The sequence below is a fragment of the Oncorhynchus kisutch genome, linkage group LG2, assembly GCF_002021735.2.
Source record: "Oncorhynchus kisutch isolate 150728-3 linkage group LG2, Okis_V2, whole genome shotgun sequence".
In the NCBI taxonomy this organism is placed as follows: Eukaryota; Metazoa; Chordata; class Actinopteri; order Salmoniformes; family Salmonidae; genus Oncorhynchus; species Oncorhynchus kisutch.
Window position 1 is genome coordinate 35733709 of NC_034175.2, and position 253708 is coordinate 35987416.

Genomic DNA, 253708 nt, shown 5'->3' on the forward strand with positions numbered 1-253708 from the left:
ACCTCCACCCTACCTGACACCCTAGACCCACTCCAATTTGCTTACCGCCCAAATAGGTCCACAGACGATGCAATCTCAACCACACTGCACACTGCCCTAACCCATCTGGACAAGAGGAATACCTATGTGAGAATGCTGTTCATCGACTACAGCTCGGCATTCAACACCATAGTACCCTCCAAGCTCGTCGTCAAGCTCGAGACCCTGGGTCTCGACCCCGCCCTGTGCAACTGGGTACTGGACTTCCTGACGGGCTGCCCCCAGGTGTTAAGGGTAGGCAACAACATCTCCACCCCGCTGATCCTCAACACTGGGGCCCCACAAGGGTGCGTTCTGAGCCCTCTCCTGTACTCCCTGTTCACCCACGACTGCGTGGCCACGCACGCCTCCAACTCAATCATCAAGTTTGCGGACGACACAACAGTGGTAGGCTTGATTACCAACAACGACGAGACGGACCAAAGGGAGGAGGTGAGGGCCCTCTGAGTGTGGTGTCAGGAAAATAACCTCACACTCAACGTCAACAAAACTAAGGAAATGATTGTGGACTTCAGGAAACAGCAGAGGGAACACCCCCCTATCCACATCGATGGAACAGTAGTGGAGAGGGTAGTAAGTTTTAAGTTCCTCGGCATACACATCACAGACAAACTGAATTGGTCCACTCACACAGACAGCATCGTGAAGAAGGCGCAGCAGCGCCTCTTCAACCTCAGGAGGCTGAAGAAATTTGGCTTGTCACCAAAAGCACTCACAAACTTCTACAGATGCACAATCGAGAGCATCCTGGCGGACTGTATCACCGCCTGGTACGGCAACTGCTCCGCCCACAACCGTAAGGCTCTCCAGAGGGTAGTGAGGTCTGCACAACGCATCACCGGGGGCAAACTACCTGCCCTCCAGGACACCTACACCACCCGATGTTACAGGAAGGCCATAAAGATCATCAAGGACAACAACCACCCGAGCCACTGCCTGTTCACCCCGCTATCATCCAGAAGGCGAGGTCAGTACAGGTGCGTCAAAGCTGGGACCGAGAGACTGAAAAACAGCTTCTATCTCAAGGCCATCAGACTGTTAAACAGCCACCACTAACATTGAGTGGCTGCTGCCAACACATTGACTTAACTCCAGCCACTTTAATAATGGGAATTGATGGGAAATTATGTCAAATATATCACTAGCCACTTTAAACAATGCTACCTAATATAATGTTTACATACCCTACATTATTCATCTCATATGTATACGTATATACTGTACTCTATATCGTCTACTGCATCCTTATGTAATACATGTATCACTAGCCACTTTAACTATGCCACTTTGTTTACATACTCATCTCATATGTATATACTGTACTCGATACCATCTACTGTATCTTGCCTATGCTGCTCTGTACCATCACTCATTCATATATCTTTATGTACATATTCTTTATCCCCTTACACTGTGTATAAGACAGTAGTTTTGGAATTGTTAGTTAGATTAGTTGTTGGTTATTACTGCATTGTCGGAACTAGAAGCACAAGCATTTCGCTACACTCGCAAACCTGTTAAGCCTACCCCCTACTTTTTCGAACATTCTGTTAAAAATCGTGCAACATTTCAGTGTCCTGCTACTCATGCCAGGAATATAGTATATGCATATGATTAGTATGTGTGGATAGAAAACACTCTCACGTTTCTAAAACTGGTTAAATCACCGCTGTGACTATAACAGAGCGTGTGTTTCATCGAAAAGCGCAAGAAAAACTGATCACTGAAAACTGGAAAAAATATCCATGCGCCACTTGCATGTATTGTTTAAGGGACACCAAATTAAATGGGGCCGATATTGCAAGTCCTACAGCTTCCACACGATGTCTCCAGTCTTGTCAATTGCCTCGCAGTTGTTTCTTGGTCAAACGAAGAAGAGAGACCACTTTCCATCCAGTCTCCGACAGGAAGTTTTGGAAGAGATTTCGGAACATGCTTTGAAGACGTGGAGCTATTGAATACACATCGCCCTGTGATCAATTTGATAGATTATTAACGTTTACTAATACCTAAAGTTGGATTACAAAAGTATTTCGAAGTGTTTTGTGAAACTTTTTTCATTTTAAAAAATGCCATAGGGTTTTGAAACTGTGTTTTTTTCTGAATCACACAGTTTCCATAGATGGATATTTTGGGTATATATGGACCGATTTAATCGAGAAAAAAAAACAATAGTGATGTTTATGGGACATATAGGAGTGCCAACAAAGAAGCTCGTCAAAGGTAATGAAAGTTTTATATTTTATTTCTGCTATTTGTGTAGTGCCGGCTACGCTAATTATTTTGTTAACGTCGCATTCAGGTATTTCGGGGGTGTTGCATGCTATCAGATAATAGCTTCTCATGCTTTCGCCGAAAAGCATTTTAATAATCTGACTTGTTGGCTAGATTCACAACGAGTGTATGTAGCTTTAATTCAGTACCCTGCATGTGTGTTTTAATGAACGTTTGAGTTTTAACGAGTGCTATTAGCATTTGGCGTAGCGCATTTGCATTTGCTGATGGCTAGATGAGACGATTGCGTCTCGGGTGGGCTTAAGAGGTTTAACACCTGCTAACCATGTCTATGTGACAAATACAATTTTATTTTATTTTATTTGTTGACTTCTGTAACCGTAAAATCCTTGGTTTCATGCATGTTAACATCAGAAGCCTCTTCCCTAAGTTTGTTTTACTCAATGCTTTCGCAGACTCCGCCAACCCTGATGTCCTTGCCGTGTCCTGGCTTAGGAAGGGCACCAAAAATGTTGAGATTTCCATCCCCAACTACAACATTTTCCATCAAGATTGGCACTTCTAAGGGGGAGGAGTTGCAATCTACTGGATAGCCTGCAAAGTTCTGTCATACGTTCCAGGTCTATGCCCAAACAGTTAAAGCTTCTAATTTAAAAAATGTATTTAAAAAGTGTATCTCTCCAGAAATAAGTCTCTCACTGTTGCTGCCTGTTATAGAGCCCCCTCAGCTCCCAGCTGTGCCCTGGACACCATTTATGAAGTGATTGCCCCCCATCTATCTTCAGGGTTCGTTCTGTTAGGTGACCTAAACTGGGATATGCTTAACACCTCGGCCGTCCTACAATCTAAGCTAGATGCCCTCAATCTCACAAAAATCATTAAGGAACCCACCAGGTACAACCCTAAATCCGTAAACATGGGCACCCTCACAGATATTTTCCTGACCAACTTGCCCTCCAAATACACCTCTGCTGTTTTCAACCAGGATCTCAGAGTTCACTGCCTCATTGCCTGCATCCGCTATGGGTCTGCGGTCAAAAGACCACCCCTAAAACACTTCAGCGAGCAGGCCTTTCTAATCGACCTGGCCCGGGTATCCTAGAAGGATATTGACCTCATCCCGTCAGTAGAGGACGCCTGGTTATTCTTTAAAGTAATTTTCCTCATCATCTTAAATAAGCATTCCCCTTTCAAAAAATGTAGAACTAAGAACAGATATAGCCCTTGGTTCACTCCAGACCTGACTGCCCTTTACCAGCACAAAAACGTCCTGTGGCGGACTGCAGTAGTATCGAATAGTCCCCGCGATTTGCAACTTTTCAGGGAAGACAGGAACCAATACACACAGTCAGTCAGGAAAGCGAAGGCTAGCTTTTTCAAACAGAAATTTTGTAGCTCTAACTCCCAAAAGTTTTGGGACACTGTAAAGTCCATGGAGAACAAGAGCACCTCCTCCCAGCTGCCCACTGCACTGGGGCTAGGAAACATTGTCACCACCGATAAATCCACGATAATCGAACATTTCAATAAGCATTTCTCTACGGCTGACCATGCTTTCCTACTGGCTACCCCAACCCTGGCCAACAGCCCCCCCCCCCCCCCCGCAGCTACTTGCCTGAGCCTCCCCAGCTTCTCCTTCACCCATTTATTTTTTATTTATTTTTATTTGACCTTTATTTAACCAGGTAGGCAAGTTGAGAACAAGTTCTCATTTACAATTGCGACCTGGCCAAGATAAAGCAAAGCAGTTCGACAGATAAAACGACACAGAGTTACACATGGAGTAAAAACAAACATACAGTCAATAATGCAGTATAAACAAGTCTATATACAATGTGAGCAAATGAGGTGAGAAGGGAGGTAAAGGCAAAAAAGGCCATGATGACCCATAACCAGATAGCAGATGTTCTGAAAGAGCTGGAAAACCTGGACCCGTACAAATCAGCTGGGCTAGACAATCTGGACCTTCTCTTTCTAAAATGATCTGCCACTGTTGTTGCAACCCCTATTACCAATCTGTTCAACCTCTTTCGTTTCAACCGAGATCCCTAAAGATTGGAAAGCTGTCTTCAAAGGGGGTGACACTCTAGACCCAAACTGTTATCGACCTATATCCATCCTGCCCTGCCTCTCTAAAGTCTTCGAAAGCCAAGTGAATAAACAGATCACTGACAATTTCGAATCCCACATAACCTTCTCCGCCATGGAATCTGGTTTCCGAGATAGTCACGGGTGTACCTCAGCCATGCTCAAGGTCCTAAACGAAATCATTACCGCCATCGCTAAAAGACAGTACTGTGCAGCCATCTTCATCGACCTGGCCAAGGCTTTCGACTCTGTCAATCACCACATTCTTATCTGCAGACTCAATAGCCTTGGTTTCGCAATTGACTGCCTCGCCTGGTTCACCAACTAATCTTCAGATAGAGTTCAGTGTGTCATATTGGAGGGTCTGTTGTCCGGACCTCTGGCAGTCTCCATGAGGGTACCACAGGGTTCAATTCTCGGGCCAACTCTTTTCACTGTATATATCAACGATGTCTCTCTTGCTGCGGGTGATTCCTTGATGCACCTCTACGCAGACGACACCATTCTGTATACATCTGTCCCTTCTTTGAATACTGTGTTAACAAACCTCCAATCGAGCGTCAATGCCATACAACACTCCTTCGGTGGCCTCCAACTGCTCTGAAATGCTAGTAAAACTAAATGCATGCTTTCAACCGATCGCTACCTGCACCTGCTCGACTAGCATCACTACTCTGAACGGTTCTGACTTAGAATATGTGGACAACTACAAATACCTAGATGTCTGGCTAGAATATAAACTCTCCTTCCAGACTCATATTAAGCATCTCCAATCCAAAATTAAATCTAGAATCGGCTCCCTATTTTGCAACAAAGACTCCTTAACTCACGCTGCCAAATATACCCTCGTAAAACTGACTTTCCTACCGATCCTCGACTTCGGTGATGTCATTTACAAAATAGCCTCCAACACTCTACTCAGCAAACTGGATGCTGTCTATCACATTGCCATCCATTTTGTCACCAAAGCCCCGTACACCACCCACCACTGATACCTGTATGCTCTCATCGGCTGGCCCTCGCTACATATTTGTCGCCAGACCTACTGGCTCCAGGTCATCAATAAGTCTTTGGTAGGTAGAGCCCTGCCTTATCTCAGCTCACTGGTCACCATAACAACACCCCCCCCCCCGTTGCATGCGCTCCAGCAGGTATATGTCTCTGGTCATCCCCAAAGCCAGCACCTAATTTGGCCACCTTTCCTTACAGTTCTCTGCTGCCAATGACTGGAATGAATTGCAAAAATCACTGGAGTTGGAGACATATGTCCCTCACTAACTTTAAACATAAGCTATCTGACCAGCTTACCGATCGCTGCAGCTATACACAGCCCATCTGTAAATGGCCCATCCAACTTCCTACCTCAATCCCCATATTGTTATTATTTACTTTTTTTGCACACCAGTATTTCTACTTGCACATCATCATTTGCACATCTATCACTCCAGTGTTCATTTGCTAAATTGTAATTACTTCGCTACTATGGCCTATTTATTGCCTTACCTCCTTACGCCCTTTGCACACACTATATATAGATTTTTCTATTGTGTTATTGACTGTAATTTTGTTTATCCCACGTGTAACTCGGTGTTGTTGTTTTTCGTCGCACTGCTTTGCTTGATCTTGGCCAGGTCGTAGTTGTAAATGAGAACTTGTTCACAACTGGCCTACCTGGTTAATTATTAAAGAAAGGTGAAATAAAAAAACTTTAAAAAAATTGTATTATAAAGCTATAGGAGATGAGAAAATCAATGGGGAAATTAAGTTTATCTATGATTCATATGAAATATCATAATCATGTCCATGTTACTCATTGCTCCAGTGTCTCATACCCCTCTCTGTTGTCAGCAATATTGCCCCAAAAAATTGCCAATGTGTCATGGCCTTCAGCCATCGGAGGCAGAGGCTAGAGGTCATCAGCAATGTCGATTTCAGGCTCAATATCTGATCCTCCATCTGACTCCAGCTCTTCAAAATTCTGCAATATCTGCAATGCTGTTAGTGTGTCCATTTGTTTTGTTCAGCTTGCCATTTTTAACTACACATTGTACTCAGTGTCAGATTTGACTTTCACCGAGGGGAGATTTTATTCCATTTCAAGCCATTCATATTAAAATAAGACTGCCCACAAATAAATTATAAATGTTTGTTTAGGATATGTTTTGTGTTTAGTTTCTAAAATGATAACAACATAACAGTGTAATACATTTGATACATATTATTTGTAGATTTGATTGGTAATAGACGTCAAATTACTTGTAGTAAAGGTAAGCAACAAGGTTTGATAAATGTTTTTAATAAATAGTGCATAAACAATTGTAAAGGTTGTATTGCATAAAGAAAAGGAAATGTTCATTTACATTGACATTTCAGTCATTTAGCAGACACTCTTATGTCCAAAATTAAAACGAGCGATTTACAGCAGTGAGTGCATACATTTGAATACTTTTTTCGTACTGGTCCCCTGTGGGGATCGAACCCACAACTCTGGCCATGCTCTTCCAACTGAATTACACAGAATTATACTGAGGTAAACGGGACTATTCATGCAATATATCTATGAAAAGTTGTAAAAACATACACTACCGGTCAAAAGTTTTAGAGAACCTACTCATTCAATGGTTTTTCTTTATTTTTGCTGTTTTCTACATTGTATTATAATAGTGAAGACATCAAAACTATGAAATAACACAGGGACTCATGTAGTAAAATATATTTTATATTTGAGGTTCTTCAAATAGCCACCCTTTGCCTTGATGACAGCTTTGCACACTCTTGGCATTCTCTAAACCAGCTTCATGAGGTAGTCACCTGCAATGCATTTCAATTAACGGGTGTGCCTCCTTAAAATTTTATTGGTTGAATTTATTTTTCTTCTTAATGCATTTGAGCCAATCAGTTGTGTTGTGACAAGGTAGGGGAGGTATACAGAAGAGAGCCATTTTTGGTAAAATACCAAGTCCATATTATGGCAAGAACAGCTCAAATAAGCAAACAGAAACGACAGTCCATCATTACTTACAGACAGGAAGGTCAGTCAATCCAGAACTTTGAAAGTGTCTTCAAGTGCAGTCGCAAAAAAACATCAAGCGCTATGATGAAACTGGCTCTCATGAGGACCGCCACACCGTATACCATATTTGTATATGTTTTATTATACTTTTATTGTGTACTAGATCATATGGGTTTAAAAGTGTTTTGTTTCTCAGATATAAATGAACAATTCCAGTTGAATGCCAAAGGTTATAGTAGCTTTTTTGGGGGGGAAACACTACTACATGAATAAAATATTACCCTCTTGCTAGATGGATCACTAAAACCATAGCGAAACAGTGCAAAACAGCTGTCAGCTCAACTGGTTTCAAATCCACCCCATTGGGTTTATTGATGTTGTGGTCTACTTTGTTTCAAATCCAGTAGAGTGTATTTTCAAGTGGTGGAGGCAGCATCATGTTATGAGTATGCTTGTCACCAGCAGGAACGGTGGAGTTTGTCAGGATCAAAATGTATATCGCTGCCACAATATGAGATATGATGTAAGCACACTCAGGCGAAGTCAATGCACAGTAGTCATGTATACTAAATGAGAGGAAGATATCCAGGATAGCAAAATAAATAATTACCCGGATGTAGACAAAATCCCAGATCAAATTAATAAGCGTCTCGGGGGGGTAAACATCTGTAAGAAACTATCTTGTGTTTTTACCCATGCAAGGTTGCTCCTCTTACAATACACAGCTAATTACTTGCTCACGGCACATTTCATGCAGAGGCAAACATCAGACAGTTAATTATGTGAAAATATATAAATAAAGATCAAACAAAGTGCTGCAGCCTGATTGTCACACTGGCATCCTAAAGGGTGGCAAACATGATTTTGAGTGATGCTGTACTACTGTGTGCTGCTGTGCTTTGAATAGGGCTCTGCTGGTTGGTGGAGGTAGGATAATACATGCAACTTGTTTTACCTCCTAAACTGAGCCCAAGGACATTACATTTCCCCCCTGCTGTGACAGCTTGGTTATTTTCCAAATTAAATAGTTTTGATTGAATTCAACAAGAAAGTTAACCAAAAAAGGTAGGCAAAGTGATTCTCTAAAAATAAATTATTTCTAGTGTAATCATGTATGTCATAAGGCTTTTTAGGCTAGGTAATAACATTGAGAATAATTGTAGTCCTATCTGTTTGTTCAGTTTTTTAAAATTTGTACTCATTTGAATTTGGAGCCCTCATCACAATGGAGTTTAGTTTTCCGGCTGCAGTTTGGCTTGTACGATTGATATCAAATTCCCACTATTTTATGTAGGCTGCTGTATTTATTTACAGATTTCCCATCTTTACAATTTAGTCAAGAAAGTATTCATACCCCTTGACTTATTCCAAATTTTGATGTGTTACAGCCTGAATTCAAAATGGAATAAATTTGTTTTAAAAAATCTCACCCATCTATACACTATAGTCCATAATGACAAAGTGAAAACATGTTTTTAGAAATTTTAGCAAATGTATTGAAATACATACATATTTACACTCCTGAGTCAATACTTTGTAGAAGTGTAGAAGCGTCTTTGGCAGTGATCACAGCTTTGAGTCTTTCAGGGTAAGTCTCCAAGAGCTTTCCACAACTGGATTGTGCTACTTTTGCCCCATTATTAATTTTCAAATTCTTCAATCTCTTTCAAATTTGTGGTGGAAAGCAGACGTATACAGGTTTTCCTCTAGGATTTTGCCTGTGCTTATCTCCATTCCATGTATTTTTTATCCTAAAAACCTCCCCAGTCCTTAACGATTACAAGCATACCCGTAACATGATGCAGCCACCACTATCCGTGACTATGAGTAAGGTGTTGTATTGGATTTGCCCAAAAACATTACACATTTTATTCAGGAAAAAAGTGTATTGCTTTGCCACATTTTTGGCAGTATTAGTTTAGTGCCTTCTTGCTAACAGGATGCATGTTTTGGAGTATTTGTATTATGTACTGGCTTCCTTCTTTTCACTCTCTCAATTAGGTTAGAAATGTGGGGTAACTACAATGTTGTTGATCCATCCAAGTTTTTTTCTATCACAGCCATTAAACTCTGTAAATGTTTTAAAGTCACCATTGGCCTCATGGTGAAATCACTGAGTGGTTTCTTTTCTTTCTGGCAACTGAGTTAGGAAGGATGCCTATATCTTTGTAGCGACTTACACCATCAAATGTGTAATTAATGCTAAAAGGGATATTAAATGTATTTTTTATTTTTACCCATTTACCAATAAGTGCCAATCTTTGTGAGACATTGGAGAACCTCCCTTATCTGTGTTTGAAATGCACTGCTTGACTAGGGGACCTTTTTTTACTCCTGAACTTATTTAGCTTTGCCACAACAAAGGGTTTGAATACTTATCAAAAAAGGTCCGATTCAAATATATATATATTTTGCAGCAATACTTTAGCAAGAATAATATGTATTGCCACTAGTAGCAAACAGTTTGCCAGATATTTTTTTCTGCTAAACAATACTCTCAAGATTATATTTGAATATTTTGCAATAGCATTTATGGTAAACAGCTTCTGGTAAACACATGAGTTACAAGACCAATAACCATTGACGACCAGTGAGAAGAAGTTGTCCAGTGACTGTCTAACTTATTAATTAAACTTCCTAATAAACTTTGAAATTGTGTTAGCTTATTGATGCCTGATTAGCAATGTCATGTTTTATGGAATAGAGTGAATCACATTTTGTTTATTATATCAGTTTAATATGTCAGCACTGCTGACTGGCTAGCTGGCTAATGCTTAGCAAGCTGGCTAACGTTAGCTATCACATTTTGCACAATTTAGTCGGTTAGGACATATACTTTGTGCATGACACAAGTCATTTTTCCCAAAAAAATTTACAGACAATTGTTGGATTTATTTCACTTACAATTCACTGTATAACAATTCCAGTGGGTCAGAAGTTTACATACACTAATTTGACTGTGCCTTTAAACAGCTTGGAAAATTCCAGAAAATGATGTCATGGCTTTAGAAGCTTCTGATAGACTAATTGACGTCAATTGGAGGTGTACCTGTATATGTATTTCAAGGTCTACCTTCAGACTCAGTGCCTCTTTGCTTTTACATCATGGGAAAATCAAAAGAAATCAGCCAAGAACTCATAAAAAAAGTTGTAGAGCTCCATAAGTCTGGTTCATCCTAGGGAGCATTTCCCAAATGCCTGAAGGTACCACATTCATCTGGACAAACAATAGTACGCAAGTATAAACACCTTTTTGAGACAAATTTTGTACATATTGCTGCTGCTACCTTCTCTTATGACTGAAAAGAGCTTCTGGGCATCAGAACCACCACTACACTCTGTATTATTGGCCAATGTGCAATCATTAGAAAACAAACTGTACAATCTATGATTAAGACTATCCTACCATTGGGATATTAAAAACTGTAATATCTTATGTTTCCCCGTGTCACTCGGGCGGCGCTCGGCGTCGCCGGTCTACTAGCCGCTACCGATCTCTTTTTCTGGTTGTTTTGTCTGTGTTCCTTTTCACACCTGGTTTTCAATTGCTTTGATTTCTGTGGGTATATAGGGCACCTGTTACCTGCCGTAATTCGTGCAGGATTAGCCTTGTGTGTATTGCGCTCAATTGTATTTGATGTTTGTTGTTTTTTCGCTATTACGCACGTGTATGTAAAGTGTCGGAACTGTGTTTGTTCCCCCGTGCGTTTGCACGAGTTTCTGAGTATTCGAGAGCGTAGTTTTGGGATTTTTGTCTGTGCCGTTTCATATTGGTGGACTATATTATTAAACACGCTTCTCAGACATCCCTGCTCTCCTGCGCCTGACTCCTACACCTCTCACCCCGGGGCATAGCTTAACGACGACACAGATCATATAGACCTGTCTGGCTTCTACGTGTTTCGTCAGGACAGAGCAGCAATGTCTGGTAAGACGAGGAGTGGGGGTGTGTGTCTATTTGTCAATAACTGCTGGTGCTGGATGTCCAATATTAAAAAAGTTTAGAGGAATTGCTCACCTGAGGTAGAATAGCTCATGAAAAGATGTAGACCACACTTTCTACATCTATATTATTCGTAGCTGTCTATTTACCACCACAATGATGCTGGCACTAAGACCATACTTAACGAGCTGTACAAGGCCACAATTAAATGTTCATCCAGAAGCGGTGCTCCTAGTGGCTGGGGACTTTAACGCAGGCAAACTTAAATCCGTTTTACCTAATTTCTACCAGCATGTCACATTTGCAAACAGAGGGAAAAAATCTAGAGACCACCTTTACTCCACACACGGAGACTCTCTCCCTCCATTCGGCAAATCTGACAATAATTCTATCCTCCTGATTCCTGCTTACAAGAAAAAACTAAAGCAGGATGTACCAGTGACTCGCTCAATACGGAAGTGGTCAGATGATGTGGATGCTACGCTACAGGACTGCTGGCACAGACTGGAATACTGCCCGGGTTTCATCCAATGGCATTGAGGAGTATACAATAACCAGTCACTGGCTTCATCAACAACGTCATCCCCACAGTGACCGTAAGTACATTTCCCAACCAGAAGCAATGGATTACAGGGAACATCCGCACCAAGCTATAGGCTAGAGTTGCCGCATTCAAGGAGTGGGACAATAATCCGGACGCAATGCCCTCAGACGAACCATCAAATGGGCAAAGCGTCAATACAGGATGAAGATTCAATCCAACTTACTTGTCGGATGTGGGAGGGCTTGAAAAATATTACAGACTACAAAGGGAAATGAAACCGCGAGCTGCCCAGTGCCGCGAGCCTACCAGACAAGCTAAATACCTTTTTTGCTCGCTTTGAAGCAAGCAACACTGAAGAATGCATGAGAGCACCAACTGTTCCGGACGACTTTGTGACCACGCTCTCCGTAGCTAATGTGAGCAAGATCTTTAAACAGGTCAATATTCACAAAGCCGAGGGGCAAGACGGATTACCAGGACGTGTTCTCAAAGCATGTGCGGACCAACTGGCAAGGGTCTAAACTGACATTTTCAACCTCTCCCTGCCGAGTCTGTAATACCTACATGTTTCAAACAGACCACCATAGTCCCTGTGCCCAAGAAAGCGAAGCTATCCTGCCTAATTGATTACTTCACCGTAGCACCCACGTCAGTAGCCATGAAGTGCTTTGAAAGGCTGGTCATGGCTCACATTAACACCATCATGCCAGAGTGATTGGGCACCCAGTCGTGCGTGAACAGGGAGTACAGGAGGGGCCTAAGCAAGCACCCCTGAGAGGCACCAGTGTTGAGGATCAACGTTGCAGATACAGTGCCTTGCGAAGTATTCGGCCCCCTTGAACTTTGCGACCTTTAGCCACATTTCAGGCTTCAAACATAAAGATATAAAACTGTATTTTTTTGTGAAGAATCAACAACAAGTGGGACACAATCATGAAGTGGAACGATATTTATTGGATATTTCAAACTTTTTTAACAAATCAAAAACTGAAAAATTGGGCATGCAAAATTATTCTGCCCCTTTACTTTCAGTGCAGCAAACTCTCTCCAGAAGTTCAGTGAGGATCTCTGAATGATCCAATGTTGACCTAAATGACTAATGATGATAAATACAATCCACCTGTGTGTAATCAAGTCTCCGTATAAATGCACCTGCACTGTGATAGTCTCAGAGGTCCGTTAAAAGCGCAGAGAGCATCATGAAGAACAAGGAACACACCAGGCAGGTCCGAGATACTCTTCTGAAGAAGTTTAAAGCCGGATTTGGATACAAAAAGATTTCCCAAGCTTTAAACATCCCAAGGAGCACTGTGCAAGCGATAATATTGAAATGGAAGGAGTATCAGACCACTGCAAATCTACCAAGACCTGGCCGTCCCTCTAAACTTTCAGCTCATACAAGGAGAAGACTGATCAGAGATGCAGCCAAGAGGCCCATGATCACTCTGGATGAACTGCAGAGATCTACAGCTGAGGTGGGAGACTCTGTCCATAGGACAACAATCAGTCGTATATTGCACAAATCTGGCCTTTATGGAAGAGTGGCAAGAAGAATGCCATTTCTTAAAGATATCCATAAAAAGTGTTGTTTAGAGTTTGTCACAAGCCACCTGGGAGACACACCAAACATGTGGAAGAAGGTGCTCTGGTCAGATGAAACCAAAATTGAACTTTTTGGCAACAATGCAAAACATTATGTTTGGCATAAAAGCAACACAGCTCATCACCCTGAACCTACCATCCCCACTGTCAAACATGGTGGTGGCAGCATCATGCTTTGGGCCTGCTTTTCTTCAGCAGGGACAGGGAAGATGGTTAAAATTGATGGGAAGATGGATGGAGCCAAATACAGGACCATTCTGGAAGAAACCCTGATGGAGTCTGCAAAAGACCTGAGACTGGGACGGAGATTTGTCTTCCAACAAGACAATGATCCAAAACATAAAGCAAATTCTACAATGGAATGGTTCAAAAATAAACATATCCAGGTGTTAGAATGGCCACGTCAAAGTCCAGACCTGAATCCAATCGAGAATCTGTGGAAAGAACTGAAAACTGCTGTTCACAAATGCTCTCCATCCAACCTCACTGAGCTCGAGCTGTTTTGCAAGGAAAAATGAGAAAGAATGTCAGTCTCTCGATGTGCAAAACTGATAGAGACATACCCCAAGCGACTTACAGCTGTAATCGCAGCAAAAGTTGGCGCTACAAAGTATTAACTTAAGGGGGCTGAATAATTTTGCACGCCCAATTGTTCCGTTTTTGATTTGTTAAAAAAGTTTGAAATATCCAATAAATGTCGATCCACTTCATAATTGTGTCCCACTTGTTGTTGATTCTTCACAAAAAAATACAGTTTTATATCTTTATGTTTGAAGCCTGAAATGTGGCAAAAGGTCGCAAAGTTCAAGGCATCTTTCCCCCTACCTGAGAGGTATAACGGCTGCGTGGTCCCGTGGTGTTTATAGTTGCGTACTATTGTTTGTACAAATGAACGTGGCACCTTCATGACTTGTGTCATGCACAAAGTATATGTCCTTAACCGACTTGCCAAAACTATAGTTTGTTAACAAGAAATTTGTGGAGTGGTTGAAAATGAGTTTTAATGACTCCAACCTAAATGTATGTAAACTTCCAACTTCAAATGTAAATGTTTTATTGCCACTTTAGACATTCTAAGGTCAACATCCTCATAGTGTTCAATTTCTCTCATGTAAATGTTGTAGCCACAAAAAAAGATTAAAGCTGCAATATGTAACTGTCCAAATTCACATAACAATTTGAGATAAAGATCTGTCTTTCCTATTGAAAGCAATTGTAAGAAGCGGTAGATCTTTTCTATGTGCACTATTTCTATTCTTCCTGTTCTTAAGTTTCTTTAACTTTTGGGTTTGTGCACCAGCTTCAAACAACTGAAAATACTTTTGGTTATTGAAACTATATTTCATAATGGTTTAGATGGTACAGCGGTGTACAAAACCAAAAGTACACCAGCGGATTAGATGGTTCACAACTGTTTAGATGGTTCAATTCTTACCCTACAAGGTCCGGAGCCTACAGGTTTTCTGTTGACCTGATCATTAATTGCATACACCTGGTGAAACAAAAGCAGTGGAACTGGCTTTGAGGTCCAGAGTTGAGGTTGAGGGCTACAATGCTTGTTTTGTCACATAAACGGAAATTAGGCAAACTATTCGAATCTTAGCAACCAGGAAATGGCAGAGCGATTTCTGCATATTACACCTTTAAAGCGGCAATCATCTGTAGAAGCAATAACAATGCGTACTCCCCAAACCCACATCAATGGGTACATATCATTCATTTATAAGTCCAAACTGTCACGACTTCCGCCAAAGTCGGTCCCGCTCCTTGTTCGGCGGGCGACGTCACCGGTCTTCTAGCCATCGCCGATCAACTTTTCGTTTTGTCTTTGTTTTCTACACACCTGGTTTCAATTCCCCAATTACATTTTCATTATTTAACCCTCTGTTTCCCACATGTTCGTGTGCGTGTTTATTGATTGTTTATGACGGTACTTGTCGGCTGGTTGTGTTTGCCGGGTTATGTATGTACTCCCGTTATTTTCGAGTGACCGGTATTTCTCTGCACTTGAGTATTGTCTGTATACTGGTGCTGTCGTGGAATTAATTACCTTGTACACATCTCTGCTCTCCTGCGCCTGATTCACTGCACCAGTTACCCACCGCCTGACAGAAACATTTCTGTAGCAACTGCTGATTGTGCCTTTAAATAAAAATGTATTTGATATATATTCAGTCTTTTCTTCATTAGCATGCTGATGATTTCAAATTGTATTGTATTTATTTTTCTGTTAAGACATTGAATACACGTTGTTTAGTACATTTAGTATGTTTAAATGAGTTTTTGCTGAAAAATATGAGTTTGTCGCTAAGCAGCAGCAAATTGGCCAAAGATTTGCCACAACTGTCTGCCAGAAGCCTGTTTATTCGGTAAGGGGAATTAAAATGCCATGCTATGCAGCTCTGTCTGTGACCTCTTGACCTTTATGCAAATCACAGAAGACCAACAGCGGAAAGGAAGTGGAGTCCCACATTGGCAACAAAATGTTTATCTCCCCAAGGTGGCAAAATGCAGGATTAGATTTAACATAACTACCATTTATAAAACTTGGGGCATGCTTTGTCTATCATCACATGACTGGCAAGGTCTCATTGCTGGAAGTCCTCAGTATATAATGTGTGAGAATATTCCTCTTGTATGTTTTCTCTGTCCTGGTTTCCTGAAAATCCCCATGGGTTACTATCAACATTGACAACCCATTGTGTACTTCTGAGAAAAGAGTGTACAGAAAAGTGACTAAAACTAGTACAGCATTGTGCCGACCCAAATTCTCTCTCAATCTTTTTTGATACATTCTTTCATGAGTACAGCTCAGAATGAGATCAGACATTTTTTATTTTACACTATGAGGGTGGTGTAAAAAGACAAACATTCGAGCTCCCACATTACAGTTCAGGCTGGAACAATACTGTGAAAATCATTTGGGTGTGATATGAAAGCATAAATTTGTGTCTTGTAATGTCTTCTTTAATTTATGATAGTCAAGGGATACATCTCATGATCGAGCACAAACCAAAAGTCAATCCACTGAACAAATGCATTGATTTTCAAATAATGTCTGTCAATACAGTTTGACAAATGTCTGAAGCTGGTCTCTGGCAGCACAATGTACCTCTCTCTATCTCTCTGCTCTGCTTTCATCACCATCATTGACCCGCCGGGCTAATGTATTCACCTAGTGTTACTTCACACGACAGCCATCCGTTCGTCCACTTGTCCAATATCAAGGCAGAGAAAAATAGGAGCCCAATCGATTGGTGTTAATTATGCGGATGTAATGTGGGATGGCACACGCCTGTTTCTACTTAAGAGGATTCGATAAAGGTCAGGCAATTATAGTTTTCCTTTTTTTCTCGGGGGTGGGGGATTCGATAATGGCTCTCCAGAGATTGTCGCCTCCTCCACAACACCAGACTAGCATTCTAAAAGCCAAAATTATGGATCCTCGTTTCTTTGCAGACTCCCAAGTTTATTTCTTAACAAGGTTTCTGAGGTCAGTGGTCAGCTGGTTTGAAGAGTATTATACGTCATTATAGGAAGAGAAAGATTCGTCATCATGAAGATTAGAAGATTACTCTCTGTGTCTCAGGACACAGAGATTAGAGCCATTTTACATTGTCTCTACAATTACAAGAGTTATGGCAAAAATACACATATCCACATACAGAATGGTCTCTTCCAGTCAGATGCTCCTACCAATGATTTATATTGTATACCAGATTACTATTAGGGGCTGCTGTGTTGGAGCCCCCACATCTCCGTCTTGGCACACCTACAACGCTGTAAATCATGTTTTTGAAGCTATAGAAATGCATTTCTTAATGGCACATTAATTATATTACAGACACCTTAATGCGTACTTTTAAGTGATATGTGAGCTAAAATGTTCTTCCAAATATATTAAAATATTTTCCTTAAAGTATTTAGTCTTTAGATGACTAATGTTACTGTCCCCAGTACAACAAAAAATACCAAAATAATTGTCATTTTGTCTTTGAAACACTTTATTAAAATAATGTACAATTCCATTCATTCCTATGGAAGACTTCTCAATGGACAATACGTAGCATCGGGAATCCAGGGTTAATTTACATCATTGGCTCCTACAGTAAAAATCTTAAAGGTCCAGTATGTAGTTTTGTGAGAGACCTTACCTAATTCACATAGAAATGTGAGTTATAGATCTGTCATTCTCATAAAACGGAGATCTGTTTTTTTTTACACACTTTACATGATAATAGTTTTTTTGTAAATTTGGATTGTACAATGAGACACCCCTCAAATTCAAATCTGGACCTCAATGCACATTACACAGCTTGTGTTAATGCTTCCCATCTAATCCGTTATGTTATGTGCAACTGTACAAATGAGCTACCAGCTACCACTTAAAAGTATAATTGGCTCAACGTTTTACCCTAAGAACAAGGTGTTTTTGTTTAAAAGATGTAATTTGTCATTGATAATAATTACATATTGCTTTCAACCTTGAAATCAGGTAGAACAGAAAAACAGCAGTACTCCAGAGCTCGTACAGTAATATTTTAATACCCCTTCTTGTTTAAATCACATAAACATTGTAGAATTTTTGAACCACACTTTATCGCTTGCTTCATATATGGAACTCTTAAATTATTAAGAAGGGTTCTTTAATCAGAACCCAAAGGGTTCTTCTTCACGGGAACCAAATGTAGAACCCTAAGTGTTCTTCTTCACTTAACCAAAATTGGTTCCATATAGAACCCTGTATGGTGCCATTTATGAATTATGGCTACTACTAATAAAGTCATATTTCTAGCTACGAATATAATATAATCACAAATTAAATAATGAACAAAAGAATACCAGAATAGGTTTGAGATGTTATTGTTGTTACAGTCACACTCAAATACAAACAGATCAGGTAATGCACAATCAGAAAAAAAGGATTCCAGAAGGATCCAGCCAAAGAACCTGTTTGGAACCCTTTTTTCTCCCGAGAGTGTAGTTTGAAATAATGCACTGGTGGCCACAAAGGCATCTCTTTGCCTGGAAAGTTACTGAGAAGAAGAAAAAAGGAGAAAACATGAGTTAGTCATTAGAAATAAACCAAAATGAAGACAAAATAATATGCAAACATATAATTATTATGATGTAGAAGAACAACGTACATACATTTGTTTTCATCAGCAGGAGCTGAAAGAGATCCTCTGCTTCTGATATTTGGGTTATTGCCAGAAAAACATAACCCTTTTGGAATCCTTTTTTCTAAGAGTGTATCTGTCAAGGGATAGGGTTCTTCTACCAAGAACTGGTTTAACTTTTTATGGCTGCAGGGGCAGTATTGAGTAGCTTGGATGAAAGTTGCCCATATCAAATGGCCTGCTCCTCAGTCATATTTGCATATTATTAGTAGTATTGGATAGAACACACTGACGTTTCTAAAACTGTTTGAATGATGTCTGTGAGTGTAACAGAACTCATATTGGCAGGCAAAATCCTGAGTCCCCAATGAAATCCCTTTGAGATATGAATGATGTTGCACTGCCTAGGGGTTCCACTAGATGTCAACCATCAATAGAAATGATAATGAGGCTTCTATGTTTTTCGAACAAAACAAACATTTATTGTGGACCTGGGATTCCTGGAGTGCTTTCTGATAGTAGATCATCAAAGGTAAGGGAATATTTATCATGTAATTTCTTGTTTATGTTGACGCTATCTTTGCGGCTGTGGTGTTTTTACTTTTGAGCGCCGTCTCAGATTATTGCATGCGTTTCTTTTTCCGTAAAGTAAAAAAAAAAATCTGACACAGCTGTTGCATTAAGGAGAGGTATATCTATAATTCCCTGTGTATAACTTGTATTATCATCTACATTTATGATGAGTATTTCTGTTGACTGATATTTTTGGAACTAGTGAATCTAACGCGCCAATGTAAACTCAGATTTCTTGATATAAATATGAACTTTATCAAACAAAACATGCATGTATTGTGTAACATGAAGTCCTACGAGTGTCATCTGATGAAGATAATTCAAGGTTAGTGATTCATTTTCTGTATTTCTGTTTTTTGTGAATGCTATATTTTGCTGGAAATTAGCTGTGCTTATTGTGGTTTGGTGGAGACCTAACAATCGTTTGTAGTGCTTTCGCTGAAAAGCCTATTTGAAATCGGACACTTTGGTGGGATTAACAACGAGAATAGCTTTAAAATTATATAAAACACATGTATGTTTTGGAATTGTATTTATGAGATTTCTGTGGTTTGAATTTGGCGCCCTCTATGTTCACCGGTAGTTGTCATATCAATCCCGGTATTGGGATTGCAGCCATAACAGGTTTTTAACCTACCTAGAACCTGTTTCATCCTAATAAGCATTGTTTTGGAAGAAAGGGTTATTTGATGATTATTTGGAAAGGTGTCTTTTATAGAGGTAACGAGTTCAAACAGGTGCAGTTAATACAGGTAATGAGTGGAGGAAAGGAGGGCTTCTTAAAGAAAAACTAACAGGTCTGTGAGAGCCGGACTTCTTACTGGTTGGTAGGTGATCAAATACTTATGTCATGCAATAAAATGCAAATTAATTACTTAAAAATCATACAATGTGATTTTCTGGATTTTGTTTTATATTCTCTCACAGTTGTACATATGAGTGTACATACGATAAAAATTAGACCTCTACATGCTTTGTAAGTTGGAAAACCTGCAAAATTGGCAGTGTATCAACTACTTGTTCTCCCCACTGTACCTTCAAATTCAGTGCCTCTTTGCTTGACATCATGGGAAAATCAAAAGAAATCAGCGAAGACCTCAGACTTCCACAAGTCTGGTTCATCTTTGGGAGCAATTTCCAAATTCCTGAAGAAACCAACTTCATCTGTACAAACAATAGTATGCAAGTATAAACACCATGGGACCCCGCTGCCGCCATACCGCTAAAGAAGGAGACGCATTCTGTCTCCTAGAGATGAACGTACTTTGGTGCGAAAATAGCAAATCAATACCAGAACAACAGCAAAGGACCTTGTGAAGATGCTGGAGGAAACAGGTACAAAAGTATCTATATCCACAGTATAACGAGTCCTATATCTTCATAATCTGGAAGGCCGCTGAGCAAGGAAGAAGCCACTAATCCAAAACCACCATAAAAAAGCCAGACTACGGTTTGCAAATGCACATGGGGACAAAAGATCGTACAGTTTTGGAGAAATGTCCTCTGGTCTGTTTGGCCATAATGAACATTATGTTTGGAGGAAAAAGGGGGAAGCTTGCAAGCCGAAGAACACCAGGAGGGACTGGTGCACTTCACAAAATAGATAGGATTATGAGGTAGGAAAATTATGTGGATATATTGAAGCAACATCTTAAAACATCAGTCAGGAAGTTAAAGCTTGGTTGCAAATGGGTCTTCCAAATGGACAATGACCCAAAGCATACTTCCAAAGTTGTGGCAAAATGTCTTAAGGGCAACAAAGTCAAGGTATTGGAGTGGCCATCAGAAAGCCCTTACCTCAATCCTATAGAACATTTGTGGTCAGAACTGAAAAAGCGTGTGCGAGCAAGGAGGCCTTCAAACCTGACTCAGTTACACCAGCTCTGTCAGGAGCAACTTATTGTGGGAAGCTTGTGGAAGGCTACCCTAAACATTTGACCCAAGTTAAACAATTGAAAGGCAATGCTACCAAATACTAATTGAGTGTACGTAAACTTCTGACCCACTGTGAATGTGATGAAAGAAATAAAAATGAAATAAATCATTCTCTCTACTTTTATTCTGACATTTCACATTCTTAAAATAAAGTGGTGATCCTAAAACAGGCAATTTTAACTAGGATTAAATGTCAGGAATTGTGAAAAACGGAGTTTAAATGTATTTATGCTAAGGTGTATTTAAACTTCCGACTTCCACTGTACTAAATTAATTCTTATACCGGTGGGTTTATTGGTGTTAAAATACACTAGTTATGCTATTTTGGACTACTAGGCTGCAGCATGTAGTTGTTAAATTTATACTTTTTAATAATGACAACAACAAGTTTGATGTCGGACGATAATATAATGTTCATGATCTCACTGCGACAACTTTCGATAGACGTGGTACACACCAGCCTTTAGTCTTGAAGTCTTTAGTTGTTAAGTACATGTGAATCCTTAAACCTCTTAGGGCTAGGGGGCAGTGTTCGGAAGTTCAGATAAATTACGTGCCCAAAGTAAACTGCCTGTTACTCAGGCCCAGAAACTAGGATACGTATATACGGGTATCATTGGATAGATTATACTCTGAAGTGTCTAGAACTGTTAAAATAATGTCTATGAGTATAACACAACTGATATGGCAGGCGAAAACCCGAGGAGAAGCTATCCGGAAATATATATATATTTTTGAGATCACAGTCTATTCAAATGATTGTCTATGGGAAATTCAAAGGAATTCCTCCCAGATTGCATTTCCTATTCTTTCCACTAGATGCCAACAGTCTTTAGAAAGGGTTTCAGGCTTGTTTTTTGAAAAATAACTTAGTAGTTGTAGTTTTTCAAGGTGGCTCTCATTTGGATTGTAGTTTTGGCGCACGTGGATGAGGGCTCACACTTCATTATTTATCTCCGGTATTGCACATACTACATTCCGTCTTAAATTGTATCATTTATTTACATATTAGGGAACCTGAGGATTGATTAGAAACATTGTTTGACTTGTTTGGACAAAGTTTACCTGTAACTTTTGGGATCGCTTCGTCTGCATTTTGAAAGAGTGGAACGTGTGGATTACTGAATCAAACGCTCCAAGTAAACAATCTTTTTGGGATATAAAGAAGGACTTTATCGAACAAAACAACCAATTATTGTGTGGCTGGGACGATTGGGATTGCAAACATAGGAAGATCTTCAAAGGTAAGTGATTTATTTTATCACTATTTCTGATTTTTGTGAAGCCTCTGCTGGTTTGGAAAATGTTTTTATTGCTAGTGTATGCGGGTCTTTGTCCTCAGATAATCACATGGTATGCTTTCACCGTAAAGCCTTTTTGAAATCTGAAAAAGCAGTTGGATTAACAAGAAGTTAAGCTTTTAAACGAAGTAAGACACTTGTATTTTCATGAATGTTTAATATTACGATTTTGTCATTTGAATTTGGCGCACTCCAGCTTGACCAGATGTTGTCGATTTTGATCCCGATAACGGGATCCGTGCGCTTAAAGAGATGCGTGGGACTAAGGCTTAAGTGAGTGTGAACGATGATGAATGGGTTTAGACAAAGGAGAGCTCTCCAGTAGGTGTACCAAGATATTGAAGAGCCATTTTCTCAAAAGTGAAAATTACTTGCCCATTGTTCCTCAAATGTAGTGTATAATATACAATTTTCTAGCTCTGATTCTATACTTTTATCCATTGTTAAAAACACAGTGTCAAATGTTGCTATATAAGACCAAATCGAGCCGATAGGTCAATTTTGTATCTTTGTTTCAGGAGTCAGCAGACACCAACAATTCAGCCTAACTGAAGTTTTCCCATTAAAATGAAGTGTACTCATTCATTTAAGTATCTTATTGTGAAGGTACACCTATGTCACCTGATTGTCCGACCCTGCTAAAATCCCCACACCACCTAGGTGAAGCACATTAGAGTCAGTTCTACAACAACGCTGGACAATAATGGGGCTCTTGATCCGGATGTTGATGTACACAGAGGGTAGGCACCCAGCAGCACTGTCTTGACTGTAAAGAGAGATTCTCAGTTCTCTGGGCTAAACTAAAAACAGCAAAATGGTAATGTATGGACCGGATCAATGACAGATGTAATGTCAATTCAACAGCCTACCTATGTGTTTCATGTGCCTTACAGGCCTGAGGAGTATCGGGCTGTGTGATGGAGACCAATGACAGAGGCTGACCAAGCAGCAATATTATAATATTGAAAAAAAGTGAAGATTTAGATTTTTTTTTTTTCATCACAGAATGCTTCCAAGTTTTTTCTGTTTATCAGTCAATGCCTGTTCTGATAATTGTTACATAAGCAACTACAATTACAAGATGAGCTTCATTCTATAGCTAGAGGACTCCTGATATCTCCAGTAGTAAACTTATAATTTTCTTGCCTTTATCTGCTATGGTATAGTAGTTTTTTTCCTAGCTAGGGCCAGCTAAGTGCTGCCTGTCTTCCCAGTGGCCTACTTGGTATGTGAACTGCTGACTGCTCATAAATTGTTAATAGTTGTTAACACATCAACCAGGATCAAGGGGCAGGGCAATTTTTGATTTGTGTTGATAATCAGTGGCTCTATTCGAGGGAGAGCGGATTCACCTCTTCTTACTTACTTACTGACTTTATTGTCCCCATGGGGAGATTTTGTTGCAGTGTCATGTACAAATTTAAAGTGGCGTTTAAATACAAAACAAAATTGACCATACAACTTTCATAACAGTTACGCACCAATAAAAATAATAATAGTAAGAAATAAGACATTAAATACAAAAGAAGAAAAGACTAGCCTGCTGGCCTTACGGAGTCAATGGGAACATTCACCCAAGCTATTTAGGAGGGATATCACACCTGGCACAAATTATTGTCTCGTTCTGTTTTTCCTGCTGAGGGGTGCCCTCTACCTGCGCCTAGAGGGGAGTAATTCAAAGTACAGGGGGTGACTTGGGTCTAAAATGATTTTGTGAGCCTAACGGGGGCCCTGACCTTAAAGATCTCATCCAGGCCTGTCTGTTTGACTCCATTACCTTGCTTGCTGTGGTAATAATCCTTCTCAGGATGTTTCTCTGGCTGACAGTGGCATTGCCAAACCAACAAACAATACAAAAAGTTAAAATACTCTCAATAAAGGATTTGTAAAACAGAGTGAGTATAGTACAGTCTATATTAAAAGAACCCAACTTGTTTAGACAGAACAGTCTCTGTTGGCTCTTTTTGTAGATCAGGTCTGTACATTTACTCCACTGAAGCTTATTGTCCAAAAGGACACCCAGATATTTATATTCCTATACAATTTCTATATTCTGACCTCTGATAGATGTTGCAGAGGTAGGTGTTGTACGCTTCCTGAAGTCTATGCACATCTCTTTGGTCTTGTTGGTATTGAGGACCAAGTGTGATTCCTCACACCACTCCACAAGTCATCTAGGACCGGGCCATGATGTTCTTCATCATCATGCAACAGACTTAACGAGGTGTCTGTCAGTATGGGAACTAGTACAACTATTAGTGTACAAGATGTACAGAAGTGGGGACAAAACACATCCCTGAGGAGAGCCTGTGTTGGTATTGCGTATATCCGGCACATGGGGACCTATTTTGACTCGCTGTGAGTGTTGGCTCAGGAAGACAACAGCCACAAAACCTGCCGCCCATCTAAGGAGAAGTCCCGAATGAGTCTCTGTGCCAGAATGTAAGGCTGGATTGTGTTGAAGGCAGAAGAAAAGTCAACAAACAGAACCCTGACATGGGATTTGGCACCCTCTATATGTCTATAGACCATGTTAAGGAGGGTAAGAATGGCATCATCAACTCCTCTGCTAGGCTGATAGGCAAACTGAAATGGGTCGAGAAGCTTCTGGGTGACGCTGAGAATATGACTTTTCACAAGTTTCTCAAGGCATTTCATTACTTAGGATGTCAAGGTGACAGGGCGGTAGTCATTCAGCACAGTGTGATTAGATGCTTTAGGAATTGGTATAATTATTACGTTTTTCCACAGTACTAGCACGTGTTGCTGGTAGAGTGAGGATTGGAAAATCTCTGTAAAAACACCAGCTAATTGTTCAGCACAGTGCTCTAACACATGTCCACGTATTTTGTCTGGGCCTGGGCTTTTGTATGTGTTACATCCCCTGAACAACTTTAGAACATCAGACTGTTGAACAACAACTCTCTGAAACATTTGTAATGATGCTTCCATTTGTTTTACCTCCGACAGGAAGATGTCTGATTCAAATCTTGAGAAGAAAACATTCAGTTCATTAGCCATGTTCTGGCCCTCATATCCACCAAGGTCAGCACTGGTTTTCCCCCTGCCTATATGGGGGGCACTAGCCATGGATTTAATCCCTTGCCAGGCCACCCTTGCGTTTCCTGAGGCGAGGGTCCACTCCACCCTTTGCTTGTATGCCTCCTTGTCCACCAGTATCTGTCTTTTGATCTGACGATGTACATCTCTTAAAGCCTTTCTATCACCCCAGCATAAACTGCCTTCTTCCTATCAAGTAGTGATTTTAGATGTTTTGATACCCAAGGCTTGTTGTTAGGGAAGAGTTTACAGGTCTGAGTAGGCACAACTGACTCAACACAGAAGTTTACATAGTCTGAAATAACATCTGTGAGTTCATCCAGATCAGAGCTGCTGTACTCAAATGCCTTCCACATTGTACAGTCAAAAGAAAACTGGAGACAAGTGATACTGTTGTCATTCCAGATCTGGACAGTTTTAACTGTGGGTTTCTCCCTCTCCAGGAGCCGACAGTAGGTTGGCCTGAGGTAGACCACATTGTGGTCTGATGTCCCCAGGGGAGGTCTGGTGGTGGCAGAGAACGCCTTTGGTATTGTCCCATAGCACAAGTCAAGAGTCCTATTTTTCCTAGTGTGACATTTCACATACTGATGGTATGTGTGCAAGACTTTGTGCAAGGTACAGTTGTTAAAATCCCCTAAAATAAATTTGGGTGCGTCGGGGGAGATGGATTCCAGCTTCTGTGACAGATTATAAATAATCTCTGATGCCTTTGTTATATTAGCTTTAGGTTGAATGTACACAACGGTAACAAACAATTGGGGGAACTCAGACAGTAAGGTCGCAGTGACACAGAAAGCAGTTCAATGTCGGGGGTACAGAGTCTCTCTCTTACCAGGATCGATTTACACCACTGGTCCCTGACAAGCAGGCAGACGCCCCCGCCGTGATGTTTCCCTGTGACTGTCAGATCACGGTCCGCTCTGACCAGAGTGAAGCCGTCCGGGACTCTGTCATCCAGCCAAGTCTCAGTAAATGCCAGCAAACAGGCCTCCCGATATTCGTGTTGGAAGCGCAAATACGCTAACAACTCATCCGCTTTCCCCTCATCAGTCTTTGTCTGATTCCCCCGCTTTTTCCACGTTTGCATTTGGGCTTGTAATCCACTCGCAGACAATCGGGTATTAGATGGGGCATTGGGATATCCATCGTGTTCGTATTTGAGTTGCTTTGTAGTAAGAACTCTCTGCTGTATTGGATTCCGCTGCCAGCAGCATTTTCATAATTCCGTCCGTTCGTAGCGGGTATGTACACGATCAACAAGATCAGTCCAACACCCCACCACTGTGAATCCACGGTTGGCAGATTGTTTGTAAACTAAGTGTACAAATTAAAAACATAAAATAACGCCACACCAAATGTCACACACACTGCAGATCGCAACAGAGCCGTGCCCCTCTGCCCCTATGACACCATAGGCAATCAACAATTAGTGTTCGTTTTTCAGTCTCCCCTGGTTTTTCAGCCTCAGCTGTAAGCGGCTGTAGTACTCAGTGGCGGTTTTGTTGCAGAAACAAAGACGGTTCTGTCTAGTTGATCTGCAGTTGTTTGAGGATGGAAAGAGAGGTAGGCTCCACACCACTCTCTCGCTTGAGTATCTTACCTAGCTATTTACAGATTCTCGTTTTTGCTCTTTTATAGCTTTGTCAACTATGTGTGTGTTTTCTATACATGTTCAGACCTCTCCCTGTAGGCTTTACAAACGCTCACCACTCCTTGGCTGCAACCCTTCTAATGTATCCTCTGCACACAAACCATGTGGAATTCCAGGTCTCTGGCAGCGTTTGAAATTGCCACAGTTCATCTCAGCCCATGCTGCCCTTCAGTTCCTTGACTTTTTGGCCCTGATGGAGACATGGATCACCCCAGAGAACATGCTACTCCAGCTGCTCTTTCTTTATCTAACTATGTTTTCTCTCATAGTCTGAGAGCATCTGGTCATTGTGGTGGTGGCACAGGTGCACTCATTTCTCCTAAGTGGAGATTTTATCTTTTCTCCCTCTCACCTGTCCATATCCTCATTTGAATTCCATGCTGTCACTGTCACTTATCCACACAAGTGTAACATGAATGTAATCTATCGCCCACCAGGTGCCCTTGGAGAGTTCCTCAATGATAACCTAATTTTCTGACGATGGCTCACCGCTCTTTGTACTCGGTGTCTTCCACCTCCCGACGTCTGCCTTCGAATCATTTCTTTCCAACTCTCTCTTCCCCTCTTTGCCTCTTCTGACATCACCCTTTCACAACCCCCCTCCCCCAAACTCACAGGGCAGGCAATATGCTTGACCTTATCTTTACTAGTGACTGCTTGCCTACCAATCTCACTGCAACCCGCTCTCTGATCACTACTTTGCTTCCATTTTTGTCTCCCTTTCCTCCAACCCTAACCACTCAGCCTCTACCCAGATGGCCATGCACCATCACAATCTTTCCTTCTCTCTCCCACTACTCTCTCTGCTTCTATCCTGTCATCTCTCCCTTCTGCTAAATCCTCCTGTCTCCTAATACTGCCTCTTCAACATGACTCTCGCCCAGCACTGTCCCCTTTCCTCCCGGCCGGGTCGGCCCTCCCCTCCTGCTCCATGAATGAGTGACTCATTGCGAGCCTACAGAACAGAGCTGCAGGCAGCTGAGCTAAAATGTAGGAAAACTAAACTTGCAAAGGACAAATCATCCTTTCTCTCCCTCCTCTCTATCTTCTCTTCCTCTGTATCCACTGCTAAAGCCACTTTCTACCACTCTAACCTACATAAGAGATGCATGTGGCAGCTCCCTTATGATTGATGAGGATTTCAATAGGGCAAATGGACTGTCCCTTACTAGATGTCCACGGGTTCTATTAAAATAGGCCAACGGCATCAGGTCGCACCGCAAGGCCTGGACTTCCAGGACACCAGATGGCGAATGACTGTATATGGCAAATGGACATTTCATAACCAAATGAACATGGTCGTTCCTCGTAAATGGAATAGACTTCAAAGACGAAACTCAGTGAACACAGGGGTGGCCAAATGTACTTTCAGCCCAAAAACAAAATGGTGTCGAGAGCCACAATGCTCTTTGAGTTAATGCAAATTTTGTGGGAATCAAGGTCAAAAACTGTAATAAAGTGCTAATTTGACTGCTTCATGTCAACGGAAATAAACCTACGGTGTAAGGAAAAATAGAACCAGCCATTTATCTATCGTAGTTTATGAGAAATTGTACAACGTCCATTTCATGATGCTAAAACAATTATTTTTTGTGTGATTTTCTGTAGTCTCTCTCTCACACACACACACACACACACACACACACACACACACAGCCAATATAGAGTGTCACAGTGTGGGGCTTAGACACACAGCGTTCAAACCATCAAAGAACCGTCAGACCAAGAGCTCTGAAACGTTATAAACTTTTTCTAGAGCTTCGTAGCGTAGTGCACGGTCAGTTATGTGGCTCTAGAAGCTTCTCAGGCCGAGAACCTGCCTCGTACATTTGCAATATCTTCAATTCGTTTTTACCATCACAAAAATGACAACATTTGGAAAAGTCCCCGAATCATAAGACTAGGTGCATTGAAACAGCCTCGGCCCATAGAGATGGACCCTACAAGTTTCTGTCCGATAGCTCTTTCAGGGTCCCCGTAGCAACGCCCCCCCCAAACCACAGAAATCTCATAATTACAATTCCTAAAACATACATGTGTCTTATATCATTTTAAAGCTATTCTCATTATTAATCCCACCAAAGTGTCTGATTTCAAATAGGCTTTTCAGCGATTATGTTAGGTCTCCACTAAACCACAATAAGCACAGCCATTTTCCAGCAAAATATAGCATTCACAAAATCCAGAAATAAAGATAAAATTAATCACTAACCTTGAATTATCTTCATCAGATGACACTCATAGGACTTCATGTTACACACTACATGCAGTTTTTGTTTGATTAAGTTCAAATTTATATAAAAAAATCTGAGTTTACATTGGCGCGTTAGATTCACTACTTCCAAAAACATCAAGTGATTTTGCATAGCCACATCGTTTCAACAGAAATACTCATCATAAATGTAGATGATAATACAAGTTATACACATGGAATTATAGATATGCCTCTCCTTAATGCAACCGCATTTACGGAAAAAGCAACCCATGCAATAATCTGAGATGGCGCTCAGAACAGTAGCCAAATTAGCCTCCATGTTGGAGTCAACAGAAACCAGAAAATACATGATAAATGTTTCCTTACCTTTGATGAACTTCATCAGAATGCAGTCCTAGAAGTCCCAGGTCCGCAATAAATGCTTGATTTGTTCGAAAATGTCCATTATTTATGTCCAATTAGCTACTTTGGTTAGCGCGTTTGGTTTACTATTCCAAAGTCACAAAGCACGCGCTATAACGTGATGAAATGTCCAAAAGTTCAGTAACAGTCAGTAGAAACATGTCAAACGATGTACTGAATCGATCTTTAGAATGTTGTTTACATATATCTTGAGTAACGTTCCAACCGGAGAATTAGAATTACTTCAGATGAGCATTGGAACGCAAGTCCTTCCCCTGTGAATGTGCCTGGTGAAAGCAAGGTCCACTCATTTCCTGTGTCAATCGACCCCCCTTCACATTAGTCATCAAACATAGTTCTATTGACTGCTGACATCTAGTGGAAGGCGTAGGAAGTGAAAACTCATCCATATCTCGCTGTAATTTCAATGAGACCTTAGTTGAAAATCTGCCACCTCCAGAAAAATAAAACAGGAAGTGGAATTTCTCAGGTTTTTGCCTGCTATATGAGTTCTGTTATACTCACAGACATAATTCAAACAGTTTTAGAAACGTCAGAGTGTTTTCTATCCAATACTAATAATAACATGCAAATATTAGCTACTATGACTGAGGAGCAGGCCGTCTGATATGGGCACCTTTCATCCAAGCTACTCAATACTGCCCCTGCAGCCATAAAAAGTTAAGGTCACGTCCTTGGCTTCGAATGACCTATCGAGCATAAACTCGGGATTCAGAGTCGCCTCAACTAGGCCTACAGATAATGTGGGAACTGGACACGCAACTAGAAAGTAACTAGGTGTTTAATTTTTGAAAAAGGCGCTGTGAATTTTGGGCAGGCTCTGAAATGTGTGATAGTTGGCTTCTAAACGAGTTGGACAAAGTGGGTTTGGTGTAATTAAAATATCTTATTGACTGATGGATGGCTGACTTGATGGCTGACTTTTGTCCACTTCCAATAAGTTTCAACAGTGATAAATCAACAGAAAATGGACATGCTGAAATCAACACTGAAAGTGTTAGCAAATGGCATCACCGTAGTCTCTAGGCCGTGCCGAGGTCAACGAATTCTGACCTAAATTTGAGGTGCTCTTGGGTGACAGCGGCAGAACCGTTGAGGCTAGAAGCACAATTCAACCACAGGACAGTGTCCAATACACATAATACATTGCCAGTTTTAGCATTTTATACTGCAGTTGGACAGTGTCCATTGCCAATATTTTGCTATTGGAAGTCCAATACACATATGCTATATGGTCAGTGTGAACATTCTGCAAATTGACAGTGTCCATTGCCAATGTAAATCCATAAGGACGTCCAATTACGAAATGCACATGCTCAATCAACACCAACGAGAAATTCTGACTTCCTATGAACAACATGACAAAAAGACCTAGGTTGATTCAGGGCATAACATAGTGATATATATATATATAATTTGGTCAGTTTATAGGCCATCTCGACATTATATATGCCATTTGCACATGGTTCACTGACTTTTGAGTTCGGAAGCCGACCTCTATGATCATATATGGCGAATGGACATAACATCCTGATTTAGTTCTTTCAATACTTATATATGCCATTTGGACATGGTTCTGTGACTTTTGGGTTCAGAACCCAACTTCCTCTGAGCATATATGGCAAACGGACAAAACATGAGCCTTATGACAAACTCACATTAAATAAGACAAATCTATGTCCATATGGTTCCTACATATGTATAATTGACCCAAAAAATGCACAAAATCACATATTATTATGTGTATTGAGACCTGACTTTCAGGCTATTTCACATATGAAATCCTACGGTGGAGCGGACCTTTTGGATTTTTGGATTATAACACTCGGCATTTGACATGTTCCACTTGCAATATGTTTTTGACGAACTGCCGCCCAATTGAGTGGTATTTGCGAATGTGTATATGGTTGGCCCAATGTCAATAAGATGCCATTCATTTTTGTCAATTTCATGGGGGTCTTCCCTTACCCTTACCCTGCAGATGACTTTGTCATACACTTTGAAGAAAAGGTTGACATTCACTCAGAACTTGACCTCTCCCCTCTCTCTCCAGATGACATCCTGCGACTAGTGAGGTCTGGCCACCCAACAACACTTCCCTCACCATCTCTGGAGACCTTCTCCCATTCCTCACTTCCCTTAAAATGTTATCCCTGACCACTGGCTGCATCCCCTCTGCCTTTGAAAATGTCCCAAATTGCTCCCCTCCTCAAAAAACCAACACTCAACTCATCTGACGTCAAAAACGATAGACTTGTACCCCTTTATTTTCTTTCCAAAACACATGAGCAAGTTGTCGCTGATCAAATTTCTTGTTATCTCTCTCAGAACGATCTTCTTGACCCTGACCCATCAGGCTTCAGGACGGATCACTCAATCGACACTGGTGTTCTCTGTGTCATGGAGGCTCTCCGCATTGCCAAAGCTGACTCACTCTTCTCTTCGGCTCTGCACACTCTTGAATTTCATCCTACCTGGCAGACCGCTCCTACCAAGTGACATGGAGAGGATCTGTGTCTGCACCACGTACTCTCACTACTGGTGTCAACCAGGGCTCGTTTCTAGGCCCTCCCCTCTTCTCTCTATACACAAAGTCACTCTGCTCTGTCATATCCTCGCATGGCCTCTCCTATCATTGCTATGCGGAGGACACACAAGTACTTTTCTCCTTCCACCTCCACCCAGGTGGCAACACACATCTCTGCGTGCCTGGCAGATATCTCAACTTGGATGTCGGCCCACCACCTCAAGCTCAACCTTGACAAGATGGAATTGCTCTTCCTCCCCGGAAAGGAAAAGCGAGATACATAGTCAGTTGTACAACTGAACCCATTCAACTAAAATGTGTATCCCGCATTTAACCCACCCCTCTGAATCAGAGAGGTGCGGGAGGCTGCCTTAATTGACATCCACATCATCGCCGCCCTGGGAACAGTGGGTTAGCTGCCTTGCTCAGGGGCAGAACGACATATTTTTACCTTGTCAGCTCGGGGATTAGATCCAGAAACCTTTTGTTTACTGGTCCAATGCTCCTACCTGCCAGGCCTGCCCCCTCAAATAACTCTCTATCATGTTGACAACAGGTGTTGCCCTCCTAGAGTGCAAAGAACCTTGGTGTGACCCAGGACAACGCCCTGTCGTTCTCTGCAAACATCAAAGCAGTGACACGCTCCTCCAGGTGCATGCCCTATAACAGTGTTTCCATAACTTTTTATAGTCTCGTACCCCTTCAAACATTCATCCTCCAGCTTTGTACCCCCTCTAGCACCAGGGTCAGCGCACTTTAAAATGTTGTTTTTGGCCATCATTGTAAGCCTGCCACACACTATACAATACATTTATTAAACATAAGAATGAGTGAGGTTTTGTCACAACCCGGCTCGTGGGAATTGACAAAGAGCTCTTATAGGACCAGGGCACAAATAGTAATATAATAATAATCAATTTTGATGATTTAACCATTTTATTTGTTAATTGAAAATTGAGAATAACTCACCACAGGTTACTGAGAAGGGGGTGCTTGAAAGGATGCACATAACTCTGCAATGTTGGGTTGTATTGGAGAGTCTCAGTCTTAAATGATTTTCCACACACAGTCTGTGTCTGTATTTAGTTTTCATGCTAGTGTCGGCTGAGAATCCACTCTCACATAGGTACGTGGTTGTAAAGGGCATCAGTGTCTTAACCGTGATTTGCCAAGGCAGGATACTCTGAGCACAGCCCAATCCAGAAAACTGGCAGTGGATTCTGATTAAATTACACTTTCACAAAACCGCTTGTTGCAATTTCAATGAGGCTCAGTGGACTGGAGGCAGGGCATGAAATTGATAACAAATCGAGTTGTTTGTGCCATCCGTTTCAGGAAATGACCTGTATAATTGCGCCCCCATCTCACTCAGGTGCTTCGCTATATCACATTTGACATTGTCTGTAAACTTGAGTTCATTTGTACAAAAAAAGTCTTACAATGATGGAAAGACCTGTGTGTTGTCCTTGTTAATGCAGACAGAGAAGCGCTGTAACTTCTTAATCATAGTTAAAATTTTGTCCAGCACATTGAAAGTTCCTGCAGTCCCTGTAATCCTAGATTCAGATTATTCAGGTGAGAGAAAACATAGGCCAGTCGTGTGAGAAACTCATCATCATGCAAGCGGTCAAATAAGTGAAAATGATTGTTGGTAAAGAAAACTTTAAGCTCGTCACTCAATAAAAAAGAAATGTGTCAATACTTTGCCCCTTGATAACCAGCACAATTCTGTATGTTGTAAAAGCGTTACATGGTCGCTGCCCATATCATTGGATAGTGCAGAAAAACATGACAGTTCAGGGTCCTTTGCTTTAAAAAGTTAACCATTTTCACTGTAGTGTCCAAAACCTCAGGCATTCCCTTGGCAGCAAGAGCCTCTCTGTGGATGCTGTAGTGTACCCAAGTGGCGTCAGGAGCAACTGCCTTCAAGCGCGTTACCACTCCACTATGTCTCCATGTCATGGCTTTTGCGCCATTAGTACACATACCAACATGAGCAGCAATTACGTTTGGCTACAAATGGACAGTTAGGGGAATTCCCGTGAGAGAATAACGGTTAATGTGATTGGATGTTAACCACTTGACTAGGCTACCTGTATTTGACATTGAGTTTTTATTTCGCTGAACACGAGAAGGTATTATTTTATTTTTGAAAGTGAAACGAGGCTACTCAGGTGAGAAAAAAAATCTCACCCAAATGTATAGCCCCGTTATATTATTTTAAATGTGAATCACATTTTTATTTGGCTTAACCCCAACGGCATTGCGTGGGAATACCTGCTCTACATTATCCGTAGAGTACGATGATGTCACACAGGAAGTGGCGCAGGCCCTAATCCAGGAGCTTGTCCTCTTCCGTCTGGACTACTTGCAACTTGTTGTTGTCTGGGCTCCCAGCTTGTGCCATCAAACTCCAGCAACTTATCCAGAATGCTGTAGCCCGCCTGGTCTTCAATCTTCCCAAGTTCTCTCATGTCACCCTGCTCCTCCTCACACTCCGCTTCCTGTCGAAGCTTGCATTAACTACAAGGTCATGGTGCTTACCTATGGAACAGCAAGAGGATCTGCTGCTCAAACTCTACACCCCAACCCGAGCATTCCAATATGCCAGGGGAGGGCAGCTCCAGCTCAACCCAGTCCAAGCTCTTCTCTGTCCTGGCACCCCAATGGTGGGACGAGCTTCCCCCTAAAGCTAGGACAGCAGAGTCCCTGTCCATCTACAGAAAACATCTGTAACTTCAAACAGTATCTTAAATAATCCACCTCATCACCTCGACCCCTGAGGTAAGATGTACTTTCTGTGCCTGTGATATGTGATTGTCCCACCTGGTTATATTAAGATGAATGCACTAACTGTAAGTCGCTTGGATAAGAGTGTCTGCTAAATGACTAAAATGTAAATTGGAAAAAAATAGCAGAAATGGAATGGAAAATTAATGATTACAACGTACTGAAAGCCCACACTTTCATTATAGTCTACTCCAGCACTCAAGTCCTATCACACATTGACTACTGAGGGTTCCCAATGTTACAATATGTTTAGGCCACATTGACATTTCAATTGTTATGAGGGTCTTCATGAGCACCACTGAAATTAGAACCATGTCTGTGCGCTAACAAACCACCACTTCCTCCTCCCTTGGCTATAACCTACATTACAGTATCAACATTCTGTTACAGGAACACTGGTGTATTTGTTAGAATACAAGCTAACTAGTAATTTTGCACTCCATACACATCATCAATATAATATCTGGATGAAGTTTGATAATACGAAGTAAATAATAAAGGAACATATTATATGATATGTACATACATACACATTGTCAGATGTTTATTGATAGGTTATGCATTTGGTGTAAAGTTTGATTTATGGTTTGACCATGTGACAGCCTTATTCTAACCGCCTCATCAAAACAATCTGTTAGAAGATGGCTATTGTATTAATAGCTAGCTATATACAATTATTGGTCCACGTTCTAGCTAGTGCCATTACTGATACAGGCAATAATTGCTTTCCTTTGATCATTACAAAACGCTTCAACTCCCCAGCGAATTTAGCAAATTATTCAGTATCAATTAGCCTTTATCTCATATAATGATTCTCATGATATTGATCAAATGAAGCCTGATCTGTTCTAGGATAACTTCAATACGCTAACATTGTAAAGTAAAAGTTACCTAACTATGGTTTAGCTAGTAGATCATGTTAGATTATTAGCTACTAGTTAGCTGAATACTATGTGAGGAGTATGCAGAAAATGTTTTGTTTAGCTTGCTATCTAGCTCTGTATAATACAGTGCATTCGGAAAGTATTCAAACCCCTTGACTTTTTCCACATTTTGTTACATTACAGCCTTATTCAAACATTTATTAAATCGTTTTTTCCCCTCATCAATCTACACCCAATACCCCATAACGGGCAAAAACAGTTTTTTAGAAAAATGTACAAACGTCAAGAGTGGCTACTTTGAAGAATCTCAAATATAAAATATATGTTTTGTTTGTTTAACGCTGTTTTTGGTTACTAAATGATTCCATGTGTTATTTCATAGTTTTGATGTCTTCACTATTTTACCATGTAGAAAATAGTAAAAATAAACTAAAACCCTGGAACTAAATTAAAACCCTGGTACTGTATAAACTGAATATACCAAACATTATGAAAATCTTCATAATATTGATATGCACCCCCTGCCCCCACCATTTTGCCTTCAGAACAGCCTTAATTTGTTGAGGAATGGACTACAAGGTGTCAAGCATTCTACAGAGATGCTGGACCATGTTGACTCCAATGCTTCCCATAGTTGAGTCAATTTGGCCGGATGTCCTTTGGGTGGTGGGTCATTCTTGGTACACACGGGTAACTGTTGAGTGTGAAAATCCCATTAGCATTGCAGTTCTTGACACACACTGTGCGCCTTGCATCTACTACCACATCCCATTCAAAGGCACTTAATTATTTTGTCTTGTCCATTCAATCTCTGATGGCACACACACACAATCCATGTCTGAATTGTCGCAAAGCTTAAAAATCCTTCTTTAACTTGTCACCTCCACTTAATTTTAACTGATTGCAGTGTCATCAATAAGGGATCTTAGCTTTCACCTGGAATCACCTGGTCAGTCTATGTCATGGAAAGAGCAGGTGTTTTTAATGTTTTCTACACTTAGTGTAATGGTGTATGGACAGTATATGACTAGAAAAGGTGTGTATAGTAGTAGTTATATAGGATGAGCCATGACTAGAATACACTATATACGTAGAAAGTTGCTAAAACAGTATGTAAACATTATTAAGTGACAAGTGTTCAAAGAGTCAATGTGCATAGGGCAAAGCAGTCTCTATAGATTTTTCACACTTTGGTGATGCTAATTATATCTTCTTTAGTTCAAATGTGAATACAAATCTATATAAATCGTAGTTTTCAAATGACTGAACCTTTAATAAATCTAGTGGTAATGCGTAGCACAGCTGTATAAGAGAATAAATGGTTATTTGAGATATAGAAGAATGTATTTGTGTGTTGGGAACAGTGTCATGGAATGGGCGTACTGCAGTTCAAACAAGAACAAAGTGAACACCCCGCCACAGTTTTGGTGAACAGCTGAGGGATGGGGCTGGAGAAATATAACACCTCTCAAATGTATAGACAGAGATATGGATGCAAGGACTAGCTATCAATGATATCAAAACAATCATTTTTAACCATGTTTTGAGGCTATACAAACATATATTTTTGGTTCTGAAGGGGTTACCATTTATTATAGTTCATATGTGGCTATGACAACTCTAATAATGCATTATAACAGCATCACAACATAACACATCGTCATGAAATTGACTTTATCCTGCCACGTTATAATTCCAGTCCTTGGTATGGTGTCCATATTAGTACACCGTGGAGATAATATAGAGCTCGACATAAATTACTGGACCATTAGGAACCAAACTGAAAGTCTTTGATGTTAACTGTGTGAACCCATGGGTGCATTCCAAATGACAAAGTATTCCCTATGTAGTACATTACTCTTGACCTGGTCAAAAGTAGTGTACTACAGTTGAAGTCAGAAGTTTACATACACTTAGGTTTGGAGTCATTAAAAAATTAAAACGTATTTCAACCACTCCACAAATGGCTTGTTAACAAACTATTGTTTTGGCAAGTCGGTTAGGACATCTACTTTGTGCATGACACAAGTAATTTTTTCAACAATCGTTTACAGACAGATTATTTCACTTATAATTCCCTATATCACAATTCTAGTGGGTCAGAGGTTTACATACACTAAGTTGACTGTACCTTTAAACAGCTTGGAAAATTCCAGAAAATTATGTCATGGCTTTAGAAGCTTCTGAAAGGCTAATTGACATCATTTGAGTCAATTGGAGGTGTACTTGTGCATGTATTTTAAGGTCTACCTTCAAACTCAGTGCCTCTTTGCTGGATATCATGGGAAAATCAAAAGAAATCAGCCAAGACCTCAGAAAACATTCTGGTTCATCCCTGGGAGCAATTTACAAACGCCTGAAGGTACCACGTTCAAGATGCTTGAGGAAACGGTACAAAAGTATCTATATCCACAGTAAAATGAGACCTATATCGACATAACCTCAAAGGCCGCTCAGCAAGAAAGAAGCCACTGCTCCAAAATCGCCATAAAAAAAGCCAGACTATGGTTTGCAACTAGATTCAGATGTGGGCTGATTTTGTTGGATGATTTTGTTGGAGCAAATGGTTTGTACAATTCAATTTGACCATAACTAAGCCAAAATAGAGATTGTATTTGAAAACAACAATCATTTCATACCTTGATTACATTGAGACACAATGACATACTAAACTCAGCAAAAAGGAAACATCCCGTTTTCAGGACCCTGTCCTTCAAAGACAATTTGTAATTTTGAGGTCTTCACTATTATTCTACAATGTAGAAAATAGTAAAAATAAAGAAAAACCCTTGAATGAGTTGGTGTCCAAACTTTTTGACTGCTACTGTATATGTAAACTCAGCAAAAAAAGAAATGTCCCTTTTTCAGGACCCTGTCTTTCAAAGATAATTCGTAAAAATCCAAATATCTCCACAAATCGCAAATGAAATGAAATAAATATATTGGCTCACAAGCTTAGCCTTTTGTTAACAACACTGTCATCTCAGATTTTCTAAAAATGCTTTTCAACCATAGCTACACAAGCATTTGTGTAAGAGTATTGATAACTAGCATAGCATTAAGCCTAGCATTCAGCAGGCAACATTTTCACAAAAACAAGAAAAGCATTCAAATAAAATCATTTACCTTTGAAGAACTTCGGATGTTTTCAATGAGGAGACTCTCAGTTAGATAGCAAATGTTCAGTTTTTCCAAAAATATTATTTGTGTAGGAGAAATCGCTCCGTTTTGTTCATCACGTTTGGCTAAGAAAAAAACCCGTATCCGGGAGCGTAATTATAGCCTCAAGCTCATTACCATAACGCAACGTTAACTATTCATGAAAATCGCAAGAGAAATGAAATAAATAAAGACTGAATCTGCAATAGATAAGCAGCTTGGTTTGAAGAAATAAACTGTGGGAACAATTATTAGGAAATGGAAGACATACAAGACCACTGATAATCTCCCTCGATCTGGTGCTCCACACAAGATCTCACCCCGTGGGGTCAAAATGATCACAAGAACGATGAGCAAAAATCCCAGAACCACACTGGGGGACCTGGTGAATGACCTGCAGAGAGCTGGGACCAAAGTAACAAAGCCTACCATCAGTAACACACTACGCCGCCATGGACTCAAATCCTGCAGTTCCAGACGTGTCCCCCTGTTTAAGCCAGTACATGTCCAGGCCAGTCTGAAGTTTGCTAGAGAGCATTTGGATGATCCAGAAGAAGATTGGGAGAATGTCATATGGTCAGATGAAACCAAAATATAACTTTCTGGTAAAAACTCAACTTGGTGTGTTTGGAGGACAAAGAATGCTGAGTTGCATCCAAAGAACACCATACCTACTGTGAAGCATGGGGGTGGAAACATCATGCTTTGAGGCTGTTTTTCTGCAAAGGGACCAGGACGACTGATCCGTGTAAAGGAAAGAATGAATGGGGCCATGTATCGTGAGATTTTGAGTGAAAACCTGCCTTCCATCAGCAAAGGCATTGAAGATGAAACGTGGCTGGGTCTTTCAGCATGACAATGATCCCAAACACACGCCCGGGCAACGAAGGAGTGGCTTCGTAAGAAGCCTTTCAAGGTTCTGGAGTGGCCTAGCCAGTCTCCAGATCTCAACCCCATAGAAAATCTTTGGAGGGAGTTGAAAGCCCATGTTGCCCAGCAACAGCCCCAAAACATCTAGAGGAGATCTGCATGGAGGAATGGGTCAAAATACCAGCAACAGTGTGTGAAAACCTTGTGAAGACTTACAGAAAACGTTTGACCTCTGTATTGAGATAAACTTTTGTTATTGACCAAATACTTATTTTCCACCATAATTTGCAAATAAATTCATGAAAAATCCTACAATCTGATTTTCTGGATTTTCTTTTCTCATTTTGTCTGTCATAGTTGAAGTGTACCTATGATTAAAATTACAGGCCTCTCTCATATTTTTAAGTGGGATAACTTGCACAATTGGTGGCTGACTAAATACTTGTTTGCCCCACTGTATATGGAAGAGAAATGTCAGAGCAGCATTGACCAAGATACAGTATATACATATGAGATGAGTAATGCAAGATATTTTACATTATTCAAGTGATTAGTGTTCCATTTATTAAAGTAGCAGCCTCTATGTGCTATTGATTGCTATTTAACAGTCTGATGGCCTTGAGATTAAAAAACAGCTTCTGTCTCTCGGTCCCAGCTTTGATGCCTCTGTTCTGACATTGCCTTCTGGGGGATAGCGGGGTGAACAGGCAGTGGCTTGGGTGGTTGTTGTCTTTGATGATCTTTTTGGCCTTCATGTTACATCAGGTGATATATGTTTTCTGGAGGGCAGGTAGTTTGCCCCTGGTAATGCGTTGGGCAGACCGCACCACCTTCTGGAGAGCTCTGCCGTTCCAGGCGGTGCAGTTGCCGTACCAAACGGTGATACAGCCCGACAGGATGCTCTCAATTGTGCATCTGTAAAAGTTCAAGGGTTTTAGGTGCCAAGCCACATTTCTTCAGGCTCCTGAGGTTGAAGAGGCACTGTTGCGTCTTTTCCACCACCTATGTGGTCCTGTCGACGTAGATAGGGGGGTGCTCCCTCTGCTGTTTCCTGAAGTCCATGATCATCTCCTTTTTTTGTTGACATTGAGTGAGAGGTTCGTGATGCTCTGGATTGACGTGTACGGCAGCGTATTCCAGTTCCCGCCACTATCCAGTAATTTCACACAGCCATTGAAGAGGAGTGGGACAACATTCCACAGGCAACAATCAACAGCCTGATCAACTCTATGTGAAGGAGATGTGTCGCACTGCATGAGGTAAATGGTGGTCACACTAGATAGTGACTGATTTTCTGATCCACGGCCCAACTTTTTTTTAAGGTATCTGTGACCAACATATGCATATCTGTATTTCCATACATGTGAAATCCATAGATTAGGGCCTAATGCATTTATTTCAATTGACTAAATTCCTTATTTGAACTGCAACTCAGTCAAATCTTTGAAATTGTTGCATGTTGCGATTACATTTTTTGTTGGATTTGCAAACAGTCAACTGTTGCAAACAGTCAACTTTCATCAGTACACTTGAAACAACCTAAGTAAGATGTTTGTAAATGTTGATCAAATAAGCCCCATGTTTCAAAATAGCAATTCACTTTTATCTTGACCAAATTCAACACTCTCATTGTTCCCATACAACAAATCCTTACTTGGTACACCTAACGCTTATTTTCGCACTGACAGATGCACATGGAGGACTAGTGGGGAATGCTTGCAAAGCATTTGAAGTGCAGCACACTAATATTACCAATACCAACAGAAGTAAGGGCTGTGAATATGCTTTGTGGACCACAGGGACAGTAGCTGTTGCAACTGTAGCAGCTCTTGGGTATCTCTTAGCTCTTGAGTAGTTCTTGGTAGTAAACAAGCAAATGCTTTGGGAATAGAATTGCAAAATTCCGGTAACTTGGCCAAAGTGCTTAGATTTCTCTGTAATCCCAGTTGGAGGAATCCCAGCTTCCTCCTTTCAGATTTCAGGAAATTCCAATCGAGATTTCTGAAATAAATGGGAATTTTGGGAAATAAATTTGCAACCCTGTTGGGAAAAGAACCAGACGGTCGAAAGGTTAATATCAGTGATAAATACAATTGATTAATACAAACTTAATCTAGAACCTGGTTGACAGCTTGGTTTGTTGGTAAGTATTATGGAAAATGTGTATGGCAAGGAAATTCTCCACACTTCATTCTGCTGCATGTGCAGCAAGACATTCATGGACGTAGTGGATGTTTTATCATGTTGCTTATCTTCAGACGTCAACATACTACCAACACAGCTCGGATAAGCCTTTTTCTCACCATTCCAGGTGGTGTATGTCACGTCCTGACCTTAGTTCCTTTTTTATGTCTCTATTTAAGTTTGGTCAGGGTGTGAGTTGGGGTGGGCATTCTATGTTTTGGTTCTGTGTGTGTAGTTATATGTGTTTGGCCTGGTATGGTTCCCAATCAGAGGCAGCTGTCAATCGTTGCCTCTGATTGAGAACCATACTTAGGTAGCCTGTTCCCACCTGGTGTTTGTGGGAAGTTGTTTTCTGTTTTTGTGTCTGCACCAGACAGAACTGTTTCGGTTTCGTTCATTCTCTTTGTTATTTTGTTTTGTGTTCAGTTTAAATAAAAATTACATGAACACTTACCACGCTGCGCTTTGGTCCAAACCTTTTTCATACGACGACCGTTAGTGTCGTGGAACTACTGTACGTGTACACCCACGCAGAAACTCACAAACACCTCCCGATACATTAAAGACTAACATAAACCGTAGATTTAGCCACGGGACGATTTTTGGCAGATCGGATGATAATTATAATTATTGTACACTGTAAATTATCCATAAAAATGCCAAAAAGAGATTGTATTTGGAAACAACAGTTGTTTCATACCTTCTTTACATTGAGACAAGATCACATATGTTTCTCTTTATTTGTGGGAATACTTGGGAACAGATTTCATAAAATATACACTACTGTTCAAAAGTTTGACGTCACTTAGAAATGTCCTTGTTTTCCATGAAAACATACATGAAATGAGTTGCAAAATGAATAGGACATATAGTCAAGACGTTGACAAGGTTATAAATAATAATTGTGTCCTTCAAACTTTGCTTTCGTCAAAAGAATCTTCCATTTGCAGCAATTACAACCTTGCAGACCTTTAGCATTCTAGTTGTCAATTTGTTGAGATAATCTGAAGAGATTTCACCCCATGCTTCCTGAAGCACATCCCACAAGCTGGATTGGCTTGATGGGCACTTCTTAAATAACCATACGGTCAAGCTGCTCCCGCAACAGCTCAATAGGGTTGAGATCCGGTGACTGTGCTGGCCACTCCATTATAGACAGAATACCAGCTGCCTGCTTCTTCACTAAATAGTTATTGCATAGTTTGGAGCTGAGCTTTGCGTCATTGTCCTGTTGTGGGAGGAAATTGGCTCCAATTAAGGGCCGTCCACAGGGTTTGGCATGTCATTGCAAAAGAGAGTGATAGCCTTCCTTCTTCAAGATCCCTTTTACCCTACACAAATCTCCCACTTTACCACCACAAAAGCACCCCCAGACCATCACATTGCCTCCACCATGCTTGACAGATGGCGTTAAGCACTCATCCAGCATCTTTTCATATTTCTGCGTCTCATGAATGTTCTTTTTGTGATCTGAACACACTTTTTTCCAATCTTCCTCTGTCCAGTGTCTGTGTTCTTTTGACCATCTTTTATTTTTATTGGCCAGTCTGAGATAAGGCTTTTTCTTTGCAACGCTGCCTAGAAGATAAACATCCCGGAATCGCCTCTTCACCTTTGACATTGAGACTGGTGTTTTACGGGTACTATTTAATGAAGCTGCCAGTTGAGGACATGTGAGGCGTCTGTTTCTAGACACTCTAATGTACTTATCCTCTTGCTCAGTTGAGCACCGGGGCCTCCCACTCCTCTTTTTATTCTGTTCAGAGCCAGTTTGCTCTGTTCTGTGAAGAGAGTAGTACACAGCGTTGTATGAGATCTTCAGTTTCTTGCCAATTTCTCGCAAGGAATGGCCTTCATTTCTCAGATCAAAAATAGACTGACGAGTTTCAGAAGAAAGTTTTGTTTCTGGACATTTTGAGCCTGTAATCGAACCCACAAATGCTGATGCTCCAGATACTCAATGAGTCTAAAGAAGGCCAATTGAATTGCTTCTTTAACAGGACAACAGTTTTCATCTGTGCTAACATAATTGCAAAAGGGTTTTCTAATGATCAATTAGCTTTTTAAAATGATAAACCTGGATTAGCTAACACAACGTGCCATTGGAACACAGGAGTGATGGTTGATGATAATGGGCCTCTGAATGCCTATGTATATATTCCATAAAAAATCTACCTTTGCCAGCTACAATAGTCATTTACAGCATTAACAATGTCTCCACTGTATTTCTGATCAAATTGATGTTATTTTAATGGACAAAAAATGTGCTTTTCTTTCAAAAACAAGGACATTTCCTAGTGACCCCAAACTTTTTAACAGTAGTGTATATAGATTTTCTTCTGAATGAATGGTGATTCTAACTTTTTTTTTTACCCAAAAAATGAAATATGACAATTTCTTTACTTTGGGGGGCCAAATAAAAATCGCTGTGGCCAACCCCTGGCCTATCACTTAATGAAACTCCACGCTAACACATAGACAAACACACGCTAACACACACACAAACACATCGCTATGAGGGCAAACCTTCCTTTCCCTTCTCTCTCTCCGGCTTACCAACATCTCCGGCTCAGTCGAGGTTCATACTCCCGTGGTGTAAACGCTGCCGGAACCCAATTATGCCTCACCAGCAAATGATCCGCCATTAGCAGGGTACCAGTGTGCATCAGTGGGGGGTTGGCCCTTTAGTTCAGCTCCCAGCCTGAGTTTCCTGACTCACAGAAACACTGATTAGCATAGCTGCTTATGTGCACTAATGCACCGCGCCTCCAATTGTCCTGAGCTGCACCTTTGTACCCCGACGTGCTTTGTCTTTAAGAGGTAAAATAACGGTTATGGTCCCCAAGCCGCACTCCACCACTCTCTCAATCATTAGTCACAAACTTCAATTAGGACCATTACGGGGCACAATGGCTTGAAAGTGTAAGTGTCTTTCGTTGCTGTGTATGCAAGCATTTATCTCCACATGTCAGAATATAAATATTGATAGGCCTACAGTCAGTGACGAAAGGCATTGTGATGACCAGAGTAGTTAGCTACTTCTGGAAATGTCTCTTATGTTCAGTGTAGCATATATACAGTGCAGCATTTAGTCATGTGATTTCAGCCGAGAGAATACATCTATTTATACTGAACAAAAATTTTAACAATTTAATTGATTTTACTGAGTTACAGTTCATATGAGGAAATCAGTCAAATGAAATCAATTCATTTGGCCCTAATCTATGGATTTCACATGACTGGGAAAACAGATATACTGTTGGTCACAGATACCTTTAAAAAAATGGTTCCTCGCAATGGGACTCAGGATTTCCTAACGATATTTTTGTGCATTCAAATTGCCATCGATAAAATGCAATTGTGTTCGTTGTCCGTAGTTTATGCCTGTGCATACCATAACCCCACCTATACCATGGGGAACTCTGTTCACAATGTTGACATCAACAAACCGCTGACGCAATACAGTTGGACGTACTGTATTGTGGATTTTCATTGTCCCCAGCACTAGGTGCACCTGTGTAATGACCATGCTGTTTAATCAGCTTCTTGACAAGCCACACCTATCAGGTGGATGGATTATCTTGGCAAAGGAAAAATGCTAACTAACAGGGATGCAATCACATTTGTGCACAAAATTGGAGATAAATAAGCTTTTTGTGAGTATGGAAAATTTCTGGGATATTTTATTTCAGCTCATGAAAAATGGGACCAACATGTATATAAACATATATATACATAGATTTACACTATATACAAAAGTATGTGGACACCGCTTAAAATGTGTGGATTCAGCTATTTTAACCACACCCGTTGCTGACGTGTATAAAACCGAGCACACAACCATGCAATCTCCATAGACAAACATTGGAAGTAGAATGGCCTTACTGAAGAGCTCAATGACTTTCAACATGGCACCATCCTAGGATGCAATCTTTCCAACAAGTCAGTTCATCTGATTTCTGCCATGCTAGAGCTGCCCCGGTTAACTGTAAGTGCTGTTATTGTGTAGTGGAAATGTGTAGGAGCAACAACGGCTGAGCTGCAAAGTGGTGGGCCACACAAGCTCACAGAACGGGACCGGCGAGTGCTGAAGCGAGTCACGGGTAAAAATTGTCTGTCTTTGATTGCAACAATCACTACTGAGATCCAAACTTCCCCCGGAAGCAATATCAGAAGAAGAACTGTTCGTCGGGTGATTCATGAAATGGGTTTCCATGGCTGAGCAGCCGCACACAAGCCTAAGATCACCATGCACAATGCCAAGCGTCAACTGAAGTTGTGTAAAGCTCGCTGAAATCACTTCTCTGAAGTGATGAATCGCGCTTTACCATCTGGCAGTCCGACGGACGAATCTGGGTTTGGCGTATGTGGAAGACACATTTCAGTTGAACACATTCAGTTGGATGACTGACTAGGTATCCCCCTTTCTCTACAATGACATACTAGACGATTCTGTGCTTCCAACTTTGTTGCCACAGTTTTATCTTTATTTAACTAGGCAAGTCAATGAACAATTTCTTATTTACAATGATGGCCTACCAAAAGGCAAAAGGCCCCCTGCAGGGACAGGGGCTGGGATTCAAAATAAAAATAAATGAAATACAGGACAAAACACACATCACGACAAGAGCGACAACACTACATAAAGAGAGACCTAAGACAACAACTTAGCATGGAAGCAACACATGACAACACAACATGGTAGCAGCACAAAACAGGTTACAAACATTATTGGGCACAGACAACAGCACAAAGGGGAAGAAGGTAGAGACGACAATACCTCACACAAACCAGCCACAACTTTCAGTAAGAGTGTCCATGATTGGGTCTTTGAATGAAGAGATTGAGATAAAACTGTCCAGTTTGAGTGTTTGTTGCAGCTCGTTCCAGTCGCTAGCTGCAGCGAACTGAAAAGATGAGCGACCCACTGATGTGTGTGCTTTGGGGACCTTTAACAGAATGTGACTGGCAGAATGGGTGTTGTATGTGGAGGATGAGGGCTGCAGTAGGTATCTCAGATAGGGGGAGTGAGGTCTAAGGGGGAGTGAGGCCTAAGAGGGTTTTATAAATTAGCATCAACCAGTGGGTCTTGCGACAGGTGTACAGAGATTACCAGTTTACAGAAGAGTATAGAGTGCAGTGATATGTCCTATAAGGAGCATTGGTGGCAAAGCTGTTGGCCGAATGGTAAAGGACATATAGCCGCTCGAAAGCACCCTTACCTGACAATCTATAAATGACGTCTCCATAATCTAGCATGGGTAGGATGGTCATCTGAATCATGATTAGTTTGGCAGCTGGAGTGAAAGAGGAGCGATTACAATAGAGGAAACCAAGTCTAGATTCATTTTTAGCCTGCAGATATGAGCTGAGAGAAGTATTGTGTATCATCTAGCCAAGTACTTGTATGAGGTGATTACCTCAAACTCTAAACCCTCAGAAGTAGTAATCACACCTGTGGGGAGAGGGGCATTCTTCTTATCAAACCACTTTTTATTTATTTAACTAGACTTGTCAGTTAAGAACAAATTCTTATTTACAATGACAGCCTACATCAGCCAAACCCAGACGACGCTATGCCAATTGTGCACCGCACTATGGGACTCCCAATCATGACTGGTTGTGATACAGCCAGGATTTGAACCAGGGTGTCTTGTAGTGTTGTAGTGACTTATACCGCTGCGCCATTCAAGAGTCCATTTTAGACCTTTGTTTTGGATGTATTCAGAGCAAGGTTAACTTCTTGCGTCGAGCAATCCCGTATCCGGGAGCGTAATCTAAGCCTCAAGCTAATTACCATAACGCAACGTTAACTATTCATGAAAATCGCAGATGAAATGTAAGAAATATATTCACTCACAAGCTTAGCCTTTTGTTAACAACACTCAGATTTTCAAAATATGCTTTTCAACCATAGCTACACAAGCATTTGTGTAAGAGTATTGATAGCTAAGTAAGTAAACTTCCTGTTGCTCAGGCCCTGAAGCCAGGATATGCATATAATTGGTATCATTGGCAAGAAAACACTCTGACGTTTTTACAAATGACAATAACACAATAGATATGGTAGGAGAAATCCAAAGAAAAACCAACCTGAAATGTTTTATTTTGAGAGCCCATGCTCTTCCAATGGAATGTATAGTGAAAAAATTTAATTGAGCTCCCAGTATGCAATTCCTATAGCTTCCACTGGGTGTCAGTAGTCTTTGTCCAATGTTTCAGGCTTCTTTCTTCCCAAACGAGGAAGAGTTTTAGTACTCAGAGTTGGAAATCAGTCTATGCGCATGCGATGAAGAGGATGCGCACCTGGTAATATCGCTTTCCAATTGAACATACTTCTTTCCGTATTACATTTTAGGATGTCTGAGGATTACATAGAAACATATTTTTACTTGTTTTAACAAAGTTAAGCGGTAGCTTAACTGAAATCGATGGTGCCAACTAAACATACTTTTTGGGATATAAGACAGATTTTATCTAACAAAATGACACTACATGTTATAGCTGGGACCCTTTGGATGACAAATCAGAGAAAGATTTTCAAAAAGTAAGTGAATATTTGCTTTTTGTGAATTTATGAAACCTGTGCCGGTGGAAAAATATTTTGATATAGGGTGCCGTCCTCAAACAATCGCATGGCATGCTTTCGCTGTAAAGCCTATTGTAAATAGCAGTTAGATTAACAAGAATTTAAGCTTTAAACCGGTATAAGACACTTGTATATCCATCATTTTTATGGTTATTTATTTGAATTGCACGCCCTCCCATTTCATCAGAGGTTGTCCCACTAGCGGGACACATAGCCTAATTAACACAAAATCCAGGGAGGGGCCAGCTGAGTATAAGTCTGTATCATCAGTATATAAATGGATGAGAGTGTTTCCTACTGCCTGAGCTATGTTGTTGATGTAAATTGAGAAGAGCGTGGGGCCTAGGATGGAGCCTTGGGGTACACCTTTGGTGACAGGCTGTGGCTGAGACAGCAGATGTTCTGACTTTATACACTACACTCTTTGAGAGAGGTAGTTAGCAAACCAGACCAAAGACCCCTCAGAGACACCAATACTCCTCATCCGGCACACACAAATTGAATGGTCTACCGTATCAAAAGCTTTGGCCAAGTCAATAAAAATAGCAGCACAACATTGCTTAGAATCAAGGGCAATGGGGACATCATTGAGGACCTTTAAGGTTGCAGTGACATATCCATAACCTGAGCAGAAACCAGATTGCTTACCAGGGAGAATACTATAGACATCAAGAAAGACAGTCAGTTGATTATTGACAAGTTTTTCCAACACTTTTGATAAACAGGGCAAAAAAGAAATAGGCCTATAAGATTTAGGATAAGCTTGATCTCCCCCTTTAAATAAAGGAAGAACAGTGGCTGCCTTCCAATCAATGGGAACCTCCCCAGAGAGGAGAGAGAGGCTTGGCGATTATAACGGCAGCAACCTTAAAGTAGAAAGGGACTAAACCATCTGACCCAGATGTTTTTTGGGGGTCAAGTTTAACCTCACTAGGGTATGTGGGATGCTAGCGCTAGCGTTATGTCTAAAGCCATAACATCATTTTCTGGAATTTTCCCAGCTGTTTAAAGCACGGTTAACCTAGTGTATGTAAACTTCTGTCCCACTGGAATTGTGATACAGTGAATTATAAGTGAAATAATCTGCCTGTAAACAATTGTTGGAAAAATTACTTGTGTAATGCTCCTGGGACATCAATGGATACACATTGTAACTATGCAATAAACTAGAAACATGATTGATTTGTAATTGATATATACAGACATTTTTTATTTATTTATTTCACCTTTATTTAAGCAGGTAGGCAAGTTGAGAACAAGTTCTCATTTACAATTGCGACCTGGCCAAGATAAAGCAAAGCAGTTCGACAGATACAACGACACAGAGTTACACATGGAGTAAAACAAACATACAGTCAATAATACAGTATAAACAAGTCTATATACGATGTGAGCAAATGAGGTGAGAAGGGAGGTAAAGGCAAAAAAAGGCCATGGTGGCAAAGTAAATACAATATAGCAAGTAAAACACTGGAATGGTAGTTTTGCAATGGAAGAATGTGCAAAGTAGAAATAAAAATAATGGGGTGCAAAGGAGCAAAATAAATTAATTAATTAAATACAGTAGGGAAAGAGGTAGTTGTTTGGGCTAAATTATAGGTGGGCTATGTACAGGTGCAGTAATCTGTGAGCTGCTCTGACAGTTAGTGAGGGAGATACGTGTTTCCAGTTTCAGAGATTTTTGTAGTTCGTTCCAGTCATTGGCAGCAGAGAACTGGAAGGAGAGGCGGCCAAAGAAAGAATTGGTTTTGGGGGTGACTAGAGAGATATACCTGCTGGAGCGTGTGCTACAGGTGGGAGATGCTATGGTGACCAGCGAGCTGAGATAAGGGGGGACTTTACCTAGCAGGGTCTTGTAGATGACATGGCGCCAGTGGGTTTGGCGATGAGTATGAGGCGAGGGCCAGCCAACGAGAGCGTACAGGTAGTATATGGGGCTTTGGTGACAAAACGGATTGCACTGTGATAGACTGCATCCAATTTGTTGAGTAGGGTATTGGAGGCTATTTTGTAAATGACATCGCCAAAGTCGAGGATTGGTAGGATGGTCAGTTTTACAAGGGTATGTTTGGCAGCATGAGTGAAGGATGCTTTGTTGTGAAATAGGAAGCCAATTCTAGATTTAACTTTGGATTGGAGATGTTTGATATGGGTCTGGAAGGAGAGTTTACAGTCTAACCAGACACCTAAGTATTTGTAGTTGTCCACGTATTCTAAGTCAGAGCCGTCCAGAGTAGTGATGTTGGACAGGCGGGTAGGTGCAGGTAGCGATCGGTTGAAGAGCATGCATTTAGTTTTACTTGTATTTAAGAGCAGTTGGAGGCCACGGAAGGAGAGTTGTATGGCATTGAAGCTTGCCTGGAGGGTTGTTAACACAGTGTCCAAAGAAGGGCCGGAAGTATACAGAATGGTGTCGTCTGCGTAGAGGTGGATCAGAGACTCACCAGCAGCAAGAGCGACCTCATTGAGCGACCTCAGAGAGTCGGTCCAAGAATTGAACCCTGTGGCACCCCCATAGAGACTGCCAGAGGTCCGGACAGCAGACCCTCCGATTTGACACACTGAACTCTATCAGAGAAGTAGTTGGTGAACCAGGCGAGGCAATCATTTGAGAAACCAAGGCTGTCGAGTCTGCCGATGAGGATGTGGTGATTGACAGAGTCGAAAGCCTTGGCCAGATCAATGAATACGGCTGCACAGTAATGTTTCTTATCGATGGCGGTTAAGATATCGTTTAGGACCTTGAGCGTGGCTGAGGTGCACCCATGACCAGCACTGAAACCAGATTGCATAGCAGAGAAGGTATGGTGAGATTCGAAATGGTCGGTAATCTGTTTGTTGGCTTGGCTTTCGAAGACCTTAGAAAGGCATGGTAGGATAGATATAGGTCTGTAGCAGTTTGGGTCAAGAGTGTCCCCCCCTTTGAAGAGGGGGATGACCGCAGCTGCTTTCCAATCTTTGGTGAATCTCAGACGACACGAAAGAGAGTTTGAACAGGCTAGTAATAGGGGTGGCAACAATTTCGGCAGATAATTTTAGAAAGAAAGGGTCCAGATTGTCTAGCCTGGCTGATTTGTAGGGGTCCAGATTTTGCAGCTCTTTCAGAACATCAGCTGAACGGATTTGGGAGAAGGAGAAATGGGGAAGGCTTGGGCGAGTTGCTGTTGGGGGTGCAGTGCTGTTGACCGGGGTAGGAGTAGCCAGGTGGAAAGCATGGCCAGCTGTAGAAAAATGCTTATTGAAATTCTCAATTATGATGGATTTATCAGTGGTGACAGTGTTTCCTATCTTCAGTGCAGTGGGCAGCTGGGAGGAGGTGTTCTTATTCTCCATGGACTTTACAGTGTCCCAGAACTTTTTTGAGTTAGTGTTGCAGGAAGCAAATTTCTGCTTGAAAAAGCTAGCCTTGGCTTTTTAACTGCCTGTGTATAATGGTTTCTAGCTTCCCTGAACAGCTGCATATCACGGGGGCTGTTCGATGCTAATGCAGAACGCCATAGGATGTTTTTGTGTTGGTTAAGGGCAGTCAGGTCTGGGGAGAACCAAGGGCTATATCTGTTCCTGGTTCTAAATTTCTTAAATGGGGCATGTTTATTTAAGATGGTTAGGAAGGAATTTAAAAAAAATATCCAGGCATCCTCTACTGATGGGATGAGATCAATATCCTTCCAGGATACCCCGGCCAGGTCGATTAGAAAGGCCTGCTCGCTGCTTCAATGAGATACTTCATTTCAACCAGTGGAGAATTTGAGAATTATTGAAAGAAGTTCATTATCCAGGTGTTATAAATACATAAATGCATTATAATTATGATAATTGTAATATTATAATACAAGTTCAATCTGTACTTCAATTCACATATGGTGTGCATTATAAAACAAGGAAGAGAGACGAGGTGGGGAGAGAGGTTTTAGAAGACAGAAAGGGAAAGAGGTTAGAACAGCATCTGATTCCTGAATTACAGTGCGACCCTAATATTCTCTCAGTTTATCACAATCACAATTGTGGTCTCCTAACCAGCCTTTGGCCCCGGGTTGGCCCGAAGGTTAACTTAAGAGTGGGTGAGATGGCGATGGCGGGACTGGCTTCCTATCTCACATCAAAACATACATGTAGACAGATGAGGGACAAATGGATAGAGAGAGAGCATGACTAAGCCTTGTTTTTTTATTCAAACACGTTCAGTCATATTAAATCAGGAGGTGAAATGCAAAACTGATCTTGGATCATTTACTCTGGGACTACTACATCTCTGTCTGTATTTCAATGTAAAACTTCTCTTTAATAATACTTCCTGTTGACCGGACCAAGTAGCATCTTACCTATGATCATGCTGTGCCCTCTGTGTCAGCCAGTTCAGATGCGGAAGGGGTTCACCAAAACAGCTGATATAACCTAGAGGGTTTAGGGAGACGAGGGAGAGGGGTGAAGTGAAGAAGATAGACTGTTATTGTGTGTGTGGTCTCACCTGGTGTCCACACTAAGTGTCTACATAGTACTTTATGCTGAAAAACAGACACATGAGGACAAACAATAGAAGATATGTGACTCAGATGTATGTGACTCAGACACCTATCGGAGTGTACCTGAAACATTTAAATAGAGAGGGCTATGTGTCTCACCACTTGGTTATTGCAAGGCTAACCCCCAGGGAAATCAGGACTTGGCAACAACAGATCGTCCAGTGAAAATGGCTGTGTTTATGTGGTGTAAATCTGAAAATTAGCACCTGAAATCTTAAGGGTTTTTTAATTAATGGATTTGAGACAGGTTCCATGTACAACAAGACAGGCAGAGATGGAGAAAAACAACACAGAACAGTTTAATTACCTTTGGTTATGAACACTTTGCCAGCAATAAAGCTTCCGCGGCCTGTTCCTCGGACTGTGAACATCTGGCAATATCTACATTTCGACCCCTTGGTCAGCTCGCTCTCGGAAAGTAAAGAGAACAGCTTATGTTTTATAGATAGGAAAACAATAACTGAGATGTGACCGTTCAATCTGAAGCAGCAGATGTCATTTTTAGAATACTTCAATACACGAGTCAAAATTCACCCAAGGCTGAAAAACGGCTTAAGAACGTTGGCTAAACTGGAACACTAGTGTGAGCCCATAGCAAATTAATGGAATCAAATGTTTGCAGAGCCTGTTTTGACTGGAGTGATGCTTAGAATTCCATTAAAAATGTATCTCTTTTTATTTTACCACTACAATCTGTTCGTCAGACGAAACTGGATAAAAACAACTTGTGTAGAAAATAAGGGGCGGCAGGGTAACTTACTGGTTAGAGCGTTGGACTAGTGACCGAAAGGTTGCAAGTTCATATCCCCGAGCTGACAAGGTACAAATCTGTCGTTCTGCCCCTGAACAGGCAGTTAACACACTCGTTCCTAGGCTGTAATTGAAAATAAGAAATTGTTCTTATTAACTGACTTGCCTAGTTAAATTAAGGTAAAATCCGCACCTCGATGCTGTCAACTGCGCTTATGTCTGCATAATGAAAAAGTAGGGAAAAAAATAAAAACTTCTGACTATTTCTGGTTTAGCAATCAATGACAAACGAGCTCTCTGCCCAGACTTACATAATTACAAAGACGAGATTATCCTGATTACTGAGTTATCCTGGCACTGAGTTTGAAGGTAAGCCTTCAAATACACTCACATGTACACCTCCAATTGACTCAAATGATGTCTGAAGCTTCTAAAGCCATTACATGTTTTTCTGGAATTTTCCAAGCTGTTTAAAGGCACAGTCTACTTAGCGTATGTAAACTTCTGTCCCACTTCAATTGTGAAATAATCTGTCTGTAAACAATTGTTGGAAAAATTACTTGTGTCATGCACAAAGTAGATGTCCTAACCGACTTGCCAAAACTATAGTTTGTTAAAAATATATTTGTGTAGTGGTTGAAAAATTAGTTTTAATGACACCAACTTAAGTGTATGTAAACTTCCGACTTCAACTGTATTCATGTGAAATGCCTTGGTTCACCGAGTTGGGCCTTTTCACGGCATGCTTGTAAGGCTCTGATCATCAAACAAGGTTCCAACAAGTTTACTTTTGTTCTTCTCTGTAGTTGTCCGGTATCTGGTGATTTGTCGTGTAGTCCTGAACAGAACTGCAGAGTTTACTTTCCATCCATTCGCTCTTAAAGATGATTCTTTGAAGATAGGCTAGCTTGCCATGTTGATTGCCAGTGGAGTGATGAGAGCAGAGTAACATAATGGTCCTACTTAAATTAGTTTCCAAAATACTTTACTTGGGACAGCTAATCAACCATACCAACGATTGTTCGGGAAGTGAGGTTAGCGTCTCTACCTCGTGTTGAGATTCACAGTTCAAACCACTTTAAACTTGTTGCTTGATGCTTTTCTGGTCTGGTATGTTCAGTTCTTTACTTATCATTTATAGAGTTTGTTCAAAAGGGACGGCTGACATCAGGCTGACATGCTCTCTGACCTCACTCGGGGCATGACTTGTCACTTGTACAAAGTTGTGTAAAACAATTATCACTTATAGTTTCTATGCAGTGGTAACACTTTCCAATTTCCTTTATAACATTTTTAATGACATGATAGTTGTCACGACTTCCGCCGAAGTTGGTGCCACTCCTTGTTTGGGCGGCGTTCGGCGGTCGACGTCACTGGTTATCTATCCGCCACCGATCTACGTTTCATTGTCCAATTGTTTTGTCTTTATTTTACACACCTGGTTTCCCATTCCATTATTATTTATTACCTATTTAACCCTCTGGTTCCCACATGGTTTTGTGCGTGTTTGTTCTGTGTTTAGCAGTCGCTACTATTTTGTGAGCTGGATTGTTTTCCCTGCGTGGAATGTATTTTGTCGTCGTCTTGAGTAAAAGTCTGTTATTACTCATCCTCTGTGTCCTGTGCCTGACTCCGTCCCACCTGCTGCACATTCTATGTTATAAATATTGATCCAGTGATTGTTTTTGAACGGGTTCAATTTTCAGATGGAAAAATGTATGTTTGACAAAGCACATTCCTTTGGTGGATTTGGAGAGGGAGACCTGAATCTTCTGCCCTTGATTTACAACAGGACGTGAGTTGTTAATCCCCACTAGTTCTTTCCTTCCCCCCTCTGGGGGTGAGAGGGGGTCTGATTGAAATTATTTATTGCAAACCTGATCTGACCTAGTTACTTTCTCATGGACAGTCATGACAATGTCTACTTGCATGAATACTCAGACAGTATATAAGTCTGTTTCTATTGTGTGCCAAATGTCTCATTTTGCTTCACAAATCACATTCATTTACACAGGGCAGGCCCGACATAAGCAACTCTCAGTTGGGGTCTTAACTTACTATTGAGTGTAAGAATAGTTGAACACACAAGGTGCAAATTCGAAATTTGGTTGTGAATCAGCAGTTTTTCTCTTGATGTGTCAGTCACTGACCGTCAGTCAATTAGTCGTGTCAGCAGACAATTTTTAGATTGGTAGTTAGTTTGGCCTGCTATCTAAACTTGTAGTAATCATGGCCAAATATCGACCGGGCACTCAGGGCACATGCACAGGGGCCCTGACCTCCAGTGGACCCCCCATTGATTTTGTTAGTCATTCTCACTTAGATTTATATTAGTGTAGAATTTCAGCTTTCAAACTGCTCATTTGTTATCTTTGCCCCATGGCAAAATGAGTAGAATAGCATGACATTTGTTATAGAATTGCAACAAAAACAATATATCCCAGTGTAAAATGAGTAGAATTGTAGGAAATTAGCTGTAAAACTGCAATTGTTTTATTTTTGCCCCATGGCAAAATTAGTAGAATAACATGACATTTGTTATAAAATTGCTAAACTGTTCTCTCCTCCCCATGGCAAAATGTGTAGAAATGCAGGTAATGTACTTTAAAACTTTTGGGGGGGGGATTTTACAGTGCAGCTACACAAGACCAACTTAGCCTATCCATGTCCAGTGTAGGCCTTAATCTAAAGACTACAGTGTTGTTTTTTGGAATGTACAGTACTGTATATGGGTCAATGTGTTCATCCCTGGTCACCAGGTGTCAGAGGAATAGGGGGGATCACACAATCTTAATGACCTCGGCCAGCATCTGCAGTCACTCTGGAATCACCTGCTGTTCATCCCAGGAAAGCTAATTAAATGTGGAATCCAATTATGGGAATGGTAATGAAATTTCCAAATGGGGAAACTCGTAATCTATTCATTGAGGTGTTTAATTACAAGCGGGTGTGTGAATTTGAGATACGTTGCACCACTGGATTTAGCGGATCAAGGGAAGGGTGGGTGTTTGTGTGTGTGAGAGATAGAGAGAAGTTATGGGCCTCCCGAGTGGAGCAGTGGTGTAAGGCGCTGCATTGCAGCGTTAGCTGTGTCACTAGAAATCCTGGTTCGTGTCCAGGCTCTGCCGCGACCAGGAGACACATGGGGTGGCGTACAATTGACCCAGCATCGTCCGAGTTGGGGGAGAGATTTGTCGGCAGGGATGTTCTTGTCCCATTGTGCTCTAGTAACTCCTGTGGCAGGCCAGGCGCAATGCATACGGACACCAGGTGCACAGTGTTTCCTCTGACACATTGTGTTAAGAAGCAGTGTGGCTTGGCTGGGTTGTGGGCCTTTGTGGAAATGTTCTCAGGTTGCCTTCAGACGAGTCCCATGACACTTGTGGGGGTTGTAGAGAAAAACGGAGAACATTGTGTTCATGAGAGTCTTCCCTTTTCCTCCCCTTTCCAAAACCATTCGGACGCTACAGACATTTTTGTGAGAATATTTTCAGGATGTGTCATGGTCTGACAAACATCGTTGTAGCTCGGCCATCTTCCACCGTGTCATGGTCTGACAAACACAGCTGTAGCTCGGCCTCCTTCCACCGCAGATGCGGAAGGCCGACATAGGCAGATCTCTAGCTTAAACTGACAGATTTTGATGGGATTCTTTTATTAGGTTACTTAGATTGATGCACGGTTGTGTCAATAGACTTAAGGATTAACCTGTTTTCACATTTATCGATTCCCTGAGACAGTTTTTGGGTCCATATCTCGCATGTTAAGGTTTCTAAATGTACCGTTTAAGAACACTCTAAACCAAGTTGAAGTATTACCGTATTCAAAGTGAAAAAACATGAATCTCCTCTTTGCTGATCAACAAAAAACATTCTTATCCACTCTGTTGTCTTGAAAATGTACATTTACCCCACCAACTCAACACCAACGGTAGAGTGCTGACATCAATCCCTTCGGCTTGAAAGTAATAATTCATTTAGAGACAAACAAGAGGCTGAGTAAGTGGAGGAGGTATGCAAGGAGGAGAGAGGCTGAAGGGGATGAGAGGTGGTGGTTCCCTGAACTCTGTAGGCAGAAGTGGCGGTGACTAGAGGGAGAGGGAGCTTACCGGGGTCGGGACTAATCAGTTGTTACATTTCCCATTGTTTTTTATTCCTTGCCCCATTAGAGCTCTAGTGCATTTGGTTCCTTTGATCAGAGCATTAAAAGGCTGTCAGGGTCCGAGACACCACACATGTAGGCCTGCTAATACAGGATGGCCGGAGGGACAAACTGAGCAGGGCCTTGTTTCCCAGAGCCTTCATAGCGTATCAGCGTTAGAACATTTTTACATTGTAACTTTAGTAGCCAATGTGTTTCCTAGAGCCTTCGTTAGTAACGAGGCTGTTAAAAACCTTTGCACATCTACACGTGATCCAGACAACTCATAGAGCAACCAAATTGAATCATTAGGCTTCTTTTCTGCTGAACATCACAAGACAGCATTCTTAAACAACGTGTTTTGTGTGAATGGGCATGATCATACGATGACAAATATTTAATTTGGATAATGTATAGGATATTTGAAATGTGTAACAATTTGTCAAGATTAGTTGTATCCAAAGCTGAATCGCATCTGGTACAAATTGGAAACACCTGGAACACCAAGCCATTGTCAGAGGTCAGTGGAACAACAATAATACAGCATGGCTGCTATTCAGCCGATTGTTGCTCTCCAACATTGGTTGGTGTATAGAAATGTGCATATTCGCAAAACAACCTAAGCCCTTGACAGACTCACAATGATGCGGCTATCGTTCAAAAATACAGGCTCCCATGAGAAGAGATACTCAGACTGCTTGTCCTGCTCTGACATTCACAGGCAATGGACACAGGGACATTCTATGGGCGAAAGGAGCCTAATCAAGCAGTTAGGACCATAACATCTGATTGTGACGACAGTGACCTTGAGGGCACTGACAGCAAGGAAGAAAGGACCCCAGAATCAGGTTTGAGAGGAAGTGAAATAATAGTTTAAGCCCAACTTGTATACAATAATTACTCCTGGAAGAAATATTCCAAATCCAAAATAAGAGAGACAGACAGGCACAGAGACAGGAGAGGACAGACGGGAGAGGACAGAGAGACAGAGTGGGACAGGAGAGGACAAAGAGAAAGAGACATTGATGAGGAAGGGGAGCGAGAGAGAGCGGTAAAGCGATTCAGGTCAGCGAGAGAGGTCAGGGACATATGGAGACATATTTGTATTGTTGCACAATACAAATATGTCCTGAACAAATGTTTTTCTGAAAAGAGTGCTTGATTTTACTATATTTTATGTAATAAGTGTTCTGAAAAGATCTGATGAGGTACCCTCATGGCACAGCTTTAAACCGAGGCAACAGAAAAATGTCTGGGTGTGGGGGGGTAAAAGTATTTTCTTATATTATTGATACTATCATGTCCACTCCCCCTCTCCGGCGATCAACGTCCCCGGTCTACTAACCACCGGTCCTGGCAACCCATCCTTACGCACACCTGGACTTCATCATCTCCCTGATTACTTCCTTTATTTAGCACTCTGTTGTTATCACCAACCAGGCAATATTGTTTACGTTGCCATGTTCTAGACAATTTTCTTGCTTTGTAGCCGTCAATGGTCTTTGTCATTAATCTCACTAACTGCACTTGCTTCCTGATGCTAACCTTTGCCATTTAAAGCCAAAACATCAGAACAGGTTCACGTTCATTTGTAAGAGGAATGGATTTAGGGCCACAAACATGCTGTTCATTACTTCACAGCTGCAGACAGCGAGGAAGAGGGTTAGCATAGGTGGTGGATGACAAAGCTTGATGATCATTAGCAAGACATCCTGTCATAGAGAGAGAGGTTGAGAGAGAGGAAAAGAGATTCCCAGTCTAATCAATCGCATGCCCCAACCATATAGGCAGGAGCTGGCTGTGTCTGAAAATGTTACTATTAAATCCATGCTTCCTCCATTGTTGTTTTCTCTCAAAGTGCATTGAAACAGTGACTTATCATTGACCCAAGCTCTGCTCAAATAATCCCTACCATTGTGTCACTGAGTTATCGTAGTGTTGCAGCAAATGTACATTGGCCCAGGGGCGTTGGCAGTCATTATGTAAGTACCCTAATTTATGTACCTCTAACTCCCCTGAATGCTTCTGTCAATCCTACAGCTATTGTGTGCCTGTGAACCTGAGTTATACTGTTAACACTTAGGTGGTTTGCACTAGTAGGAAGTCCACTGTCTGCAGCACACCCTGCACTATCAGCTCAAACATAAATATCACTGTTATGTCTACCTGTGATAAGCCTCCCAGTAAAGCAATAAAAACAATCAAGAATCCCAGAAAAGTGCTAAAAAACTGCCCACATTAAGATAGTGCGCAGCCTAAAAAACATGGTTCATGAAATTGATATCTTCCTAGTAACAGTCATTATTTGAATGTTATATCTCCACATGATACAGTGGTAGCAATACATGGTTTCAACATCTTCAGAAGACACAGGAATACCAAATGGTGGAGGTGTTGCCATATATGTTCAGAGTCATATTCCTGTAAAGCTTAGAGAGGATATCATGTCAAATGCTGTGGCTACAAATGCAAAGGCTACAGGTTCACCTGCCTCAGCTAAAGCCCACTCTTGTAGGAAACTGCTATAGGCCACCATGTTCTAACAGATGAGTATCTGGATAATATGTGTGAAATGCTTGATAATGTATGTGATATCAACAGAGGTATATTTTCTGGGTTACCTACATATTGACTTGCTTTCATCAAGTAAAAAGCTTCAAACTGTAACTAGTGTCTGCAGTCAACCTACAGTGGTTTCTCAACTAAAGGTTTTGCGATTATGCATTAAACAATGCCGACATTAATTTCTACTCCCGTCTCATGTCCTGTCCTTATATTAGTTGTATAAGTAATACAGTGTGCTACACAACAGGTCACTCTGTACTTTTCTCCGTTCATCTTTCCCTCGATCCTGACTAGTCTCCCAGTCCCTGCCGCAGAAAAATATCCCCACGGAATGATGCTGTCACGCACAATGCTACACCGTAGGGATAGTGCCAGGTTTCCTCCATATGTGACACTTGGCATTCAGGCCAAAGAGTTCAATCTTGGTTTCTTCTGACAATGGTGTGAGGGTCCTTTTGGTGCCTTTTGGCAACCTCCAAGCTGGCTGTCGTGCCTTTTACTGAGGAGTGGCTTCCGTCTGGCCACTCTAAAATAAAGGCCTGAATGGTGGACTACTACAGAGATAGTTGTCCTTCTGGAAGGTTCTCCCACCTCCACAGAGGACCTCTGGAGGTCTGTCAGATTGACCACCTCAGCTCAATTTTGAGTCCCATAGCAAAGGGTCTGAATACTTAGGTAAATAAGGTATTTCTGTTTTTTTATTTTTAATACATTTGTGAAAATTTATGAGGATATTTTTTTTTTTCATCAATTTTAGAATAAGGCTGTAACGTAACAAAATATGGAAAAAGTCAAGGGGTCTGAATACTTTCCGAATGCACTGTAGGCTGGGAAGGAGAGGAATTGCCACACTTTCATTGCATTAACTGTTTTCCAGAATTTAGACGGATCACCAAGAGAGTCTGAGATATAACTTATGAAGTAACTAGATGTAGCTTTCCTGATTGAAGTGCATATTTTTCTCAATTGCCTTAAAAGCTGCCAATCAGCTACAGACTCAGTTTTTTTACATTGTCCTAGGCCTGATTTCTCATCATAATAAGTTCTGAAAGTTCTATAAAAGGTCCAAGAATTTGTTCTATTTTTTTCTATGTTTGTCTGCCAGTGTAACGGTTTTCGTAGGTGGAAGAAGGTGTGGACCAAAGCGCAGCGTGGTACTTGTTCATGAGTTATTTAACTAAACACTGAAATACAAAACAACAACGTGAATAAACAAAAAAAACGAAACAGTCCTGTAAGTTGCAGAAAAACACTAAACAGAAAATTAAACACCCACAACCAAAAACGTGAAAACAAGCTACCCAAGTATGATTCTCAATCAGAGACAACGAACGACATCTGCCTCTGATGGAGAACCATACTAGGCCAAACACATAGAAATATAACATTGAAAAAAGAACAGACTACCCACCCCAACTCACGCCCTGACCAACCTAACACAAAGACATGAAAAAAGGAACTAAGGTCAGAACGTGACAGCCAGAGATACAAAAATAGATGAGAACAATTCTAGAGCTAATTCAGGGTCAGGCATTGATGATCAAGGAAAAGTCAGCGTAATACACATCATGACTTGGCCGGTGTAGGCTGTCATTTTAAATAAGAATTTGTTCTTAACTGACTTTTCTAGTTTAATAAAGGTTCAATCAAATTAAAATGAAAAGCTTTTTTTTCTCTTCATATTTACACAAGGATCAGTGTTAATAGGTTTGGTATCTCTAATGCATGCAAAAGGACAGTGAAAACTGATATCATTAGCAAAGATTTGTCAGAATTAGGTGAATCAATTAGGAATTTGCTGGAATTCTTACATGAATCTGTGGTATTTGTCAGAATTAGGTGAATTTGCTGGAATTCTTACATGAATCTGTGGTTTTTGCAATTATTTAAGTCGGGTTAAAGTCAAGACAAATATTCTTAGGCCAAGGGAAGCCAAGAATTGAACAAAATATAAACGCAACATGCAACAATTTCAAAGATTTTACTGAGTTACAGTTCATATAAGGAAATCAGTCAAATAAAATAAATAAATTAGGCCCTAATCTATGGATTTCACATGACTGGGAAGACAGATATGCAAAAAATGGGACTCACAGTCTAGGTATTTCTGTGCCATCATATTGCCATCGTTAAATAGCAATTATGTTTGTTGTCTGTAGCTTATGCCTGCCCGTGCCATAACCCCACCGCCACCATGGGGCACTCTGTTCACGACGTTGACATCAGTAAACCGCTCGCCTACACAGCACCATACATGTGATATGCTGTTTAAATCAGCTTCTTGATATGCCACACCTGTTAGGTGGATGGATTATCTTGGCAAAGGAGAAATGTTTAACCAACAATGTCTAGGATCTTTTATTTCACCTCATGAAACATGGGACCAACACTGTACCTTTTACATTTATATTTGTTCCGTGTTAAATTCCATAAGACAACTCATTTAGATGACAGAAAAGGTTTTAAGTATTCATAATCCCTGCAACAGATACATGTGTATTTTGGTTTATGGACATATCTACAACCAAAAGCTCAAGTGTTTTGGGCATGGTGATATTTAGAGAACATGATGCCAAATAAGTTGATTACACATACAGTATGTAACAGTGGGGGTATCCATATTTGTGGCATTTGAAATAATAGCACTGGACGAGCTTACCACAATGGGCTTCCCAACCAGCGTAACAGTAACAGAGCTAACAGTTGAATTCAACTTTATGGTCACAAGATTATTACTGATAATACCCCTGGGAATATGGATATCTGTAGAAGTGCAATGATAACTCTGTGAAATAGTGGGGATGGGAAGAATTACTTGAGCAATATTTTATATGATATAGGCCAAGATAACTCTTGCCTCTTTCCTATTTCAATGCAAGCCATCCCTCTTGTAAAACTGGGGCCTCTCCCAGAAGTTGTCAAAATTGTCAATGAACTCCAAATCCATCAAGGAAGAGTAGGATTTAAGCCAGTAGTGTATACGGAGGAGACGACTAAAGTGATCAATCCCACAACCTATTGTTGGTGAAGGCCCGGAAATGAGAACCAACTTGTTGTACTCCTATAGCCTGCCTATGAGCACATTGAAGTCAGCTTTGAATTGCTCCGATTCATGAAGTACGATATCTCTTCTACCAAAATGAATGACTACTGTGTGAGTTCCTCACGAGCATATGCATATGTAACCGAATGTTGGGAAAGTTACCAATTTGTTAAAATATGTAAATTATAATACACTGCTCAAAAAAATAAAGGGAACACTTAAACAACACAATGTAACTCCAAGTCAATCACACTTCTGTGAAATCAAACTGTCCACTTGGGAAGCAACACTGATTGACAATACATTTCACATGCTGTTGTGCAAATGGAATAGACAACAGGAGGAAATTATAGGCAATTAGCAAGACACCCCCAATAAAGGAGTGGTTCTGCAGGTGATAACCACAGACCACTTCTCAGTTCCTATGCTTCCTGGCTGATGTTTTGGTCACTTTTGAATGCTGGGGGTGCTTTCACTCTAGTGGTAGCATGAGACGGAGTCTACAACCCACATAAGTGGCTCAGGTAGTGCAGCTCATCCAGGATGGCTAATCAATGCGAGCTGTGGCAAGAAGGTTTGCTGTGTCTGTCAGCGTAGTGTCCAGAGCATGGAGGCGCTACCAGGAGACAGGGCAGTACATCAGGAGACGTGGAGGAGGCCGTAGGAGGGCAACAACCCAGCAGCAGGACCGCTACCTCCACCTTTGTGCAAGAGGGAGCAGGAGGAGCACTGCCAGATCCCTGCAAAATGACCTCCAGCAGGCCACAAACGTGCATGTGTCTGCTCAAACGGTCAGAAATAGACTACATGAGGGTGGTATGAGGGCCCGATGTCCACAGGTGGGGGTTGTGCTTACAGACCAACACCATGCAGGACGTTTGGCAAATTTGCCACTGGCGCCCTGTGCTCTTCACAGATGAAAGCAGGTTCACACTGAGCACATGTGACAGACGTGACAGTCTGGAGACGCCGTGGAGAATGTTCTGCTGCCTGCAATATCCTCCAGCATGACCGGTTTGGAGGTGGGTCAGTCATGGTGTGGGGTGGTATTTCTTTGGGGGGCCGCACAGCCCTCCATGTGCTCGCCAGACGTAGCCTGACTGCCATTAGGTACCGAGATGAGATCCTCAGACCCCTTGTGAGACCATATGCTGGTGCGGTTGGCCCTGGGTTCCTCCTAATGCAAGACAATGCTAGACCCCATGTGGCTGGAGTGTGTCAGCAGTTCCTGCAAGAGGAAGGCATTGATGCTACGTTCCCCAGACCTGAATCCAATTGAGCACATCTGGGACATCATGTCTCGCTCCATCCACCAACACCACAGACTGTCCAGGAGTTGGCGGATGCTTTAGTCCAGGTCTGGGAGGAGATCCCTCAGGAGACCATCCGCCACCTCACCAAGAGCATGCCCTGGCGTTGTAGGGAGGTCATACAGGCACGTGGAGGCCACACACACTACTGAGCCTCATTTTGACTTGTTTTAAGGACATTACATCAAAGTTGGATCAGCCTGTAGTGTGGTTTTCCACTTTAATTTTGAGTGTGACCCCAAATCCAGATCTCCATGGGTTGATAAATTTGATTTAACATTGATAATTTTTGTGTGATTTTGTTGTCAGCACATTCAACTATGTAAAGAAAAAAGTATTTAATAAGATTAATAAGAATATTTCATTCATTCAGATCTAGGATGTGTTATTTTAGTGTTCCCTTTATTTTTTTGAGCAGTGTATTATTAATGTTATATGTAATGTGCAAAAATATTCAAAGAAAAATAACATTTGCAGTGTACAAACTTAACATGATAAACAGGAAATACATTTGCTCTCACGAGTGGCTAACAATAACTATCTGAAAGCCACGCCCCTAATAGGCCACGGCTCAAGGAGAAAAAAGACCCAGCTGCTGGGTCAATCCAGCATAAATATGATTAAATTAACCCAACATGTTGTGTAATTCAGGCAAAATAACCCATTGTGTGTTCTGTCCAATATTTACCCAGCACTGGGTTATCAAATACCCCAAATTGGGTTGTTTTTAACCCAGCATTTTTTAGAATGTAGGCACACTGCTCCACCACCTCATTACTGTACCAGACAATTGTTGTGTCTCAAATGGCACCCTATTCCCTATAGTGTACGTATTTTGAACAAGACCCATAGGGCTCTGGTCAAAAGTATGTAGGGAATGGCGTGCCATTTGGGACGCAGTCATTCACTATTCACCCAGGGAGACTCACATGAGTCAACTACTGTGGGCTCTTCTGCAGTTGCCATGTCAACTCCTTCTCATATGCCAGTGGGGGATTTGTACTGGAGTCTGGGAAAGATGTGACAACTAGTATGTCGGCGCTGTGTCAACGTTGTTTTATAGTCACTGGTCATAAGGCATGGACTATCTTGTGAATGGTCTAAGACTATGGAATGATTATGTTACCTTTGCATGACCAGAGGTTGCCAATTATTGTATGGATGTTTGAAGGGGATTTGATGATGATGATGACGTTCTTTGAGTGTTTGTTGAAAATTCTAATCTAATGTTAGCTAATGTCCTGGGAATGTCCTAGGTTTGCTGGGTACCAGCCCCTTCACACAATTTGCTGCCTCACAAAAATGTGTTTTGTAGATTTTGCTACAATTGTGTTAATGTAACATGATAACTGCACTGTACAATCTACACAGCACCACATGTGCACTCGAAGCTTTCAACTCTCGAAGTCGGTAATACACACTGACGAATGAGTCCCTCGACAATGCCAGCTTCCAGATTTGCAACAAAATGGATGATTTATTAATTCATTATAGTAATTATGAGGTAAAAATCAATCATCAGATATTTGATACTAGGGCGAGAGTCACTCTTGAATGCTCTCTCAGATGGTGTGCTTTTCAACAAGTCATGAATGTAATTAGCCTTTAGCACCCGAACCTGCTGTGTTTAGGCTAACCTCCTCAAAACTACCTGCGTGGTCGTCATTGACACCAGTCTGGTCGGCTGAAATGACGCAGAAAGATGGAAATAGATTACGCTTTTTGTAAAAGTAGAAATATTTCATAAAGGACTTGGGAGGAGATACACTAAATGGTGTTTTTTCACTAAGTGAAAATGATTTTGAAACTTTTCACATATGTATCGCTGACAAAAAGTCCCACTTTACAGAGCATTACATTCATGGGTAATTACTGTGTACCTAATATGGATGAATATCTATCTAGTGTAATATGGAACACATCACATTCATAAACAATCATTAAACAGGCTTTATGCACAACCTCTAATTTATGTCAAAACAAATCCCTTCCTTAAACACACACTGTGTGTCTGTGTGTGTGTGTGTGTGTGTGTGTGTGTGTGTGTGTGTGTGTGTGTGTGTGTGTGTGTGTGTGTGTGCGTGCGTGCGTGCATTATCACTCACCAACCACTTTCTTCACATACCCATAAATTAACCCTGTTGGTCTTTTCTCACATTGGAAGTCATTAACTCAAAATGTCTAGCGCTAATTTCAGGTGTTGCATGTATTACTGTGTATGATGGTGTTTGTCTACAATGCAGTAAGTATGCTTAGGCTTTCTCACTTCTCAACGTGTAGAATTAGACTAATGCAAGGATAAAGTCAGCCAAGAGAATAGTATTTTTTTTGGCATCCAAATTAGCGCAGGCACAAAGGCAGCCTTCGGTTCACTCTCCACTATTCTGCTAATTGGCCCGTTTGGGGAATGGTGCTCTAAAAACTCTCTTCCTTCAATCAAGACACTTGCATGATCACTTTCTATTGCTCTTTCTTATATACAGTGGGGCAAAAAAGTATGCCACTTGCCACTGTACACATAGCCACACACACACCCGACTGTCCTCAATATGCATGCATACAGCCACCCATCAAGTTCCTTGTTCTCCACATGTACTCTGCACACCAGCATTTACAGGCGTCCTCAAATACCCCAACAAAGCTTTATCTCTCACACATGCACACACACACTGTATGTTCTTGTCTGGCTACCCAGACTCGGCCAAACGTTACACCAGGCCCACAAATGTTAGTTTCTTCTCCTGAATGAGTCTTGATCGGAGTACCTCCCCGACCCTTCTACGAATGCGAACACATTTGGGGAAGTATGATTGGTCCAGAAACCAAAGGGTTGGGCAAGAGCTAGAACACATTTGGGTAAAGCGGTGGTTTGAAAATTCATCATAGGCTTTGATACTCTGATTGGTTAGAGACTATCAAATCACTGATTACTTTATTTTGTACAATGCCCCCCATGCCCCTCGTCACCACAAATGACTTCAATCATGGCAGTCTCAGACTAAAGTATGTAGTGAATGACAGAGCAGAGGAAGAATTTAGTGTGAGTCATCACTCATCAGGCTACATTTGTTCAAGGGTTAAGAGGGATTTAAGGCACAAACACACACACATGCACACACAGACAAACAAGGCCAACTCCCTTATATGCTTCCATGTGCACTCAGATGGTTATGTACTCACTGCCTGTTTACAGAACAACCTATTTAGCATAAAATTATTGTTTACATGTAGCTAATGGTGTCCTCATAATACCTCACCCTTGCTGCGAGAGAAACATAATATTTATGGATGAACGGGCATTCGAGTTTGTATGAGTGGGGGAATGTGTCCTTGGTTTGAACACTACACTGCAATGGGAAACTGTAAATGATAAGATTTTTCTTTGTATTATTAACAGTAAAATACTTGTTTTACAGCATTATACTGTAAATTATGGTGCATTGTGGCAAAATGTTGTTTGTGGGCAAATAATGACTATTTCGAATGGCACTGTAATTCAACCCCGCAGAAAACAGTATTGTACCATATCTTTAGGGCGGCAAAAAACATTTGACCACCAGTGGGTGCATGGTATTGTTGTTTCTGTCTCATTAACATATTTTGAGGTGTGCCTTGTAAGAGGTTATATTTTTGCACCTGTGAGTGAGAATGCTGTACCAATTTAACTCCTATGAGGTTATAGGGCCCTATCAATGTAAAATGCATAGGGGACAGATTGGAGTGGCAGCCAATTTCAAACCTTAAACTGTTGAGCATTTTACCATATCCTTTTGGTCTGTTTTGCCCTGTAGTCACTGCCAGTTTGGAAGCCTTTTGTTAAGGTGTCTAGAAGTTCAAGTGATATAAAACACCAAATATTAATTAATATTCTGTAATGTTTGTAAACACTTTATCTAGCAGGCAACCTGCTTGCACCAATCACATGTAATTACAGTAAAATACAGTGAAATACAAAATACTTGTCATGACTTCCGCCGAAGTCGGCCCCTCTACATGTTCGGGCGGCGTTCGGCGGTCGACGTCACCAGCTTTCTAGCCATCGCCGCGACATTTTTCTATTATCCATTTGTTTTGTCTTGTTCCATTCACACCTGGTATGCATTCCCCAATCACACTACATGTATTTATTCCTCTGTTCGCTCTCATGTCTTTGTGTGAAATTATTTGTGTGTTATGTGTTGTACGCACTAGGCTAAGCGTTTGTTATTTTCCGTGTGTTTTCACTAAGCTTATTTGTATTGTTATACATTTATGTTGTGTGACTATTGTGAGCGCTATACACTTTGCCTTGTTGGCTGGAGGAGGTTTTTGACACAGCTGCGTCCGTCTGTATATCTCTCCTGCCGTAATAAAGTGTGCGCCTGTTCACAATTCTCTGCTCTCCTGCACCTGACTTTACCTCAAGTACGCACACGCCTGACAACTCTCTTCAACGAATGGAACTAATCCATTAACTTGTTTATTCACGATTACGGTAGCATTTACTCTTCTTTTTTTTAAACAATATAATTATACAGTATATTTACACTTTTACTGTGGGTCATTACACAGTATTTGCTTTGATACTGTATTTATTACAGTAAGTGTACTGTAATATGAAATACATCATTTTACTTGCCACCGAGCTGCCTGTAACTCCTTTACAGTGTTGTGTTATATGTTTGTGAATACCTGATTGAAAAAAAAAACCTAGCATGCCATTGGAGGAGACTGATAAATTGGTGTTTAGGCTATTATGTCATAGGTACAGTGCACTATAAAGGCTTCATATATACTATGTTTGAGTGGTTTGTTATTAAGGTCATATCACTTTTAAAGACAGGAAATGCAAATGCTTATTATCTATAAGTCCAATAAATAACTGCAACAAAGTCAAAGCAATTGTAGGTTAAATCAATTATTTGTATTACTTGGTTATCCTTTTATTTGTATGATGGAGTTAAGATCTGTTATCCCACCCAAGCAATAAATAGTTGGCCTATACTACAGAAAATAAAAAGGAGAAATGGAACTACAAGCACCATCACGTGGTCAAAGATGTTTGACTGAATTTTGACACCACATTTGGCCACGAAAACAGTGGCCTGTTTGTGCCATTAGACTAGACCTACAAGCTAGGGCTTCCCAATGCATGGGCTCCAATGTTGTAAAAAGAAGCGGTAAAAATAACAGTGCCTTTGTGTCTGGGTCGACGCTGTGTATCACGCTATGATAATAATATTTAGGTATGTTGGCATGCTGTGGGACAGGCAACTCAGTGAAGGAGTCCACATTATTTCAAAGCAGAGCAATATTATTATCCCCTGCTGGACGAATCGATTTATCCAACCTTTTTTTAAATGCTAGTGACCAATTACATTGCAAGTGCATCTATTCTAAACCTGCACGGTTCAGCTGTAACTAAAGCCGAATCCCGCTCATTACAAGGTCAAGCTTTAAACAGAGACTGACCATTCCCGTCAGTTTAACGTCTAGTTTTTATGTACATTTGGTTGAGCTGTCAACTAAACCAAATTTCACGCGAAATCAAGAAACCATTTCAACATGTCATTGGATTTAGGTAAAACATTGGTTGAAAAAAATACTAAATGTCCTTACGTTTATATGTTTCTGCAATTCCAATCAGTTTTCCAGACTGATTCAACGTCTTCACATATATTTTGGGGGTTAAAATGACTTGAAACAAGGTTGATCCAACCAGTTTTTGCCCAGTAGGTTGTGTGGGTCGGAAAGAAACCACAAGCCTTTCTCTATCTCTCTCTCTCTCTCTCTATCTCGCTCTCTCTCTCTCCTCCAATCAGCGTTGTATAATTACCGAGACCCACTCCCCCTCTTTCGCATGTAACACCACGTGATCATACCCAGACTTCTAACCTGCTGCTGGTGCGCGCAACGCGGATTCCAGATATAGAGAGATGAGGCGAGCGCAACTGACGGACTCACTGAGCGTCTGAACACAACTAGCAGACCCGTGGCATTTATGGATATTACTAGGACGTCGCCGTTTCGAAACCGTGGATTATAAACATTCTTTGTTTCTATTTCTTCCTTCCACCCACCACTTTTTTTTATTTGTTATTTTCTATCCTCATGGGTGAACATCGTTCCTCTTCCTGCCCGTCCTCTTACGCTGATTTACCTGGCTAACCCCCCCCCCCCCCCCCCCAACACTATCCTACACCCTCCATCGCCCCACTCCCCCAACCCCCTTCATATTGTAGCTGCACCACCTTGGATCGGGCGGAACCCGTTGATTCATCACTTCATGGGGCTCGCTTTCTTGCACGGAAAATGTCCCTTTCTTTGTCACTGAGCGCACCTCTGAAACAGCCAACGTCTGGACCGGAGTTGTTGGTGCGTGTCTACCACTTCTGCCCAGCTCGCTTGTGTAGTCGGGGAACGCCGCTGAACTGAGATGGGTCTGTCGGTGGCGGCGGAGCCCCGACGCCCGAACCAGTGGAGCCGGACAGTGGGAGATTGGGTCTGGATCACCGTTGTTTCGTTTCTCGCCACTTTACCTGTAGAGCAACTTTGCGCTTTCCCGTCTTCCCTGAGCGACTGTCAGACGCCTACCGGCTGGAACTGCTCTGGTGAGAACACCGATAAGTCGGGGGCATTTATTTAGGCTACATTATTATTATATATGTTCTATCTGTTCCAGGTGTGCACCTTAGTGCGCAGCGCGACTGTAACGGTCGCAATGGTAATACGCTTGTCCGCATGCATATGGGAATTTGGGCTGGAAAGCTAATAAATGATCGAGGACACTATCTGCAAATAGCATCGTTTGTGTTTTAGAGAAAACATTCTTCCAAATTGCCGAGAAGTGAGGTGGTCATCAGCCCTTGAGATCTCGGGAATTTCAGGTTATCCTAAGGTCCCCCTATATTACAATAGTCTATGGTTTTCTCATCGAAAACCTACACATACATTCATTTACAAACAAATTATGCTAATCAACATTTTCTAAAATGGTACAATGATGCAAATGTACATGAAATGAACTATTTACCTTTCTTGCATTGTTGTTTTGCTTAATTTATTAATTAGCCTAAATTGGCTATTATTATGAACATGTTATTATTATTATTAGTCGCTGTCAATGTTTCATTTCTATTATTTCTCAGCATCGGTTCATTACTTGAGGAATTCAAGTGCCACATTCCAGTTGATATTTAAGACTCCCGAGTCTACAGTGGTCTGAAATCCTCCTAGACATTTATATAAATGTCTACAAGTTTTATTGATTCATGTTATGCTAATAACTCATTAATCTTGTGAGCAATTGGAAATGTGACACCAACGATATTATTTTACCGATCACACACACACACAACTATGCATTTTTCCGCTATAGGCTGCTACAAACCATTTATATTGCCTATTTTACTAGAATATAATATATTATTGTTAGATATTCTCAGTGTATATACAAACACTGAGTGTATAAAACATTATGAAAAACTGTTCTTTCCATGACATAGACTGACCAGGTGAGTCCAGGTGAAAGCTATGAATCCTTATTGATGTCACTTGTTAAATCCACTTCAATCAGTGTAGGTGGAGGGTGAAGACAGTTTTAAGAAAGATTTTTAAGCCTTGAGACAATTGAGACATGGATTATATATGTCAAATTAAACTTTATTTGCCACATGCTCCGAATACAAGTGTAGACTTTCCCGTGAAATGCTTACTTACAAGCCATTAACCAACAGTGCAGTTCAAGAAGAAGAAAATATTTACCAAGTAGGCTAAAATAAAAAGTAACACAATACGAATTATAATAATGAGGCTATGAACGGGGGGCAACGGTACCGAGTCAGGGGTACAGGCTAGTTGAGGTAATCTGTATATGTAGGTGGGGGCGAAGTGACTATGCAAAGGTAACAAACAAACAGCGAGTAGCAGCAGTGTACAAGGGGGGGTAGGGGTAGAAGCTGTTGAGGATTCCTTTGGTCCTAGACTTGGCCCTCCGGTACCGCTTGCCATGTGGTAGCAGAGAAAACATTCTATAACTTGGGTGACTGAAGTTTCTGACAATTTTATGGGCTTTCCTCTGACACTGCCTAATAAATGGCAGGAATTTGGCCCCAGTGATGTACTGGGCCGTTCGCACTACCCTCTGTAGCGCCTTACGGTCAGATGCTGAGTAGGTGCAAGGCGCACAGGTTTGTGTCAAGAACTGCAATGCTGCTGAGATTTTCACGCTCAACAGTTTCCCATGTGTATCAAGAATGGTCCACCACCCAATAGACGTCCGTGAAAATAAATATTAGGAAGGTGTTATTAATGTTTTGTACACTCAGTGTATTATATATACAGTACCGGTCAAAAGTTTTAGAACACCTACTCATTAAAGGGTTTTTCTTTATTTTTTACTATTTTCTACACTGTAGAATAATAGTGAAGACCTCAAAACTATAAAATAACACATATGGAATCATGTAGTAACCAAAAAGTGTTTAAACAAGTCAAAATATATTTTATATTTGACATTCTTCAAAGTAGCCACCCTTTGCCTTGATGACAGCTTTGCACACTCTTGGCATTCTCTCAAACATCAACTGGAATGCTTTTCCAACGGTCTTGAAGGAGTCCCCACACATGCTGAGCACTTGTTGGCTGCTTTTGCTTCACTCTGCGGTCCAACTCATCCAAAGCCATTTCGATTGGGTTGAGGTCGGGTGATTGTGGAGGCCAGGTCATCTGATGCAGCACTCCATCGCTCTACTTCATGGTCAAATAGCTCTTACACAGCCTGGAGGTGTGTTGGGCCATTGTCCTGTTAAAAAAAATGATAGTCCCACTAAACTCAAACCAGATGGGTTGGTGTATCGCTGCAGAATGCTGTGGTATCCCTGCAGGTTAAGTATGCCTTGAATTTTAAATAAATCACTGGAACGAAAAATGTCAAATTTGATCTCATCAGGCAAAAGGACAGATTTCCACCGGTCTAATGTCCATTGCTCAAGTTTCTTGGCCCAAGCAAGTCTCTTCTTGCTTGGACTCTTACTTGAACTCTATAAAGCATTTCTTTGGGCTGGTAACTTAACTTATCCTCTGCAGCAGAGGTAACTCTGGGTCTTCCTTTCCTTTGGCGGTCCTTATGAGAGCCAGTTTCATCATAGCGCTTGATGGATTTTGCGACTACACTTGAAGAAACTGTCAAAGTTCTTGAAATGTTCTGTATTGACTGACTTTCATGTCTTAAAGTAATGATAGACTGTCGTTTCTCTTTGCTTATTTGAGCTGTTTTTGCCATAATATGGAGTTGGTCTTTTACCAAATAGGGCTATCTTCTGTATACCACCCCTACCTACCACACCTACCTTGTCACAACACAACTGATTGTCTCAAACGCATTAAGGAAATACATTCCACAATTTCACTTTTAACAAGGCACGCTTGTTAATTGAAATACATTCCAGGTGACTACCACATGAAGCTGGTTGGGAGAATGCCAAAAGTGTTCAAAGCTGTCATCAAGGCAAATGTTTGATACTTGGAAGAATCTCAAATATATTTAGATTTCTTGAACACTTTTTTGTTTTCTACATGTTTCCATGTGTTATTTAATAGTTTTGATGTCCTCACTATTATTCTACAATTAGAAAATAGTACAAATTAAGAAAAATCTTGGAATAAGTAGGTGTGTCCAAACTTTTGACTGGTTCTGTATCGACACTACCGTTCAAAAGTTTGGGGTCACTTAGACATTTCCTTGTTTTTTAAAGTAAAGCACATTTTTTGTCCATTAAAATAACATTCATTTGATCAAAAATACAGTGTAGACATTGTTAATGTTGTAAATGACTACTGTAGCTGGAAACTGCAGATTTTATAATATCTACATAGGCGTGCAGAGGCCCATTATCAGCAACCATCACTCCTGTGTTCCAATGTCATGTTGTGTTAGCTAATCCAAGTTGATCATTTTAAATTGCTAATTGCTAATTAGAAAACCCTTTTGCAATTATGTTAACACAGCTGAAAACTGTTGTTCTGATGAAATAAGCAATAAAACTGGCCTTCTTTGGACTAGTTTCTGGAGCATCAGTATGCGAGAAATTGTGAGAAATTGCCAAGAAACTGAAGATCTCGTACAACGTTGTGTACTACTTCCTTCACAGAACATCGCAAACTAGCTCTAACCAGAATAGAAAGAGGAGTGGGAGGCCCCGGTGCACAACTGAGTAAGAGAACAAGTACTTTAGAGTGTCTAGTTTGAGAAACAGACACCTCACAAGTCCTCAACTGGCAGCTTCATTAAATAGTACCCACACAACACCAGTCTAAACTTCAACAGTGAAGAGGCGACTCTGGGATGCTGGCCTTCTAGGCAGAGTTGCAAAGAAAAAGCCATATCTCAGACTGGCAAAAAAAGAAAATATTAATATGGGCAAAGTAACACAGACATTGGACAGAGGAACTCTGCCTAGAAGGCCAGCATCCTGGAGTCGCCTCTTCACTGTTGACGTTGAGACGGGTGTTTTGCGGGTAGTAATTTAATGAAGCTGCCAGTTGAGGACATGTCAGGTATCTATCGCAAGTTTACATACACCTTAGCGAAACACATTTAATCTCAGTTTTTCGCAATTCCTGACATTTAATCCTCAAAAAATCCCTGATTTAGGTCAGTTAGGATCACCACTTTATTTTAAGAATGTGAAATGTCAAAATAATAGAGAGAATGATTTATTTCGTCTTTTATTTCTTTCATCACATTCCCAGTGGGTCAGAAGTAAACCCACTGTAAACACTATATTAGTATACGGTAGCATTGACTTTAAATTGTTTAACTTGGGTCAAATGTTTCGGGTACTCTTCCACAAGCTTCTCACAATAAGTTAGGAGGAATGGGCCAAAATTCACCCATTCCTCCTAACAGAGCTGGTGTAACTGAGTCAGGATTGTAGGCCTCCTTGCTCACACACGCCATTTTGCCACAACTTTGGAAGTATGCTTGGGGTAATTGTCCATTTGGAAGACCCATTTGTAAACAAGCTTTTACTTCCTGATTGATGTCTTGAGATGTTGCTTCAATATATCCTCATAATGTTTCCTACCTCATGATGCCATTTATTTTGTGAAGTGCACCAGTCCCTCCTGCAGCAAAGCACCCCAACAACATGATGCTGCCACCCCAGTGCTTCACTGTTGGGATGGTGTTCCCTTTTTCCTCCAAACATAACCATGGTCATTATGGCCAAACAGTTCTATTTTTGTTTCATCAGACCAGAGGACATTTCTCCAAAAACGTCAATCTTTGTCCACATGTGCAGTTGCAAATCGTCGTCTGTTTTTTTTTTATGGCAGTTTAGGAGTAGTGGCTTCTTCCTTGCTGAGCAGCCTTTCAGGTTATGTCGATATAGGACTTGTTTTACTGTGGATATCGATTGTATTGTACCTGTTTCCTCCAGCATCTTCACAAGGTCCTTTGCTGTTGTTCTGGGATTGATTTGCACTTTTCGCACCAAAGTACGTTCATCTCTAGGAGATAGAACTTGTCTCCTTCCTGAGCTGTGTTACGGCTGCGTGGTCCCATGGTGTATATACTTGTCCCATGGTGTATATACTTATTGTTTGTACAGATGAACATGGTACATTCCTGCGTTTGGAAATTGCTCCCGAGGATGAAACAGACTTGTGGAATTCTACACATTTTTTTCTGAGGTCTTGGCTGATTTCTTTTGATTTCCCCATGGTGTCAAGCAAAGACGCACAGAGTTTGAAGGTAGGAGTTGAAATACATCCACTGGTACACATCAAATTATGTCAATTAGCCTATCAGAAGCTTCTAAAGCCATTACATAATTTTCTGGAATTTTCCAAGCTGTTTCAAGGCACAGTCAACTTAGTGTATATAAACTTCTGACCCACTGGAATTGTGATACAGGGAATTATAAGTGAAATAATCTGTCTTTAAACAATTGTTGGAAAAATTACTTGTGTCATGTACAAAGTAGATGTCCTAACCGACTTGCTAAAACTATAGTTTGTTAATTAACAAGAAATGTGTGGAGTGGTTGAAAAACTAGTTTTAATGACTCCAACCTAAGAGTACGTAAACTTCCGACTTCAACTGTATGTATAGCATTTTCTTTTTATCTCCCACGTGCTGTTCCGTTACCTAGAGTTCTTGAGAATATGAACCTTACCACTTTTTTACAGCCCAGAGTAAACTTGTTTTTCCCTTTTCGGTGCCAAACCGATAAAACCATGGGCGGGAGGCTGTAAAGCATGCCTGCATGCCTTCCTGCCTTTGTAAATCATCTGTCTGCCGACGTAGATTTGTTCTGTCGCATTTCCATGTTTGAAACCTAAAATAGCCTCAACCCCTTTCGCCACATTTGAGAGCAATAAGTAAGTGCAAGCATTAGCCTATATCCACGTATTTTACACTGTGCAATTATCACTGTTATTTAGCCTGTAGCCTACATAAAATGCTAAATGATTGTGATGAGAATGAATTATTTTCTTTAATCCATACACTAGGACCTATATTCCCTTTAACTAATTTCCTTCATAAGCAGTAATATGAATGTAGGCCTACTTGAGATAAACACTCTCCAAATCCCCATTCCTATTACCACATATCAAATTTGAATTGATAAGCAAATAGGCACAGGAATTGTGTTTTTAGCAAGAATGTTCTAAATTACACATTTGAGTGTAAATGCATGCAGAGCATCAACTGAAAACTGTAAACTGAGATCTAAATGCTTAAAGCCAACATTCAATATGTGGCCAATGTTGCCAGAGTTACAGGTTGGGATGGTAATCTTGGGAGCATATGACTAAAGATGCTATCCTGCATTTTATGTCCCATTTCCTCAGCCAGTGAAGAATGATGGGACGCATCCCTGGTTTCTAAACTATTACTGGGCCGCTGTAGGTAATTTGGTCAACGCTCTGTCGTTTATCAACCCCGGTTTGCATCCCTCGGTTCTCTGTAATGGACTTGAGACTTATTTTAGTCTGGATAGGGTTGCCTTTTTTACAACTGTTTTGTTTAGTAGGCTGTAAACTTTGTAACTGTGATGTGATTTATCAATGGAGTCTCTCTCTCGGCTTAGCCAAATTGTCGAATTCAGTGATTGTGTTGGTGAAGATGAATGCGTTGTTGATGATGAAGATTCAGTGTCTCCACACTCAAACCCACATGATCCTCTTAGGGGGCTGTGTCTGAGCTTTCACAACCTCCCAACCCTAACCCTCCCACACCCATACAATTAGTAAATGAAAATGTAACAAGTGACAAGTACATTATGAACATGAACGGTAATCCTCAATGACGCAAAACACCATTCCCACTCACCAGAATTCAGTATTTCAGGCTCTGATTGCCATGTGAGTGAAAATCTGTGAAAGTACTAAATAGTAGCTTGACTTAATGGAAGATGTTTTCCTCGCCATGGTCTATTTAAACTGATGATTTAATGAATACATGTTTTCAACACCAAGTCTGTGGCTGATTGGCATTTACAATTAAAATATTTTTATTGCAAAGCTAGAAATGCATTGTATTTTTCATTATAGCCTACTACAATGAACAAAGGATTGTGTGTCCCTGGTGTGATTACTTCATTGACTGTGCTTGGATAATGTACATGATCAGAGATTGAGAGAGAAAATAATTTGGCGAAGATGATGACATCGTGTTATTTTGATATTCTGGAAGGCCTGAATGGTGCTTGGATAGGCAGAAGAGATGGAAAGATTAAAGAACTTTTGTTTTGTTCATAGTTAGATCCCAAATTATATTGCATCTGAACTGTTACCCTATAGACTTAAGACACTGTGGAATTAAAAGTGATAAACAAAACTAACTCTCTGTGAATATGGAGTCATTGGTTTAACAAGTGGTAAAGTTTACAGATATTTATACACAAGCTGGTGAGACTCTGTTGATACAGTCAGACTTTATATTGCATTTTATTAGCAAACACTATTGTAAAAACATTGAATGTGAGAATCGTGAGAATCGCAAGCTCAGAGGATAGAGGTGGAAATCATTCTCCTCACAAGTGGCCTACATTTACGTTAATTACAGTGACTTCAGAAAGTATTCATACCCCTTGACTTATTCCACCTTTTGTTGTGTTACCGCCTGAATTCAAAATTTTATAAAATATTTTTTTCTCACCCATCTACACACAATACCTCTTCATGACAAAGTGAAAACATATTGAAAATGAAATACAGAAATATGTCATTTATATTAGTATTCACACACCTAAATCAACACGTTAGAATCACCTTTGGCAGCGATAACAGCTGTCTTTCTGTGTAAATCTCTAAGAGCTTTGCACACCTGGATTGCGCAATATTTGCCCATTGTTATTTTATAAATTATTCAAGCTCTGTCAAATTGGTTGTTGGTCATTGCGAGACAATTATTTTCAAATATTGCTATAGATATTCAAGCAGATATAAGTCAAAACTGTAACTTGGCCACTCAGGAACATTCACTGTCTTCTTGGTAAGCAACTCCAGTGTAGACTTGGCCTTGCAATTTAGCTTATTGTCGTGCTGAAAGGTGAATTAATCTCTAAGTGTCTGGTGGAAAGCAGACCGAACCAGGATTTCCTCTAGGATTTGTCCTGTGCATAGCTCTGTTCTGTTTATATTTTGTCCTGAAAAACTCCACATCCTTAACAATTACAAGCTTACCCATAACATGAGCAGCCACCACTATGCTTGAAAATATGGAGAGTTGTACTCGGTAATGTGTTTTTGGGTTTGCCCCAAACAACACTTTATTCAGGACAAAAAGCTTTGACACATTTTTTACAATATTACGTTAGTGCCTTGCATACAGGATGTAGGATGTTTTGGAACAGGATGTTTTACAGTGGCTTGTGAAAGTATTCACCCCCCTTGGTTGGCATTTTTCAAAAAAATGTTGCTTTACAACCTGGAAGTAAAATAGATTTTGGGGGGGTTTGTATCATTTGATTTACACAACATGCAAACCACTTTGAAGATGCAAAATATTTTTCTATTGTGAAACACACATAAAAAAAACTGAAAACTTCAGCGTGCATAACGATTCACCCCCCAAAAGTCAATATTCTGTAGAGCCACCTTTTGCAGCAATGACAGCTGCGAGTCTCTTTGGGTATGTCTCTGTAAGCCTGGCACATCTAGCCACTGGGATTTTTGCCCATTCTTCAAGGCAAAACTGCTCCAGTTCCTTCAAGTTGGATGGGTTCCGCTGGTGTACAGGAATATTAAAGTCATACCACAGATTATCAATTGGATTGAGGTCTGGGCTTTGACTAGGCCATTCCAAGACATTTAAATGTTCCCCTTAAACTACTCGAGGGTTGCTTTAAGAGTCTGCTTAGGGTCATTGTCCTGCTGGAAGGTGAACCTTTCCAGTCTCAAATCTCTGGAAGACTGAAACAGGATTCACTCAATAATTTCCCTGTATTTAGCGCCATTGATCATTCCTTAAATTCTGACCAGTTTCCCAGTCCCTGCCGATGAAAAACATCCCCACAGCATGATGTTGCCACCACCATGCTTCTCTGTGGGGATGATGTTCTCTTGGTGATGGTGTTGGGTTTGCGCCAGACATAGTATTTTCCTTGATGGCCAAAAAGTTCCATTTTAGTTAATCTTACCAGAGTACCTTCTTCCATATGTTTGGGGAGTCTCCCACATGCCTTTTGGCAAACACCAAATGTGTTTGCTTATTATTTTCTTTAAGCAATGCCTTTTTTCTGCCTGCTCTTCCGTAAAGCCCAGCTCTGTGGAGTATACGGCTTAAAGTGGTCCTATGGACAGATACTCCAATCTCGCTGTGGAGCTTTGGTTATCTTTGGTCTTTTGGTTGCCTCTGATTAATGTCTTCCTTGCCTGGTCTGTGAATTTTGGTGGGCGGCCCACTCTTGGCAGGTTTGTTTTGGAGCCATATTCTTTCAATTTTTTACAACGGATTTAATGGTGCTCTGTGCGATGTTCAAAGTTTCTGATATTTTTCTATAACCCAACCCAGATCTGTACTTCTCCACAATTTTGTCTCTGACCTGTTTGGAAAGCTCATTGGTCTTCATGGTGCCGCTTGCTTGGTGGTGCTCCTTGCGTAGTGGTGTTGCAAACTCTGGGGCCTTTCAGAACAGGTGTATCAGAGTGCATGCAAATTATTATGCAACTTTTTAAGCAGATTTTGACTTCTTAACTTATTTAGGCTTGCCATAAGAAAGGGGTTGTTTTCATTGTTTAATTAATTTGTAACATAAAAAAAAACTATTCTACTTTGACATTATGTAGTATTGTGTGTAGGGCTGTCACTGCCATCGAAAGAAGTGGACCAAGGTGCGGCATGGTTAACGTACATTTTATTTTTTATTGTAAATGTCGCCAACAAAACAAGAAACGAAGAAACTCCTGTTAAGCTTACAGGGCTATAGTGCCACTAACAAAAGTCACATACCCACACTGAAGGAGGGCAAAAGGGCTACCTAAGTATGATTCCCAATCAGAGACAATGATAGACAGCTGTCCCTGATTGAGAACCATACCCGGCCAAAACATAGAATTAAAGAATCATAGAAAACAAAACATAGAATGCCCACCCAAATCACACCCTGACCAAACCAAAATAGAGACATAAAAAGGCTCTCCCAGGTCAGGGTGTGACAAGGACAGTGATACACAAATATCAATTTGTACAAATTTAATACATTTTAAATGTAGGTTGTGCACATTCTTCCATTGCAAAACTACCATTCCAGTGTTTTACTTGCTATATTGTATTTACTTTGCCACCATGGCCTTTTTTGCCTTTACCTCCCTTCTCACCTCATTTGCTCACATTGTATATAGACTTGTTTATACTGTATTATTGACTGTATGTTTGTTTTACTTCATGTGTAACTCTGTGTCGTTGTATCTGTCGAACTGCTTTGCTTTATCTTGGCCAGGTCGCAATTGTAAATGAGAACTTGTTCTCAACTTGCCTACCTGGTTAAATAAAGGTAAAATAAAAAATATAAAAAATAAAAACTATAGGTTGGCCGATTAATCGGAATTGCTGATTAATTAAGGCCGAATTCAAATTTTCAAAACAATCGGTAAACTGTATTTTTGGACACCGATCATGGCCGATTACATTGCACTCCATGAGGATACCTGTTATGCGAGTGCAGCAAGGAGCCAAGGTAAGGTGCTACCTAGCATTTAACGTATCTTATAAAAAACAATCAATCTTAACATAATAACTAGTTAACTACACATGGTTAATGATAGTACTAGTTTATCTAGCTCGTCCTGCGTTACATATAATCGATGCGGTGCCTGTTAATTTAGCATTGAATCATAGCCTACTTTGCCAAATGGTTATTGAACAAGCGCATTCGCGAAAAAGCACTGTCGTTGCACCCATATGTACCTAACCATCAACGCCTTACTTAAAATCAATACACATGTATATATATTTTAAACCTGCATATTTAGTTAATATTGCCTGCTAACATGAATTTCTTTTAATTTGGGAAATTGTGTCACTTCTCTTGCGTTCTGTGCAACAGAGTCAGGCTATATGCAGCAGTTTGGGCCGCCTGGCTCGTTGCGAACTGTGTGAAGACCAACTTCGCCAAACGGGGGATGACTTATCAAAAGCGCATTTGTGAAAAAAGCACAATCGTTGCATGAATGTACCTAACCATAAACATCAATGTCTTTCTTAAAATCAACACACAGAAGTATATATTTTTTAATCCGTTATGTTTAGTTAAAAGAAATCCAGGTTAGCAGGCAATATTAAACTAGGGAAATTGTGTCACTTCTCTTGTATTCATTGCAGGGTATATGCAACAGCCTGGCTCGTTGCAAACTAATTTGCCAAAATGTTATGTAATTATGACATAACATTGAAGGTTGTGCAATGTAACAGGAATATTTAGATTTATGGATGCCACCCGTTAGATAAATTACAGAACGGTATTTCACTGAAAGAATAAACGTTTTGTTTTCGAAATGATAGTTTCCGGATTTGACCATATTAATGACATAAGGCTCGTATTTCTATGTTTTAATTAAGTCTATGATTTGATATTTGATAGAGCAGTCTGACTGAGCGGTGGTAGGCAGCAGCAGGCTCGTAAGCATTCATTCAAACAGCACTTTCTTGGGTTTGCCAGCAGCTCTTCGCTGTGCTTCAAGCATTGAGCTGTTTATGACTTCAAGCCTATCAACTCCCGAGATTTTGGCTGGTGTAACCGATGTGAAATGGCTAGCTAGTTAGCGGGGTGTGCGCTGATAGCGTTTCAATCAGTGACGTCACTCGCTCTGAGACCTTGAAGTAGTTGTTCCCCTTGCTCTGCAAGGGCTGCATATAAAGCGATGGGTAACGATGCTTCGAGGGTGGCTGTTGTCGATGTGTTCCTGGTTCGAGCCCAGGTAGGGGCGAGGAGAGGAACGGAAACTATACTGTTACACTGGCAATACTAAAGTGCCAATCAGAACATACAATAGTCAAAGGTATATGAAATACAAAATGGTATAGAGAGAAATAGTCCTATAATAACTACAACCTAAAACTTCTTACCTGGGAATATTGAAGACTTGTTTAAAAGGAACCACCAGCTTTCATGTGTTCTCATGTTCTGAGCAAGGAACTTAAACGTTAGCTGTATTACATGGCACATATTGCACTTTTACTTCTCTAATACTTTGTTTTTGCATTATTTAAACCAAATTGAACATGTTTGATTATTTATTTGAGGCTAAATTGATTTTATTGATAGATTATATTAAGTTGAAATAAAAGTGTTCGTTCAGTATTGTTGTAATTGTCATTATTACAAAAAATAGAAATCGGCCCGATCGGTAGCGGCTTTTTTTGGTCCTCCAATAATCGGTATCGCCGTTGAAAAATCATAATCGGTCGACCTCTAGCTGTAACGTACCAAAATGTGGAAAAAGTCTAGGGCTGTGAATTCTTTCGGGAAGGCACTGTACGGTATGTGACGAGTCAGCCCCAATAACATCTAATCGAAACAAGGTAATACATTGCTAGGCCTTATGCCGAATGCCTGCCTCCCACAACCTTTCAAACAGGGCTTTTTAGATGTATTACCAACCATGGATTTAACTACTGGCCGTGACCTGATTTCCCCTTTTGTTTACACAAGAGATTAGAAAGAGTGCTCTTGAACACATGATGTCCTAACCGACTTGCCAAAAACTATAGTTTGTTAACAAGAAATGTGTGGAGTGGTTGAAAAACTAGTTTTAATGACTCCAACCTAAGAGTACGTAAACTTCCGACTTCAACTGTATGTATAGCATTTTCTTTTTATCTCCCACGTGCTGTTCCGTTACCTAGAGTTCTTGAGAATATGAACCTTACTGCTTTTTTATAGCCCGGAGTAAACTTGTTTTCCCTTTTCGGTGCCAAACCGATAAAACCATGGGCGGGAGGCTGTAAAGCATGCCTGCGTGCCTTCCTGCCTTTGTAAATCATCTGTCTGTGCTGACGTAGATTTGTTCTGTCGCATTTCCATGTTTGAAACCTAAAATAGCCTCAACCCTTTTCGCCACATTTGAGAGCAATAAGTAAGTGCAAGCATTAGCCTAGCCTATACCACGTATTTTGGACTGTGCAATTATCACTGTTATTTAGCCTGTAGCCTACATGAAATGCTAAATGATTGTGATGAGAATGAATTAATTTCTTTAATCCATACACTAGGACCTATATTCCCTTTAACTAATTTCCTTCATAAGCAGTAATATGAATGTAGGCCTACTTGAGATAAACACTCTCCAAATCCCCATTCCTTTTACCCATCAGGTTGCCTATTACCACACATCAGATTTTAATGGATAAGCAAATAGGCACAGGAATTGTGTTTTTAGCAAGAATGTTCTAAATTACACATTTGAGTGTAAATGCATGCAGAGCATCAACTGAAAACTGTAAACTGAGAGATCTAAATGCTTAAAGCCAACATTCAATATGTGGCCAATGTTGCCAGAGTTACAGGTTGGGATGGTAATCTTGGGAGCATATGACTAAAGATGCTATCCTGCATTTTATGTCCCATTTCCTCAGCCAGTGAAGAATGATGGCATGAATCCCAAATGGCATCCAATTCCCTATGTAAGTGCACTACTTTTGTACACTATATAGGGAAGAGGGTGCCATTTGGGACGCATCCCTGGTTTCTAAACTATTACTGGGCCGCTGTAGGAAATTTGGTCAACGCTCTGTCGTTTATCAACCCCGGTTTGAATCCCTCGGTTCTCTGTAATGGACTTGAGACTTATTTTAGTCTGGATAGGGTTGTCTTTTTTACATCCTGAAAGTCTATCTTATTAATGGCTTCCTAGAACTACCTTCACTAGTACTCAACTGTTTTGTTTTGTAGGCTGTAAACTTTGTAACTGTGATGTGATTTATCAATGGAGTCTCTCTCTCGGCTTAGCCAAATTGTCGAATTCAGTGATTGTGTTGGTGAAGATGAATGCGTTGTTGATGATGAAGATTAGGTGTCTCCGCACTCAAACCCACATGATCCTCTTAGGGGGCTGTGTCTGAGCTTTCACAACCTCCCAACCCTACCCCTCCCACACCCATACAATTAGTAAATGAAAATGTAACAAGTGACAAGTACATTATGAACATGAACGGTAATCCTCAATGACGCAAAACACCGAACCCCTAAATAGTAGCTTGACTTAATGGAAGATGTTTTCCTCGTCATGATCTATTTAAACTGATGATTTAATGAATACATGTTTTCAACACCAAGTCTGTGGCTGATTGGCATTACAATTAAAATATTTTTATTGCAAAGCTAGAAATGGATTGTATTTTTCATTATAGCCTTCTACAATGAACAAAGGATTGTGTGTCCCTGGTGTGATTAATTCATTGACTGTGCTTGGATAATGTACATGATCAGAGAATGAGAGAGAAAATAATTTGGCGAAGATGATGACATCGTATTATTTTGATATTGTATTACTGGTCATATCTGGAAGGCCTGCATGGTGCTTGGATAGGCAGAAGAGATGGAAAGATTAAAGATCTTTTGTTTTGTTCATAGTTAGATCCCAAATTATATTGCATCTGAACTGTTACCCTATAGACGTAAGACACTGGAATTAAAAGTGATAAACAAAACTAACTCTCTGTGAATATGGAGTCATTGGTTTAACAAGTGGTAAAGTTTACAGATATTTATACACAAGCTGGTGAGACTCTGTTGGTACAGTCAGAGTTTATATTGCATTTTATTAGCAAACACTGTTGTAAAAAACATTGAATGTGAGAATCAGTTGCCCAAGCTCAGAGGATAGAGGTGGAAATCATTCTCCTCACAAGTGAATTACAGTGACTTCAGAAAGTATTCATACCCCTTGACTTATTGCACCTTTTGTTGTGTTACCGCCTGAATTCAAAATGTAATAACATATTTTTTTCTCACCCATCTGCACACAATACCTCTTCATGACAAAGTGAAAACATATTGAAAATGAAATACAGAAATATGTCATTTATATTAGTATTCACACACCTAAATCAATATGTTAGAATCAACTTTGGCAGCGATAACAGCTGTCTTTCTGTGTAAATCTCTAAGAGTTTTGCACACCTGGATTGTGCAATATTTGCCCATTGTTATTTTATAAATTATTCAAGCTCTGTCAAATTGGTTGTTGGTCATTGCGAGACAATTATTTTCAAGTATTGCTATAGATATTCAAGCAGATTTAAGTCAAAACTGTAACTTGGCCACTCAGGAACATTCACTGTCTTCTTGGTAAGCAACTCCAGTGTAGACTTGGCCTTGCAATTTAGCTTATTGTCATGCTGAAAGGTGAATTAATCTCTAAGTGTCTGGTGGAAAGCAGACCGAACCAGGATTTCCTCTAGGATTTGTCCTGTGCATAGCTCTGTTCTGTTTATATTTTGTCCTGAAAAACTCCACATCCTTAACAATTACAAGCATACCCATAACATGAGCAGCCACCACTATGCTTGAAAATATGGAGAGTTGTACTCGGTAATGTGTTATTGGGTTTGCCCCAAACAACACTTTATTCAGGACAAAAAGCTTTGACACATTTTTTACAATATTACGTTAGCGCCTTGCATACAGGATGTAGGATGTTTTGGAATAGGATGTTTTACAGTGGCTTGTGAAAGTATTCACCCCCCTTGGTTGGCTGTTTTCCTATTTTTTTTGCTTTACAACCTGGAAGTAAAATAGATTTTTGGGGGGTTTGTATCGTTTGATTTACACAACATGCCAACCACTTTGAAGATGCAAAATATTTTTCTATTGTGAAACACACATAAAAAAACTGAAAACTTCAGTGTGCATAACTATTCACCCCCCAAAAGTCAATATTCTGTAGCGCCACCTTTTTGCAGCAATGACAGCTGCGAGTGTCTTTGGGTATGTCTCTATAAGCCTGGCACATCTAGCCACTGGGATTTTTGCCCATTCTTCAAGGCAAAACTGCTCCAGTTCCTTCAAGTTGGATGGGTTCCGCTGGTGTACAGCAATATTAAAGTCATACCACAGATTATCAATTGGATTGAGGTCTGGGCTTTGACTAGGCCATTCCAAGACATTTAAATGTTTCCCCTTAAAACTACTCCAGTATTGCTTTAAGAGTCTGCTTAGGGTCATTGTCCTGCTGGAAGGTGAACCTGCTTTCCAGTCTCAAATCTCTGGAAGACTGAAATAGGATTCCCTCAATAATTTCCCTGTATTTAGCGCCATTGATCATTCCTTAAATTCTGACCAGTTTCCCAGTCCCTGCCGATGAAAAACATCCCCACAGCATGATGTTGCCACCACCATGCTTCTCTGTGGGGATGATGTTCTCTTGGTGATGTGAGGTGTTGGGTTTGCGCCAGACATAGCATTTTCCTTGATGGCCAAAAAGCAAAATTTTAGTCTAATCTAACCAGAATACCTTCTTCCATATGTTTGGGGAGTCTCCCACATGCCTTTTGGCAAACACCAAATGTGTTTGCTTATTATTTTCTTTAAGCAATGCCTTTTTTCTGCCCGCTCTTCCGTAAAGCCCAGCTCTGTGGAGTGTACAGCTTAAAGTGGTCCTATGGACAGATACTCCAATCTCCGCTGTGGAGCTTTGGTTATCTTTGGTCTTTTGGTTGCCTCTGATTAATGCCCTCCTTGCCTGGTCTGTGAATTTTTGTGGGCGGCCCACTCTTGGCAGGTTTGTTTTGGTGCCATATTCTTTCCATTTTTAACAACGGATTTAATGGTGCTCTGTGCGATGTTCAAAGTTTCTGATATTTTTCTATAACCCAACCCTGATCTGTAGTTCTCCACAATTTGGTCTCTGACCTGTTTGGATAGCTCATTGGTCTTCATGGTGCCGCTTGCTTGGTGGTGCTCCTTGCGTAGTAGTGTTGCAAACTCTGGGGCCTTTCAGAACAGGTGTATCAGAGTCCATGCAAATTATTATGCAACTTTTTAAGCAGATTTTGACTTGCCACCATAACAAAGGGGTTGTTTTCATTGTTTAATTAATTTGTAACATTAAAAAAACGATTATACTTTGACATTATGTTGTATTGTGTGTAGGGCTGTCACGGCCATCGAAAGAAGTGGACCAAGGTGCAGCGTGGTGAACGTACATTTTCTTTATTATAGTAAATGTCGCCAACAAAGAAACACCTGTGACGCTTACAGGGCTATAGTGCCACTAACAACAGTCACGTACCCACACTGAAGGAGGGAAAAAGGGCTACCTAAGTATGATTCCCAATCAGAGACAACAATAGACAGCTGTCCCTGATTGAGAACCATACCCGGCCAAAACATAGAATGCCCACCCAAATCACACCCTGACCAAACCAAAATAGAGACATAAAAAGGCTCTCCCAGGTCAGGGCATGACAAGGGCAGTGATACACAAATATCAATTTAATACATTTTAAATGTAGGTTGTAACTAGAGGTTGGCCGATTAATTAAGGCCGATTTCAAGTTTTCAAAACAATCGGTAAACTGTATTTTTGGACACCGATTATGGCCGATTACATTGCACTCCACGAGGAGACTGCGTGGCAGGCTGAATACCTGTTATGCGAGTGCAGCAAGGAGCCAAGGTAAAGTGCTACCTAGCATTTACCGTATCTTATAAAAAAACTATCAATCTTAACATATACTAGTTTAACTATACATGGTTAATGATAGTACTAGTTTATCTAGGTCGTCCTGCGTTACATATAATCGATGCGGTGCCTGTTAATTTATCATTGAATCATAGCCTACTTTGCCAAATGGTTATTTAACAAGCGCATTCGCGAAAAAGCACTGTCGTCGCACCCATATGTACCTAACCATCAACGCCTTTCTTAAAATCAATACACATGTATATATTTTTAAACCTGCATATTTAGTTAATATTGCCTGCTAACATGAATTTCTTTTAACTTGGGAAATTGTGTCACTTCTCTTGCATTCTGTGCAACAGAGTCAGGCTATATGCAGCAGTTTGGCTCGTTGCGAACTGTGTGAAGACCAACTTCGCCAAACGGGGGAAGTGACTTATCAAAAGCGCATTTGCGAAAAAAGCACAATCGTTGCATGAATGTACCTAACCATAAACATAAATGCCTTTCTTAAAATCAACACACAGAAGTATATATTTTTTAAACCGTCATATTTAGTTAAAAGAAATCCAGGTTAGCAGGCAATATTAAACTAGGAAATTGTGTCACTTCTCTTGCGTTCATTGCAGGCAGAGTCAGGGTATTTGCAACAGCCTGGCTCGTTGCAAACTAATTTGCCAAAATGTTATGTAATTATGACATAACATTGAAGGTTGTGCAATGTAACAGGAATATTTAGATTTATGGATGCCACCCGTTAGAAAAATTACAGAACGGTGTTTCACTGAAAGAATAAACGTTTTGTTTTCGAAATGATAGTTTCCGGATTTGACCATATTAATGACATAAGGCTCGTATTTCTATGTTATAATTAAGTCTATGATTTGATATTTGATAGGGTAGGCAGCAGCAGGCTCATAAGCATTCATTCCAACAGCACCTTCGTGGGTTTGCCAGCAGCTCTTCGCTGTGCTTCAAGCATTGAGCTGTTTATGACTTCAAGCCTATCAACTCCCGAGAATTTGGCTGGTGTAACCAATGTGAAATGGCTAGCTAGTTAGCAGGGTGTGCGCTGATAGCGTTTCAATTTGTGACGTCACTCGCTCTGAGACCTTGAAGTAGTTGTTCCCCTTGCTCTGCAAGGGCTGCATATAAAGCGATGGGTAACAATGCTTCGAGGGTGGCTGTTGTCGATGTGTTCCTGGTTCGAGCCCAGGTAGGGGCGAGGAGAGGAACGGAAGCTATACTGTTACACTGGCAATACTAAAGTGCCTATCAGAACATACAATAGTCAAAGGTATATGAAATACAAAATGGTATAGAGAGAAATAGTCCTATAATAACTACAGCCTAAAACTTTTTACCTGGGAATATTGAAGACTTGTTAAAAGGAACCACCAGCTTTCATGTGTTCTCATGTTCTGAGCAAGGAACTTAAACATTAACTTTATTACATGGCACATATTGCACTTTTACTTCTCCAATACTTTGTTTTTACATTATTTAAACCAAATTGAACATGTTTCATTATTTATTTGAGGCTAAATAGATTTTATTGATGTATTATATTAAGTTGAAATGTAATTGTCATTATTACAAAAAATAGAAATAGGCCAATTTGATCGGTATCTGCTTTTTTTTGGTCCTCCAATAATCGGTATAGGCATTGAAAAATCATAATCGGTCGACCTCTAGCTGTAACGTACCAAAATGTGGAAAAAGTCTAGGGCTGTGAATTCTTTCGGGAAGGCACTGTACGGTATGTGACGAGTCAGCCCCAATAACATCTAATCGAAAGAGGGTAATACATTGCTAGGCCTTATGCCGACTGCCTGCCTCCCGCAACCTTTCAAACAGGGCTTTTTAGATGTATTACCAACCATGGATTTAACTACTGGCCGTGACCTGATTTCCCCTTTTGTTTACACAAGAGATTAGAAAGAGTGCTCTTGAACACATAAATCCCCTGATCTTTGCAATGCTTATTCCCACTAACAAGCAATAGTTATAGTCCTTTTACATGTTTACCAACACATGGCTTGAAAACAAGGAAAGTGCTATAGAACGATCTAGCTCAATCTGACAGATGCATTGGACTGTGTAGAAATTGCCTTGGGTTGCATAAGTGCTTCGCTTGCCATCTTAAACGTTGGCATATAAACATCACCTCCTTTTGCATATTTGATGTTTGCCAGCTTGTTTTGGTTAATTATTAATTCACTGTAATATCCTCCTGTAACAGTGGGTGGGGCATGGGAAGTACAAATAGTCTTGGCCTCTGGCATATTTTGCAGTTGAGGGCATATTTGGCCTGGAGCAATGAGGCGTATGAGTAGGTACCACTTGGCTTACAAGTCCTGTGCATGAAGTGATCTACCACATCCTCAAACCTGGTCTGATATAATTTCATATTATTCTGTACGTAAATCCGAGATAATCCATTTAGTATAATATGTTCTGTTTAGTATGGTTACATAAAACAGATTAAGGCAATCAGAAAGGAGGGTGGTTAGTTGGGGTTGATGGTTAGGCATATAACGCGAACGTCTATTAACCCAAGGGTTGTGAGTTTGAATCTCATCACGGACAACTTTAGCATTTTAGTTAATTAGCAAATGTTCAACTACGTAGCATGTTAGCTTCCCCTTCCCCTAACCATAACCCTAACCTTAACCCTTTTAGCTAACACTAACATTAACCATTTTTGCTAACCCGTCCCCTAACCTTAACCCTTTAACCTAACTACTAAACAACCCTAACCTTTAACCCCTAAACCCTAGTCTAGCTAACGTTAGCCACCTACAGTGGTTCTTCCTTTAGAAGTTACGAGCTTATGCCGCTACCATTTGTGGTAGTTGGTGGCATTCTGACATTGCACCACACTATCACAAAGGGGAGCTAGAACGCTGATCTATTGGTAGTCTAAATTGTTACAATTAATGGAGGCGTTTTCAGTCTGAGAGTCTCTCCTCTGGTACAAGAGTCCTGCATCAGCAACAACAACAAAAACTGTTGGTGGTCCTGGAGTTAAGAGAGAACTTAGGTAAATACAATGTGGGAATTTCACTTGACATGTGGGGCTTTGGTTTATATCCCTCTAAAAACAGTATAATAATAACAAACTGGTTTTATTTACAAATTAGTAAGAATGTCTCACCCCATGTTCAAGAATGGCCTTTCCCCTTTATTCAGATTACAATTTCTGACCTTCGGTTATTTGAAAGAAAATAATCTAAAAAATATTGTTATTTTTTAAACAAGCCATAGAAAGTTGATTTCAATTTCAGTAAAAAATGTGTCTGTAGGCCCTGCATTAAAGACCTAAATTGGTTAAAGAAAATTGTGATGAATAAAAATATATAACACCGTCTCTTGCGCATGTTATTTTCCTTTAATAATGCATCCTTATTTATAAAGTTATTATTATTATTACTATTATTATTATTAACCCTGCATTATAATTATATAAAAGCCCCTTAGATATTCTCACAGACCAGATTTGCCCTGACAAAAAATGCCCCTTAGATATTAATTTAGAATCCTCCTATCCTCTAAATGTAATTATTGGTGGAGAGTCACGTCATTGGCAGAGAGTCAGGCGGCATTAAAGAGGGCAAGGAATGAGATGGATGCCAGGCAAACATGCAGATGTTTATTTCAACTACGTTTTAGTTGCAACAAGTTAGATCGGGTTTAAATCAAGAGACCTACATGTAGAGATTAAATTATTATTATTATTAGATATACTGTAGGCGACATGAGTCTCACTAGAATTGAGTAATGTGCTGTTAAAAGGGTTGTAGGTTGTTTTTTTACCTTTATTTTACTACATAATAGTCTACTTACTCTGCTGGCATCTTAACCCAGTTTATGCCCACATTTGCAATGCAAATCAAAACAAATTGCTATGAGAATTAACAGTGGTTATAGTGGGTGCAACCGGTCAGCACCTTAGGAGTAAATGTCAGTTGGCCTTTCATAGCTGAGCATTCAAAGGTCAAGACAGCAAGTGTGTCTGCGTGTGAGAGAGAGAGTAACACGTGTTAATGAGTTCCAAGAGGCAATCTGTATTCCAACGATTAGTTTAATAGCCCGGCTACTGTAGGTGTGAAAATCCCCCCTACTTGCAATGCATTCGATGCTTAAGTAAAGTGTGCAAGGTGTGCTGCAGTATGTTACAACTTTTAAAGGAAGAACCACTCTAGCCACCTAGCTAGAATACATAACATATCATAAATTTTTTGAAATTCGTAACATATTGTACATTTAGAAAATGTGTAATATGTTGTACATTTTTCAAATTCTGAATATATAATACAAATGGTAATTATTAACGAAATGGGTGATGGACATCACCAAATGAATACATAACATACCGTACTAAATGCAGCATCTCAGATTTAAATACAAAATCATACGAAATGCGCTGGGTTGCCCCCTTCTACCAACCTGCTCACCAATTCCTGTAATGACTATTGCTCCATTTCCAATCAATGCCAATATGTTCAAAGACACACAAACTGAGCTTCCCATAGAATCGTTATGTGTCAGGAAAATAAACCAAACGACATCCGTAAAATAATGGGCTCTGGAAACATTGTGCAGCAACAATACACCAACACATTTGTGGATATGCCATTTCAAAGTCCTAATTGTATCCCTTTCATACAGATAACAATCCCACTATTTTAGTTTGTAAGCTTTTTTTATGCCAGATTTTGTGTGTGTCTGAAAGGGGTAGGGGGTAAAGAACATAAAGACCTAGTCATGATTCCTGCATTTTGACAGACCCTGTAACCCTGTTCTGTTTTTTTCATTAATTCATTAACACTTCATATAATTTATAATTTTGCACGCCCAATTTTTTAGTTTTTGATTTGTTAAAAAAGTCTGAAATATCCAATAAATGTCGTTCCACTTCATGATTGTGTCCCACTTGTTGTTGATTCTTCAGAAAAAAATACAGTTTTATATCTTTTTGTTTGAAGCCTGAAATGTGGCAAAAGGTCGCAAAGTTCAAGGGGGCCGAATACTTTCGCACGGCACTGTACCTTCTTTGGCAGGCAAAATAATACTTGTTATGTAAGAGTTAAAGCTGCTTCTGGCCATACTGCTAGGATACATTCTTAGAAAAAAAAAATGGGTTCCAAAAGGGTTCTTCGGCTGTCCCCATAGGTTGACCCATTTTGATTCCAGGAAAGGGTTTTACATGAAACCAAAAATAAATATTCAAAGGGTTCTCTAGAGGACTGCTGAAGAACTGTTAGAGGTTCTAGATAGCACGTGTCTAAGAGCGTAGTAGGGCTCTGGAATGATTTCCTCAACCACTGTGCTTCTAGCTTTATTTGGTCTTAAACATGGTTGTCTGAAGGCCTTACTTGTCACACAGTTAACTACTAGATGATTCAGTCTCAACCAGGGCTGTTAGGGTGACCATATTACCGCCACACCGGCAGTCACAATGGCAGTTAAATTCCTTTTTAGTCAGGTAATTAGGCTTCTCCAAGCTCTTTCCTAATATTAAGCACAATGCTTCTCTTTACAACAGCATGAAAATGAACCATGGGAAAAGCCTCCTCCATTCGCTATTTTAAGTGCATGACATGTTCCCCTGCCCCTTTTTTTCTAGACAGGAGCATGATAATGGTCCATTCTAAATCCAAACAAATTTCACACATATGTTAGTTAGTATATGTAAAAACAAGATAAAATCAAGAATAGTCTGATGGGTGACTTTATTAGCCTAAGAATTGTGAATGATATATTATCACTTGGGAATGATGCCCAGCTTAAGGAAAGAAACAGCGCATGCCTTGTTTTTGCGACTTTTTCAAATCATAGTCGAACACATCATGTAGGCTAGCCCATAGGCCTATATGTTTTGATAAGGTTCAACTAAAATGGTCAAATAACTTCTTAAAATTAAGGACATTAATCAGCTTTACAGTGAGTGTAGAGCCTAACAGGCATACAAGTTTGGGGAAGATAATTTTCACCATAAAAATGTACTTGTATCATAAAAGCGTTACATGCATATTTGCATTTGGGTCACTTTTGAGAATTGGGTTTTCCTGCTAATGGAACATTCATGCTTATAGCCTATTGCCACGTGCTCATTGCTATGCTGATAATGTGAAGACATACCCTAATAGTTGATCAACATTTTAAGCTAAATGTTCTGATCTGTTGCGTTAGCCTTACTGCTTAGAACTGTTTTTTTTATGCTGGTGGTTGTATTAATTTGGGATCTATCGCATCCCACAACTGTCCCAGACAATGTTTGGAATATTTATTTCTTGCACAGAATAGAATAGGTCAACTTTTGTACTATGGGGGATAGTAGATTGACATAGGCTTTTGCTGTTCGTTAGGCCTACTCATCTTGTTCGCTGACAAAAGTAAATGTGGACAGTTCCTCCATTATCTTCAATAGGCGCCTTGGAATTGGATAAGGACGCGCGCAGTTGCATCCCCGATGTGTCTGTCTTCACTTGTAGCCTGTGCGAAAGACCCAATCACATGACGGAGAGCCATGTGAGTGATAGTCGCTTAGGAGCACGCAGCCGGGAGAGAGGAATTACAATTATTATATTCATCCCAAGGGTACAACAGCCACTGGCATTGCTTTTTTTAGGGGACATTACGGCCACACAAGGGGATGCCGCCGGGAAATTCAAGGAATTATCAAGTGCTTGTCAAATTGTGAATGTGGGACTGATGAAGTGCGCAAAAAACAAAGCAGAGCTTCACTTTTTTCAAATGATCATTAGAGTCAAATCGTGCAGCCTTAGAATGTACTAAAAATCTAAACATAAAGCTCAACATTTGTATCACAACTAAAGTTACATAAATAACTCTAAATCAAGCATATAGGACTACCTGTTTCTTTGTAAACCACTCAACACAGAATTTCCGCATGTGCACACTCCCTCAAATCGCTTGGAGAAAATATCCTTTCTATTTTATTCAGCTATTTTCAATTGTATTCTTCATATTGTAAAATAGTATAAAATAATGCCACGGAATTCTAAGCAAATCTTGTCTGTCAAATGAACTAGTCTTGCCCACAGTCATATGGCATAGCCAGATCAGGGCTTTTCATAAGGACAACTCAGAGTATGCTATTCTGTTCTCCTGAAATATACATTTTCTTCATATCATGTTTCTTTAGACCTGTCTAAAATAAATAATTGATTTATTGTGGTGGTGTAGGCTATACTACATGGATTTATTATACGACTTTTCAGAAGCTCTGCATCAGTTGCTTGTAGGCTATGCGTGGAAGACAGGAGATGCTACATTTGTTTATGTTAATTAGCAGTCTATTACCGTGAAACCGGCAGTTAGTTGCTTAACGATCACCGGCGGACAAAATTTCATGACCGCCACAGCCCTAGTCTCACCATATATCGGATGAAAATGGGAAGTAAATACATTCAGTATTCTGTTAAAATATGCCATTCCTGAGCCTGTATGGAGCACTTAATGATATGTTGCTGCCTGCATTTACATGCAGGTTTCGACATTAGAATCATGGAATGAATTTTAAAAACCATGACGAGGTACATTTAACTATGAAATTGTGGCAATATTTGCACTCTTTTTGTGTTTTTGTTTTGTATAAAAGACTAAGGCTTCTTTGTTTCGAATTGACACTTTGATATGTGCATGCTATTTGTAAGCAATGTGCTCAGGTAGAATAGTAGCCCGGAGCTTTCTGTCCTGCCTCATGCCCATTTGACTGCATGATTTGGGGTTGGAATGCTTTGTCTGAGTCGTTTGAGTTACCTAATTTAGACTGAATTGGATCAAATCCAAAATGTCACCCTATGCACTATACATTGCACTACTTTTAGGTTCCATTTGGGATGTAGATGCAGTGCCAACCGTATTATGTAAAGCCAGACATAACTTACTTCCCTAAAGACAAAGAAAGACTCTTGCTTCAAAATGTAGCATGACTAATCGAAGACAGCAAAAACATAGATTTTTCATTCAGTTGTTTTTCCAATTGACTTTGATTGTTTTTCGATGGTATATGTTAAATGGGATTATTACACAGCTCAAAATGTAGACCTTATAATGATGTTCTTGGCGCCATTCGGTAGGTGTCAAATCCTGACGGTTCTTGTGTTTAATAAGTCTCTCTCACAAAATAACGTTTAATCTCAATGGGACTGGATAGATAAATTTAAAATATTTTGTGTCATTGTTCTGTTTTATTTTAAACTGATAATGAGCAACTAAAGATCCTAATAAACACTAAACATACACATTTAACACAACCTAATGACCCTGATAAGACATTTGGGATGCATACCAAATTGGACCATATTCCCTAGTGTACTACTTTTGACCAGGTCCTATTGGGCTCTTCTCAAAAGCAGTGCACTGTAGGCAATAGGGTGCCATTAAGGAAGGGACCTTGGACTCATCTGCATAATGCAATTTATTTTTGCGTACCTCCCACTTTTGCTTCTATATATTTACGCATTCAGCTAACGTTTTATGATTTGTGTTTTTACATGGCAGGTTTTGATGACCGGGACACAGATCTCTTCTTGTGCGACACCAACACCTGCAAGTTTGACGGGGAGTGTTTGAGAATTGGAGAGACCGTGACGTGCATCTGTAACTTCAAGGTAAGACACTGTTCAATGTTTTATTGTCAGAAAATGTTTTGGGGAAAAATAGCATATTCTTCTTTTCATATACAGTGATCAGTGTTGCCACCTCATTTGGTTGGAGTTGGATTTTTATGGTGGGCTGACGGTCAAATTAAGATGTTGTACTTTACCCAATGTTGATTTAAGCAATAAATTATTTGGAGTTCATATATGGAGTGTGCAACTTGATTTTCTTATAGTTTATTGGACTTAAATGTACAAAACACTCCATTTAAAGGGGCAATCTGTGATTGCTACGTCTATTTTTGGACTTTTAAATTCATGATACAGCCATTGATTCTTGACGAATATAAATTATGAATGTGTTATGAGCTTAGTTCAAATTAGTTCAACTGTCTAACCCTATCATATCCCCCAAAATATAATATATATTGTATATATATTGTGTATATATACTGTACTTATTAAGCTTACTTTACTTTTTTGTTTGTAAACAATGTAATTGTAAACAAACATTGTATAGCCTCAAAACATTATTATTTTGTTGTCATGGATGTTCCGTCTATGAATTTGAGAGTGTTTACATTTTTCCAGACCTATTCCTCAGCTGTTAAACAAAACACCCACTAGCTATCAAGAGGGAGGTGACACTGTATAATAAAGACATAATTTACTACTTCTCATAAAACTGAATGTCACTCTCAGTCACGGTGGCTGTTTAATGCATTCCACTTTATTGATGTTATTGCCATTGACAAAAAAACAGATTTAAATACCCTCATTAGTAACATAAATCCAGTGAATGATGCTGTGCTATGGTTCAGTTTATTACCAATCTATAACAAAGGAAGCAAACCAGCCATCCATTGATAGATTTTTGTATTACTCTCACCTCATTCAAACAAATATATTCTATATTACAAATGTAAAAGATTATACCAAGATAAAGCATAAGGATATGCCTTATGCGTTTCAGCTCGAAACTCTCTTCCAATGTGGCGAGCTTATCAGCACACCCAGCGCAGACGCTCTAGGCAGACGACACTCGATCGGTCGCTTGCTTTAATCTCAATTTCGTACATCCCTGGGAGCGGACATTAGTAAAAGCGCACAGATAAATTACATTACCTCTCCATTTCTCATCCCTGAGATCTCGTACTGATAGTGGATGTCATTCGGGATAGAGCTCTCTCTGTGAAGCATAGCAAGGAGCGGGTCAGACCGCTTTCCTTTCATACTTACTTAATACTGGTTTGGCCTTGGGTCACGGCCTACCGTGGCATCCTGTGTCTCTGTATGTATGGACGGGACGGGACCTGACGTCAATGCGCTTAAACCTAATAGCCGCCATGTCTTTATTCCATTAAGCGTTGTAATTCAGCAAACATGATTCTCTTATTGGGGTAGGCTGTGTCTGAGGGGTTGTGTACTTCTCCACACACACGAAACACACACTTTAAGCTGCTGAGGGGTTACGTGCAGTATAGCTGTGAGGAGGAAGTCGGTTTGATCTGCGAGAATCAATGGGTGCTATTCAAAGGCGGGATGTCCATTCAGCAACCATGTTAGATAGCTAGTCCATCTCACACTGCCTCTTTTGAGGAGCTGAGGCTTGGGTCTTTAGAAGGACTCGCTATCAGCAAGCTGTGTGTGTGTGTGTGTGTGTGCCACAGTTTCACAGTCATGTGATACTTGGACCTGCTGTGAAATATCTTGTTATCATTTTATGATATCATCCATTCATGTCGGATTATGACTATTTCTAGCATCTCAATGAATTTTTTCAATAAGGCTATTGTTTCAACGGCTCTGGCTTGCTCTTCAAGGCATAGTTTTGACCCTGTCTATAATGTGTTCTGCAACTCCAATTTTGGGTTGTGACATTTTCTCTGCTGTAATACATTACCTCTATCTGCTGTCATGGCTGAATCAGAATTAGTTAGGTAACATTAATAAATAAGATGTTTTATTTACATAATAATGCTTATGTGAGATATGTCATTAGAATGTCTTCTTTTGGATAATACTGTTGGCAGTTGCATTTTCCTCTCTCTTCTCCAGGGCTTAGTCACTTGGGGCCCAGAGAGGGGAGAGGTCAGGCTTGTCTTCATATGTCAATGTATCTGTTAAACCATGTGATGCTATGAAGAATATCATAAGGGGAGGAGGACAGAATGCAGGCTTGTCTTCTTATGGGAATGTGTCTGTAACTATTGTATGTCCCCTCTGAGGTTGCCCTTATCTTGACCTAGTATATGACCTAAGAGGCTCACTGTCTTTTCTGATCTTGTCCAGGAGGGGTGGTATTTGAGATGGGAGTATCTAGAATTGATATATGCCATTGGATGAGGTAATGTTTTAGTCCTAAGTGGTACCAAAAACGAGATTAGAACCTCATCTAAAGAGACCAAACCGAACAATAATTTATAGCTAATGCTGTCTGGCTATGGGATACTCCTCTCTCAATTAAAAGGCTTCCTTTGTAATGTTCCTAAGATCTGTGTTTCGTCATGTGAGTTGAGATGGGTGTGTCTTGGCTATAAATGATACTAAGTATTGTTTTGTAAGCACTCTCAGAGAATTCATTTATAGACACTGAATTGATCTGAGAGTCACAGGGCTATGGTGAAGCTCATATATAATTAAAGATGGACTTCATAATATAACTCTGACTTGTGCGTGGTTTGCTCTCTCAATGTTTAGTAATACAGGAAATTACCACGACACTGCACATGACTGGCTTTCCGCATTTTAATGTAATTTTGTGTATCAGTCCACAATGTTACTGTTATTTCCTCTAATATCTGGTTGCTACTGGCTATTCAGCATGTTTATGTCATTTTATTTCTAATGTTAGGTTGGGATAGTGCTTCAAAGATGGCGAGAGCTAATGCAAGTCGTGTTGTGGATGTGACAGTGGAACAGAACAACATGTCCTTCCTAGCTCTCTCAGAGCAAACACTTCCCCCAGAAAGCACTCTCACACACACACACACACACACACACACACACACACACACACACACACACACACACACACACACACACACACACACACACACACACACACACACACACACACACACACACACAAAATACTGACAAACCATAGCTATACCACGGTGTAGTCCCTGGTGGCATTCAGGAGGCCATAATAAGAGGGCTCCTGATAGAGACCTTGTTCCATGTATTTGTATACATTTATGATCCTTTTATCAGGGAACCGTCTGTGAGTCGTACAGTCCATAGAGCTGTAATTCCCAGGCAGAGCCTTGGATAAAGGGCACCTAGGGACACTGGAATAACAGGTACCCTGGTTTAAGATGATGGCTGTTCAAATATTCATTAGTGTTTGTAGTGAAACTAGTGCATGTGTCAGGAAGTGGTTAAGTATAAGTATTTTATTGGGAGTTGTTACACTAGCACCCTCTTAGCAGAGACAGGTGCTGTATCATCACTGACGTGACATGCCACTATGATAGGATAAGACATGATAGAATATGTTTAATCTCCCATTAATTTTGTTATATCTTGCTCCCCCTTCCTTCTTTCCATCGAACCCCTCTTATCTGTTCCTCCACTACCTTCCTCAACTCTCCAGCAGACTCTCTACCCCCTGCCTCTCTCTCTACACTCTTAGAAAAAAAGGTGCTATCTAGAACATAAGAGATTGGGCTAGTAACTGGAAGGTTGCTGGTTAAAATCCCTGAACTGACTAGGTGAAAAAGCTGTTAATATGCAAGGCACTTAACCCTAATTTCTCCGATAAGTCACTCTGGATAAGAGTGTCTGCTAAAATGTAAATGTTGTCATAGTGGTCTGCAAAATTGACTTCCACCTTTTGCATGACAATTGTGCCAATTCAAATCAGTGTGAAGAAGAGCCCAGCACTGGTGGCATCTCCCAGAGCTGTATCTTTGGGAGCTAATTCAGATTGACTGAAGGGCAATGTTGATAGATGGGCACTCCTGTAGTGTCCATGCTGTTTTAGTTCATGGAAAAGGCCAGAAGGGCAGTCCTTTGGTGTATGGGCCGTAGATCGGAAAATGTTTAGTAGGGTAAACTCACTGGTGAGAGTCAGGTATTGGTGGATGCATAAGCCCAACTAGCTCATGTGACCATGTTAGAAATGAAGATGAGATCTAAAGATATTGTCCTACATTTATCACTCAAGGCCTCACAACCTAACCAGTCACCCAAATTAACACCATGAAAATGTATGCAGCGTCTGGCCTCCAAGTTGCCTTTTGCCCTTATTCAGTCAAGGCAGTGAGCTTGATGGGGGGGGGCAAGGCTATCTCCTCAGGACGGTAGCATCTGTGTCAGCTCCTTGGCGGCTCTAGCTGGCCTGTCAAACACTATTACAGCAGAGCCCATCTCCAGTGACTGCACTGGGGCCTAATCAAGAGGAGACTGCCAACCGGTTAAAGAGCAGAAGCACAAGCCAAGCAGCCCCCAGTCTATCTCTCCCCCCCAACCGTCAGAGCAGACTAGCATCTGCAACCATGGCAAGGCATCATGGGAGTTTGTCAATCACTCAGACAATGCACAACACATTTCTGTCTGGGGGATAGATGGAATACATCATCAGCTTAGACACAGAACAGATTTTATCCTGGGATGGTGTTCCTCAGGAATTAGCTGTTGGTCCATTGCCTTTTGTTATTGACCCCCACTGACATAAGCTCCCTCGGATGTGTCTTGGGTAATGTGGAGTGTTTCTGAGGCGAAGGCTGAGCCAAACCAAATCAACTGAAACTGGGAGTTGTTGTCTGTGCTTCTGGCTCTGTATTGGAATTATATCTGATTTGGCACCAACTTTGGACTAGAAGCAACAAAGTACTTTAACATCCACTTTTGGATTGAAGGCTGTACAGAGGGTGCCCTTGTAAGAGGAGAGAATGAACAACTAATGTTACAGTATATCTTTGTGGGTGTTTGTCTCTGGGTGTTTGTCTCTCAATGCAGTGACAAACACCCATTGCTATCCACTGCCTCCTCCCGTTTCGCAGTTCGTCTTTACCAAAGCCTTTCTCGGTTGTATTCTTTTCCCTGATGGAAGGTCAGAGCTTACCCCCGGTGTGAAGCTAATGATCTGACAAAAGCCCCTGATTTTACGCTCTCTGTCCCCCAAGCTCTGTGCCGTGTCAGAAACACTGTAGCAGACATCCATCACGCTTCAAGGTCGACAGACAGATGAGAGCTCTGCATCAGAGACTGAGACGCCATCTCAGACGAAAACATCTGTCTCTTGTCATGAGCCACAGGTACCCCTGCTTCTAGAACCAGTGAGTCATCTCAGTCAGAGGCTTAAAGAGATGTCGCTTTGATTAGTATGAGCAGACGTAAGAAAATACTATGCCTCAGGGTCTTTTGAGTGGAAATCGTGTACCGTGAATACGGCACATTGTATAGATCAAATGGTGGAGTGATTCAATGAGGATCAGAACGTGCCGTGCAGCACGGTTGCTATCTTCTGAGGTGAGCCACATTTTTGTAGAGATGTTTATTATTGATTGGAGTGAATCATAGCCTTGGGATGTATTTCATATTCGAGAGCTTGCTTTAATGGATAAAGGAAATGCGTGAGGTTTGAGTTTGTCAGTGTGTGTCTGTTTCCGTGTGTTTGTTTTATTTTCTGTGTGTTTGTGTGTGTTTGTGCATACATGTTTGTGATGTTGCGTTGTCGTACAACAGGAAGCTAAACCTTTAACATCACTCACAGTAAACAGAGAGTGATGGTAGCAATGAAAAAATATATATATAATTAAGAGGGAAAAAAACATTCAGAGGGGGCGGATGGATTCTTTACAGGGCAACCGTCCACTGCTTGGCAACCCATGGCCCAGACTTCAAAGAGTTTTTGTGACCATGCTGAGTAATTGGTCATAATGTAGCTGTAATGGGTTCGGCAGCAGCTGATTAGAATATCGATGTTAATCGCTAATGGTGTGGCTTGTGCTAGTTGACATGGTGCTCTATGGGGTCAAGCTGAGAAGATCTTCAAGTAGACAACCTCTGAAACAAAAGGATATCTGTGAGGTTCATTGGAAAATCACTCGTGCAGGTGTCAATTTGGAAGCCCATGGATATTGAATGCAGAGATGTGGTTTTCATATTACAGGTTTATATTTTAGACCCTCACACATGGTAATGGAAAAAATATTAATATGGCAATTCATTATGTGACAAAAGTGACTATAACACATAACTTTCTCTAAACACAGTAATGGCCTGGCAATTGGTATTGTCTGTCAATGGTATTTTGATGACATGACATAGGTTTATGCTATTTGTGTTATCCTCAAATGTCTGAAATGTCTGATTTTATTTATTTTGTTTGCATATTGATATTATCTCGATTTGTTTAATTGCAGGACAAATATCTATTATGAGGAGGATCTCCAATCCCATCTAAATATTTTACTAACTGCATCCTATTTTACAAATGTTTGTGCACATATGTTTCCTTGACCTCTCTCCCTAATATCTCCAAAAGAGGTCGACTGATTAATCGGAATGGCCGATTAATTAGGGCCGATTTCAAGTTTTCATAACAATCGGAAATCTGTATTTTTGGGCGCCGATTTGCCTATTAAAATTGTATTTTTATTTTTTATATATACACCTTTATTTAACTAGGCAAGTCAGTTAAGAACACATTCTTATTGTCAATGACTGCCTAGGAACGGTGGGTTAACTGGCTCGTTCAGCGGCAGAACGACAGATTTTCACCTTGTCAGCTCGGGGGATCCACTCTTGCAACCTTACAGTTAACGAGTCCAACGCAATAACGACCTGCCTCTCTCTCATTGAGACTGCCTGTTACGCGAATGCAGTAAGCCAAGGTAAGTTGCTAGCTAGCGTTAAACTTATCTTATGAAAAACAATCAATGATAATCACTAGTTACACATGGTTGATGATATTACTAGATATTATCTAGCGTGTCCTGCGATGCATACATTGTGACTGAGCATACAAGCATACAAGTATCTAAGTATCTGACTGAGCGGTGGTAGGCAGAGGCAGGCGCATAAACATTCATTCAAACAGCACTTTCGTGCGTTTTGCTAGCAGCTCTGAGGCTGGTGTAACCGAAGTGAAATGGCTAGCTAGTTAGCGCACGCTAATAGCATTTCAAACGTCACTCGCTCTGAGCCTTCTAGTAGTTATTTCCCTTGCTTATGGGTAACACTGCTTCGAGGGTGGCTATTGTCGTTGTGTTCCTGTTTCGAGCCCAGGGAGGAGCGAGGAGAGGGACGGAAGTTATACTGTTACACTGGCAATACTAAAGTGCCTATAAGAACATCCAATAGTCAAAGGTTAATGAAAAACAAATGGTATAGAGGGAAATAGTCCTATAATTCCAATAATACTGTATATACAACCTAAAAATTATTCCTGGAGATATTGAAGACTCATGTTAAAAGGAACTACCAGCTTTCATATGTTCTCATGTTCTGAGCACGGAACCGAAACGTTAGCTTTCTTACACAGCACATATTGCACTTTTACTTTCTTCTCCAACACTTTGTTTTTGCAGTATTTAAACCATTATTTGGTTGAGGCTAAATTGATTTTATTGATGTATTATATTAAGTTGAAATCAAAGTTTATTCAGTATCGTTGTAATTGTCATTTATACAAAAACCAAAAACTATTGTCCGATTAATCGGTATCGGCTTTTTTGGTCCTCCAATAATCGGTATCGGTATCGGCGTTGAAAAATCATAATCGGTCGACCTCTAATCTCCAATGTCAGGTATAGACATTCTCAGCTAAGCCAGTTAAGTCTCTATGTACTGTATGTAACCGGTCTAGGTTGAAATAATATTTATTTGTTAAGCATGCTTAATTTCACTGGTGTGTAGCACCTTGATGGGTAAGTGTAACGCTCGTCGGAAGAAGAGGAGCAAGGTTCAGCGTGGTATATGTTCATGATTCTTCATTAAATCCGACCATCAAACAAAAGAACAACGAATGTCACGTTCCGTAGGCTACGCAGAGCTAACAAAAAACAACATCCCACAACCTAAGGTGGCAAAACAGGCTGCATAAGTATGATTCCCAATCAGAGACAACGATAGACAGCTGTCCCTGATTGAGAACCATATCCGGCCAAAACATAGAAACACAAAAAATAGAAATAAAGAACATAGAATGCCCACCCAAATCACACCCTGACCAAACCAAATAGAGACATAAAAAGGCTCTCTAAGGTCAGGGCGTGACAGTAAGGTTCACACCTTTAGGATTATTCAATTTGTTTTAATGCACTGAGCAAGTTAACTCAATTGTAACAACAATGTGGGAACACGTTTAATAAACAACCAAGTTTACCAGGTCTTGGTCCAAAATGACTCTCTGATTGCTGTAGTATTATTATGAAAATATGTTGAAAAGAAATTGTCGTGGAATTGTGTGTTCTTGATTTTCACAGCTGCGTTATAAATACAAAGTTACATTTTACATCATGCTTCCATGACATTATGGTTTTCTACTGGACTAAAGTATATCCCAGACTTACAGTACAAAGTCAACTGTGCGTCCCAAATTACACTCTACTACCTGCATATGTCTTTTTTTACCTTTATTTAACTAGGCAAGTCAGTTAAGAACAAATTCTTATTTTCAATGATGGCCTAGGAACAGTGGGTTAACTGCCTGTTCAGGGGCAGAACGACAGATTTGTACCTTTTCAGCTCGGGGATATGACCTTGCAACCTTTTGGTTACTAGTCCAACGCTCTAACCACTAGGCTACACTGCCACCCCAGCCCAATGGGCCCTGGTCAAAAGTAGTTCACATTGAAGGGAATAGGGTGCAATTTGGGACGCAGTCAACCAGTTTTACCAAGCCTCAGTTCCATTCCCTCATCACTATGTTTATATCTCTCTCTACTGTCAGATTCTTCTTGTCTGAATGTAATCTGGCCCTGTAAAGCCTTCTGTGAATAACTAGCCTTCTGTTGACTATTCACTTCACTCCACAAAATTCAAATGGACTGACTAATTGTTAATTTTAGTCTTGGGTAGATGGGCAGGTAGATAAATGCTAATTTCAATGGATGATTAGCTGATTCATTTATTGATTCTGATGGGCTGTCATGTTTGGTTTGTACAGATATTGGATTCATCTAACTCTCCAATTTACAAACACTAAAATGTGCTTTGTCCGTTTATTATACATACATATACAGACAGCAATGATTGTACTCTCGCTCTCTCGCTCTCTCTCTCCTCCTTTTCATCTCTCTTCCTCTCCATCCCTCTCTCTTCCTCGCCATCCCTCTCTCTTGCTCTCTCCCTTTTTGTTAAACCTTGTCAGACAACTGCTATATACAACTGCTTTGTGTGATGTCACCTGCAATTGCAAGAAGGCATTTTCTACATAGTGTACAAAGTGCCCTCGCCCCTGTGTTTGTGTGTCAGGCCAGTCTCACAAGCAGGTAGACAACAGGTCTACATGTCCGTTCCTTATTTCTCTGCCCAAATATAGAGGTAGTAAGGTTAGGTTAGGGTTTCAGAGGGGGCTTGCTCACAAGGCAGAGCCACAGCAGCCCCTGCAGGTGGATTTGGGAACTACAGCTCAGCCAGCAACCCGGAGTACTTGCAATGGGATGGGTTAATGTAGATAGGCAAAGACACATACAGTACACACATGCACACATGGACAATAGCACACTCCATTATCTCCTAGGTAGTTGAAATGCTGCCCTGTGCACCAGGTTTCGTAACAGAGGAGGGCTGAATCTCCGTTCGGAGGTGTGGTCTGTTTTGAAAGGCCCAGTGCAGGCGTAGAAGGCTGTGCCATATGGCCTTAGCCCATCGCTTTAGCTCACTGTCTGCAGAGAAAAATGGGGGATCAAATTCTCTCAGCTTCTGTCTGTCCCTTTCTCCATCCCTTCCTTCCAATTCACCCCTCCCCCTCTCTTGCACTCATTCACCCCCCCTCTCTCACTCTCTCATTTTGCACTCAATCCCCACTTCTCCATATCCCTCCATAGTACCTTTGCCTATGTTTCTCTGACACATCCTCCTTCATGTCTTTTCCTCTCCATCCTCCAGGTTTCTGTCTGTCACTCTGATTCCTCCTACCCACATTGCCTGTTTATCCCCCTGCATGCCTTCTTTCTCTCTCCTCTCTTCCTCTCCTCCTCCTCTCCACCATCCTCCATTATCGAAAAGGATGAGAGATACACTGGGCAACTGAAAACCGTGAGACTTCAAGGCTCAATGGCATCTTTGTGCCTACATGGATGTGCTCTGAGACGGGGGGGGGGGGGGGGGCAGAATTCACACCTCCCTAAGAGATGGATGTTTAAATCCCTTTCACTTCCCTTAGGGGAGAAAAAGATAGGGAGATCATACTAAGAGAGGCTTTATAGAGAAACAGGCACACTCCAAGATGCCCGCAGGGTCCTGCCAGGCATCTTTCCCTCAGTTGCATCATGTCTGGCAAAAGACATTCCTGGTGTTAAAAAACACTGAACCAGATGGAGAGAGGGAGAGGAGGATAAAAACGTACAGTATAAGCCACCCAGGTCCTCTCTGTAGAATTGGTCCTCCTTTCTTTCTTTTGAGAAGGGAGGGAGAGTTCTTCCCTCCGTCCTTGAGCTATCAAGTCCTTTCACCCCTTCTCTTTTTTCACCGTTTCTTTCTTGTTCCTGTTGACCATTTCTTCCTAGTATCCCTCTTTCTCCAACCCTGTTCTTTCTTTCCTCTCCTCTCCTTCACTTTTCCTCACCCTCCTCTGTCTCTATCCTCTTTTTCCCCCTCTCCATTGCTTTCTACCTCAAACTGTCCTTCTCTTTACCCCCTTCTCACCCTCCCTCTTTATCTTCCTTTTTTCCCCTCCTTCTGGCTTTCTATCTCCAACTCTCGTCTTTCCTCTACTCCTGCTCACTGACTCTCTTTCTCCCTCCCTATCTCTCTCTCTCTCTTTGATCAGGAGCCAACCCTCTGTCTCTTCCTCCCTCCCTGCATTATGCCACCCTCCCTTACTCTCTCAGCCAGTTAAAAATGTTGCCGCTCTGTAGCCCTGCATCGCTTTCAGGCTCCAGAATCGATGGCATGGATATTTTTGTGCTGCTCCTGGCAGTCGACAGACTGTATGTGTGTGTGTGGGTAAGTTTCAAGTTTCAAGTTTTGTTAGTCGTATGTACAGGATACACATGGAATACACAGTCCAACAAAATGCTTACTTGCAGGTTCTTTCTCGACAATGCAACAACAATAAGAAATAATACAAACATAAAGTAAATGGCTCAGTAGGATAGAAGAATTGAATAAACATGTTAGCGTATAGTATATTCAGAACATCCTGAATTTGGCGGGACACACTGCAAGGTGTCGAAAGCATTCCACAGGGATGCTGGGCCCATGTTGACTCCAATGCTTCCCACAGTTGTTTCATGTTGGCTGGATGTCCTTTGGGTGGTGGACCATTCTTGATACACACAGGAAACGGTTGAACCTGAAAAACCCAGCAGCGTTGCAGTTCTTGACACACTCAAACCGGTGCGCCTGGCACCTAATAACATACCTTGTTCAAAAGGCACTTACATATTTTGTCTTGCCTATTCACCCTCTGAATAGCACACATACACAATCCATGTCTCAAGGCTTAAAAATCCTTCTTTAACCTGTCTCCCCCCAATGATTGAAGTGGATTTAACAAGTGACATCAATAAGGGATAATAGCTTTCATATGGATTCACCTGGTCAGTCTATGTCATGGAAAGATCAGGTGTTCCTAATGTTTTGTACACTGTGTGTGTGTGTGTGTGTGGATGATGCCGGACTTCCTCAGGCACCGTTTTGAGTAGATGTCCTGGATGGGTGGGAGCACTGTCCCAGTGATGTACTGGGCCTTCTTCACCACCCGCTAGAGGGCCTTGCGGTCATGGATGAAGCAATTCCTGTACCATGCCGTGATGCAACCGCTCTCACTGTATTATTTGGAGAGGAACCGGGGTGGCATGCCGAATTTCTTATGCCGCCTTAGGAATTATATGCTCTGTTGCGCCCTCTGACAAGAGTGATGGTGTTGTTGGTCCATGTCAAGTCCCCAGTGATGGAACTTAAACTGCTGACCCTCTCTACTGCAGTCCTGTCGATGTAGATGTTTGAGCATGTGTGTTTGTGCGTGTTTGTATGTGTTAGCGTGTGTGTGTGTATGTTTGCATTGTTCTGCCGGAGTGTGAACAGATGAAATGACAGCCTACTGTGTGGTTTGCCATCCTGTACACCTGCACACATTATAGTTAATCTATTAGGGGCCTGTAGTAGCCAGTTTATCTCCTGTGGGACCCACACTGTGGGCCCAAGTTGTGGCAGTGACAAATTGTTTCATGGTTTGTTTTTTCAGAAATGTTTAGCGTATGTGCTACTGTTCTACAAGTCTTTACAGTATTTGCAGTGGCTTGTTGTTTAGAAAAGTTTAAAGTGTAATCAAAATGCCAATATACAGAACCATTCAAAAGTTGGGGGCCACTTAGAAATGTCTTTGTTTTTAAAGAAAAGCACATTTTTTGTCCATTAAAATAACATCAAATTGATCAGAAATCCAGTGTAGAGTTGTTAATGTTGTAAATGACTATTGTTGCTGTAAACGGCAGATTTTTTTATGGAATATCTACATAGGCATACAGAGGCCCATTATCAGCAACCATCACTCCTGTGTTCCAATGGCACGTTGTGTTAGCTAATCCAAGTTTATGATTTTAAAAGGCTAATTAATCATTAGAAACCCCTTTTGCAATTAGCACAGCTGAAAACTGTAGTCCTGATTAAAGAAGCAATACAACTGGCCTTTAGACTTTAGACTAGTTGAGTATCTGGAGCATCAGCATTTGGCCAGAAAATGGCCAGAAAAAAATGGCCAGAAACAAAGAACTTTCTTCTGAAACCTGTCAGTCTATTTTTGTTCTGAGAAATGAAGGCTATTCCGTGTGATAAATTGCTAAGAAACTGAAGATCTCGTACAACGCTGTGTACTACTTCCTTCACAGAACAGCGCAAACTGGCTCTAACCAGAATAGAAAGAGGAGTGGGAGGCCCCGGTGCACAATTGAACAAGAGGACAAGTACATTAGAGTGTCTAGTTTGAGAAACAGACGCCTCACAAGTCTTCAACTGGCAGCTTCATTAAATAGTACCCGCAAAACAGGAAAGCAACAGGAAATCAAATTGTATTGGTCACATACGCATATTGAGCAGATATTATTGCGGGTGTAACAAAATGCTTGTGTTCATAGCTCCAGTGCAGTAGCATCTAACAATTCACAACAATATACACAAATCTCAAAGTAAATCATGGAATTAAGAAACATATAAATGTTAGTGTCACGTTCTGACCTTTATTTCCGTTGTCTTGTCATTATTTAGTATGGTCAGGGCGTGAGTTGGGGTGGGCAGTCTATGTTTGTTTTTTTATTATTTGGGGATTTCTATGTTTCGGCCTAGTATGGTTCTCAGAGGCAGCTGTCATTAGAGAATCATATTTAGGTAGCCTGGGTTTCACTGTGTGTTTGTGGGTGTTTGTTTCCGTGTCTGTGTTTTTCACCACATGGTACTGTTTTGGGTTTCGTTCATTCCACGTTTATTGTTTTTGTATTCAGTTGTTGATGTGTACTATTTCTTGTGGTAAGTGTTCTTATTGGACACTTACCACGCCGCATTTTGGTCCTCTGATCCTTTTCGCCTCTCCTCTTCGGAAGAAGAGATCCCTTACAGTTAGGATGTGCAATGTCGGAGTGGCATTGACTAGAATACAGTATATACACATGAAATTAGTAAAACAGTATGTAAATATTATTAAAGTTAACAGTGTTCCATTATTAAAGTGGCTAGTGATTCCATGTCTATGTGCATAGGGCAGTAGCCTCTAAGATGCAGGGTTGAATAACCGAGTGGTAGCTGGCTGGTGACAGGGACTAAGTTCAGGACAGGGTACTGGGTGGAGGCCGGCTATTGATGACTATTTAACAGCCTGATGGCCTTGAGATCGACTGAAAAACAGCTTCTCTTTCCCAGCTTTGATGCACCTGTACTGACCTCACCTTCTGGATTATAGCGGGGTGAACAGGCCATGGCTCGGGTGGTTAATATTTTTTGGGCCTTCCTGTGACATCGGGTGCTGTAGGTGTCCTGGGGGGCAGGCAGTGTGCCCCCAGTGATGCGTTGGGCAGACCGCACCACCCTCTGGAGAGTCCAGAGGGCAGTGCAGTTGCCTTTACCAGACGGTGATTCAGCCCGACAGGATTCTCTCAATGGTGCATCTGTAAAGGTTTGTGAGGGTCAAGACAAATTTCTTCAGCCTTGTAAGGTTGAAGAGGCGCTGTTGCTCCTTCTTCACCACATTGTCTGTGTGGGTGAACCAGTTCAGATTGTGATGTGTATGCAGAGGAACTCGAAAGCTTTTACCTTCTCCACTGTGGTCCCGTCGATGTGGATAGGAGCGTCCTCTCTCTGCTGTCTCCTGAAGTCCACGATCAGCTCCTTCATATTGTTGACATTGAGGGCATGGTTATTTCCAAAAACCTGTTTTCGCTTTGTCATTATGGGGTATTGTGTCTAGATTGATGAGGATTTTTTTTTTAAATCCATTTTAGAATGAGGCTGTAACATAACCAAATGTGGAAAAAGTCAAGGGGTCTGAATACTCTCCGAATGCACTGTATCTGCACATGTTTGTTTGTGCACACACACACACACCGGAAGCCAGGGAAAATTATTGCCACCTGCAATGCCAGCCACTCAGCCATTATTCAAGGCACAATAGAGTTCAATGAAAGGGAATTTTCTAAATTGTGGTCACACATGCCTGCCTACAAGGGCTACACAAGTTAAGTGCCTCACTTGAGTACTAGTGTGCCCAATGTTAGATTTGAAGCAAACACTCTCTGTAAAAGTGTCTGACGGAAGTAGCTAGAAAGTTGGAATATTGTTTATTGAATATTACACTCTCCTTAGGTCCATTATCAAACTATAACGCCAAACTGCTTTCATCCACAATACTTTAGTTCATCAAAGTTACTATTGTACTATGCAAATCAAGCTTTGTTATAGGAAGAAAGTTATGCTTTTCTCACAATTGAGCCAAGCTGAGTCAAGCTGTACTGTGCTGGCCTGGTGTCAGCACGTTGTTATGACTCTCCTATGAGGATACGAAGGATCAGGTTACAGTGAGTACACTCTACAACACCGTCTCTCTCTCCCGCAGAGGGGGAGAGGGGTGAAGTTGGCCGCTTTATGACGGTCGTAAATACCTTGTAGAAACTCTGCCTTTGGGCTCTGCTGTAACGGCCGTTGTTGGTGGTGGAAGAAGAGAACCAATGCGCAGCGTGTTAAGTGTCCATATTGATTTAATAGAACAATTGAACACTGAAACAAAACAATAAAGCGACAACGAACGAAACGAAACAGTCCTGTACGGTGAATACTCAAAACACAGAACAGAAAATATTCAGCCACAACTCAAGGGTGAAAACAGGCTACCTTAGTATGGTTCTCAATTAGGAACAATGATTGACAGCTGCCTCTGAGTGAGAAACATACCAGGCCAAACACAGAAATCCCAAATCATAGAAAAAAGAACATAGACTGCCCACCCCAACTCATGCCCTGACTATTCTAAAACAAAGACAAAACAAAGGTACTAAGGTCAGAACGTGACATCTACAGGATTGAGGGGGAAGAAACCTTTTGTTACAAGGAGATTCCTCCCACCATGACTACAACATCAAAAGGCTGGATAATGAAACAATGTTTCTGTAGTCCAAACATTGGGAATGGTTAGTGGGTATTTAAAGAATAACCATGTCCAAATTTGTTGTTTTGTGATATCATGAAGGACGGTATAACTAAATAACTGTACCACATCTAAATGTTGTGGAACTTAAATGTTTAAATATGAAATATGAACTATTTGTGATGTACATAGGGCATAGCTGTATATGTAAAATAGTCTAGGAAACTCGACCGAATATGAGAAAAGAACGAACATTGGTGCGTCTGACAGACACTCCGAGACCAACCTACTACAACTACAAAGGACATGGTGACCTCTGTTGGACAACCAGAGACTTACACAACCAGAGACTCTCAGTAGATGAATTGAGTGTTTTGAACAGAGGGACAGCGAAGACATACAGACGGAAATATGTACATTACAATTATTTCGAATGAGCGGCCATTCACATTTTCATGAGCATAGTTATCAGCTGTATGTACGACAGTGGAATTCATTTGTCTCTCCCTTTCCCTCTCTTTTGAATCCACCATTTTGTGTAACAAGCCATCATATCAGGTTAGTCCACTAGGGACTTTTCATTGCTTTATGTAGTAATCAATATGTATTCTATCCTGTTTGTGTGTTTTATGTAATTCTGTGTGATTGGTTAGTTAGCAAATACATAATTAAGCCAATTTGTGTATTGGTGATTCATCATGGAGACTAAGGTTCGTGCAGAATAATAGGACATTACGACGTTCAGAATGAGACTGAGATATGAGTTAATATAAAATAATAGGTGACTGCTATGAAATCAATATATTTTGATATTCTTTCAGGAAACGGTAACTCATTAAACAAATGATTCCCGTGGTGCAACAGGTTACTGAGTTAATTGTTACAGGATTAATTTAATCACGTAGTAATAATAATAGTTAATAACAGTTAATCATTACATTAATGAGAGTCACGACATAACACCATCTACCACAATTGCTGGAACCGTGCTGGAAAGAATCATGTGAGAGGAACATATCCAAGCCAGTACAGTATGGTTTGGTCAGCACTATAGTGTGAAAAGTTGGATTGTCTCATGATTCCTTTATTCAAGATAAGAACCAACATGCATGTTGATGTAGTCTAGCGCTTAGCAAGGGTCATGTTCATTAGTGCAGCCACCAGGAAATGTTTTAAAACATTTTACAGTGGCAAACGGAAATTAGTGTTTTTATTGGGCATATCCATGTAGTCCTTCCCTGTTTGTAAGTTTTGTTCTGATTGGTGCCTGAACAAGACCATAGTGAATCTGCTTGCAATATTTTCCTGTAGGTGTCCTGGAGGGCAGGCAGTGTGCCCCCGGTGATGCGTTGGGTAGTCTGCACCACGCTCTGGAGAGCCCTGTGGCTGCAGGCGGTGCGGTTGCCTTTACCAGGTGGTTATATAGTCCGACAGGATTCTCTCAATGGTGCATCTGTTACCTTCTTGACGCTACCCATCCCTGTAGCGGGATAATTGTCATCAACAACCGCTGAATTGCATTGCGCCACATTCAAATAATATCACTAAAAATATTTATATTCATGAAATCACAAGTGCAATATTGCAAAACACAGTTTAGCCTTTTGTTAATCCACCTGTCATCTTAGATTTAGAAAATATCCTTCATAGCGAAAGCAATCCAAGTGTTTGTGTAAGTTTATCGATCGCTCGACAAAACATTATGTACACTTAGCTTCAAGTAGCTTGGTCACGAAAATCAGAAAAGCAATCAAATGAATCGTTTACTTTTTTTAAATGTTCCTTTTGTTCCATAAAGATTATTTTTATATCCAAAATACATCCGTTTGTTTGGCGCGTTATGTTCAGAAATTCACAGGAAACAGCAGTCACGACAACGCAGACAAATTCCAAATAATATCCGTAATGTCCACAGAAACATGTCAAACGTTTTTTATAATCAATCCTCAGGTTGTTTTTAAAATATATAAATTGATAATATATCAACCGCAACTGTCTTTATCAGTAGGAGAGGGAGAGGCAATGGCTGCCCAAACTCTGTTGCGCGAGCAAAACTCAAGCGAACACCTGACGCGATGTTATCTTTCTCGCTCATTTTTCAAAATAAATGTCTAAGGACTGTTTACACCTTGAGGAAGCGATAGGAAAAGGAATCTGGTTGATATCCCTTTAAATGGAGCAAAGACAGGCTTAGGACATGGAGCTTTCAAAATAGAAGCCACTTCCTGGTTTGATTTCCCTCAGGTTTCGCCTGCAATATCAGTTCTGTTATACTCACAGACAATATTTTGACAGTTTTGGAAACTTTAGAGTGTTTTCTATCCTAATCTGTAAATTATATGCATATTCTAGCATCTGGTCCTGAGAAATAGGCCATTTACCTTGGGAACGGTATTTTTCGAAACATAAAAATAGTGCTTCAAGAGGTTAAAGTTTATGAGGGTCTTAGGGGCCAAGACAGATTTCTTCATCGTCCTAATATTGAAGAGACGCTGTTGAGCCATCTTCACCACACTGTCTGTGTGGGTGGACCATTTCAGATTGTCAGTGGTGTGTATGCAGAGGAACTTGAAGCTTTTCACCTTCTCCAATGCGGTCCCATCGATGTGGATGGGGGCATGGTCTCTCTGCTGTCTCCTGAAGTCCACGATCAGCTCCTTCAGTTTGGTGACGTTGAGAGAGAGGTTATTTTCCTGGCACCACTCCGTCAGAGCCCTTACCTCCTCCCTGTAGGTTGTCTCATTAGTGTCAAAGAAATGTTTAATCCTTCTTGACGATTATGTGAAACCCAGAATGCATTGTATGTCAACAAACATGGCTCCACACACATAGCTGGAATTAGCTTAGCTCATCATAAGCAGTACAACCTTCAAAAAAGTATTTTACACAAATAATATGTGCCAATTATAATCTATTCCTCGTTGGTGTTGATTTCAGCCTGTCCATTTGGTGACGGTATATCCCTCACTGGACATGTACACTGTCCATTTGCAATGTATTGCAATGTGCATTTACCAACACAAACTGGATATGCTCTAATATACTGCTCTAATATGTTAATTGGATACGCTCTATTATGTTAAAACCATAAAACAACCTTCAAAAACAGAGTTACATTCGAACTGCGGGTCCAGTTCTGACATTATGTGTAGGCCTAGCTGAGGCGACCCCGAATCCCGAGTTTCGGGTCGATAGGTCATTCGGAGCCCTAAGCAGCGACCTTAGTGCTGAAATGCACTTACTTCGGGGGTTGCTACAGGGTCTTTGAACGAGCTATCAGCTAGAAACAGTTAGCTAATAGGTCCATCGGCCAATTTCTAGTGCCAGAGAAATTTAGTTCCACCTCCCACATATGCGATGACATCACCTGGTTTAAATGTTTCTAGAGACAATATCTCTCTCATCATCACTCAATGCCTAGGTTTACCTCCAATGTACTCACATCCTACCATACCTTTGTCTGTACATTTTGCCTTGAATTTATTCAATCGTGCCCAGAAACCTGCTCCTTTTACTCTCTGTTACGAACGTGCCAGTTCTTATAGCCTTTAGCCATACCCTTATCCTACTCCTCCTCTGTTCTTCTGGTGATGTAAAGGTTTATCCAGGACCTGCAGTTCCTATCTCCGCTTCTATTCCCCAGGTGCTCTCATTTGTTGACTTCTGTAACCATAAAAGCCTTGGTTTCATGCATGTTAACATTAGAAGCCTCCTCCCTAAGTTTGTTTTATTCACTGCTTTAGCACACTCTGCCAACACGGATGTCTTAGCCGTGTCTGAATCCTGGCTTAGGAAGACCACCAAAACCCCAGAAATGTCCATCCCTAACTATAACATTTTCATCCAAGATAGAACTGCCAAAGGGGGTGGAGAGGCAATCTACTGCATAGATAGCCTGGAGAGTTCTGTCTTACTGTCCAGCTCTGTACCCAAACAATTCAAGCTTCTACTTTTAAAAATCCACCTTTCCAGAAACAAGTCTCTCACCGTTGCCACTTGCTATAGATCACGCTTTGCCCCCAGCTGTGCCCTAGACACCATATGTGACCATCTATCTTCAGCGCTCGTGCTGCTAGGTGACGTAAACTGTGACATGCTTAACACCCCGGCCATCCTACAATCTAAGCTTGATTCCCTCAATCTCATACGAATTATCAATGAACCTTCCAGGTACAACCCCAAATCGGTAAACACGGGCACCCTCATAAATATCATCCTAACCAGCTTGCCCTCCAAATACACCTCTACTGTTTTCAACCAGGATCTCAGCAATCACTGCCTCATTGCCTGCATCCGTAATGGGTCTGCGGTCAAACGACCACCCCTCATCACTGTCAAACGCTCCCTAATACACTTCAGGGAGCAGGCCTTTCTAATCGACCTGGCCAGGTATACTGGAATGATATTGACCTCATCCTATCAGTAGAAGATGCCTGGTTATTGTTAAAAGTGCCTTCCTCACCATCTTAAATAAGCGTGCTCCATTCAAAGAATGTAGAACCAGCCCTTGGTTCACTTCAGACCTCACTGCCCTTGACCAGCACAAAAACATCTTGAGGCGTACTGCATTAGCATCGAATAGCCCCCGTGATATGCAACTTTTCAGGGAAGTTAAGAAACAATATACACAGGCAGTTAGGAAACCTAAGGCTAGCTTTTTCGAACAGAAATTTGCATCCTGTAGCACAAACTCAAAAAGGTTCTGGGACACTGTAAAGTCCATGGAGAATAAGAGCACCTCCTCCCAGCTGCACACTGCACTGAGGCTAGGAAACACTGTCACCAACGATAAATCCACTAATTGAGAATTTCAATAAGCATTTTTCGACGGCTGGCCATGCTTTCCACCTGGCTACCCCTACTCCTACCCCGGTCAACTGCCCGGCACCCCCAACTCGCCCAAGCCTCCCCCATTTCTCCTTCACTGAAATCCAGATAGCTGATGTTCTGAAAGAGCTGCAAATTCTGGACCCCTACAAATCAGCCGGGCTAGACAATCTGGGCCATCTCATTCTAAAATGATCTGCCGAAATTGTTGCAACCCCTATTACTAGCCTGTTCAACCTCTCTTTCGTATCGTCTGAGATTCCCAAAGATTGGAAAGTTGCCGCGATCATCCCCCTCTTCAAAGGGGGAGACACTCTAGACCCAAACTGCTATATCTATCCTACCCTGCCTTTCTAAGGTCTTCGAAAGCCAAGTTAACAAACAGATTACCGACCATTTCGAATCCCACCATACCTTCTCCGCTATGCAATCTGGTTTCAGAGCTGGTCATGGGTGCACCTCAGCCACGCTCAAGGTCCTAAAAGGTATCACAACCACCATCGATTAGATACATTACTGTGCAGCCATATTCATCGACCTGGCTTTTGACTCTGTCAATCACCACATTCTTATCGGCAGACTAAACAGCCTTGGTTTCTCAAATGACTGCCTCGCCTGGTTCACCAACTACTTCTCTGATAGAGTTCAGTGTGTCAAATCGGAGGGTCTGTTGTCTGGACCTCTGGCAGTCTCTATGGGGGTGCCACAGGGTTCAATTCTCGGGCCGACTCTCTTCTCTGTATACATCAATGATGTCGCTCTTGCTGCTGGTGATTCTCTGATCCACCTCTATGCAGACAACACCATTCTGTATACTTCCAGGCCTTCTTTGGACACTGTGTTAACTAACCTCCAGACGAGCTTCAATGCCATACAACTCTCCTTCAGTTGCCTCCAACTGATCTTAAATGCAAGTTAAACTAAATGCATGATCTTCATCTGATCGCTGCCCACACCTGCCCACCCGAGCAGCATCATTACTCTGGACAGTTCTGACTTAGAATATGTGGACAACTACAAATACCTAGGTGTCTGGTTAGACTGTAAACTCTCTTTCCAGACTCACATTAACTTGTTATGGCTGCAATCCCAATACCGGGATCGATATGACAACTACCAGTGAAAATAGAGGGCGCCAAATTCAAACCACAGAAATCGAATAATTACAATTCCTAAAACATACATGTGTCTTATATAATTTTAAAGGTAATATTCTTGTTAATACCACCAAAGTGTCCGATTTCAAATAGGCTTTTCAGCGAAGGCACTACAAACGATTATGTTAGGTCTCCACCAAACCACAATAAGCACAGCCATTTTCCAGTGAAATATAGCATTCACAAAATGCAGAAGTAAAGATTAAATTAATCACTAACCTTGAATTATCTTCATCAGATGACACTCATAGGACTTCATGTTACACAATACATGCATGTTTTGTTTGATAAAGTTCATATTTATATTTAAAAAATCGGAGTTTACATTGGCTATTTCGATTCACTAGTTCCAAAAACATCAAGTGATTTTGCATAGCCACATCGTTTCAACAGAAATACTCATCATAAATGTAGATTATAATACAAGATATACACATGGAATTATAATACCTCTCCAACCGCTGTGTCAGATTTCAAAAAAAGTTTATGGAAAAAGCAACACATGCAATAATCTGAGACAGCACTCAGAACAGAAGCCAAATTAGCCGCCATGTTGGAGTCAACAGAAACCAGAAAATACATGATAAATGTTTCCTTACCTTTGATGAACTTCGAATGCAGTCCTAGGAATCCCAGGTCCACAATAAATGCTTGATTTGTTCGAAAATGTCCGTTATTTATGTCCAATTAGCAACTTTGGTTAGCGCATTTGGTAAACAATTCCAAAGTCACAAAGCGCGTCCACTATAACGTGACGAAATGTGCAAAAGTTCCATAACAGTCAGTAGAAACATGTCAAACGATGTACTGAATCAATCTGTAGAATGTTGTTTATATATATCTTGAATAACGTTCCAACCGGAGAATTAGAATGACTTCAAATGAGCGGTGGAACGCAGGTGCTTCCCCTGTGAACACGCCTGGTGAATGCATGGTCAACTCGTGGCAGTGGTGACTATTTCCTGTGTCATTCGACCCCTCTTCACATTAGAGTCATCAGACACAGTTCTATTGACTGCTGACATCTAGTGGAAGGCGTAGGAAGTGAAAACTAATCCATATATCGCTGTAATTTCAATGAGAGCTTGGTTGAACATCTGCCACCCCCAGAAAATAAAACAGAAAGTAGAATTTCTCAGGTTTTTGCCTGCTATATGAGTTCTGTTATACTCACAGACATAATTCAAACAGTTTTAGAAACTTCAGAGCGTTTTCCACCCAATACTAATAATACTATGCATATATTTGCAACTGAGACTGAGGAGCTGGCCGTTTACAATGGGCACCTTTTCATCCAAGCTACTCAATACTGCCCCTGCAGCCATAAAAAGTGAAGCATCTCCAATCCAAAATTAAATGTAGAATCGGCTTCCTATTTCACAACAAAGCATCCTTCACTCAAGCTGCCAAACATACCCTCGTAAAACTGACCATCCTACCGATCCTCGACTTTGGTGATGTCATTTACAAAATAGCCATCACGATAGCAGCACCCATCCGTAGCACGCGCTCCAGCAGGTATATCTCACTAGTCACCCTCAAAGCCAATTCCTGCTTTGGCCACCTTTCCTTCCAGTTCTCTGCTGCCAATGACTGGAACGAACTGCAAAAATCAATGAAGCTGGAGACACATATCTCCCTCACTAGCTTTAAACACCAACTGTCAGAGCAGCTCACAGATCACTTCACCCGTACATATCCCATATGTAAATAGCCCATCCAACTACCTCATCCTGTATTCATTTCTTTATCTTGCTCCTTTGCATCCCAGTATCTCTACTTGCACATTAATCTTCTGCACATCAATCACTCCAGTGTTTAATTGGTATATTGTAATTACTTCACCACCATGGCCTATTTATTGCCTTTACCTCCCTTATTTGCACACACTGTATATATACTTTTTTTCTACTGTTTTATTGACTGTACATTTGTTTATTCCATGTGTAAGTCTGTGTTGTTGTATGTGTCGAACTGCTTTGCTTTATTCTTGGCCAGGTTGCAGTTGTAAATTAAATAAAGGTGAAATAAAAATGTAAAACATGTAGGGGTCAGTCTCTATGGGCCGAGTGGGTTTCAATGAACCTAGTCTTGTGATTCTGTGACTTTTCTAAATGGCATCATTTTCGCAATGTTAAAAATGATTTGAATACATTGCAAATGGACAAGGCTGTTTCTCGGCCTGAGAACCGTCTAGAGCCACATAACTCACTGTGCACTATTGACTTAAGCTCTAGAACAGGTTTATAAAGTTTCAGAGCTCTAGGTCTGACAGTTCTTTGATGGTTCGAACGCCGGTATCTTTTGCAGGCTCTGTGTGTCTGTAAGCCCCACACTGTGTCACTCCATCCTGGCTGTGTGTGTGTTTTTTCTTGTACATCTGATGAGAGAACTGACTGATTTACAGTTCATGAGTGTTGCCTAATCACACATATGACATTTTGGAAAGATGTGACCTTTTTAACCCTTCGAAACAGCCCCAATGACCCCAATTGAAAGCACTTCCTGTTATCACAGGAAGCTGAAGGTCAACACATATTTTAATTTGAGCAGTCTTTTACAGAATCCAGAGTTAAGTCTTTACGTTAAGAACTGACTGATTTACAGAGGGTTGAATGCAGTGTTTTTCAGTAACTGTAGGTTGTGAAATCAAAACCACTTTTAGGTTCAATTTCACCACTTCTGGTTGCTCCAGTAGGCTTAAAATCAGCACAGGTAATACTCATAGTAGCCTGATGGATTGTTAATGAAGACAGTTTGATACGGCAATCATAACTCACATAGGCATCAGGTTGAAGTTAGGGGTGCAAGCAATGTATTCCTATGGGGAGAGATGTCAATGAAAACTGTTAAAAGAAAACACTGTTTTCACACAGTCAAGGTTAGGTTTTCACAGATCGGGAGGACCTTAGGAACGTTCTTGTGGTTGAATTATGCTTCTAGCCTTAACGGTTCTGCTGCTCTAACCCAAAAGCACCTCAAATTTAGTTCAGGCTTCATTTTGGGCCTACTTTTTTGCACAGTCGCTGCGGTCAGACCGAGCGTGATAGGTCATGTGGGGCATCTCCTTGAACTCGGCACGGCCTAGAGACTATGGTGATTCCATTTGTTTCCCTTTCTGTGATGATTTAAGCCTGCAAATTTCTGTATTTCAGCCCTATTTGATGGTAAAGTTCATACTTCCCCTTTAGGATATGAAGAGGACCATTCAATCTTTTCATGTTGATATCTGTAGAGGTACAGGTGACCTTGAACACATGGCAAAAATCATTTTGAAAATGTCCTGCACAGAAGCAGAGTTAGAGCATAACCTGTAAACCCATGTTATCGTGAGGGAGAAACTTGGATGTGTCACACTAAATGAACCTGCGCGCAGCTAGAATAACTCTGTGGCTTATCCACCCCAACCTGCCCTCTGAAGAGCCCATCGAATATGGTGTGTCTGTGTGACCTAGAGGCCACAATATATCCATAGCATCATTAAATCATTAACTCACTACAAGTCATTCTTCATTCCATGCAATTTGCATGGTCGCTGCGGTAAGACCGAGAGAGCTAAGGTCAGACTCAGCGAGCTACCGTCAAGTGGAGGATCTCCTTGAACTCGGCATGGCCTAGAGACTATGGTGATGCCATTTTCCAACACTTTTAATGTTGATTTCAGCATGTACATTTTCTGTAGGTCATCACTGTTTAAACATATTGGAAATATACCTGAGTTGTAGTCAATGAACAGCATTCTTACATACTGTAGGTATTCCTCTTGTCCAGTTGGGATAGGGCAGTGTGCAGTGGGATGGCGATTGTGTTGTATGTGGCTATATTGGGGCGGTATGCAAATTGAAGTGGGTCAAGGGTGTCAGGTAAGGTGGAGGGGATTTGATCCTTAACTAGCCTCTCAATGAACTTCGTGATGACAGTAGTGAGTGCTATGGGGCGATAGTCATTTAGTTCAATCCAATGTATTTAGAAAGCCCTTTTTTACATCAGCCGATGTCACAACGTACTGTACAGAAACCTATCTTAAAACCCCAAACAGCAAGCAATGCAGATGTAGATGCAGGCAAAACAGCATAAATACTGAAGGCTGAGACAGGAGGGGTCGGGAGACACAAGATATAACCCCACCCATTTTGCCAAAGCACAGCCCCCACACCACCATAGGGATATCTTCAACCACCAATCTACTACCCTGAAACAAGGCTGAGTATAGCCCACAAAGATCTCACCCACTGCACAAACCCAAGGGGTGCCAACCCAGACAGGAAGATCACGTCAGTGAATCATCCCACTCAAGTGACGCACCCCTTCTAGGGACGGCATGGAAGAGCACCAGTAAGCCAGTGACTCAGCCTCCGTAACAGGGTTAGAGGCAGAGAATCCCAGTGGAGGGAGGGGAACCGGCCAGGCAGAGACAGCAAGGGTGGTTAGTCTCTCCAGTGCCTTTCCATTCACCTTCACACCCCTGTGCCAGACTACACTCAATCATAGGAGTCTTCAATAAAGACGTAAAGGTCGAGACAGAGTCTGCGTCTCTCACATGGATAGGCAGACCATTAAATAAAAATTGAATTCTATAGGAGAAAGCCTTGCCTCCAGCCTTTTACTTAGAAATTCTAGGGACAGTAAGGAGGCCTGCGTCTTGTGACCGTAGCGTGCGTGTAGGTATGTACGGCAGGACCAAATCGGAAAGATAAGTAGGAGCAAGCCCATATAATGCTTTGTAGGTTAGCAGTAAAAAGTTGAAATCAGTGCTAGCCTTAAAAGGAAGCAAGTGTAGAGAGGCTTGCACTGGAGTAATATGATCAAGTTTTGGGGTTCTAGTCAAGATTCTAGTAGCCGTGTTCAGTTACTTTTCACTTTCTCTGGATACAGGAACAATGGTGGGCATCTTGAAGCAAGTGGGGACAGCAGACTGAGATAGGGAGAGATTGACTATGTCTGTAAACTCTCCAAATGAAATCAACAAAGCACTATCAAAAGTAACACAGTGCCTACCATCTATCAACCTTGTACTGCTGCCCTGCTTTTTACCAGCACGCCCTGCTCCAAAGGTCCAACCCTGGAAAGTCTGCAGAAAGCTGCAGAAGGTGAAAACCTGTAAGGCAGAGGGCTCAGATGAAATCCCAGGCAGACTAAAAAAGGAGTCTGCATATGAATTGAGCGGGCCACTGGCTGATATTCTTGGCCTGTCGATGCGACAAGGCATTGTTCCTGATGAATGGAAAGAAGATAGTGGGCTCTTTACCATAAACCAAGCCACTCTCCATCAGTGAAATATATCTCATTAACCTCTCTCCTGAGCAAAGTAGCTAAGAGCTTTATCACTGAATGAGCTCTTAGCGATATCCTACCCCAAGTTAATACTCAACAGTACGGATGTCTACAAGGCCGATCAACCACACACTGGTGGATATAACCAACAAGCTCTTCAAGTCCCAGGATAAGAATGGTTGCCCACCTACTTCAGCAAAGTCTTCTAACGTGTCTGCCACAACTTTGCCATCAACAGGATGTTAGACCTCCAGCTTCGACCATCCCTTGCCATATGGATAGACAACTTCCTCTCTAAGGCTGCCTTTATACAGGCAGCAAATTCTGATATTTTCCACTAAATGGTCCTTTGACCAATCACATCAGATCTTTTCACATCAAATATTTTTCAGAGCTGATTTGATTGGTCTAAGACCAATTAGTGGGAAACATATCCGAATTGGGCTGCCTGTCTTAATGCAGACACTAGGTTGTGAGGTATCATGGTGTGCTGTCGAACAGTGTCAGTGTATTTTATGGCCTACCTCAAGGAACTCTGCTTGGCCTGCTGATTTTTATTGTATATGTAACAATGTTTCTTCCGTCCCTCTCCTCACTCCAACCAGGGATCCTCTGAACACATCATCAACTGCCTCCCACAAAGCATTGTTACCTATCAACTACTTCAAGATTACCTAACAACTACTTCAAGGTCTCAGAGCGAGTGACGTCACCGACTGAAATGTTACTAAGATGCACCTCTAACTAGCTGGCCATTTCACACTGGTTATTCTCACCCCTTTTGATCTCCTCAATCTCGGCAGCAACCGGGCAGAGCACTACTGAGTCATCCAGGTCATGGCACCGTCCTTCTCCTTGCCCCGACCTGGGCTCGAAACAGAGACCCTCTGAACACAAACAACTGCCTCTCATGAAGAATCGTTACCTATTGCTCCACAAAAGCCACTGCTTTTGCAGAGCAAGGGAAACAACTACTTCAAGGTCTTCGAGCGAGTGACATCACCAATTGAAACACTACTAGCATGCACTGCTAACTATCTAGCAATTTCACACAGGTGACACATCAACAGTGTAGTCAGGCTAACTGCAGTCAAACAATGGAAGCTTGTGGATCACCTTCCACCATCCAAGAAGACCTGGTTGACCTATAGAAGTGGTCAGTGGGGAGCCACATGCTCGGAACCCTAAAAAGTGCAAAGTGCTCCACCCGTACTACCCCGCCTGTCTATTAACAACACATAACTCCAGAAAGTTGAGGTATCAAGATCAAAGGAAATCTAAAATAGTCGACACAGGTAGAGAACGTCTGTTCCTCCTCCAATGCCTGAAGTACGTCCACATCCATAAGAATGACCTGGTGAGAGTATTTCCAACCTACATCCAACCAGTGGTGAAATATGCTGCCCCAGTGTGGCACGCAGGGCTAATCAAGAGACAATCCGATACCATCGAGACTGTCCAAAGGAAAGCAGACCCACTCCTCAACTAAACTTTAACTGGTCCACTGCATGACTGTGTATTTCCATGGTAGCATCATCCCAACCATGGTTTGCCTGCTGAACAGTTGATGCTGAACATTATTGTATTTTAGTTAGTAATATCAATTTTAATATTCAAATGTATGTCGTACTCACAATTCAGCATGTTGCTGCCTTTTGTACAATTTCCTGTTAAAAAATGTAAATATGTAGTAATTCATACTGTATTATGTGGAGAGGGGAGATGGATTTATCTGACATAGAGATGTATAATGTAGTGATCTGACCATAACCTTTACCTCTGCTCTCTTTCTGCAGTGCAACAATGACTACGTCCCCGTGTGCGGCTCCAACAATGAGAACTACCAGAACGAATGTTATCTACGCAGGGATGCCTGCAAGCAGCAGTCTGAAGTGCTGGTGGTGTCAGAGGGCTCTTGTCCTGTTGGTACGTAGCATCTTAAGGATGGACATATACATAGGTCTGTAGATCCATACCTACAGTTGAAGTCGGAAGTTTACATACACCTTAGCCAAATACATTTAACATTTCCTGACATTTAATCCTAGTAAAAATCCCTGTCTTAGGTCAGTTAGGATCACCACTTTATTTTAAGAATGTGAAATGTCATAATAATAATAGAGAGAATGATTTATTTCATTGTTATTTCTTTCATCACATTCCCAGTGGGTCAGAAGTTGACATACACTCAATTAGTATTTGGTAGCATTGCCTTTAAATTATTTAACTTGGGTCAAATTTTTCGGGTAACCTTCCACAAGTTTCCCACAATAAGTTAGGTGAATTTTGGTCATTTACACACACTATTTAGTTTAGTTCTTTGCACCCCATCATTGTGAGGTATTGTTTGTTCTGATACACATTTCTATTCAGAGCTCTGTTTTTTCCCGTATTAGTCCTCCTGTGTACTGTAGTTTTGGCCATCCTCACTGGGGATGCCTTTTTAAAATGTTCATTTAACCAGGCAAGTCAGTTAAGAACAAATTCGTATTTACAATGATGGCCTAGGAACAGTGGGTTCAGGGGCAGAACAACAGATTCTTACCTTGTCAGTTCGGGGATTTGATCTAGCAACCTTTCGGTTACTAGCCCATCGCTCTAGCCACTAGGCTACCTGCCTCTTTTTGCCTAATCCCTGCTTGTACTTTTGCCTAATCCCTGCTTGTACTTTTGCCTATTGGATTTCCTGTCATCAACCTCTTGCCTGATCTCCCGGACTACGTCATTATCCTTCTCCCTGCCTGTACTGTTACCATTTTGGACCCCTGTGTATGACCTTCTGTCTGCCCCTGGACCCAGCTACCTGCCTCCACCTGTGGTCCTTTACAAAAAAACACCTGATGCGCCCTATGCTTGTAACCAGCTCTCTGTCTCCAATCGTATTCATTACAGAAGGAAGTAGCTAGAAAGTTGGAATATTGTTTGAAGGCACTACACTCTCCTTCAGTCCAATATCAAACTATAAAGCTAAACTGATTTCATCCACAATACTTTAGTTCATCAGAGTTACTAATGTAGTATGTGAATCAAGCTTTGTTAGAGAAAGAAAGTTATACCCTTTTCTCACTACTGAGCCAAGCTGAGTCAAACTGTACTGTGCTAGCCTGGTTAAGCATTGACCACACTTTCTGGAACCGTGTGAGGAAAGAATACTGTGAGAAGAACATATCCAAGTCAGCACAGTATGGTTTGGTCAGCACAATAGTGTGAAAAGTAGGAGTATCCCACAATTCCTTTTTTTTCAAGATAAGAACCTCCATGCATGTTGATTTTATCTAGCACTTAGCATAGGTCATGTTCATTAGGGCATGAAACAGGAAACATTTTGCAGTGACAAACAGACATTTGTGTTTTACTGGACATGTCCAGGTAGTACCTTCCTGTTTCAGTCAGTTTTCTTCTGTTTGCTGCCTGAACAAGACCAAAGTGAATCTGTTTTCAAGGGGAACATGTTGGCTCCACTCAAGCTCCACTGTTGGGCTAGCGTTGTACACTGGGGGTGTTACTGGCTCAGTTAACCTCACTGCCACCCTGGTCAACTCCACTCAAGGGACCTAAAACACTCATATAGCTCAGCAGTCCACCACACTCATAAGGAACACAATAGGAATTGGAGCGTGTGTGTGTGGGATGGTGGGGTGGGTGGGTGGGTGGGGGAGAATGGGTGGGGGAGTGTTGAGGGTTGTGTGTGTTTCTGATTTGTTTCACAAAAGTAACCTTAATTTCGCCTCACTTACATGGAAGCTCTTAACTCTCTGTAAATTGCTTGAATGTTTGTCATTTACCTTGTGTGTGTGTGCATGTTTGCATGTATGTATGTGTGCGTGCATGTGTGTGTGCATCTGCCTGTGTGTCTTTTCTGTGAGAGCGTGAAATATATATATTTTTTCATGTGATGAGAGATCATTTTGAGAGACAAGCCTCAGAAAACAAAATAAATATCATCGCACCCTGGCAGAACGGGCGTGACAGTGATGAGAATAGGCTGACGGCTCACTTCCCTCCGCAACGCTCAGCCCCCTCCTCCCCCTTCACTGTCACTTCAAAAGAATATATGGTCAAATTACATTTTAAAAACTATTTATGTACTGGATGTTTACTCTTGGAAGTAGTCTTACAAACAAACAACATCAACAAAGAAGGGAGTAAAACAGTGTCCTGGGCACAAAAAAAAGTTATTAACCTCTATCTTGCCTATTCATCCCCCTTTCTCTCCCTCTCTCTTTGTTTTCTTTGTCAGTTCTCCCTCACCCTTTACCTACCTTTCTCTGTGAAACTACACATCAGATAAATAATTGAGGGGACAGTGAATGTCATGCATGGGTCATGCATTTTAAGAAACCAAAAAAGTAACAATTCACTCAACACCCACTAGAAAAGGCTTTCATAAATGTGATTACGTGGTTAAGGTGTGTTAGTGCTGGGCTTGAACCAAAACCTGCACACAATACCATTTCATGGACTGATGATGGACATCCCTGTTGAAAACAAACCAATCACAGAATGAAGACAAGAATAGGCTGTCAGTCTCACTCCCATTTCAAATCTACTAGTTCCTTTAGTACTTGTAGAAGAGCTGTCACTCAAACCCACATCTGTCTACTCACTCTCTCCACATGTGATACTATATGTATGTCCAGGCATACCGTAACATCCTCTGATCGGATGGTTCATACCCTGTCTATTCACACCTAAATTCCCAATGGCTGTCCAGTATCCAGGCATCTCTGTATGTTCTCTGATTGGCTACCCTGTCACCCTGTCTTACAAGTAAACAAGTCTGGTCTTCATCAGAACACTGGCTAATGTGTTCTGTAGCCTACATGTTGGCAACACAGCCAGGCTCCTTGTTGTTGTTTACCTCAATAACCATATCCGACAGCCGTGTGACAGCAGGGCTCTGTCCACCCAAAATCGCCGTGTGACTAGAGCCAAGGCCAAAAGGCCAGAATCGGGGGTTTTCTGTAGCTGTCAAACTGGGAACAGAAGGACACAGAGCCGAGTTGCCAAGTCATGCTACCATGCTACTGGGTACCACTGTGTACTTCAAAAGTACTATTTAAACAAGAGAGTCACATTCGGATGACTCTGTAGAGAGCTTTTGCAAGGAAGTAGACCATGTTAAATGGTTGCTTAAATGTTCCAGTACTGGTTTTCCAATGTTTCCAAGTTATTGGCCATTTTGCCTTCGAGTTGTATTATATATTTTTCATAAGTAAATGTATTGTTTACTTATACTTTTAGAATTGAGGGAAAGATGAGTTTGTTTACATTTGGGCTACAGATAAGCAGGTATTCACCAAGCTAGCACTAGGCAGTGAGCTAACAGAGAGTGAATGATAGCTGATTAGCACAGGATGCTTCAGTTCCTCCATCCCATTGAGTGGTGGTGCTACAGTGCAGTCAGCAATTTAGCGACTTGAAAGAGTGAACCGTTTGGGGAACCACTTGTCAGATTTCAGGGCTGCTTAGGCAAGTCACAGCTGACATGAGCCATATGTTTGGTTGACTTGGGGGGGATGCACAATCTCAGATATCAAGGGAATTGAAGGCAAACATGTGGACTGTCAGAGGGTGACTTCCAGAGAGAGGCAAAGGGATCAATAAACCCATCAACTTTGGGACACACTAGTGACTTAATGCAATTTATACAACAGGTGGGTCTAATCCTGGACGCTGATTAGTGTCTATTCCATAATTTACCACCGGCTAAAGCTATGATGTTGAAGTTCACTCTGTTCCATCTCACTGCGCAATCCACTGTCTTATCAGCCCAGCCAAACAATTTATAAACTGGATCTCTACTGTAAAAAGCATCTAGACATTATTTCCCATTTCTTTTAGATGGGCAATTGGATGGCATAATGGCAAAAATATGTATATTTTTTAATTCGATCTCCAGCTGTCCCATAGTAATGAACGTGTAGGGGTCCGGAGTCGGGACAAGACAGACAGGCAGGCAGCTTTTCTCAGTCAGTCGAAATCATCAATAAGCATAATTTATTAATTTATACAGTGCATTTGGAAAGTATTCAGACCCCTTGACTTTTTCCACATTTTGTTACATTACAGTCCTCCAGACGTGACTCTTGGATTTCAAGCTAAAGAGTTCAATCTTGGTTTCATCAGACCTTGTTTCTCATGGTCTGAGAGTCCTTTAGGTGCCTTTTGGCAACCTCCAAGCAGGCTGTCAGTTGCCTTTTACTGAAGAGTGGCTTCCATTTGGCCACTCTACCATCAAGGCCTTATTGGTGGAGTGCTGTAGATATGGTTGTCCTTCTGGAAGGTTCTCCCATCTCCACAGAGGAACTCTGGAGCTCTGTCAGAGTGACCATCGGGTTCTTGGTCACCACCTTGACCAAGGCCCTTTCACCCGATTGCTCATTTTGGCCAGACGGCCAGCTCTAGGGAGAGTTTTGGTGGTTCCAAAACCACTGTGCCACTGTGTTCTTGGGGACTTTCAATTCTGCGGAAATGTTTTGGTACCCTTCCCCAGATCTGTGCCTTGACACAATCCTGTCTATGAGCTCCAATTCCTTCAACCTCATGGCTTGGTTTTTGCGCTTACATGCCCTGTCAACTGTGGGACCTTATATAGACAGGTCTTTGCCTTTCCAAATCATGTCCAATCATTTTAATTTACCACAGGTCGTCTCCAATGAAATTGTAGAAACATCTCAAGGATGATCAATGAAAACAGGATGCACCTGAGCTCAATTTCAATTCTTATAGCAAAGGGTCTGAATACTTTTGTAAATGGAATATATATATATATATATATTTTTTTTTTTGACAACATTTCTAAAAACCTGTTTTCACTTTGTCATTTTGGGGTATTGTGTGTATATTGATGATGTAAAAAAACTATTGAATACATTTTTGAATAAGGCTGTAACGTAGCAAAACGTAGAAAAAGTCAAGGGGTCTGAATTCTTTCCAAATGCACCGTACAAAGAAATGTCAATAGAAAACAGGCAAAACTAAATGCAATGCAGCTAGTTTGCAGTCTTTCCAGCTTCCTTTTGAAGTTATTGTGTTAGCTGTTTTGTTGGCTAGCTCCTCTAAACAACAGTGTCCTGACGAGAGACCCCTTCTATGCCAAGTAAAATCTCACATCATTAGTTCATTGTTATGGATGCAAGATGGCGCCAGATGAGATGGCTGACGTTTTATAGGCTCCTAACCAATTGTGCTATTGTGTGTGTTTTTTCGCATTACTTGAAACTTATTTTGTACATAATGTTTCTGCCATCGTCTCTTATGCCCGAAAAGAGTTTTGCATATTATGACAACGATTACTCATCTCGTACTGGACAAATACTTTTTCTTTAACGAGTCGGTCACAAAGGATTTACTTAATAAGACACCCAACAAGGCCCAAATCCCCGTCATTCGCATGAAGAAGAGACAAAGATATCGGGGACGTAGGTCGGGGTGCCTTGTAAGGATCCAACAGCGAGTGAGTAATCCGCCTTTACCATCAGTCCTATTAGCCAACGTGCAATCATTGGATAATAAAATGGATGAGCTCCGATCAAGACTATCCTACCAACGGGACATTAAAAACTGTAATATCCTATGTTTTTCTGAGTCGTAGCTGAATGACGACATGGCTAACATAGCTGGCTGGGTTTTTGGTCCTTCAGCAACATAGAACAGCTGCCTCCGGTGAGACAAGGTGGTGGTCTTTGTCTATTTGTAAATAATGTAAATAATGCTGGTACACGAAATAAGGAAGTCTCAAGGTTTTACTCACCTGAGGTAGAGTATATCTTCATAAACTGTAGACCACACAACTTACCAAGAAAGTATTTATCTATATTTTACCTAGCTGTCTATTTACCACCACTTACCGATTCTGGCACTAAGAAGGGACTCAACGAGCTGTATAAGGCCATAAGCAAACAAGAAAATGCTCATCCAGAGGCGGTGCTCCTAGTGGCTGGGGACTTTAATGCAGGGAAATGTAAATCCATTTTACCTCATTTCTTCCAGTATGTTACATGTGCAAAAAAAACTCAATACCCCCTTTACTCCACACACAGAGACGCGTACAAAGCTCTCCCTCACCCTCCATTTGGCAAATATGACCATACATTGGCTTTATCAATAAGTGCATTGATGACCTCGACCCCCTGGTGACCATACATACCCCAACGAGAAGCCATGGATTACAGGCAACATCCGAACTGAGGTAAAAGGTAGAGCTTCTGCTTTCAAGGAGCAAACCTGGAAGCTTATAAGAAATCCCACTATACCCTCCGACAAACCATATAACAGGCAAAGTGTCAATACAGGACTAAGATTGAATCATACTACACCGGGCTCTGACGCTCGTCGGATGTGGCAGGGCTTGCAAACTTTTACGGACTACAAAGGGAGAGCGCCTCCAATTTGCATACCTCCTCAACAGATCCATTGATGTTGCAATCTCTATTGCACTCCACACTGCCCTTTCCCACATGCACAAAAGGAACACCGACAGTTGAAGTTGCAAGTTTACATACACCATAGCCAAATACATTTAAACTCAGTTTTTCAAAATTCCTGACATTTAATCCGAGTAAAAATCCCCTGTCTTAGGTCAGTTAGGATCACCATTTTATTTTAAGAATGTGAAATGTCAGAATAATAGAAGAGAGAAGGATTTATTTAATATTTTATTTCTTTCATCACATTCCCAGTGGGTCAGAAGTTTACATACACTCAATTAGTATTTGATAGCATTGCCTTTAAATTGTTTAACGTGGGTCAAACGGTACTGCATCACAGCTTGCGTGGTGCTGCAGAATTCTATGGCACGTGCCAACCACTGATGCCCTTTGGTGGTCAAACTAGCATTAATGGTTTCTTTGAGAAGGATTTGATAGCCTTCAATAGTGGCTGTACTAGATCATTTAAAACCTTTTTCTGTAAGAACATAGTATTTGGGACTGATTTTAAGAAACGTTGCTTAATTAATTTGATTAATATTATGGTGTTTCTTTTCCAAGAAAAACCAAAAACCCTATGGGTTTCTGTTAGGATAGAACAGAAAATATGCCGCTGTGCAACGTGACGGTCGGGAGTAGGCTACAAGTGCTGGACTATTTCAAGTACCCCTGACTACAGTGTGCAGTTCGAGGGGGGCCAAATGTGGGCGGAGTCAAACATTTGACCCCGTCCATTGTTTTTGTTGTTGCAGTATGCAGTTCGTGGCCGGTCTGACCCTGCCCACGTCTGACCCCACCCACCTGTTTTTTTTTGTCCATCTGAGATTTGCCAGTCACACGCTAAATACAAACACAGATCGTAAGAAATATTATATAAAGTGGTACCAGCACATGTGTTGTAACACTTTTTGCTTCATGCTATATTTTGCAGTGTTGCAGTGAACAACAGACGTTTTATGTATGTCATGTACTGTTAAAATTGTGTTGATAAATACTATAACTTTGTAGTTATATTATTTCATTGAGCGTATTATATACAGTTACTACCTATCCTGATTTATAATGCTATTTACATTCGTCATGAGAATGGAGACAGACTATACCATATAGACATACTGACAAGCTGAATGTGCTTTGTACATTAAGTTATACCAGCTCCAGTAAAGAGATCAGAGACTCAGGTGACTTCTACGTCATTATTACTTAACAACATAACACAATTAACAATTGAAACAATTAACACAGCAGATAAAAACAAGGTTTGACCACTCCGCAAAAGAGGCAAAGACAGTCATTTTCTTTTTTGTCAACTGCCTCCACATAGAACATCTAATAATTTCTCTGTGACTGGAACAAGAACATGAATGGTTCCTTGAAGAGAATACTTTCCTCTTCACACAGGCCATCATACAACCGTAGTTCTTTAAGGGTTGTAATGCGGTCTCCCCATCCATCCCAATTACACCAGGGAGGAAAATGTGCCTTTAAATGTTTGGAGTTCGCGCCACCTTGCTGCCTCTAGGGTGTCCCTTAGAAGAACATCTGCTTCCTTGAAGAAAAAGGAAGAATACATATCAAGAGTAGTCCCTCATTTGGTGATCAAGACAAATTACACCACACTTTCACAATACCACCATGAAAACAAAAGCCACTAATACTGAATGGGTTTTCAGTGATATCTATAACTACTCAAGTCATCACAACTATTATATCTTGCCATGCATCAAGCATTCAGCATTACACACAGTAGACTACATACCAATTTCACAGCTCCCAGTTCGCTGTGCATTTTGTTTTCAGTATCGTCTAGAAAGAAAACAGATTGGGGTCATTAAGTAATGTAAGGGATCCTCTAAGGATGTGAGTACAATAATGGACCTTACTTTAGCTAATAGCCTATACAGTACCTGATCCTGCAGAGTTGGATGCTGATGTGACATGCTGTGACTTCTTGGGGGGACATCTTCTACATCATCCTTAAATGATGTAAAAAGTATTTAGTCAGCCACCAATTGTGCAAGTTCTCCCACTTAAAAAGATGAGAGAGGCCTGTAATTTTCATCATAGGTATACTTCAACTATGACAGACAAAATGAGAAGAAAAACAATCCAGAAAATCACATTGTAGGATTTTTAATGAATTTCTTTGCAAATTATGGTGGAAAATAAGTATTTGGTCACCTACAAACAAGCAAGATTTCTGGCTCTCACAGACCTGTAACTTCTTCTTTAAGAGTTTACTCTGTCCTCCACGTGTTACCTATATTAATGGCACCTGTTTGAACTTGTTATCAGTATAAAAGACACCTGTCCACAACCTCAAACAGTCACACACAACCACGTGGTTAAACTCTTAGACTATTGATACCGACAGAATAAGAACAAGTCTTTGATATTAATTACTAGTCTGCAGCTAGGAATTCGGTGTCATTGAACGTGAAGAATGACAACCGCCGAAACAACCATTCTATAACAAATTAATGAATGTCACTCTGAACAACCTAGTCTAACCACGAGATAGAGAGCGAGAGAGAGAGAGAGAGACTAACTTTTCAACAAAGATCCCGACGACACACTGAGCGTAAATATATATATTGATTGCAATTGTTCCCGAATGAGTGAGCTTTCATGTGCAAAGGATTAGCATTTCAATTGTTATGATTATCAACTTTGTAGTGTCTCATCTCAGTTGACCCCCACTTCCCTTTTTGTCCACCAAGCCACGATACCGGTTTATCCCACTAGGGAAACTCCGTTATCTTTTCCTTGTAACTATCTACTGTTTGTTTATGCATTTCTGTGAATTACTTAGTTAGTAAATAAATGATTTAAGACAATTGATGTATGGATGACTCATAGTGAAGGCTGGGTTTGTGCAGATAACCAACAATTTACGACGTTTGGAATGAGACTAACATGAGGTAAAGTAAATAATTCATTAATCAGAAGAGTATTTGATCAGATATAAAATATCTGAAAAGTTATTTTAGGAAATTATAACTTTGTAATCTGAATATTTTCCTTGGTGCCCCAACTTCCTAGTTAATTACAGTTACATGATTAATCAGTTTGATCGAGTAATACTAATTACAGAGAATCTTTCATAAAAATGGTCTTCAACTTAATGATAGTAAAGACACGACACCTTACATGTGCAGAATGGCCAGTGATGAAGTTGACTGTTTTTTTTTTACTCTTGCCTTCCAATAGCACACTAACACTATACATCAACAAAAATAAGCATAGACATAAAAGGCATGATAATTAGAAAGGCATAAATAAGCAAATAGGCATTTAATTTCATTATTGTATATACTATGTGTAGGCTGTGTAGACTCGCTATGTGTAACTTAGGGATTGTCCATCGGCATCAACAATACACATTTAGAGCAAGCCAAACACAACAAGGCATACATTGAAGAAACACAGAAAATCAACGATCAAATCGATTACATAACTGTACATGTAAACCTAGGCTTACTGCTCAAGTAGGGCAAATTTGTCCAAATAAGATTCCATCACTGTAAGCAATTAGCTAGCTGGAATACAAAAGGGTGCTATTGCTAATTAGCTAGCTCACTTGCAAATGTGGCTAATTAACGCTATGCTAACATCGGTTAGCTGGTAGCTGGGGCGGCAGGTAGCCTAGTGGTTAGAGCGTTGGGCCAGGAACCAAAAGGTTGCTAGATCAAATCGCCGAGCTGACAAGGTAAAAAGAAATATGCCGTTCTGCCCCTGAACAACGCTACTGTTCCTTGGCTGTCATTGTAAATAATAATTTGTTCTTACTGACTTGCCTAGTTAAATAAAACAATCAGTGCAGTAGTTAGTTATATAAAAATATACCTTTGCACTGGTATAACATGAATGTTACAAAGTACATTATAATGACAGACTCACTTACTTCCATGGTTTATATTTTTATCCGTGTTCGATTAAGATTTGCTATGGTTGACGTTGATACCTTCGACGTGAACCTCAACTTGGGTGACCTTGAAGGAGACTGGAAGGGTTCGGGTTAAACGCGCTTGACTCCGCCCACATTGAACCCAGCCCCGAACTACACACTGCAGTCAAGGGCTTCTCGGCTATTTAGCTAAAGAATCCCCATTTTGTGCGGGGAAGTGGGAGACCGGGGTTAAATTCCCCTATGGGCACTGTACAACGTGGCAGTCAGGAGTAGGCTACAGTACTGGACTATTTAACTAAACATGTAATTTGGGAGGTACACTATATATGCAAATTTATGTGGACACCCCTTCAAAATTTTGGATTCAGCTATTTCAGCCACACCCATTGCTGACAGGTATGTACAAAGCTATGCAATCTCCATAGACATACATTGCCAGTAGAATGGCCCATACTGAAGATCTCAGTGACTTACATAGGATGCCACCATTCCAACAAGTCAGATCTGCTCTGCTAGAGCTGCCCCTGTGAAGTGGAAAAGTTTAGGAGCAACAGCCGCAAAGTGATACGCTCACAGAATGGGACCGCTGAGTGCTGAGGCGCGTAGTGCGTCAACATAGTCTGTCCTCGGTTGCAACACTCACTACCGAGTTCCAAACTGCCTCTGGAAGCAATTTCATCACAAGAACTGTTCATCGGGAGCTTCATGAAATAGGTTTCCATTGCTGAGCAGCCGCACACAAGCCTGAAAAGTGGTGTAAAGCTCGCCGTCATTGGACTCACCATCTAGCAGTCTGACAGACGACTCTGAGGTTGGCTGATGCCAGGAGAACGCTACCTGCCTCAATTCATTGTGGCAACTGTAAAGTTGGTGGAGGAGGAATAATGGTCTGGGGCTGTTATTCATGGTTTGGGCCCCTTAGTTCTAGTGAAGGGAAATCTTAACACTACAGCATACCCTGACATTCTAGACTATTCTGTGCTTCCAACTCCGTGGCAACAATTTGGAGAAGGCCCTTTCCTCTTTCATGACAATGCCCCTGTGCACAAAGCGAGGTCCATACAGAAATAGTTTGTTGAGATCGGTGTGGAAGAACTTGACTGGCCTGCACAAAGCTCTGACCTCAATCCCATCGAAAACCTTTGGGTTGAATTGGAATGACGACTACGAGCCAGGCCTAATCGCCCAACATCAGTGCCCGACCACACTAATGCTTTTGTGGCTGAATGGAAGCAAGTCCCCACAGCAATGTTCCCAACACCTAGTGGAAAGCTTTCCCAGAGGAGTGGAGGCTGTTAAATAAGCAAAGGGGGGACCAACTCCATATTAATGCCCATGATTTTGGAATGAGATATTCAACCATCTTTTGGTCATGTAGTGTATTTCATCTGTTTTCAAGTCTCAAAATCAGACATAAATAAATGCATTTAACATATATATAGGCACGCCAAGCCCTTCTTTTGTATGAAATTGCGCAAACTCCAAACATATCACAGTGTGTGTCGGGATAGCACAGCTCTGAAGCCTGTAGCCTTGCTGGCTCAGTCGAAGTGGCTATCTGAGGGTCGAATTAGCCCCGACACCATCGGTAATTGTAATTCTCTCAGCTTCGGGACATTTGTGAAAATGGCAGAGGCACAAGGTCATGTGCAAATGGAGGGGTGTGGTGTATGGGAATGGGGTGATTTGTGATTCAGCCACTGTCACTTCTCGCCTGTAGTCTATATGGGGCCATACTTGCGAACAAAACAATTCAACATTAAGTTAAAGCACCAGCCAATTAAAATAGTCAATATTGTGTCACATTATAGAATGCTACAGTGGCTTGTCCCATCAGATAACCTGGCACACGTTAGCCCTATGCTAATCTCATCAGGTGACAGTGATTATTTCCTGTAACAAATTCCTCATTAGCCTATCAAAGATCTTAAATGGGGTGTTCACCCAAAAACATTTCTGGCCCCTTTATAACACTTGCCTGGGTGTTTGTCAGTACCCCAGACAGTTTTTAGGTCCATTGTTAGAGTGTTTAGATTTTGTTCTTTTTATGTCAAATTGCTGAATTTCTGAAATGACCTAAAATGCATTAAAAACAGTGTATTTGTTGTTACAAACAACAATTGGTGTCTCTGCTTTGAATTTCTAAATACATGTGTTTTTTAATGTAAAAAGTATAAAAAAACAAAGACCTACTTCATGTTGGTGCAAACGTCTTCCATATAGTCTGTAATCCAGTAGATGCTCTCCTTCGTGATTCTAAAATATGTAATTACAGGAGGCGGGACGAAGGAGTTATGTGCCTTCAAGAAAGAACATCAGAATGAAAGGAAAGGAAGTAAACAAAGATATGGTATCTAGCTAGGCTAGCGGGTAGTAATCTCTGAAGTAAAGTAAGGCTAGGTGAATAACATTAGTAGGTGAGTGACATTGGCCAAATTGAAGTGCAATAATGTTCCACAGATACAACTACACTACACATTTCCACTCTTTTCCTGACCGCGATGGAGCTTTGTGTCAGACAAGGCTGCAGGCCATCCGACATCCTGCTGATAGTGTCGAAACGACACCTGAAATCATTCACCAGCTGCGGTTTACCGTGTCCAGTGATCACTTTGTGGCCACTGACTACAATGGGGACCGGGTTCTGTTCCCACCGTCTTTCCACCATGGATGGAAAAACTCGAACCATTCAAAGTATGATGCTAGCTAGCTAAGTTGCTAACACCTGTAGCTAGTCACCGCAAAGTAGTTTAATGTTATTTGTTTGATATTCCTTGAACTAGTTTGTAGTATTTTTTACTTAGCTACTACTGTAACAGCAACGTTATCCTGTCCTACTGACTGTTTTGCTAAATTTGTTTTATGTAGTTTGCTTTTTCTCATTATTATGTTACTGATAAGAAATAGTATATTATTTTCTACTAGATATCACAGTTTCTGTAGTGCTATTGACTGATTAAAATTAATTGCACTAGTGAAGGTCCATGAGTAGGACACAGCCCTAGCCAGAGCCATATAGATATATACGCAGCTCTGGCCCTACCTGGTGCATGAGTTGTAATGACAACACACTTGCCCAGCCTTTACATGAGTTCAATTAAAACATTTAGAATATCAGCTCATGCCCTGAATTGACATGTAATGACTGACTCTGTTTTATACCAGCCAACATCACCAATCACCCTTTCTGTTTATACCTGCCAGGGAGGAAATGGCAGAAGGAGAGGGGTGGTGGAACAGACATGAGGATAGGACAATGAACCATAGTTTCTCGGACCCAATGTTCCTCCACTCATGCCTCCTCTAATAACTTTTCAGGAGGATGTAAGGAATGACCTAATAGGACTAATTTCAATTTTTTGTTTTGTTATTCTGTTACACATCTTTCAGGATATCCGAGAAGCTGTGTAGAGTATTCCAAACAGGCCAACGACTGGGTAGAGAAGAGTCTCTGAACAGAAGACATTCAACTTTAGAACACGATTGGTCCAGCAGGCTGTCAAGTGGCGGGAAGATAAACAGATCATATACAAAGACCCATACTTCAAAGTTGAGACACGAGACCTACCTCCCAACATCACCCCAATAGAGAAACCAACAAAGGAGGAGCTGGTGGCAAAGCTTTTTAGCCTAACTTTGAAACTAGCTTTAGCAAGCCTAATGATGGTGTGATGTTGTGAAACATCATCAATAACATCAAATTACATTTTGTCACATGTGCCGAATACAACAGGTGTAGTAGGCCTTACAGTGAATTGCTTACTTAAAAGCCCTTAACCAACAATGCCGTTTTTTTGAAAATACCTAAAAAAGTAAGTGATAAGAATAACAAATTATTAAAGAGCGGCAGTAAAATAACAAATGCGGGGCTATACACAGGGGGTACCGGTACAGCGTCAATGCGCTGAGGAACCGGTGTCGAGGTAACTGAGGTAATATTACATGTAGGTAGAATTATTAAAGTGACTATGCATAGATAATAACAGAGAGTAGCAGCAGCGTAGAAGGGGGGGGGGCAATGCAAATAGTTTGGGTAGCCATTTGATTAGATGTTCATGTCTTATGGCTTGGTGCTCCGGTACCGCTTGCCGTGCGGTAGCAGAGAGAACATTCTGTGGCTGGTGTCTTTGACAATTTTTAGGGCCATACTCTGACACCGCCTGGTATAGAGGTCCTGGATGGCAGGAAGCTTGGCCACGGTGGTGTACTGGGGAGTACCCACTACCCTCTGTAGTGCCTTGCGGTCGGAGGCTGAGCAGTTGCCATACCCGGCAGTGATGCAACCCATCAGCATGTTCTCGATGGTGGGGCTGTAAAACCTTTTGAGGATCTGAGGACCAATGCCAAATATTTTCTCCTGAGGGGGAATAGTTTATGTCGTGCCCTCTTCACAACTGTCTTGGTGTGCTTGGACCATGTTAGTTTGTTGGTGATGTGGATGCCAAGGAACTTGAAGCTCTCAACCTGCTCCACTCCAGCCCCATCGAAGAGAATGGGGGTGTGCTCGGTCCTCCTTTTCCTGTTGTCCACAATAAGAAATGTATGTGTGGAATTTCTTTCCTTCTTAATGCGTTTGAGCCAATCAGTTGTTTTGTGACAAGGTAGGGGTGGTATACAGAAGATAGCCCTATTTGGTAAAATACCAAGTCCATATTATGGCAAGAACAGCTCAAATAAGGAAAGAGAAACAACAGTCCATCATTATTTTAAGACGTAAATGTCAGTCAATCCAGAAAATGTCAAGTACTTTGAAAGTTTCTTCAAGTGCAATCGCAAAAACCATCAAGCGCTATGATGAAACTGGTTCTCATGAGGATCGCTACAAGAAATGAAGACCCAGACTTGCGAACAAAGGACTTTAGACAGGTAGAAATCTGTCCTTTGGTCTGATGAGTCCCAATTTGGCATGTTTGGTTCCAACCGCCGTGCCTTTGTGAGACGCAGAGTAGGTGAACGGATGATCTCCGCATGTGTGGTGAAACTTGGAGGAGGTGTGACGTGTGGAGGTGCTTTTACACTTAACCAGCATGGCTACCACAACATTCTGCAGCGATATGCCATCGCATCTGATTTGCCCTTAGTTGGGACAATCATTTGTTTTTCAACAGGACAATGACCCAAAACACACCGCCAGGCTGTATAAGGGCTATTTGACTAAGAAGAAGAGTGATGGAGTGCTGCATCAGATGACCTGGCCTCCACAATCACCTGACCTCAACCCAATTGAGATTGTTCGGGATGAGTTGGACCACAGAGTGAAGGAAAAGCAGCCAATAAGTGCTCAACATATGTGGGAACTCCTTCAAGACTGTTGGAAAAGCATTCCAGCATTCTGGTTGAGAGAACGCCAAGAGTGTGCAAAGCTGTCATCAAGGCAAACGGTGGCTACTTCGAATAATCTAATATCTAAAAAATATTTTAATTTGTTTAACTACATGATTCCTTTGCATTATTTCATATTTTTTTGTCTTCACTACTGTTCTACAATGTAGAAAATATTAAAACTAAAGAAAAACCCTTGAATGAGTAGGTGTGTCCAAACTTTTGACTGGTACTGTATATAAGTTTGATAATTTTATTTGGATAAAGCAAATACAGTGTCTTATGAGCCCATTTGGGCTTATCATTTAATTTGCTGATGTTTAAACTTAACCTTGAACTTAACCTGTTTCTAGTGTTCTCGAGTATGGCCCTAAACTGTCTGGTGAAAAACTGGAGATTCAGATCCAATCTTTGACCATATACTGTACACTGAATGTACAAAACATTAGGAACATTGACTGACCATGACAAAGACTGACCAGGTGAATTCAGGTGAAAGATATGATCCCTTATTGATGTCACCTGTTAAATCCACTTCCATCAGTGTAGATAAAGGGGAGGAGACAGATTTTTAAAAAAATTTTAGCATTGAGACACGGATTGTCTCTGTGTCATTCAGAGGGTGAATGGTGCCAGGCTCACCCGTTTGAGTGTGTCAAGAACTGCAACGCTGCTGGGGTTTTCACGCTCAACAGTTTCTCGTGTGTATCAAGACTGGTCCACCAGCCAAAGGACATCCAGCCAACGGCAGACCAGTGGTTGAAATGGGTCATTGATGAAAGAGGACAAAGGAGGCTGACACGAATTGTGCATAGCAACAGATGGGCTACAGTTAGTCAACTGACAGTCCAGTACAATATTGGTGCCCAAAAACCCATAAAAGAATGATCAACTCGTTGATTGGGGTGGCAGCCGATGACCTTATAGAGTTCTATTTCTTTCAGTACAAAACAAGGAACTGTGGTTGCAGTGGGCTAAGGAACAAAAATGCTGGACACTGGAGAATTGGAAAAACATTGCCTGGTTTGGTGAATCCCGGTTCCTGCTGTTTCACGCTGATGGGAGGACTAGGGTATGGAGAAAACCACATGTGTATGTTAATCTAGCATGCCACATGTCAACATTGCAGGCCAGTGGTGGTGTGAGGTGTGTTGTCAAGGCACACATTGGTCCCCTTGATAAAATTGGGCAATGTCTGAATGCCACATGATATCTGAACATCATTGTCTATCAGGTGCATCCTTTCATGGCGGCAGTCTATTCATCTACCAATCTACCAATTCATCTACCATTTTTATCTGCAGGATAATGCCATATGCCACAAGGCTAGGAGTGTCCAGGAATGGTTCCATGAACTTGACAGTGAATTTAGCTTACTGCAATGGCCAGCCCAGTCACCAGATCACCAATCCTTTTGAGTATCTGTGGGATGAGATGGAACGTGCTATTCAAAGTAGAGATTCACTACCAGCCAACTTGACACAGCTGTGTGAAACTTTGGAGTCAACATGGGCCTACATTCCTGTGGAATTCTTTCGACACCTTGTAGAGGTGCCCCGATGACATGCCCCGATGAATTGAGGCTGTTCGGAGGGCAAATCGTTCAGTGTAGTTGACCTGTGTGCATTTAAAAGTTGTACACAAGATTAATTTGTTAAATTGCAATGTGTAATGGAATGAGTGATAGTTTTGGAGATCAAGATTGTTGATTCAAAGAAATCCTCTTATGTTATATGCCAGCAGCATACTACCCTGCATCCTACTGCTGGCTTGGTTCTGAAGCTACAGTATGCAGGGTTGGTCCTGGTTGGCCCCCTCCTCTCCCCTGTAACTATTCCCCAGGTTGTTGCTTTAAATGAGAATGTGTTCTCAGTCAACTTGCTTGGTAAAATACAATTTAAAAATAAGATGAATGCACAAATTGTATTTTGCTCTGGATAAAAGTGTCTGCTAAATGAGTAAAATCGTAAAATGTTAAACAGATTGAGAAACCTGTGTGTATGTGCAGAGCTGTAGCTACAGTGCTGTGAAAAATCATTTGCCCCTTTTCTGATTTTCTCTATTTTAGCATATTTTTGACACTGAATGTTATTAGATCATCAACCAAAACATATATGAGATAAGGGGATAGCTGAGTGAACAAATAACACAACATTTGTATAATTAATTCCATTAATTCCATCAGATAAACAAAGTTATGCCCTTTTGTGAAAAAGTAATAGCCCCCTTAAACTCAATAAATGGTTTTGACCGCTTTAGCTTCAATGACTGCAACCAAATGCTTCCTGTAGTTGTTGATCAGTATCTTAGATTGCTGTGGAGGAATTTTGTCACACTCGTCCATGCAGAACTACTTTAACTAATCGACATTTGTGGGGTTTTGAGCATGAACTGCTCATTTCAGATCCTGCCACAACATCTCAATGGGGTTTAGGTCTGACTTTGACTAAGCCATTCCAAAACTTTACATTTGTGGTTTTTCAGACATTCTGATGTAGACTTGCTTGTGTGTTTTGGATCATTGTCTTGCTGAATGACCTAGCTGCGCATCAGCTTTAGGTCACAGACGGATGTCCTGACATTCTCCTTTAGAATTTTCTGATACAGAGGAGAAGTCATGGTTCCTTCAATGATGGCAAGTCATCCAGGTCCTGAGACAGCAAAGAATCCCCAAATTATCACACTACTACCACCACCATGCTTGACCATTGGTATTGATGTTCTTACTGTAGAATGCAGTGTTTGGTTTTCGCCAGACATAACGGGACCCATGTCATCCCAAAAATTCCCCTTTTGACTTAGAACATTTTTCCAGAAGTCTTGAAGATTATCCAGGTGCTTTTTTGGCAAACATGAGTCAACTTGTTGGTCATGCACAGAGGCGTAGGCAGAAACTTCCATGTGGCTGGGCATTTGTAAAAGTGACTGGGCCAAAATTTTCCAGCAAAAATCCTCAGATATCAGTGGTGTAGTCGTGGTGCGTGGAGAAGTGGGTATACTAACATTTTGACAAAATAACTCTGAATGGCCTGCCTGGCGAATTAAATGAAAGGTGAACAATTGTATGTGGAACAGATAGGCTACTCTGAATGATCTAAAATCATGGTAATGTGAAATACATTCACCATGATATCCAGAATTAAATAATATGCCTAGCCCTTATGGCTAATATGTTAGGCTAAGGGACCAGATGAGCGCAGAGGTAAGAAAAGGAACAGATTTCCTCTGTGATCATGCATCACATGAGAACGGGAGTTCCTACACTTTACAACAGCTGAAGACTTGGATGCTAGTCGCTGCTGAAGGCTTGGAAGCTAGTCGCAGTTAGCCTAGAGTTTAACAACCATGGGACAGTAACCGAAGGCTTGCTGGTTCGAATCCCTGAGCTGACTAGGTGAAAAATCTGTCGATGTTCTCCTGTGCAAGGCACTGAACCCTAATTGCTCCTGTAAGTCGTTCTGGATAAGAGCATCTGCTAAATTAATAAAATGTAAATGTTTGCTGATTCATCTCAAGATTTCCATATTTCTACCCTAATATTACTATTCTTGTATAACTTTTCTAAGCTGTGGTCTTTGCCACATGATTTCTGTAGGCTGAGGCAATTTTATCTATAGGGGAAATGATGATCGCTAACAGATCGAGTCAGGGCCCTGACCTACTGTAAATATCATAGCCTCTCCCTAAAGCTCTTCTATCGAGAAGTAAAATAAAGAAGCTAAACTGTGGAACTCATGAGACATGGGAATAAATGCACAACTCTCGTTGTGAATGTCAGGAGTCAGAGAACAGAGCTGAGTGCAGATCTGTCTGGGTGCTGAACTCTTTGATCCAACTTTCGCAGGCTCAGCCAGCGCCTGCCAAGCTGCATTACCTCCCCGTGGTGCTGTATAATATAGGCCTATGCTATGGTTTCACACTCACACTTTTCACACCCATATTGCCAAATATTTCACGTGATTTGTGTTTGTATAGGCTGCTTTGTGCATGATTTCTCTATTGTACTACATGTATACCTCCACTACACTGCTTTGATACAGCATAAGTGGGGATTAACAAGTGAGTATACGAAATTCCCACTGAAAAAAGTAGATATACCTGCGCCCGACATATTTAACTGTACATTTGTGCTATCACATTGCCTCATTTAACATAACAGAGGATAAATGTGACAAACAAGGCTGAAATTATTGCCAAGTAGGCAGCGCAAGTACGCAACTCCACAACCACTTACAACAACACCGCTGACATAACAGGCTGACTGTCCGAGACTGACAGTAAACAAACTACAGCAGCAGACAAGTGCAATGATGAAATGTGAAAAATTATGCTGTCACAAAATACAGATAATGGATCAAGTGTACAGTCTGACAGTCAAACCTCATGAAATAATCAACATATTATCAGGTCAGATCGACCATTACCACTCAACGGAGCGATCTACAGTACAGGCACAACAGGTGGATTCAGGACCATGTTTAGCACATCGGCTGAACACCAGCTCTGCATTGAATTGTAATGTGCGCAAAAAGTTTATCGCACTATTTCACAAAGAAGCAAGGAAGCCATGAAAGTGTTTTTATTAAGACCAAAAGTGCACATTTTTTGCCATATGAAATAGTCACACACAATACAATATAAACACTTCAGGCCTATATCTTGAACTGTACGACAGGTATGAAATTAATAGCTCACTTTGAATAACCAAATGCTATTGTACAGGAATTTTAAGCATGAAAACATGAAATCATTATATGTGATACCACGGCGAGTATAACTACAATAGCTCACTTGAATCATCAAACATAAACCTGGCCTACCAAGGCAGGCATGAAAACATGACATCATCATGCATAGCCTAATATCACGGTGGGTATGAATACAGTAGCTCACTTGGAATCAAACACTTATAGGCCTGCCTACCAAGACAGACATGAAAACATTAGGCACAATCATAAATAAACAGCATTCAGGCATACCTTTTCTGTGTTTCACATTTTACAGCACAAGGCATGGACGCCTACCGCTTGGTGTTAAAGATCGAGAGTATTTCATCATATTGCAAAAAATCACCGAGTTCGCTTTGAAAGGAGAACAGGGCTAGATTGTTTAGATGTGCAGTCAGCATGCAAGATCTGATGGATACTTTGATACGGCCTGTAGTGGGGAAGAGTCTCTCAACAGTACATGAAGTCATAGGAAGGGTGATGATGGCCCTTAGTAGATTATAAATGTTAGGGAAAATATCAGGACTGCAGCTGTCCAAAACTTCAATAAGGGATGGGAATTCCTGAATTCCTACTTTCCAATGCAGTTGTTGAATAAAAACAGCTGTACACCAGCGGAACCCATCCAACTTGAAGCAGCTGGAGCAGTTTTGCCTTGAAGAATGAGCAAAAATCCCAGTGGCTAGATGTGCCAAGCTTATAGAGACATACCCCAAGACACTTTTTGTTCATTTTTGTCTTATTTATTTATTGTTTGTTTGACAATAAAAATATATTTTGCATCTTCAAAATGGTAGGCACCCCGCCCAATTTTAATTCCAGGTTGTAAGGCAACAAAATAGGAAAAATGCCAAGGGTGTGAATGCTTTCGCAATTCACTGCAGCTAACATTAGCAGAGGTTAGATGGATGTCTTGCTAGCTAATATTTTACTTTTATGTATAAATAGTGTGTAAGGTTAAGGATGTTTTCTCAAAATGCCATTATGCATGTCTATTTATAGCCTAATGTTAGCTGGCTAACTAGCTAACATTGAACCTATTTGGTTAACTTTAGTTAGCTATAACAATCGGTTGGTATTACTAGTTAAAGCTTGCTGTTACCTAGCCAGCTGATGTTAGATGGCTGGCTTGTTAGATAATATTGAACCTATTTGGTTAACTTTAGCTAGCTATGACAATCGGTTTGTATTGCTAGTTAAAGCTTGCTGTATTTTCTTATTTGAGCTGTTTTTGCCATGATATGGACTTGGTCTTTTACTAAATAGGGCTATCTTCTGTATACCGCCCCTACATTGTCTCAACCAACTGATTGGCTAAAACATTAAGAAGGAAAGACATTCCATAAATGTACTTTTAACAAGGCACACCTGTTACTTCAAATACAGTCCAGGTGACTACCTCATGAAGCTGGTTGAGAGAATGCCAAGAGTGTACAAAGCTGTCATCAAGGCAAAGGGTGGCTACTTTGAAGAATCTCAACAATAAAATATATTTTGATTTGTTTAACACTTACAACATGTATTATTTCATCGTTTTGATGTCTTCACTATAATTCTAAAATGTAGAAAATTATAAAAATAAAAATAAAAAAACGGGAATTAGTAGGTGTGTTCAAACTTTTGACTGGTACTGTATGTCATGCGTTTTACAGTGAAGAATAAAGATGGTTAACTAGGGGTCCTGGTTTCCAGTTTTATCAGATTTGCAAAGACAACCTAGGTTGTGTTCTTTAAGGCATATTGTATCAAAACCTTTTAAACAATTTGCAGCATTCAAATTAAAATGTAAGTTTCTTATTGGAGTCCTGGTAGTGCCTCCCTGTTTCAGCATAATAAACACGGCCGTAGTGCGTGTGAATGTTCAATGTCTGCTTTCCCCTCTAGGCATTTTAGCAGTGTGGTCTACTGTATCTCATGTTCAACTAGCTCTCATAGTCTCACATCAGGATTAGACGTTCATTCATGATTTTCAAATGTCAAATTCCGAAGTTTGTGTTTAAGGTTAAGTTAAGCTGGATTCAGACATTTAACCATCTGCACCAGAGCCAGATGCTTAAGGTTAGGCATAAAATGTGAATGGTTAAGGTAACGGTTTAACGTTTGGAATAGGCTTAACCTTTCTAGCGCAGAGGAACCCTTCGACAACTTTCCCCTGAAATTCAAAAATATTTTTTTGAAATATGTAACTTTCACATATTAACAAGTCCAATATGGCAAATGAAAGATACACATCTTGTTAATCTACCCATCGTGTCCAATTTAAAAAATGCCTTACAGCTAAAGCACAACATATGATTATGTTAGATCACCGCCAAGTCAAAGAACACAGCTGTTTTTCCAGCCAAAGATAAGAGTCACAAAAAGCAGAGATGACACTCATAGGACATCATGTTAAACAATACATGTTTTGTTCGATAATGTGCATATTTATATCCAAAAATCTCAGTTTACATTGGCGCCTTACGTGTAGTAATGTTTTGATTCCAAAACATCCGGTGATTTTGCAGAAATACTCATTATAAACATTGATAGAAGATAAAAGTGTTATTCACAGAATTAAAGATAGACTTCTCCTTAATGCAAACATTTTTTTACTTTACCGAAAAAGCATAACCTGAGAAAGGCGCTCAGAGCCCAAAACAGCCAGAGGAATATCAGCCATTTTGGAATCAACTAAGTTAGAAACAACACCATAAATATTCACTTACCTTTGATGATCTTCATCAGAAGGAACTCCCAGGAATCCCAGTTCGACAATTAATGACTGATTTGTTCCATAAAGTTCCATTATTTATGTCCAAATAGCCACTTGTTGTTCGCGTGTTCAGCACAGTAATCCATCTTCATGAGGCGCAGGCACTTCATCCAGACAAAAACTCAAAAAGTTCCATTCCAGTCCTTTAGAAACATGTCAAACGATGTATGGAATCAATCGTTAGGATGTTTTTAACATAAAACATCAATAATGTTCCAACCAGAGAATTCCTTTGTCTTCAGAAAAAGCACTGGAACGCGAGGTAACTCTGTTGGGAGCGCGCGTCATGAGACCAAGGCTTTCTGCCAGACCACTGACTCAAAGAGGTCTCATGAGCCCCTCCTTTATAGTAGAATCCTCATTCAAGTTTCAAAAGACGGTTGACATCTAGTGGAAGCCCTAGGAAGTGCAACCTCATCCATATCTCAATGTGTATTCGGTAGGCCAAGCTTTGAAAAACTACAAACCTCAGATGTCCCACTTCCTGGTTGGATTTGGTTTTTATCCAATACTAATAATAATATGCATATATTAGCATCTGGGTCAGAGTAGGAGGCAGTTCACTCTGGGCACGCTATTCATCCAAAAGTGAAAACGCTGCCCCCCAAAAATCTCAAAAATACTTTCTAGCACTGCATTCAAACATGCAACCTTTGGCACCACAGGCAGTTGCTTAGGGCCATCCGCCATCCCTTGATCCCCGTCCACAACACCATAGCAAAACTGAAACCTACTTGAAGGTTACATCGCTCACTGTTTCCCCTAGTGGCCAGTTTCCATATCGTCTCCCGATGTCATCATACATCATACATACGTCGAATACTGACCTGGCTGCTCATTTTACCACTGGAGCAGCTCCAATAAGTGTCCGCCAATATCCCTTTCAAAGGCGTATCGCTAAACAAACAAGTATGCTAGATGTCTTGGAGGAAGCTTTAGAAGGATTCAGCAGGATTCAAATGTGCATACAGAAAGATGTACCACACAAGCATATTGAGCAATGGGAAATATAAAACATGGTCACATAGACATTTCTGATGTGAGTTCGGGATTGTGCGGATCGTGACGTGACCAATGCACACAGATGTATCCGCATGCAAAGTGCACACACACACAAACACATATTCATACACATTAAATCACACATAGACACTTGTACACACACACATGCTAAGTCAGATGCACAGACAGACACACACAAAATAAAGATGTTGTTTAGCAGGAGGCCTGCTTTATCTGTTGTTGCAAAGTCCTCTCAGAAGTTGTCTTTAATTAACAAATGTGTTTGTTCTCTCTCTCTCCTTTCTTTCTCACAGATGTCGGCTCAGGCTCGGGAGATGATGGTAAGATTGCTCAACTATTTCATCTTCACTTATTTTCATTATCCCTTACTGTTATCTCTATAGTCATTCTCCTTCCCTAGAAACAAGACTGATCATGACACACTACTTGGAATTGAGGTTTCAAATAACACATCTTTCAGATTGTGGAAAAGAATACGTCTTCACAAACATGCACGCATGCCCTCAGTGAACACACTGCATGGAAAATTTGACAAACACTTACACACACACAGACATGTTTGTATTCTCTCAGACAAGCAGACACATCCTGACACACACCATGCTATCATACCCTTGAACTAAACATTCATGCATGTATACAGCAAACACGCTCTCAGGTGCTTCGCACACACTTGTACACACCCCTGTACCAAGCTATTATACACAGACAAATAGTCTTGCCAATTCTCTGACCTCTTCCAACATACACACTCCACCCCCCCCCCCCTTCACAAAGCAATTATGCGCACATACATCCACTTCTGAGAGCGATTGTGCACCTTTTCCCCTGAGTGTGACAAGTGAGAGACATTCTCTATATAGTGCACTATAGTGCACTACTCTTTACTAGGGCACATAAGTAATGCACGATGTAAGTAATATGGTGCCATTTGGTATGCAGCGATGGTCACAGAGACTGACGAGGGAAATTAGTATCTTCTCTGTCGCTTGCTCTCTCTCTCTCTCTTTCCCTCTCCTTTTCCCCCTCTACACACTCCTCCTCTAAATTCAGAAATTACTCTTCTCCTGGCGTAGCCAGATGTGCGTACGTGTATGTGTATGTATTACCCCTTTCATATCTAGGCAAAACAATAAAAGAGGGGTATACCTGCAAGGAAGTTTAAAATAATGTTTGAAAGGGGGGCATAAACATTGCCTACTTTTTTTTTTACAGGTAACATACCGTGAATAGTGCCTGAAATAGGTATTAGTATGTGAATGGGGTTCATTTGCACAAGCTGGAAGTGTTAGATGTACAGTATGTTCAATATTGTTTTTCAATGAGTGGTGGGAGTCAGAAGGGGTGTAGAGTGTGCAGACAATTGGAAAGGGGATTGGAGTATGGTGGCAGATCTGGGATAAAATTTGAAAGGAGTGGGAATCTTTCGAGCAGATGACAGGAAAGGTGTGTGCTTACATGCATGTATGTAAGAGATTTCATTCTTGTAGCTGTATATTCTGTATACAGGTGTTTGTGTAGCTCATGTACTGTTTATTTGTGTGTTTGTGTGTGTGTGAGTTAGTATGTGTATGTGCGTTTGAGTGCACTAGTTCGTTCATGCTCACATGTGTGTGGTCCTGTGTGTATGTGTGTTTGTCCATGCAAGGGGGTTCATTAATGCATGCTCGTGCTGGAATAATCAGTATCCCGGAGTCAGATATGAGAAACACATTACAATCTTCCCATTAACCTGCAAATGAGAGATGGACAGAGAGAAGCAGACATTAATAACAGAGTGGAAAGTTAACCAGAGCTATATGGACAGAAATTACCAGAGAGATGAGGAAGAGAAATAAAGGGAGAAGCAGAAGGCAGAGAGTGATAACAGAAGTAGAGCGATAGAGATGGAGGGAGGATTGACAAAGATAAGGAGGAGGTAGCGCTAGATGGAGAGATAGTAGAAAAGAGAGGATGGCAGGAAGAAGAGATGGAGGTGGAGAAAAGATGGCAGTTTATGGGTAAAGAGAAGGTTAAAGACAGAGTTACAGTATAGAAGGGGGGTTAGGGTAGTACAGAAGCACTAGCACAAGAACAGCCACCAATAAATATTAGGGATGCACGATATATCGGAATCGGACGATATTAGCTAAAAATTTCAACTTCGGTATCGGCCCGTTGTCTATTTTAACACCGATGTGCCAAACCAATGTCAAAGCTGATGTTTCATACCTATAAAACATAGGTACCTGACATAGTGACGCCATGTAAAATTCTGCGCTACACATGCAACACAGCATTCCTAACCTAGCCCACAATGTCTGCAGTGTGGATCGAGCAGTCAACAAGTCGAGCAGTCATTTGAAAGAGTAATACAATTTCAGCGAGACAATTCAAAGGTGAAATTCATTAATGCCAAGATAATGGAATTCATTGCCCTTGACAATCAACCATTCTCTGTCGTGGGTGATGTTGGCTTTCGATGACAAGTCGAGCACTGGTACACATGTTGCCCTACCGGAGTTACACAGTAATAACGTCACTGCTATTAGCTTCACGACATACTGTGGAACGTCGTTTGGATCTTTGCGTGTCAAAAAAGAGACACATCAAATTACACTATTTGACGCGTTAAATACGCTTTTAATTTGACACGTCAAATAACACAGTTCTATTATAGAATGTTGTGTGTTCTGAATTTGCTTGTGCAAGCCAAGTGCCACCACTACTATTGGTAGCACAAGCATGCACCGGCCACAAACAATGTGTTTACAATACCGCATTGGTAATAAAGCATTTATTTGTTCGACCGCAACTTCTGGGATGGCAAATTTTATCTTGGTACCTAGCTAACACCAATACAACCAGCATGAAAACAATTACCAGTAGAAACTGCAGTCATTTTCATTATTCTTAGCAATGATTTAGGAATCCTTGTGAGTAAGTATTATCTAGATAGCCACTCGTTGTTCGCCTAGTGAAATTGAACTACAGTTCATGAAAATAAATAGCGAGCCAGCTACTTAACCCTGTTGCCCAAAGCTAACGTTATAAGCAGCCAGCTAGCTTCATCTGGCTAGTGACGCTCGACCGGATCGGGTTATGTGTTGTGAACCTAGCCACAATAAGGATTAGGCACAATAGTGTAATTTGCGGTTTGCCTTCAAAATAAAAGTACCTCTATGAAAGTCATGCAGAAGGTTACAATTGATGGAATAATGCCATATTTAGACTAGATAATGTTAAACCAGGTTGGAATGTGAAGCAATGAAATGGGGTATCAGTCTACTCGGTGACACCCACAGAACACAACTGTGAAGAGTTTACGGAAATATTAACATTGTCGCTCTTTCGCGGGACTGTGACTGTGTGAAATCACCTCCCCAGTCAGCCTATTGTGTGTATTGACATTCACATTGCACTGTACAGCTTTACCTAAGGATTGGGGATCAATGAAAGCGGGTATCAGTCTACTCAATACCCAATATATTTTTTCCCATCATCCTCCTCAGAGTTATCAGACTCCAAAACATCCACACAGTATTGTTTTTCCTCAAGAATAGTGTTCAATATACATACGTTGACAATACATGTGGCTCTTTTTCACAGTTGTTTCAGAATCCTGCAATAAGTGCTACGACACTAATGTTCTCTAGGTGTCAATGAGTAGACTGATACCCAATGTCATTAATCCACAATCCATAGGTAAAGGCTGTACAGCTAAATAATTATGCCCCAAATGCAATTCTAAAGTATAATACAATTTGTCAAATTAACAAATGATTGTCTTTTGTTTATTTTATATAACAACATTCCAACCTCGTTTAGCAATTATGGCATAATTCTGCTATTTGTATTCATTTGCATCACTGTCAATGACACTTTTATGTTGAAGGCAGGTACAGGTTGGCAGGCAGGCTCGGGATCAGGGCAGGCAGAATAGTCAGAACATGGAAAACTATGACACAAAACTTGAGCAAAAGGAAGATGAGAAAGCATGCTGGTAAGTCCTGACAAGACAACCATAGAACACAGGTATAAATACACTGGGGATAATGGGGAAGATGGGCGACACCTGGAGGGGGTGGAGACAAGCACAAAGACAGTTGAAACAGATCAGGGTGTGACAAACACATATCATGATTAAAAGGCTAGTCAAAATTACAAACAACCATAAATACATGAATTTATATTGACATCCTAGAAAGCGGTACTATTTCAATCCACTTTCCCCTAACCTAAAAAATCTAACGTATTCATTTCACATTTCAACCGTAAAAAATGATCAATACACCTGACCAACAGCAGGGGGTGCAAGGGGCAGCGGAGTGGTTTATCTTACTTAGACAACAAACTTGCTTTTAAATCTATTTCCACTTTTTCTTTGCTTTATGTCCAAGGGAAGGCTATTCCAATGACAAATGCTTGTATTGAAAAATGCGCTCCTCACTGTACTGTTTCAAAGACATAACACTAGCTCTGGCATTGTAACTGTGCTGGTTATAGACCATATCAATGTGGATTTTCATATAATCTGGGGCACGATCATTTAAGGTGTCAAACATCGGATGGAGTTGAAGTTGGTCCACTCTGGACTCCAAAGGCAACAAGCCCACCTCCCGGAACTCCTGTATGTCTATGTGGGTCCTAGGGAGCACGTTAAACATATACCTGATAACATTAAGCATGAACCCCATTCTCTTTTTCAAATTTTTTTATAGCCCAATATACCAAGGCATAATCAATATGACACTGAATCAAGATTGAGACAAGCAATTTCTTAACTTTGATGTTATTAAACTATTTCATTATAATTTGTTTGCTGCTAAAATCCTTTCTAAAATGTCAATCAGGTCTCCCGAAATGGATTGATCAGAAAGGGACACACCAAGATAAGTTAAACTTGTCTTAGATTCAATCTCCATGCCTGCTCAGTTTACCTTTATCTTGTCAGCCCAGTCAACCAATTTCTAACAGAATGCAATTCTTTACTCAGGGTCTCCTCTATGTAAGCTGTATCCTTCCCTGATACCAGTAAGGCTGAGTCATCAGCTTATAGCATAAGTTTGCACTTTACTCTATCTGGCATATCATTGACCTATATAAGAAATAGGAGAGGCCCTAAAATATATCCCTGCGGTACTACACAGGATATTTCTTGGGACTCTGACAGAACATCCCCAACATCACATACTTGTGTTCTGTTGGTCAGATAAGACCTAAACCATTTCACTGCTACATCACTTAGACCCATGCATTTCAGTTTCCTCAGGGAATATCATCGTCCACAGTGTCAAGGGCTTTATCCAAATCTAACATGAACCTACCTGTATAGTTCCCCTTCTCACTTTCCTGCTTGATGAGGTCAAAATGGTAGAGAAGGCAAGTATCAGTGGAATGAGCTGTTCTAAAGCCAGATTGGACTTTATAAAAAATGTTTGTGCTTGAGAAGGTATGCCTCAACTTGATTAAAAACGAATCTCTCAACAACTTTGGACACAGGCCAGTAGTTTCCTTCTCTTGGTCTGATACACTCAACAATCAGTTGTCTAAGTCGAAATAACTGATTAAAGTTATACAAGGCATTTACTAGTGTACTCATCTTGGGTGGTAACAATTGCCAAGCAGAATACATTCCCTATCAGCAAGTACAGAGTGCTCTGGGGCAGGGGATCATCAAGGATCTCTCTCTGTACTTTGCTCTGTTCATCTTTCCCTCGATACTAACTAGTCTCCCAGTCCCAGCTGCTGAAAAACATCCCAACAGCATGATGATGCCACCACCATGCTTCACCGTAGGGATGGTGACAGGTTTCCTCCAGACGTGACGCTTGGCAATCAATTCTTGGTTTCATCAGACCAGAGAATCTTGTTTCTTCTGGTCAGAGAGTCCTTTTGGTAACTTTTGGCAACTCCACGTGGACTGTAATGTGCTTTTTACTGAGGAATGGCATCCGTCTGGCCACTCTACCACCAAGGCCTGATTGGTGGAGTGCTGCTGAGATGGTTGTCCTTCTGGAACGTTCTCCCACCTCCACAGAGGAACTCTGGAGCTCTTCCAGATTGACCATCAGGTTCTTGGTCACCTCCCTGACCAAGCCCCTTCTCCCCCGATTGCTCAGTTTGTCCGGGCGGCCATATCTAAGAAGGATCTTGGTGGTTCCAAAAGTCTTCCATGTAAGAATGGAGGCCACTGTGTTCTTGGGAGACATTCAGGGCTGCATAACTTTTTTGGTACCCTTCCCCAGATCTGTGCCTCAACACAATCCTGTCTCTGAGCTCTACGGGCAACTCCTTTGACCTCATTGCTATGATATGCACTGTCAACTTTTGGACCTTAAATAGACAGGTGTGTGCCTTTCCAAATCATGTCAAATCAATTTAATTTACAACAGGAGGACTCCAATCAAGTTGTAGAAACATGTAAATGATGATCAATGGAAAACGGATGCACCTGAGCTCAATTTCGAGTTTCATAGCAAAGGGTCTGAATAGTTGAGTAAATAGTTTTTTTTTATTTTTAATACATTTGTAAACATTTCTCCAACCTGTGTTTGCTTTGTTGTTATGGTGTACTGTTTGTAGATTGATTTGATCCATTTTAAAATAAGGTTGTAAAATGTGGAAAAACTCAAGGGGTGTGAATACTTTCCGAATACTCCTTCCTACAGTGCATATCTCCCCATGCAACCTCAAGTCCATCCATTTTCAGAACCTAACAAGGGTTAAAATGCACATCATTCCTAGTAAAAACACACCGTTTCAGTTGCAGTCAATTCTATGAAAGCTATCACCTGGTAGCTCCACCTCATTGTCCTCAATTGACCCATCGAGCCATACAGCAGAAACTACTGCAGCCCGGGTGTTAGAAGCAAGGAGTTTTAATTCCTCTAATTTCGGCAGCAGGCTCCGTGCATTCACATATATTAAGTAAAGTCCTCTTCGATTGAAACAATCAAACATGTTATTTCCACATGCCCACTGCTGATACGTCGACTATCTCTTCTAGATTGCACTCATTATCCCTGCTCATGTCCAGCAGCCCAATGTCAAATCAAATTTTATTGATCACATACACGTGTTTAGCAGATGTTGTTGTGTGTGTGTAGCAAAATGCTTCTGTTTCTAGCTACTGCAGTAAGGAAGTCTAGGACCCAGTTGCACAGGGCGGTAAGAAAATTGAAGTGGGTCTAGGGTGGCAGGTAAGGTAGAGGTGATATGATCATTGACTAGTCTCTCAAAGCACTTCATATACATCTCATATGTATATACTGTATTCTATCTTAGTCTATGCCACTCTGACATTGCTCGTCCATATATTTATATATTCATCATTCCTTAGATTTGTGTGTATTGGGTAGATGTTGTGATATTGTTAGATATTACTGCACTGTCAGAATTAGAAACATAAGCATTTCCTACACCCGCAATAACATCTGCTAAACACGTATGTGACCAATAAAAATTGATTTCATGATGACAGAAGTGAGTTGGCCACGGAGAAGGACAGCCCACAGTCCTTGGTAGCGGGCCGCATCGGTGGCACTGTGTTATCCTCAAAGCGTGCAAATAAGGTGTTTAGCTTGTCGTCGCTGGTTTTCATTTTGTAGTCCATGCTTGTCTGTTGACCTTGCCACATACGTCTCATGTCTGAGCCAATGAATTGCTGCTCCACTGTGGTTTTCACTTTGCATAAGTCCAGTGAAGTTCTTTGAGGGCCGTCGTGGTATCGGCTTGAGGTGGGATATACACGGATGTTACTATAACCGAAGCTAATTCTATTTTGAGATAATACGGTGTGCATTTTATTGTGAGGTATTCTAGGAAATTAACAAAAGGACTTGAGTTCCTGTATGTTATCACACTCTGAGTCATTAATCATGAAACATACACCATCCCTCCCTTATTCTTCCCAGAGAGAGATTTATTCCTGTCTGCGCGATGAACTGAGAACCCAACTGGCTGGACAGACTCAAACAGTATATTCTGAGAGAGCCATTTTTCTGTGAAACAGAGTATGTTTACAATCCCTGATGTCTCTCTGGAAAGAAATTCTCACCCTGAGCTCGTAAATGTAGTTATGCAGAGACTGAACATTAGCGAGTAATACACTCGGAAGCGGTGGGTGGTTTGCGCGCCTCCTAAGTCGGACTAGAAGACCACTCCGAGTACCTCTCCTCCACCGGTGGTGTTTTGGGTCGGCCTCTGGAATCAGTTCAATTGCCCTGGGGGGTGCAAACAATGGATGTGATTCGGGAAATTCATATTCCTGGTTGTAGTGCTGGTAGTGCTAGTGAGTTACCGCCGCTTTGATATCCAATGTTTGGCACTGCGTTTAAACAGCATACATTTCAAACAAGCCAAATATTACTTTGAGAATTTACAGCTTCATCATATGTAACCCGTTTCAGGAAACTAGGAATTTTTGGGCAGAAATGCCTGTTGGAACATGTGAACTTTCATGTGCCTTAATAACAAACGTGTGTGCCATCTGTAAGTACGAAGATAATTGTTCAATTAAGCGCTTAGTTGGTTTAGCCATGAAAAAAGTAAGCAACCTTCCCGCTAGCCATGATTGGCTGAGATAATGAGTGGGCTGGACATGCCAAAAGATGAGTTCGGATTGGTCTGCCATGCACACTTCTGTCCATAACATGAGTCTGTCAGTATGTGCAGGTAATCCTATCTATCACAGCTTTTGAAAGCTATCACATAGTAGAACTGAGTAAGTGTTGCCCTTCACTTTCTGGAGGACTGAGTTTTGAAATCGGTGGAATTAGAGTATGATAGCTAGGGAGATGGAGAAATGTCTGGCTTTTGATTGCAATATTCAGACAGAGTCAAAAAGAGAACACACAGAAGGCTGTTGTATAAAACACCTGTCTCCGGATTAAATCTTCAAACTAAGGGCAACCATGGCACCCGTGACAGAGGGAGAAGTGTCCATCCATGTATACAGGTAACACAGTCTAGCTAGCTACATTTTCAGATATTACACATTTCTAATTTTGTTAGAAGCTTGTTTTCATTTGAAGTTAAAACATACTGTTATCTATCTAGCTAATGTTAGCTGGCTGGCTCACTAGCTAACATTACATGTATGATCTGTGTAGTAATATTATTTGTGTCTCAGAGCCATTTTATTGCTCATTATTGCCTAATGTTAGCTGGTTAACATTGAACCTGGTTGGTTAGCTACCTGCGGATTCATACAGGGTAGTAGCATTATGACTCCACTATGCAAAAAAACGATTTCAATAGAATGTTTATGATGTCACTGCGACAACTGTTGATAGGCGTAGCTGGTAAATTCGAAATCTACTCCGATTTCAGAGTACTCTCTTCTGAGTGTACCAGAGCACAGAATAACTGACGAATTTATGAACGCTCAACACCTGTTTTAATATTGTATGTGTCAGTAAACATTGGCAAAAAAAGCGAGATTAAATTGTTGCCAGCAGCACAGTTGAAGTCACCAATGCTCTGGATAACATAAAAACAGTATAACCAGCTCTGCTAGAGTGACTGAAATGGTCAGAGTGAGCTGTTCTCTCATTTGTGTCTGGAAGTAGCTAGCAAGCTTGCCAACTTTAACCAGTTAGCTTGGGTGCTTGGCTGTTGTTAGGTCAGAATTATTTGGATCAACCCTACTCCTTGTCCAGAGCATACAGTGTGCACTCTGAACGCTCCGAGACCAAAACGCTCTGAATTTACGAACAAACAATCTGAATTATGAACGCCCAGAGCACACTCTGGCACTCCTGATAAAAATTTTGAACAGACTCGTAGTATAAACCAGCCTTAAGTCTTGGGAGACTTTGATTGTTTGTTGATTGTTTCACATGTGACTCCTTAGCCCTTGTGTGGGGATCGAGTCTGTGGGACCCATTTTCAATGTTTACTAAAAGAGAATTGATCAAATGAATTATTTCTTCAACATAAGACTCATTGGCATTTGCTAATTTTCTGTGAAGAGCATGTAAATAACACAATATCACTGAGTGCACACTGTGCACCCCCTACACATTTATATTACATATGCTGTGTTGGGGTCCTCTGGACCCGAGGGTAGGTAAAGTGTGTGTGGGTGAAAACAAGTAAAAATTAAACAAAAATGTTTGCTGTGTGCGTTCACTCTGTCTTTCTACTCCCTGGGCTTGCTGTTTTAAGCTAGCTGCAATCAGCTCAGTGTGGGACAAGTGGGTGGATCGCCTTCCCCTGTTTTACAACCCTGGGTCCAACGTCACTGTTGATGAGCAGCTCATGCCATCTAGGGGCCGCTGCCCCTTCAGGCAGTACATACCGTCTAAACCTGCAAAATATGGAATCAAGATCTGAGCTGCCTGTGATGCTGCTTCATCATATGGAATTTACAAGTGTTACAGGGATGCCAGATGGAGCCCCTGAGAAGAACCAAGGGATGCAGGTTGTCCTGGGTGTGACACAGGGACTCTGGGACAGGAGCTCCTCAAGAGGAAGCTGACGATGGTAGGAACAGTACGAAAAAACAAGCCAGAGCTCCCACCTCAGCTGTTGAAAACACAGAACAGGCCTATCAATTCCTCTAAGTTTGTGTTCACGGCCGACACGTCCCTAGTGTCCTACTTGCCAAAAAAAGGGAAATGTGGTACTTGTGTACGCTGCATAGGGACGGGAGAATCTGTGGCCAGGAACATCAAAAATTACAATTCCACAAAAGGAGGAGTGGACAATTTAGACAAGCTGGTAACTGGCTACAGCTGCAACAGAAGAACCCTACGCTAGCCACTTTTGATATTCTTCAACATGTTGGACATCTCCGCGAATATCGCGTTTGTCATGTGGATGGCGTTGAACCCAGATTGGAACAGAGGGATGCTCCAGAGGAGACGTCTCTTTCTCGTGGAGCTGGTAAAGGCATTGGTAAGACTTCAAATCCAGAAGAAGCAACATATCCGATGGACCCCAGCTTCTGCAGCCAGCATGAGGAGAATTCAGGAGGAAAATACTGGTGCCCCATCTGCCTGATCCACAGAAGTAAGTGTGAGTGATGTTGCATGTTTTTGTGCCTGACTCTCCTACCTTGGCCTGCTGTAACTTTATATCTGAGTGAGATGTTAGTAAAATTCCAGAACTAAGTGTTTTCATCATTCTAGATTGCGGCAGCTAGCAACAAGAAGAAGCGTTGCGATGTGTGTGGACCCAAGAAGGACAGGAAGACAGTACACATGCATCACGTGCAAGAAATAAATTTGCAACACACACACAGTAAAACTCTATCCCTCATTTGGAGTGTAGACCAGCCTTAATTTGTGTTCAATGGGGCTAATTTCTAATTCCCATAAAATACTGTATGTGAAATTTGTCCATCCAATTTGTTCAAAGCAATAAACAATAAGACCGCCTCGAGCCGATCGGTCAAATTTGTCAAGGTTTGATGTCTCCACACTTTATGTGAACAAACAAATCAAAAATGTCGCATGACACCGCTTTTGACTTCTTCCTTACGGTCTTACCACAGTCTTACCACATGCACATACACTAATTTATCTATAAGCCCTGTGGGCATATAGGGATATGGGGACTTGATGGACAACTCCTTCAAAGCAGGAAATGCTTTAATTAAGAGATACAGTTTACTGTGAGTGTAAATGCACTTTCAATACATTTAATTGTTATTATCTCTTATAAACAGGAGATATTGTATTGTGTGTGTGTCCAAATCTCCTTATCTATATGTCTGGGCCTACCAGAGCACCATAAACCGCTTAACTCGGAAATGTATCTTAGTGTCACGGCATTCTTCCTGGGAAGGAGAGGCTGACCAAAACGCAGCGTGGTTATTTTTATACATCTTTAATAAAGATGATAACTTGAACAATGTATAATACAAAATAAGAAACGTGAAAAACCGAAACAGCCCTATCTGGTGCAACAAACACAAAGACAGGAACAATCACCCACAAAACCCAACGCAAAACAGGCTACCTAAATATGGCTCCCAATCAGGGACATTGACTAACACCTGCCTCTGATTGAGAACCATATCAGGCCCAAACACAGAAACAGACAAACAAGACATCCAACATAGAATGCCCACTCAGATCACACCCTGACCAAACAAAACATAGAACATACAAAGCAAACTATGGTCAGGGTGTGACACTTAGGCCATTAATAGACATTTGATTTTAATTGGGGGCTGCCTAGGCTAGACCACTACTATCTGTCCTAGGATCCTGCCAGACCAAAACATTCAGTCTAGATGAAGAGGTGACAGGTTAAATAAGTTTTTGTTAGCCTTTAGACATTTGAGTTGTGGATTGTGTATGTGTGCCATTCAGAGGGTGATGGGCCAGACAAAAGATTTAAGTGCATTTGAAGGGGTATGGTATTAGGTGCCAGGCGCAACGGTTTGTGTCAAGAACTGCAACGCTGCTGGGTTTTTCATGCTCAACAGTGTTCCTTGTGTATCAAGAATGGTCCACCACCCAAAGGACACCAAGCCAACTTGACACAACTGTGGGAAGAATTGGAGTCAACATGGACCAGCATACGCTTTCGACACCTTGCGGAGTCCATGCCCCGACGTATTGAAGCTGTTCTTAGAGCAAAAAAGGGGATGGTACAACAAAATATTAGGAAGGTGTTCTTAATGTTTGGTATACTCAGTGTATATGATGGCAGTTTGCAAAACCTTCCGGTTACTAGTCCAACGCACTAACCACTAGGCTACACTGCCGCCCCATGAAGCTTGATTCACGCAGTCTCCTCTGAACACTTGATGTTGAGATGTGTCTATTACTTGAGGGCGGCTGAATCAAATCCTCAAACTGACAAGGTAAAAATCTGTCGTTCTGCCCCTGAACGAGGCAGTTAACCCACTGTTCCCTGGTTGGCCGTCATTGTAATTAAGAATTTGTTCTTAACTGGCTTGCCTAGTTAATTAAAAGGTTACATTGAAATTAAATAAATAAAAAACTTGATCTCTGTGAAGCATTTGGGTTGCAATTTCTGAGGCTCTTAACTCTAGGGATCTTATCTTCTGCAGCAGAGCCAGTTTCATCATAGCGCTTGATGGTTTTGGTGACTGCACTTGAAGAAACTGTCAAAGTTCTTGACATTTTCCGGATTGACTGACCATGTCTTTTAAAGTAATAACGGACTGTCATTTCTCTTCACTTTTTCGAGCTGTTCTTGCCATAATATTGACTTGGTCTTTTACCAAATAGGGCTATCTTCTGTATATCACCCCTACCTTGTCACAACACAACTGATTGGCTCAAACGCATTAGGTAGGAAAGAAATTCCACAAATTAACTTTTAACAAGGCACATCTGTTTATTGAAATACATTCCAGGTAACGGCTGAATGCCAAGAGTGTGCAAAGCTGTCATCAAGGCAAAGGGTGGCTACTTTGAAGAATCTCTAACACTTTTTTGTTTTCTACATGATCCCATATGTGCTATTTTATAAGTTTGATGTCTTCACTATTATTTTACAATGTAGAAAATAGTTGAAATGAAGAAAAACCCTGGAATGAGTAGGTGTCCAAACTTTTGACTGGAACAGTAAACTTATATTTATATATACAGTATATATATATATATATATATATATATATATATATATATATATATATATATATATATATATATTCCTTTATTATTTCCCCTAACCAAGACTGAGACCTATTATTTGTTTTACAATGATATGCAGACATTACCTAGTACATTAGTTTAGTCTGCTAATTGGAGTAAACTAATGGACAATAACTTCTGCTTCTGCTTCCAGCTTATAAATATACCATATGCAATTTACGGACACTTTTTTTACAATAGTTTTCTTTTGTTTTTTTTATCCCATCCTTCAGCTTTCCTCAACCCCTCCCATCGATCTCTGAAGAACATCCAGTTTTGATTTCTATTTTCCATATATTTTTAGTTGTGCTGTTTCACAAAAGTTCTGAACCTATAGACATTTTACGGACACACAGTGGCGACCTGTCATTCAGGTCAGGAGGGGCATGATCCCCACACTTGTAGCTTACCTGTTTTGCATAATATTTTGCCATGAACATTTGTCACATATTAGTTTGCAAACAATGTAAACAATATCTTTTACTTTCTTGAGTAAGGCAGCTCCAAAATGCAGGTGTTTCAGCCTAGCTGAGTGCTTTCTGTGGTAGTGGGGCAGCCAGTGGAAAATACAGAGCGTAGGTGTTGGTAATATTCTCCAGTTGCGCCATGATTAGCTCAGTGTTCTGTCACTCATGGGGACAGTATGTCACCGCCAAGTCTGACATGGATGATTGACTGGCCCGGAGGGTTTCCAAAACCTCCCAATGGAGAGTGGGCACCCCTGTATGTCGAGCCATACAACATAATATATATTTTTTTGTATTCTTTTTAACATTTATTTAACCTTTATTTAACTAGGAAAGTCAATTAAGAACAAATTCTTATTTGCAATGACGGCCTACCACGGCCAAACCCTAACCCGGAAGATGCTGGGCCAATTGTGAACCGCCCTATGGGACTCATAATCACGGCCGGTTGTGAAACAGCCTGGAATCAAACCAAGGTCGGTAGTGAAACCTCTAGCACTGAGATGCAGTGCCTTAAACCACAGCACCGAATTATCAGCATTGAAAGGACAGCATTCTCCATGTCTCTCTTTCAGCCTTTGTAAGAGTCAGTAGCTTAGTGAAATGATTGTGTAACATAATATGTGTCATTTGTTTTATGGCTTATGGCCTGTAGTAGGTCAAACTTTATGCTATGTGTGTCTATACTGTGTGCGTGTGCGTGTTTGTGTCTAAAGTGTATGTGTGAGTCGACTAATCCATTTCACTTAAGTTAATTGAAATACCATATCTGAACTGAAGGTGATTAATCAAATTATAATTCTGAAACCACAGCGATATGGATTTGATTCCACTCCATTATGTTTAATTAAGTGTGAGATTCCGGTACGGCCCAATTGTGAATTCAATTTTGATTGATCTCCCATAGTCAATACATACTGTAGCGACACACAATAAGTTTAGCAAGTTACTCCCTGCCTGTTACTCACTCCCTGCAAGTTACTGTTTACAAGATCACACTCACACTTCATTTAACAGACTATGCACTGACTCAAAAACGCAATTCATGAGATTTATTTTTGTCAACATAGGGTACAAATTTACTCATAATTGTAATCTGCCTTTTATTTTTACAAATTATTTCACCTATTTCATTTAACCAGGTAGGCTAGTTGAGAACAAGTTCTCATTAACAACTGTGACCTGGTCAAGAATAAAGCGAAGCAGTTCAACACATACAACAACACAGAGTTACACATGGAATAAACAAACATACAGTCAATAATACAGTAAAAAAAAAAGTCTATATACAGTGTGTGCAAATGAGGTAAGATAAGGGAGGTAGGTAATACATAGGCCATGGTGATGAAGTAATTATAATATACCAATTAAAAACTGGAGTAATTGATGTTTAGAAGATGTGCAAGTAGAGACACTGGGTGCAAAGGAGCAAAATAAATAAATAAATACAGTATGGGGATGAGGTAGTTGGATGGGCTATATTACAGATGGGCTATGTACCAGGTGCAGTGATCTGTGAGCTGCTCTGACAGCTGGTCCTTTTGCTAGTGAGGGAGATATGAGTCCAGCTTCAGTGATTTTTGCAGTTCGTTCCAATCATTGGCAGCAGAGACTGGAAGGAAAGGCCAAAGGAGCTGAGATAGGGCGGGGCTTTATCTAGCAGAGACTTGTAGATGACCTGGAGCCAGTGGGTTTGTCGACGAGTATGAAGCAAGGGCCAGCCAATGAGAGCGTACAGGTCGCAATGGTGGGTGTATATGGGGCTTTGGTGACAAAACGGATGGCACTGTGATTGACTGCATCCAATTTGTTGAGTAGAGTGTTGGATCCTCGAAGTCGAGGATCGGTAGGATGCTCAGTTTTACGAGGGTATGTTTGGCACTATGAGTGAAGGATGCTTAGTTGCGAAATAGGAAGCCTATTCTAGATTTAATTTTGGATTGGAGATGCTTAATGTGAGTCTGGAAGGAGAGTTTACAGTCTAACCAGACAGACACCTAGGTATTTGTAGTTGTCCACATACTCTAAGTCAGAACCGTCCAGAGTAGTGATGCTGGACGGGCGGGCAGGTGCGGGCAGTGATCAGGTTGAAGAGCATGCATTTAGTTGAACTTGCATTTAAGAGCAGTTGGAGGCAACGGAAGGAGACTTTTATGGCATTGAAGCTCGTCTGGAGGTTAGTTAACACAGTGTCCAAAGAAGGGCCGGAATTATACAGAATGGTGTCGTCTGCATAGAGGTGGATTAGAGAATCACCAGCAGCAAGAGCGACATCATTGATGTATACAGAGAAGAGAGTTGGCCTGAGAATTGAAACCTGTGGCACCCCCATAGAGACTGCCTGAGGTCGAGACAACAGGCCCTCAGATTTGACACAGTGAATTCTATGAGAGAAGTAGTTGGTGAACCAGGTGAGGCAGTCATTTGAGAAACCAAGGCTGTTTAGTCTGCCGATAAGAATGTGGTGATTGACAGAGTCGAAAGCCTGTCTCTTATCGATGCCGGTTATGATATCGCTTAGGACCTTGAGCTTGGCTGAGGTGCACCCATGACCAGCTCAGAAACCAGATTGCATTACGGAGATGGTACGGTGGGATCCAGATGAAAATGGTGCTGGTGTTTCTACCCCCAAGCCATAAGACTCCTGAAAAGCTAATCAAATGGCTACCCGGACTATTTGCATTGTCCCCCCACACCCATTTTTACGCTACTGCTACTCTCTTTTTATTATCCATGCATAGTCATTTTACCTCTACCTACATGTACATATTACCTCAGTTACCTCGACTATCCTGTGCCCCCGCACATTGACTCTGTACCGGTACTCCCTGTATATAGCCTCGCTACTGTTATTTTATTGTTGATCCTTAATTATTATTTTATTTAAATTTTTTATTTAATTTATTCATTTTATACTTCAGTTTATTTTGGTAAATACTTTCTTAACAAGTTATTTTTCTTAAAACTGCATTGTTGGTTAAGGGCTTGTAAGTAAGGTCTACCTACACCTGTTGTATTTGGCGCATGTTACAAAAACAATTTGATTTGATATCCAGAGAAAGAGCGTAATGAAATTGTTGCTAGCAGAGCTGGTTAGGCTGTTTTCATGTTATCCAGAGGTAAACAAATCATCGTCCTGAGCGTCAAGTGTGTGCTCCGAGAGCAAAATGAGATGGGTGGGACTAAAGCTTAAGAGGGTGTGAATGATGTTGAATGAGTGTAGACAAAGAGGAGCTCTTCACTAGATACCAAAACATTCCAAGGCAGTTTTCTCAAAAGTGAGTTTACAAGTTGATCAACTTTCAAAGCAGAATTACTTTCCCAGTTTTCCTCAAATGCAGTGAATGACATACCATGTTGTAGCTCAGAGTCTCTACTTTTATCCAATGTAATAAACACCATTTCACATTTTGCAACATAAGACCGAATTCAGGTCGTGAGACACATATCATCATTCTGAATAGTCGTAAGCTTATGCATCTGCAAAAACCCAGCCTTACTCATAGCTAACTAAATAATTACACAGGATAGACACCCACACACATGGTATGGATTATTGACTAGAAAGGTAATATGATGGTTTGGATTGACACAATATGATGCTTTGTTACAACAGAGATGGAGAGAGGGGAGAGAGAAAAGGGACACTTTTCGTGGATGCATTTTGGAACTATTCTCACATTAATCATGTAATTTACATATGAACCGCCCCACGTTTGGCAAAATAAATCATGAATATATTTACGTGTGAGTGCCTTTGTTCGTCGTTTATCAAAACCAGGCCTTTTTAACTTCTTGACGCTACCCATCCCGTTAGCGGGATCATTTTCGTTCAGCAACCGCTGAATAGCATAGCACAACAGTCAAATAATATTACCAAAACATATTCATATTCATGAAATCACAAGTGCAATATTGTAAAACACAGCTTAGCCTTTTGTTAATCCACCTGTCGTCTAAGATTTTGAAATTATGCTTTACAGCGAAAGCAATCCAAGCGTTTGTGTAAGTTTATCAATAGCATAACATAACATTATGTACACTAAGCATTAAGTAGCTAGGTCACGAAAATCAGAAAAGCAATCAAATGAATCGTTTACCTTTGATCTTCGGATGTTTTCACTCACGAGACTCCCAGTTACACAACAAATGTTCCCTTTGTTCCATAAAGATATATAATACCTCCGTTTGTTTGTCGCATTATGTTAAAAAATCCACAGGAAAGAGCAGTCACGACAACGCAGACGTATATTCCAAATAATATCCATAATGTCCACAGAAACATGTCAAACGTTTTTTATAATCAATCCTCAGGTTGTTTTTAAAATATATATTCGATAATATATCAAACAGGTCTGTAGGTTTTTCAAAAACACCGGGAGCAACAATGGCCGCTTTACTCTGTAGCGCAAAACTCACTCTGAGAGCCCCCACCTATCCACTTACGCAATGTGATCTTTCACGCTAATTTTTCAAAATGAAAGCCTGAAACTATGTTTAAAGACTGTTGACACCTTAGGGAAGCCATAGAAAAAGGAATCTGGTTTATATCCCTTTAAATGGAGGATAGGCATGCATAGGTTTCAAAATAAGAGGCACTTCCTAATTGCAGTTTCCTTAGGTTTTCACCTGCAATATCAGTTCTGTTATAGTCACAGACAAAAAGAATTACAGTTTTGGAAACTTTAGAGTGTTGTATATCCTAATATGACAATTGTATGCATATTAAAGTTTCTGGGGCTGAGAAATAGGCAGTTTCAAATGGGTACGTTTTTTTTGCCAAAAACGAAAATACTGCCCCCTACACGCAAAAGGTTAAGAAGGATTTGCGTTGGCCTTTCAGCGGCACACTTGTAAGGCACTGATTGTCTGATTGTCGGTTTTAAGAGAGGTAGGATGGTCCCAGTTAGATTTACTTTTCTCAATATCTGACTTAGGACAGCTAATCAGCAGTACCAGTGATTGTCTGGGAGATTAGATTTTCGCCTACACCTCGCGTTGATCTTCATGGTTCAGGATTCAGACCACTTTACACACACAGCTGCAACCTGGCAATGTTCTGGTCTCATATGTTAATTCTTAACCAGTCCTTTTATGCACTCTGGTTGAAAAGGATGGTTCCATCAGGCTGACACACTCTCTGACCTCATTCGGGGCGTGGCTTCTTACTGTGCAAAGGTATATGATGCAAGTTCTCTTGACTCCTAAAATCACATTTATATCATAACAAAAATACTTGCATAATTTTTCATATTATATGCACAATGTATTGGATGGAAACTTGACAGACAAAGGGGATATACTTTCCAAGTTACAGTATTTCGTCCATACGATTTTTATAACATCACAAAATAAAAACCAATGTGACATTAGTTTTATATAGCTCCCCACTCACCATTCCCCACATTCGTATGTTATAATTATTGTTCCGGTATTCACTTTTGTGTTAGAGCCTGTTAACAAAGTCATTTATTTTGTTAATACTGTAGGGGAGAAAGTTCACAAGAGGGTGTGAACTGTTGACCAACCAGCCCCCCCCCCTTGTTACTGTCATCCCCTGCCAGTCTGATCTGACCCATTTGGAGCCTCACAGGACAGTTATGACAATTCTGAAACTGATCCGACATTGCTGGCACTTAAAAGTGAAAACTCAGATCTGTTTTTATTGCCACTTTTTGGTCTGTTCAAATGGCATCCTTGGTTAATTATAAAAAGCTGAAACGAGACTTGTTTTGAGGATTATGCATGTTATTTCCATAGTACTTTTTAGTAGGTGTATGGTGTACATCAGCTGCGATGAACCCTCCTGGAGACTTACTGGTTGTTCAGGCTTTCACTTCAGCCCTGTTTTGAACACACCTTATTCAGCTTGTCAGGGTCCCAAGGAGCAGCTGATTTTTAAAAGCAGAGGTGTTAGATCAGGGCTGGAGAAAAATAGTGCACATCTAGTAACTCTCCAGGAGTAGGGTTGGCCACCGTTGATGTACATTCTGTATTCTTCATGCTATGCATTCTACATTCACTCACCCCATTGGATACCAGTTTGTAGCACCCAGCTGGGTGATGCATGGCAGCCATTTTGCACGAGACTGCTCACCATAAATTAGCTAGAGAAATTGGCTGCATGATGTACCACAACATGTGAAATCACTATCCTCATAATCTTCCACAACTTTTCCATCACTCAAAATTGTCAAAAGTTGTGCATTGATAAGATGCTGTCATGTTACGCAGCGAGAGTTAGGATCTGCAAAGGGACAAAAGCAGAGTCCTCAGATCCCATTGCATGTTCTCCCCCCCTGTAACGGTTTTCTTGAGGTGAAGGAGAGGCGGACCAAAATGCAGTGTGGTTTCTATTCATGTTTTTTTAATAAGACAACTAAACATGAATACAATAAAATAAATTAAAAAACGTTGAAAACCAAAACAGCCCTATCTGGTGCAAACACAGAGACAGGAACAATCACCCACAAAATCCAACACCAAACAAGCTACCTAAATATGGTTCCCAATCAGAGACAATGACTAACACCTGCCTCTGATTGAGAACCATATCAGGCCAAACACAGATACAGACAAACTAGACACACAACATAGAATGCCCACTCAGATCACACCCTGACCAAACAAAACATAGAAACATACAAAGCAAACTATGGTCAGGGTGTGACAGTACACCCCCCCCCCCCTCTCTCTCTCTCTCTCTCTCTCGCTCTCTCCCCATGGTGGATGGTGGCTCTTCAAACCAAATAGCTCTGGAATGATTTTGTTGATGAAATGTAAAATCTCTGGCAAACACTGATAGGTTTGGGACCGAGGGACATAAAATATAGTGTGTGTGAGAGAGAGAGAGAGAGAGAGAGAGGGAGGGAGTGAGTTTATGGCGTGTGTGTGTGTCACACAGGTGGCCGGTGGCACCTTAATTGGGGAGGACAGGCTCATTGTAATGGCTGGAACAGACTAAATGGAATGGTATCGAACACATCAAACACATGGCTCCCAAACCTTTCCACTCAGCAGCCTCCTGTGTGTGTGTGTGTGTGTGTAGAGGGGACATCCATATGTGTGAGCTGTCTGCAGTATTAGAAGGGGGGGTCACCTCTTGGCCACCGTAGGCTTTTATCATCATTTTTTAAATACTTTCTTATTATACTTTCAAAATGCAGTGTTATAACATTGTAATAAAGACACAAGGAATAAATACACAGTGAATAACAATGACGAGTAAAAAATAACATGGTTATATACAGGGAGGACCAGTAAAGAGTCGATGTGCAAGGGTACAAAGTAATTGACGTAGCTATGTAAATATACTAATGTTCAAAAGTTTGGGGTCACTTAGAAATAATGATCAATTAGCCTTTTAAAATTATAAACTTGGATTACCTAACACAACATTGGAACACCGGAGTGATGGTTGCTGATAATGGGCCTCCTTACGCCTTTGTAGATATTACATTAAAGAAATCAACCATTTACAGCTACAATAGTAATTTACAACATTAACAATGTCTACACTGTATTTGTGATGAATTTCATGTTCTTTTAATGGACAAAAAATTTGCTTTTCTTTCAAAACAAGGACATTTTTAAGTGACCCTAAACTTTTGAACGGTAGTGTTTTGTAGTGTTAACATGACTAGGTGACAGGATAGAAAATAGACAGTAGCAGCAGCGAGTAGCCATTTGATTAGCTATTTAACAGTCTTATTTAGCAGTCTAATGGCATGGGGGTAGAAGCTGTTCAGGGTCCTGTTGGTTCCAGACTTGGTGCACTGGTACCACTTGCTATGCGGTAGTAGAAGGAACGTTCTTTGGCTTGGGTGGCTGGAGTGTTTGACAATATTTTGGGCCTTCCTCTGACCACCTGGTATAGAGGTCCTGGATGGCAAGGAGCTTGTCCCGAGTGATGTACTGGGCCGTACTCACCACCCTCTGTAGTGCCTTGTGGTCGAGTGCCTTGCAGTTGACGTACCAAGCGAAGATGAAGCCAGTCAAGGGGCTCTCAATGGTGCAGCTGTAGAATGTTTTGATTATCTGAGAGCCCATGACAAATCTTTTCAGCCTCCTGTGGGAGAAGATGCACTGTTGTGCCCTCTTCACAACTGTGTGGGTGTGTGTGGACTATGTTAATTCCTTGATGTGGACACTGAACTTGGAGCTCCAGTACAGCTCCTATTCCTGTAGTCCACATGTCTTGCTGACATTGAAGGACAGGTTGTTGTCCTGGCACCAGACAGCTTGGTCTCTGACCTCATCCCTATAGGCTGCCACATCATCATCGGTGATCAGCAAACCATTGTGTCGTCAGAAAACTTGATGATGGTGTGCATGACCATGTAGTCGTGGGTGAACAGGGAGTGCAGGAAGGGACTAAGCACATACCCCTGAGGGGCGACCGTGTTGATGGTCAGCGTGGCAGATGTGTTTTTGCCTACCCTCACCGCCTGAGGGCAGCCCTTCAGGAAGTCAAGGATCTAGTTGCAGAGGGAGATGTTCAGTCCCAGGGCTGGTGTGGAGTGTGAGAGGAAAAATTGCAAGATTATGTTATAATACTTTTATTGCATCAAATGGTTGTTTTATTTAATTTTGCACGCCCAATTTTTCAGTTTTTGATTTGTTAAAAAAGTTTGAAATATCCAATAAATGTCGTTCCACTTCATGATTGTGTCCCACTTGTTGTTGATTCTTCACAAAAAAATACAGTTTTATATCTTTATGTTTGAAGCCTGAAATGTGGCAAAAGGTCGCAAAGTTCAAGGGGGCCGAATACTTTCGCAAGGCACTGTACCTAAAAGTGCCCTCTAACATTTCTTTCCACAGGTTGGTGTTTGGTCACATAATATAAAAGAGCCACAATTCTCTCTGATCTCCCATGCTATCACTTCCTTCCACTGCTGTCACCATGGAGCTGGGTTAGCTCATTAGAGGCATGGGCTGCGTCTGAAATGGCACCTTTTTCCAATATAGGGCTCTTGTTAAAAATAGTGCACGAAAGAAAGAAACAAAGAAACAAAGAAAGAAAGAAAGAAAGGTCTCACACTGTAGTTACTCTGCTCCATGGCAATATATTGCGGCCAAGTACTAACAGCAGTCAGAAGACATGTTCGATATCACAAGTCACTTTGAACAATAGTATTTGAGGGCAAACAACAGGAGTGTTACAATTGTTACAGGCAGCAAACTCTCTCTTTCTATTCAGGCGCACACCAGTGACTCATCACACTCCACACCCAGCTTCACCCACTAACATCTTCTTCTTATCAATAGTAAGTAGTGTAAATTAGCTCACAGCACCGACCTACTCCCTGGAGACGCCACGTGTCGCTGTGTTCCATATGTAAACATCTGAAGGCTGTTTATTTACATGTTTAGCCAATATCTCTGGAGAGTCTACGGAAGGGTAAACACTGCAATGTGTTGTTATTGTAAAGGGTTGGATGTAAGAAGAGTGGGAGTTGGTGCTTAGGGAATGCTCGTGTTGTGAGTTGCCTGTGTTGTGATGGGGGGGGGGAGGATGAGTTGACAACGTTTTTTTGTTGATTTCGAGAGGTGTTTGTTGTTTTTTGGGGTAAATTGTGTTTTTGCAGAAGCTAAGGAAGTTGACAACAATGAAAATATCTTATTTGCGTTACAAAGTGAGGATTAAAGTAGGAGTGAAAAAAGGTTGTCTACTTTGGTGTATGGGTTCGAGTAGAGGGGTGTTTAGGATAAAGAGGAATATTGAATTGTTCATGTATAATTCCTGGTTCAGTTGAGGTTTTGAGTGTATTGGTAAAATTTACCCCCGTGAAAAATACTAAACAACCTTAGTAAGACACCCAACAACCTTACCAAAATATTGTAGCCTTTTGTTATAATGGTTTTTGAATCACAGCTATGCTAGCTATTGCTAAACTTTACCCCTTGAAGAATAGTAAACAACCTTAGTACACCCTGCAACCTCACCAAATTTTTTTTTGCCTTTTGGTATAATAGTTTTGTAATGACAGCTACAGAGCATTCCGAAAGTATTCAGACCCCTTGACTTTCTCCACATTTTGTTACATTACAGCCTTATTCTAAAATGGCAGTGTCATGCTGTGGGGATGTTTTTCAATGGCAGAGACTGGGGGACATGTCAGGATTGAAGAAAAGATTAATGGAGCAAAGTACAGAGATATCCTTTTTTTATATTTCTGTTATTTCACCTTTATTTAACCAGGTAGGCCAGTTGAGAACAAGTTCTCATTTACAACTGCGACCTGGCCAAGACAAAGCAAAGCAGGTTGAACAGACCAGTAATAGGTGTTGCGGCAATGGCGGCAGATCAGTTTAGGAAGAGAGGGTCCAGATTGTCTAGCCCAGCTGATTTGTAGTGATCCAGATTTTGCAGCTCTTTCAGGACCTAAGCTGTCTGGATTTGGTTGAAGGAGAAGCAGGGGGGGGGGGGGGGGGCTTGTGCCAGTTGCTGCGGGGGTTGCAGAGCTGTACTGGCGTGGCCAGCCGTAGAGAAATGCTTTTTCAAATTCTCGATTATCTTGGATTTATCGGTGGTGACAGTGTTTCCTAGCCTCAGTGCAGTGGGCAGCTGGGAGGAGGTGCTCTTATTCTCCATGGACTTTACAGTGTCCCAAATCGTTGATGAAAACCTGCTCCAGAGCCCTCAGGACCTCAGACTGGGGCGAAGATTCACCTTCCAACTGGACAACGACCCTAAGCACATAGCCAAGACAAGTGGCTTCAGGACCAGTCTCTGAATGTCCTTGAGTGGCCCAGCCAGAGCCCAGACTTGAACCAGATCGAACATCTCTGGAGAGACCTGAAAATATCTGTCCAACCAACCTGACAGAGTGTGAGAGGATCTGCGGGGAAGAATGGGTGAAACTCTCCTAATACGGGTGTGCCAAGCTTTTAGCGTCATACCCAGGAAGACTTGAGGCTGTAATAACTGCCAAAGGTGCTTCAACAAAGTACTGAGTAAAAGGTCTGAATATTTATGTCAACGTGATATTAATTTTTTTTATTTGTAATTTCTTTAGCAAATTCTTTTTTTTTAACAGTTTTTGCTTTGTCATTATGGGGTATTGTGTTTAGATTGATGAGAAAAAACGAAACAATTTAATCCATTTAGAATAAGGCTGTAACGGTACAAAATGTGGGAAAAGTCAAGAGGTCTGAATACTTTCAGAATGCACGGTAGACAGGTGTGCCTTTCGAAATCATGTTCAATCAATTTAATTTACCACAGATGGACTCCAATCAAGTTGTATAAACATCAAGGATGATCAATGGAAACAAGATGTACCTGAGCTCAATATCAAGTCTCAAAGCAAAGGGTCTGACTACTTATGTAAATTAGGTATCTGTTTTTGTTTTGAATACATTTGCAAAAATTTCCAAAAAAACCTGCTTTCACTTTGTCTTTATAGGGTATGGTGTGTAGATTGATGAGGAGAAAAACAATGTAATACATTTTACAGTAAGGCTGTAGCAAAATGTTGAAAGATGGAAGGGGTCAGACTATTTTAGGAATGCACTTTATGCATTCTATGCTAGCTATCACCTTCAGAATCAGGTGTGTGCATCTATTGAGACATCTTTATTGAACTTCATGTTCTGCCAGGTGGCAGTATAATCATATCATTACATCTCCCCGCAAAAAAAAAAAAGGTTTAAGGTGCTCCTTTTGTACCTCAGACTCAGTGACCGTCTCGAGGAACAGGCTGTGTAGTGTGGCATGGGGGGGGCATCAGGGCTAGTCATATTAGAAGGGCTGGGAAAAGAGCAAGTGTTGGACGGGCAAGGAGGCGTGGCTGAGTCAAATAGGAATCCTGACTTAATGAAGTGTTAATTAAAGAGCTCAGCCATATGCTCCTTGTCAGTAACAACCACATCATCAACATTAAGGGACATGGGCAACTGTGAGGAGGAGGGTTTATTCTCCAGGTGTTTCACTGTTTTTCAGAACATCTTGGCATTAGACCCACCGCTCAGGTGTGCACCAGGGCCTCCCACTCCTCTTTCTATTTTGGTTAGGGCCAGTGTGCGCTGTTCTGTGAAGGGAGTAGTACACAGTGTGGCAGGAGATCTTCCATTTCTTGGCAATTTCTCTCATGGAAAAGCCTTCATTTCTCAGAACGTGAATAGACTGATGAGTTTCAGAAGAAAGTTATTTGTTTCTAGCCATTTTGAGCCTGTAATTGAACCCACAAATGCTGATGCTCCAGGTACTCAACTAGTCTAAAGAAGGCCCGATTTATTGCTTCTTTAAATCAGGACAAGAGTTTTCAGCTGTGCTAACATAATTGCAAAAGGGTTTTCTAAAGATCAATTAGCCTTTTAAAATGATAAACTTGGATTAGCTAACACAACGTAACATTGGAACACCAGAGTGATAGTTGCTGATAATGGGCCTCTTTACGGCTATGTAGATATTACATAAAATATCTACCATTTTCAGCTACAATAGTCATTTACAACATTAACACTATCTACACTGTATTTATGATCAAATGTATGTTATTTTAATGGACAAAATTAGCTTTTCTTTCAAAAACAAGGACATTTCTAAGTTACCCCAACCACAGATTAAATCAATTAAATTAGGTATGGTGGGGCGAACAGGGAAAAATGGGTGAGTTGATGAGTGAGGGTAAGCGAACAATGCATAATGATGAAATCGCAAATTGTGAATGAAGAACAGGGCGGGCCATTCTATTTTATTGATCCATTCTAATTGCAATCTCGAAATGGAATGTACCCTATATCAGTCCACTGAATCAAAGCAGTCATACTTGGAATATAGTCTTAAATATCCACATTGGGCAGCAGGGGAGGAAGTGGCGGAGACCTTCATTTGGCAAGGGGAGAAATGTCACCATGGACAGTTTCTTATCTTCACTGTCATTGGTGAACAATTTGCTAGCAAAGAAAAAAAGTCTGGCCGGCACCATGAACAAAGTGAGACGAGAGCTCCCTCCCTCTACGCAAAATAAGGCACCTGCACATCTGTTGTACTCCACAATGGTGGTGAAGAATGACAAGACAAGGGGAACACAATAAAGGGAAAACCATAGACTATTATGCACTATAACAAATCAAAGTGAAAGTTACGAAAATAGTGTAAAATGTTAGGACAAGGAATAATAGATCAATTATATCCAACTGATGCCATTGTGTAACGATGCACACAATATAAGCACGAGCTGACAATAATTGGCAATTTTTTACTTCTTTCATATTTACATTTATTTGAACTATAATGCCATTATTGCTTTTATGCAGAGTTTCACTATTTATCAAGGCCACTTGATGCTTATAATTATGTTTAGACTTATGATCTTTTCATAATTTGACCGAGAGTCTTTTGACCATGGGTATGGAGGTTGGGGTATTTTTACTTTTATTTTGTCGTTATAGAAAGAAGCTGTTAAGGCTTTCCAACACATATGCTTTCTGTTTTATAGTTGTAACAAAGGCACTCCACGAAGAGTGGCATAATAGCCTACAGCAGGTATGGGCAACTTTGATGGGGGTGGGGAGCACAACAAAGCAGAACTCATCATGAGGGGCTGCAGTGGCTCGGGGGGTTGCTTACCCACATCCTGATTAGCCTGACCAAGTCCATGTTTACACATGGTCTTCCAGGCCCAGGATGGGCTCTGAGGCTACATCAACAATGTAGAATTCACACTTGTGCGTTCCCTTTTGTGAGTGCATGGTAGAACACATTTTCCAGTGACAGGAAGCTTGTTTCCTTTGTATGAAGATAAACAGCTCCTGGTTTGTTTGATGTGAAATATTAATGTCTTTTAGATTTTCCTTGCAAGCTGTTTGGTGATGACATTTGCTTTGTGCTCCTGTGTCTACCTTGAATTCAACTGGGTTGCCTTTAATGCTATGTATTTGCATTTGTGCTATTAGTGACTACATCAATGAGGGTTACCTTATTCCCAGAGTCACTGCTTCCTTATATCTCATGTACAAGTCTAATCCTGCGGGCCACCCCCGTATATTGTTGTTTGTATATTTTTCTGTCACTCAAATATCACATGAATACACATTAGACGTGACAGAATGTATAGAATTCCAGTAACATAAGCTTTAAACCTGCTAAATGCTCTCCACCAACAAGAGGGGTGTGAACAGTTTGTGTCAACAACAGTGCTTGTGCCCATACAAAAATACGTGGTGCGGGATTTTCCCCAATGCTGGAGGTGGGGAGTGAAGATGTTTAGGAACACCTGGCATATGCAATGTTCAAAGTTATTACAACAGCCTACTTCAAAACCAAATGGTACATATTCACAAAAGTAGATGGGGTGGTTGTTAAGTTATATTTTTAAAACCAAAATGGAGCGAATTTGGGGCAGCAGTTTTTCTTCCTGTGAGCACTGAGCTATTTTTAGCAAAGCAGGGAGAAAGGATGTTGAGCACTGGAGCAGTGTGCAAAGAGGAGCTGTGTGCAATGACCGCTTTGATGAGTGGGAGCTCAACTCAGCTCACATACTCTGCCCAACTTGAGCTCAGTACACATACTCTGCCCAATGCCCTATTAAGACACTTTATGATGATGTACTCCTTTATTTTGGCAGTTACCTGTAGATGTGAGTGAGACAGTGATACTACGCAATGCTAATGCTTTGCTAACAACATGTTAGCATATTTACTTAGTAATGTGGGGTTTACAGTACACCACTTTCAAAATTCTAACATCGCTGAGCCTCTCACATTAAACTAACATCTTTACTGTAGTTTTTTGTATTGCCAATGTAGTGGTGCACACACTAAACGATCTGGCACATACGGGACGAGGTGTCACACATTACAAGATTCTTCACTTTGTCGTGAGGATTCTCGATTGAGATGAAAATTACGCCGATAGAGAGGGTTGCCTTGCTTCTAGTCCTTAGGAGACTTTGCAGTATTTTGTTTTTTTTTATGTATTGTTTATTACATTGTTAGCCCAGAAAATCTTACGTGTTATTACATACAGCCAGGAAGAACTATTGGATATCAGAGCTACGTCAACTTACCAAGCACTTACCATACTTTGTCCGAACCACTCAGGGCATTTGAACTGATTCCAGAGGCTGACCCAAAACAACGCCCCCGGAGAAGTGCATCAAAGCTGGGACCGAGAGACTGAAAAACAGCTTCTATCTCAAGGCCATCAGACTGTTAAACAGCCACCACTAACATTGAGTGGCTGCTGCCAACACACTGACTCAACTCCAGCCACTTTAATAATGGGAATTGATGTAAAATATATCACTAGCCACTTTAAACAATGCTACCTAATATAATGTTTACATACCCTACATTATTCATCTCATATGTATACGTATATACTGTACTCTATATCATCTACTGCATCCTTATGTAATACATGTATCACTAGCCACTTTAACTATGCCACTTTGTTTACATACTCATCTCATATGTATATACTGCACTCAATACCATCTACTGTATCTTGCCTATGCCGCTCTGTACCATCACTCATTCTTATATATTTTGTACATATTCTTTATCCCCTTACACTTGTGTCTATAAGGTAGTAGTTTTGGAATTGATAACTAGATTACTTGTTGGTTATTACTGCATTGTCGGAACTAGAACCACAAGCATTTCGCAACACTCGCACTAACATCTGCTAACCATGTGTATGTGACAAATACAATTTGATTTGATTTGAAGAGGAAGACAGAGCGGTCTTCTGGTCAAACTTTGGAGGCGCGCACACAATCCACCGCTTCCGGGTATATTACTTGCTAATGTCCAGTCTCTAGATAACAAGGTTGGCAAAATCAGGGTAAGGGTTGCTTTCCAGAGAGACATCAGGGTTTGTAACATACTCTGTTTCACGGAAACATGGCTCTCCGGATAAGCTTTCGGAGTCGATACAGCCACCTGGATCCTTTGTGCATCGCGCCAACATTAATAAACATCTCTCCGGGAAGAAGTAGGGCGCGGGTGTATGTTTCATGATTAACATTAACAACATACAGGAACTCAAGCCCTTTTGTTCACCTGACCTAGAATTCCTCACAACCAAATGCCCACCATATTATCTTCCAAGGGATTTCTCTTTGGTTATTGTCACAGCAGACTATATCCCCCATCAAGCAAATACCTTGATGGCCCTTAAGGAACTTCACTGGACCTCATGCAAACTGGAAACCATCTATCCTGAGACTATATTTATTGTGGCTGAGGATTTTAACAAAGCAAATTTGGGAGCATATTGACTGTAGCCCTCGCGCTAACTTCCGTGATGCATACACTTCTTTGGGGTAGGGGGCAGTATTGGGAATTTTGGATGAAAGTGTGCCCAAATTAAGCTGCCTGCTACTCAGCCAGAAAAGCTAGAATATGCATATAATTAGTAGATTTGGATGGAAAACACTCTGAAGTTTCTAAAACTGTTTGAATGATGTCTGTGAGTATAACAGAACTCATATGGCAGGCAAAATCCTGAGAAAACATCTGAGGTTTGTAGTTTTTCAACTCAGCCTCTATCGAATACACAGTGGGATATTAGTCTTGTTGCACTTCCTACAGCTTCCACTAGATGTCAACAGTATTTAGAAACTGGGTTGAGGGTTCTACTATAAATGAGGGGCTCATAAGAGCTCTTTGAGTGAGTGGTCTGGCAGAGTGCCACAGCCTCAGTCTCGTGCGCTCACGTGAAAGTTCCACTTCATTTCTGAAGACAAAGGAATTGTCCGGTTGGAAAATTGACGATTTATGTTAAAAACATCCTAAAGATTGATTCTAAACATCGTTTGACATGTTGCTACGAACTGTAACGGAAGTTTTTTGGACTTTGTCTGCTCCTAGTGAAAGCGCATCATGAATGTGGATTACTGGACTGAACGTGCAAACAAAAGGAGCTATTTTGACATGAATTATGGAATTATGGACATTATCTATTTATTGTGGAACTGGGATTCCTGGGAGTGCATTCTGATGAAGATCATCAAAGGTAAGTGAATATTTATAATGTTATTCTTACATCTGTTGACTCCAACATGGCGGATATCTGTTTGGCTTGATTTGGGCTCTGAGCGCCATACTCAGATTATTGCTTTTTCTGTAAAGTTAAAAAAAAATCGAACACAGCGGTTGCATTAAGGAGAAGTGTATCTATAATTCTGTGCATAATACTTGTATTTTCATCAACATTTTATGAGCATTTCTGTAAAATTATTTTTTACAGAAATGGAACTAGTGAACATAACGCGCAATGTAAACTCAGATGTTTGGATATAAATATGAACTTTACCGACCAAAACATACATGTATTGTGTAACATGAAGTCCTATGAGTGTCATCTTATGAAGACCATCAAAGGTTAGTGATTAATTGATCTATATTTCTGCTTTTTGTGACTCCTCCTCTTTGTTTGGAAAATGGCTGAATGCTTTCTGTGACTAGTTGCTGACCTAACATAATGGTATGTTCTGCTTTCGCGAAAAGCGTTTATTTTTTATTTTTTATCGGACACTGTGGTTGGATTAAATACTTCTATGTTTGAGGAATTTTAATTATGGTATTTCTGTTGTTTTGAATTTGGCGCCCTGCAGTTTCACCGGCTGTTGAGAGATGGGACGCTAGCGTACCCTAGAGAGGTACCCTACATACCCAAACCAGAAACCGTGGATAACCTTCTTCTTCCTCCAAACACGGCGAGTGGAGTTTAGACCAAAAAGCTCTATTTTTGTCTCATCAGATCACATTATCTTCTCCCATTCCTCCTCTGGATCATCGAGATGGTCATTGGCAAACTTCAGACGGGCTTGGACATGCACTGCCTTGAGCAGGGGGACCTTGCGTGCACTGCAGGATTTTAAACCATTGCGGCATAGTGTGTTACTAATGGTTCGTTGAGATTGTGGTACCAGCTCTCTTCAGGTCATTGACCATGTCCAGCCGTGTATTTTGGGCTGATCCCTCACCTTCCTCATGATCATTGATGCCCCACGAGGTGAGATCTTGCATGGAGCCCCAGACCGAGGGTGATTGACCGTCATCTTGAACTTCTCCCATTTTCTAATAATTGTGCCAACTCACCAAGCTGCTTGCCTATTGTCCTGTAGCCGATCCCAGCCATGTGAAGGTCTACAATTTTATCCCCAATGTCCTTACACAGCTCTCTGGTCTTGGCCATTGTGGAGAGGTTGGAGTCTGTTTGATTCAGTGTGTGGACAGGTGTCTTTTATACAGGTAACGAGTTCAAACAGGTGCATGTAATACAGGTAATGAGTGGAGAACAGGAGGGCTTCTTAAAGAAAAACTAACAGGTCTGTGAGAGCCGGAATTCTTACTGGTTGGTAGGTGATCAAATACTTATGTCATGCAATAAAATGCAAATTCATTACTTAAAAATCATACCATGCGATTTTCTGGATTTTTGTTTTAGATTCCGTCTCTCACAGTTGATGTGTACCTATGATACAAATTACAGACCTCTACAGACCTCTGCTTTGTAAGTAGGAAAACCTGCAAAATCGGCAGTGTGTCAAATACTTGTTCTCCCCACTGTAGGTGTAATGTGTGTTGACCGTAAGTTGTTTTGAATGAAATGTTGGCAAATGACAGTGTAATTTGTAGTGTCACCACAAAGGGTGCAAGGAGGACCGAGGTTTAGGCTGAGGAATAGTCCCTGATGCTGTGTTATCTGACTTAATATTCTTACCATCATATTACTTACCATTCTTACCCTCATATGCCCATTTCAGTTGTTTGTGTGCTTTGTTACACCTGTTTAAACTCAACACTTTCGTATTATCCTCATAATCAAATATCATCCTAATTGCTCTCATCTAAAAATCACTTTTTCCAATGTTTGCCATACATCTCAAACGTCCTACTTTTTCAACTCTTTGTCAATCTGTCACTCTTTCTACACATACACACATCTTAGACAGAAACACATGTCCATCTAGCCCCTCTAGCCCCCACAGCACTTGCACCTATTCTAGCTCTTTGACGAGTACATTCCCTTCAGCGAATGGTCAAATCGTAACTTCTAGTTACGATTGACACAACAGTCAACGTTTGAGCTGGCCAGTTTTTTCACAGAAACATTTTTCAAACAGTCTTTACAGCTTTGTGTCCTTAATGTGAGCTGTTTGTGTTTGGATGCAGATGTTCAGACATTCACAGAAGTAAATCAAATAAAATGTTATTTTGTCGATCAGGTCCTTGATTATTTTTTGGGCCTTCCTGTGACACCGGGTGCTGTAGATGTCCTGGAGGGAAGGCAGTTGTGCCCATGGTGATGCATTGGGCAGACCGCACCACTCTCTGGAGAGCCCTTGGGTTATGGGCGGTGCAGTTGCCGTACCAGGCGGTGATACACCCCGACAAGATGCTCTCAATGGTGCATCTGTAAAAGTTTGTGAGGGTCTTAGTGGCCGAGCCAAATTTATTCAGCCTCCTAAAGTTGAAGAGGCGCTGTTGCACCTTCTTCACCGCACTGTCTGTGTGGACCATTTCAGATTGTCAGTGATGTGTACATTAAGGAACTTGAAGCTTTTCACCTTCTCATGTGGATGGGGGTGTGCTTAGGGCTGTGGCGGTCATTCAATTTTGTCAGCCAGTGATTGCCAAGAAAATAACTCCCGGTCTCACCGTAATTGACCATTAATTAACATAAACACATTCAGCATCTCCTGGCATCCATGCATAACCTTTAAGCCAGTGATGCAGACCTTTGGAACATCTGCATTTTAAAAAGTCTAATACATCCATTTAATAGAGCCTACATCATCACAATAAACCCACTATTTATTTTAGATGGGTCTAAAGAAACATGATATGAAGAAATGTAGTCTATTTCAGAAGAACAGAACATTATACTCTCAGTTGTCTTTAGCATTTAGCAGACAAGATTTCTGTAGAATTCTGTAGCCTTATTTTATATTATTTTATAGTATGAAGAACATAGCTGAATAAAATAGATTGGATATTTTTTCCAGCATCTTGTAGCAGCCACTGAGAAAAGTGGAATCAACTTGGGGCGTACGAACAAAGATTCCAATTCAGGATAATCGTATTTCTGGTCAAATTGCTCTGATATCCAAAGGTTATTTCTAGATGCATTTTGTTGCATTACAACCTGTAATTTAACTTGATTTTTTTATTTGGATTTCACAAAATAATCCAAATTAGTGTAGTGAAATGAAAAAAAGAACTTGTTAAAAAATAAATTAAAAATTAAAAACGGAAAAGTGGTGCATGCATATGTATTCACCCCCTTTTCTATGAAGCCGCTAAATAAGATCTGGTGCAACCAATTACCTTCAGAAGTAACAAAAAAAGTTAAATAATGTCCACCTGTGTGCAATCTAAGTGTCACAAGATCTCAGTATATATACACCTGTTCTGAAAGGCCCCGGAGTCTGCAACACCACTAAGCAAGGGGCACCACTGTTACGGTTTTCTTCTATCTCCCCCTCTGACGAGGAGGTGTAGCAAGGATCGGACCAAAATGCAGCGTGGTTACTTAGATTCATGTTTAATGAATAAGAACACGAACAGTACAAAAACAATAAACGTAACACGAAAACCTAAACAGCCTAATCTGGTGCAAACTAAGACAGAAACAATCACCCACGAAACACTCAAAGAATATAGCTGCCTAAATATGGTTCCCAATCAGAGACAACGATAAACACCTGCCTCTGATTGAGAACCACTTCAGGCAACCATAGACTTTTCTAGAAAACCCCACTATACCACAATCCCAATACCTACAAAAAAAACAAGACTAAACACACCACATAATAAACCCATGTCCCACGCTGGCCTGACCAAAATAATAAAGAAAACACAAAATACTAAGACCCGGGCGTGACAACCACCAAGCAAAGTTGTGGAGAAGCACAGATCAGGTTTGGGTTATACAAAAAATATCCGAAACTTTGAACATCCCACAGAGTACCATTTAAATCCCTTATTAAAAAATGGAAAGAATATGGCACTACAACAAACTTGCCAAGAGTTTTTCATCGGTAGGGACTGGGAAACTGGTCAGAATTTAAGGTGATGGATGGTGTTAAATACGAGGAAATTCTTGAGGGAAACCTGTTTCAGTCTTCCAGAGATTTGAGACTGGGACTGAGATTCATCTTCCAGCAGGACAATGACCCGAAGCATACTGCTAAAGCAACACTCGAGTGGTTTAAGGGGAAACATTTAAATGTCTTGGAATGGCCTAGTCAAAGCCCAGATCTCATTCCAATTGAGAATCTGTGTTATGACTTAAATATTCCTGCACACCAGCGGAACCCATCCAACTTGAAGCAGCTGGAGCAGTTTTGGCTTGAAGAATGGACAAAAATCCCAGTGGCTAGATGTGCCAAGCTTATAGAGACATACCCCAAGAGACTTGCAGCTCTAATTGCTGCAAAAGGTGGCTCTACAAATTATTGACTTGGGGGGTGAATAGTCATGCACGCCTACGTTTTTTTGTGTGTTGTTTCCTGTTTGTTTCACAATAAAAAATATTTGGATCTTCAAAGTGGTAGGCATGTTGTGTAAATCAAATGATACAAACCCCTAAAAATATATATATTTTAATTCCAGGTTGTAATGCAACAAAAAAAGGAAAAATGCCAAGGGGGTGAATACTTTTGCAAGCAACTGCAGCTAATAGCAATTACAATTTACAATTTATCACATGACAGCTGAGCTCAGCAGTCGAAAGTAATCCGACGGTGCGTAAAAGTTTGTGCACTCCGCCATGTTTGTTTTTCCGTGTCAACCAAAGATAAGACGAAGCGACAAGATGAGGGAGTGTTTGTAGTTTGCAGATGTTTGTCGTATGCATGTTGAAGGCAAAGGTGGTGTGTGGTCTATATCTTTCACTTTTGGAAGTTTACCATCCCTTCACCTCATTTTGCTATATAATGACGATATGCCCATGTCTCCACCCTAACGTTGTCGCAAAGAAGGGAATGCAGTCGACAAGCTTAGGTCCAAAATAAGCCCATTAAAGGCATTGAATGATTTCAACAAACATAGCTTCACACATAGCCGGCAAATAGCTTAGTTTAGCTCATCATAATCAATACAACCTTCAAAAGTATTTTACACACATTATATGTGACCGACCGGCTCAAATCGGCCTTATGTAGAAGCATTTGAAACAGTGTTTTTTACATTGGATAAAAGTAGAAAATCGGAGCCAGAAAATTGTATATCATACACTACAGTTGAGGAACAATGGGAAAGTAATCCTGCTTTGAAAGTTTATAAGAACTTTAAAACTCACTTTTGAGAAAATGACCTTTGAATGTTTTGGTACTACTACTGGAGAACCCTTCTTTGTCTACACCCATTTATCATCGTTCACAACCTCATAAGCTTTTGCCCCACCCATCTCTTTAAATGTTGAGCATTCTGTACTAACAGCAGTCAAGCACCCAAGCTAACTTGTTAACTATTTCCAGACAGAAATTAGAGAACAGCTCATTGAACAATACTCGCCTTAGCAGAGCTGGTTAGGCTGTTATGTTATGCGGAGAGTTGGTGACTGCAACTGTGCTGTCAGATTATCCATTCCTAAACTCAAAGCTTTTCGCTCTCGGAGTGTTCAGAGTGCACACTAGATGCTCTGGCCGATGAGTAGGGTTGATCCGAAAGTTCTGACCACACAACGGCAGTCAAGCACCCAAGATAACTGGCTAACATTGTCTAGCTTGCTAGCTACTTCCAGACACAAATGAGAGAACACCCAACTCTGACCATTTTACTCGCCCTAGCAGAGCTGGTTAGGCTGTTTTCATGTTATCCAGAGCGTTGGTGACTAACTGTAATGCTCGCAACAATTTAATTCGTTTTTTTGTCGATGTTTAATGACACCAGCCACATGTATCAAATGTTGAGCGTTCGTAAATTCATCAGATATTCTACGCTCTGGCACACTCAGACTAGAGTGCTCTGAAATTGGAGTAGATGGCCAAACAACATTTACGAATGCACCCAAAATGTATTTTGTTAAGATATGTAGCTAGATAGCTAGGTAAACAATAAACCATAATCCCAACTCATGACTTGACTACTCTGCATGAAGCTGCAGGTAGCTATCCAATCAGGTTCACTGTTCGCTAGCTAACATTAGGCTATAACTGGCCAAGCAAATGGCTCTGAGAAACGAATAAAAAGATCATACACGTAATGTTAGCTAGCGAGCCAGCCAGCTAACATTAGCTCGCTAGCAAGCGGTACACTTTAACTTGAAATTAAAAGACAATGTCAAAATAGAAATGTGTAATATATGAAAATGTAGCTAGCTAGACTATCTTACCTGTGGTCTGAAATCAGAGTAGATAGCCAGAGTGAATTTACCAACTAAGATACGTTTATCAACAGTTGTCACAGTGACATTCTGTTGAAATGGATACTTGCATAGGGGAGTCTTTTGTTAAGACATGTAGCTATCTATCTAGCTAAACAATGAATCATAATCCCAACTCATGACGTTACTACACTGCATAAATCTTTGGGTAGCTAACCAACCAGGTTCAATGTTAGCTAGCTAATATTAGGCTATCACTATCCAAGCAAATGGCTCTGAGATATGAATAATATGATCATAAACATAACGTTAGTTAGCAAGCTAGCTAGCTAACAGTACACTTTGACTTGAAATTAAAATGACTTTGTCAAAATTAGAAACGTGTAATATCTGAAAATGTAGCTAGCTAGACTATCTTACATCATGCTGGACACTTCTACCTGTCAGGGATGCCATGGTTGCCCTTCGTTTGAAGATGTTTTCTCCATCTCCTTAGCTATCGTATTCTAATTCCACTGATTTCAAAAGACATACTAACCAGCTCAAATAGACAGAAGCGTGCTATATGGCAGACCAATCCGAACTCATTTATCGTCATGTCCAGCCCACTCATTATCTCAGCCAATCATGGCTAGCAGGAAGGTTGCTTACTTTTTCTGTGGCTAAACCAACTAGGCTTGTAATTTAACAATTGTATTCATATTTACAGATGGCATACAAGTTTGTTATTAAGGTACATGAAAGTTCACATTTCCGCAAAAAACAACAACATTTTGTTAAAGAAAAAAAAATATTATGTTCAAATGGCTCTCGTGTGACAAGAGTGACAAGAACGTTATCCAGCCTGCATAGTAACCATTTTGTTTTAGAACGAACGACCAACCTTTTGCATAGCAACTATGCAAAAATAATTAATGACTGGGTCGTGTCTGTAGCAAAATGAACTAACAACTAGATTTTTGAGTGGACTATATCTTCTGATGGAATAATGCAATTGTATGAATTGACTTATCAAAATAGTGTTAAAGAAAATATGTAAATCATTTTTATTTTTATTTGTTGGTAACAGTTTTATAAATGCAATAAGGCATGCGAGGTAGTGCTGTATCATGAATACAGTCACAGGTAAACAGCATTTGCCTGTGACTGTATTCATGATACAGCAGTTCCTCTTGTGCCTTAATGCTTAATTAGAATGCAATATCAGGATATAGTTATAAAACAGTATTACAATCAAGCAACATAATAACACTGCTATAAATGAGTTGTATACGTTTTTAATTGACAAAATCACAATTATGAATGATATAAGAAACAGTAACTGAAGAGCTCCACAAGGGCTCCACAAATGGTTAGGGCAGAGCAATGCTAAACAGGCCAAATGAATACACAAGCCATGGTCATGATAAGGCCAGGGAAGCTTTCAAAGTGACAATGCAAGCTAATAATTCTCTGAAGCCATTAGTATTGTTTTACAGAGTTAATAGAAAAATGCAGCTAGTTACACTACATGACCAAAATTATGTGGACACCAGTGGAAGCTCCTCGGAGGAGGAAGGGGAAGACCATCCTCCTCAGTGAATTTCCTAAAAATAAAAATGGTAAAACATTGAAAAAGTTATAAACTATACTAAATGTATTCACGTCACCAAACAATTTATTAAAACCCATGTTTTGCAATGAAGGTCTACAGTAGCATCAACAGCACTCTGTAGGGTAGCATCATGGTGTAGCCGGAGGACAGCTCGCTTCCGTCCTCCTCTTGGTACATTGAGTTATGTACCAAGGCTGGCTGTTGGTTCTCATTCCCTTACATAGACTATCAGAGCTCTTGCTGCATGAACTGACATGTTGTCCACCCTATCAAAGGATCAGAGAATGAATCTAGTACTGAAAGCATAAGCTACAGCTATCTAGCACTGCAGGCTCAAACAGAGGAATGCGATGTTGGATAGTCATAACCTCCAAGCTAACATAACACTGGATCTCTTCCAAGTCAAGGTAAGCTTTTGTTTTTATTAATTTATTTCCACCGGGGCCCACCGGTCTAACTGCTTACTGACTATACACTAACATTATTGCATGATTGTAGTGGGTTTACTAACACATTAGTTATATTAGCTATGTTGACTAGGACGTTACTTTAGCTAATATGGGGACAACAATGTAGGTAGACTGTGTGAAGCGCTTATGACATGATTTTGAAAGTTTTTTTTGCCTGGTAACATACAGTTGATATGTTGTTCATTGAGGTCCACAAACAAAGGGAAAAGGTGAGAGGAGGAGAGTACATAGAGGCTAGAATGAATACAATGTGGCTACATAAAATGTGTTTATGCGTGATCAGGGGTGTCTTCTTTCTGACGATTCTGTTGAAAAACGTTTCTTAAACGGAAGCAACTGTTGACTAATGATTACACCCTAGATAAGTTAGATGCAGGCAAGAATGTGCACAGTGGTATTGAATGTGTCACTGTCTGTCCATGTGTCACCTCATCATAAACGGCACTGACCGCCACTGATGGACACATGCTTGTCAAACATCTCTTTACAAAATCAAGGGCGTTAATATGGAGTTGGTTCCCCTTTGCTGCTATAACAGCCTCCACTCTTCGGGGAAGGCTTTCCACTAGATGTTGGAATGTTGCTGCAGGGACTTTCTTCCATTCAGCCACAAGAGCATTAGTGAGGTCGGGCACTGATGTTTGGCGATTCGCAGTCAGTGTTCCAATTTATCCCAAAGGTGTTAGATGGGGATGAGGTCAGGGAACTGAGAAGGCCAGTCAAGTTCTGCATCATCGATCTCGACAAACTATTTCTGTATGGACCTCACTTTGTGCACAGGGGCATTGTCATGCTTCAACGGGAAAGGGACAGAGCCTGGACTCGAACCCTGGACTGTGATGCAGTGCCTTAGACCACTGCACCACTCGGGGGGGTTAACTGTCCCTTTGCGTAACAATCACATTTTGGAACAGTGAGGGCGTTCTGACATCAGCCGCATAAGCTCACGCTGGGGGGACCGTTAGAGTTATTTGGAACTCACACGTGAAAAGGCTAGAGCATAGAGCTGCTCCTCATAGCTCTGGAGTTAAATAGATGGAGAGGGGGGGTGGGGGGGGGACAAGAGTGAGACACACAGATAGAAAGAGAGAGAGATAGAGACAGTGTTGGAAAATGTTCCCAATTGTCATACTTGAGTAAAAGTAAAGATACCTCAATAGAAAATGGATTGGACCCTTTTCTGTCCTGCTAAGTACTTTTGGGTGTCAGGTTTGATGTATGGAGTAATAAGTACATACTATCCTTTAGGAATGTAGTGAAGTAAAAATTGTCAAAAATATTAATAGTAAAGTACACATACCCCCAAAAACTACTTAAGTAGTACTTCATTTTTACTTAAGTACTTTACACCACTGGATGGAGATGGATGCAGAGAGTGATAGACAGTGTTTATGTGTGTGTGTGTGTGTGTAAGTTTGAGAGAGAGAGGGAGAGAACAGCTGTTTGTTCATTGGGCAAAAGGGATCTATAAGCTTGAGGTGAATATATCTACATACGTGTGTGCGCTTGAGTCGAGTCTGATTTTTGGAGCAGCGGACACTTTTTAGTAACAGGAAAACGGGTTTCTAAGACTCCCATTCACAAGGGGGCGATAGCTAAATTACTTTAGCCTGGATAAAAACATAGCAACCTTTTGGAAGGTTCTCCCATCTCCACAGAGGAAATCTGGAGCTCTGTCAGAGTGACTATTGAGTTCTAGGTCACCTACCTGACTAAGGCTCTTTTTATTTTATTTTTTATTTCACCTTTATTTAACCAGGTAGGCTAGTTGAGAACAAGTTCTCATTTGCAACTGCGACCTGGCCAAGATAAAGCATAGCAGTGTGAGCATACAACAAAGAGTTACACATGGAGTAAACAATTAACAAGTCAATAACACAGTAGAAAACGAAGGGGGGGTCTATATACAATGTGTGCAAAAGGCATGAGGAGGTAGGCAAATAATTACAATTTTGCAGATTAACACTGGAGTGATAAAAGATCAGATGGTCATGTACAGGTAGAGATATTGGTGTGCAGAAGAGCAGAAAAGTAAATAAATAAAAACAGTACGGGGATGAGGTAGGTGAAAAGGGTGGGCTATTTACCAATAGACTATGTACAGCTGCAGCAATCGGTTAGCTGCTCAGATAGCTGATGTTTGAAGTTGGTGAGGGAGATAAAAGTCTCCAACTTCAGCGATTTTTGCAATTCGTTCCAGTCACAGGCAGCAGAGTACTGGAACGAAAGGCGGCCAAATGAGGTGTTGGCTTTAGGGATGATCAGTGAGATACACCTGCTGGAGCGCGTGCTACGGATGGGTGTTGCCATCGTGACCAGTGAGCTGAGATAAGGCGGAGCTTTACCTAGCATAGACTTGTAGATGACCTGGAGCCAGTGGGTCTGGCGACGAATATGTAGCGAGGGCCAGCCGACTAGAGCATACAAGTCGCAGTGGTGGGTAGTATAAGGTGCTTTAGTGACAAAACGGATGGCACTGTGATAGACTGCATCCAGTTTGCTGAGTAGAGTGTTGGAAGCCATTTTGTAGATGACATCGCCGAAGTCGAGGATCGGTAGGATAGTCAGTTTTACTAGGGTAAGCTTGGCGGCTTGAGTGAAGGAGGCTTTCTCCCCCGATTGCTCAGTTTGGCCGGGCGGCCAGTTCTAGGAAGGGTCTTGGCAGTTTCATACTTCTTCCATTTAAGGATGATGGAGGCCACTGTGTTCTTGGGGATATTCAATGCTGCAAAAAAAATGTTACCCTTCCAGAGATCTGTACCTCGACCCAATCCTGTCTCAGAGCTCTACGGACAATTCTTTCGACCTCATGGCTTGGTTTTTGTTTTGTCAACTGTGGGACCTTATATAGACAGGTGTGTGCCTTTCAAAATCATGTTCAATCAATTGAATTTACCACATGTTGACCCCAATCAAGTTGTAGAAACATCTCAAGGATGATCAATGGAAACAGGATGCACCTGAGCTCAATTCCGCGTTTCATACCAAAGGGTCTGACTACTTATGTTTAGATTTTTTTTTAACAAGTTATTTTTTTCATTTCACTTCACCAATTTGGGCTATTTTGTGTATGTCCATTAAAATCCATTTAAATGACAGTTTGTAATCAAACAAGATAGGAAAAACGCCAAGGGGAATGAATACTTTTGCAAGGCACTGTAGCTAACTGCCAGCTTTAACTTGGAGTCTTTTGTTTAGACATGAGTTGGTAACCTGTCTAGGACTGGAACCTCGTTCCGCTAGCGGAACCCCCCCGCAACAGCTAGTGAAAGTGCAGGGCGCCAAGTTCAAACAACAAAAATCTCAATAAAAATTCCTCAAGCATACAAGTATTTTACACCATTTTAAAGATAACATTCTCGTTAATCCAGCCACAGTGTCTGATTTCAAAAAGGATTTACAGTGAAAGCACCACAAATGATTATGTTAGGTCACCACCAAGCCACAGAAAAACACAGCCATTTTTTCCAGCCAAAGAGAGGAGTCACAAAAAGCAGAAATAGAGATATGTTTTGTTTGATAATGTTCATATTTATATAAAAAAATCTGAGTTTACATTGGCACGTTACGTTCAGTAGTTCTAAAACATGCGGTGATATTGCAGAGAGCTACATCAATTTACAGAAATACTCATAATAAACATTGATAAAGATATGACTATTATACATGGAACATTAGATAAACTTCTCCTTAATGCAACCGCTGTGTCAGATTTTTTTAAAACTTTACGGAGAAAGCAAACCATGCAATAATCTGAGTACAGCCTTTAGACAACAAAGCAGCCAAAAAGATACCCGCCATATTGGGTAGTCAACATTACTCAGAAATAGCATTTTAAATATTCACTTACCTTTGATATTCTTCATCAGAATGCACTCCCAGGAATCCCAGTTCCACCATAAATGTTTGATTTGTTTGATAATGTCCATCAGTTATGTCCAAATATCTTCTTTTGTTAGGGCACAAATCCAAAAGCGCGTTCAGGTCGCGCTGAACGTTGGACGAAAAGTTAAAAAAGTTCCGTTACAGCCCGTAGAAACATGCCAAACTAAGTATGGAATCAATCTTTAGGATGTTTTTACCATAAAACGTCATTAATGTTCCAACCGGACAATTCCTTTGTCTGTACAAATGAAGTGGAACATAGCTACCTTTCACGTGAGCGTGCCAGACCGAGGCTGTGGCACTCTGCCAGACCACTCACTCAAAGAGCCCTTATGAGCCCCTCCTTTAGAGTAGAATCCTCAAAACAGATTCTAAATACTGTTGACATCTAGTGGAAGCCTTGGGAAGTGAAACATAACTAATATCACCCTGTATCTTCAATGGGGGCTGAGTTGAAAAACTACAAACCTCAGATTTCCCAGTTCCTGGTTGGATTTTTTTCTCAGGTGTTTGCCTGCCATATGAGTCCTGTTATACTCACAGACATCATTCAAACAGTTTTAGAAACTTCAGAGTGTTTTCTATCCCAATTATATGCATATTCTAGCTTTTACGGCTGAGTAGCAGGCAGCTTAATTTGGGCACGTTTTTCATCCAAGCTACCCAATACTGCCCCAAAGAAGTTAACGTTTGCTTGCTAATTCATGAACTAAAATCCCAATCCATAGTGTAACGTTACTAGCAATACAAACTGATTGTCATAGCTAGCTAAAGTTAACCAAATAGGTTCAATGTTAGTTAGCAAGCCAGCTATCGAACTCCAGCTGGCTAGCTAACAGCAAGCTTTGACTTGCAATGAAAACAGCTTTCTGACAAAATTTGAAATGAGATATATCTGGAACCGTAGCTTCTTACCCGTATACATGGATGAAAACTTCACGGCAGACTGCAACCCCCTTTATTACGAGTCAGAGAGACACTGTAGAGACATGGATTGTCTGTATGTGTGGGTGTGTGTGCGTGTGTAGTTGTGTGTGCTTTCAAAATACTATGTTTGTGGGTATGTCGTGTGTGCCTGTGCATACACTGTATGTGTGTGTGTACATACACTACATGCCTTTGTTTATATGCAAGCATATATCTAATGTGAATGTGTATGGTCATTTGTGTGTGTAGATACGTAGTTCTGTCAATGTCCAGGATGAGCATGTTTGGCTGTGTGCATACATCCACTTGGACAAGAGTATGAGTATGTGTATGTGTTTCTGCTCAACATATTTTGCTCTCTATCCATCTGCTGGCATAGAGAGTGGAGAGCAGAATGCTCTTCTGCAGTGAGGAGCAGTGGTGCACAGATTGATAAACAGAGCAGCATGCTCCCTTCCCAAATCTGGGTTGCCTCCCAAATGGCACCCTGTTCCCTGTATAGTGCACTACTTTTGAACGGAGCCCAGTTGTCAAACCTGTTCCCACTGTACTGGTGTTAGCTACCTGTCATGGACTCATGGCCATTTTGGTTATTTTGGAGGGGAAAGGGGATTGTGAGAATGTACAGTTTCAGGCAAAATGTCTGGTTTTGTAGCAGTAGCACCAATTACTGTGTATTTACACACAGTATGTCATTTGACAGAATATTGCATGTTGGGTAATGACTCATGCATGTTGGGTAATTACTAAGGAGAGATCAAAGACTGAAATAGATGATGAAACATATTGCTTTGAGGATTTCACATTCTGTTATTTGGAAAATGTAACGCCTCACTGGGTGAGCAATTGCACAACTAGCCTATTGAAAACCTTCAATCTTTGGAGCAATATGCAAAATACAATTCTCTAACTACAGTAAACAAAGTTGTTTTTCCTGATATATACTCAGTGACAGTTTATTAGGTACACCGGCACAAAAATGTTTTGCTCCTAGCCGTGGCTTGCTATTTAAAGCAGTCAGACAGGCATCGAGTCATTCAAATCAAATCATTCAGCTACTGTTCGATTGAACATTTGAATGGGCAAAACGAGGGACCTTAACGGCTTTGAGCGTGGTATGATCGTCGGTGCCAGGCACACCGTGTCCAGTATCTCAGAAATGGCTGACTTCCTGGGCTTTTCACACACAACACTGTGTAGGGTTTACCGAGAATGATGCGACAAACAAAAGACATCAGCGGCAGTCCTGTGGGTTAAAACAGCTTGTCGGTGAGAGGTCGACTGAGAATGGCAAGAACTGTGAAAGCTAACAGGCGGGCCACAAACAGGCAAATAATGGCGCCGTTCTGCACAGTGGTGTGCAGAACGGCATCTCGGAATGCACAACTTGTTGGTCCTGTTCACGGATGGTCTATTGCAGCAGAAGACCACACTGTGTTCCACTCCTATTGGCTAAAAACAAGAACAAGCGGTTCCAGTGGGCATGCGATCACCAACACTGGACAATTGAGGATTGTAAACCTACCTGGTAGCAGATGGGTGTACCTAATAAATTGGTCACTGAGTGTATGTTGTTCCACATTGGTACTCTATAACAAAAATTTATACATATGCATTCCAGACCATTTTTGATGTTAGATTTGTATCTATCATGATTTGCATTGGGTTTGTGGGGAAGTTCCATTGAAAGCGCTTTTTAGTCCAGTAAAGTCTGGGTCCGGGAAAGTGATACAGTCCCTGCATTACCTAAGTTGAAGAAAATTGCTGTGTAAATATAGTGGAATGTCATTTTGTAAGTTGCCGTAGAAGAAAGTGTCACTGTCTACTAAGGCTAAGCGATGAATAAGTATTTGTTCTAATCATCTTATCAGTATTCCTTAGCATGCCTTGTTGGGGAGTGATTGTTGTCAGTTCGTGATTGGGTAGTGCTCCGGCATGAGAATAACCCATTAAATAATCTAACACTGTCAACATTAGGCTCTTGGGGTCCCTCAATGGATTTAATTGTCATTGTAGGGTTTAGGATAAAGACAGATCAAATCCTTTGCACCGTGTGTAGGCAGGCCTGTATTTCAAGCAAATTTTCAACACCCGTCTCTGGATAATATTCAATGGTTAACTCTCGAAGGGCCACACATGGTTTACTGCTGTATGATGTTTTTCACTCTGTTTCAGATGAATGAAAACAACAAAAAAGCTTAAACGTGTCACCAAATGTGACATTTGCACTTGGCCTTTTTAGGTACTGTACCAATACCATACAAACCAATGCCACAAACCAATGACACTATCATATATAATGTATAGGTATACATGTCTCCTTTTATGAAAATAGAAGCTAGAGATGGTTGACGGTTCTTTTCCATAGAAATTCAACATTCCTCACCCTACCTGTGGGATATTTGCAAGTTTTGTGTTTCCCTTTCGCCTCTCATCAAATCCCTTAATAGTATCATTATTTACAGTGCAGTCATTACCGCCATGTCTCGTATTCTTTGTCATTTTTTCATCCCTGTCATTGCTTCTGTCTCCCTTGACTTGCTTTTGAGAATTCAGGCAAGGCTATTTTGTTCGGCTGCTGGTAACAAATTACTTTGTAAAAAGCGCAATAGACAAAAAAAAAAAGAAAATAAATGAAACATTTGAATCTGGACTTCAGTGATGTCATATTTTTCGATATCAATGTCCATTATGTTTATGGATTGTTTGACTGTGGCCTCTATTCATATGCGCATGGGCCCTGTGTGCCACTTTCACAGATTCAATGATTAGGGGCACCAGGCTGTTGATAATGTCATTTGGATTGATTTTTTTAATCGTTTAATTGTCGGTGCAAGTCTTCTAATAATGGATCGTCTCTCAGTGTAGGCAGATTATGGTTCAGAGAGTGAATAGTCCTCCATTCCCTATAGTTCATGATGACGTCGTCCCTAGACACTATCAATGATCTCGACAACTGCTATATGATTTCCTGTATCAAAATAAAATGTATGTCACATACACAGTGTACAGCAGCAGGTATAAAAGGTGCAGAAAAATGCTTATGTGCTAGCTTCCTCAACAATGCAGTACATTCATCAATGATCAGTAATAACAATGAAAAGAGTCAAGTAAAAAATAAGTAATAGTAATAATGGACAATTTACAAATATATAGTGGGTAGAGGAATCAATGGTGTATATTAGAACAGCAGCGTTGACTGTGCAGTCTGTGTATGAGTTTTGAGTGTGTGGTTGTTGTGTGTGTGTGTTTGTGTGTAAGGGTTGGATGTGTGGGTAGCAGTGGAGGCTTCTCAGAGGAGGAAGGGGAAGACCATCTTCCTCAGTGAATTTCATAAAAAAAAAAAATTGTGAAATATTAAAAAAGTTGTCCTTTTTAGATAAAACTATACTAAATCTAAAACACACTGTTTTCCAATGAAGGTTTACAGTAGGCTTAGGGGCATTCTGTAGTATAGCCCAGTGGTGTACCTGGAGGACAGCTACATTTTGTCCACCTCTGGGTACATTGACTTCAATACAAAACCTACGAGGCTCATGGTTGTCACCCACTTCCATAGACTTACACAGTAATTATGACAAGTTCCGGAGGACGTCCTCCAACATATCAGAGCTCTTGCAGCATGAACTGACATGTTGTCCAACCAATCAAAGGATCAGAGAATGAATCTAGTACTGAAAGCATAAGCTAGAGCTAGTTAGCAGTGCAGTGCATAAAATGTGGTGAGTAGTTGACTAAAAGAGGGACAATAGTTGAATAGTTTTGAATAAATTACTTTCTTCCAAAATTAAGGAGAAATAATATATATATATATATATATATATATATATATATATTTTTTTTTACTTTCACTTAACTAGAAAATGCAGCTATCTAGTTTAGCCTACTCAAACACCTGGCTCAAACAGAGACATACTACGTTAACTAGCTGGCTATGGCTATCCAACACTGGAACTCTTCTAAGTCAAGGTAAGCTTTTGGTTTTATTACTCTATTGCCACCGATGTAACTGCTAAACTGCTTTCTGACTGTACTATGTACTGTATGATTGTATCTGGTTGTGTATGGGTTCACTAACACGTTAGTTCTAGTACCTACAGTATATTTACGTTGACATGGCAACAATATCATCACATCTGCTCCCGCTACGTCCTCTTGTGTTCATTCTGTGTCTTCTTGACCTGCAGTTTCTCCCCCAGCACACTCTCTCCCTCTCCCTCTCTGTGTAACAGTGTGGTTGGAGACAGGTGTGCTGGAGTCAGAGCAGGTCCCTAGCAGCTGCAACTCGTTTCATAATCAAGACCTCTACAAATACTCAGTCCACATCCACTCTGCCAGATCGTAATCTCTGCTCAGTCAGTTCATGCTTCTAGCTATTTATGATTATTCAAGATCCTGTTACTCTGCTGTGCCTGTTTCCCTGCCTGACACGGTTTATCCTCTCATTGCAGTTTACCGCTCTGTCTCTGGCTCCTGTCTCCCGTTCCACATCTCACCACCCTACTTCCCTGTTCTGGATTTAGCTCACCACCACTACCTTGGATTCCCCTCCGGACCTGTTTACCCAGTTCTACCCAGCTCACTCCAACCTCAGACTCCACATTTGGTTTACTACAACTCATCCGAGCTTCCCCGGATCTACACTCCATATCTCCCTGTGTTACAATAAATATCTTGGTTCATTCATCCCTGTTTCCTCGTCTGAGTCTGCTCTTGGGTTCCCGTGTCGCTCCGCCTAACAAATATAGGCTGTGTGTAGTGGTTAGCGGTCATGGTTATGAAGGTTTGGCTTGGAAAGTTTTTTTTGCCTGGTCACAGACAGCTGATGTGTTGTGCACTGAAGTCCACACACAAAGGGAAAAGGTGAGAGGAGGAGAGCACTTAGATAGTTATAAAGACAACGAGCAAAGATTATGCTGTTTTTATGTGGCTGCTATGAAAGTGAACTGCTTGCATGTGATCTGGGGTGTATTCATTCCACCGATTCTGTTGAAAAACATTTCTTAAATGGAAGAAAATGGAATGAAACGGGGAGAAACATACCTGAATTTGTCCAATAGCAACTGTTGGACTAATGATTATACCCTAGATCAGCTTGATGCAGGCAAGAGTGTGCAAGGCGATATTGAATGTGTCAGTCTGTCACTTTGATTACTCAAAATTCCCTTGATGTGTGCACCTACATTGTAAACTTTCATTCATAGGCTAGGTTGTAGCCTTAACCTATCAATGTTACATTGAGCTGGTTGAATGGAATATGAATGACTGTCATCCTATATGTTGTAATAGAAATAAGGCAATGCTCATAAAACAATTATATACTCCCTCATCTTAAATGGCACCGACCGCCACTTGTGGATAGTCCGTGCAAATCATTTGTGACTTGTTTCAGGACACTAGGCGTATGTCGCTTGTCACTACTTCACAGGAGAGCTATTTGAACTTAAACAGAAATGTGCCTTAATAACAAACTTGTATGCCATCTGAAAATATGAATACATTTGTTAAATTATGTGCCTAGTTTGTTCAGCCACAGAAAAAGTAAACAACCTTCCCACTAGCCATGATTGGCTGAGATAATGAGTGGACTGGACATGCCAAAATATGAGTTTGGATTGGTCTGCCATGTTGCAATTTCCCTCCATAACAGCTAGTCAGTATGTGTAGAGAATCCTTTCTAACACGGCTTTTTTCAAAGATATCATGTAGTAGAACTGCAGAAGTGTTACTCTCCACTTTCGGGAGGACTGAGTTTTGGAATCAGTGAAATTAGAGTATAATAGCTAAGGAGGTGGAGAAAATTCTGCCATTTAATTGCAAATATGCAGACGGAAAAGAGAACACACAGAAGGCTGTTGTGTAAAACACGTGTCTCCGGATTACATCTTCAAACTAAAGGGCAACCATGGCATCCGTGACAGAGAGGGAGAAGTGTCCATCCATGTATAGGGGTAACAGTCTAGCTAGCTACATTTTCAGATATTTCACATTTCCAATTTTGTCAGAAAGTCATTTTCATTTTAAGTTAATGTGTATTGTTAGCTAGCTAACATTAGCTGGCTGGCTAGCTAGCTAATGGTACATGTACAGTGCCTTGCAAAAGTATTCGGCCCCCTTGAACTTTGCGACCTTTTGCCACATTTCAGGCTTCAAACATAAAGATATAAAACTGTATTTTTTTTGTGAAGAATCAACAACAAGTGGGACACAATCATGAAGTGGAACGACATTTATTGGATATTTCAAACTTTTTTAACAAATCAAAAACTGACAAATTTGGCGAGCAAAATTATTCAGCCCCTTTACTTTCAGTGCAGCAAACTCTCTCCAGAAGTTCAGTGAGGATCTCTGAATGATCCAATGTTGACCTAAATGACTAATGATGATAAATACAATCCACCTGTGTGTAATCAAGTCTCCGTATAAATGCACCTGCACTGTGATAGTCTCAGAGGTCCGTTAAAAGCGCAGAGAGCATCATGAAGAACAAGGAACACACCAGGCAGGTCCGAGATACTGTTGTGAAGAAGTTTAAAGCCGGATTTGGATACAAACAGATTTCCCAAGCTTTAAACATCCCAAGGAGCACTGTGCAAGCGATAATATTGAAATGGAAGGAGTATCAGACCACTGCAAATCTACCAAGACCTGGCCGTCCCTCTAAACTTTCAGCTCATACAAGGAGAAGACTGATCAGAGATGCAGCCAAGAGGCCCATGATCACTCTGGATGAACTGCAGAGATCTACAGCTGAGGTGGGAGACTCTGTCCATAGGACAACAATCAGTCGTATATTGCACAAATCTGGCCTTTATGGAAGAATGGCAAGAAGAAAGCCATTTCTTAAAGATATCCATAAAAAGTGTTGTTTAAAGTTTGCCACAAGCCACCTGGGAGACACACCAAACATGTGGAAGAAGGTGCTCTGGTCAGATGAAACCAAAATTTAACTTTTTGGCAACAATGCAAAACGTTCTATTCTACAATGGAATGGTTCAAAAATAAACATATCCAGGTGTTAGAATGGCCAAGTCAAAGTCCAGACCTGAATCCAATCGAGAATCTGTGGAAAGAACTGAAAACTGCTGTTCACAAATGCTCTCCATCCAACCTCACTGAGCTCGAGCTGTTTTGCAAGGAGGAATGGGAAAAAATGTCAGTCTCTCGATGTGCAAAACTGATAGAGACATACCCCAAGCATCTTACAGCTGTAATCGCAGCAAAAGTTGGCGCTACAAAGTATTAACTTAAGGGGGCTGAATAATTTTGCACGCCCAATCTTTCAGTTTTTGATTTGTTAAAAAAGTTTGAAATGTCGTTCCACTTCATGATTGTGTCCCACTTGTTGTTGATTCTTCACAAGAAAATACAGTTTTATATCTTTATGTTTGAAGCCTGAAATGTGGCAAAAGGTCGCAAAGTTCAAGGGGGCCGAATACTTTCGCAAGGCACTGTATGATCTGTGTAGTAATATTATTGGTATCTCAGAGCCATTTGCACTTCTAGTTATGGCCTAATGTAAGCTAGCTAACATTGAACCTGGTTGGTTAGCTACCTGCAGATTCATGCAGGATAGTAATATTATGAGTTGGGATTATGGTTCATTGTTCAGCTAGCTAGCTAGCTACATGTCTTAACAAAAGACTCCACTATGCAAGTAACTATTTCAATAAAATGTTCATGATGTCACTGCGACAACTGTCGATAGACATATCAGGTAAATTTGCTTTGGCTATCAACTCTGATTTCAAAGCACTGTCGTCTAAGTGTGCCAGAGTATAGATTAACTGACAATTTTATGAATTCTCAACACCCATTGAATATGGCCGGTGTCAGTAAACTTTGACAAAAAAAGCGTAATTAAATTGTTTGCCAGCAGCACATTTGCAGTCACCAACGCTCTGGATAACATAAAAATAGCCTAACCATGTCTGCTAGGTCGAGTAAAATGGTCAGTGAGCTGTTCTGTCATTTCTGTCTGGAAGTAGCTAGGAAGCTAGCCAATGTTAGCCAGTTCACTTGGGCGCTTGATTGATGTTGTTAGGTCAGAACGTTCGGAAGAACCCTACTCCCCGACCAGAACGTCCAGTATGCGAACGGACAATCTGAAAACTCTGAGTTTACGAATGCCCAGAGCACACTCTGGCATTCCAGATTAAATTTATGAACATACCCATAGTATAAACCAGCCTTTAGTCTTGAAATCGTTGGTTGTTTACTACATAGCCTCACATGTGAATCCTTAAAGAGATGGGTGGGGCTAAAGCTTAAGCGGGTGTGAACAATGCAGAATGGGTGTAGACAAAGGGCTCTCCAGTGGGTGTACCAAAACCATTTTCTCAAAAGTGAACTTTGTAAGTTGATCAACTCTTAAAGCAGAATTACTTTCCCATTGTTCCTGTACTGTATGATATACCATTTTCTAGCTCTGAGTATCTACTTTTATCCAATGTAAAAAGCACAATTTCAAATGTTGCTATATAAGACCGAATCAGGCATTTGATCATGCGGTATTCCAGGTCGGGGGAAAATCTTAAGGGTTTGTACATTCCTACAATGACACCATGAGTAGTTTATCATAAAAGATACTCCTCCGCCTTTGTTTTTCCTGCAAAGTCATTTTTTCCTGTCCATGCGATGTACAGAAAACCCTGCAGGCTGTATAGCCACCAATAGCACGTTCCCATTTAGCGAAACTCAGTAAAACTGATTAACTATCTCTCTGGTAGGAAATGCATGCTCTAAACATGTAATATACTAGGAAGTGGAGGGTGCTTTGCCCTTCTCCTTAGTCTGACTAGAACGCCAGCTCTACTACCTATTCTGTGTCTTTTTGCAAGGACTCCTGTGATGCTTGCTTTGGATGTTCAATACAAAGCTTCCAGGTTTGGAAAGTCGAATTTGTGGTCAGTAATCCCTGATTTGATGTCCAGACCAGATGTGCTTGTCGTCATATGAAATAATAATAGAAACTTTCAAATAAAGTACAAATGAAAAAAACTAAGGGGTCTTGGTTACCTAACAGATACAGTAACTAGAGCTGAACTGACTGTGGTAGCTACTAGCTAGGTAGTTCATTCGCTTCAGACAGAACTTCAGTCCAGACAGGATGAAACATGAAATGCATTAGCTAACGTTACATGTCAGTTGCACTACTAACTCAGCACAATAAATATGTTTTTCTGTTAAGTCAAACATCTATTGCCTTGCCAGCTACATCAGTCAAATAAAGAGTAGCCAGTTTCTACCCTGCATCCTTTTACAACTTGGAGAAAAAGCACAACACACACAGACAACAGCCGCATGCTCTGTGGTGTCTGCTCGGTTCTAAATCCAGTCGGCTGAAACTGCCAAACAGCCTACGTCCGTGTGGTCCTAAAGCACACCGGAGCCACTTTTTTTTTTATCAGAGCACATTGATAAAACTGGATGGGGGGACAAAAATACAATTTCAGAATGTAGGGGGGTCATGTCATGGCCACGGAAAACAACAACTCACCCAGCACACTGTTATTGCTGTTATACTTCCTTTTTTTGTTTGTAGCATGTTCATTTAAGGAGTTTTTTTTTGTTTCTTTTACATTTATAGGGTAACTCTCAAACCCAATTTCAGTCTTTGCCCAACTCCTTAAACTGTATTCAGTTGACAAGTTGGGGGGAATTGCTCATATACACTGCTCAAAAAAATAAAGGGAACACTAAAATAACACATCCTAGATCTGAATGAACGAAATATTCTTATTAAATACTTTTTTCTTTACATAGTTGAATGTGCTGACAACAAAATCACACAAAAATGATCAATGGAAATCAAATTTATCAACCCATCGAGGTTGGGATTTGCAGTCACACTCCAAATTAAAGTGGAAAACCACACTACAGGCTGATCCAACTTTGATGTAATGTCCTTAAAACAAGTCAAAATGAGGCTCAGTAGTGTGTTTGGCCTCCACGTGCCTGTATGACCTCCCTACAATGCCTGGGCATGCTCCTGATGGGGTGGCGGATGGTTTCCTGAGGGATCTCCTCCCAGACCTTGGGCGGCAGCGTAGCCTAGTGGTTAGAGCGTTGGACTAGTAACCGGAAGGTTGCGAGTTCAAACCCCCGAGCTGACAAGGTACAAATCTGTCGTTCTGCCACTGAACAGGCAGTTAACCCACTGTTCCCAGGCCGTCATTGAAAATAAGAATGTGTTCTTAACTGACTTTAAAAAAAAATAATTTAAAAGCATCCGCCAACTCCTGGACAGTCTGTGGTGCAATGTGGCGTTGGTGGATGGAGCGAGACATGATGTCCCAGATGTGCTCAATTGGATTCAGGTCTGGGGAACATATAGGCCAGTCCATAGCATCAATGCCTTCCTCTTGCAGGAACTGCTGACACACTCCAGCCACATGAGGTCTAGCATTGTCTTACATTAGGAGGAACCCAGGACCAGCATATGGTCTCACAAGGGGTCTGAGGATCTCATCTCGGTACCTAATGGCAGTCTGGCTACCTCTGGCGAGCACATGGAGGGCTGTGCGGCCCCCCAAAGAAATGCCACCCCACACCATGACTGACCCACCACCAAACCAGTCATGCTGCTGGAGGTCATTTTGCAGGGCTCTGGCAGTGCTCCTCCTTGCACAAAGGCGGAGGTAGCGGTCCTGCTGCTGGGTTGTTGCCCTGCTACGGCCTCCTCCACGTCTCCGGATGTACTGGCCTGTCTCCTGGTAGCGCCTCCATGCTCTGGACACTACGCTGACAGACACAGCAAACCTTCTTGCCACAGCTTGCATTGATGTCCCATCCTGGATGAGCTGCACTACCTGAGCCACTTGTGTGAGTTGTAGACTCCGTCTCATGCTACCACTAAAGTGAAAGCACCGCCAGCATTCAAAAGTGACCAAAACATCAGCCAGGAAGCATAGGAACTGAGAAGTGGTCTGTGGTTATCACATGCAGAACCACTCCTTTATTGGGGGTGTCTTGCTAATTGCCTATAATTTCCACCTGTTATCTATTCCATTTGCACAACAGCATGTGAAATGTATTGTCAATCAGTGTTGCTTCCTAAGTGGACAGTTTGATTTCACAGAAGTGTGATTTACTTGGAGTTACATTGTGTTGTTTAAGTGTTCCCTTTATTTTTTTGAGCAGTGTATATACATTTTGTGGTGGGTAAACATAGTTGTACCTAATCCCAACTTCCTCACTAAAGCAGACTTACTAGAAGTCCAATGGCTGGCTCTGATATTAAAATGATGTGCATCGCAAGCAAATAGGGCTCTGGTCAGTGAGCTCATAGTGGTAAGGTGCCAAGTTATTGACATCTATTGCCACTAATTCCCCATGGGGTGCAAAAAGAATATTTGAAATGTGGACTCACATTTACTGTAGTATTGTGTTGGTAAAAAAACATACAATCGTCACCTTGAAAATGAAAATTAGTGGCTCAATTAAATACAACCCGCTTTGCAGTATTTACGCAGTAGCTCTTTTTCCAATTGTAAAATTAACTCACAGATTGGATTTGGGTACTGTATAAAAACCTACAACTACGACCTCTCTCAAAGGTATGCTTTCACTTTTCTGAGTTAGACATGTGTGGGCACGGGATGAATATTGTAAATAAATGATTTGAAAATATATGCATCTGCCCCATATGAGCAAACTGCCTTTGTGGATTTTGCCACCAATCAATGGTTAGGAAAAAAATACAACAAGTTGTCATGACCAACATTGTCATCTATTTCTTGTATTGATGGATGCAGCTACGAATATAAACGTGTTATCCTTATAGCCCGTTTTTTTCTTCTTTTTTTTCCATAAAAGCACATTGATGTGTATAAAACAGAATATTATGTAACATCAGTAGTCTAGTCAAGGAAGCAAGGAAGGATGCACTCCACTTACCAAGACCGTTGCCAAATACGGCACGCTGTCACATGCTTTTGTAGTAAGCCTGGAGGTGACACCACCCAAAACATCTAGAAGAGAGTGTATTTCATACTGAACCCTTAACTTGAGGTGACATAGATGCACCTTCTCATGGTGCCTCTACATCACAATTTCAATGGTAGAGTTGAACTGTTAGGGGCAAAAAGAGCTAGATTACTAGTAAGAGAATATAAATATATAACTTTTGCTTTTTTTCTTCATGAAAGTTACTCTTTAAGGAGGATTTTTGCTATAGGTAACCACAATCTGCAATATCAATTGAGTGGGAAACAGGGGTTTGTGTATGTACTGCAATGCTGGTTTGGTTCAATTGATGTCTTGCACATCACTTATCAAAACTATATACTTGCCAGTAGAAGTATTGAAAGTGGCATGCAGTCTTTTTACTTTACAGTCATCAAGCTCTACTGAGTTGAAAGGAAATTAGGATCAACCGGTAATAACAGTGAAGCATATGGTTTACTCCATTCTGAAAGCTGCATTGTCCTAGTGACCACACACCAGCAGCAGTCCTCATCATCCCATGCACCATGTGTGTGTGTATATGTGTGTGTGTGTGTGTGTGTGCTTCCATGCTTGTACGTGCCATTTCCCTCTCTGTGTTTGTAACCAAGGTCGCTCTTGAAACACTATGTTTTTTAGAGGTGTGTGGGCTTCATTCATCATCCCTGTGATAGGTGCTGCTGGAGTGCCCTAAATCTCCATCTCTCTCTCATTCTCACTCTCTCTCTCTGTCTCTGTCTGTCTCTTTCTCCCTCTGTCTCGGTTGAGAGAGGGGTCTTGGTCAGTGTGGGGAGCTCTATTACTGAGAACAAAATCAAACTGTACCATACATCTCTCATCTGTTGCGTACCATTTATTCGTCTCTCTTTATTTCTCTCTCTCCCCCTTTCTCGCTCCGTCTTTGGCTCCCCCTTTGGGTCTTTGGAAAAGATTGATTGTATGTTTGATTGTATTTGTATGTGTGTTACTATGATAAAAATATAACATTTGTGTAAATACATTTTCAGTCATGAGTTTCCATGGTTAAAGGCTGGGCAGTATATCCTGCTCATCCTTCTCTCCTCTTCTCTTTTTTCAATAAGTGTCACATTGCATGAGCTTACATTCTTGTATGCTTTTTATATACTACATGCAACATTTTTGTTATTACTATGATCCAAGTGCATTGAAATTTCATATGTCCCATGCATGTGAGACCTTATTAGGCTTAGCTTACACTCTTGCATGTTTTTTTATAATACATTTCTGTTATGTCTAATTGTTAACCACCCATATAAGTCAGTTATTACAGGAATCTTCTATGAATCTTGTAAGTGTTGCAAAAGTGTATTTGCTACCATATGTATTAGTGACAAGTTCCAGGTAGAACATATAAGAATTCTTCTGTTTCTTTTCCAAATGGGGCGCTGGTCAGCTTCTGGTTCCGATCAATACAGTGTGATGTGAAGAGTACAAACAGGGCATTTTGTTACAGTCAGTACCTTCCTGTGTCTCCTGATTCCTGGGATGAGTAGACAGGAACAGGGGAGATGTTGTGTAGTGTTGCAACCAAAATAATCGGGATATGGGGACTTGGGAGGAAAGAAGGTAAAGCACTGCCTGTTGTCCCAAGTCACTTTGTCATTTTACTGAGTGTAGGGTAGGTGGGGAGAGGGGTAGGTGGGTGTTGGGGGTATTTATGTGTAGTGTGTGTGTGCGTGCGTGCGCATGTGTGTGTGTGGGTGGTTGTGTGTGTGTGTGAGGTGAGGTGAAGCGTTTGGGTAAGGGATGCAGTTTAAAATAAAGCTTCAGTATGACATTTATTCATGTTTTATACAACAGAGAATGTGTAAGACAGGCTGAAATGAGGTGTTTTTGCAATCAGCAGTCAATCATGTCAATTCAACCTGGATAAGAAAATTCACAGAATAATTGAACTGTCAACTTCAAGTCTAATGAAACCTCATTTGAACACTTGAATGCAACTCACATGTTCTAAATTAATTGTATGATATATCCTTTTGTAAACTATTTTGCATATTTTCTCTGGTTGGAACTTGCAGTTGGTATTGTTATATTGTTACTGTATGTAGTACTGCTTTGGGATTCAAGCTGCTTTTTGCTGTTTAAGAGAATGGAGGCTCACCTTACCTTCTGGAGAGACCTAAAGTATAGAATAGTCCCATGAATACAGAAAGGACACCTTTTCTTGCCTGACTGGGTAATAATCTTCACAGAGACAGGGACAGAGAGAAAGAGTCTTAAGCATTCAGGATGTGTGTTTGTTTGTGTCTGTGCTCTGCCAAGACCTAAGGGCAAAGACACAGGTTCAAACAAAAATGGAGGAATGGAGAGGAATTTTCAAACTGTCACTGCAATGAAACTTTCTATTTTCTTGTTTTTGCCAATCTTTTTCTCCTTTCTACTGGTGTGTTAGGACTTCAGGCACATGCATTTACATGGTCAGAACCAATACTGAGATCAACAAAACAAGGAAAGAATTATAACCTAAACCAGGCTTGATTTAACGTTGAGAAAGTGCTATCCAGACAATACCAGACTAAATAGGCACTGAAACAGTCAGAAAAGGGTCACAAACCAAAGCACCAATCGGACCGAATACAGTATATACAAGAGTAGACAAAAAATAACTAACCAGACAAATATGAATGGATGTACGATCATGATGTAGGGATTGATACATTTTGCATAAGGGAAAACCAAGTCTAAAATGTCAAAGTGGAAATTACAAACTTCTGAAGCCTTTTTAAATCTATATTGCAGGAAAGTTTTCCTGCAACAGGGAGATCAAATTAAGATAAAACAAAGTACTTACCAGACCAAATATGCACGAGAGTAGACAAACCAAAGCACTACCCAGCAAACATGTTCACATTGGCACGTTGTGGGCCCAATGCGGGTTAAAACATTGGCCCCAAGGTAGATGGCCCCAAGGGCATCCCTCACTTTGCCTGAAATAAGCTGCCTATCCATTACATTGTATCAGAAAGACAATAAAGTTGTTACTATCATATACGCTGAGTGTACAAATCATTAGAAGTGTACAAAACATTCGTGACATACGGTGTCTTCATAAATTCAATCTGGAGTGCGATCGTAAATTCAGAGCGTTGTCAGATTTTCAGTTCGTAAATTCAGAGCATTTCACTCTCGGAGCGTTCAGAGAGCACGCTGGACCATCTGGCCGAGGAGTAGGGTTAATCCGAGCGTTCTGACGTCACAACGGCAGTCAAGCACCCAAGCTAACTGGCAAACATTGGCTAGCTTGTTAGCTACTTCCAGACACAAATGAGAGAACACCTCACTTTGACCATTTTGCTCTCGCAGGCTAGCTCGCTAGCCAAGCCAAAAACCTTTCAGCTAGCTAGCTAGCCTGCGAGTGCAAAATGGTCAAAGTGAGGTGTTCTCTAGCTGGTTAATGTTTTTGTTTGAAAAATGCATTTGGACACTGTGAGATTTCACCTGGCTGTCAGTTGCTGGTCTTCTGAGAACATAATTTTAAGAGTTGCCTGAAGCCTGTTAGGAATGAGAGATGGAGGAATACAGTAGTGCTGAGGCAGAGGGCTCGTAGTGAGGACGACAGGCTACATACTATTCTGAACTTTGTGCTGTGAGCTTTCTGAGCTGCTGAGGCATCACCCAAGTGTGTGCTACACAGAGTGGAACAGAAGTTCAGTGGCTAAAAGAGTCAGGTTGGTTCCCAGACTTGCCCTCTACAAGATCATCAGCAGACTCCATCACCGTCATCCACCATCCTCTGACCAGATCTCTCCTCTCAAGCCAAGAACTGACCCTCTACATCTTCAGAGGAAGCACATTTCAAAGAGTTGGCCTCTATTGGTTGACCTATCATGAAATATTGCTTGTTTGTGTTTTTTGCTCTTGAAGCACATTGATATTCTATGAAAAGCTCTATAGAAATCAAGTTAATTATGAATTATTATTACAACAGTAATAATAGGCTGACCAGGTTAATCCAGCTGAAAGCTATGCTCCCTTATTGATGTCACTTGAAGATGAAGGGGAGGAGACAGGTTAAAGAAGGATTTTTAAGACAAACATGTACGAGTGTAGACAAACCAAAGCACTAAATCAGACCAAACATGTACAAGAGTCGGCAAAACAAATAGTGAATGAACCAAAACAAGGACAAAGCTCCTTGAAATTAACACTAAAACTGACTTACCAATTCAAAATAGGACAAACCAGGTCAAATAGGCACTAAACTAGATGAAAGCTAGACTAAAAACCAGGATTATCCAGTCCAAAGATTATTTCCAAAGACCACAAGGCAACAACTCAAGGTAGGGGGTAAATGAAGGATGCGAAACAAGGGATTCTCTGAGGAGGGATGCTTTTTTCCCCGCCTGGCGACTGATGAGTTGTGGCTATGCACCGTTAGGGGCATTTGACCTCCATAAGCTCACAGGCAACCAGAATGCACTCTAGTCCTGCCACCTACAGCCGGTGGCTCCCTAACACACCGAAACAAAAAAATGATGGAATAAAGGAGAGACTCTAGAAATATCAGCAGGGATTTCAGGCGGCAGAGACAGAGACAGGGAGGGATGGAGAAAGGGAAAGAAGAAGGGACGGAAGGAAGGAAAGTAGGAATCAAAGTGGCCGTACCGGCTGATTGTTGGATAGGGTGGCTGTAGAGGCACTTGAGACGTCTGACTTCGGTTGCTAGGGGTCACAGTAACATTTTGTGATTGAGGAATTGTGAGATTTTGTGGTTTTAGTGTTTCTGGGGGAAGTAAACTTATTGAAACACTGTGTATATGTATGGGTGTCTGTAGGGGCCTTATAAGGGCCTGTGAAGTTGTGGGTTTGATTCCTGCATGTGGCCACTAATACATTGGTTAAATGACTATATCGTTATTGTGTGTATGTGTGTTGTGTGTGTGGCCAGCAATTCAGGTGAAGCTGGTTGATTCCATATGATTCCATGTGTTATTTCATAGTTGTGATGTCTTCACTATTATTCTACCATGTATAAAATAGTAAAAATAAAGAAAATTCCTGGAATGAGTTGGTGTGTCCAATTGTTTTGACTGGCACTGTATATTATATATATTTTTTACACTGTTTGCACTGTTCGGCCCGAAGAAAAACACACCGAAGAAAACCGCCTAAGTGTTTTTCTTCGGGCTGCATGCTTAGCTATTTTGAAAACAGCAAAAATAAATCAAATATAATACATTGATCAAATAAATAAAGTTTGACGTTAGATCTGTTAGACCTATTAGACTTATGTCTCTGTTTCCATCTCTTGCTCTTTCTCTCTCTCAGGGGGTGAGGGGTCAGCGGAGACTGGGCAGAAGGAGACGTCTACCTGTGACATCTGCCAGTTTGGGGCGGAGTGCGATGTGGACGCAGAGGACGTATGGTGAGTAAACATCAGGGTTAGTGCACAGTTGGCCAACTCATTTAGGAGTCATAACAGTAACCGTAGTACATACTCAGTGGCCTTGTAGATAGAGTGTCCACCCTGAGTTAGGAAGGTTTGGAGTTTAACCCCCAGTAGAGTCATACCAACTGTCACAGGTGGGATCTGAATCCTGTTTTCCCACAGGAGAAACCAACGTCATTACCATTAAACCATTTTGAATTCGCAGGCAGGGCTACCTCATCATGAGACCATGAGAAACCATGTACCTGACTACGCTACACAAATAGGCCAACTTAAAAAATGGGACCCAATGCCTCTCTGCTTGGCACTCATGGATTGGATGGATTGGGGTTGAACAAACGAATGAATGCATATATTTTTGTGTCTTGTCACATTTTATGCAACCCTTAATTTCCTCTAATGGGCCACCTTTTTGATTGGCAACACTTTTCACTGCACATATTTTAACCATAGTTCATTTCCATCCTATGGGACTCCTGGCCACAGCTGGTTGTGGCACAGCCCGGGAATGAACCTGGGTCTGTAGTAACGCCTCTAGTGCCTTAGACTGCTGTGCCACTCGGGAGGCCCCGAGTGAGAAAGACAGATGTATAACACACATTTCTTTGTGAATTTCGTTGGGTCGCCCGAAAAGTTACATATTGCAAAATTCTAGTATAAGTATACAGGATAAGAATATGAGCAGTATGTCTATTAGGACTTTTCCCATTTAGTTGACTGGTCGATTGTTTGGTCAATAAACTGTTGGTCGATCAAGATTTCTTTAGTCGAGCAGTAGCAAAAAAATATAAATAAAATCATGGTGTACAAGACACCTGTCAAATTTGTGCCTGTCTGAGTGGAGTAATTCATTGTGGAGGCCATAGGGATGGCACAGTCCATCACTCTAAGATGTGCTATTGAAATTGTATATGGTTACATTATGTAAAAACAATGGTGCAACGCTTATAAAAATTATATTATTTTATAACAGATGCACTTTCTCCAACGGTGGATAGTCCACTGTTCTGAAACACATCAGTGCGCTGTTGAAGTGGCACATTTTCCTAGACCATGTTGCTATGTGCATCTTTGCAAAGGTAACCAGTAACGAGAACAATGCTGTGGAGGCAGCAGCGGAGTTAGGAGATGAGAAAACAGCCTTTGCCTTAATTGTCTGAGAAAAGTGAGGAGAGAGGAAACCAACATAATTAGGTCTATAATCAATAGCCTAACTGTTAAATGTGCCTGGCTTTATAAATCATCCATATACAGTACCATTCAAAAGTTTGGACACACCGACTCGTTCAAGAGTTTCTTTATTTTACCTGTTTTCTACATTGTAGAATAGTGAAGACGTCAAAACTATGAAATAACAAGTATGGAATCATGTAGTAACCAAAAAAGTGTGAAACAAATCAGAATAGATTTTAGATTCTTCAAAGTAGCCACCCTTTGCCTTGATGACAGCTTTCCACACTCTTGGCATTCTCTCAACCAGCTTCACCTGGAATGCTTTTCCAACAGTCTTAAAGGAGAGCCCACATATGCTGAGCACTTGTTGGCTGCTTTTCCTTTACTCTGCGGTCCAACTCATCCCAAACCATCTCAATAGGGTGGAGATCGGGTGATTGTGGAGGCCAGGTCAGCTGATGCAGCACTCCATCACTCTCCTTATTGGTCAAATAGCCCTTACACAGCCTGGAGGTGTGTTTGGTCCTGTTGAAAAACAAATGATAGTCCCACTAAGTGCAAACCAGATGGGATGGCGTATCGCTGCAGAATGCTGTGGTAGGCATGCTGGTTAAGTGTGCATTGAATTCTAAATATATCACAGACAGTGTCACCAGCAAAGCACCCCCACGCCATCAAACCTCCTCTTCGATGCTTCACGGTGTGAACCACACATGTGGAGATCATTCATTCACCTACTCTGCATCTCACCAAGACACAGCAATTAGACCATGAAGGCCTGATTCAGGCAGTCTCCTCTGAACAGTTGATGTTGAGATGTGTCTCTTCCTTGAACTCTGTAAATAATTTATTTGGGATACAATTTCTGAGGCTGGTAACTCTAATAAACTTATCCTTTGCAGCAGAGGGAACTCTGGGTCTTCCTTTCCTGTGGCGGTCCTCATGAGAGCCAGTTTCATCTTAGCGCTTGATGGTTTTTGTGACATCATTTGAAAAAACATTCAAAATTCTTGAAAGTTTCCGGATTGACTGACCTTCATGTCTTAAATTAATGATGGACTGGCGTTTCTCTTTGCTTATTTGAGCTGTTCTTGCCATAATATTGGTCTTGGTCTTTTACCAAATATGGCTATCTTCTGTATAGCACCCCTACATTGTCACAACACAACTGATTGACTCAAAAGCTTTAAGAAGGAAAGAAATTCCACAAATTAACTTTTACAGGCACACCTGTTAATTGAAATGCTTTCCAGGTGACTACCTCATGAAGCTATTTGAATGGTATGCCAAGAGTGTGCAAAGCTGTCATCAAGCAAAGGTTACTTTGAAGAATCTCAAATATATTTTTATTTGTCTAACGCTTTATTGGTTACTACATGATTCCCTATGTTATTTCATAGTTTTGATGTCTTCACCTTTATTCTACAATGCAGAAAATTTTTAAAATAAAGAAAAACTCTTGAATGACTAGGTGTTCTAAAACGTTTGACAGATATTATATTTTTTTGATATCTACAGAAATAAGACCGATCCTGCCTTCTGATTGTGTGAACACCAAACCTTCATGAGCACTAACCACCACATTTCGGATGAACCATTTCACAAATTCATCTGTTTTACATTTTTGCTATGCTGTAATAAAGAATTGACAATTTTTTTGTTAGAACAGCCTCTGTTATTATTTATAATTTATTTAGTGTTGTTTGCACTAAAGTCTTAATACTGTAACTTACTGAGACCTATATTTCAAAACCTATATAAGCTACAGTACTGTATCAATCATTAATTAGTTAATGTCATCATACAGCATACAAGTCATTCATGATTTGAAATGCAATCTAGCTATTTAGTTTTCAAATAAAATAACAAAGTGATCCTTGAATAATTAGCGTAAACAACAAATAAACATTTCCATTTTGGATATTACGTTCATGAATGAATTCGAGTGGTTTTGGTCCCTGCTGTAATAATGGCAAAAATTACCAAAAAAACTTTACAACAGACTCTCTGTTATGCTTATATTTTATTTAGTGTTGTTTACACAGTTAGAGAAATTATATTGTAATCTAACAGCACCTGTTTGGCACACATAATATGCACACGCAGCTCTTGCGCCTTAACTTATTTCCTTGATCTCCATTATTTTCCAGAACTAGTCAAATGTATTCCATACATCTGAATTCCCCTTTGTCTCCTGAACAACCAGTAAACATTTCCCAGTTTCGAGTTTATTTGTGACGTGTTACGGTGTTCAGAGTTTGTTAAAACGTATATATAGATGTGATTATGATATGGTTTAGGTCAGACCGTATTGGTCAGGTATTGTGTCATGTAAAGAGAGCAAGGGTTGAGGGATTAGGGATTTCGGTAACAGAACTTTTCGGTCTGAAATGGCTGTAATTATGTTGCAGATTCAGCAACATGGACAGCGCGATAAACACTGTTGATGTTCAAGTGTATTCGGAAAGTATTCAGACCCCTTGACTTTTTCCACATTTTGTTACGTTACAGCTTTATTCTAAAATTAATTAAATCTTCCCCCCCCCCTCATCAATCTACACACAATACCCCATAATGACAAAGCAAAAAGTTTTTTTTTTGAAATGTTTGCAAATGTATGAAAAATAAAAAACAGATACCTTATTTTCATAGGTATTCAGATCCTTTGCTATGAGACTCAACATTGAGCTCAGGTGCATTCTGTTTCCATTGATCATCCTTGAGATGTTTCTACAACTTGATTGGAGTTGTAAATTCAATTGATTGGGCATAATTTGAAAAGGCACACACCTGTCTATTTAAGGTCCCACAGTTGACAGTGCACTTCAGAGCGAAAAACAAGCCATTAGGTCGAAGGAATTGTCCGTAGAGCTCCGAGACAGGATTGTATTGATGTACAGATTTGGGGAAGGGTACCAAAATATCTCTGCAGCGTTGAAGATCCACAAGAACACAGTGGCCTCCATCATTCTTAAATGAAAGAAGTTTGGAACCACCAAGACACTTCTTAGAGCTGGACGCCCGGCCAAACTGAGTAGTCGGGGTCAGGAAGGTCAGGAAGGTGACCAAGAACCCAATGGTCACTCTGACAGAACTCCAGGGATCCTCTGTGGAGATGGGATAACCTTCCAGAAGGATAACCATCTCTGCAGCACTCCACCAATCAGGGCTTTATGTTAGAGTGGCCACTCCTCAGTAAGGCACATGACAGCCCACTTGGAGTTTGCCAAAAGGCACCTAAAGGACTCTCAGAGCATTATAAACAAGATTCTCTGGTCTGATGAAACCAAGACTGACCTATTTGACCTAAATGCCAAGTGTCACGTCTGGAGGAAACCTGGCACAATCTCTACGGTGAAGCATGGTGATGGCAGCATCTTGCTGTGGGGATGTTTTTCAGTGGATGGGACTGAAAGACTAGTCAGGATCAAGGGACAGATGAGCGGAGCAATCTACAGAGAGATCCTTGATGATGGGGCGATGGTACACCTTTCAACAGGACAACGACTCTAAGCACACATCCAAGACAACGCAGGAGTGCCTTCAGGAGAAGTCTCTGAATGTCCTTGAGTGGCTCAGCGAGAGCCCGGAATTTAACCTGGTCGAACATCTCTGGAAAGACCTGAAAATAGCTGTGCAGCTACGCTCCCCATCCAACCTAACAGAGCTTGAGAGGTGCTGCAGACAAGAATGGGAGAAACTCCCCAAATACAGATGTGCCATGCTTGTAGCATCATCCCCAAGAAGACTTGAGGCTGTAATTGCTGCTAAAGGTGCTTCAATAAAGTACTGAGTAAAGGGTCTGAATACTTATGTAAATGTTTTTTTTTATACATTTGCAAAAAAAAAAATCTAAAAACCTCTTTGTTATTATAGGGTATTGTGTGTAGATTGACGAGGAAAAACAACAATTGAATCCATTTTTGCATAGGCTGTAACGTAACAAAATGTGGAAAAAGTCAAGGGGTCTGAATACTTTCCAAATGCACTGTATATGGTGCATCACTGCAGCAGGGAGGAAAGAGAGACCATGGGTGCTAATCACACAGTCAGTCGCTGTCATTTTTCGTTAACACACCGCAGCAAGTCTGAGCCCCGCCTGACACAGTCAAATCAATTACGGTTTGACTCCCTCTAGTCATTTGTGTGTCTTAATTATTTCACCAAACAGTGCGCTTAAAGCACCAGACAAGCTCACTGCATATAGTTGATTTGATTAAACACATAGGATGTGTCTATATATGGAAAAAGACACGTTTGAAAATCGATTGGTCGAAAGAACAGACGACTCTGGTCGACCAAGATTTTTTTCTATTTAGGTACATCCCTAAGGCCAATACTTAATTAAAAATGTCTTAAAGGATAAATGGACTGAATTCCACAGAACAATAGAGGAAAGTTGGAAAATGTCTTTATCAGGCTGAATGGCCCCCACACCTTATCCCCTCAACAAACACACACGCATACATCCCTCCCCAATCTACCCTATTTGTTTGTGAGTGTGTGTGTGTGTGTGTGTGTGTGTGTTTACCTGCAAGAGGAGTCCCGCTTCAGTGCCTCAAACAAGCTTCACTGCCTCTGTTCCCTACGTTTTTTCTCCCTCTCGCCCTTTCTATTATTCTCTCTTTTTATTTCTCTCTCTCTAATCCTCCCTTCCTCTGTCTGTGTCTCTTAGTCCTTTAGAAGGATACTCTGAAATATGAGGCTGGGTATTATAAAAACAAATGTTATATTTAACAGCAATAGCATATATAGCTGTGGCTTTGTACAATGTAGAAGTGGCTGGGGAAGGGTGCAGAGTGGTCTAGCTACCGAATGTGTGTGTATGAGCGAGTGCGTCCCTGCCTATGTGTGTGCATTGTGTGTGTGTGTGTGTATGCATGCCTCCTTGTGCATTTGTTTATGTGTGTGTGTGTGTGTGTGTGTGTGTGTGTGTGTGTGTGTGTGTGTGTGTGTGTGTGTGTGTGTGTGTGTGTGTGTGTGTGTGTGTGTGTGTGTGTGTGTGTGTGCGTGCGTGCGTGTGTGTGTGCATGTGCGTTTGCGTGACTGGAAGTGGCCTTTAGAGAACATGTACACAGGAATCCTGCAGTAAATCATTGAGTTTAGATAGAGGGGAAATCACATGGCACTGTACAAATCAATAAGACACATCCTACTAAGAAGTGCTCTTCACACACAGACACACCAATAAACATACACTCTGGTAGACACCCACCCAGACACTCTCTCTTTCTCCATCTCTGATTCTTCTCCCTCCCTCTCGATATATGTTGGTAGGTGTGTGATTTTATTTCATTGTATTAGGACCTCTTTTAGCCCACCAAGGGCTAGTCTTCCAAGAGTCCTTAAGAAATGTAAAAACATTTTGAAAAATAACAAAAGCTAAGTAAAAACACACACACACATTCAAAGATCCTATTACCTTTACATATTACGTGTGTATTTGTGGGTGGGTGTATCTGTGTGTGCACTGTGCATGTTCGTGTGTGTGTGTGTGTGTTGACGCAGTGCAGTATTGCAGTGGTAGTGCCTATTGTGGAGAAAGTGAGAGGCTCCATAAACAATGTATGGCCTACAGACATTATCCTTGATGACCGCCACTCGGGATGGCAAGCCTCTGAAAGCATTGTCACTTCTGTGTGTGTGTGTGTGTGTGTGTGTATGTGTGTATGTGAGTGTGTGTGCGGTAATAATAGAAGGAGTATTCTGTATGCGTTATGTGTTTGTTTGGGAGTGCGAGTGTGTGCATGTGTGTGTGCGTCTAGGTCATGCATTTCATTACACAGTGTGCATATCTGTACTTCTATGTATGAGATTGTCTTTGTCTGTTTGTGATTATGTGTGTGTTTGCACTATTTAAATTGAGCAGGTTGTAAAGCAGGGCCAGTGCTCTGGGCCAGGGGGAAATAGAAAAGGAGCAGAGAATAATGACAGTTTTATAATTACAGTGTCTAATGTTCAGAGCTACTCAGCAAGAACTGCCAAGAGACTGCAATTTGTGTAATTTCCAAAAAGAGCTCACAGTTTCCCTTCAAAATATGACGTACATTATTATAGATTCATGTCATTTTTTTTTTACCCATTCATTCCGTGTAGTTACAGGGTTAAGTCTGAGTAATTACAGGGTTAATTCTGAGTGGTTACAGGGTTAAAGCAGAAACAACTCAAAAGGATACGTTTAGGTATTCATTCTGAGTGGTTAAGGTTAGGGGTATGGTTTGAGAAAGGCTTAAAAGAAAATAATGAAAAACAATGCACTATTATATTTAATAGGGTTGCACATTTTGGGGAATATTCAGAGGGGGAAACTTTCTGTGGGAATTAACGGGAATATATGGGAATTAACAGAAATATATGCAAAATAATATTAACACCATTTAAATGTTGATGTTTTTTGCAGTGGATACATATCCATATCATATGGAGAGACAGAATAATTGCAAATGATTATGTCCTTCCAATAGATATTTAAAAACGATTTATTTACGAATTGAACTTTAATTAAATGAGTTGACACTTCACATTGGATGATTTCACTGAACAACAAAAGAAAGGGAATATTGAATGATCCCCACTGATTCATCGCATCTGATAAAAATGTTTTCAACATACATCTGTAAAATGATAGTCTAGAAACTAAAGCTTTGGATGTCTTCCTGTCAGGCTTCCATTTCTTCTCCCTGGACCTCCTCAATGTCCACCTCTTGAACATCAGAATCTGTGGCCTCATCTTCACTGTCATTTTCCAACCTTGTTGAGGATGGCTCAATCTCAGGCTCAAAAAGCCTTAAATTTGCACTGATAGCCACTAATTTTTCAACCCTTGTCATTGTCAGCCTGTTTTGGTGTGCTTTGGTGTGTGTTCCCAAACAAGGACCAGTTGCGCACTCAGGTGGCTGATGTTGGTGGGATTTGGAGGATGATGGAAGCAACGGGGGAAAGAGCCTCAGATCCACGAAGTCCCATCCACCTGGTGGCTGACATATGTTGGCACATATGTGTGTGTTGCATCTCCATCTCAAAGCCCTTGCTTGGAAGTGTACTTCGCCAGACTGCCAAGAACCTTGCCCTTATCCAGGCCAAGGTGGCAAGACACGGTAGTGATGACACCATAGGCCTTGTTGATCTCTGCACCAGACAGGATGCTCTTGTAGCGGTATTTATTAGAGAGGGGTAAAGAAAGATTTTGTTCGGGCGCCAGGCAGGTATTAACCATGCCGAAAGGAAAAGAGTAGAATAGAGAGAGTACCACTACCAGACCCACACACATCAGCAGAAGAGACTGCCTAGAGTGTAGCCTGTTTACCAGATAGCCAGTGGAGAGAAAAGAGAATACACACCATATAAAACCCACATCACAGCACAGGGGTAACCCCAACAAGAATACCTCATACAATAATACTAATAATGGCAGAGCAATTAAACAGCAACTTCATACAAGAACGAACCCAGTCATCAACAGAGGATTTGCAATAATCTGTATTATTTTCTAGTGGATGAGTGCAGAGTGTATGTATGTGGGGGGTGTTCATCGACACAACAAAGGCCTTGAAAATGTCCACAGTCTTCTTGGCCACATGTCATTAGTACACCTCACCTCAATACAGTTCACATAACAATACACAACTTGCAAGCAACCTCCCTTTTAACTAAAATGTCCATCCAAATACTTCTGGCAGGGCAATAATAGTTCAGCTCTAATGAACTTCAATGGGAAGTGCATTTGAAAAATAGAGAGTCTGTTGCAGGGTAAAGCACTGGAACGAGAGGGAAGAGAAAGAGAGAGAAAAAGAGAAATCTTAGCTGTGGTCTTCAGGCCTGCCGGTGTACGGTCTGACTGTCAATCCATGTGATCCATAACGGGCACGGTCCCAAACAAAAACAACCACGATCTAAAGCGATCACACCGATGATTGAGTTAAATACTTTATAAACTACAAACGCTGAAAACAAACAAAACTTCTGCAGCACATCACACACAATCAAACTGTCGCGGCAGCCAAGAGCCCCTCCCCAAAGAGCTGAACGAGCTCTCTTTATTTCCTCCTTCCTTACTGCTCATGCGCTCTTAAAGTGGCAGTGCACGGTGAAGGCTCTGAGCAGATTTCGCCACACTCTTGCCAGCATACTTGGTGTCCAACATGTACGCTGCGGCATGTATAGGCTTCAGGCAGAAGTCTTCACGCTTCTTGATGTATTTCAGAACTGCAGTTTCCTACGCTTGGAGCAACAGTGAAGTGGGCAGGGCAGTACGGATTTCTTCTCTTACATCTGCGAGCAGAGTCTGAACATCAGACAGGATGGCATTATCTCCCTCAATCCATGCAATGGCTACTGCTATAGGTTTCAGGATTTTCAGGCTGCTTACCACTCTCTCCCAAAATACATAATCCAGGAGGATCCTCTTTATGGGGTTGTCCATATCGGCAGGCTGTGATATGACCATTTCTTGGAGAGACCCCTTTCCCCCCAGGAGACTATCAAACATCACGACCACACCACCCTGACGGGTGTTGCTGGGCAGCTTCAATGTGGTGTTCTTATTCTTCTCACTTTGCTTGGTGAGGTAGATTGCTGCTATAACTTGATGACCCTTCACATACCTAACCATTTCCTTGACTCTGTTGTAGAGTATATCAATTGATTTCAGGGTCATTATGTTCTTGAGGAGCAGATTCAATGCATGAGCAGTACAGCCAATGGGCGTGATGTGAGGGTAGGACTCCTCCACTTCAGACCAAGCAGCCTTCATGTTTGAACCATTGTCTGTCACCTTGGACCTTCTGTGGTCCAAGGTCATTGATGACTGCCTTCAGCTCATCTGCAATGTAGAGACCATTGTGTCTGTTGTCCCATGTGTCTGTGATCTTGTAGAATACTGGTTGAGAGGTGGAGACGATGTAGTTAATTATTCCTTGCCCACAAACATTCTACCACCCATCAGAAAGAATTTCAATACAGTCTGCTTTCTCTATGATTTGCTTGACCTTCACTTGAACTCTGTTGAACTCTGCATTAGAGGTCGACCGATTATGATTTTTCAACGCCGATACCGATACTGATTATTGGAGGACCAAAAAAGCCGATACCGATTAATCTGACCATTTTTTTATTTTATTTATTTTTAATAATGACAATTACAACAATAGTGAATTAACACTTATTTTAACTTAATATAATACATCAATAAAATCAATTTAACCTCAAATAAAAAATTAAACATGTTCAATTTGGTTTAAATAATTCAAAAACAAAGTGTTGGAGAAGAAAGTAATATGTGCCAATATGCAATATGTGCCATGTAAAATATGTGCCATGTAAAAATGTGTGCCATGTAAAATATGTGCCATGTAAAAAAGCTAACGTTTAACATGAGACATCAATATTCCAAGGTAAGAGGTTTTAGGTTGTAGTTAATATAGTATTTATAGGACTATTTCTCTCTATACCATTTGTATTTCATATACCTTTGATTATTGGATGTTCTTATAGGCACTGCCAGTGTAACAGAATAGCTTCCGTCCCCCTCCTCACCCCTACCTGGGCTCGAACCAGGAACACATCGACAACAGCCACACTCGAAGCATCGTTACCCATCGCTCCTCCAAGCCGCGGCCCTTGCAGCGCAAGGGGAATAACTACTCCAAATCTAAAAGCGAGTGACTTTTGAAACTGTATTAGCGCACACCCTGCTAACTAGCTAACCATTTCACATTGGTTACACCAGCCATTAGGCTGATAAGCTTGAAGTCATAAACAGCGCTGTTTTTGCGAAGAGCTGCTGTCAAAACGCACAAAAGTACGGTTTGAATGAATGATTACGGGCCTGCTGCTGCTCAGTCAGACTGCTCTATCAAATCAGACTTAATTATAACATAATAACACACAGAAATACAAGCCTTTGGTCATTAATATGGTCGAATTCGGAAACTATCAATTTGAAAACAAAACGTTTATTATTTCTGTGAAATACAGAACCGTTCGGTATTTTATCTAACGGGTGGCATCCCTAAGTCTAAATATTCTTGTTACATTGCACAACCTTCAATGTTATGTCAGAATTACGTAAAATTCTGGCAAATTAGTTCGCAATGAGCCAGGCAGCCCAAACTGTTGCATATACCCTGACTCTGCGTGCAATGAACGCAAGAGAAATGACACAATTTCACCTGGTTAATATTGCCTGCTAAACTGGATTAGTAGTTATAACTAGTGATTATGATTGATTGCTTTTTATAAGATAAGTTTAATGCTAGCTAGCAATTTACCTTGGCTTCTACTGCATTCGTGTAACATGCAGGATACTCGTGGAGTGCAGTGGTTAGCAGTGGTTAGAGCGCTGGACTAGTTACCTGTATGGTTGCAAGATTGGATCCCCTGAGCTGACAAGGTGAAAATCTGTCGTTCTGCCCCTGAACAAGGCAGTTAATCCACCGTTCCTAGGACGTCATTGAAAATAAGAATGTGTTCTTAACTGACTTGCCTAGTTAAATAAAGGTATAAATATATATATAAATATATATATATAAATAAAATCAAGAATTTAAAAAATCGGAGATCGGCACCCAAAAATACCAATTTCCGATTGTTATGAAAACTTGAAATCAGCCCTAATTAATCGGCCATTCCGATTAATCGGCCGACCTCTACTCTGCATCCAGCAAATGAATAGATAAAGCATGTATGGTTGGAGGGGTGTCTGCTGGGCGAAGAACATTCATAAATCTCTTCCACATGCTCAAATGCACATAAACACTTTCTGACATTCTGAGACATAAAGTCAAAGTCATGGACAAAATGGTAAACACTACCACAAATAAACAAGCTGAATTGTTTTATGCATATGAAGCCAGAATGAATACACAAACACACAGACACAGACACACACAGTACCAGTTAAAAGTTTGGGCACGCCTACTCTTTCAAGTTTTTTTCAGTATTTTTACTATTTTCTACATTGTAGAATAATAGTGAAGACATCAAAACTATGAAATAACACATGGAATCATGTAGTAACCCAAAAAGTGTTAAACATATTTGAGATACTTCAAAGTAGCCACCCTTTGCGATAATGACAGCTTTGCACACTCTTGACATTCTCTCAACTAGTTTTATGAGGTAGTCACCTGGAATGCATTTCAATTAACAGTTGTGCCTTGTTAAAGTTCATTTGTGGAATTTCTCTCCTTCTTAATGTGTTTGAGCCAATCAGTTGTGTTGTGACAAGGTAGGGGTGGTATACAGAAGATAGCCCTATTTGGTAAAAGACCAGGTCCATATTATGGCAAGAACAGCTCAAATAAGCAAAGAGAAACGGCAGTCCATTATTACTTTGAGACATAAATGTTAGTCAATCCAGAACATTTCAAGAAATATGAAAGTTTCTTCAAGTGCAGCCGCAAACACCATCAAGTGCTATCATCCAGAAACAGTGGATAGATGGCAGCATTAGCGCAAAACTGAAAGTGCAAACCACCACATTTAACCATGGCAAGGTGACTGGGAATATGGCTGAATATGGTTATTCCCTCCTTAAGGCAATCAAACAAGCAAAACGTCAGTATAGAGACAAAGTGGAGTCACAATTCAACGGCTCAGACATGAGACGTATGTGGCAGGGTCTACAGACAATCACGGACAACAAAGGGAAAACCAGGCAAGTCGTGCGGACACCGATGTCTTGCTTTCGGACAAGCTAAACAACTTCTTTGCCCGCTTTGAGGATAACACAGTGCTTCCGACGCTGCCCGCTACCAAGGACTGTGGGCTCTCCTTCTCCGTAGCCGGTGTGAGTAAGACATTTAAACATGTTAACCCTCGCAAGGCTGCCGGCCCAGATGACATCCCCACCCGCGTCCTCAGAGCATGTGCAGACCGGCTGGCTGGAGTGTTTACGGACATATTCAATCTCTCCCTATCCCAGTCTGCTGTCCCCACATGCTTCATGATGGCCACCATTGTTCCTGTACCCAAGAAAGCTAAGGTAACTGAACTAAATGACTGCCCAGTTGCCCTCACTTCTGTCATCATTAAGTGTTTTGAGAGACTTGTCAAGGATCACATCACCTCTACCTTAACTGACACCCTAGATCGACTTCAATTTGCTTACCGTCCCAATAGATCCACAGACGATGCAATTGCACAGCACACTGTCCTATGCCATCTGGACAAGCGTAATACCTATGTAAGAATGCTGTTCATTGACTATAGCTCAGCATTCAACACCATAGTTTCCTCCAAGCTCATCATTAAGCTCATTAAGCCCTGACGGGCCGCCCCCAGGTGGTGAAGGTAGAAAAAAACACCTCCATAAGAGTGCGTGCTCACCTCCTGTACTCTCTGTTCAACCATCAATTATCAAGTTTGCAGACGACAACAGTAGTTGGCATGATTACCAACAATTACGAAACAGCCTACAGGAAGGAGGTGAGGGCCCTGGCAATGTGGTGCCAGGAAAATAACCTCTCTATCAACATCAACAAAACAAGGGAGCTGATCGTGGACTTCAGGAAATAGCAGAGGGAGCATCCCCCCCATCCACATCGACAGGACTGCAAAGGAGAAGGTGGAAAGCTTCAAGTTCCTCGGTGTACACATCACTGACAAACTGAAATGGTTCACCCACACAGAACTTCAGGAGGCTGAAGAAATTTGTCTTGGCATCTAAAACCCTCACAAGCTTTTACAGATGCACAATTGAGAGCATCCATTCAGGCTGTATCGCCGCTATCATCCAGAAGGCAAGGTCAGTGCAGGTGCATCAAAGCTGGGACCTGAAAAACAGCTTCTATCTCAAGGCCATCAGACCGTTAAATAGCCATCACTAGCACCGTAGAGGCTGCTGCCCTATATGCATAGACTTGAAATCACTGGCCACTTTAATAATGAAACACTGATCACTTTAATAATGTTTACATAATTTGCATTACTCATCTCAAATGTATTTGTGTGTATTGTTCTGAAAATGTTAGATTTTACTGCACTGTTTGAGCTAGAAACCCAAGTATTTCGTTACACTCGCAATAACATCTGCTAAACACTTGTATGTGACCAATAAAATTATTTTTGATTTGATTTGATGAAACTGGCTCTCATGAGGACAGCCACAGGAAAGGAAGACCCAGAGTTACCTCTGCTGCAGAGGATACGTTTGTTAGAGTTAACTGCACCTTTAACTACAGCCCAAATAAATGCTTCACAGAGTTCCAGTAACAGACACATCTCAACATCAACTGTTCAGAGGAGAATACGTGAATCAGGCCTTCATGGTCGAAATTGCTGCAAAGAAACCACTACTAAAGGACACCAATAAGAAGAAGAGACTTGCTTGGGCCAAGAAACACGAGCAATGGACATTAGACCGGTGTAAAGCTGTCCTTTGGTCTGATCAGTCCAAATGTGAGATATCTCTGCATGTGTGGTTCCCACCGTGAAGCATGGAGGAGGAGGTGTGATGGCGTGGGGGTGCTTTGCTGGTGACACTGTCTGTGATTTGTTTAGAATTCAAGGCATACTTAACCAGCATGGCTACCACAGCATTGTGCAGCGATATGCCCTCTAATCTGTTTTGCACTTTGTGGGACTATCATTTGTTTTTTTCAACAGGACAATGAACCAATACACACCTCCAGACTTTGTAGGGGCTATTTGACCAAGAAGAATATTGATTTAGTGCTGCATCAGATGATGACCTGACCTCCACAATCACCCGACTTCAACCCAATAGAGATGGTTTGATATGAATTGGACCGTAGAGTGAAGGAAAAGCAGCCAACAAGTGCTCAGCATATGTGGGAACTCCTTCAAGACTGTTGGAAAAGCATTCCTCATGATGCTGGTTGACACAATGTCAATAGTTTGCAAAGCTTTCATCAAGGCAAATGGTGGCTACTTTGACGAATCAAAATATCAAATATAATCAAATATAAAATATATTTGGATTAGTTTAACACTCTCTTGCTTACTACATGATTCCATATGTGTTATTTAATAGTTTTGATGTCTTCACTATTATTCTACATGTATAAAATAGTAAAAATCAAGAAAAACCCTTGAATGGGTAGGTGTGTCCAAACTCTTGACAGTTACTGTAAAAAATGTTTTAACACAATAGACTACTACACTCAACAACAGCAATTCACTGAATAATTACATCTACAATTCTCCATCAATCTATTCTTTATTTGATGTGTCCCATCATTTTTTTGTGGCAGGTGCGTGTGTAACATTGACTGCTCCCACATCAGCTTCAACCCGGTTTGCGCCTCAGACGGCCGTTCCTATGACAACCCCTGCCAGGTGAAGGAGGCGTCTTGTCAGAAGCAGGAGAGGATCGAGGTTAAATACCTGGGCCACTGCCAAGGTGATATAGCTACTGTTATACACAACTTTTTTCTATATCTCTTTCTTCTTCTTCTTCACACACACACGCTGTCTTTTTGAAAAGCACTATGTTAATCCAATGTTTTATAATTTTTTATTATTCCTTCACCTCTTTCTATGTTCATATTTAGTCATTTAGGACCCAGTTCAATCAATTGAAGATACAGGAAGACCCGCACTGCCAGTTAATTCTGAATATTTGTGCTGTTTTGGAAGTTTCAAACTCCTTACAACTGTCAACAACTCCTCTCACAGAATTTTGACGTGGAGCCATATTTGTTCTTGAATACTTTATCAGCAACTCAATTGAATTGGGACCTTTATCATTTTAATTTGACCAACAATCAATCCAGGTCAAAGCAATACAACATAACCACGTCAACAAAACACCATCATTATGTTTTTTATAACAGCAACCCATTCACCAAGAATTTGTTTGAATGGAGCACAGCAATTCTGTGACAGCAAGAAATACATATTTTCAAATGGATCAATAAAGATAGTATTATATTGTATGGAAGGTTTTATAACAGTTATCCAGCATTCCAACCTTTGGTTTGGATCATTTGAAAAGAATAAATCATGATCCTATAACACTCAATACTCTAAATATATGCTCTACATATTGTTAGAATATTTAAAGTAATTGTTTCTGTTTTGTTTTATAAAGTTATTATTATAATCATTTTCTTTTTAAATATTGTAAACCACACTTGACACACTCATAGACGAGAGAATTGGTGAAAGAAATTAGAAAGAAACTACAAAGTGAAGTACTTTACTACCCTAGCTACTGGTTCAAGGTCATTTTTGTGTTTTAGTCTGTCATTTTGTCCCTAGCATGACTCATAGTGCTGATCGAGGATCTGTTTTCCCTGTTAGATCAAGAATAGATATACAGAAAAAGTAATTTAGTCAGCCACCAATTGTGCAAGTTCTCCCACTTAAAAAGATGAGAGAGGCCTGTAATTGTAATCATAGGTGCACTTCAACTATGACAGACAAAATGAGAAAGAAAATCCAGAAGATCACATTGTGGGATTTTTAATGAATGTATTTGCAAATGATGGTGGAAAATAAGTATTGTACAAGGTTGGACCTTGTATGCAAGTGGTCTTAATCAGCACTCTTACTCTGACTACCTTCTCAGGTGACATCATGACAGGGACCAAAGCCGGAGACGGACACTATGCCAGGAAAGACTACTCAGGTAGGTGCACGTGTGTGTGTATCAGGTCTGTGAATGATAGCAGACAGGACTAGACATCTTAGGGTGTATTCCACATGGGACTTTTGAAAAAAGTAATGCACACAGTGCATAAGTGCTCATAAATGTCATTTACAGCAATTACACTATTATGCTAAATTAGTGAGACTCACCTTTACCCTTTCAATCCTATATATGTTTTATCCCTGGCATTCACTGCTTCTGTGCTCTGTACTTTGTGTGTGAATGTGTGTGATGTGTGTGTGCGTCCGTGTGTGTGTGTCCGTGTGTGTGTGTGTGTGTGTGTGTGTGTGTGTGTGTGTGTGTGTGTGTGTGTGTGTGTGTGTGTGTGTGTGTGTGTAGAAGAGAAGCCGGACCAGAGAGGAGAGGTGGCCATTGGGTTGTATATTCCCTGTCCCGAGCACTACAAGAACTACTGTGTCCACGGAGAGTGTGAATACCCCAACATACTGTCTGTGCCGTCCTGCAGGTACACACACACACACACAAAGAACCATACTGACACACACATACACCCAGGACACATACCAGCACATACTGACACACACAACCTCAATCCCCCGCCCACACACACACACACACACACACACACACACACACACACACACACACACACACACACCCATCATCACCTGTGCCCCTTCGAGCTCTCTGGCTGAGTAATAAGCCTGTGGGCAGACCAAGCCCATTAACCTGTGAGGTCAGTGGGGTTGTGCTGCGGTCACAGTCACAGGGCTTTAGCCTCTGCTCATCTCTCCCCTCACAGCAACACAGCTCTAAACCCGTAGCTCTTCAAGCCTACAGGCCCTGAATACTGAATAGTGGTCATAGTGAACTTGTATGGGGAAAATTGGTGAAGGTCTCTGGCACCCTCTATTGTATGGAGGCGGTAGTGTTTTGATGAATGGGAATGTTGATTTAGGATCAGTTTTGCCTTTTAGATCCAAATGAATAGGATTACGTGGACAGAGGGAGACCTGATCCTAGATCAGCACTCTTAATCTGAGGCGCTTCATAATCCGCCATCGATAAAAGACAGTACTGTGCAGCCGTCTTCCTCGACCTGGCCAAGGCTTTTGACTCTGTCGAATACCGTATTCTATCAGCAGACTCAACAGCCTTGGTTTCACCCCTACCTCGCCTGGTTCACTAACTACTTCTCAGATAGAGTTCAGTGTGTCAAATCAGAGGTCCTGTTGATCAGGACCTCCGGCAGTCTCTATTGGCTTACAACAGGGTTTAATTCTCGGGCTGACTATTTTCTCTGTATATATCAATGATTTCGCTCTTGCTGCGGGTGATTCTTTGATCACCCCTACGCAGACGACACCATTCTGTATACACCTGGCCCTTCTTTGGACACTGCATTAACAAACCTCCAAATGAGCTTCAACGCCATACAACACTGCTTCCTTGGCCTCCAACTGCTTTTAAATGCAAGTAAAACTAAATACATGCTCTTCAACCGATCGCTGCCCGCACCTGCCCGCCCGACTAGCATCACTACTCTGGATGTTTCTGACTTAGAATATGTGGACAACTATAAATACCTAGGTGTCTGGCTATACTGTAAACTCTCCTTCCAGACTGACATTAAGCATCTCCAATCCAAAATTAAATCTAGAATCAGCTTCCTATTTTGTTACAAAGCCTCCTTCATTATGCTGCCAAACATACCCTCGTAAAACGGACTATCCTACCGATCCTTGACTTCGGTCATTTACAAAATAGCCTCTAACACTCACAGTGCCATCCGTTTTGTCACCGAAGCCCCATATACTACCCACCACTGCGACCTGTATGCTCTCGTTGGCTCGTCCTCGCTACATATTCGTCGCCAAACCCACTGGCTCCAGGTCATCTATAGGTCTTTGCTAGGTAAAGCTCCGCCTTATCTCAGCTCACTGGTCACCATAGCAACACCCACACATAGCAGGCACTTCAGCAGGTATATTTCACTGGTCATCCCCAAAGCCAACACCTCTTTGGCCGCCTTTCCTTCCAGTTCTCTGCTGCCAATGACTGGAACGAAGTGCAAAAATCACTGAAGCTGTAGACTTATATCTCCCTCACTAACTTTAAGCATCGGCTGTCAGAGCAGCTTACTGATCGCTGCAGCTGTACACAGCCCATATGTAAATAGCGCATTCAACCAACTATCTACCTCATCCCCATATTTGTTTTAGTTTTTCTCCTCTTTTGAACACCAGTATTTCTACTTGCACATCCTCATCTGCACATATATTACTCCAGTGTAAATTGCTAAATTGTAACTTTGCCACTATTGGCCTATTTATTGCATTACCTCCTTACTTCATTTGCACACACTGTATACATTTTTTTCTATTGTGTTATTGACTGTACATTTGTTTATCCCATGTGTAACTCTGTGTTACACTGCTTTGCTTTATCTTGGCCAGGTCGCAGTTGTAAATGAGAACTTGCTCTCAACTGGCCTACCTGGTTAAATAAAGGTGAAATAATAAATAATAATAAATAAATACATTCGCCGCTCTTCAAGGTTTGAGGTGGAAGTTGATATTTTCAACCGCTGATCTAGGATCAGTGTTTCCAAATGCTGATTCTTAATTTTAACCATTGGGGAGCAATTTGCCAAACTGATCTTAGATCTGTGTCTAGGGACCACTTGTAACTCTCCTTTGACATTACTGTGAGAAGACTGGGAGTTGGCTCTCAGTACACCAGTCCACTGCATTATGGTGAAAGAGATGTGAGGAAAGAGAAAAGGAAAAAGGAAGGGAAGGGAAAGGAAAGGGGAGATCGACAGGAGAGAGGGGTGGTTTTGAGAAAATGAGAGAGACAGAGATAGAAGGAGAGAGGGGGGGAGATAGATATAGAAGGAGAGAGAGATATATAGAAGGTGAGAGAGAGATATATAGAATGATCGAGAGAGAGAGAGATAGAAGGAAAGAGATATAGAAGGAGAAAGAGACAAGTAGTGAAGGTTGAGGGGATGCAAGAGTAGAGGGGATGGCATAGCGAACATAGGTGTGTGTGTGTGTGTGTGTGTGTGTGTGTGTGTGTGTGTGTGTGTGTGTGTGTGTGTGTGTGTGTGTGTGTGTGTGTGTGTGTGTGTGTGTGTGTGTGTGTGTGTGTGTGTGCAGGGTGATGCAGGTGTTGGTAGGTAATGACCTCCCCAGAGAAAGAGAGAGAAGGATAGACTGATTTAAATTGTACCGCTTCTAGACCAGGCCCACAGAGACAGTGGTCCTCTAGATAACTCCTACACACACACACACACACACACACACACACACACACACACACACACACACACACACACACAGCCTTGTTTATACCTGGCACTAACGTGATCCTTGGTCCTAATCTTGCCTACATTCTGATTGTGCCCACATTATCAGATATGCGTCTAGAGGTGGCATTAAAATGTGTCTCTCATCCGCCCACTGTGTTCGAAATTGTGACCAGATTTCTTGGTACCTCCCTATATGCAAATAATTTGATCGATATTCTTAAAAAAATTATATTTATTTCTTGTCATTAGTCAATCGTGCCACCTGTCAATGATTTTAGAGGGCGGAATAATGAGGATTTAAATGGTTTCACTGTCCAGATCCATCTACACTTGTTGTATATCCGTACATAATACGTGCCTGATTACCTCCGGAGGTGGTCAGAAAGATCTGATCACAATCAGATCACAATGTGTCTTTTGATCGTCTACAATTGTCTAAAACTGTGGGCACAATCAGGATGTGAACACAATCAGGACAGAGGATGCATGTTAGCAGCAGGTATAAACAGGAGTTTACAGTTACTTCAAACACATACAGTCTAAAGACACACACACCTGTAACCTCAGAAACACATTAGCCTGTAAACTATGGTGACCTTAAACTTGCACACAACACGCACGCATGCACAAAACACGCACACACACACATGTACACAAACTAACATCAACCTGTGTGTGTATGTGTGTGTGTGTGTGTGTGTGTGTGTGTGTGTGTGTGTGTGTGTGTGTGTGTGTGTGTGTGTGTGTGTGTGTGTGTCAGCTGTCACTCAGGCTTCAGCGGGCCCCATTGTGACACTAAGGAGTTCAATGTGCTCTACGTGGTCCCCGGCTCTGGCAAGCTGCGCTATGTCCTCATCGCCTCCATCATCGGAGCTCTGCAGGTGGCCATCATCTGTGTGGTGGTACTCTGTATTACCAGGTAGGACACACACACAGACACACACACATGCACACACATACAGTATACACACGCATACACATGCATGTGCACACATACACAACCACATTGTGCAAACACACGCACACACACTTGTGTGAGCACGCATAGGGTACCTTGGCCATCCACAGGGGGTGATTGGGGGTTGAGTAACCAAAGGAGGTTGAGAACCACTACATTACACAACCATTATGCGTATACTTTCACATGCTGTGCATGCACACACACACACAAACACTTGCCCAAAGCAATTGCATCCTAATATTCATAGTGCTATCCATGAGACAGGAAACAGATTACATTACCTCATTACATTATACATGAATGCGTGCCCACCTACTCCCACAGAGGACTGTATACAGTACATACACAAACAGAGATCAATTTTCCACATTGGGGATGTCATGATGAGAGGGAGTGCAATCATAGGGGGTTACGTTCAGGTGCTGTGGAGGGAATGCAGAAAGGTCATCTTGTTTACCTCTTGCACCACAGGGAGGATGGAGAAGAACTCTGCTCCCACTGTGCACTCTCTCTCTCTCTCTCACACACACACACACACGCACACGCACATATGCAATCAACACACACTCTGCCACTCAGCCACTCAGCCATTCAGTCAGCAGCCTTCCGACCCCAGGCTGACCTATGCAAAATATGACATTTAATAAAGTTTTTTCTCACCAAGATGAAACTCCTCCAAATAGAGAGGGAGAAACAGAGGTAGAAATAAGAGAGACAACGGGGGGGGAGAGAGTGAAAGAGAAAGATCAATGATAGATAAAGAGAAAAATGAGAAACAGAAAATGAATGAGGGAGACATTAGAAGAGACTGAAAGAATTAGAGGGAGTAAGACAGATGGAGACCGAAAGAGAGAGACAGAGAAAAGGAGACTGAGATATGGAAAAGGAAGAGGGAGAGTGGGAGAATGAGAGAGAGAGAGAGAAGTGTGATAGAAAGATACGGACTGTCTGTGAAGCTCAATTACAATCATTTATTTCCCTGTAAACCTCTGAATTCAATGCAGTTTAAACAAATTCACATCGCTTCTATAGCAAACGACACACACACACACATTTTACGACTCTCTACCTTTAATACATTTGGATTTATTTAGCACCCTCACCCCCATAATTCTCCCGTATTCTAAATGCAGAAATATCATTTAATAATATTATTTAAAAAATACTATGTGTACAGTTGATAAACATCTTCAAAAGAATAGGCCAAAGACCAATCTATGTATTTCGGGAAGATTATATAACATTCATTTGTAGAGCCTTTAGTTCAAAGTGTATAGACAAAGTTGTGCCTCATTATGGGAATGGATCCTCCCTAGGTTCTCCATTCCATGCTGCTTAATCACATTTTTGTTAATTGCTAAATTCTGCTTTTAATGGTTTGCATCATTAGTCCCTAGGGGTATTAGTTTTACAGCATTATAGATTATAGAACGTGGTACAGAATATTTTGAATAAGTTCATAATAGCTCCAACCATTTCATATGTATCAAAGAAGTAGAAAAATCAACAGGAGTTGCAATATAATTAGGGCTGTTAATCATTGAACTTAAGTTAATCTTTTGTAATTTTAGTGGAAGAAATAAAAATCCACCATTAATCAAATTGTCTGAAAGTGTTGAAAAAAACACAAAAAACATCCAAAATACATAATCTATACAGATAGACATTGAGGTTAAATAAAGTGTTCTTTCTCAATTTACCCAATTTTGTTAACCGTTACATTAGACAAAATCAAGACATCAGGATTTCTGTTTTCTTGTATGAAACATCTTAATTTACAGCTCACTTTAAGCAATTTTTTTGCAACTCCTGCGAGTTCATTGGATTTTTTATTTTTTTTTGTATTTGTTTTACAGCCCTAAATATAATGCATTATAAGTCATATTTTGTGCTATCTGGTAGTAATATATTGTTGACTTCTCTCTATGGACATGCATGTCATTAACCACTCCACTAGGTGGCAATGAAGGCTATCTTATTTTTATAACAAGCATTTCCAAAGCAATCCAATGATCTTCTTGGCTTATTAGTGTATCTTCAAGTATATGAGGAATCCAGCTACTAAACTAAACTAAACTAAACTAAACCGGGGTTCAATAAATAAGAACTATTTCTTTATAATGAAAAACGATGAGTTTCACCATCAAGGCCTTGGATACTGAACATAGGGCAAATTACATAGCATTCTGTCTCTGTCTCTCTCTTTATCTATCTCTCTCCTCTCCTGTCCTCTACTCCACTTCCTGTCTGGACAGGAAGTGCCCGCGGAGCAACAGGGTCAATCGGCAGAAGCAGAACGCCACCCACTACAGCTCAGAGAACACCATGCGCGCATCAACCCGCCTCATCTGACTGAGCCTCCCCACAATGGGGGAAACCCTAAGACCCATTCCGCTCTGGGTCCAAATTGCACCATAGACACAGATCTAGGATCAGCTTTACCCTTCTTTCCTACAATCCCAACCTGAATTAACTATAAGGGTGTGGGTGGTGGGAGGGGGACAAAACTGACCTTAGATCGGCATCTAGGAGGTCGCGCAATCCCCAACTCGCCGACCCCGATCATGAGGAATTGAACAATGAGGATTGGGGGGGGGGGGGGGGGGCTATAGATGTGGGCTAGCTGATGTTCGTGGGGGAATGTTGGTTGTTTTTAGGGGTAGAACCAATAGGGGTTGGGGTGGGAGGGGGTCTACACGTGATGCCTTGCACCTGTGGTATAGGTCACTAAGAGGAATCTATGGTACTACAGTACAGCTCTGTTTGGTTATGTATTACTGGGTCTATTTCCAATAGTTATTACATTGTCTTGGTGGGGTCTTTTTTCTGTAATGTAAATAAATAATTTATATCATGAAATGTGACCTTGGCCGATCTACAATATTGCTGTCGAGTGTCGATTCTCACATTTATGGTTAAGATAACATCACTCTCAAGAGGAAACATGAATTCTTAAGAGGAAAGAGACAACAGGTACATTTGTCTGAGATTAAATGTGTATTTGTATTGTCTATCATCAATTCAGGGCCTAGTGGGCCGCAGGTGAGTGAACTTCCCAGCAATCAGTGAAATTAGTTGATCAATTAACTATCAGAAAAAGAAAACCTGAGCTTCAGCGTTGTGGAACATTGAAGATAGAAATGTCATGACATTTGTCTTACAGTTGATACATGATGACTCTTTATTCTAAATGTCAGAGAAGCATGTTTGTTCTACATAAGATATTTCTATCTGAACTTTCCACAACTTTGGACCTTGAAGGCCATAATTGATGGTGAGGAGCTGTCTTGACACAAGGATGTGCCATTTTACCATATGTCTACCCCACTAAAAGAAAACTGAGTTACAGTAACTGAGTTACAGTATCAGTACCTTGCCAATTATGTGCTATTGGCAGGTGATGTCTTTTCTACACACACACACACACACACACACACACACACACACACACACACACACACACACACACACACACACACACACACACACACACACATACACATACACATACACACACACATGTGCGCACGTACACACACGTACACACACATACAGACTTATTTAACCTTGTGGGAGGACACAAGTTATTATAAAATCATATCCTTAACCTACCCCTTACCTAACCTTAACCCTTAACTCATAACACAAACCTTTAACCCCTAACCCTGACACTAATTCTAACCTTAACCCTAAACTCCCTTTTTTCGGTTTAGGCTCCCCACAAGTATAGTTACAGTTTTTTTCGAATGCTAAACGACAGTGGACACAACTGGAGTCACATGTGCAAAACTCTAACTACAGTCTGCACAGCAGCAGTTCATGTGGACCAAACTCTAGTTAGTTTTTCATTGCTTGAACACAGTTTTCAAAACTCTACACACTTATCCCATGACTTTAACCACAACCTGCACAACACTGTGGATTTACAGCACTTTGTTCAAATGCTAACACACTGCTGTCAAAACTGTGAACCACACATTCAAAACAGAATAGATTTCAGCCTTGTGCCTTTCAAACACTGCTGATTGCAATTTCAGCTGAAAGGCTAAGCAGGTGTCTTGTTTTAGACTTGTTATTGAACACACACACATATTACAGTATATATAGGTAGAGCTCAGAAAGACTCATTTTGGAAATGGAACAAGGAAGATGGGTTCGTGGAGGGAGAAGGGTGGCAGGGAGAGGGCGGATGCGTGGAGGAAGACAAAGAAGACAAAGAGCTGTTATGTCAGATGAAATAAGGGCTACACTTATAGACCATGTCGTGAACCATGGTCTCTCATTGAGAGAGGCAGGGTTGAGGGTGCAACCCAATCTGCAAAGATCCACAGTGGCATCTGTAATGCGAATTTTACATCCTTACAGTAAATGAAAACATTACAGGAATCTATTTTGTATTGCAATTATAGAATATTTACACAGATATATATTACAGTAAGTTTGACTGTAAAATATATTTTTACAAGAGGACCCAAAGGCTGCCCCCAACAGGGGGAAGAGGAAAAATATTTTCAGATGCGCAGGAAAATGCTATTGTTGACATGGTTGTTGTCAACAATGCAATAAAACTGCGGGAGATTCAAGATAGAGTGCTGGCTGATAATGATATATTTGAAAATGTTAATTCTGTCAGCACAACAACTATTGCTCGAGTCCTAAAGAAACACCAAGTTACAATGAAACAGTTATACACTGTACCATTCGAGAGAAACAGTGAACGGGTAAAAGAGCAAAGATACCAATATGTCCAGGTAAGACGTCTGAGGTTACGTACACAGCTATACAAAATATTTACAGTAAAAAAAAACACTAGCATTTCTACAGTAAAACTGTGCACTTACTGTTTTTCAGAGAGTAATGGAGGTGGAAGCACTGGAAAGACCACATTCATTTGTATTTATCGATGAAGCTGGATTTAACCTTGCCAAAACACGGCGCAGAGGGAGGAATGTTATAGGTCAAAGGGCCACTGTGGAGGTTCCAGGCCAAAGGGGGGGAAATATCACCATGTGTGCTGCAATGGCCAATGATGGTTTGCTTCTCAACACACCACTCATTGGCCCATACAACACAGAAAGGCTTATAGCTTTCCTAGAACAGCTCTATGCTCAGCTAGTGCCAGCAAAACAGGGGGAGCCAGTAAGAAACCCCCAAGTTTTTGTCACAGTTTGCGATAACGTTGCTTTTCACCACTCTGCAGCTGTCACAGATTGGTTTGCAGCACATCACAGATTTATGGTTTTGTACCTGCCTGCATATTCACCCTTCCTCAACCCAATAGAGGAGTTTTTCTCTGCCTGGAGTTGGAAAGTGTTTGGTCACCACCCACATGACCAAATGTCTCTTTTGGAAGCCATGCGTGCCGGATGTGAGGACACGAGTCCAGAGGACTGCCAGGGATGGATAAGGCACTCCAGAAGGTTCTTCCTCAGGTGCATGGCAAGAGAAAACATTAGATGTGATGTTGAAGAAAACCTGTGGCCTGATGCTAGAGAGAGGCAGGATTAGCCCCTCAATTATTTGTTCGAATTACAGTATGTACTTATAGTTTCTACCCTTTTTTTCTCATTACTGTAATTCTGTAAATTACTACAGACTATTGAAGCAAACTGCTAAATTTTTAAATACCATACAGGTAAGTTGAAGTCTTTAATTTTGAATTGTACACACCACTGACAAGAAATTTTCAATATGGTCTCACTGGCCAGGTTCTGTTATGTTTACAGTTGAACTGAGCTGACCAGGAGGAGTTGTGGTCAATGTCAGGGTCACCCATAGGCTACACTGCCAGACTACAGGATTCCACACAAATTCCACGGAGATTGAGACAACGGAGAGGAGGGGTGAGGGGGGGAGGCACTTCCCAGTTCACCCCACAGCCGAGCGTGTGGAATCCTCTCTTCCTGTCCTCTCCCCTAATTTGTTCAGATCCAGTAAGGGAGGAGCAGGAAACTCTGAATGTCTGCATGCGCGACCAAATATGCGCAATGGGAATTCCACAACTTTATGTTGTTAGCTTTCATTTCAGGAAGGTCAACAGTGTTGAATTAGATGTGTGTCCTCTTCACAGGTGACATAAATTATTGATTGTAATGATTGTCGTGGAATGTAGCATTTTACACATAGGATGGGTTTGTTCCAAACATTCTATTTTAGGGATAGGGAGATAATGTCTCTGAGAAATGTTCGATTTTATCATGGTATGTGCCTTTACCAAAAGGCAAAAAGCCTCCTGCGGGGACTGGGGATAAAAAAAATCTACAAAAAACACATCACGACAAGAGAGACCTAAGACATACAGCATGGTAGCAACACAACATGACAACAACATAGTTGCAACAAAACATGGCAGCAGCACGACATTTTAGCAGCATAAAACATGGTGCTAACATGCGTCATTTGTCCTGAAATTGCCCACATTTTAAGACAGGTGTAGACGATTAATGCATTTTATCTGATTGTGATCTGATCTTTCTGAACACCTCCAGAGGTAATCAGGCAAGCATTGTCTCTGGATCAGACAGATCTTGACAGTCCAATCAAATCAAATGTATTTGTCACATACACGTGTTTAGCAGATGTTAATGCGAGTGTAGCGAAATGCTTTGGCTTCTAGTTCCGACAATGCAGTAATAACCAACGAGTAATCTAACCTAACAATTCCAAAACTACTACCTTATACACACAAGTGTAAAGGGATAAAGAATATGTACATAAAGATATATGAATGAGTAATAGTACAGAACGGCATAGGCAAGATGCAGTAGATGGTATCGAGTACAGTATATACATATGAGATGAGTAATGTAGGGTATGTAAACAAAGTGCCATAGTTTAAAGTGGCTAGTGATACTTGTATTACATAAAGATGCAGTAGATGATATAGGGTACAGTATATACATATACATATGAGATGAGTATTGAAGGGTATGTAAACATTATATTAAGTAGCATTGTTTAAAGTGGCTAGTGATATATTTTACATCAATTTCCATCCATTCCCATTATTAAAGTGGCTGGAGTTGAGTCAGTGTGGTGGCAGCAGCCACTCAATGTTAGTGGTGGCTGTTTAACAGTCCGATGGCCTTGAGATAGAAGCTGTTTTTCAGTCTCTCGGTCCCTGCTTTGATGCACCTGTACTGACCTCGCCTTCTTGATGATAGCGGGGTGAACAGGCAGTGGCTCGGGTGGTTGTTGTCCTTGATGATCTTTATGGCCTTCCTGTGACATCGAGTGGTGTAGGTGTCCTGGAGGGCAGGTAGTTTCCCCCCGTTGATGCGTTGTGCAGACCTCACTACCCTCTGGAGCACCTTACCGTTGTGGGCGGAGCAGTTGCTGTACCAGGCGGTGATACAGCCCGACAGGATGCTCTCGATTGTGCATCTGTAGAAGTTTGTGAGTGCTTTTGGTGACAAGCCAAATTTCTTCAGCCTCCTGAGGTTGAAGAGGCGCTGCTGCGCCTTCTTCATGACGCTGTCTGTGTGGGTGGACCAATTCAGTTTGTCCGTGATGTGTACGCCGAGGAACTTAAAACTTACTCCCCTCTCCACTACTGTTCCATCGATGTGTATAGGGGGGTGCTCCCTCTGCTGTTTCCTGAAGTCCACAATCATCTCCTTTGTTTTGTTGACGTTGAGTGTGAGGTTATTTTCCTGACACCACACTCCGAGGGCCCTCACCTCCTCCCTGTAGGCCATCTCGTCGTTGTTGGTAATCAAGCCTACCACTGTAGTGTCGTCAGCGGGGTGGAGATGTTGTTACCTACCCTCACCACCTGGGGGTGGCCCGTCAGGAAGTCCAGTACCCAGTTGCACAGGGCAGGGTCGAGACCCAGGGTCTCGAACTTGATGACGAGTTTGGAGGGTACTATGGTGTTAAATGCTGAGCTGTGGTCGATGAACAGCATTCTCACATAGGTATTCCTCTTGTCCAGATGGGTTAGGGCAGTGTGCAATGTGGTTGAGATTGCATCGTTTGTGGACCTATTTGGACGGTAAGCAAATTGGAGTGGGTCTAGGGTGTCAGGTAGGGTGGAGGTGATATGATCCTTGACTAGTCTCTCAAAGCACTTCATGATGACGGAAGTGAGTGCTACGGGGCGGTAGTCGTTTAGCTCAGTTACCTTAGCTTTCTTGGGAACAGGGACAATGGTGGCCCTCTTGAAGCATATGGGAACAGCAGACTGGGATAAGGATTGATTGAATATGTCCGTAAACACACCAGCCAGCTGGTCTGCGCATGCTCTGAGGACGCGGCTGGGGATGCCGTCTGGGCCTGCAGCCTTGCGAGGGTTAACACGTTTAAATGTTTTCCTCACGTCGGCTGCAGTGAAGGAGAGTCCGCAGGTTTTGGTAGCTGGCCGTGTCAGTGGCACTGTATTGTCCTTAAAGCGGGCAAAATAGTTATTTAGTCTGCCTGGGAGCAAGACATCCTGGTCCGTGATGGGGCTGGTTTTCTTTTTGTAATCCATGATTTACTGTAGACCCTGCCACATACCTCTTGTGTCTGAGCCGTTGAATTGTGACTCTACTTTGTCTCTATACTAACGCTTAGTTTGTTTGATTGCCTTGCGGAGGGAATAGCTACACTGTTTGTATTCGGTCATGTTTCCGGTCACCTTTCCCTGGTTAAAAGCAGTGGTTCGTGCTTTCAGTTTCACCCGAATGCTGCCATCAATCCACGGTTTCTGGTTTAGGAATGTTTTAATCGTTGCAATGGGAACGACATCATCAATGCACTTTCTAATGAACTCGCTCACCGAAACAGCGTATTCGTCAATGTTGTTGTTGGACGCAATGCGGAACATATCCCAATCCACGTGAAAGAAGCAGTCTTGAAGCATGGAATCAGATTGGTCGGACCAGCGTTGAACAGACCTGAGCACGGGAGTTTCTTGTTTTAGTTTCTGTCTGTAGGCAGGAAGCAACAAAATGGAGTCGTGGTCAGCTTTTCCGAAAGAAGGGCAGGGGAGGGCAGTTAGAATAGCAATGATCCAAGGTTTTACCAGCCCTGGTTGCGCAATCGATATGCTGATACAATGGAGTCTTGTTTTCAGATTAGCCTTGTTAAAATCCCAAGCTACAATGAATGCAGCCTCAGGATATGTGGTTTCCAGTTTGCAAAGAGTCAAATAAAGTTTGTTCAGGACCATCGATGTGTCTGCTTGGGGGGGAATATATATGGCTGTGATTATAATCGAAGAGAATTCCCTTGGTAGATAATGCAGACGACATTTGATTGTGAGGAATTCTAAGTCAGGTGAACAGAAGGACTTGAGTTTCTGTATGTTGTTGTGGTCACACCACGTCTCGTTAATCATAAGGCATACGCCCCCGCCCCTCTTCTTACCAGAAAGATGTTTGTTTCTGTCAATGCGTGATGAAACCAGCTGGCTGCACCGATTCCGTTAGCGTCTCTCGACCGATTCTGTTAGCATCTCTCGAGTGAGCCATGTTTCTGTGAAGGAAAGAACGTTACAGTCTCTGATGTGCCTCTGGAATGCTACCCTTGCTCGGATTTCATCAACCTTGTTGTCAAGAGACTGGACATTGGTGAGTAGTATGCTACGGAATGGTGCGCTATGTGCCCGTCTCCGGAGCCTGACCAGAAGACCGCTACATTTCCCTCTTTTACGAGGTCTTTGTTTTGGGTCGCAGAATGGGATCCATTCCGTTGTCCTGGGTGGAAGGAAGAACACAGGATCCGCTTCGGGAAAGTCATTTTCCTGGTCATACTGATGGTGAGTTGACGTTTCTCTTATATTCAGCAGTTCTTCCCGGCTGTATGTAATGAAACCTAAGATTACCTGGGGTACCAATGTAAGAAATAACACGTAAAAAAACTGTATAGTTTCCTAGGAACGCAAAGTGAGGCGGCAATCTCTGTCGGCGCCGGAAGTATCCGGTAAAACCTTTTAAATCATCATTATCCAGCCCTCTAAAATCATTAACAGATGGCACCATTGACTCAGGCCATCAATACTGTATTAATAAATATTAGTTTGAAAAAATATCTCTCAAAGAATTTGCATACAAGGTAGAGATCAAGAAATCAGGTCACAATATGGACCAAGTGGACAGAGAGACAATAAGAGACATTTTATGACCATGTGTAGATGCATTTCTGAAAATGTAGGCACAATTAGAATGTGGACAAGATCAGGACAAAGGACGCATGTTAGCATCAGATACAAACAGGGATTTAGTCATGGTGGTTATGGCTTTGAATGGGAAATACATTCCATTGAAAAACCAGTCAGTATTTGCCTGTGGGTTATACCGTTTTTTTGTTTGTTTCAAAATTGCCCTTTGTGGTGGTACCCTACGGTACTGTAAATTACCGTTCGCACCCCCTTCCATAGACTTCCCCAGTAATTGTGACAGGTTGGAGGACAACAAACGACGTCCTCCAACTTATCAGAGCCCTTGAAAGCATGAACTGACAGTTTGTCCACCCAATCAAAGGATCAGAGCATAAATCTAGTCCTGAAAGCAAAAGATACAGCTAGCACTGCAGTATATAAAATGTGGTAAGTAGTTGACTCAAAGATAAAGCAATAGTTGAACAAATTCATTTCTTCCTAAATGAAGGAGAAGCAAGAGAGATACAGAGAGAGATGTAATAATTTGTTTCACTTTCAGCTTTTACTTACTGCATGATTATTATCTAGCAAATGCAGCTAGCTAGTTTAGCCTACTTAAACACCCTGCTCAAACAGAGGGATGATATGTTAGCTAGCTGGCTATGACTATCCAACACAACACTGGAACTCTTCCAAGTCAAGGTAAGCTTTGGTTTTACTAATTTACTTCCATCGAGGCCCACCACTGTAAGTGGTAAACTGCTTACTGACTGTACACTGTAACGTTACTGCATGATTATAGCAGGTTTAGTAATGCGTTAGTTCTATTAGCTATAGTGACTATGATGTTACTTTAGCTAATACGGTAACGACAATGTAAGCTGTGTGTAGCAGTTATGATATGGCTTGGCTTGGAACAAGCCTTGGCTTTTCCCTGGTCACACAACTGATGTGTTGATGTGTTGTGCATTGATGTCCACAAGAGACAAAGGGAAAAGGTGAGAGGCGGAGAGCAAATAGATGTGGGAAGGAATACAATGTGCCTGTTATGAAAGTGAACTGTGTTTACGTGTATTTATTCTGCTGATTCTGTTAAAATACTTTTCTTAAATGGAATAAAACAAGATAAACATACCTGAATTTGTCCAATAGAAACTAATGATTACCCCCTATATCAGCTAGATGCAGGCAAGAGTGTGCAAGGCACCTCAACATTTTCTCACAACCTGTGTTACGGCCGTCGTTCAAGGAAGACCAAGGTGCAGCGTGGTCAGCCTACATTTTCTTTTATTTGTTAAAATGTCGCCAACAAAACAAGAAATAACAAAAACGACTGTGAAGCATACAAGGGCTATAGTAGCCCTAACAAAGACAACTTCCCACAATGACAGAAGGGAAAAATGTAATAGAAAAATGTAATAGAAAAAAGGCCATGTTCATGAAAAAAAAAACTGAAACGGCACTGACTGCCATTGACTTGCACTACCCATTAAAATTGACTGAACATTACATTTCCATAATTTCTATCCCATGTGTGCTGGAAGGTGGGATCTTTAATAAAGACATCTTTCAGAATGTCATCAAATGAAAGGAACATTCATTTGCCTCAGTCCACCTGTTCGTGTTGCTGATCCAGTTTCTGCTGTTCTGCCTTTGGTTATTGAATCCTGACGTGCTACTTTGTCCTGGACCTGCTGTACCTCTCTCAACCTCTCTACCTCTCTCAACCTCTCTACCTCGCTCTACCTCTCTCTACCTCTCTCTACCTCTCTCAACCTCTCCCTACCTCTCTCTCAACCTCTCTCTCTCTCTCTCAACCCTCTGAATGCTCGGCTATGAAAAGCCAACTGACATTTACGCCTGAGTTGCTGACCTGTTGCACTAATCACCTAACCACTGTGATTATTATTTGACCCTGCTGGTCATCTATGAACATTTTAACATCTTGAAGAACTTCTGGCCTTAATGGCTATGTACTCTTACAATCTCCACCCGGCACAGCCAGAAGAGGACTGGCCACCACTCAGAGCCTAGTTCTTCTCTAAGTTTCTTCCAAGGTTCCTGCCTTTTTAGGGAGTTTGTCCTAGCCACCGTGCTTCAACATCTGCATTCCTTGCTCTTTGGAGTTTTAGGCTGAGTTTCTGTATAAGCACTTTGTGACAACTGCTGGTGTAAAAAGTGCATTATAAATACATTTGATTGATTGACGTCAGACTGACCTCTCACAGGGTGCGTTTGACGTTGCATCCAACATTAAAGGTGAGTCAAGCCTGGCTGATCCACAAATCACCTTGCATCATAAATAACTACTCAATATTATTTGTACATGAGTCAGTCAGTCACAAGTGAGTCAGTCAGTCAGTGTGGTTGAGTGTGAAAAATTCCAATGAAATGTACCATCTTATTGCTCCTCCTGTTTCTCAGCTGTCTTAAATAAAGCATTGAACATTTTTGTGGTGGAGTTCCACCCCCCCCCCAAAAAAATCTCCATAGCCCCTTATTTTCAATATTTAGGCTATAAACTATTTGCATTTCTAAACCATTGATTGTGTGAGAAATTGTTTTGGTGTTTTGATGCTGCTTTTACATGTGCTGAAACCCTCCAAAAGGGTTTTCACAGCACGCTTAAAGACACAAAAAGACATTCTGTGCATTACAACATTTACAGTACATTGGGTTTATTTTCTAACACCGTCCGAAACACCAGATCTTAGTTTAGGTGCACTGCTTTTCAGAGTGTTTTGAGACTTTCGATTTTTACATTGTAGTTATAGTTGTGGGTGGGTGGGGCGAGACTAGCTCGTCATCAAGGCAGGATAGTAGATGCAGTACATGGGAGTGCAACTCTAGCTCCTGTGTCTTCTGTTATTCCAATAGTCAATAGATGAAGCCACAACAAAGGTTGTACCTTCTCAGCGACCCTTATTGTCAAGATTGATTCCTTCTATATCAACATATTGTTCCGAGTTATTTTTTTTATTTGGTCCACTCTTAGAATTCATGTGAATATATATATATATATATATATATATTATATATTTTACTGCTGTTTCGACAAAGACAGGTGTGCCCAGGGTTTCCATGATATTCAAAATGAAAAACCTGCTGATCAACCAAACTTGCCAAGTGACCCATGGGTGAAGGCAGCTGGCCAATAGCCAGCCGTTACAGTTCCCAGGAAGACTGTTAGACAAAACCACGTTTGCCTAATCCATCCAGCCTGTTGTAACATGTTTGTTTACATCTTAAAGATGTTAAGACACTGTCGTTGAATGTGCTACTTGGCTCCTAGTTGTAGAGTATGAGATTTTCAAATTAAAGATAAATGGTTGACACTTTTCCAGAAGGCAAGACCATCAGAAAGATTTTTAGAGTTGCTTGGATCTTTTTGTAGCTAAGGAATGTTATAATCCCCATTATCTTTGTTCATTCCTTTCAATAAAAACCCTATGACATGGTAACGTGTTTTACTACTGCATATGCTTATGTCATTCAGATGTAAAAATGGATCTCTATAAAACCTGAAAAGTACCAGTGCCTTGCCCTGGTCAATATTGCAGATTTCACACTAGAATCAGTGTTGTTTATTTCATGGTGTATATATTCAGCACACTGACAGAGATCTGAAGATACAAGTGGAGTGTTTTTTATATTGCTTAACCAGCAGAGGGCTCTTTTCAAATGTACCCATCTGTAAGGAACACACCATCCTTTGGAACTGATTTTATTCACAATATAACATTTGAGATGATGGGATGTGTGTGTGTGTGTGCGTTCGTTCGTGCTTTCTTTCACGTGTGCACACAAGTGTCGTGCATGTTCAAGCGATAGAGGGGAAACAGAACCAACATAGGAAATCCAACCTTAAAACATAGACGATGAAAAGCGACAGGACAGAGTCCTCAACACAACAAGGGAAATATGTAGGAAATATGTAGCAAAGCACAGGTACATTGAGGAACAGGCAAAAGTAAACAATAAAATGAGGGGGGAGATATAGTGCATTCGAAAAGCATTCAGACCCTTTCACTTTTTATACATTTTGTGAAGTTACTGCCTTATTCTAAAATGTATTAAATCGTTTTTTTTCCCTCATCAATTTACAAACAATACCCCATATGACAAAACAAAAACAGTTTTTTTTGTTGCTAATTTATAAAAATTTAAAAACAGAAATATTACATGTACATAAGTATTCAGACCCTTTACTCAGTACTTTGTTGAAGCAGCTTGGCACATCTGTATTTGGGGAGTTTCTACCATTCTTTTCTGCAGATCCTCTCGAGCTCTGTCAGGTTGGGTGGGGGGCGTTGCTGGACAGCTGTTTTCAAGTCTCTCCAGAGATGTTCGATCGAGTTCAAGTCTGGGCTCTGGCTGGGCCACTCAAGGACATTCAGAGACCGAAACCACTCCTGAATTATCTTGGCTGTGTGCTTAGGGTCATTCTCCTGTTGAAAGTTGAACCTTTGCCCCAGTCTGATATCCTGGGCACTCTGGAGCAGGTTTTCATCAAGGATCTCTCTGTACTTGGCTCCGTTTATCTTTGCCTCAATCCTAACTAGTTTCCCAGTCCCTACAGCTGAAAAACATCCCCACAGCATGAATCTGCCACCACCATGCTTCACGGGAGGGATGGTGCCAGGTTTGCTTCAGATGTGACGCTTGGCATTCAGGACAAAGAGTTCAATCTTGGTTTCATCAGACCAGAGAATCTGGTTTCTCATGGTCTGAGAGTCCTTTAGGTGCCTTTTGGCAACCTCTAAGCAGGCTGTCATGTGCCTTTTACTGAGGAGTGTATTCCGTCTGGTCACTCTAGCATAAGGGCCTGATTGGTGGAGTGCAGAGATGGTTGTCCGTTTCGAAGGTTCTCCCACCTCCACAGAGGAACTCTAGAGCTCTGTAAGAGTGACCATCGGGTTCTTGCTCACCTCCCTGACCACCTACCTCACCTCCCTGACCTCCCTGACCATTTGCCCCCGATTGCTCAGTTTGGCCAGACGGCCAGCTCTACGAAGGGTCTTGGTGGTTCCAAACGTCTTCCATTTAAGAAATATGGAGACCACTGTGTTCTTGGGAACCTTCAATGCTGCAGAAATGTTTTGGTACCCTTCCCCAGATCTGTGCCTCGACACAGTCCTGTCTCAGAGCTCTACAGACAATTCCCTCAACCTCTTGGCTTGGTTTTTGCTCTGACATGCACTTTCAACTGTGGCACCTTATATAGACAGGTATGTGCCTTTCCTAATCACGTCCAATCAATTAATTTTACAGCTCTAATCAACTTGTAGAAACATCTCAATTTTTTTATTTTATTTTATTTTACCTTTATTTAACCAGGTAGGCAAGTTGAGAACAAGTTCTCATTTACAATTGCGACCTGGCCAAGATAAAGCAAAGCAGTTCGACAGATAAAACGACACAGAGTTACACATGGAGTAAAAACAAACATACAGTCAATAATGCAGTATAAACAAGTCTATATACAATGTGAGCAAATGAGGTGAGAAGGGAGGTAAAGGCAAAAAAGGCCATGATGGCAAAGTAAATACAATATAGCAAGTAAAATACTGGAATGGTAGTTTAGCAATGGAAGAATGAGCAAAGTAGAAATAAAAAATAATGGGGGTGCAAAGGAGCAAAATAAATAAATAAATAAAAATTAAATACAGTTGGGAAAGAGGTAGTTGTTTGGGCTAAATTATAGGTGGGCTATGTACAGGTGCAGTAATCTGTGAGCTGCTCTGACAGTTGGTGCTTAAAGCTAGTGAGGGAGATAAGTGTTTCCAGTTTCAGAGATTTTTGTAGTTCGTTCCAGTCATTGGCAGCAGAGAACTGGAAGGAGAGGCGGCCAAAGAAAGAATTGGTTTTGGGGGTGACTAGAGAGATATACCTGCTGGAGCGTGTGCTACAGGTGGGAGATGCTATGGTGACCAGCGAGCTGAGATAAGGGGGGACTTTACCTAGCAGGGTCTTGTAGATGACATGGAGCCAGTGGGTTTGGCGACGAGTATGAAGCGAGGGCCAGCCAACGAGAGCGTACAGGTCGCAATGGTGGGTAGTATATGGGGCTTTGGTGATAAAACGGATTGCACTGTGATAGACTGCATCCAATTTGTTGAGTAGGGTATTGGAGGCTATTTTGTAAATGACATCGCCAAAGTCGAGGATTGGTAGGATGGTCAGTTTTACAAGGGTATGTTTGGCAGCATGAGTGAAGGATGCTTTGTTGCGAAATAGGAAGCCAATTCTAGATTTAACTTTGGATTGGAGATGTTTGATATGGGTCTGGAAGGAGAGTTTACAATCTAACCAGACACCTAAGTATTTGTAGTTGTCCACGTATTCTAAGTCAGAGCCGTCCAGAGTAGTGATGTTGGACAGGCGGGTAGGTGCAGGTAGCGATCGGTTGAAGAGCATGCATTTAGTTTTACTTGTATTTAAGAGCAATTGGAGGCCACGGAAGGAGAGTTGTATGGCATTGAAGCTTGCCTGGAGGGTTGTTAACACAGTGTCCAAAGAAGGGCCGGAAGTATACAGAATGGTGTCGTCTGCGTAGAGGTGGATCAGGGACTCACCAGCAGCAAGAGCGACCTCATTGATGTATACAGAGAAGAGAGTCGGTCCAAGAATTGAACCCTGTGGCACCCCCATAGAGACTGCCAGAGGTCCGGACAGCAGACCCTCCGATTTGACACACTGAACTCTATCAGAGAAGTAGTTGGTGAACCAGGCGAGGCAATCATTTGAGAAACCAAGGCTGTCGAGTCTGCCGATGAGGATATGGTGATTGACAGAGTCGAAAGCCTTGGCCAGATCAATGAATACGGCTGCACAGTAATGTTTCTTATCGATGGCGGTTAAGATATCGTTTAGGACCTTGAGCGTGGCTGAGGTGCACCCATGACCAGCTCTGAAACCAGATTGCATAGCAGAGAAGGTATGGTGAGATTCGAAATGGTCGGTAATCTGTTTGTTGACTTGGCTTTCGAAGACCTTAGAAAGGCACGGTAGGATAGATATAGGTCTGTAGCAGTTTGGGTCAAGAGTGTCCCCCCCTTTGAAGAGGGGGATGACCGCAGCTGCTTTCCAATCTTTGGGAATCTCAGACGACACGAAAGAGAGGTTGAACAGGCTAGTAATAGGGGTGGCAACAATTTCGGCAGATAATTTTAGAAAGAAAGGGTCCAGATTGTCTAGCCCGGCTGATTTGTAGGGGTCCAGATTTTGCAGCTCTTTCAGAACATCAGCTGAATGGATTTGGGAGAAGGAGAAATGGGGAAGGCTTGGGCGAGTTGCTGTTGGGGTGCAGTGCTGTTGTCCGGGGTAGGAGTAGCCAGGTGGAAAGCATGGCCAGCCGTAGAAAAATGCTTATTGAAATTCTCAATTATGGTGGATTTATCAGTGGTGACAGTGTTTCCTATCTTCAGTGCAGTGGGCAGCTGGGAGGAGGTGTTCTTATTCTCCATGGACTTTACAGTGTCCCAGAACTTTTTTGAGTTAGTGTTGCAGGAAGCAAATTTCTGCTTGAAAAAGCTAGCCTTGGCTTTTCTAACTGCCTGTGTATAATGATTTCTAGCTTCCCTGAACAGCTGCATATCACGGGGGCTGTTCGATGCTAATGCAGAACGCCATAGGATGTTTTTGTGTTGGTTAAGGGCAGTCAGGTCTGGGGAGAACCAAGGGCTATATCTGTTCCTGGTTCTAAATTTCTTGAATGGGGCATGTTTATTTAGGATGGTTAGGAAGGCATTTTAAAAAAATATCCAGGCATCCTCTACTGACGGGATGAGATCAATATCCTTCCAGGATACCCCGGCCAGGTCGATTAGAAAGGCCTGCTCGCAGAAGTGTTTCAGGGAGCGTTTTACAGTGATGAGTGGAGGTCGTTTGACCGCTGACCCATTACGGATGCAGGCAATGAGGCAGTGATCGCTGAGATCTTGGTTGAAGACAGCCGAGGTGTATTTAGAGGGGAAGTTGGTTAGGATGATATCTATGAGGGTGCCCGTGTTTAAGGTTTTGGGGAGGTACCTGGTAGGTTCATTGATAATTTGTGTGAGATTGAGGGCATCAAGTTTAGATTGTAGGATGGCTGGGGTGTTAAGCATGTTCCAGTTTAGGTCGCCTAGCAGCACGAACTCTGAAGATAGATGGGGGGCAATCAGTTCACATATGGTGTCCAGAGCACAGCTGGGGGCAGAGGGTGGTCTATAGCAGGCGGCAACGGTGAGAGACTTGTTTTTAGAGAGGTGGATTTTTAAAAGTAGAAGTTCAAATTGTTTGGGTACAGACCTGGATAGTAGGACAGAACTCTGCAGGCTATCTTTGCAGTAGATTGCAACACCGCCCCCTTTGGCAGTTCTATCTTGTCTGAAAATGTTGTAGTTTGGAATTAAAATGTCTGAGTTTTTGGTGGTCTTCCTAAGCCAGGATTCAGACACAGCTAGAACATCCGGGTTGGCAGAGTGTGCTAAAGCAGTGAATAGAACAAACTTAGGGAGGAGGCTTCTAATGTTAACATGCATGAAACCAAGGCTATTACGGTTACAGAAGTCGTCAAAAGAGAGCGACTGGGGAATAGGAGTGGAGCCAGGCACTGCAGGGCCTGGATTCACCTCTACATCGCCAGAGGAACATAGGAGGAGTAGAATAAGGGTACGGCTAAAAGCTATGAGAATTGGTCGTCTAGAACGTCTGGAACATAGAGTAAAAGGAGGTTTCTGGGGGCAATAAAATAGCATCAAGGTATAATGTACAGACAAATGTATGGTAGGATGTGAATACAGTGGAGGTAAACCTAGGTATTGAGTGATGAAGAGAGAGATATTGTCTCTAGAAACATCGTTGAAACCAGGAGATGTCATTGCATGTGTGGGTGGTGGAACTAATAGGTTGGATAAGGTATAGTGAGCAGGACTAGAGGCTCTACAGTGAAATAAGCCAATAAACACTAACCAGAACAGAAATGGACAAGACATATTGACATTAAGGAGAGGCATGCTTAGTCGAGTGATCAAAAGGGTCCGGTGAGTGGAGAGTTTGGTTGGTGATTTAGACAGCTAGCCAGGGCATCGGTAGCAAGCTAGCATAGGATGGAGGTCTGTTGTTAGCTACCTCTTGCGTTCCGTCAGTAGATTAGTGGGGTTCCGTGTGGTAGAGGGGATTAATCCAAATCACACAACAACAACAAAAATAAAAACAATAGATATAGTTATAGAGGCCCAAGAAGAAAACATAATAATAATAATATAAAAAAAATAAAAAATAAAAATAAAAAAAATTGTCTATTCAGATTGTCTATTCAGATAGCAGCCGGTAAGACAGCTAACGGTTAGCAGGCCGCAGATGGGCGTTCAGGTAACGTCGCGACGGAGGAGCCAGCCGAATAACTCCTTCGGGTAGATAACGTCGGCAGTCCAGTTGTGAAGGCCCGGTGGGGCTCCGCGAAGGCAGTAAAACGGGTCCGGATAGGTGACTGCAGCCCAGGTGTGATTGATGGAACTCAGGAGTGATTGACGGAGCTTGCTAGCTCCGGAATAATTGATGTTTGCTCCGGAATCGACGAAGGCCGATAGTCACACGGATAGCAGCTAGCTAGCTGTGAGATCCGGGTATGAATGTCCAGAGAGCAGTCGAAATCCAGGGACATGGAGAGAAAAATTGGTCCGGTATGTTCCGTTCCGAGCCGCGCTGCGCCGTACAGAACTGGCGATAGATTTTCGAGCTAAAGGATAGCTGATGACCACAAACCGTGGTTAGCTGAATACTAACAATTTGCCAGTAAAGGAGCTAACTAGCTTCTGAACTAGCTTCTGGATTAGCTTCTGGCTAGTTTCAGGCTAGCTTCATGGAGTTTCTGGCTAGCTTCTTGGAGGATTACAGATCTGAGGTAAATAATACTTTTTTATAAATATACATTGGTGAGGCGGGTTGCAGGAGAGTGTTTTGAAGATGAGTTGATGGAAAATAAAAATAAAATGTATGTGAAAAAGTTGTAAATATATATATATACAGG

General features: G+C 41.1%; 1 protein-coding gene across 1 annotated transcript; it reads left to right on the top strand.

Annotated features, from left to right (window-relative positions):
* Positions 1 to 70976: 70976 nt before the first annotated feature.
* Positions 70977 to 236476, top strand: LOC109865442 (tomoregulin-2). Its single transcript, XM_020453645.2, has 10 exons — positions 70977 to 71669; positions 97726 to 97835; positions 126629 to 126758; positions 151295 to 151321; positions 212471 to 212567; positions 227978 to 228126; positions 229297 to 229356; positions 229717 to 229843; positions 233412 to 233570; positions 235868 to 236476. The coding sequence occupies exons 1-10, from the start codon at positions 71495 to 71497 to the stop codon at positions 235962 to 235964; spliced, it is 1131 nt and encodes a 376-aa protein (XP_020309234.1). The 5' UTR covers positions 70977 to 71494; the 3' UTR covers positions 235965 to 236476.
* Positions 236477 to 253708: the final 17232 nt, after the last annotated feature.

What these genes read in the sequence shown, in the direction of transcription:
- LOC109865442 (XM_020453645.2), top strand. Translation starts at nt 71,495, where the DNA reads ATGGGTCTGTCGGTGGCGGCGGAGCCCCGACGCCCGAACCAGTGGAGC. An exon ending in GTGGACGCAGAGGACGTATG is followed by an intron (nt 212,568 to 227,977) that starts GTGAGTAAACAT and finishes TTTTTGTGGCAG; the next exon opens with GTGCGTGTGTAACATTGACT. An exon ending in GTGGTACTCTGTATTACCAG is followed by an intron (nt 233,571 to 235,867) that starts GTAGGACACACA and finishes CTGTCTGGACAG; the next exon opens with GAAGTGCCCGCGGAGCAACA.